This window comes from Odocoileus virginianus, chromosome 7 (assembly GCF_023699985.2).
Source record: "Odocoileus virginianus isolate 20LAN1187 ecotype Illinois chromosome 7, Ovbor_1.2, whole genome shotgun sequence".
NCBI lineage: Eukaryota > Metazoa > Chordata > Mammalia > Artiodactyla > Cervidae > Odocoileus > Odocoileus virginianus.
This window is the reverse complement of record NC_069680.1, coordinates 75530208-75818565: the sequence shown is the minus strand read 5'-3', so window position 1 is coordinate 75818565 and position 288358 is coordinate 75530208. Positions and strand designations below refer to the sequence as shown.

At 39.7% G+C, this 288358-nt stretch overlaps 3 protein-coding genes across 11 annotated transcripts in view; 2 read left to right on the top strand and 1 right to left on the bottom strand.

Moving 5' to 3' along the window:
- MAPK8 (mitogen-activated protein kinase 8) overlaps positions 1-86555 on the bottom strand; it is a 90392-nt gene extending 3837 nt beyond the window's left edge. Inside the window, exons 1-13 of one of the 6 annotated variants that reach the window (XM_070470995.1) lie at positions 86385-86555; positions 30680-30784; positions 28511-28681; positions 22239-22368; positions 21898-21933; positions 19062-19120; positions 18834-18972; positions 13698-13863; positions 10322-10393; positions 8401-8583; positions 7972-8096; positions 7358-7421; positions 4430-4507 (exon numbers count right to left, since the gene is read on the bottom strand). In XM_070470995.1, coding sequence (XP_070327096.1) covers positions 4430-4507; positions 7358-7421; positions 7972-8096; positions 8401-8583; positions 10322-10393; positions 13698-13863; positions 18834-18972; positions 19062-19120; positions 21898-21933; positions 22239-22368; positions 28511-28632 — 1174 coding nt within the window. In that variant the 5' untranslated portion in view covers positions 28633-28681; positions 30680-30784; positions 86385-86555. Of the gene's footprint in view, positions 1-4429; positions 4508-7357; positions 7422-7971; positions 8097-8400; positions 8584-9898; positions 9971-10321; positions 10394-13697; positions 13864-18833; positions 18973-19061; positions 19121-21897; positions 21934-22238; positions 22369-28510; positions 28682-30679; positions 30785-86384 lie in introns of all 6 variants that reach the window. The other 5 variants (XM_070470994.1, XM_020916266.2, XM_070470997.1 and 2 more) reach the window with 5 other exon arrangements.
- A 46847-nt stretch (positions 86556-133402) lies between these two features.
- Positions 133403-200505, top strand: FRMPD2 (FERM and PDZ domain containing 2). 2 transcript variants are annotated; one of them, XM_020916259.2, is made up of 28 exons: positions 133403-133631; positions 135220-135377; positions 136663-136728; positions 138779-138970; positions 140646-140778; positions 141491-141578; positions 142020-142146; positions 144201-144272; positions 146355-146529; positions 147260-147410; positions 148082-148220; positions 153898-154053; positions 158931-159116; positions 166439-166586; positions 170575-170785; positions 174098-174198; positions 175731-175823; positions 176494-176601; positions 176694-176810; positions 179613-179818; positions 182064-182168; positions 183226-183319; positions 184151-184236; positions 186070-186217; positions 187833-188047; positions 190608-190706; positions 195050-195393; positions 198396-200505. In XM_020916259.2, the coding sequence occupies exons 1-28, from the start codon at positions 133490-133492 to the stop codon at positions 198442-198444; spliced, it is 3909 nt and encodes a 1302-aa protein (XP_020771918.2). In that variant the 5' UTR covers positions 133403-133489; the 3' UTR covers positions 198445-200505. The 2 variants fall into 2 exon arrangements, with proteins under 2 accessions (XP_020771918.2, XP_070327094.1); XM_070470993.1 differs by lacking the exons at positions 195050-195393; positions 198396-200505 and having other exon boundaries at positions 187833-188088; positions 190608-190690.
- A 10395-nt stretch (positions 200506-210900) lies between these two features.
- PTPN20 (protein tyrosine phosphatase non-receptor type 20) lies at positions 210901-271780 on the top strand. Of its 3 annotated transcripts, none has more exons than XM_070470991.1 (11): positions 210901-211223; positions 221111-221201; positions 229814-230007; positions 238161-238261; positions 241515-241627; positions 245441-245589; positions 248244-248334; positions 253414-253748; positions 258060-258275; positions 269024-269086; positions 269951-271780. In XM_070470991.1, exons 2-11 carry the CDS (start codon positions 221168-221170, stop codon positions 270014-270016), a joined length of 1362 nt encoding a protein of 453 aa, XP_070327092.1. In that variant the 5' UTR covers positions 210901-211223; positions 221111-221167; the 3' UTR covers positions 270017-271780. The 3 variants fall into 3 exon arrangements, with proteins under 3 accessions (XP_070327092.1, XP_070327091.1, XP_070327093.1); XM_070470990.1 differs by having other exon boundaries at positions 221051-221201; XM_070470992.1 differs by lacking the exon at positions 221111-221201.
- The last annotated feature ends 16578 nt before the right edge of the window (positions 271781-288358 follow it).

Below are 288358 nucleotides of genomic sequence, written 5' to 3'. Positions count from 1 at the left end.
CTGTATTTGGAACCATATGTTGTTCCATATCTAGTGCTAACTGTTGCTTCTTGACATGCATACAGATTTTTCAGGAGGCAGGTCAGGTGGTATGGTATTCCCATCTTTTTCAGAATTTTCCACAGTTTGTTGTGGTCCACATAGTCAAAAGCTTTGGCATAGTCAATAAAGCAGCAGTAGATGTTTTTCTGGAACTCTCTTGCTTTTTCAATGATCCAACGGATATTGACCATTTGATCTCTGTTTCCTCTGCCTTTTTTAAATCCAGCTTGAACATCTGAAGTTCACGGTTCACATACTGCTGAAGTCTGGTTTGGAGAATTTTGAGCATTACTTTACTAGCGTGTGAGATGAATGCAACTGTGTGGTAGTTTGAGCGTTCTATGCCATTGCCTTTCTTTGGGATTGGAATGAAAACTGATCTTTTCCAGTCCTGTGGCCAGTGCTGAGTTCTCCAAATTTGTTGGCATATTGAGTGTGGCACTTTCACAGCATCATCTTTTAGGATCTGAAATAGCTCAACTAGAATTCCATCACCTCCACTAGCTCTGTTCGTAGTGATGCTTCCTAAGGCCCACCCGACTTCGCATTCCAGGATGTCTGGCTCTAGGTAAGTGATCACAACACTGTGATTATCTGGGTCATGAAGATCTTTTTTGTACAGGTCTTCTGTGTATTCTTGCCACCTCGTCTTAATATCTTCTGCTTCTCTTAGGTCCATACCATTTCTGTTCTTTACTGTGCCCATCTTTGCATGAAAAGTTTTGAGGTTCCTCAAAAAACTAAAAAGAAAACTGCCATATGATCCATCAGTCCCACTCGTAGGCATATATCCAGACAAAACTATAATCTGCAAAGATACATGCACACCAGCATTCACTGCAGCACTATTCACAATAGCCAAGACACAGAAGCAGCCTGTATGTCCAATAACAGATCTATGGATACAGAAGATGTGGTACAAACACACACACACACACACCTTAGACATACTCAGCCATAAAAAATAACAGTGTGAACTGCAGCAATATGAATGGCCTAGAAATTATCATTCTAAGTCAGAAAAACAACTACCATATGACATCACTTATATGTGGACTCTGAAATATGACAAATGAATTTATCTATGAAATAGAAAAAGACTTACATAGAGAACAGACTGGTGGTTGGCCAAACAGGAGGGGTGAGGGAGGGTTGGACTGGGAGTATGAGATAGCAAAAGCAAACTACTGTATATATGTATAACTGAATCCCTTTGCTGTACACCAGCAACACAACATTGTAAATCAATTATACTTCAATAAAATTTTTTTATAAAACTACTACCCTAATAAAAAATGCTTCATGATATCTTCTCACTGTAAAGTACAAACCATTCTTCTGATACATCCTGTTTTAAAGCAAAAGCCAGGACAAAGATTAAAATCATTTTAATTCAAAGGATTCTTTGTCCAACTGTCCCATTTGGTTACATGACTTGCCAGAGCCACACAAGTGCTCTTGATAGGTAAACTCAGGTCTTGTTATTTCAGTTCTAATAAGTACTTGATAAATGTACATATGGACTTAATAAAGAGATAAAAGAAAGGGAGACTCTTTTCCTGTACCAAAAGTATAGCCTAACAAGCATTTCCTGGATTTTAAAAAGTAATAGGAATACTTAACCTACAGAAGAATTCTCACAGTGCAACTGGGTCAGGAAGAAGGAATGACATTATGGGGTGGGGAATATGACTCATCCAATAGATAAGAGCTTTTGAACTGTATGATCACTAAATAAGAATCATTCCAAATTTGAGTATATTAAATAATGCAAGTTATACAGAAGTTCTTAAGAACACATTTATGGAATAAAAAGCAACAGTTTTCAAACTGAGTAATAAAAATTTCTAGGGGTGAGTTTCAGGGACCCAAAGATGTTAAAACTTATCAAGTTGAAAACCACTGCTCCAGAACCCAGTATCTCAGTGTCTGCAATTATCCCCCCTTTCTGTCCAATGACAAGAAATAAAACATTTAAATATGAACGGTCCTCTGGGAGCTTGTCTTCAAGTCCAACAATGAATTAACTAGGGGACTTGGAACAGGCAAGTCTTTAGGGCACTGGGGCAGGGACTGGGAGACAAAGAATGGAACCTCAAGGGGCGGAGCAGGTGATGGGAGGTGGACTGGCAAAGGAGGTGCACAGGATGCTTCAGGCCTGACAGAAGACAGGAAAAGGAGATATGTGACAACCTAGAATTCTAGACCCAAGTCACAGTGAAATGATGATACTAAACTTTTACAAGTTCAATTCTGAGTATCATTTAGAGTCTTTCATCTACAGATTAAAATCATTTCAGAAAAAAAAAAGTTCAATTCGTACAACACTATAGGCTGCACCTTTTCTGACTAAAGAGTGCAGAATCCCATGGATAGCTTCAAAGACCTGTACTGAAACATTCAAATCATAAAAGTGTTTTATCACATATACTTTCTCATGCCTCTATTTTTTATCCAAATTTTATCCAAATTTCTTAATCTAATAAAAATTAAATTTTAAATGCATCATAAATTAAAGCTAACTTTTTAATCTGAAAATCAAATACCTAAGGAAAAAAAACTTGTTTATTTCGGACCTTTCAAGCAATATAGTAAATTCTCAGTAAATTCTCTGAATGGCAATAATATGGAAAAATCTTTATCTGTATCTCAAAGTCTTTAATTTCTGGATCTGATATCTTTAATTGCAGGTACCTATCACCTCCCTCTCTGTTACTCTCTACACACTCAAAGGCATGCAAACTCATTTTAATATTACCTAAACCAAAATAAAGACAAGAGGAAATCCAGGGGGCTAAATTATATATTTACTTTTTAAAATTAAAAGACTTTTTAAAGACAAAACAGTATTGTGAATTCCTGATATTTTGAGTAATTAAATATTGTTTCTTCTGTTTTTGCATATAATCAAGAACTGAGTATTTTTACAGCATTAATTTACTAACACTCTTCTTTGCAAGCTGTCACTAAGAATCCAGAAAATGTCTAGAAACTTGTAGTCCTGTCCTTTCACTGACTTACTTTGTCACTAAAATTAAGGCTGTCTAGGATTCAAATTTTTCATTTATAAATTAAGAACAAATACAACTGCTGTATCTATCTCATGAGATGATTAAGTTTACTCAAACATTTGACACAATGTACCACTGATTGGGATATTATGCTAAAGTATAAAACTCTCCTAAATAACGGATTTTTCAAATCCCATTTGAGCCTCCGTCATGAACAATTCACTTATATGACTACTGCATATCAATTACAAAGCCAATTAATTAACTCAATTATAAAAAAAGCATTTATAACAGACCCTTTGTTACAATTAATTGTATCTATAAGCTGTTGAAACCAATTTATATTTTCAAGAGAATCTATATTATAATTTGGAAGGTTGTATTTCTGATCAAGGATTTAAAATACAAAGAATTAAAATATAAGCAAAAATGTCATAGAAAGCTACAAAAATTATTTAAATATATGTTTAGAGTACAAAAAACTGGGCACCTGAAACTACAGTCATAAACCTTACTTCATAAACAAGATGCTAGATATGATATCCAATTTTTTTCTTAGAATTATTGTATAAGAGTTTTAGAAGGATGACACAGTTTTACTCTAATTCGAGACCTATCAGTTGAAACAGTATTCTTCAAGACTCAGCTCAAATTTAATCTCTCCCTAATCTTTGTCCCCAGAAGTCTCTGCTGCCAGCCAGAGACCAAACTGGATGCTGGAAAAACCATGCCCTCTTGAAGTTACTGATAAAAAACATGGCTTCAAGTATTCACTTTTCTACACAAAAGATTTGTAGTCTTGTATCATTTAACTTTTCTAAACTGTTTCCTCATCTGTAAAATGTGCATTACAATCCCTTCCTCAGGGTTTTCCACGGCTGAATGAAATGAAGTACAAAAATTACCTATGTCTATCATGTGGTATGTACTTACTATGTACATGCTGTCATCTAACTTTTCCCTTAAATTCTTCATGCTTTTACAAGTACTAAAAGTTAATATGAGCTTATGATAAAAGAAAATGTTTAACTCATACAAAGCAACATTCTTAAGAGAGAGAATACCTTCTGACAACAGTTTTAACAACAATGCCAACAACAAAAAAGGTTTTAAATTTCAGTTCTTCAATGGGATGTCAGTATCACAGAAAAAGATACGTATTTTATGAAGTCAGTTACTGATATATTAGTACAATGTATTGATAGAACAGTGTGCCAGTGCTTTCAAATTTAACCACAGAAATTGTACTCATTATACTTACTAAACTTTGGATACTAACGGTAGTAAATACGGAAAGAACTGAAAGTTTCAGACCACTGAAGATTACAACACAAGAAGTGAACTGTAATCATAACTAAGCTTATATTGTAACCAACCTAAAGGAGAGGGCTGCCCTCGTATAACTCCATTCTTGGTTCTTTCCTCCAAGTCCATAACTTCTTTGTATATCAATTCTGAAAAAGAGGTAAATAAAAATTTTTCAAAGTCTGAGAGGCAATCTCTCAAGATATGTATATGTTAAGTAAAAAAATTTTCACACACATAAAATACTTCAAATAGTGTCCTTGCAATGGTAGAAGGTTGAAAAGTGTCAACCAGAGGTTCAAAGGTGTTATTAACAATTTATTGATCCTCAACCACGAACTATATTGAAAGAAAAAAAATTTCTGCTGTAATATTCCAAAAGTTAGATTAAGACAGATCTGAGGTTAGAAGTTTTATCTTCTATACTCCACCAGGACTTTACATTATATCATTCTATATTACAAATATTCATTTAATTCTCTCAATGAGGGCTTGAATCAAATTTGTCTTACTAACTTCTATTTCCCAAGGCCTGGCATAGAGCATAGTACACTGTAGATACTTACCCAGATACCTGTTAAAAGATACAAATGCAAGAGTATATGGAACCATTTTTAATCAGAAGAGAATACAAATACATTTTCATTAAAGAAAAACAATCAGGTAACTATACTTCAACACCTTCTGAGTTGAAGCATGGCGTATTATTACTGTACAGATTTCTTCACGAGAATCTTGTTCCTTAATTAGGATTCTGGATGGTGGGTGGATGGCTGGCAGGACTACTCCAACTGAGGAGAAACAGCAGATACTGCTCTGTAGTGTATTTGTCCCCTGCCCTGTGTTCTACTACACAATCTGATGTCAAATGTGATGTGCCTTATGAGTCTGACTGTCAACGTAAGACCTTTCTGGAGTATGCTAACATTGCCATTATTCTTCTCAGGTCATAAAGTTCTTTGAGGACTGCATAAAAGCAATGATTGCTCTTCTGAGAAAAATGAATAAACAAAAAATGTTGCACAGAGTTTCAATGAGTCTGTAATTCATTTAACTAAATGAATTAAAACATTTGATAAATTAAAACAATTAAAACGTTTGATAAATGATTTCTGATCACAGGGTATGGCAATATTCATGTTGATAATAAGGTAAAATAAGTGGATATGTTGGGATGAACAAGAGCTGGAGACACCGAAGTCTGCTTGCGATAGCAACCTACTTGGGCTAGGAAGAAGAAAAATAGGAAGTCTTTTGATACAGGCAAGAATGGGAGATGTTTTTAAGAAACAAAAAGGAATACTAAGCATTCCAGATAGGAGAATTAAAGAGAGAGACAGATAAAACAGTTATCTCTTCGTAAAAAGGGACTAAAGCAGAAGAACCAAAACTAATCAGGGGTACTAAGTAGACAGACTAATCTGTAGTTACTGGCTTTGGCAATGAATTTTTTCTGTTATGATGCTAAAAAGGGAGTTTGCAGGTAACTACTAAACTGCATTTGGGTAGGAGAAAGAGATATAGAACAAAAATAAGTATGTTTAAAGTAATCAAAAATCCTAGAAATATACAAATGAAAATACTGTTTCATTGATTTTTAGACGTACTTTTTTCAGTTAGCTTAATGGTGCAGTACAGCTGGCACTGTTTTCTCTTTCTTGGTGGTATATCATAGTGTGTTTCACAACTGGGGGCCTATTAAAATTTCACAAAATATCATATATGTTTACTGTAAATGTAATGATATATAAAATATCAGGTTAGATATTTTAATACCTACTCTGATCCATAGTTTCTATACTCTTGTATATTACATATTACACAGACAGATGCACTAGGTTCTACCTAATTCTATCATCTTGGTGGGCTCTACAGAACCTTATTAATACTATATGGCTCCCAAGTCAACTGAGGGAAAACTTAATTTCTGATTATTCCAAAGGAAGAATCAACTTCATTCCTCCCAAATAAACCTGTAAATGGATTGCCTGCTTTGGTTTACACCTCCCCAGTCCCTTTTGCCTTCCAAGTATTTAGGTTCTTAGCTCTTAATAACATATCTTCTGTCCACCTGATTTTAAGTGACTTCTCCAAAGTCATGCAGATACAAAACTGGTCAAAATATTACATGACAACAATATAAATAGAAGCAAAAGAGATCTAAAGGCAACTTGGCCCAAATGTCCCAGGGAATCTTTTAAAGAAAGAAATACTTTAACATTTCCATGACTTTCAAAGCATTATTAATATTCAACCAAAGTAAAAAAAAAAAAACTATTCTATTAGATATGCAAAGATTAAAAACTACCTCACTCTGTTGATGAGGGTGGGGATAAAAGACATTCCCATACAATGCTGATGTGAGTGTAAACTGTTACAATCTCTTCAGAGAGTAATTAGAAACAGCTAAAAATATCCTTTGGCCCAGCAAATCTCCTTGTAAGATTTTTCTCACAAGCATATTCTCAGATGTGCACAAGAATACTACAGAGTTGATTGTAAGAACAGACTAGACCCAGCTTAAATGCTCTTCAAATGGTTGTTAGAACAACACTGTGACACAGCCGCACAGCACATCACTAACCAGCTATTAAAGCAGATGAGCCAGGTGTATGGAGCAAGAGGGAACAATCTCTAAAATACACGATAACATCAACAAAGCAACTGTGAGTTGTATCCAACTGTATGTGATTAAAACAGGGTGGGACAGGAGAAAGGGGAGACATCAAACACACAGGTTTGTGTATTTGCAGACTATGAAAGAATATTAACGTTCCTGAAAGTACAAACGTGCCTTTGTCTGGGGTGGGGAACATAAGGCATTAAGTTAGTGAAGGAAGGAGGTTTAATTTCTACTTCTGCAAAATATTTTAAATCATAGTATCAAATATCAGTTATGAATAACAGAAATTATCTTTCATCTCCCTAAAATGATGAATAAATAGCATAGAAAGCCAGAGCTTTCTCAGCTTCATCTTGAAGAATCTGGTGAATGTTACCTTTCCACTCTTCTATTGTGTGTTCCCTTTCATCTAACTGCTTGTCAGGTATCTTTGGTGGTGGCTGAAAAACAAGGCAACAAAAATTGAGTCAGTTTATTCAAAGTATATAAATTCCTTACAATTACTTGAAATATTAACCATGCAGAAGGCCTTGGAAAAACACACCATTATACTAAGATTGATCAATGATCAATGGTGATTTTGTGTAGACAGACTAATTTGGGAAGACTCCATGACAGGAAAAAAGATGCTTGTCTTTTTTTTCCTTGTTTTTGCAGCTATTATATTTTATTTACATCATAGAATTGTGCTATGCTTTGGACAGAATAATTTGTTTACAACAAAGTTGTTTTCTCAAAGTGCTCAACAAAATAGTTCAACTTACAAGGTAATAAAGCAAAAAGGCAAGAAACAATGGGACAGAAGCTTATTTTGTGTAGGAGGTACTTGGATATGTTCATTCTCTAAAGAATTTTTCAGGCAAAAACAGTAAGCACCATCATCATTTATTTATAGTTTTATTTAAAATTAAAAAAATATACCCCAAACCTAACTTCAACTCTAACTCTAAGAGTACAACATATTCTTCAAACATTCAGAAAAGAACTTACAGCTTCTGCTTCAGAAGGATCATACCAGACATTGATATATGGGTGCTGAAGAGCTTCATCTACAGAAATCCTTTTAGATGCATCAATTACCAGCATTTTGGATAACAAATCCCTTGCCTGACTGGCTGCAAAAATAGTGAGATGTTTATGTACACGTATCTCATAAGGTTTTAAAATTATCAATAAATTTCAGAAACCTGAAATTATCATTTACTAAAAAATGCTTTAAAAAGAATAGATTTGACTATAAAATTAGATCATACATATGATTAAAAATATAACTAAAAATAAATAAAACCTCACACTGTTCCATTACTCAGAAATAATGTTGAATTATGTCCCATAAGAATATAAATAAACCCCCATATACCTCCTCCACAAACACCCACCTACCCACAATGGAATTAAAGATAATATTTTTAAAAGTACCTTTAAGTTTGTTGTGTTCCGAGTCAGCTGGGAAAAGTACATCAGGGAAGAGTTTCTCAAAGCTATATCCAGCATATTTAGGTCTGTTTTCAACATAAGTCCTTACTGTTGGTTGTAGTTTCTTCATAAATTCAGGACATGGTGTTCCAAGCTGCTCAATAACTTTATTCCATTGATCAATATCTAGTATCAAGTAGCTAAGAAAAATACTGTGTATCTAATGTTCAACATATTAGTCATATCCATGTTAAAATAACAAGATAATAGTAATTTAAAATTCTAAGAAAGAATGTGGCAGTTATAAATCTTATAGCCACCTTGCAAAAGGCAATGACTATAGGTGGACAAAAAGAATCAATAACAAGCTTTGTTAACTTTATTTATTATGTGCATGTGTGTGTCTACTAATACTGATTTTATCATAAAAATGGAAGCTTAAACTCACAAATTCCAAATACAAATGATGAGTGGCTCAAAGAAAAATGGTAATTACTACCCATATAGACTCTAAATGTAAACTGGACACAATTTTGAACATAGAATTTGCTTTTTCCTCTAGCTTATCAGAAAATGTGACTGCATTTCTGAGACGATAAGAAATATTTATCATCTGTCCTGCTTTTCCGAGTTTTCTAAACTAACAGAAAATAACCAGTAGCAATAAAAATGATGGCATTTCTTTTTGCCATTCTTTGTTTAGCTTATGTTAACTAAAATATTTTAAAGCTCTGAAATCTGAAAAAATGACTCACTATTTTGGTTAAGGTATAAGGCTAGATATTCCCTGGTTTCTTTCCTCCTAGTCTTTAAGTCTTTATACTTCAAGTGCTCCCTGTGGATTAAGACCTAAAACTTTCTTACTGTAACCCAGTGAATATGATTTCTCTTCTTCTTCTTAAAACAATTCTAAGTGTCACTAGTTGATAGACACATATCACTGTTACTATAAATATCAGAAGTAGTCAGATGAACAAAAATCACGAACCCAAATCTACTCATCACCATATACAACTATTACTGCTGAAACTCTCAGATGAAAAGATCAGTATGTTATGTTGAGAAATGAGACAACAACCGAAAGACATAGAACACATAGAACATTAACAAAAAAGAAGGTGGGGAGGACAAAACAAAAGGATGACCAGAACAACAATTTCAAAATTTATATTATGTCCTAAGTACTTCTAGACTTACTCAAGTGTATAATTATTAGAAAAATTTAATGCAAGCCATGATTTTTGATTTAGGTTAAATAAATCAACTCAAAGCCAACAAGTAATTGTGGATAATTAACTTGAGTAGTTTTCAGAATTAACAAATGAGACAACCAATGAGGGAAAGGAAAGTCTATGTCAAATAGCAGGTGGTATTTTGAAAGAGTAATTTAACAATACTTTCTTATTAGGGAGAGACAAAATACATTATACCTGATCAAGCTGAAGTGATGTCATACATTTTGACCTTTAGAAACTACATTTTAGGCCAAAGATAAGGATACGATCTGTACCTGGGAACAAAACACCACCTTTGATCATTTCTCCCATGATGCACCCAACTGACCAAATGTCAACTGAAAACAAAATGCAATGACATTAACATAAAGATTTTGGTTAAAATAAAAAAAATATATAAACATTAAAAAAAATCACGCACACCATGTATACTTCAAAATTAAAGAAAGCAGTATAAAATAAAAATGAGTGACAGTGAATGTGCTCTAACTACCAGCAGAGACTGTATGTCCTACTGCCAAATGCAGCCTACGAACATTACAGGACTTTTTGAACTATAACAGCCACAAACTTTACATCTGTTTTAAAAAACCCCACATGTATGAATGCACACTATATTCATTTTCATTAGAGAACATAAGGAAGTTCATCACCTAACTAATCAAACTGCTGCAGCAGCACAAGGATACAGTCCCTTCCTGGAAAGAGGATTTTGTGGCAAACCATTTCTCCCATAATGCACCCCACAGACCATAAATCCACTATATGTTTGCAGCACAAAAGAAGGAAAAGCAAAGCAAAAGGTCGTTAAAATCAAAGAAGCATAATATGACTGCATTATATAAAAACTGCAAAACATCACAGAAAGAAAAAAATGACTTTAATTTTAGCTAATGGAATAATTTAAAACAAAATATTTTTCAAAAGGCTTTGATTCACAAAAGCAAACGTGAAGTGTAGCCTTTTAGCTACATATCTAATTTAAAGGGAGAGCTATGCACAGAAATCACATGATTTTAAAACCTATAGTTTCCCCCTGAAAATTTACTCATAAAATATGAAAAAGAACCAACACATATTTATAAATAAGGCTGAAAATGTACATGAGGTACCAAAATTTAAAAAATAAAATCCTGATACTATTTGGAGGCGTAACTGTGCATTATACTCTCTCTTTAAGTAAAATAAAAGAAGAAAAAAGCATGAGCAGAAAGTCTAGCGTATTAAAATATTTAACAGAAATAATGTTTCTATGAATAATTACAGTTAAAAAGTTAACCTAAAGGTCTTCAGAAATTTTCAAGTTGGAGTTCATAAATTTGTTTTGAGAAGTGCTATGTCTACTCTGAACAGAAAATCATTTGTCTTTTTGGCAACACCATATTGCATTTACTCTACTATCCCAAAAGGAACAAGTACATAGAGAATGAACAAATAATCAAGAAAACACAGCAAAAAAAGTACATTTCACGTTTTCCACCTAAAGTGTTTTAAACTTATAGAACTAAACCACTTTTGGTTTGTTTCGGCTGAACACAAATTTGTTATCTACAGAGTCGCCTTACTCACTGGCCCTTTATTTTGGCCACACAGGATGACCAGGGACTGAACCTGTGTACCCTGTGGTAGAAGTATGAGTCTTAACCACTGGACCACCAGGGAAATCCTGTGACGCTTGTTAATTTTAAATAAGAGTTCCAACCAATGTTGAAAAGAATGTGCCAGACACAGAAATGAGCAATTTGAGGATCTCCACCTATTTCATTAAAACTAACCACATACCCTGACACTTTATATTTTTGGGTTTGAAAACAGATAAAAAGAGTAGGTGCTTACAGTTTAATACAAGAGGGGGAAGAATCAGCAATTTGAAGGGAAAGTTTTAGAAACTTGCATTTGTTTTTGAAGTCTGAAGACTTCAATTCTTTTAACAGCAAAAGAACAAAAGGGCAGGAATAGATGTTACAGATGTACCTTTAACCATGCAGGATGACTTGCAAACTTAAAATCTGTACTTTCTAATATGCTCATAAGGAGACGATTAGTTCATTACAGAATTTTAGGAGCTATATTTAGGAATAAATTTTGGAAATCCTGTGGAACTAAAGTTTCTCTAAAATTTCACATTAGAATACATACAAATCTTTTTGTATCTATGGCATAATTCAACCTCCAATGATAAAATTTTATTATTTTTTATTTCATTCATTTATTTATTTTCCAAGGATAAAATTTTAGAGGGAAAGTTAATTTTCACCTATCAGTTCAGAGAAAATTTTTTTCCAGGGTTTTCATTTTTGGCAAAAATCTATTACAACAATTTTTCCTTGTGGATTTTATAGAGAATAGCAAGCTTTAGTTAAATATCGAGGACACAATTTATGTACATAATCTTGAGAAAAACATATTTTAAAACATTTCAAAAGCTGCAAGCATGAGAGGCTATTGCAAGCATTGTCTGGGCTAATGAAGACTTTCCTCAGAATATGAAAAGACTGATTCAGACATAAAAAGAGCTTTACAAGTCTAACTGCTTAGTCTATTTGGCAGTTTAAATATATCCCATTATCTCATTTTGCAAAAAGCTTTGAGGGTAGCTTGCAATAAAAGACACATATATAAAATAAAGTTGTTAAAACAGGTGTAGGATGGGTGAGAGGTGTCACTAAAAGGTGGAAGTTCTTATGTTTAACCTTGCTGGCTAATGTAGTTATCAATATTAAGCATTATATTTGACTCAGTTTCCTGGAGCCAAAAAAAAAAAAAAAAAGAATGCAATAAAGTGGACCTATATAATTCTTATCTAAGAAAGGAAAGTATGTCAACTATTTATATGATAGTTTTTCTTGGTGCTAATTTCTACTAGGGAGCGCCTAAGATCACAATTCTAAGACAAAGTGACACACTGCACATTATTTATGACAATCAGTGGTTTTACAGCAAATACAAAAACAATGATCATGTTGTCACTTGAAATAGTAATTCTCCAAGTAAAAAAAAGAGAGTCTAATACTAAATCTATCTCACTGGATTTTACAGGGTATAAGACAATTTTAGGTAAAGAGTAAGACAACAGAACAGCATGTTTATTTAAGAACCAAAGAATAATACTGATAATAAATGTTTAAAGTGCTTTTAACTAGCTCAGATAAGAATATTAAGCTAAAACCCTCACTTCAAAGTTATCTCTTTTAGAAAAAAAGAATCCTCAAAACTGATCTGATACAGTTTCCTGATTCAGAGTAAACTGCTGTTTCAGAGCCTTTTGCTAGAAAAAATGTGTAGGTCCTACTTTATGAAGTATTTTGAATTATCACATTAAAAAAGTTAAAGTCAATAAAATCCTGGGGAGACTTATTCATCTTCCAAATGGCTGAGATTCAGCAAAATTTCTTAGGTATAAATATGTGTATGTATAACATTTTTTAAAAATTCATGAACTACATGCCTGATCATTTTCTTCAACCTAATTCTAGTGTTAATTTATGTAACTGGCTATATTCGCACATAGTAATGCCATTTCTTTAAGGCGGGACACAAGGGCTTTGATGAAACACCGTTTCCTCTGAAAGGTCACCTTAAATTAATTATCCATCAGCTTTGCAGAACAGCCTTATTGTAGCTCTTAAAGTTTGCACTAAGTGCTGCTGCTTTAATGTCACGGGACAGGAAATGTGTGCGAATATTATTAACGCAAACTAAGATCATCACCACTGAAGATATGGGTCCACCATATACTTCCTTGAGTCCATGTTAGAATCCTCATTTTCACGTTACAGGCAAGAAAATGGTATGTATTCTATATAGGCATTCTGTTACAGGGGCCATGGTAAAAAATTCTTTATCTGATGGTTGTATTGATGATTATGCATTTGAATTTAAATAAACAGTGGCCCCAAGTTTTTCCAAACATTTATGACAAAATTTGTAGTTCTTCCAGACTCTTGATAAACATTTCAAACAGTGATAATTTTCTTTATGCATTGCAATTTAAGTATTTACATAAGAAATCTGATAAAAGCACATAAATCTGAACAGAATTTCAAGTAAATAGTGTTTGCTGACCGTTTTCTTTGTAGCCCATGCCTAGGATGACCTCAGGTGCTCTGTAGTAGCGAGTCACTACGTAAGGTGTCATCATAAAACTAGTTCCTGCAGTCCTGGCCAGTCCAAAGTCAAGAATCTTCAAAGTGCAGTCTGATTTTACTACTATATTACTGGGCTTTAAGTCCTTCAAAAATAAAAATACAAAAAATGACTGCTATGATATAAGCAAATATTTTGCAGTCCACACGTTATGAATGAGATCACTTACAAAACAATTCATGCTAATTGTTCATTTTTCTCAAACTGTAATTGTTACCACTGCACAGATTCATCATAATAGGCAAATTTGAGAAACTAGCTTGATAGCATTTTCCATTTACAAATACATATAGTAGTTATTAGAAGTTAGTAATGTTGTATTTGCTAGAAAATATGATTAGCTAGACACTTTCAATCAAGGGGTATAAAAGTGATTTGGAATGGCATCTCAAAGCTCACGTAAGAACTTTTTATGGTTAAATAAAGAGAGAATCATAAGTTAGCATTTATATTCACTTGTACACTAAATTACTAGCTTTTAAAATTCTTATTTTAATATCACAATAAGCTTTATATAGATATTATTTATCAACAATAGGCCATTCTACGTCAACCCAATCACACGTCATTTGACTTTTGAAATAGGCAGATGTTCAACTCTGAAGGACCAAAGTAATCATTATCAGTTTTCCCATCACTGTTTTCTCACCCAAAATCATACAAATTTGTTCACACAATTTTTGACTGCCCACAGAGGTAGGACATCATTGTCCTGGTGCCATTAGTCCATAAAGTTACTTGCTGCTGATGCTACTATGTAACATCTGTGAAGAATTACCCACGTGAACCCAACCTCAAGGAATTCTATGCTACGATCATAAAAAGGCATCAGCATAAATACTCAAGGCTTCAAGTTCAACCCATCCTGCCTTTTAGCTACCATGAATCCTATTATGAATGGAGAGACCAAAAAAAGCAGGCCTATAATTCACATATATTGAATATCAATGATTAATGGTACAGAAAACTGGCCTGAAAAATAATGATTAATTACTCTTGCAATGTGTATATATAGCAAAACATGTATATTGTCTTTGGCCTATTTTGATAGGCAGTCATAGACGGATTTAGAAGATATGTCACCTATTTGTTGTTGCTATTCAGCTGCTAAGCTGTGTCTGACTCTTTGCAGCCCTATGGACTACGGCATGCCAGGCTCCTCTGTCCCCCACTATCTCCCAGAGTTTGCTCAAACTGATGTCTATTGAGTCGGTAATGCTATCTAACCATCTCATTCTCTGCAGCTCCCATCTCCTTTGCCTTTGATCTCTCCCAGCACCAGGGCCTTTTCCAAAGAGCTGGCTCTTCGCATCAGGTGGCCAAAGGACTGGAGTTACAGCTTCAGCAACAGTCCTTTCAATAAATATTCAGGGAGGATTCTCCTCTATGGCTGACTGGTCTGACCTCCCTGCAGTCCAAGAGACTCTCAAAAGTCTTCTCCACAGCACCACAATTCAGTGCTCAGCCTTCTTTATGGACCAACTGTCACATCTGTACATGACTACGGGAAAAACCATAGCTTTGACTAGATGAACCTTTATCAGCAAAGCAACGTCTCTACTTTTTTAATACGCTGTCTAGGTTTGTCATGTCATTTATAGGTTTTATCAAATTGAAAATAAATATCATACTAACACATATATATGGAATTTAGAAAGATGGTAATGATAACCCTATATGCAAAACAGAAAAAGAGACACAGATGTACAGAACAGACTTTTGGACTCTGTGGGAGAAGGCGAGGGTGGGATGTTTTGAAAGAACAGCATGTATATTATCCATAGTGAAACAGATCACCAGCCCAGGTGGGACGCATGAGACAAGTGCTTGGGCATGGTGCACTGGGAAGACCCAGAGGAATCGGGTGGAGAGGGAGGTGGGAGGGGGGATCGGGATGGGGAATACATGTAACTCCATGGCTGATTCATGTCAATGTATGACAAAACCCACTGAAATGTTGTGAAGTAATTAGCCTCCAACTAATAAAAATAAATGGAAAAAAACAAACAGACAAAAATAAATAAAATAAAAATAAATATCAACAGGCTTACTGGAACAGAAGATGAACATTTTTATTATTGCTATCCTATAAATATGTGGTCATTATTTCCAAAATGCAATATTTCAGCAAAGAAACACTGCATGTTCAAAAATAAATATTATGAGCTTTGACACTATTTCAAAGTTTATCATGTTGGTTAATGATTCAATGGCTCACTGTAGTACTGAATTCTAGTCTAGGAATAAGATTTCAACCTTAAACACTTTACTTTGGAAGAGTTAAGACAAAATAAAAAAATTTTTTAAATAGTCATTTTTTGTTAAGGGAAAGAAACTTTCAAAAAAGAATATCATCTGAAATTCATCCTTGTATATCAATACGTATGGGCTTCCTAGTGGCACAGTAGTAAAGAATATGCCTGCCAATGCAGGAGATGCAGGTTCAATCCCTGGGTCAGGAAGATCCCCCTGGAGTAGGAAATGGCAATCCACTCCAGCATTCTTGCCTGGAAAATTCCATGGACAGAGGAGCCTGGCGGGCTCCAGTCCATGTGGTGGCAAAGAGTTGGACACAACTAAGCGACTAAGGACGGACACACACACACACACACACACACATATATCAATATGTACCTTTCTACAGATATTTACTAGCATTGCTATCTATATCTCTGAAGAATTACTGAACTTGTATGAATGTGTGACAGAAGTAGTGAACTAACTTAATATTCCATCTTCTCTACCACATTTTTCCAACCTGTGATTAATTCTAGTCAATGGGATGTGAGTGGGAACTAAGAATAGAAGGGCCAATTTCTTATACACCAGCAGTGGACCATCTGAAAGAGAAATTAAGAAAATAACTCCATTTATAATAGTTTCCAAAAGAATAAGATACCTAGGAAAAAATTTTTAACTAAGGTCGAGAAAAGACTTGAACACTGAAAACTGTAAAACACAGAAGATCTGTCACAGACTACACTGCATCCCCCACCCCCAATCAAGTGCAAACATTGAAGTCCTAACCCTTAATGTGACTGTATCTGGAGACAGGACCCTTATAGAGGTAATTAAGGTTAAATGAGGTCATAAGGGTTGGGCTCAATACAAAAGAACTGGAGTCCTTATAAGAAAAGAGAAACAGACACCAGAGTTTGCTTTCTTCTTACAAGGATGGAAGAAAGGGCATATGAGGACACAGCAAGAAGGAGGTTACCTCCACATCAGGAAGAGAGATCTCACTAGAAACGGAATTTACTGGCATGTTAGCCCTGGACTTCTAACCTCAGAAAACTGTGAGAAAATAAATTTTTCTTGTTTAGGCCACTAGTCTGTGCTGTTTTGTTATGGTACACATAATAGACTAATACAACCTAAGTAAATGGAAAGACATCCTATATTTGTGAACTGGAATACTAAGTATAGTTAAGACAGCAAAACTCCCCAAGCAATCTACAGAGTCAATGAAATCATTATTATTATTAAAATTCCAAAGGCCTTTTCAGCAGAAATAGAAAAGCTGATACTCAAAGTTCATATGGAATCACAAGGAGACCTGAACAGTCAAAATGATATTGAGAAAGAATAAAGCTGATGGACTCATACTACCCCATTTCAAAATTTACTACAAAGCTACAGTGCTCAAAATGAAGTGGCACTGGTAAAAGCACAGACACAAAGACCAATGGAATTGAGAACTGAGAGTCCAGAAATAAAAACATATGTCTATAGTCAACTGAATTTCAATAAGGATGCCAAAATCATTCAATGAGAAAACAATAGTCTTTTTTAATAAATGGTGCTAGGATAACTGGATTTCCACAAGCAAAAGAATGAAGTTATTAGCGCCTTATCTCATATCATATACAAAAATTAACTCAAAATGGGTCAACGACCTAAACATAAGAGCTAAAACTATTGATGAAAAACTAAATCTTTATGACCTCGAATTTGACAATGGATTCTTACATACGACACTAAAAGTACAAAACAACCAAAGAAAACATAAACTGATTTTAATGAAAATTAAAATGTTTGCATATCAAGAGAGATCAAGAAAGTGAAAAGACAACATACAAAATAGGAAAAAATATTTACAAATTACTCATCTGATATCTAGTATTCAGATATCAGATCAAGATATTCAGATATCAAGGATCTAGTATTCAGAATACATAAAGAACCCTGATAACTCAACAACAAAAAGACAAATAACTCAATTAAAAAATGGGCAAAGGGCTTGAACAGATATGTCTTCCAAGAAGATATACAAATACACAACAACCATGAAAAGATGCTTAATGTCATTAGAGAAATCCAAGTTAAAACCACAGTGAGATATCACTTCATACTCACTAGGATGGCTAGAATGAAAAAGTCATTAGGAATCAGCAAAGATTTGGGGAAACTGGAATTTTTGTGTACCATTGCTGGAAATGTAAGATGGTGTATCCACCGTGGAAAACAATTTGCTGGTTCTTCAGAAAGTTAAATAAGACCCAGCAATAAAACTCCTAGGTAGATACCCAAAAGAACTAAAAACAGGAACTCAAATACTTCGACGTTAATGTTTTTAACAGCAGTAAAAGCTAACAGGTGGAAATAACCCAGATGTCCATTAATGGATGAACAGATAAACAAAATGTGGTAAATATATACAACAGAATATTCACCAGTCGTAAAAAGGAATGAACTACTGATAACACTTTAACATGGGTGAAATTGAAAACATTATGCTAAGTTAAAGAAACCAGACAAAAAGCTCATATATTGTATGATCCTGCTTATATGAAATATCCAGAAGAGGTAAATCCATGGACACTGAGAACAGACTGGTATATGTCAGGGGTTGGGGAGAGAAGGGATGACTACCAGGGGTAGGTAGTTTTCTTTTGGAGCAATGAAAATATTTTGAAATTTGGTATCAGTAGTGGTTGCACAATACAGTGAATGCACTAAATATCACTGAACTGTATACTTTGAAACACTGTGAATTTTATGTTACATCAATTTAACCTCAATGATTAAAAAAAGATATGAGTTTTTTCTACTAACCCGATGAATAATTCCAGCAGAGTGAAGGTGCTTGATTCCACACAGCATCTGATAGAGAAGGTAGGACATTCTTTCATGATCTAGTTCCATCTGAATCACTTGACAAAGATTTGCATCCATGAGCTCCATGACTATGTAACTTTACAGGCGAAAAAAGATAACAGCTAAGGTATGCAGTAACAATCAAAGAATAATATGTATTAACAAAATTTTAATTATTACACTTACACATCTTGAAATTCTTCTAGGGATTTCTGTGGTGTAAAAACATTCAAAAGGCCAATTATCTGTGGCAAAAGCAGAGAAATAGAAAAATGAGAAATTCCTTAACAGTATTTTCGTTTGGAAACTGCAAATACATGGATTAAAAAAAAGCCACCCTTCAGTGTGAAGTTTTCAAGTCTTATGTTCTAAGCTTAAGTAATTGCCTTATTTTATATATTAAACCTTTATGGCCAGGGTTGGAGGCAGGGAGAGAAGCAGAGCACAGAGGATATTAAGGGCAGAGACAAGACTCTGAATGATACTGTAATGGTAGAGCATCATTACACATTTGTCCAAACCCACAGAATGTAGAACACCAAGGGTGAACCCTAATGCAAACTCTGGACTCTGAGTTATAAGTACATGTCAATGTAGGTTCACTGATTATAAAAAATGTACCACTTTGATGGGGGATGTTAATATCCAACTAATAAAAATAAATGGAAAAAAAAAATAATGCAGGAAGCTATGCATGTATGCGGGCAGAGGATATATGGGATATCTCTGTACTTTTCTTTAGATTTTGCTGTGAACCTAAAACTGCTCTAAAAACACAGTCTTAAACAAACACACACACACAAACTATACCAACAGAACAGCTCCAGAAAATCCATTCCATTTATGAACATTCAATTATTATGGACCTATATTATACAATCCTCTACATAATCTGTAAGCAAATCTTAAGTACTTTCTGCTAGCTTTTATCCAACTCAATACTTTTATGTAACCTCAGCCCTTTCAAGCTCTGGTTTTTCATAAAACTGCACTTACCCAGATTTCCTCATTTCCCATCTAGTTCACCAGTTTATCCATAGGCATGCAATCTTTCCCACTATTCTTTTTCAATCCTCCTCCCTTCTCTATTTGTACCCTTTTCCTGGGTGATACTATGTATGTTTTTTCCCTCCAAATCTATGTAGATAATTCCAAATACTCATTAAAGGTTCTTTAGTTTATGAGTCTCAGATTTTCACTGTTACTTCACATGAGGTCTCTCAAAATAATATAAAATTGAAATCATTACCCTTCCAACCCAAACCTCTTACTTTTCCACAGTATCTTCTTTTTTACAACAGAACACAGAGTGATTTTTTACTCTTTTTCTCAGTGTCTGAAAAGTGAAAGTGTTAGTTGCTCAGTTGTGTCCAACTCTTTGTGGCCCCATGGACTGTAGCCATTTGCACTATAATAAGTAAAAGAATGCTATCCATTCACTATTGTCAGGGTGAATTTCAACCTCTTTTCACTCCCTGTGCTACTACATATGCTGAGGATTCTAACATCTCATCGAGACTGTTCATGCTGTAATAACTTCTAACACTGGGTTCCCTAACAATGTTTTTCTGCAAATCCAGCTACCATTTTACTGTCTATAATATATGGCAATAAAAAGATAATATTACTCACCTTTTCAAAAATCTAAAGCCAGCAAAAAAAATTCTATAACTCCCTTGCAGTACATTTAAAGCCCTCCATGACAGGACAGCAACCCACTTCATCTCTTGCTAAGCCCTCTATTAAACTTGATACTTGAGCAGAAAGGCTTTTTTTAAAAAAACTGTCAAGGCCTTTAAACATACTATTCCCTATGTTTGTCACTTTCCTACTAAATGCTACTAAATCTTCAAGATAGGTCTCTTTTGTAGGGTCTGACAATGCCTAGTTCTTGACAGAGTGTATTCTACTTTGGCCCCACAACATCTATGTTATTATGGCATTTAATACACAACAGTCTCTTACTCCTTTTTACAATTTTGACAAACAAGAAAATACCTGACACATATTTTTGAAATGTGCTGACAATTAGAATGTTTTTCTAGACATAAACTTCATGAGGGCAGAACCCATGTTAGTCATTTAAGCATAGAGCTTTGTTTACAGAAGGTATCCAAATACATGTTAAGTACATGTTCAGTGTTAAAATTCCGAAAAATAATTTTCAGATCAGAGAGGGTAAAACAAATTTGTTTAAGACAGAGGAATAAGTATCAAATTGTTCTAAATGAATGCTTCCTAACATGTCTCCTAATCAGATAAACTACACACTTGGAGACTTGAAGAAATAGTAAAACCATTCTCATTAATATCTAGGCAATCCCAGAGTAGAAGTGTGGTATCAAAAATGAAAAGCATACAAAGGCAGAAAGGATATCAGTGGTTTCTCAGAACTGAGATGGGGGAATGAGAGCCAAAGGAATGGGGTTTCTTTGTAAGGTGATGAAGATGTTATAGAACGTACTGTGGTGATAGTCACATGTATCAGCGAATATACTAAAAACCAATGAATTAAATGGATTAGTTGTATAGTATGTGAATTGTATCAGAATAAAGCTGTTATATAAAAAAGATTAAAATGGATAGCTGTCTTGCTTTTCCAAAAGAGAAATGAAGAAAATTACATCAATTGTACACTGGACAAACAAAAGTCAAGAACTGATTAAATGGGTGGCATATGACCACTTTGAAAGAAGTGAAAATTATTAGAAACATGTAAAAATTCACTGAGAAACTTTACTTCTGTAAACAGAAACAACAATAGCAATAATAACAAAGAACAGCAACAGATTAGAGAAATGAAACCAGATATATATGAAGATTTCAGAAAGGTATTTTTGAAAATGAAAAAATATAAAACGGTGAAAGTCATATGTCTAAGTTTTTATAACCATTTAGAAAATAGAAGTAGGAATGTTTTACTAATTTCATTTAAACATTTTTTAAAAGTTTCTGCTAAACTGCTTTATTCAATATTATTAAATAAAGTTCCAATGTCAAAGAATAATGGGAACAAATTCACCTCTGTGCTAAGGTTCCAGTTTTCTGAAATGTCAGCCTAACAGAAAACAAAAAGCAGAAGATGAGATAAAGCCTACATAAAGTTCTAAAACATCTACCTGTTTAAAATTCCTCTTGAAAAGTAGATGTCAGAAACTTATACAATCTTCATTTCATAAAGTATTTTTCATCTAATATTTAATAAAGTTGAGAAAAATTCCACAATGCAGATACACTTTTAAGCAATGTTTCAGCCCAAAAGAACAATTTAAAGCACCTACTATTTTAAAAGATTTTGATATTCAGGTATTTATGAAGAAGTCTTGATTTTATACTCAAGAAATTTTATGAATGTTCACTTACATTTTTGTGATTTACACATTTCATAAGAACTAGTTCTCTGTAAGCACGCTTAGCATGAGTTTGATTCTGAAATGGTCGGCTTAGCTTCTTGATTGCAACATTTCTTTCAAGAATGGCATCATAAGCTGCACTGTAATAAGAAATTCCAAAACAACAAAAATTTAATAAAAAATCTGCAAACTTAATTATGAAACATTCATGTAGATTTCTCACTTTCTCCAAAGATAAATGCAACTGAATCAATTTCCAGCCCTTAGTACTCAACATGTTTCTTAAAATACTAATGGATTAAAAGCAAAAATGAACTGTGAAGAAAGAGACTGCATGTTCACTGGAGGTCATCCAAGATCCATCTAGCATACAATGGGCACATAATACACAAACCTTTAATGAGTATTCAAGTCCAACAGATATACCTTAGAGTCTAAATGAATCCCTCACCCCAAATCGACATTAAAGAAAGACAGGATAAAAAATACACGTGGTCATAAATTCTACTCAAAACACTTGTTGAAGAATTCTACATAAGTATATCACCTCCTCCTCTTCAGACACAACAAAACGAACACAGAAAGAGGAAAGTACATATAAAGGCATCTATATGAAAGATTATTTTATAAAAGTAAACACAAAATTTGTTTTGGAGGTGAAATTAAAAATCAAGGTATTTATAAATGCTAGATTTCAGGACACCACAAGCCACTTCATAACTATTAATGAAACACCTATAATTCTGGGAAATATAACATTATATTCATTAACTCTTCATCTCTCAAAGAAGACATTGACCAAATGGTACATTTCACAAATGGCAGGTCAAAGAAAGTAAAGCACAAGTAAGGTAAAGTGCCTAAAAATTATAGAACAGTATGACTGAAAGAGATTTTAAAAATCATTTGGATTAATCACTGCCTGATATAGGGCCAGAGAGGTCAACTAATTTTTCCAAAGTCAGCCAGAAGGTTGAAAGCAAAGCTGAGTCTAGAAGACTGAGAGATAAGGTCATGCTTTTCATCCTGGACCACTGTAAGAGATGATTTCTCTTTACGTAATGTTTGGAAAATCAGCATTTGTTGTTGTTTAGCTGCTAAGTTGTATCCAACTCTTTGCAACTCTATGGACAGCAGCCCACCATGCTCCTGTCCATGGGACTTCCTAGACAAGAATACTGGAGTGCACTGCCATTTTCTTTTCCAGGTGACCCTTCTGACCCAGGCACAGAACTCACATCTCCTGTACTGGCAGGGGGATTCTTTACACTGAGCCACCAGGGAGCCCAAAGGTAGCATAATACGGATGAAAATTATTCTCCAACATAATTGGAACCTAAATTATTCTCTAACCTATTCCTAATGGAGGAAAACAATAGAACGGGAAAGACTAGAGATCTCTTCAAGAAAATTAGAAATATCAAGGGAACACTTTATGCAAAGATGGGCTCAATAAAGGACAGAAATGGTATGGACCTAACAGAAGCAGAAGATATTAAGAGGTGGCAAGAATACACAGAAGGACTATGCAAAAAAGACCTTCACAACCCAGATAATCATGATGGTGTGATCACTCACCTAGACCCAGACATCCTGGAATGTGAAGTCAAGTGGGCCTTAGGAAGCATCACTACGAACAAAGCTAGTGGAGGTGATGGAATTCCAGTTGAGCTATTTCAAATCCTAAAAGATGATGCCATGAAAGTGCTGCACTCAATATGTCAGCAAATTTGGAAAACTCAGCAGTGGCCACAGGACTGGAAAAGGTCAGTTTTCATTCCAATCCCAAAGAAAGGCAATGCCAAAGAATGCTCAAACTACCACACAATTGCACTCATCTCACACACTAGTAAAGTAATGCTCAAAATTCTCCAAGCCAGGCTTTAGCAATACGTGAACCATGAACTTCCAGATGTTGAAGCCGGTTTTAAAAAAGGCAGAGGAACCAGAGATCAAATTGCCAACATCCACTGGATCATCGAAAAAGCAAGAGAGTTCCAGAAAAACATCTGTTTCTGCTTTATTGACTATGCCAAAGCCTTTGACTGTGTGAAAGTGAAAGTTGCTCAGTCGTGCCATACTCTTTGAGACCCCATGGACTATACAGTCCATGGAATTCTCCAGGCCAGAATACTGGAGTAGGTAGCCTTTTTCTTCTCCAGGGGATCTTCCCAACCCAGGGATTGCACCCAGGTCTCCCGCATTGCAGGTGGACTCTTTACCAGCTGAGCCACCAGGGAAGCCAAAGAATACTGGAGTGGTTAGCCTTTCCCTTCTCCAGGGATCTTCCTGACTCAGGAATCAAACTAGAGTCTCCTGCATGGCAGGCAATTCGCTTGACTGTGTGGATCACAATAAACTGTGGAAAATTCTGAAAGAGATGGGAATACCAGACCACTGGACCTGCCTCTTAAGAAACCTGCATGTAGGTCAGGAAGCAACAGTTAGAACTGGACATGGAACAACAGACTGGTTCCAAATAGGAAAAGGAGTACATCAAGGCTGTATATTGTCACCCTGCTTATTTAACTTATATGCAGAGTACATCATGAGAAACGCCGGGCTGGAAGAAGCACAAGCTGGAATCAAGACTGCCGGGAGAAGTATCAATAACCTCAGATGTGCAGATGACACCATCCTTATGGCAGAAAGTGAAGAATAACTAAAGAGCCTCTTGATGAAAGTCAAAGAGGAGAGTGAAAAAGCTGACTTAAAGCTCAACATTCTGAAAACAAAGATCATGGCATCTTGTCCCATCATCATGGCAAATAGATGGGGAAACAGTGTAAACAGTGGCTGACTTTTATTTTTTTGGGGCTCCAAAATCACTGCACACGGTGATTGCAGCCATGAAATTAATAGATGCTTACTCCTTGGAAGGAAAGTTATGACCAACCTAGACAGCATATTAAAAAGCAGAGACAAAGCATTATTTTGTCCACAAAGGTCCATCCAGTCAAGGCTGTTGTTTTTCCAGTAGTCATGTATGGATGTGAGAGCTGGACTATAAAGAAAGCTGAGCACAGAAGAATTGATGCTTTTGAACTACGGTGTTGGAGATGACTCTTGAGGGTCCCTTGGACTTAAAGGAAATCCAACCAGTCCTTCCTAAAGGAGATCAGTCCTGGGTGTTCATTGGAAGGACTGATGTTGAAGCTTAAACTTCAATACTCTGGCCACCTCAGGCGAAGAACTGACTCATTTGAAAAGACCTTGATTCTGAGAAAGATTGAGGGCAGGAGGAGAAGGGGACAACAGAGGATGAGATGGCTGGGTGGCATCACCGACTCAATGGACATGAATTTGGGTGAACTCCAGGAGTTGGTGATGGACAGGGAGGCCTGGCGTGCTGCAGTTCATGCGTTTGCAAAGAGTCAGACACAACTGAGCGACTGAACTAATTGGAAACTTGAGGTTTTTTTGTGGCTATTTTACTATATTAAATATAGTGAAGAAATTATGTATTAAGAAGTTGGCACTGCATAAAAGGATACATCTATACATTCTATATACTGTAACTATTGCCTATATGCATATATATACATACACATACCAAAACATATTATCTTTATTAGAAAGTGCCATTATTTACAGATATGTTCTTCCCAAATAAAAAAAAAAAAGCAAAGCAAAAAAAAATAGAGGTCATGCAAATGTTTAGAAGTTTTGATTGTTTCAGATAAAGCATGTTTTATTTTTAACCATTAACTTCATTCCTATTATTTTTTATCTATTACATGAAAGTAATATTTCAAACTCTTAAACTGAAAAATTCAAGTATCCTATTGAACTGTTTTCTATCCAAGGAAATTAGATTTCTAATTATTGATTCTCAAATATGCACAAATTAGAAACACCTGGGTATTCAGAGGTCCCAATCCAGACCCAATGAATCTTACTATCTAAAACTGGGGCCCAAAATAATGTCTTTTAAAAAAATATTAAGTTCTTCAGTTGATTCTGACAGTAATACAACAGTGACTTAAAAAAATTATTATCTGTCTATTTTATAGTAATGTTTTGGAAAGAATAATCAAATATTTGAAGGCATTTATTCCTTAGTACAGGTGTTACCTTCCAAAGCAATTTAAAAAAAATTCTGGTATACAAATTTCAAAAAGCACTTACCTGAGGATAAGTGAAGGTACCTGTTGAGGCAGTCCAAGTGCAGGTTGGAAAAGACTTTCCAGATACAGAGCATTTCAGCAGGGAGTGAGTTTATTAAGAACAAAGAGCAGAGATAATGTGGGCACTGCAAGTGCAGTGGACTGATCTCCTAATAGACTAGGGAGAGTCAACAGTTTTCATGAGCTAACAGCCAATTTTTATAGCCTCAAGATAAAGAAAATTCCTGCTGGAAGGCTGTTGTTAAGTGATTGGTTGGGGCACTATAGGTGTTTACTGGAGTGGGCATCTTTGCCTAATTTGGAGTCAGGAAGCTTGTTAGTGATGATCAGGGGGCTTTGGGCAACAGTCACAAAGGGGCTCAATTAGCTTTGGAGATAACCCTGGTTCTGGGTCCTGCTTCTGTGGCCCTGGTGCAAGGCTTGCACCTGTGGCCTTGGGGCACGACTCAATAGTACAGAAACTATACTTTTCAAATACCATTAACCATTTTATAAATAATATATTCCCCATAACAACCATGCATATATTAGGTGGGAAAACAGGCTATAGAAGAGTAAATTTGCCATGTGTCACAAAGTTAATAAATCAAAGAACTAGAATCTGAATCAAGAGTTTGCTTTCAAAATTCTTACAATATTGATAAATACATTATTTTCTTCAAATTTAATTTGTGGTTGGTTAAATGTGATTAGTTAAAATGATAACCAGTCAGCCAATAATGCTTTATAAAACGACCCAGCTTCTGTAATTTGTGACAGTATAAATTACAGCCCATAAACTACTTTAGGAATACAGAAAAGAGAATAAGATATTTTTGTTGTTGCTGTTCAGTCACTAGATCATGTCTGACTCTTTGTGGACCCATGGACTGCAGTATACCAGGCTCCTCTATTCTCCACCATCTCCCGGAATTTGCTCAAATTCATGCCTGTTAAAAGTTTGTGATGTTACTGTTCCCATTACACAAATTTATTGATTCTAATATTTCACCATTATTCCTCCAAAGTTTGTTAAAAGAAATGTATTATTATATATAAAGCCCCTTCCCTCTCCCTTATTCTCAGAGGTAAGTACTACTCTGAGTTTGGTGTTTATGAATGCTTTTACATCTTTGCACTCATAAATTATACATGATATTGCTTTATATATTCTAAATTACATATATATGTATATTCTACATCTTGCTTTTAAACTCAACATTACATTTCTGATTATCCTTGATACATATAGCTCTAGTTCATTTTAAATGATACACAGCATTTTACTGTATTTCTATTCTCCTACTGATAGATTTGATGCTATTACCAATTTTTGCTATTATAAATGGTATTGCAAAGAACAGCACTATGTATGTCTCTTTCTGGACATATGCAAGAGCTGTATGCAAGAAGTTTTTCTTGAACCTGGGAGAACTGCAGGATTGTAAGCACTTAGGATTTTTAAATAGATTCAAAAACAAATCTGGTCCAAGAAGAGGTAAGACAGATATCAAGCTTGAGTGAGGCTTAGAATCCCCAACACTAGCTTATTTTTTTCCCCATTTATTTTTATTAGCAACACTAGCTTATTATGCTAACTTTGTGACCTAAAATCATTAACAGAACTGTCCCAAAGAGTGTTGTGATTTTCAGTTTATAAGGAATTATAATGATCTATAAAGCCTAGATCTTTTGTAGAAATCAGCTTGTAAATCAATTTTAAAGATACGTAGTTTTGAAACACACACAATGAGACATTAGCTGACTTTATTCCCCAGTGTAAAATAAGATTTATTAAATTTCAGAATTTCATTACAGTGTAAAAGCAATGATTAAGTGAAGCTTCTTACTGAACAGTTATGGGAATAGACATAGAATTAATAAGCATGCCACTTATTCTTTTTTGACACAGATATTTGTCTTTACATGGCTTAAGACCAAGTATTTAATCATAGTTTACACTTAGAGATGACAGAGCTGATTTATAAAGTTATGTTTTCTGAATAATAATAAAAAACCTTAATGTCAGAAGAAAACAATTTATTACTACAGCTTTAATTTTATAGTTTTAATTTAATTTTTTGAGGCAAGCTAAATATTTACCATGGAATTTATGAGAGGAGAAAACAGAGCAGTTAATGATTTTTTTGCTTAACTTCTGGAAGTAAAAACTTACCATACTATTCCTTGGGCTCCTGAACCTATAGGTTTTAAATTCTGATACCGTTTCAGGACTGTGAATGTAGAATCTCCAATCTCTACACTATAAAAATTGCTGTCACGCTTGCTTCTGCTCATGGTGGCAAGCAATTAATTTAATGGCTTCATCCAAAAATTCACCACGAAGCTGCAAAATGGAACAAAATGTGATGTTAACAAAATGAATTTCCTTAATCTTAAAATTCAAGTCATTACTCTGTTCACAGATTGCTAGATGTTAAAAGAGCTGCTTCATTAAAAATCACAGTTAGAAAGAAAAAATACCACAGAGCTTACTTAGCATCTGTTACACTTAAGAAATAACTGATAGCTTAAAAAAGACAAAAACAAAAAAAGCAAATATTACAACTAAACATGTTTTCAAGGTCACTTACAGTTTAAAAATTTAAACTAGTCCTTTTCATGTGTTGATTATAGTGTTAAAATCTTAATTTTTCTAACTGATAAACTTTCATTCAAAAACAGTCCACCATCTCACTAAGTGTATGTGGAAGGAACAAACTGACGGGCTAGTTATCACACATCACTTCTACCAAACACACACACACAGCAGCACTCCGCTGTCATCCTCACAGAGCTCCTGACGCCCAATTGAGACATCTGGTTGTACTGCATATGCTGAGGTTGTAATGGCTGAAAAGTGAGAATTAGGATAGAAAACATAAGATTTAAAAAAGAGATAAGGTAAAGTTATTTTAAAAATAAGAAAATATAAGTGAGAGAAACATTTAGTATACTGAGATATGAAACAAAACAGTACTGTTTTAAATTGCTTGGGTCACCTAAAGCATAACCTAAGTTCTGACCACAGTCTTTTTTTTTTTTTTTAACCATTTGTCTGATTAAAGCCAAAGCAGTCTTTTTCTATACATTTGAGTACTGGTTATTGACAAACCTTATTATCTATCCTTACTAGACAAAACTAGCCTATTCTAAAATGCATGCAAGGGATGTCCCTGGTGGTCCAACGGCTGAGACTCTGGGCTTTCAATGCAGGGGTGCAGGTTTGATCCCTGGCCAGGGAGCTATGATCCTACATGGCGTGAACTGCGGCCAAAAGATAAAACAAAATAAAATGAGCCTGAAAATGCATGCCATACAGTTCCAACCTACTTTCCGTATCCCATGATAAACAGAGAAACCAATGAGGTCTAAAGAACTACTTTTGATGTGTATGGTCTTAAGAAATGCTAACAACAGAAACAACAACCAACCAACCAAATTCTGATAAGACTTATGGTGCAAAGATTTAATTTGAAGTGTATTAAATGCTTACTATGTGTCAGGCACTATGATGTACCCTGGGGCCAGATCATGCAGGGGGTTCAAGAACTGGATACTAATAGCTTAATTCTTAAGAGTAGGATAGAAACCACCAGAAAGTTAAAGTACAGAGTAAGAGAGTGCCTTGGTCAGCTGCTACGTGGAGGTGATACTGTTAGAGGAGAGGGAGCAAGAGCTCGAAGAGGAAAACTAGTGAGCTACTAAACTAATACAAATGAAAGAAATAAAATTAAAATTATTAAGTTTTAGGTATGTGGAGTTAAAAATAAAAGTTAAACACAAAGTACAAACAGTATAGGCTTTAAAGGAGAAATAAATTAATTGAAAGCAATTGAGAAGGTAAAGAAACTAATTAGATAAAAGAAAAGCCCAGAGGAACATCTCCAAATCAATAACTAGTTATGTAATACTCCAGAGAATACTGTCTGAAACCAAAAGTCTCATTAACTTTGCCTAAACTGAAAGCCCCTAGACTTGTCAATTTCTACAAAAAAGCCTGTGGATATACTGATTGGAACTGCACTGAGTAACAAACACCAATTTGGGGAGAAATGACATTATAACAATTTTGAGTTTTCTGATATTCATTTCAGTTTTCTGATCCATATTCATGATATTCATTCATTCATTTGGTTCTTCTTTAAGTTCCCTCAACAACATTTTATAGTTTCCAATATACAGATCTTACAAAATTCTGTTCAACTTCTCCACAGTATTAACAACTTTAAGATGCTATGGAGAATATTTTTATTTTTACTTAAATTTCAGTTGTTCATTGCTAGTACAAAGAAATGCCATTTATTTGTATAATAACTTCATACTAAGCTCACTTGTTACTTACTTAGTAGACTTTTTTTGTTCTACATACACAAGCAGTTCCATTTCTTCATTTCCAATTGGGATGGCTTTGACTTCCTTTTCTTTCCTCACTACAATGAATATAATCCTGAAAAGAAGTGGTATGAGCAAACATGAGTCCCCCATTCCCCATGAGGGGAAAAGCATTCAGTCTTATACCACTGAATGTGATGTAAAGTGTGATACAAATTATTGGATTTTATTAGATGCCCTTTAACAGGCTGATAAAGTTCCCTTCCAAGTCCTAGTTGACTGAGTTTTTATCACTAAAAAACATTCAATTTTGTCAAATGATTTTCCTGAATCTATTCCAATAATCATAGTTTTTCTTTCTTACTTAGTAGGTTCATATGGTGAATTACACTAACTGATTTTTGAATGTTAAACCAAACTTATATTCCTGTAATAAATCTTACTTGGTCAAAGTCTTTTTTTTTTTTTTTAATAACTACTGATTGAGTCCCATCACATCATGGCAAATAGATGGGGAAACAATGGAAACACTGACAGACAAAAATTTCTTGGGCTCCAAAATCACTGCAAATGGTGACTGCAGCCATGAAATTAAAAGACTCTTGCTCAAGTCAGAAGTGGCCACAGGACTGGAAAAGGTCAGTTTTCATTCCAATCCCAAAGAAAGGCAATGTCAAAGAATGCTCAAACTATCACACAATTGCACTCATCTCACACGCGAGCAGAGTAATGCTCAAACTTCTCCAAGCCAGGCTTCAGCAACATGTGAACGGTGAACTTCCAGATTTTCAAGCTGGTTTTAGTAAAGGCAGAGGAACCAGAGATCAAATTGCCAACATCCGCTGGATCATCGAAAAAGCAAGAGAGTTCCAGAAAAACATCTATTTCTGCTTTATTGACTATGCCAAAGCTTTTGACTGTGTGGATCACAAAAAACTGTGGAAAATTCTGAAAGAGATGGGAGTACCAGACCACCTGACCTGCCTCTTGAAAAATGTGTATGCAGGTCAAAAAGCAACAGTTAGAACTGGACATGGAACAACAGACTGGTTCCAAACAGGAAAAGCAGTATGCCAAGGCTGTATACTGTCACCCTGCTTATTTAACTTATATGCAGAGTACATCATGAGAAACGCTGGGCTGGAAAAGCACAAGCTGGAACCAAGATTGCCGGGAGAAATATCAATAACCTCAGATATGCAGACTACACCACCCTTATGGTGAAGAAGAACTAAAGAGCCTCTTGATGAAAGTGAAAGAGGAGAGTGAAAAAGTTGACTTAAAGCTCAACATTCTGAAAACAAAGATCATGGCATCCTGTCCCAGCACTTCATGGCAAACAGATGGGGAAACAGTGGCTGACTTTATTTTTGGGGGCTCCAAAATCACTGCAGATGGTAACTGCGGCCATGAAATTAAAAGACTCTTTGGCAGGAAAGTTATGACCAACCTACACAGCATATTAAAAAGCAGAGACAAAGCATTACTTTGCCCACAAAGGTCCATCTAGTCAAGGCTATGGTTTTTCCAGTAGTCATGTATGGATGTGAGAGCTGGACTATAAAGAAAGCAGACCACATAAGAATTGATGTTTTATTACAGCTGAGAAGTATTCTCAGCAAATTGATGAGATGCACCAAAAACTGCAACGCCTGCAACCAGCAGCTGGTCAACAGAAAAAGCCCAATTCTTCCCCATGACAATGCCTAGCTCCACATCACACAACCAACACTTCAAAAGTTGAACGAATTGGGCTACGAAGTTTTGCCCCATTCGTCATATTCACCTGATCTCTCACCAACTGACTACCACTTCTTCAAGCATCTCAACAACTTTGCAGGCAAAATGCTTCCACAGGAAGCAGAAAATATTTTCCAAGAGTTTGTCAAATCCCCAAGCATGGATTTTTACACTACAGGAATAAAAAAACTTATTTCTTATTGGCAAAAAAAAAAAAAGAATTGATGTTTTTTAACTGTAGTGTTGGAGAAGCCTCTTGAAAGTCCCTTGGACTGCAAGGAAATCCAACCAGTCTTCCTAAAGGAGATCAGTCCTGGGTGTTCATTGGAGGGACTGATGCTGAAGCTGAAACTCCAATACTTGGGCCACCTGATGCGAAGAGCTGACTCATTTGAAGAGACCCTGATATTGGTTGAAGGCAGGAAGTGAAGGGGATGACAGAGGATGAGATGGTTGGATGGCATTACCGACTCAACGGACATGAATCTGGGTAAACTCCAGGAGTTGATGATGAACAGGGACGCCTGGTGTGCTGCAGTCCATGGGGTCGCAAAGAGTTGGACACAATTGAGTGACTGAACTGAACTGGCTAGAATTTTATCACTATTATCGACCTTTTTAAAAAGTCAGATTTTAATTTCTGATTTTATTTTGTACTTTTCTATGTCTTTGGTTTCTGCTTTTGCTTTTACTCCTCTTTTTGTTTTAGCATTACTCTTTTTTTTTTGTTTTAGCATTACTCTTTTTTTTTTGTTTGTTTGTTTTTCATTTATTTATATTATTGGAGGCTAATTACTTTACAATATTATACTGGTTTTTGCCATACCTTGATATGAATCAGCCTTGGATTTACATGTGTTCCCCATCCTGAACCCCCCTCCCACGTCCCTCCCCATCCCATCCCTCTGGGTCTTCCCAGTGCACCAGCCCTGAGCACTTGTCTCATGCATCCAACCTGGGCTGGCAATCTGTTTCACACTTGATAATATACATGTTTCAATGCTATTCTCTCAGACTGTCTCATCCTCGCCTTCTCCCACAGAGTCCAAAAGTCTGTTCTGTACATCTGTGTCTCTTTTTCTGTTTTGTATATAGGGTTATCGTTACCATCTTTCTAAATTCCATATATATGTGTTAGTATACTGTATTGGTGTTTATCTTTCTGGCTTACTTCACTCTGTATAATGGGCTCCAGTTTCATCCACCTCATTAGAACTGATTCAAATGTATTCTTTTTAATGGCTGAGTAATATTCCATGGTGTATATGTACCACAGCTTCCTTATCCATTCGTCTGCTGATGGGCATTTAGATTGCTTCCATGTCCTGGCTATTATAAACAGTGCTGCGATGAACATTGGGGTGCACGTGTCTCTTTCAGTTCTGGTTTCCTCAGTATGTATGCCCATGAGTGGGACTGCTGGGTCATATGGCAGTTCTAGTTCCAGTTTTTTAAGGAATCTCCACACTGTTCTCCATGGTGGCTGTACTAGTTTGCATTTCCACCAACAGTGTAAGAGGGTTCCCTTTTCTCCACACCCTCTCCAACATTTATTGCTTGTAGACTTTTGGATAGCAGCCATTCTGACTGGCGTGAAATGGTACCTCATTGTGGTTTTGATTTGCATTTCTCTAACAATGAGTGATGTTGAGCATCTTTCCATGTATTTGTTAAACCATCTGTATGTCTTCTTTGGAAAATCGTACATTTAGTTCTTTGGCCCATTTTTGATTGGGTTATTTATTTTTCTGGAATTGAGCTGCAGGAGTTGCTTGTATATTTTTGAGATTAATTCTTTGTCTGTTGCTTTGTTTGCTATTATTTTCTCCCATTCTGAAGGCTGTCTTTTCACCTTGCTTATAGTTTCCTTTGTTGTGCAAAAGGTTTTAAGTTTAATTAGGTCCCATTTGTTTATTTTTGCTTTTATTTCCAATATTCTGGGAGGTGGGTCATAGAGAATCTTGCTGTGATTAATGTCGGAGAGTGTTTTGCCTATGTTCTCCTCTAGGAGTTTTATAGTTTCTGGTCTTACATTTAGTTCTTTAATCCATTTTGAGTTTATTTTTGTGTATGGTGTTAGAAAGTGTTCTAGTTTCATTCTTTTACAAGTGGTTGACCAGTTTCCCCAGCATCACTTGTTAAAGAGGTTGTCTTTTCTCCATTGTATATTCTTGCCTCCTTTGTCAAAGATAAGGTGTCCATAGGTATGTGAATTTATCTCTGGGCCTTCTATTTTGTTCCATTGATCTATATTTCTGTCTTTGTTGGCATTACTCTTATTCTTTAGTTTCTTTAAACAGAAGCTTAAGAGTAATGATTTGAGAACTGTTTTTTATAATATACACACTGAATACTATTAATTTACACTTAAAGCAGCACTTTATAGTTTCATTCACAATTTTTTACCATCATACCTATATTTAATTATAAAAAAGCAAAATTTTATATAGAGCTTACTTTATGCTATGTCCTATTTCAAGTGTTTAGTAAATACTCTTTTAATCCTCACAACAGTTCTATGAGGGTTTTCTATTAATAACTGCTTATGGCTAGAGAGTAAATTCAGTCCCTGTTACTACATCTTATCTGGAAGTGGAAGTCCCACATACTCCTTTTGTCTGATGTTGCATTACATTAAGAAAGGACCTATTGTTTTTTTCATTTTACAGATGATTAACTGAGTCTTAAAAAGGTTACCTATGGTTACACAGTTAGTAAGGAGTAAAGTGAGCGGTTCTTTGTGCTGTTTGTTTGTTTATTTTGAGTGAGGATTTGAGTCTTTCAACCATACACTATATATACTGAGTTCAAAATAAACAAGTCTCGGTGCTGAAGAAGATATAAAGGAAAAGGAGAAGTTATAAACATGTTGAATCTTAAGTATGTTGAGACTGAGATAGATCCCTGGGACATCCAAACAGAAATATCAATTTGTTAGCTAGATACAGATGAACCTCAAGGAGCTGTCTGGGTGAAAGATACAAATTTAAGAGTTGGCATTGTTATTAAAGCAATGAGAAAGAATGGTATTACTCAAGAGGATGTTGGAGCAAGAAAGGCTTGAGTCAGCTTTGTGGATACCCACAATTAATAAGCAATTAGAGAAAGATAAGCCAATAAAGAAGTCAGTGAAGATATAGCCAGAGATAGACAGAAAATGAGCAGAATACATTGAAGAAGCCAAAGGAAGAGTGTTTCAAAGAACAGAGTGGCCAGAAGTATTGAATGCTATAGAAATGTCAAATAAGTAAAGTTGACGGGAGCAGAAGGGGACTAGAGTGATGGGAGTAGAAGATAGATTGGAATGAGCTTAGGTGTGAATTAAAAAATACGATTTTAGAAGTAAGTGGGTGTACTATTTCTTTAGAGAACTTTAGCAAAGATGAGGGGAAACTGATGGAGAATGATATATGGTCAAGAAAGGATGATCAGATTAGATACAATATATAACATTATACAGCATAGCATGCATAATATATATAATACAAAGACAACCTGAACATATTTATCTGTTAACAGAAAGGACTGCAAAAGATGGGAAGGGTAAGATGAGGAGAGTGAAAAAGAAAACTAAGGTTTCAGTTAGAATAATCTCTCTGAAAACAGAAAGAAATGGGATCCAAAGCATATGTGCAGTCATACCAATGAAGATATGAAAGTAGCACTGCCACCAAAAAAATACCTTCAGAAGACTAAGACAGAAGGAACACTTTCCAAGGTAAGGGTATTAAGGATACCGGTGAGATTTAGAGAGGATGCATTTGGCATACTGTTCTCTCCATGATGAAGCTGAAACAGGAAGAGTGTGAGGAGGCAATGATACGGAGTCTGATAACTCATTCCCCTACTCAAAAAGGCCTCTTTGTGGATTAAAAACAATGAAAGTATAGGTAGAGAATTTAGATGTGACTGGTTACATGGCTCATAGGAAAAAGAGAAAAGACAGGCATTATTATGCCATTTAATAGATGAGTAACTTAGGCTAAAAGTGATTAACATGCAACAGAATGTTGTAGACATAATGAATTCAGCTTTAGCTTTCAAAATATTCTTCTGCAAGAACACTACACTTATGTCAACGTGGCTAAATTATCACTCCCAAACTCTCATGCTCTGATTTACTAATTTCCCTTTCTTTTTTGGGGAAATATTTTTCACCTCTTTTTTTTGTATCTGTGTAAATTATATCTACCGAGAGAGAGAAAGTCGCTCAGTCGTCTCCAACTCTTTGTAACCCCATGGACTGTAGCCTACCAGGCGCCTCTGTCCATGCAATTTTCCAGGAAACAGTACTGAAGTGGGTTGCCATTTCCTTCTCCAGGGGTCTTTCTGACCCAGGGACTGAACTCAGGTCTCCTGCATTGCAGGCAGACGTTTTACCATCTGAGCCACCAGGGAAGCCTTCTATCTACCAAAGACTAGCTTAAAAATAATATTCATGAGGCCTTTTCCAGCTTGAACCGAATTTCTCATCAAAACTAACTTGCTGTATACCTGGATATGCAGATTTTACTACGAGACTGTGTGGTCTTTCTGAGGGTAAGGACTGTGTCTCCTATACCTTCAAATTTACAAAACATGTCAGCTCTTCAAAAGAGGTAAAATTTAATAACTGCTAAAAATGTTAACCAAGAACATGAACCTTTTTAAAGTAACAAAGTGTTCTGTTTATCTTTACCACTGTTTTCCTTCATAAGTAGGGGGGAAAAAAAAAGACTGAATTAGGTTTCTATGACCAAAGTTTTACTTCTGTAATGTCTATACAAGAAACAAGAATCAACTGCTATCAGGCTGGCTCATCCATGAAATGGTTGGTCTGGTGAGCCTGAATATAGAGACAAATTAAACTTAGTAGTTTTATAAAAAGTACTTAGGGAAAAAAGAGTGAGTTCAATAGAGCCATAAAGCCAGGTCTCACAGACAAAGGGAAATAATTCAGGCAATGCAACGAAGTTCAGAATTCAAGATCGCTCTAATCATCACATAATCTTGATATTAAGTCTCTCGCGTTGAAGTGGAGCCTATCCATCTTCATTCATCTTGTTTTTATGGCTACCAACAGATGCCATCAGTGATGGTTAACTCTGCATGTCAAACTGACTAGGCCACAAGGTATAGAGATACTTGTGTAACATTACTGTAGGTGATTCTGTGAGGGTGTTTGGATGACTTTAACATTTAAGTCAACAGACTGAGTAAAGCAAATTCCTCTCCTTAATGTTGGCAGACCACTTCCAGTCTGCTGAAGGCCTGAATAAAAACAAAAAAGTTTATTACACGGTAGAAGGGAATGTCTCCTGCCTGTCTTCAGGATGGGATATCGTTTTTTTTTCATGCTTTCAGCCCAGAGCTGAAATACTGACTCTGAGTCTCGAGCCTGCTGGCCTTCAGGCTAGAACTTACATCATCGGTTCTTCTGGGCATTAGGCCTTCTGATGAAGTATTACATCAGCTTTCCCGGGTCTCCAGCATGCCAACTCAGATCCTGGAACCTGTCAGTGTCCATTCATATTCCCTCTCTCTCCCTCCCTTCCCATCCATCTATCCAGCCACTCAGCCACCATTTAGGTTCTGTTTCTCTGGAGAACCTTAACTAATATAATATCTCCGTCTACTCTGAAGGTTTCTTCTGTGTAACTCTTGGTTTCTCATGGTGGCTGCATGCTGCCTTTTCTCTCTACATCTGACTCTGCTCAAACATCGTTTCTCAGAAATGCCTTTCATGACTGTGTGTGTGTGCTCAGTCACTCGGCTGTGTCTGACTCTCTGTGGTCCCAGGGGCTGTAGCCCACAAAGCTCCTCTGTCCATGGAATTTTCCAGACAAGAGTACTGTAGTGGGCTGCCAATACCTATTCCAGGGGATCTTCCCAGCCCACATCTCTCATGTCTTCTGCACTGGCAGGCAGGCTCTTTACCACAAGTGTCACCTGGGAAGCCCTGTCTTACATGACTAACCTACCTAAACTAGCACCTTCTAACCATACCCTCTTCCTCAGCCTGTTTCATTTTTCTTCAAAGCACTTACCACTACTGACATCTATTAGATGCTAATTATCTGTCCCCTCAAACATGAGTTTCAAGAAAGCATAAACATTGGTCTGTTTATGATTAAATCATTAGAGTCTAGAATAGTAACTGGCCATTCAAGTAGGTGAATGAACAACAAATGAACAAACTGTAACTATAAGTTCTCGTTACAAATTGCCCATCATTCTCTTCCTCTCAAGAAGTAACTTACAGGAAAAGAAGAGGTATGTGATTGATTAGGTGAATCCCCATTACTGTTTTTTGTGCAGTTTTCATACCAGGCTATTTCACAGACCACTAGCCTTAGGTCAAAGGTCTGCTCTGGGCTTATCAGTTATGGCCAAGGTGGCAGAATCACAATCTACAGTATCCATCTATGCTAAGGAATTGCTCAGCACTGCTTTCTCAGCACGCAGATAATAGCCTTTCATATGACAGCCCTATGCATGTTAGTCTCTGTGATATCAGGTCTAACAAATGAAGTCTGACTATTTTCAGAGTATAATAAGAGATTTCCTAGACTAACACCAAAGTCAATATTTCAAAAATCCTATTAAATTTAATAAAGTTACATTTTATATCACTCTTTTTTAAATTTATTTTTTTAATTGAAGGATAATAGCTTTACAGAATTTTGTTGTTTTGTCAGACGTCAATATGAATCAGTCATAGGTATACATATATCTGGTCCCTTTTGAACCTCCCTCCCATCTCCCTCCCCATCCCACCTCTCTATGTTGATACAGAGCCACTGTTTGAGTTTCCTGAACCATACAGCAAATTCCCATTGGCTATCTATTTTACATATGGTAATGTAAGCTTCCATGTTACTCTTTCCACACATCTCACCTTCTCCTCCCCTCTCCCCATGTCCATAAGTCTATTCTCTCTGTTTCTCCACTGCTGCCCTGTAAATAAATTCTTCAGTACCATTTTTCTAGATTCCGTACATGTGTGTTAGAATACAATATTTATCTTTCTCTTTCTGACTCACTTTACTCTGTAGAATAAGTTCTAGGTTCACCCACTCTAATGCCTTCCTTTTATGGGTGAGTAATATTCCATTGTGTATATGTAAGACGACTTCTTTATCCATTCATCCATTGATGAACATCTAGATTGCTTCCACGTTCTAGCTATTGTAAACAGTGCTGCAATGAACAATGGGATACATGCATCTTTTTCAATTTTTGTTTCCTCAGGGTATGTGCCTAGGAGTGGGATTGCTGGGTCGTATGAAGCTGAAACTCCAATACTCTGACCACCTCATGAGAAGAGCTGACTCATTTGAAAAGACCCTGATGCTGGGAGGGATTGCGGGCAGGAAGAGAAGGGGATGACAGAGGATGAGATGGCTGGATGGCGTTACCGACTCGATGGACATGAGTTTGAGTAAACCCTGGGAGTTGGTGATGGACAGGGAGGCCTGATGTGCTGAGATTCATGGGGTTGCAAAGAGTCGGACATGACTGAGTAACTGAACTGAACTGATGGTGGTTTTATTCCTAGTTTTTTAAGGAACCTCCATACTGTCTTCCATAGTGGCTATATCTATTTACATTCCCACCAACAACGCAAGAGTGTTCCCTTTTCTCCACACCCACTCCAGCATTTATTGTTTGTAGACTTTTGATGATGGCCATTCTGACTGGTGTGAGGTGATATCTCACCGTGGTTTTGATTTGCATTTCTCTAATAATGAGCTATGCTTAGGATCTTTTCAAGTTTGTTAGCCATCTGTACGTCTTCTTTGGAGAAATGTCTGTTTAGGTCTTTTCCCCACTTTTTGATTGGGTTGTTTGTTTTTCTAGCATTGAGTTGTATGAGCTGCTTGTATATTTTGGAAATTAATCTTTTGTCAGTTTCATTTGCTATTATTTTCTCCCATTCTGAGGGTTGTCTTTTCACCTTGCTAATAGCTTCCTTTGCTGTGCAAAAGCTTTTAAGTTTAATCAGGTCCCACTTGTTTACTTTTGTTTTTATTTTCATGACTCTAGGAAGTGGGTCATAGAGGATCTTGCTCTGATTTGTCATTGAGTGTTCTGCCTATGGCTTCCTCTAAGAGTTTTATAGTTTCTGGTTTTACACTTAGGTCTTTAATCCATTTTGAGTTTATCTTTGTGTATGGTGTTAGGAAGTGTTCTAATTACTTCTTTTACATGTAGCTGTCCAGTTTTCCCAGCAACACTTACTGAAGAGGCTATCTTTACCCCATTGTATATTATTGCCTCCTTTGTCAAAAATAAGGTACCCATAGGTGCATGGGTTTATTTCTTGGCCTTCTATCTTGTTCCATTGGTCTATAGTTCTGTTTTTGTGCCAGTACCATACTGCCTTGATGACTGTAGCTTTGTAGTACAATCTGAAGTCAGGAAGGTTGATTCTCCCAGCTCCATTCTTTCTCAAGACTGCTTTGGCTATTCGGGGTCTTTTGTGTTTCCATATGAATTGTGAAAATTTTTGTTCTAGTTCTTTGAAAAATGCCATTGGTGATTTGACAGGGATGGCACTAAATCTGCAGATTGCATTTGGTAGTATAGTCATTTTAACAATCTTGATTCTTCCTACCCAGGAACGTGGAATATCTCTCCATCTGTTTGTTATCTTTGATTTCTTTCATCAGTGTCTTATAATTTTCTGTGTACAATTCTTTTGTCTCCTTAGGTAAGCTTATTCCTAGATATTTAATTCTTTTTGTTGCAATGGTGAACGGGATTGATTCCTTAATTTCTCTCTCTGATTTTTCATTGTTAGTACATAGAAATGCAAGTGATCTCTGTGTATTGATTTTGTATCCTGCAACTTTGCTAAATTCACTGATTAGTTCTAGTAATTTTCTCATACAATCTTCAGGGTTTTCTATGAACAGTATCATGTCATGTGCAAACAGTGAGAGCTTTACTTCTTTTCTGATCTGGATTCCTTTTATTTCTTTTCCTTCTCTGATTGCTATAATTAGGACTTGCAGAACTATGTTGAATAACAGTGATGAAAGTGGACACCCTTGTCTTGTTACTGATCTTAGGGGGAATGCTTTCAGTTTTTCACCATTGAGAATAATGTTTGCTGTAGGCTTATCATATATGGCCTTTACTATGTTGAAGGAAGTTCCTTCTATGCCCATTTTTTGAAGTGTTTTAGTCATAAATGTGTGCTGTATTTTGTCAAAGGCTTTTTCTGCATCTATTGAGATGATCACATGGTTTTTATCTTTCAATCTGTTAATATGGTGTATCACATTGATTGATTTGCATATACTAAAGAATCCTTGCATTCCTGGAATAAACCCAACTTGATCATGGTGTATGAGCGTTTTGATGTGTTGCTGAATTCTGTCTGCTAAAATTCTGTTGAAGATTTTTGCATCTATGTTCATTAATGATACTGGCCTGTAGTTTCCTTTTTCTGTGTTGTCTTTGTCTGGTTTTGGTACCAGGGTGATGGTGGCCTCGTAGAATAAGTTTGGAAGTGTTTTTTCCTCTGCAATTTTTTGAAAAAGTTTTAGAAGGATAGGCATTAGCTCTTCTCTAAATGTTTGCTAGAATTGTCCTGTGAAACCATCTGGTCCTGGGCTTTTATTTTTTGAGAAATTTTTGACCACAGCTTCAATTTCAGTGCTTGTAATTGGGTCGTTCATAATTTCTATTTCTTCCCGGTTCAGTCTTGGAAGATTGAACTTTTCTAAAAACCTGTCCACTTCTTCCAGGTTAGCCACTTTATTGCCATATAGTTTTTCATAATAGTCACTTATAACCCTTTGTATTTCTGCAGTCTGTTGTAACCTCTCCTTTTTGATTTCTAATTTTCTTGATTTGATTCTTCTCTCTTTTTTTCTTGATGAGTCTGGCTAAAGGTTTGTTGATTTTGTTTATCTTCTCAAAGAAACAGCTTTTAGTTTTATTAATCTTCACTGTTATTTCTTTCATTTATTTTTCATTTATTTCTGCTCAGATCTTTATGATTTATTTCCTTCTACTAATTTTGGTTTTTTGTTGTTGTTGTTGTTCTTCTTTTTCCAGTTGTTTAGGTGTAAAGTCAGGTTGTCTATTCGATGTTTTTCGTGTTTCTTGAGGTAGGATTGTATTGCTATAAACTTCCCTCTTAGGACTGCTTTTGCTGCATCCCATAGGTTTTGAGTTGTCGTGTTTTCATTGCCATTTGTTTCTAAAAATTTTTTGATTTCTCTTTTGATTTCTTCAGTAACCTGTTGGTTATTTAGAAATGTGTTGTTTTATCTCCATGTGTTTGTGTTTCTTACAGTTTTTTTCTTGTAATTGATATCTAGTCTCATAGCATTGTGGTCGGAAAGATACTTGAACGATTTCAATTTTCTTAAATTTACTGAGGTTTGATTTGTGACCCAAGATGTGGTCTATTCTGGAGAATGTTATAGGTGCACTTGAGAAGAAGGTGTATTTTTCTACATTTGGATGGTATGTCCTGACGATATCAATGAAATCCATCTTGTCTAATGTATTATTTAAGACCTGTATTTCCTTATTAATTTTCTGTTTTGATGATCTGTCCACTGGCGTCAGTGGGGTGTTAAAAGTCTCCTACTATTTTTCTGTTACTGTCTATTTCTCCTTTTATGTCTGTTAGGGTTTGTTTTATGTATTGAGGTGCTCCTATGTTGGGTGCATAGATATTTACAGTTGTAATGTCTTCCTCTTGGATCGATCCCTTGATCATTATGTAGTGTTCTTCCTTATCTCTTGTAATCGTCTTTATTTAAAGTCTATTTTGTCTGATATGAGGATTGCTACTCCAGCTTTCTTTTGCTTACCCTATGCATAGGGTATATTTTTCTATCCTCTCACTTTCAATCTATATTTGTCTTTAGGTCTGAAGCAGGTTTCCTGTAGACAGCATATATGTGAGTCTTGTTTTTGTATCCATTCAGCCAGTCTGTGTCTTTCGGTTGGGATATTTAGTCCATTTACATTTAAAGCAATAATTGATATATATGTTCCTACCGCCATTTTGTTAATTGTTTGGGGTTGATTTTGTAGATCTTTTTTCTTCTCTTGTATTTCTTGACTATATAAGTCCCTTTAACATTTGTTGTAAAGCTGGTGGTATCAAATTCTCTTAACTTTTGCTCGTCTGAAAAGCTTTTGACTTCTCCATCAATTTTGAATGAGATCCTTGCTGGGTACAGTAATCTTGGTTGTAGATTTTTCCCTTTCAGTACTTTAAATATATCCTGCCATTCCCTTCTGGCCTGCAGACTTTCTGCTAAAGATCAGCTGTTAAACGTATGGGCTTACCCTTGTATGTTACTTGTTGCTTCTCCCTTGCTGCTTTTAATATTCTTTCTTTGTGTTTAATCTTTGTCAGTTTGATTAGTATGTGTCTTAGCATGTTTCTCCTTGGGTTTATCCTGTATGGGACTCTTTGTGCCTTTTGGACTTGATTGATTGTTTCCTTTTTCATGTTGGGGAAATTTCCAACTATAATCTCTTCAAAAATTTTCTCATACCCTTTCTTTTTCTCTTCTTCTTCTAGGACCCCTATAATTCGAATGTTAGTGCATTTGCTATTGTCCCAGAGGTCTCTGAGGCTATCCTCAGTTCTTTTCATTCTTTTTACTTTATTCTGCTCTTCAGAAGTTATTTCCACCATTTTATCTTCCAGCTCACAGATTCATTCTGCTGCTGCAGATATTCTGCTCTTGACTCCTTCTGGAGTATTTTTAATTTCAGTAATTGTGTTGTTTGTCTCTGCACATTTATTCTTTAATTCTTGTAGGTCTTTGTTAACTGATTCTTGCATTTTCTTCATTTTGCTTTCAAGGTTTTTGATCATCTTTACTATCATCATTCTGAATTCTTTTTCAGATAGTTTGCCTATTTCCTCTGCATTTATTTGGACTTCTGTGTTTCTAGTTTGTTCCTTCCTTTGTGTAGTATTTATCCACCTTTTCATTATTATTTTTTTTAACTTACTGTGTTTGAGGTCTCCTTTTCCCAGGTTGAATTTTCTTTCTTTCTTTTGGTTTCTGCCCTCTAAGCTTGGTCCAGTGGTTTGTGTAAGATTCTTATAGAGTGAGATTGTGCTGGGTTTTTGTTTGTTTTTCCTCTGATGGGCAAGGCTGAGTGAGGTGGTAATCCTCTCTACTGATGACTGGGTTTGTATTTTTGTTTTGTTTGTTCTTTAGATGACTTGTCCTGCACAGTGTGCTACTGGTGGCTGGGTGATGCTGGGTCTTGTACTCCAGTGGTTTCCTTTGTGTGAGTTCTCATTATCTGATACTTCCTAGGGTTAGTTCTTTTGTAGTCTAGGGTCTTGGAGTCCATGCTCCCACTCCAAAGGCTCAGTGCTTGACCTTTGGTTAGGAACAAAGATTCCACAAATGGTTTGTTATGGCATTAAGCGAGATTAAAACAAATATCCAAAAACAAGAAACCAAAGATGAACCCCAGACAAATGGCAGTTTCAAAATCAGGCAAATAATAATTAAAATAATGGAATATACACATATACATATAGACCCATCAGCAAAGTCAAAACAGTCCAACAAAAATAAAGTACAACAGATTGACCCAGCAAACAAAAGAAATCAAAAATTATACTTACCAGTGAAGAACAAAACGAACTAAAGCACAAACTAGAAAACAAAACGAAAGCAAAGTGCCAGGTGCAGAATAAAGCAAGGAAAACAAAACTAACAAATATGTTGAGAGGAAAGGAAAGAAAGAAAAGAAAGATTGACCCAGGGAACAAAGGAAACCAAAAATTATGTCTACCAGAACAAAACTAAGACACACTGGAGAGCAAAACTAAAGCAAGGTGTTAACTGGGGAATAAAGCAATGAAAACAAAACTAACAAATATGCTGAGATTAAAGGGAAGAAAGAAAAGAAAGAAGGAATAGATATGCAAAGTTAAATAGAAGTAGATAAAGAAGATTTATATATATTAAAGATTAACTGTAAGGGGAAAAAAACAGTAGGAAAAGCAAACAAAAGAATAAATGTAGAAAAAATAATAACAGGTTTAAAAATTTTTAAAAAGAGAAGAGAAAAAGCAAAACAAAACAAAACTGCCCAGAATTGCAAAAGTTCAACAGAGGCAGAGGTTTATACCGACAGTAAAAAATGTGACTGAGGAAAAAAAAGCTCAAAAGCTTAATTAGATTTCATAGTGACAATAAAATTGACAACTACAACAGAGGAGGGAAAAAAAAGAAACTCCAAAAGAATCTATAGAACAAGTCAAAACATAAGAAGAATAAATGTTTTCCTTGAGTCCCTGCTGTCAGAGTCCTCTCCCTCACTGGGAGTCACAGTCCACCTCACCTCCCTAGGATGCCCTCTAACACTGTTGATCTCTGGACCTGCTGTGGGGGCAGCTCAGATTCTAATCCAGTCCCATGCCTCTGTGTTCCTGCCTCCAATGTCCACAGCTATCAGAACTATTGCATTTTCTTTTGTGGGAGCTCTCAGTGACCTCTTATACATTCCATAGACAAAGAGTCTGCCTAGTTGATTGTGCAGATTTAATCTGTAGCTTGTACAGCTGGTGGGAGGGTTTTGAGTCTTCTTCCTTAGTCACACTGCCCCTGGGTTTCAATTGTGGTTTTATTTCCACCTCTGCATGTGGGTCGTCCACTGGGGTTTGCTCCTGAGGCTGCCCTGGAGGACTTGGGTTTGCCCCTGTGAGGGCCAGGTGTGGAGGTGGTGCAGCTGCTTGGGTCACAGGGGTTCTGGCAGAACCAGGTACTCAAGGGAGTTGGCGGCTAGGGCAGCTGGAAATATAGTGCTCCAGAAGGGTATGGCAACCAGTATTGGCCAGTACGCCACAGTATTCTTGCCTGGAGAACCCCCCTCCCTAACAGAGAAGCCTGGCAGGCCACAGTCTACAGGGTTGCAAAGAGTCACACACTACTGAAGCGACCCTGCGTATATAGGCACAAAACTTTTTTTGCTTGTGGTAGCTCTGCCCCAGTGAGAAAGATTGACCCAGTGAACAAAGGAAACCAAAAATTATGTCTACCAGAACAACTCTCACTCTACCCAGTGAGAGCTGAGTGTGAAGGTGGCTCAGCTGCTTGGATTGCAGGGACCCTGGCAGCCCCAAGTGTGCAGGGAAATGGACTGCCTCTACTGCAGGAGTTATGGCCCTATCAGAGTCTTTTTTCGAGCCTCTTGTAGCTGGCGATCAGAAGGCCTCTTTGGCCAGTTTTTCTCCATAGGCTCTGCCCATTCAGGCACTTAAGGCGGCTTCCGTGCCTGGGGTCCATCAATATCACAGTAATCCAAGTCTATGCCCCAACTACTAACGCCGAAGAAGCTGAAGTTGAATGGTTCTATGAAGACCTACAAGACCTTCTGGAACTAACATCAAAAAAAGATGTCCTTTTCATCATAGGGGACTGGAATGCAAAAGTAGGAAGCCAAGAGATACAAGAAGTAACAGGCAAGTTTGGCCTTGGAGTACAAAATGAAGCAGGGCAAAGGCTAACAGAGTTTTGCCAGAGAATGCACTGGTCATAGCAAACACCCTCTTCCAACAACACAAGAGACGACTCTACACATGGACATCACCAAATGATCAATACTGAAATCAGACTGATTATATTTTCTGCAGCCAAAGACGGAGAAGCTCTATACAGTCAGCAAAAACAAGACTGGGAACTGATTGTGGCTCAGATCATGAACTCCTTACTGCAAAATTCAGACTTAAAATGAAGAAAGTAGGGAAAACCACTAGGCCTTTCAGGTATGACCTAAATCAAATCCCTTATGATTACACAGTGGAAGTGACAAATAGATTCAAGGGATTAGATCTGATAGACAGAGTGCCTGAAGAACTATGGACAGAGGTTAGCACTGTACAGGAGGTGGTGATCAAAACCATACCCAAGAGAAAAAAATGCAAAAAGGTCAAATGGTTATCTGAGGAGGACTTACAAATAGCTGTGAAAAGAAGAGAAGTGAAAGGCAAAGGAGAAAAAGAAAGATATACCCCCCTGAATGCAGAGTTTCAAAGAACAGCAAGAAGAGGTTAGAAAGACTTCCTAAGTGAACAATGCAAAGAAATAGAGGAAAACAATACAATGAGAAAGATAAGATATCTCTTTTAGAAAATTCCTTAAATCTTAACATAATGATAACTTTAAGAACAATGACACTTAAGGCCACACTGAACATAAGATGCTCACCCTATGGGAGACATAAAGGAACTAATAAAATAGAACAGTAGATACCTGCCTCCAAGAGCCTAATAAGTTCATTGAGATGGACAGAATTGTTTGTACAATTTAAATTGTCACCTATCTGCAAGATATGCATAGCTGGATACTCCAAAGTTAAAACTAAATTCATGTATGATGAAATGTCACTACCATAAGCATTAAAATAATGAAGCTTCCAGGAAGAAGTTAGAATCATAAAACTAATTCATCTGACTGACTTTATTAAAGTAAGAGCATAAGTGAAGGCTGAAATAATGCCCCTCTAAATTTGAGTCTCTTACTTCTCCTTCGTTCTCCACAGGCACCACTTTCTTACAAAGAAGAGGTTAGGATCTACTCTCAGAGATCCTTTGTAAAAAAGTAGAGAGTAAATGTTTAATCATCAGTATAGTTATCATTCTTTCAGCTACCCTTGATTGCACAAAGAAATTATTCCAGCCAAAAGGTAACTTTTGTGACCAGGCCACTACCAATTCCTTCTATTAGGAGAATCTGACCCCTATCCACAAAGAGGCCTGGTTTGTACATTTTTTTTTTAATTTATTTTTAAATTGAGGATAACTGTTTTACAATGTTATGTTGGTGTCTGCTGTAGAGCAGTGTGAATCGGTCATAAGTATACATATGTCTCCTCCCTCTTGAACCTCCCTTATACCCTCAGTGGTTTGTACTTCTGCAACTGGATTTTCTAAGAGCTGTCCATAAAATAGATTTAATTCTTTTTTGTATGTGTAATTTTTTAAAATTGAAGTATAGTTGATTTACAATGTTGTGTAAGTTTCAGGTGTACTGCAAAGTGATTCACATATATATATATATATAATTTTTCAGATTTCCTCTCATAAGTTATTATGAAATTCTGAATACAGTTCCCTGTGCTACAAAGTAGGTCCCTATTGCTTATCTATGTTACACACAGTAGTGTGTTTACTTTAATCCAAAATTCCCAATTTATCCTCCTCCCTCCTTCCCCTTGGGCAGCCATAAGTTTGTTTTCTATGTCTGTGGGTCTATTTCTGTTTTGTAGATTAGTTTAATTTGCATCTTTTGTTTTTTTAGATTGCATATATAAATGATATCATGTGATACTTGTCTTTCTCTGGCTCACTTCACTTAATATGATAATCTCTAGGTCCATCATGTTGCTGCAAATGGCATTATTTCATTCTTTTTAATGGCTGAGTAATGTTTCATTGTATATACACATATTAGATGAGTTTACTTGAGTAGATTTATTTCGTTCCAAATAATGCTAAAATAGGTGTCCCTTCACAATTTTTATATTTTGAGGATGACTAGCTAAAACAGAGGCAGCTATATGGAAACCTCATAATTAGTATCCAAGATTTTACACCTTCAAGTAACTTATTAAAGACCTCATGACTTTATAGCATGTTGACAAATGACAGAAATCAACACAATATTGTAAAGCAATTATCCTCCAATTAAAAATAAATAATTTTTTAAGAAACACTTTATAGCACTGTCCTCATCAATAAAGTAATATGCGTCTGATTACTTTTTAAACAAATCATGGTAACTTTATGTAATGGAATCCAATATGGTTATAACATTTCAATTAGATGGTATCCAAAATTTAAAACTCACTTTGTTTTCAAAATGGCAAAGACCTCAGGATATAAGGAAACTGGTTCTGGAGTTCTCAACCACATCTAGATTATTAATGTCAGTGGATAAAATGCAACACCAATATTCTCAATGACATTCAATTAAATAAAAATAAGTAACCTAACTGGTAAGGACATACTATTTCCCAAGGTTTTCAAAAGGTATTTTCATTTTAATGTTAAAAATTCATACATGTAAATTCCTATAACATTTTTATGAGTTCTTATAAAATAAAGAATATCCAGTTTTAAGGGCACCTATTTTCAATGCAGTACCTGGGCAAATTCTTCCACTATAAAAAAACTGGGCATACAAAATACTCCTTGAGAAAGATTCAAATGCCTGACATTTTCTAATAACTTTTGCCAAGTCTTTTAGTAACAAGATTCTCAGGTTCACAAGAGAAGAAAACGTTGATCATATCCAACCACCACCAGAGATACTTTTCTAAAACCACAAATTGGGAACAGCAAATGAGAAGTATCCCAGAAACATCTTACGGGGAATTTTATTCATGTTAGTTAATTCCACATATAATTACCACAAGGTTTATCTTGCCAGCAATGAAACTATAATCATTTTTTTTTTAAGTGCTAGGTAGGTGTCAGAAGAAAATGATCCCATGACAAACAGCTTTCTGTAATTAAATATGCATGTTCCCAGCAGGACGAAACAAAACAAAACCCTGAATTTCAGAGTAAATTACACCATGTTTCAGATGGGAAGAAAAACAACACTTCCATTTGACTGTATTAACCAGGCATGACAAATCTAAGCTGAAGATCTGCAACATTAGTAAAAAGGTTTAATTGTTCAGCTACAAAACTATAATCAATCACTCAGAAACATTTAAGTTTTAAGTTCTATCTCATCTTCAAGTTGCCCTTCACTGGATAAGACCTACAGCTTAGGCCATAAAAATCTCCTTTTTTCACTAACACAGTAACAGCAATAAAAGCCAGAAACTAAAAACAAAATTTTTTCCCCACTTAAATCTCCAGTAGATATTAAATGTTTCTCCTCTAATCTTCCCTCTCAGATTCCCTAAAGAGATACACGACTTTCTCGAGTAGTACAATAATCTACATACAGAAAAATCTCATTAAGTCACTTAGAAGACAATTTAAACATAACATGTGTTGTCCAACATACCAAATGGCAGAAGTGATAAAATAATTTGCTTTTTGGGGTTTGGAATTTTCTGATTCATAAATGTTAACAGTGTTAACTACTTTAAATATATTTATTTGTTCCTAAACAGCTCTCTCTCTGAACAGTTTTAAACTATAACACAGTGAAGTACTTTGAAGGAAAAAAATCCTTGAGTAATTATGTCATACGACCTAGAGGAGAAGGCCTCAAAAAACAAGGCACATTGCAAGCACTCAGTATTAAGAACAAGTCCTAACAGTGCTCAAAAGGCCCAGGTACAGTAGTGATGTGTAACAATCACTAACCATGACACTCCTGAGGCCTTAAAAAAGTAAATGATCAGTGTACTCCATTTCAGAAAGCCAGAACCTGGCTAACAAAAAACTTTAAAGCAAAGTTATGTTTTTTAAATGTCATTATACTGGAGAGATTTTAAAATCGCATATAATATGCATCACTGTTTGGCAGTAAGTCACAGTTGCCAAGGTTGCCAAAAAGTCACAGTTAACCCTCACATCTTTACAACCTCCTTTCATGTTCCAATATTTCTTGACCCCTCTGGAGAGTCACTCAAGAGTTCCCAAATCCAGTGGTCCCTTCATCAACTCCTTTTTAACCTAAGTTTCTCTGAAAATTGCTCAAATGTTGCAAGCACCTTTTCTCTGCTCCTAATTCCCACTCCTTAAACATACACAGTACCAAAGATGACCATATCACTCTATATACTACCCTTCCTTGGTAAATTCATAGCTTCAGCTAAGATTCCCAATTCTGTTTTCAGCCCTGACCTCCCTCCCATATTTTCAACTGCCTCTTAATCATCTCAGTATGGATATTCAATGGGTATTCAAACTCTAGGAGTACGTCAAAGCTGTATATTTTCACCGTGCTTATTTTACTTATATGCAGAGTACATAATGTGAAATGCCGGGCTGGATGAAGGACAAGCTGGAATTAAGATTGCAGGAAGAACTATCAATAACTCAGATATGCAGATGACACCACCCTTATGGCAGAAAGCAAAGAAGAACTGAAGAGCCTCTTGATCAAAGTGAAAGAGGAGAGTGAAAAAGCTGGCGCAAAACTCAACATTCAAAACACGAAGACCATGGCATTCGGTCCCATTACTCCATGGCAAATAGATGGGGAAACAATGGAAACAGTGGCAGACTTTATTTTCTTGGGCTCCAATATTACTGTAGGGGCTTCCCTGATAGCTCAGCTGGTAAAGAATCTGCCTGCAATGCAGGAGACCCCAGTTCGATTCCTGGGTTTGGAAGACTCGCAGGAGAAGGGATAGGCTACCCACTCCAGTATCCTTGGGCTTCCCTGGTGGCTCAGATGGTAAAGAGTCCACCTGCAATGCGGGAAACCTGGGTTCGATCCCTGGCTTAGGAAGATCCCCTGGAGAAGGGGACAGCCACCCACTCCAGTATAATGGCCTGGAGAATTCCATGGACTATTATAGTCCATGGGGTCGCAAGGAGCTGGACACAACTGAGTGACTTTCACAAAAATACTGCAGATGGTGACTGCAACCATGAAATTAAAAGACACTTGCTCCTTGGAAGAAAAGCTATGACAAACCTAGACAGCATATTAAAAAGCAGAGACATTACTTTGCCAACAAAGGCCCGTCTAGTCAAAGCAATGGTTTTTCCAGTAGTCATGTACGTATGTGAGAGTTGGACCATAAAGAAAGCTGAGTGCCAAAGAATTGATGCTTTACAACTGTGGTGTTGGAGAAGACTCTTGAGAGTCCCTTCGACTGCAAGGAGATCCAACCAGTCCTAAAGGAAATCAGTCCTGAATTTTCATTGAAGCACTGATGCTGAAGCTTCAATCCTTCGGCCACCTAATGCGAAGAACTGACTCACTGGAAAAGACCCTGACGCTGAAAGCAGGAGGAGAAGGGGACAAAAGAGGACAGAATGAGATGGTTGGATGGCATCACCAACTTGATGGACGTTGAGTATGAGCAAGCTCCGGGAGCTGGCAATGGACAGGGAAGCCTGGCATGCTGCACTCCATGGGGTCGCAAAGAGTCAGACACAACTGAGCAACCGAACTGAACTGAACTGAATCAGAAAGCAGAAATCACAGGCAACACATACAAAAGTGTTTATGAGTTCCCAAAGTAGTGCACTTGAGCCATCTAGTGGATAAAAGAAAAAGTAATGTTAATTCTGTTAAGAAAATGCATTTTAAGGATCTGGCTTTCCATCAAAATACTGTATAACTTTATCTCACAAGTTTTAATATTTTTCATTAATTACACATGTCACTTTTAGTAGTTTTTGTTTATAATTACTGTTGCATACAGATATTTTAAATTTTGTCTTCTTGACTCTGGACTTAGCAATGAGGATTTAGATATGACACCAAAAGCACAAGAAACGAAAGGTGTAAGAAGAATGAGTTGAACTTCACCAAAATTAAAAACATCAAAGGATATTACCAAGACAGTTAAAAAGACAATTTATAAAACAGGAGAAAATATTTGCAACTCATATCTGACAAAGGTACAGGATTCAGAATATATAAAGAATTCATACAATTCAACAACATAAAAATATACAACCTAATCAAAAATAGGCAAAAACATTCTCCAAGTAAGACACTCAAATGGGCAGTAAGCACTTGAAAAGATATTCAACATCATTAACAATCATAAACATCATTAACAATCAGGCAAATGCAAATCAGTGATGAGATCTACTAGGATGGCTAGCTTTGTCAACCAGACAGACAGTAACAAGTGTTCACTGCAAGGATGTGGAGAAATTAGAACACCTGTATATTGCTGATAGGAGTATAAAATGGTGCGACTACTGTGAAAATGTTTGGCTACTGCCTCAATAAATTAAACACAGAATTTTCATATGACCTAGCAATTCCAGTCCTGGGCATATATCCAAAAGGACTGAAAATAGGCACTCAAACAAAACCTTGTACACCCACATTCAAAGAAGCACTACTCACAGTAGCCAAAAGCTGGAAACAATCCAAATGCCCATCAACTGCTAAAGAATAAACAAAAATGTTTATATAATATATATATAAAATGAAGTATTGTTCTGACATAAAGAGAACAATGTACTGATATTACTGATATCACAACATGAATGACCTGAACTGAAAACATACAGGTAAGTGAACAAATTCCAGTCATAAAAGGGCTTTTTTATGTGAAGTAAGTTACCGAATGGTTGCATTTATGTGAAATATCCAAAATAGGCAAATCCATACAGAGAAAAAGTAGATTTATGGGTGCCAGGAGCTGAAGTTGGGAGACTGAGGAGTGACTACTTAACGGGCATAGGGCTTCCTTTCAGAGAGATCAAATATACTGAACAATATACTGATGATGATTACAACACTGTGAATGTAGTAAATGTGATGAATAGTAAATTTCATGTTATATGCACTTTAAATTACTGCAAAATGACCAAAGAAAGACAATAAGTGTGATAAACCTCTGGTGAGACTAAGCAAAAGTGTAAGAAAGAAAGCACAAACCCCTCAATATCAGTGGTGAAAACATGGATGAGACAACAGATGCTACAGATATGAAACCGATAAAAAGGATACTATAAACAAGTTTTATGTCAGTGTTTTGTGTACTTGTTCTATCAGTTAATGAGAAAGATGAAAACTCACAAGCTATGCTTATGGATTTTCTTTTTTCCTCCTTGTATTTCTTTTTGCCTTACATATTTTGGGATCACTTTATTAGGTATGTAAAGTTATAACTTTTATTTCCCTATTAAATTGTATCTCTTAGTGTGTACAACTCAATTTATCTCTAGTAACCCCTTTTCCGCTTAAAAACTTATAACGGTCTCAATGTTTGCATGATGCATCTTTTTCCAACTTTCAACTTTCTTATACTCTCTCCTTTCTGGGGGGTGGGGGGTTGGTAAACTGCATAGTTGAATTTTTAAAATTTAGCCCGACATTCGAAATTAATGGCTTAATACATTTTATATTTAGTGTAGTTACTGATATGTTTGGATTTATGTCCACCACTTTATATTTTCTACTTATTCTGTGAACCATTTATGTTTTTGCTTGTTGCTTTTCTTCTTCTGGATTTCACAGTTCTCCCTTACCCCATTTTTTATACTATTTCAGAAGTCATTCCTTCAGTTTTTTTCAGTTGCTAATCTTCATATAAAATGCATGCTGATTAATTTAGACTCTGAAAAGTTGTATATCTCTACTCCTCTTACCAACAAGTACCTTAGAATACGTAAAGCTATTCACCCTTCTCTGACTTATATATTAATTCTATTTTGAAAAGCCCATGAGATATGACTACTGTTTTATACAAATCATTATTTGTTTAGACTTATTAAACCACTTACTACTTCATGTGCTTTTCATTCCTTCTTACATTTCAGGACTTTCATCTGAGAATTACTTTCCTCCTGCCTAGAGTACATTCTTCAAAATTTCCTTTAGTGAAGAATTCCCATCTATTTGAAGTGTCTAAATTTCCCCTTTTCCCTTGGTGTAGAATTCTAGATTTTTTTCTTTTCATTTATGTTTCAATGACTTCTGAGTGTAACACCACTGAAGGTAAACCTCTCTTCCCTCTCTAGATAATTTTAAGGTCTTTTCTTTGTCTTTGATCGTTTGCTGTTCCACTGAAACAAAGCTGAGAATTTCCTTTTATTTATCCAGTTTGGGTTCCTGTGGTTCCTGAATGCACAGGTTAGCACTGCCCAAAAGTTGTACAAAATTCTTAACCATTATCTTTTCAACTGTTGTCTGTTTCCAGTCTCTCTTCAGAAGGCCATTCAAGTAATTGTTTAGATATTCTTGGATGGCTCTCAACTTCTCTTTCATAGTTTTCATCTGTTTCTCCTGAAACATGCAGGATAATTCCATTTCTTTCAGTCCATTATTCTCTTCTTCAAATTTACATGTATGGTTATATCCAACTACTGAGGATTTTCTAAAAGTTTCAATTAGTATAATTTTAAATTCTGTTAAATTCTAGCTGCTTTAAAAAATCTTTTGGGATAGTTTTATAATTTTTTAAACTTGGAATATATTTTAACATGTCTATAAACTTACTAAGCAGTTATTTTATATTCTACGTCTGATTATTCTTACTTCCTAGCTGCTCTCCTGCTGACTCCTGCTCGTGGTACTTAGTTTTCTTAAGCTTGTACTTTCAACTGTCAGTTGCTCTACTAACTTGGAATTTTATATCTGGGAAAGCTTTCAGCCCTGGGACAGATATGAGTTTCTCTTATGAGAATCCATATTTGCTTCTACCAAGGGCCTACTGAGACTCAGTGCAAATATATGATCACTACCATTAGGGGGGTACCAAATTAAATTATCTTAGGGAAATTTTATTAGACCACCAAGAGGGTACTGAAATCAAACTGCAAACCACATGAGCAACCATCGTTTGTTCAAAATTCTCAGCAATGATCTTGCCCCCACATATCTACACTGGTAATTTTCATAGTGTGGTTTCCGAACAGCAAAATCATTGTGACCTGGGAACTTGTCAGAACTATAAATTCTCAGGCCTTATCCCATACCCATGAATTATAAGCCCTGTGGATGTCCACTACGAATCCGTGTTTGAGCAACCCTCCAGATGATTCTAATGCAAATTAAAAACTGAGAAGCACAGGGAAATTTTCTTTGCAGTATTGAAGGATGGTGGGATTGGTGGGGGTTTCCAGTTCAATCCTCTGAAGCTGAGCTTTTAGGATAAGAGGACGACTTACTAGATTTATCATCTCAGATAGACCTTATTATTCCTCAAAGTTTCTCAATGCTTCCTGAGGCTGAGGAGAGGAAACTCAAGTTTACCAGGTTTCAAAATCACCCTCTGGATGAAAACTAATTTCTGTCACACAATTAATTTCTCAGAGATTCTGTGCCTTTAGGTTTTTTGTTTTCTCTGAGAATTTCTCACCTGATGTTTTAGCTAGGATTTCTTTTTAACTTTTTATTTTGAAATAATTTTGAATTCACAGGAAGTTGCAAACATAGTACAAAGAGGTCCCATATACTCCACACCCAATTCTTCCAAAGATTACATCTTGCTGAACTACATATACAAAATCAAAACTAGGAAAGTGACTTTGGTACAATATGTGTATTTCTATACCATGTTATCACATGTGTAGATTGTGTGACTATCACCACCATGATCAGCATACAGAATTATTCCATTATCACAAAGACTATCCTTTAGTCGATCTACCTCCCTCTCCACTCTTTACCCCTAATCTCAGGCAACAACTAACCAGTTCTCTGTTCTCCATTTCTATAATTCTGTCATTTCAAGAATGTTTATATAAATGGAACCATACAGCTATTTTTTGACAACTGTTTTTTTAATCCAGCAGAGTAGACTTTAAGATCTAGCCAAGTCATTGCATATATTACATTCCTTTTTTAGAGATTAAGATTCCACAGTATGGACACACCACAGATAAGTTTAATCATTCATCTATTGTAGGACATTTTAGTTAACAGTTTCTGGTTTTAACAAATAAAGTTGTTATGAAAAACTCCAACTTCTTGCAGTGGCTTATCTTGTCTCTGAGCATGAGCTCAGGGTGTCCAGGATTCAGTAGTCGTGGCCCGAGGTCTCCAGAGCACAGGCTCTGTAGCTGTGGTACACGGACTTACTTGCTCTGCAGCATATGGGATCTTCCCAAACCAGGGACTGAACCCATGTCTCCTGCATTGGCCAGTGGATTCTTTACCACTGAGCTACTGGGGAAGCCCGGTATTGTCATTTTTCAAATGTAAAGGTCTCGAAAGGTGCGTAGAGATATCTCATTATAATCTTAATTTGCATTTCCTAGTGTCAGTGATGTTGACATCTTTTTATGCGCTTATTGCCATCCATATATCCTGTGTGTGTATGTGTGTGTGTGTGTGTGTGTGTTAATTGCTCAGTCACGCCCTTTGTGACCCTATGGACTGCAGCTTACTAGGCTCCTCTGTCTATGGAATTTTCCAGGCAAGAATACTGGAGTGGGTTGATATTCCCTTCTCCAGGGGATCTTCCCACCCAGGGATCGAACTCAGGTCTCCTGCGTTGCAGAAAGCTTCTTAACTGAGCCACCAGGGAAGCCCATCCTCTTTACTAAGATGGGTCTCTAGGTCTCTAGCCCATTTTCTAACCGGACTGCTTTTTTCATGCTGAGTTTTAAGAGTTCTTTACATATTTTAGTTATGAGTCCTTTGTCAGATAGGTGGTTTGGTAATACTTTCTCCTTGTATGTAGCGTGTCTTTTCATCCTTTTGACAGGGTTCTTCACAGAGCAAATGTGTTTCATTTTGTGAAGAACTTTTTTTTTTTTTCTTATATTGTGCTTTGGGGATCATGTCCAAGAACTCTACATCAAGCCCTAGGTACCAGAGATTTTCCTCTATATCTTCTTTTAAAAGTTTTAAGGTTGCAGCATTTACATTTAAATCTATGAATCCATTTTGAGTTAATTTTTGTATAAGGTGTCAGGTTTAGACTGAAGTTCAAATGGTTGTCTATGGATATCCATCATTTGTTGTATAGACTATCCTTCCTCCATTGTCTTTTGCATCTCTATCAAAATCAGTTGCCCTTATTTGTGTGGAGCTATTTCTAGTTTTCTACCTAGTCTGTTCCATTAACCTACAGGTTTATCTATGTGCCAATACCACACTGTCTTGATTATTCTAGCTATTTAATAAGTCTTGACATTAAGTAGAATGAATTGGTCCACTTTATTCTTCTTTTCTCAAAATTGTTGTAGCCACTCTAGTTCTTTTGCCTTTCCATATAAATTTTAGAATAATTTTGCTAAACCTAAAAAATCTTCCTCCGCATCCTACACAGTAGATGGGAATGTACGTTGGTGCAGCTATTACAAAGAAAAGTATGGAGATTCCTTAAAAACCTAAAAATAGAATTACCATATGATCAGCAATTCCATTCCTGGACATATATCCAGAGAATATATGTGTCAAACAGACACATGGACCCCAATGTTCACGGCAGCACTGTGTACAACAGTCAAGACATGGAAGCAATCTGAATGTCCATCAACAGACAAACGGATAAGGAAGATGCGATACACACACACAATAGGATATTACTCAGCCATAAAGAATAAAATGATTCCATCTGCAGCAACCTGGATGGACCTAGACGTTATGGTGTGAAACACTGTAAATCAAATATATTTACAATAAAAATTTTAAAAATCAAACACTTATAAACTTCCTAAAGGAAAAAAATCTTCCTGAGATTTTGACAGGAGTTTTTTAAATTTGTGTATCCATTTTGGGGAAACAGATTTCTATACTATGCTGAGTTTTCCAACCTATAAACAAAGTATACCTCTGCATTTATTTAGCTCTTAGATTTCTTTCAGCAGCATTTTACAATTTTCAGTATACAAGTTCTATGAATGTTTTATTAAATTCATATCTAAGTATTTCTTCTTTTGAGCAATTGTAAATGGTATTGAATTTTTATTTTGGTTTCTACGTGTTCATTGCTTTAGTACAGAAACAGATTTTTGTTTGTGAGTCTTACATCTGTGATATTGCTTAACTCACTTATTAGTTCTACAGATCTTTTTACAGCTTTCTTGGCATTTTCTACACATATGACCATTGCATAGGCAAGCAAGAACAGTTTAATTTCTCTTTTCATTCTGTATACTTTGTCTCCCCATCTTACTGTGCTGGCTGGAACTTCATCTTGAACAAGAGTTGTGAGAATGGACATCCTTGCCACCTTATTCCTAATCATGGGGGCAAAGCATTCATCTTTTCATCAAGTATAACTTTAACTGTATCTTTTCTGCATATGTTCTTTATCAAATTGAGGAAATTCCCCTCTTTTTCTAGTTTTCTGAGAGCAAAACCTTTCTGCAATAACTGATACAATCATGTGATTTTTTTCTTCACTGTCCTGTTACTATGGTTGATTATATTGACTAATTTTCATATACAGAGCCAACTTTGCATTCCTGGAATTAAGTCCACTTGATCGTAGTGTATTTTTTTTAATATATTTCTGAATTATATTCTACTTGTAATTTAAGAAATTTTTGCATCTATACTTACAAGGGATATTGGTCTGCAGTTTTTTACTTTTTTGGTCTTTGTCTGACTTTGGTAGCAAGGTTATTATTAGCTTCATAAAATGAAATTAGTAAGGGTTTCTTCATTTTATATATACTGTGTAGAAACAGTGTGAATTCTTCAAGAATTTGGTAGAATGCTCTAATAAAAACATTCAGGTCTGGTTTTCATTTTGAAATTACAAATTTAACTTCCTTAATAGTTTAGGGCTATTTAAAATTACCTATACCATGATGTGTGAGTTGTGATAGCTTGTACTTTCCAAGTAATTGGTTCATTTTATCAAAGCTGTTGAGAATTTACATTTTTTTCATTTGTTACAAGTGTGTTTATAATTTTATGTTGAAAAATTTTCTCGGTGGCTGCTTTAAAATCCTTGTCAGCTATTCTGACATCTATTATAATAACATCTGTGTTATCTTGCCATTGGTGTGTATTAACTCTCTTTTCTAACTTGAGTTGAAACACTACTGGTTCTTGATACGATACTTTCAGTTGAAACCTGCATGTCTGGGGTACGTGATGACACTATGGATTGTATTTAAAAGTCCGTTATAGTAGGCGTCTTCTGCCTCTGCTCTGGTGAGGGAAGGAGAGTTTCATTATTGCCTGGCAAGGGTGGAAGTGCAGGTTCCTCACTAGGTTTTGCTGACCGATGATGGGAGGGGAAGGGCAAAAGGAACTTGTTATAGTGGGTGAAGGTGGGAATTCAGGATCATCAGTAATACTGCCATGGCTGGGAAGAGCACATTATTACTCCATCCCCTGACCCATCTATCATCTCTACTGACACAATAGAAGGGAGGGGTTGCCTTGTTACGACTGAGAAGAATGAAAGTCTAGGTCCTCACTTGGCTTCTGCTAATCAGGGTGATTTTTTTCTGTATATCTGGTTGGTGTATAATGGTTACTGTCTAAAAGTTTTCTGTCTCACTAGGTTATCCCATTCCTAATTCCTGGCTAAAGAGGACAGATTCTTCTTGAGGCCTTGTGACAAACCTTTCTGGGTTGCCAGCTTCTCCATACCCACACCAGAACATATGAGGTAATAAGAAAATTCAGTACTTTCACAGTCTTATTATTATTTGGGTTCTGAGGTCCTAAGCCTATCTACCTTTTTCTCTTCACTTTTCAGAGTCTTACGTTTGTTTTATTCATAATGTCCATGGTTTTTACCTGTACTTAGTAGGAGGAATAGAGAAATGTGTATTTTACCTTTCTGGAAGAACTCCACACTGCATCACTTTTAAGTTTACTTTTGTATTTTCTTCAGGGTTAAGGTTGGATAGGGAGACAGGTGTGTATATGTGAAAAATCAAATCTTAGACCCAAAATAAGTGTTCCTATTTCATTTTATTCTCGACAAATATAGTTAACTTTACTAAATTCACAAAATATTTAGGATTGGCTTTCTAACAGAAAATAACAAAGAACCCAGAACTTGTATACTGGCTGACTCACAGCAGTTAGGAGAGAACTGATTATAGAGAAATAAAGTGGGGAAATCACAAAAATACTAGATTAAGCCACAAAACCGGGAGTTCCTGACAAGCCTGCAGAAATCTGTAACATCTCCTATGGTCTTATTTATTTTCTGCATACTTTACTCTCAGAGGTAAGTATGTTAAAGTCTCCCAACAGGACTCACCAATAAAAAAAGACCTTTTCTACTCTGTTTAATGTTTCACGCCTTGAATTCTACCATATCATATATTACCATTATACTTGGTTTCTTTTACAATTTCCTATTCTTTTTTTTAAAGTTCATGAATTTGTTTTTTAACTTTTAATCTTTCTGCATCACTTTGTTTTAGATGATTTTGTTTTCTGCCTCTATCTGGATTTCAGCAGGAAAAGAAGAATGAGACATACACAATCATATCACAATCTTACCTAGAATTCCTGAATTCCTACAGCATTTTAACTTTGTCTTAGCAATTATAACTGCATGATTTTGGCAAACTTATATATATATTATCTGTCCATAAACTATAGGCACTTGGAGGACAGAAAAAATCTTTATTAGTTTTTGAAAAGCCTCCCAAAGTACTTATACATTGCTCTATTTATAAAAGATACCCAACAAATATATTTTGAATTAATCAGGAAGATTAATCTCTGCACTAAGCACTGTGTGGCTAGAGAATATATCAACAATGAAATCCTAGTAAGAAGTCTGCCAGTTTAGAAATGTATGCTCAGAATGACTACCAACAAGATATTCAATCAGTTTCTGTAGAGAGGCCTGATGTGAAACCTCCCAAAGCAGGAATGAGCAGAATTGCTTTGGTTAAGTCATGATGAAAAACTAATGACTACTGGGAAACAACAGCAGATGGCCAATCTGGCAACAATCTCAAACAGGGGTAGCTCTTTAGGAATATAGACAACAGGGAGTTATAAATAGTACCAAAATCTATAAACTCTAAAGTAGCTCAAAAAAGTAGCTCAAAATCTGTGCAGCTTTAAAAATGTATATAGAGAAGCAAATCTGTTACCCTAAACTTACGAGGCTTCACCTGGACCATATTTACTTACAATAATTTTAAGACTTGACCAACTACAGCTGTTTCCAAGTTATCTATGGTCACTGAGGAAATGCACTTAATAGAGTCAAAATAGCATGTGATCTTTATTTATTCTGATATTGCTCTATTTTACCAAATATTGAATTTGCATTCCTTAAATGTATCCTAAATGGGGGAAAGACTAGGGATATACCAGAAATGTGCTATGTTCAAAGGGTAATCCATCGAGATAGAATTTAACTACTACAAAAAATCCACATATCAAATTAAGTCAGGTTTTTAATTAATACATTTACAGCACAAATTTTCCATATATTTTTATGTATGATACTACCCTCTTTTCTCTGCCTCCTTCACTCTGGCTTTCTATCCTCAAATGCCTTCTCTTGAAGATAGAAGAACAAAAAATTATCCAAGTTTTAGAGTTTGCCTTAACGTTCGGGCAAGTTAAGACTACTGTCAACTGAACCTTTCACGTCAGGTCAAGTTGGTTAATTATCTTGGGAACTGGGCAAAGTGCCCACCATCTCACAAAAAGGGTAAAACAAAATTCATCATGGTTCTCATTCCTCATTAAAAAAAACAAAAAAACAAAAAAACCCAATACTCAACCAAATGTTCATCACCATCCCCACAGGAGTTCTATACTTCTCTGACCTTGACCAAGACCTCTACTTCTCCTCAATGCTCCTAAACCATTGTATGGAGCCGCTATAACTGTAGCTCCAAATTCCCCTATAACCTTATTTATTTATTTATTTGATTCTTTGCTTTAAATTGGAGAAGGGAATGGCAACCCACTCCAGGATTCCTGCCTGGAGAATTCCATGGACAGAGGAGCCTGGTGGGCTACTGTCCATGGAATCGCAAAGGGTCGGACACGATTGAGTGACTAACACACTTGCTTTAAATGAAATCTTATTTTTCAAAGCACCACTTCTTACGCTGTTCTCTCAGATGGTGGTATAGGTAGGTATCTTTCTTACTCTCCGCTGCCACCTAAGCTTTCTACTTTTAGTGTTGGCCCATCATATCTGCGAATACAGAACTCCTGGATACAGAAGGCTGACTGTTCTATGCCTTTTCATATAAGGGACTTAAGCATCCACAGATGTTGGCATCCAGAGAGACATGGAACTATTTTTATATTTTGTTACCAATGCTGTTATTATGTTTTAACTCAGATCCACAGCTAGATTACCTAGAGAAAAAATGTCAACTGTCCAATATTACCCATTATATGGATATATTAAATAAAGTTCAATTCCTTTAAAACAATAGTTCTTGAAGCAACTCTAAAAATAAAAATTAATAAAGCTGACTTCTGTTTCTGGCATGGTGGAGTAGTAGGATCAGATTTACCCTCTTTCAGTAAGGAGGAAGAGGAGAAAATGTGATACTGTTATCAGACACAAGGTAACAGAGAAATCAGGCCTTCAAACCCTGGGGGGGAAGAAAAGGGAAACTAATAAGTTGTCTTGTAATTTCCCTCCTCTTCTGCCTGGGGGCCCTTTCCAGACCACTGTGCAGACAGTCACAAAGAATGGAGCACAGCAGCCTCACAGAGTAGAGAAGTCAGATAAGGAAAGCGAGAGTGACAAATCTTGAGGCCAGGGTAGAGAGAAGAGAGCCACTAAGAGGAAAAAGAGCTCCAGAAATCAGCACAGGAGTCCTCTCTTGCCTTCAGCCAAATACTAATTTACACATGCATAAGGCAAAACTCCATAAGCTGGCAAAGGACAACTGCCAGAGAGCTATAGATGTACAGTTTCCAAAACTTTTTCAGAAACAAGGACAAAAATTACAACCAACTTTTCCTCTAAAACGGTGCAAGCCAGAAACTTCAGGAGACTATAACTTTAAACTGCTGAAAGATAAAAATGTTAAATCCAGAAATGTGTATCACTTTTTCATTCTCATTCTCTCACAAATGTACAAGAGTTTTCCAGAGTCTAAGAAATCTGTGAATCCACAACATATTATACTGTTTTTTATTTTGTATAATAGTTTATTTTTCATTAAAAAGTTAACTTACATTAACCTGCAACTGGTTTATTATTTTGTAAGTGAACTAATAAAGTTGTTTAAATTCTTTAAAGTTCTTAATTTTAATTACTAATAGGTAAATTTTGATTGCTATAGCCCGCAAAAAGAAAACCTGTTTGACAGCCTCTATAATTTTCATTTAAAGATATTCCGAGACTAAAAAGTTTGAAAGTGACTGCTTTAGGCATGGGCTTTCCAGGTGGTACTACTGATAAAGAACCTGCTAGTCAACACAGAACCAGAGATCAAATTGCCAACATCCACTGGATCATCGAAAAAGCAAGAGAGTTCCAGAAAAACATCTATCTCTGCTTTATTGACTATGCCAAAGCCTTTGACTGTGTGGATCACAATAAACTGTGGAAAGTTCTGAAAGAGATGGGAATACCATACCACCTGACCTGCCTCTTGAGAAACCTGTATGCAGGTCAGGAAGCAACAGTTAGAACTGGACATGGAACAACAGACTGGTTCCAAACAGGAAAAGGAGTACGTCAAGGCTGCATATCATCACCCTGCTTATTTAGCTTATATGCAGAGTACATCATGAGAAATGTTGGGCTGGATGAACCAGTATTTTTCAAATTACCAATGCATAGGCAAATGATTTATTTAAATGCAAGACAGACCAATGGGTTTTAATAGAGCAAGAAAATTTTATTTATATGGTTCCAGATTTCACATTGCAATTAAATTGTTAAATTTTGGCACAATATAAAAGAGGAAGATCTAAATTATCTGTATGATGAAACGAAAAGTACACACAAGCACTTCTTTTGTATACTAAAAAGTAACTGCTGTCTGAAAAAAAAAAGCACCATGCAACTATTTGAGTTGTGAGCCATTTTTTTTCATAAAACACTTGAAAGAAATGGACAAACCATCACTTGAACTAGAGTATCCAGAAGACATTTTCTCAAAACTGACAGCTCAGTACTTCAAGGAAAACAAGTGACAGTATTTACTACCAATGATAAAATTCTAACTTTCAACTTAAAATTTTGGAAAACTTCTATCTGTTCCTGGGAGTCTTGGCAGCTTCCCAAGATTATTCTGGTAAGACAGGTAGTGAGAGTAACAAATGATTTTTTAATTTTATAGAATGCAGCAGCTTAAGCTTTTTGCTTTCAGGACCCCTTAAGCCCTTTAAAATTATTGAAAATACCAAAGAATTTTTATTTATGTGAATTATACCTATCAATATTTACTATATTAGACATTAAAGTTGAACACTTTAAAACTTACTTAAAAATAAACTTACTGCATGTTAATATAACTACCATTTGGATAGAAAATAACCATTTTTAAAAAGCTAGTGAGAAGAGTGCCACTGTTTCACAGTTTTTCAAATCCTTTTCCTGTCTGGTTTAATTTCAGACAGCTGGATTCTCTTATGTGGTTCTGCACTCACTCTGTTGCCACATCACAGGTCAGGCCATATGGCCACTAAAAAACTCTTTGAGAACAAACATGAAAAAGGCAAATAGCATCTTAGTATTACTGTGAAAATTGCTGAACTTCATGGAGTTCTGGCAATTCCTTCTACTGTTAAAGAGACGATAATAAACCTTAGCAAACTAGCAAACTAAGGTACAGAAACCAATGTTGTAAATCTCTTCTTTTATAAAAATCCTTACTTTATTAAGGACATGTTTCTTTAAAGCAAAATATATTTTTTAGACTTTAATCCCTAATCAAATCAAAGCAATTATCACTACTCTAGTTCCCAACTAATATAAGCTAATATGACTTTTAGATCTCTCATAATAAACACATACATGTGAGTCCATGTACATAACATATGTAATTTCTCACACATGCATGGAATATATGAAAATAAATACACCAAAACATTATTAGCAAGATTAGGGATAGTTTTTATCTTTTTATCTTTCTCTTTCCCTCAATTTTCTATATGTATTTGCATTTGATTTTTTTTTTAATGGGAAAATGCTTCTCACTACTCTCTTCAGCACTGGATAATTTTCTTTCAAAAAGAGTGTGCCCTGATCTTAGGAAACCAGCAGGCCTTAGTAACTATAAGGAGGGAAAGAATAAGAAGAAAATTCCACCAGGAAATAGGATGCAGTGTACCCTACATCAACGTATCAAAGAACCAGAATTTAGAATTCTGATCCAAAAACCTAGGATTTCCAGTAAAATATGTTCTTCTCATAAAATAATACATCTTACATAGTGTCAGCAGGAACTATGTACACCAATAAACTTATTATAAATATTTAGCTCTGTAGTTTATTAAATATTCTCACTCTCTACTCTCCTTTGATCTTATATCATCATAGAATACAGCACTTTAAAATTCATACTCTAAACAGATTTAATAAACTTTTTAAAAAAAGAAACCTCAGTCTTTCTGAAGATTACCCCTGTTCAATGTCTGTGTCTTGGCCAAAGGTAATTTCAGTAAAGGGCCAATAACTCAGAGCAATGAAATACAAGGCTCTAACTTCTTCTGGTTAGAAATCTCAAAACTATATTACTTACACGGCTGGTTTGCAATGCTGCACGCACTATGCCATAATTAACATGAAGAGAAAAGCGAACATGACGTTGAAGCACAAACAACTCTTTTCCTTAACCAGCAGAGAAGCAGCACAAAACTGTGATTAAAACTCAGACTCTAAGGCAGATTGTCTGGATTCAGATTCTGGCCCTCCCATCCTGGGGAATTAATTTTATCTGCCTCAGTTTCCCCATCTGTAAAATGAAGGAGTGCTGAGTCACTCAATTATGTCTGATTCTTTGCGACCCATGGACTGTAGCCCGCCAGGCTCCTCTGTCCATGTGACTTCCACAGAATAATAAATAATCTCTACCTACAAGGTTGTTAAAAGGATTAAATGAGTGTTAATATTTGTAAAATGCTGGCACGGTAAATATTTTTAAAAGAAAAAGTAACAACACCCAGAAGTTAAAGTTCAAACACTTTAAAAATAAATGATGAAATAATTGTAGAAATGCCGAAAAGCCAAATCAGATCATTTAGAATACTGTATACTCAACTTTGTAGCTTCTTAAAAGGGTATAGTAATGTGGTGTTCAATTATCTCTTAATATAGCAGGAGTTCAAATTGCTGAAGTACAAATCACATTGAGGGACTTCACAAAAATGTGGCTTTATGTAACTTAAAATGTCTTCATGTCCACATAAACTCAATAGAAAAATGTTCTGTTTTTGAAATAAGTAAGATCATATTGAATACTAGTATGGACAGGAGAGACCTCAATTGTTCTGCAGACTACCAAAGAAAGCAGAAAGGATGATCCTGTGTGGCAAATCTGTTCAAAACGTGAATAAAAGAACGAACAATTACATAAAATTAAGACTGAAACTAATTTTCTACAGAAATGAAGTGTTTCAGATTGAGGCAGAGTATGTACACATTGAAACACGGACATCTTCCACTGGCAGGAAGCACTCAGTGACCAATCAGGTTAGATCAAAATGACAAAATAGTCACTATAAGAAATTTCCAGTGACCAAATCTGAAACAATTTAAACATCAATAATAATAATAATGACACCTAAAGCAAGCAGGAAAAAAAATAAGAATTAAAGCAGACATCAATAAAACTGAAGACACAAAAACAGAGGGAAAAAAACACCAAAGCTGTTTTTTGAAAATATGAATAAAATAAATAAATGTATAGCTAGGTTAAGCAAAAAAAAAAAAAAAAGAGAGAAGGCACAAATTAACAACAAAAAGAGGGATCATCACTACTAACTGCAAGTACGTCAAAAGGATAGACGATAAAGGAGATGAAATAGATCAAATCTATGAAAAGACATAATCTACCAAAATTCACACAAAGAGAAATAGATAATCTGAATAGGCCTATATCTATTGAAGAAACTGAATCAGTAGTTATTAACCTTCGGCTGATTTCACTGGTGAATTTCACCAAACATACAAGGAACAAAAAAATAAAGATAAATTCTCTATACTCTCTACCAGAAAACAAAGCAGAGGAAATATTACCAAACTCATTTTATGAGTGCTGCATTATCCTAACACCAAAATCGAACACATTGCAAGAAAACTACAGAGCAGTTCTCTTCTGAACACAGATGCAAAAATTCAAAATAAAATATCTGCGGTTAAATTCAACAATGTATAAAAACAATTCTATACCACAATGAAGGGGTATATTTCAGGAAATCAAGGCTGGTTCTAAAATTTATAAATGTAACCCACCACATCAAAAGGATAAAGAAGAAAAACCATATAATCATACCAACAGAAGAAAAAGCATTTGACAAAATCTAATACCTATTCATGATTTAAAAATTTAAAAAACTCAGAAAACTAGAAATAGAATTTGAGAATAGGAATTCCTCAATCTGATAAAGAACACCTTTAAAAAAAAGTCTACAGTTAACATTATACTTAAAGGTAAAAAACTGGATTTCTTTTTTTAATTTAATCGCTCATTCATGTCAGACTCTTTGCAACCCCATGGACCCCGCCAGGCTCCTCTGTCCATGGGGATTCTTCAGGCAAGAATACTGGATTGGGTTGCCATGCCCTCCTCCAGGGGATCTTCCCAACCCAGAGGTCGAACCCAGGTCTCCCCCATGGTAGATTCTTTACTGTCTGAGCCACCAAGGAAGCCCATGAATACTGGAGCACGCCCTTCTCCAGGGGATCCCCCCAACTCAGGAATCAAATTGGGGTCTCCTGTATTGGAGGCAGATTCTTTACCAGCTAAGCTACAAGGGAGGCCCAAAAAACTGGATACTTTCCAAGTTCAGAGACAAGGTAATAAATATGGCTTCTTACCACTCCTATTCAATATCATACTGGAAGTTCTAGCTATTGCAGTAAGACAACAAAAGAAATTATAGAGATTGTTAAAAGAAGAAAACTGCTTTTGTTTGCAAATGAGATGATTTATAAATTCCCACCAAATGGACCAAAAAAAAAAAAAAAAACCCATCCTAGTTGATACAGTCGTTTCTATTTGGGTATAAATCATTAATTTTGATACTGCTATACACATATACATACTGGAATTGAACAGCCAAGTAAATGGATGGTATATGGTAGGAGGCAGGTTTCTCACTGTTGGAGGAGATTTATGACCAATAGGGCAGGATGCCAGAATGACTCATGTGGTAATGGATTAAAATGGAAGACAGTAAGAACTTATATTAACATTACTACTGACATAGATGGTTACACAAAGAAATATTTATAGACATATATATAGACACATTTATACACATGTGTTAATATATACATATTCATTTTTTTTTTACTCTGTCTGCTGACAGTGCCTAAAAGAAACCATATCCCAGAAGCAACAAGCACATTTAACACCAAGATCTTATTATCCTTATTGGAATACATTAGTACCCAAATCTTACAATCTTTACTGGAGAATTAGCACCATTCTCCAATAAACTGAAAAGAGGACTCCTTGAAGAAACAGCTGATTCTAGGTCTGGGACAGAAATACACAAGATGAGCTGGGAGCATCTTGTAGTGCCAAAAAGTAAAGATAGCCTCAAAAACAAAATCACCCACTTTGACAGAGGTAAGTCGGAGGGGCACAGTAGCCAACTGAAAGATCTCTTAATAACCGAAGTTAGGAAAATCTAAACAAAATAGTTTAAATACCTATAAATCTATACTGATATTAATGACTGAATAAATTAACAATATGAGATGAGACAAATCTCTTGTGCAGAAGGCTTCTTAATAACTAATGTACTCTACTCTCGAGAAAAGGTGTAATTCCTCATTCTTCAAGGTTGCACACAGTGACTTCTTCCCCACAGTATACACAACCAGCAAAGGGGTAAGTGGAAAGATCTGACAAACATTACCTCAACCAGGCAATCAAGGTCAACATCAACAGTCATAAATTATACTTATGAAATATTCCCTTTAATATTATGTGATGAAAATGGCATTTAACCTCTGTGATCTTCCTCTCTAAAACCCATGTGTGCTGGGCTTACTCGCTCAGTCATGTCCGACTCTTTGCGACATGGACTGTAGCCTGCCAGGCTCCTCTATCCATGGAGATTCTCTGGCAAGAATACTGGAGTGGGTTGTCATTTCCTTCTCCAGGGGATCTTTCCAACCCAGGGATCAAACCCAGGTCTCCCGCATTGCAGGCAGATTCTTTACCGGCTGAGCCACCAAGGAAGCTAAAACCTACAACTCTAGTCTAAAAATAAGAAAAACACCAAACTCCAATAAAGGGACATCCAACAAAACATCTCAAAACCATCAAGGTCATCAAAAAATTCAAGAAATGTCTGAGAAACTCAAAGCCAAGAAGATCCTAAGAAGACATGACAACTAAATGTAACGTGGTATCCTGGATGGCATACCTGGAACAGAAAAGGACATTAGAGCAAAGGAAAGTTGAATAAATAATGGGCTTCAGCTAATAACAGTATATCAATATTATTCACTAATTATAACAAATGTGCCATCATAATGTAGGATGTAGGTAACAGGAGAAACTGGGTGCAGGATTTATGTGAACTCTCTGTAATATGCTCCTTTTTTTTTTCTATAAATCTAAAATTCCTAAAAAATAAAGCCTAGTAAAAAAAAGGAACAATGACTAAATCTACAAACCCCATCTCTCCAAACCAAAAATTTCTGTGAACCAAAAGAGAGAGAAATAAAATTATTTGACACCTTTGGAGATGACTAGTCACCAATTTTCAGAGTTGAAATCTAGTTCAGTGTTTCAGAGTTGAAAGAATTCTCAGAGTTAGAGTTGATACATCAAAGGAAAATAAGCATATCTGTCATCTTTTTGGGTAGAATTGTAGTTCAATCTCAGTTGATGCAAGAGGGGTCTTTTTAATGGAGGACAGCTGGCTAATAGATCCAGAAGGATCTTGCATCACTCTGCAAGCCCAAATGAAATAACTGGTTTAGATAAGGTTCAATACATGCTAGAAACATCAGGTAAAATGCTTCTGGGAAACAATATTTGTAGGGTATCAAAATATCACCTCACTGGTCAACTGCTAATTGCAAAGGGAAAGGAGGAAAGTCAACTTTATAATGAACTGATTTAGTGAGTATCATCTTAACCAAATGATCACATTTCAGGTAGACAATCTGATAAGACCTGTCTTATGTTATGAATCAATGTAATGTACACAGGAACATCTAAGTCAAAAAACTAAATATAATGCAGCCTTTAAACCCAAAGTTAGAGATAAAAGTCAAATACCATAAGAAAACAATCAGACAAATCTAGAAGGCCAAGAATATTCTATAAAATGATTGGTCTGATCTCTTCAAGAAGTCAGTATCATGGGAGAGAAAAATGGAGGTGGGACCAAGTTAAAAGTGACTAAAGAAACAACAATCAAATGTAATGCATGAACTTAAAAATTCTGGCTCAAGAAAGCCCACTACTAATGGACAACTTAAATACAGGCTAAACATTAAGGCTGCCCTCTTCCAAATATGACATTTATAAAACAATGTGCTTAATTTTAGGAGATGCTTTAGGGGTCAAAAAAAGTCTCTATTTGGAGAGAAATAAACAAACATAACAAAATGTTAACAACTGTATCCAAGTGGCAGTATACAGGTGCTCACTGTCCTATTCTTTCAATTTCTCTGTATGCTTGAACATTCTTAAATGAAAGCCGGGGCAAGGGTAGGGGTGGAAGAATAGAATTATTAAACAAAAAAAAAAAGCTGATTAAATGACCATTTGTAAACCTCCAGAAGACAGTAATAGTAGGTTCTATGGGCAGGTGTGAAACAGAAACATAGATTTTAAGTCAGTCTCCTATGACATATATACTGCATGAATACTAGGAAAGTAAAAACATGAAAGAGACGGAATCAGTTTAAGAAAGAATTCCTATCTTCTAAAGTTTAAAGTATCAACCAAAACTCTACTGATAAAATGACCTAAGACTGAACACCTCCAATATCTCTCATTTTTTCAGAAGAAAAAAAAAAGACTACAAAAGAGGTTATTTCCCTTTTCAACTGCAATGGTTGATGAATGATAAAAAACTTTTGCAATTCTGAAATTTCAGAAATATATGAATGTGCTGAAGGATCAGCAACATAAATGGATTCATGAAGACCATAAGTTAATTTACATATATAAAATAAATATGAAGATGGCACACCAAATCAAAACCAGCAACATTTCATAAAACTTGTATTAACAAGTTTCACAGAATTAAGTTCTCCCTGCAATCCCTTACTATATTAGTGGCTTACAGGCTGCGCTAGTATATAATGCTATAAGGCACAATCATTAAGTCCAGTCCAAAGGTCAATCCCTCCATTTTAATGACTTAGATGGCTACCCTGGGGTTTCTCTGTAGACCAAATTTTAAAATTTTCTTCAACATAACTATGCAGATACTTCTCATTGCCTCCTCCACACTACCTAGGACTCTACAGCCTTATAACTAAGACAATATCATGCCAAAAGTATGTCAGTTGCTTTTGTATGTGACTGACCTCTGTAATTCCTGAAGACATGAAAATGTTACCTTATCTTCATCTCTCCCAAACCTTGCAAAAACATCATTTTCTGACAAGTATTTCTTCCCTTTTCTAATCTTAATCCTGTTTCTTTCTCTAATAATTGCTATAATGTATATATGATAAATATATACCATATATATAAGAATACTGGTAATCAAACTCTCACCCTGAGACAAAACTAAAATCACATACATAGAATTTCATAGAATTTCAAACATAAGGTAATTTCATGACATAAGCCTTCATTAAGCTAACAAATTGCTTTCCCTTATAATAGTGAACTGCCAAGTAACACATGAGAGTTGGACCATAAATAAGGCTGAGCACCAAAGAATTGATGCTTTGGAATTATGGTGCTGAAGACTCTGGAGAGTCCCTTGGATTGCAAGGAGATCAAACCAGTCAATCCTAAAGGAAATCAACCCTGAATATTCATTGGAAGGACTGATGCTAACACTGAAGCTCCAATAGTTTGGCCACCCTGATGTGAAGAGCTGACTCACACTGGAAAAACACCCTGATGATGGGAAAGATGGAAGGCAGGAGGAGAAGGGGATGACAGAGGATGAGATGGTTGGATGGGATCACCGACTCAATGGACGTGAGTTTGAGTAAGCTCCGGGAGTTGGTGAAGGACAGGGAATCCTGGCATGCTGCAATCCATGGGGGTCAGGAAGAATCTGACATGACTGAGCGACTGAACTGAACTGCATCACTAGCCGGTCCCTGAATTCATCACGCTATGATTTCATTAGTAAATGGGACTTTTATCTTTTTCTGCCATACCTTCACCCCAAATTTAAAAAAACAAAAACAAAAAACCCTTTCAGTAGTCTATCACCATTGTCTGGCGTGAAAAGTCAATTCACTGGAAAAGACCCTAATGCTGGGAAAGACTGACGGCAAAAGGAGAAGTGAGCAACAGAGGATGACATGGTTAGACAGCATCATCCATTGAGTAATGGACATGAATTCGAGCAAACTCCAAGAGATAATGTAGGTCAGAGAAATCTGGTGTGCTGCAGTCCATGGGATCACAGAGTCAGACATGACTTAGCAACTGAACAATGACAACTGTAATAGAGAAGTGGGTAATTTAGATTAACTCTCTTACTGAGAGCAAAGAGAAAAACCGAACATCTCACAGGCAAAATTAGAAAAACAATTATAAATACTTCTTTTAAGGCATCAGACTGCTAAAAAGGCAATAAAAAGGTATGGAGGCAAAGATCTGGGACCCCAGAAAATCTTCAGAGGTGAGCCAGGCATGCAAGGGCCATTTTCTCGGGGGCATCTGCCAATTCCATAAAGGTGGCTGGAAAGCCAAGATGAACTTTTTTCAGATTTACAAGGCTGGTGGAGAATGGGTGTTAAATTTTAGAGGTAAGGAACCAATGAAGTATGGGGTTAGAGAAATAGGGGGTTAATAAAACACTTGGTTTTATCTTGGGACTCCCTAGGGTAATATCCTAGGATTAAAGAAAAAATAAAATAGACCAATCATGGCACTGCCCAGCTTTGAAACATTTTTGTCTCTAAATGGATTAAGATGATCCTTGTTAAATTATGCCTGTAATTTTTCACATATAATATCTTAATAAAAAGGAAGAGAGTAAGACAACATGATAAAAAAAAAAAAACTGACAATGGCCTATAGGAAAACACAGAGGATCAAGATAATAAAAGTTATCCAATACAGAAATGCTTAATATATCAAAACAAAAATTTTTTAACTGTGAGCTGGCCCTGTACAAAAGCCCGCTAACCTCATTCAAAATTTCAAATCATACATTTCCTAATCCTTAAATTCATCTAACTGATTCTTTAGAAATTCACGGTTGTTCTAAACCTTTGGTCCACATACATCCAAAAAGAACATGGTATCTACTAAAATTAAAAAAAAAAAAATCAGCCTTCCAATCTAAAACATATTCATGTGCTCACAGTCAGGCCCTCTAACCTGCCCTACTGGTACAGTCCCCAAGTTGGGGCACACCCCGCTAAGTTGCCGCCAGGGAGAGGGAGCCACCAGAAAGAGGGAGCCGCCATATCTCAAATCAGATGTTTTCAAGCATTTTACATCACAACCAGTTACATAAATACCTCTGTATCTATTGTAAGAACACTCAACTTAACTGAAACACAATTTCATAAAACAGTTCTTAGCTATAGAAAAAAAGCAAGACATGATGACTGACATAAGGACAGAAATATAGATAAATGGAATAAAAGTGAGTTGAGAAAAAAGATTTTAAAAACAAGAACTGTAAGATATTTGAACAAGAAAGCACAATGTAGTTGACCCTTGAACCCCCACCATGCAGTTGAAATCTACATAGAACTTTACAGTCAGCCCTGTAATCCACATCCACGGATTCATTCAACCCTGCATCTTGTATGCAGCATTACAGTTATGCATTCATTGAAAGAAATCTGCATAAAAGTGGACTAGCGCAGTTCAAACCCATGTCATTCAAGGGTCAACTGTTTTTCAACAAATAGTGCTGGGATAACTATATATCCATATGCAAAAGAATGAAATCAGATCCCTTCCTCACATCACACACAAATTAACTCAAAAAGAGTCACAATGCTAAATGTAAGAGCTGAAACTATAAAACTCCTTGAAAGAGACATAGGAGTGATCCTCATGACCTTGAATTAGGCAGTGATTTCTAAGATAAACACCAAAAGCACAAGCAACAAAGAAAAAACAGAAACTTGTGCATGAATGCTCATAACAGTATTATTTATTACAGCCAAATGCCCATCAACTGAAGAGTGGGTAAAGAAAATGTGGTATATTTGTATAAGCAAATATTAGACCACAGAAAATAATAACATACTGACACATACTACAAGATGAAGGAAGCTTGAAAACATTATGCTAAGTGAAATAAGCAGTCATCACAAAAGACTACACATTACATAATGTCCAGAATAGGCAAACTTATTATAGAGACAGAAGTAGAAGGTAAGTAGTTACTTGGGGCTAGGGCTGGGGCAGGTGTGGTTGTATATATGTGCACAGGCAGGAACAGGAAATGACTGCTAGCTAATAAGCATGGAGTTTCTTTCAGGAGTAACAAAAATGTTCTAAAATTAGTTGTGATGATTGCATTACTTAATGAATTTATGAGAAAGACTTTGTACTGTATACTTCAAATAGGTGAACTGTAATGATATGTGAATGAAATCTCAATAAAGTTGCTAAAAAATTCTTTTCTTAGCCCCTTATTACTTGTGACACACCCTGACATTTTCTACTATATTTCACTTAAAAATACAACACTAGTCATGATATCTCAAATTCCTTTTACAATCCCCAAACAGGTCAAGGCGAGCAATCCTATGTCTTGCCAAAAACACTGCCATTCTATGTCCTCTAACAGTTGAACTGATGGCCACCTTCTCTTAGCTACTAGCAAGAGTAATCGCACCACACCCTACATCCCTGAGTCCCACTCTTCCTGATCCTCTGATTCCCCAAACTGTCACTGCCACACTGCTTGTATATCCTCCATTTCACCCAATTTCTCATCCCCCACCCCCCAAATCCTTTACTTGACCTTCTGAAATTTCTAACTTGTGACCAGCAAACAGAAAATTCATACTACCTTTACAATTCCTTATCATTAACTACCTTCCCTCCAATCCTCCCGCATTGATTAAAGATGTCAGCAACTGATTCACAGTATGTACCCTTACCCCTCTCACCATTCATGCAGACTGACTGACCCCTTTAATACTTTAGGCCCTTTAATTCTTTGGCCCTCTCTTTTCCAACTGCTCCACCTCAGCAACCCATCCCAAGGCCACCCTGAACATTATCATTGCCAGAAACTATTATATCTGTCAAATCACTATTTCAGGCATCTCACTCTGACCATTACATTCAACCCTCCCAGTTCTCTTACTTCATGTGACCACTACCAGCAACAATTCTAACCAAAATTTCCAATACATAGATACTACCACTTCCTTACTATTCATCCTGACTTTACCTTTCTTGTCCATAATAGGCTTCATGATTCATCACCATTCCCCTAAACACTCCTTCTAAAATGCCCTCATTTCTCTCTTCCTTTCATTAAAAAAAAGTTTTTAATTAAAAATTTTTTTAATTGTGTCGCTTTCCTGTGTACAGCATAGTGATTCAGTATTTTTACATATTATATTTCATTAAAGGTTATTATAAGATAATGGTTATAATTCCCTGTAATACATAATATATTCTTGTTGCTTATCTATCTAATACATGGCAGTTAGTCTCTTAAATTCCATACCCCATCACGTCCTTCCTCCTTTTCCTCCTCCAACTGGGAGCCACTAGTTTGTTTTCTATATCTACAAGCCTGTTTCTGTTTTGCTGTAGACATTCCTTTATGTTTTAGGTTCCACATATAGGTGATATCATACAGTATTTGTCTTTTTCTGTCTGACTTATTTCACTACGCATAATATTCTCTAGGTCTATCCACATTGCTGCAAATGGCAGAATTTCATTCTTTTATACTGACCTAGGTTTATGTGTCAACTTGGCTGGGCTACACTTCTGTTATTTAATCAAACAGTAATCTAAGTGTTGTTGTGAAGGTTTGTAGATGTGTTTAACATCCACAATTGAGTAAAGATTATCCTCTTTAAAGCTGGTGGGCCTCATTCAACCAGTTGAAAGGCCTTAAGAACACAACTGAAAATTTCCTAAGGAAGGCAAAATTCTGCTTCAAGACTGCAACATCAGCTTCTGTCCAAGAGATTCTTGCCAGTCTGCCCTACAGATTTCTAACTTGTCAGTCCCCGTAACTGTGTAACTAACTGCCTCGAAATTTCTCTATATACACATACATACAAATGTAATTCCTGCTGATTTGTTTCTCAGGAGAACTCTGACTGACACACCTGGCAAAACCTCACTCCAGAGGAACTGAACCATCTGCCTTTTCTGTGCTTGTATCTAACCAGAAAAATAACGCTGGGGTAGCCAGCAGTAATCACAAAACCAGGCTGACTGATATCACTTTAAATTCAAGACTTCTAACTCTTAAATGAACAATCAATACTTCTTACCAAACTGCTTTAAACACTCCCACCCTCCTCTGGCCATACCAATCTCACTGAGAAAACAGAAACCAAGAGAGAAGATAAAAACCAAAAGGATAAGCCTTCATCTTACAGCCTCCAAATTCCCTTAGAAAAACACACAGCTCTTCCACATTCCCTATCTGATGGAGGAAACGTCTAACAAAGGCCAGCCTCTCTACTTGTGCTCTCTATCTCCTTCCCTGTATATGCTCCTCTCTACCCACTGAACCCCACATTTTTCTTACCTAACAACTCACTTCTCTGTTCCATTTCATAGACATACTAGAGAAACAGCATTTGCAACTTTTCATATAATCTGGAATTAGGGAAAGACTTGCTAACCACGGCATATCATTTAGAAGTCAGTAAAGACCAGTAAGCTTAGAGAAAAAAAGTCAGCATGACAAAACCATCATAAGCAAATTTAAAAGACAAACAGTAAACTGGAAAAATATTTCCAAGAAATTTCATACAGCTATTTCCTTATAAAAATAAATCCTACAAATCTAAGAAAACCAGTAACAAAGCAACAGAAACTTCGGCAAGGTTATGGATAGTTCACAATAAAAATACCAGCTGCTGTTCAGTCACTAAGTCGTGTCCGACTCTTTGCAACCCCATGGACTGCAGCATGCCAGGATTCCCTGTCCTTCACTATCCCCCAGAGTTTGCTCAAACTCGTGTCCATTGATTTGGTGATGCCACCCAACCACCTTACCCTCTGTTGTCCCCTTCTCCTGCAGCTCAGTCCTTCCCAGCACCAGGGGCTTTTCTAATGAGTTGGTTCTTCATGCCAGGTGGCCAAAGTACTGGAGCTTCAGCTTCAGCATCAGTCCTTCCAATGAATATTCAGGGTTGATTTCCTTTAGGACTGACCAGTTTGATCTCCTTCCTGTCCAAGAGACTCTCAAGAGTCTTCTCCAGCACAACAATTTGAAAGCACTGATTCTTTGGAGCTCAGCCTTCTTTATAGTTCAACTCTCACCTCCATACAATAATCCTTAAAGGAAGGATGTTTAACCTCACTCATACTGGCAACAAGGAAAGAAGCAGGCATCCTGACACAGTGCTGGTGAAATGTGTAGAGGTGACACAGACTACAGATGGCAATTCAGCAGTATCTATCAAAGTTATAAATGCACACACACACTCTGACCTAGCAATTCCATTTTTGAAAGTGTATCCTACACATTTCTATACAAGTGTGAAATTACGTATGCATAAAGTAACCCACTGCACCATGGTTTCTGGTAGCAAAGCACTGAAAACAAACTAAATGTACCTCAAAAGGGACTACTTAAATATATGTTATACCTGTATAACAGTGTTACTGGATTTTTTAATCTTCCCAAATTCTTGTGTTGAAGCCCTAGCCACTCCCTACATAATACCCTAGGGTAATCAGGTTTACAAGAGGTCATGAAAATGGGGTCCCCATGATGGCATTAGTGTCACAAAAAGAGGAAGAGAGAGCAGAGCACTCTTTCTCCATATGAAGACGCAGCTAGAAGGTGACATCTGAAAGCCAGGAAGAGCTCTCACTAGGAATCAGATCTCTTAGCACCTTGACCTTAAACTTCCCAGCCTCTAGAACTGTGAAAAATAAATATTAGTTTTTTAAACCACCTAGTTTATGGTATTTTGTTACAGCAGCCAAAGCTAAAACAAGTGCTATACCATGAAGGTGCTAAAAAAAAAAAGAGTAAGAATAAGCTTGCTGTTTAAGGACTGCTAAGACTAATATGAAATCATCTCTAAGCCACACAGCTAAGCTAAAAACAAAAGGTAAAGGGTATGTGCATGGTCTGCAACTTAAAAAAATAGGGGAGGCAAAGGACATACATACGTAAGATACATAATCTCCCACTGGCAATTGTGAAATCCATAAAGGTCCAAGAAATACAAGTTTCTTAAGTTCAGCACAAATCTATTTGGTATCAAACCTATTTGACCAAAAATTCCACAAGACTACTTATAATTTTTATTTACCCTTACTATCTATTTATGCTTTCAATACAGAAATACTAATGTGCTTAATTATGGAATGGTACAGTACTTCCCGTGAGTGATTCTAGATAATATAGCAGAAGCACTATATTATCTTTTTTACAAGTCCTTCCTTCCTCCTTACCCCTAAAAAACCAAACCTTAATTCTGAAATACATCCAAACCAAAGGTTTTGGAAAGAAATTATATATATATATATATATATATATATATATATATATATCACCTGCACACACATTAACAACCTTTGGAAGGATTCATGGGAAACTCAACGCTGTCTCCACATGAGGGAATGGAGTGGCTGGGCTGCAAGGAGTGGAAAGGAAACTTTCTGTTGTTTACCTATCTAAATCGCTGTAATTCTGAATCAAATGATTATACTGCTTTGTCAAAAGATAAATAAAATGTAAATAAAATAAAATCACTAATTCTTAAATTCTCAACAGTAACAAAACCAGATGCTTTGGTTTTTTGACTGAAAAGTGACTCCTAGTCACAGGGAAATCTATACAGTGGTAGCTTTCCTTTCTCTCACTTTTGGTTGACCCAAATGGCATTTTAGAGAGAATCACCCTCTCAGAAGCAAGGCAGGGAATGGTGGGTTTCCACTCCCATTAATAGCTTTTAGGAAATAGCAACCTCCTGTGGTTTTTCACGCTTCATGCCAAGCAAAGCAGGTGTGTCTGACTGTTAATTTCTTTTCTAATGTTCTCGTCAATATGATGTGGCTTAGGCCACTCAGCAACAAGAAGTAGTAAAGCCACACTTATCAATATCAGAAAAAGGCTTAAGAAAGTGCTACAAGCATAAATCTAACTCTCAGTATTCAGAGCTTCAATACAGTTGTTGGAGGATTCCAGGTAACATTTAACTTGCACCTTTTCTGCTATCTTCAAACTTTTCATATACTTATTTTGATGTCCTGTTATGTTCCAAAGTGGATTCGAGGTGACTAGAAGGTATGCCTTTTCTTCTGATTTTGATTTTAAATGATCTGTACCACACTCTCAACTTTAACCAGAAATTAGGAGAGAAGAAATTTTGCTTTTTGTGGTTTATCTAGTCAGTATATTTTAAAAGGCAGGGCTAAAGATGCTTGGTTCAGAAGCCCCCCTAGGCCCCAACATCCAGCCAGCTCTGAAGCCTGATGCCTAAAGAAATTCCCAATGAAATGCCTAACAATACTTGGTTTTTGGCCTAATTCTTGGTATTAGGACCTAAAAGCACTTATGTTTGTTCTTATCTCCCATAAAGTTACACTCATTGAAAGCAGAGACTAACTTCTACTTCATGTGGCCCACACTGTCACTTAGTTCCTGATTTGGTATAGAGTGCCTTCTCAATAAATACGGCATGTGCAAAACGCATCACCTCATAGTCGCTGTCCGCAAGAAGAAACAAGAAATTTGGTCTACCAAAATAACCACAGAAAACAGAGAAAAGAAAAACAGTATTTCCAGATGCTACCTAATAACCTCTAGAAAATGGTTAATGAACTATTGTGGTTACCCAGTCTCTTAACAAATTTGCACTTTTTACACAGGATCGGAGATCTCAATAAGATTAAATTTAAAAGATGTGACAGTATTCCATTTTCTTCAATGTGGGTACATGATAAAGTTATTCACAGCTCCTGGATTCCCATTCCTTCAGATACCTGTCAAAATAAACCTAGGAAAGCTTTGGTAATTCTCTACAGTGGGAAAGGTAAATGTGGCAAAATTTTGTGTTAGATAACGTGGTAAAATCTTCCTTTACTATTTGCTTTGGGAACATTTCCAAATTTTAAGGCAGAGAGGATTACTGATCCAAATGTTAAATCATTTCAGTCAATTAAGATTAGGGTACACTTGGCACTGATGAACCTATTTGCAGGGCAGCAATGGACATACAGAACAGACTGTGGACACAGTAGGGGAAAGAGAGGAAGGGACGAATTCAAAGAATAACATTCATACATATTACCATATGTAAAGAGACAGCCAGCGGGAATCTGCTGTATGAGGCAGGGAGCTCAAACTCAGTGCTCTCTGACAACCTAGGGGGGGGAGGGAGGTTCAAGAAGAAGGGGACGTATGTATACCTATGGCTGATTCATGTTGACATACGGCAGAAAGCAACACAATACTGTAAAGCAATTAACCTCCAATAAAAAAACAAAACTTAAAAAAAAAAAACAGATTAGAGGACATGATAAAATTTTAAATAAAATCCCAGAGACTCAGAGGAGGGGGAAAAAACTGGTGTATTCAGGAGAATCTGACTGGATACTGTTCATCAAATTGGTTTTAAATTTACTTGGCATTTTGCATTTGCTCCAAGTTAAAAATAATTAGTGATAACATTAGCTAAAATGTCCTTAATACTTACATCTAGTCTTCCAGGTACTGTACGTGCAGTACCTTATTTAAATCTCACAGACCTATGAGATTATGTGCTATTCTCCTTTGACAGATAATAATGCTACATATCCAGAAATGTTACATAAACTGAACTAGCCTATGCCATATAGCCAGTTAGATCTGGAGTATGGACTGGAACTCAGGAATGACTCTAAAGTTCATGCTAGCAACGACAACTAAGTTTGAACACCTTAACAGTCTAAAATATTGGCAGATTTTAACCAAATCTGCTACACTATAAAAGGCATATGGAATGGAGACATATATTAATATTTGCGCTATATTTGTTATACAACCCACCACCCTGAAAAAGAATGGCAGTTAATAAATACTCTAAAAGGCCTTACACGTATACACACTCACATATAATTTTAAAGACTAGATTTCAATAAAATTTGGCCTCGCCAGATTTGTTCGTTTGGGAGAAGCCCCATAATCTTTTAAGAGAACATAAATTCACTGTTTAGATATGCCTTAAGTTCTATTCCTGATCATAAGCTTCTTGAGGCTAATGAAATCTTCTTCACATTTTCCACTAAGTATCTGAAAGCACAAAGTCTCATTAGTAAGCCTGGTGCTACAGAATGAATAAAATATACCATCCAAAGAATTCCTGAGGCTTTCCAGGTGTGCAGTGGTAAAGAATCTGCCTGCCAAAGGAGACACCAGTTTGATCCCTGGGTAGGGAAGATTCCCTGGAGTAGGAAATGGCAACCCACTCCAGTATTCTTGCCTGGAAAATTTCATGGACAGAGGAGCCTGGCAGTCTACACTTCATGGGGTTGCAGAGTCAGACATGACTGAGTACATGGATGAAAGAATTCCTGGCTTCCAGGAGTTTCAGCCAGTGAGGCTTTATATTTGATCAGAAAATATTGCTTCAATAATTTTCTCTGCTTCCGTACATTACAAAGTCTAAGTTTCATTGTTGTTCTTGACACAGGATTTTGCTATCACCCAAGAAGGACTCTTTTGTCCCAGTAGGTTTTCTAAAGAACCAACTATCTGGGGAATAATCTATTTTTTTTTTTTAAAAAAAGCTCCAACAGCCTCAGTTTACAATTCTAACCAAAAAGATAAGCCACTTGTCTACAGCTCTAGGGCTTGTTGACTACAAAGTTCAGATGACAGAACTGAGAAGTGAACGTAGATCTGATTCCTGGAAATGTCTATTTCTACCTATGGCCCTGACTGACAGAAGTAAGGGCAGCTTACTTTAATAAGCTCCTGTCACCTTTTCAGCAGCAAAGTTTGTTGACTCAGAACTCATCTGTGAAATCAAAGTTCAAGTTAATCTGCATTAGAGCAAGAAGACAAAGCTAGTAAATACTGATGTAAAGAACCCATGACTAAGACAATAAGCATCATAGCTCACAGAAATAGGCAAATGACTTCTATCTAAAGCTATGTGCCTATAATGACTTCCTTGAACTACATGAATCAGTAAGACTACTATCCATACTACTGACTCGAGCAGAGATCTCTAGAGAGCTGGCATCTTAATATCAGACATTACTTTATACACGTGCAACAAAGCATCTCAATTATCTGGATGACTCAAATATGTCAAAACTCAACTCACTGACAAAGTCAAGACATTAAGAATCAGGCTTCTATTCAACAAGCTTTTAATTGCAACTAGGAAAATTTGTGACTAGTCACTTAATAAATTACTTCAAGTTGTTTCACTAAGCATTGAATATCATCACAAGGTTATTTCCATAATATTAGGCACTGAGCAAACAGCTAAGATTCTTACTTCATTAATTTTGGTAGAATTTACTCTTAAACTAATTTCCTTCCAAGCAACCTTTCTCCTGGGATATAAAGGATATAGTTTTTTGCTCTTCCAGGACAACTAAGGGGTGCCCTTTTCAAATTCATTAATGGAATATACTTATTATCAGATTCAGTGCTCTCTCTTCCTTTAAAGATAATGTAAAGTGTAATAAGGAGTAACTGCTATTGAGTATGGGGTGTCTTGAAAAAGTTATTTTTTAAAGTCAACGGAATTTAGAAAACCAAGCAAAAAAACTCTGATTTGACACAAGTATAGCATGACTGTGAGGATCTGTATCAGTAACCCTTACTGAAATCTGACATATATTAATTATTAATCTGACATATCCTAAGCAATAAAGCTTAGTATCTCAAGATTTTCATCCTTTATGTTAATCAAGTATCATTTTATTTATTCTCTAAATCAGAGAATAAGTTCACCTCAAGTTCTTTTATATCCAAAGCAAATGCTAAAATATACTAAGTGGAAAAGAGATGTAATGTGGATAAATTAATACTATTTTCAGTTTTAGGCCCATATGCCTCACCAATAGTATTATAGTACAATGAAGAATTTAGAATTAAACATTTCTAACAAAAACTTTTATGCAATTTGTTTCCTTTATTTTAACTTTTTCGCTGAAAAGAGTATTCAGAAACTTTTCAAGTAATATTTACAAAAGGTAATATTCACAATCATTATAGACCCTGTTGAAATATCACTGTGTGTCTGTGTGTACTTATCACACACAGAGACACACACATATTTTAAAAAGTATTTTAGACAAGGTTTAATTTTAAGATAGTGGGTAAGAAGTGATAGGAAAAAAATTAATACTGAAGTAATTCAAAAGCCCCTATTTTCATGACAGATAATATATATGAATTGATCATTTAGCCATCCAGAAGTGACAGTTTGCTTGAGGCTTCCAAACTATACAGAGAACATAATATTTTTTGTTAAGGCTTGAGTTTAGATGTTATCAGCTCTAAAGAGCTTTACATCAATCTGATTTTCATTGAACACTTACTATATTCCAGGCTAGGTATTAGAGACACAGATGCAAGACAGGCCTGTCCTCAAGGAAATGACATTTTGATTGCTTGTTACATCAAAAACACACTAAACATGTTCACTCACAGCATCTGACCTCCTAGGCTTAACCCACAGCAAGGGATTCTTAAGTAAATATTACAAATGACTGTAAGGAAATACATTAAAGCTGTTGTACATTTAGACCAAATACAACCCTACTTCTTAATAAGTATAATGTTACACTAAAAACTCCAGATATACTACTAAAAAATAGTAAAGTGACCCAAAGCATAACTATACCTTCTTTAACACACATCACTTATACAATCGTATAAGTACATCTGTTATAGTTCAGTCAAAGTATCTTCTTCCATTAAAGGGTGTATCTCTTTGCCCTCAAACTCCATCGGGGTACAATACTGAACAGTTCCTGAATGAATGAATGAATGAATGAAATAAACAGATGTTCTATTTACCAAGGAGGTACTTGCTAGATGCTTTTCTTAAAACACAGTGGACTGACAGACCAGAATTATACTAGAAAGATCAGTGAGTTTCAGGAGCAAAAATAGTAAGCACTGGACATTGTTTGATACCGTGTAGTCAACATGTTATTAAGTTAGTTCACAGTAAACATATGACGGGAAACTTTCAGAAATTAAAATGAAAAGTGTTCATCACAATACTTTAAAGCAGACTTGGCTCCCATCGAACGACAGGGAACACAAGTGCAAGACAAAGAGAAGGGAGGGTGGGGTGAAAAAGTCAAAAGGTCGCCACCGAGTGACCCTCAAGAGAAATGCGCGCTGACCACTGAAGCTCGCGCTGAGCTTGACGGACACCTCCTGCCCAAGCCTCGAGCCCCAGCTCCTCCTCGAAGCCCGGAGCTGAAGGCCACTCCAGCCTCTTTCGGCACCGCCGCCTGCGTTCGCTCAGAACATCAGCACAAAGAAACCACCGAGAAACAAAACACTGCCCCCGTGGGCGCCGGGCAGGCGTCGCGACCCGGCCACCGGAGCGCTCTTTGTAGGTCCCTGCCGCCGGGAGAGGTAGCTGGGGAACAGCGGGCCGACTAGGCGCCTTCATCCAGATCTTTGCCGAAGTGTTTTAGAACTTGCCACCCACCTCCCGCTCCATTTTCCTCTCCCGACGTGGGCGCGGGACCCGCGCGAGGAGGGCGCGCGAGAACCGACGGGCGGAGCTGGGGCCGAGAGGGCGGCCGAGACGCGCCTGGGTCCCGCAGCCCCACGCCCCCTGGCCGGCCCCCGCCTCCTCGGCCGCTATTGTTCCCGCGCCGCCCCCGCCGGCCGCGCGCCCCCCGCCCGCCGCGCGCTCCCGTCCCCATTCCCGGGAGGGGGTCACGGCTGAGCAAAGGCGGTGGCGGCGGCACAATAACATAAACACGGCGGGGCCGCCGGCCGCCCTGGCCCTGAGGCACTTGCCGCACTCACCCGGCAGCGCAGCGAATGGCGACAGGAAAGCCCGGCGGCGGGAACCGGCGCCGTCTCGGCGGTCTCCGCAGCCGTTACACAGCGCTGCTCGCGGCTCCGCGATCCGGGCCGCGTCGTCCGGCCTCCGCCGCTCCGCTGAGTAACAGGGACGCGGGCCGTCACCGCGCACGCCCGCTCACGTCATCGCGCAGGGCCCCGCCTCCGCGCTTCGCGACAGGCCCATGGGGCGGGGCAGCCCGGGGGCCCGGATTGCGGGGGCGGACTCCGCAACCCGGGGGCGGGGCTACTGCAGGGGGCTGGGCGGACTTGCGGAGGTCGCCTGGAGGCGGAGCTACGAGAAGAGCGTGTGAGTCTCCAGTGAGGGGTGTGGCGGAGTGCTGAACGGGGCTGGGATTTGTTCCTGGCGCGTGGCGGCGTGTGGCCTGAGTGCCCCGCGGCTGTATGGGGGCGGTCCGCTAGTCCTAGCCGAGGCCTCTGGGGCTCCTTGCCCCAGAGTTAGAAGGTCAGGTGCGCTTAAGCCAGACCCGCCCGGGAATCTGGCACTGTGGCTAGGGCTCACACCTGAGAGACAAAAAGCTCTTTACCATGACTGACAATACGTTCCACTCTGAGGACACCTGCTTCGGGCTCAGCAACCCTCAAGCAAATATTCTCTTCAGCCACTTGGAAAGACCTGCCTCCGGTTTTCCCTAAATCCACTTCCTACAGAAGTCATTGCATTATCCTGTTTGTCTCTGGGCCCCACAACGCATGTATATGTTAGTTATAGAAGTGACAAATTGGCAAGCCCTTAAATATCCGGCGAGTGGAAAGATGTCTAAATTACATACATGCTTTCAATAGAATACATTTTAGCAGTTTAAATACCATTTGTTCGAGGGATTCTTAACGACACAATAAAATGTTCATCATACTTCATTAAGAGAAAGAAGCAAATCTATTATACATAGAATGATCCTACTTATATACTACACATACATAAGAAAAAACCTAAAAGAAACGTGGCAAATTATTTTAACAACCTAGACAACATATTGAAAAGCAGAGACATTACTTTGGCAACAAAAGTCTGTCTAGTCAAAGCTATGGTTTTTCCAGTAGTCATGTATGGATATGAGAGCTGGACCACAAAGAAAGCAGAGCACCAAAGAATTGATGCTTTTGAGCTGTGGTGTTGGAGAAGACTGAGAATCCCTTGGACTGCAAGGAGATCCAACCAGTCCATCCTAAAGGAAATCAGTCCTGAATATTCATTGTAAGGACCGATGCTGAAGCTGAAACTCCAATACTTTGGCCTCCTGATGCAAAGAACTGACTCATTTGCAAAGACCCTGATGCTGGGAAAGATTGAAGGCAGGGGGGGAAGGGGATGACAGAAGGTGAGATGGTTGCATGGCATCACCAACTCAATGGACATGAGTTTGAGTAGGCTCCGGGAGTTGGTGATGGACAGGGAACCCTGGCATGTTGCAGTTCATGGGATCACAGAATCAGACACAACTGAATGACTGAACTGAATTGATTTTAACAGTAGTTCATCATTGGACTGTGAATTGGTTTTCTTTTATATTTTGAGTATTTCCTGTGGTTTCCAAATTGTGTTCATAGTCAGAAAAAAAGTATATTACTTTAGTAATGAATAATGCATATTTATTGAATAAAGGAGTGAATTCAGATAGACTATCATTATAAAAATAATATAATATTTAATATATTATAATATATATAATATATAATATAATATAAAAATAATATAATAATATAATATAAAAATCATTATAAAAATAACAGTAAACAAATGAAAAATGATCACTGCATTATAATACAAAATGATATGGATACATATTATTATGGAACCAGTTGATAAAATTAATAAAGCCAGGAAAGTCTTCCTTGAGGAACTGCCTCTTCAACTGAGAACAGATTCAACTAGGCAAAAAATATTTGTTTCAGACAGAGGTAATTTAGTGTGTAAGACTCATGTTATGATGGGGAGCAGGGTCAGTTTGATAAATTGAGGAAAAGACCAGTGCTGCTGGAAAAGCAAAGAAGGAGCTATGAGACGATGTTTGAAAGATTAGAAAAGAACCAAACCTAGTACAGCCATACTACTCATGCTGAAAATCTTGGCTTTATCCTAAGTGCAATGGGAAGCACCTGACATGCTGTAGCAAAGGGATTGGCATGGTCAGAATGGCATCTTGAAAAGATTACTTGTTGAAAAGAGGCCAGGTAGACACAGGAGTAGTCTAGATGGCAGATTGTGGAGGCTTGCTCTAGGGTGGTGGTCATGGAAACAGTAAAAGGACCCTTTGGGAGATCCAATACACAGAACTTGGTGATGGATTTAGGTGGGCAGTGAAAGAAACAGAGTTATTATGGAAAAGCTGTAAGTTTTTTGCATGTGGCCAAAGATGGGATGTATGTGCTGGTTCACTGAGATGGGAATCTTGGAAGAGAACAGGAGTTGCATGGAAAGATTGTGAGAGCAAACTGTTTGAAGGTTTCGATCTGCCCCAAAGAGATGCCAAGTTGGAAGGTGGTATTCAGAGCTGGGATCAGGTGGATAAGAGAAGAATCACTGACAGATAGTGATGACTTGAAGCCTTGGGTGTGGATCAGTTAGCCTAGGCCTGAGTGAGAAAAGGTACTGAACAAGAAGAAAACATGGCTGGGAGCCAGGCTTGAGGAACTTCAGCACTGAATTAATACAAAAAAGACGAGCCTGAGAAAGAGCTGCCAAGAGGAAGAAGGAAAACCAGGGGAGAAGGATTCAAGGAGTGATCAATAATATCAAGTATAAGAGGAAGCTTAAAATCCTGGAGTACTTAGATCCAGAAGTAGTTTGAAGTGGGCTAAGGAATGAATGGGAGATTGGAAATGGAAATAGTAGGTAATGATGAGTCAGGAAGTGAAGGAAGACGCAAGCATATTTACATCTGGTGGGGAGACTGTTAGGAGGGAAAGGTGGAACAGAAGGAAAAAGCATGAGTGTAAGTTTCCTGGGAGAGCAGGGCAAAGGAAAGGGTGGAGGATATAAGATTGGACAGGCAGGTGGAAGTATTGACAGGTATCTCCTACTCCCCACCCGATAATATTGAACACCTGGAGGTAGAAAAAGACAAAATAATCAGAGCAGTTGTGAAGTGAGTACTGCAGCACAGAGCTCCCAACTTTCATACCTATTTCTATAATGCTATTAACAGCCTCTCTTTCCACAGGAAGAGCTTCTGTTTAAGCTTCAGCCTTCCACTGTCAGCTTCCACTTATCTACATCTAGAAAAAGACATTCTGCATGTTTATATACGTATATGTGCATGTGTGTGATTTCAGAAGGCATTTCACTGCTTGTGATAGAATGTTATCATCTTTGATATTCTGCAAATTCAAAATCCTTTCTGTAACCCAGACATGGCTCTGGGCCTCCTTCTTCCTTCTCATGGCGTTCTTCCTTGTTAACTGGTTGTAGTTCCTTGTGAACCTATTGAGGGCTGACTCAGTAAAAGAAGAGCTGAGGAGTTGTTTCATTACTGGTTCTTTAATAAAGTTCTACAACTGCCTGCCACAGCTTAGATATACCTGTGCTAAATTGCCCTCTTGCCATCCACATCCAGCTTTGAAGGTATTCAATATTTATCCCCTGGAGAAAAAAAAAAGGGAATTGAGTGGAAGGGAAAGAATATGTCATTGAAGTCCTGTAACAATAAATAAAATCTTTGCTGTTGTTTTAAATATATATATATATATTTAGGAAGAAGACTTTTAATCAGGTATCTCAGCAAGGATTCTGTGCCTCATTTACAATCCTTTCACTTACATCTCCTCCAGCCCAGTGAAATTTTGCCATTTGCACTGTAGAAAATTCATCTAGGTTCCGTGGTAGAGAGAAGAGAGCCATTCACTACTGGCCCCTCTCCCTTGACAGTTTTAGGGAGGACACATCGCCCTTGCATCTCCATCTCTATTTCTGTCTTCATCCCCACCTCCATCTCCATCTCTGTCTCTACATCCATTTCTGCCTTCAACTCCATCACCACCTCCATGGCTCCCTCCCTTCCCCCTCAGATGTAAAACCGGAATTCATGTTAGATTGGCTTGCATCCAGAAAATGACCTTTTAGTAGGGAGTCCTCTATGAATTCCCAACCTCTGCCAAAAGTTCTACCCACTCCCAGCTAAATTTAGAAAGGCTTTTTGTAGTGTTATTGGCTAGCAAGAAGGAGATTCTGGCATCCCTGTAGAGTTAAGAGTCATTTTCTTCAGGTGGCAGGATTTTGAGCCCCCTGCAAACCGGAAGTGTTGCTAAGAGAGGTGTTTACTATGACTGCCTTGCCAGAGGCCTCTGGTGGGACAAGAGACCCGCCGGGATTTGTCTCCTGTCCATGACTCCAGGGGTGATCTGGAACGATGTTCTTGTTTCTAGAAAGCAGAGGGTAAGAGACCATCTGGTAAAGGATGGTCCTTACAGCTCCTTTATCTTGTTCCTAAGCAAATTCCCATACAAAAACATTTCTGCTTCTCTGGGGTAGGTTTCATTGCCCCTCATGCCCAAACTAGCAAGATTAATTCTCAGCTGCATCAGCGTTCCAGCTTGAGGCTTATTGTGGATCTAAGAAGAAGGCAGGGGAGAGGAGAGTTTCTGTGTGGGGGAAAGGCAGAGGGAAATGCCATAACCCTTCAAGGTATGGACCTTTTAAATGAAAGATAACTACACAGGGAAGAAAGCGAGCATTCCTTCCTGAATCTAAGGCAGTTTATACTCCAACTGATGCTTGATAGATAAACAATCCAGCATTAATAGGGGAGAAAATTATTTCTGGAGGTGCTAAACCACACGAAGACTGGATATGGTCTCAAACCCAGCCCAATTTCCCTACCCCTCACAGTGTTCTATTTCCTTGTAAAGCCAAAGTGTGATTGGTAAATGTGAACCTATGCAGAGCAGAGAGCAGGACTCCCCTTCCCTTGGAATCAGCAGGAACAATAGGGATATCACAGGTAAAATTCTCAAAGGCAGGACCACAGCATGAGGTTCTATCACCAAGCAATCAAGCAAGGCTGTGCCCACAAAGAGATGAGGACCACCCTGTTTGGATCCTCTTGTGCACATTCTTAGAGAAGATGGGATCAAACTGATAGATTCAAATACATGGCTCATTCTACCTTCACAGAAGGGTGGGCATCAGGATCTTGGAGGTAGAATTCCCTTTGTATCAGAGGTCAGCAGCCTTGAGAGGGAGACTGGACGGGACTGGAAGAAGCAAGCCAAAGAGCAAATCAAATATTAGGAGCTAGCTTGTGGGACAAAGATTTTAACCACAAAAGAAAAACAAACTACACAGAAACGAAATTCCCCAGAAGAGACTAGCCAAGGCACTAGACTTCCCTTCGCCCCAAACAGTCCTATAAAGCTTATAGATCTGAGGGAAGAAGTACAAGAGTGCCAAGTAAATAGCAAATTCAAGGATTTTTGAGTGGTATTCAATTGCAATTGAAAGTCAGGTTTCAAAATGATGTGTGTGTGTGGGGGGGTGTGCATGTGCTCAGTTGTGTCCAACTGTTTGCAATCCCGTGAATTGGAGCCCACCAGGCTCTGTGTCCATGGAATTTTCCAGGAAAGAATACTGGGATGGGTTGCCATTTCCTACTCCAGGGAATCTTCCTGACCCAAGGATTGAACCTGCATGTCTTGTGTCTCCTGCATTGACAGGTGATTTTTTTTTTTTAAACCACTGAGTCACCTGGGAAATCCCTCAAGATGGCTTAATGATATTAATTAATTAATAGATTAATTAGATTAATAGATTAATTAAATAGATTAATAGATTAATTAATAGATATTTCTGTAGAATCTTTCTCAACTCAGAGAAGTAAAGACAACACTTGGAAAGAGTATCCAGGAGTTGGGGTTTTCCTGAGCATGTTGAATGAAAGGGTGGAGGGCAAGGAAATTGAAAGTATTCCTGGGAAGAACAGGATAAGGACTGTGGGGTCCAGGTTGGGCAAGAGGTACAGTGAGGCAAGAATGGTGAAGCTGGTAGAGGACAGATAGATTGGGGCAAAATTCACTCAAGGAGCAAGGGTTTTCTGTACTTTAGGACTGAGAATGGTTGTCAGTGTACATAGGGGCACACCTGAGGGAGCTGGCCAGAGAGGAATTAGATGAGACAATGTAGTTTAAGTTTCTGACGTGGAGCAGCCCCTAGGCATGTTCACCACTGTGAATGGTTGATCTGAAGCAGAACTAAAAATCACTCATAAAGTGAGTCGTCAAGGAACTGCTAGTCTTTGTGTTGGACAGGTAGAACTAGATGTCCCCGACTGTACAGGATGGGCCCAGTTTACACCTAGTGTATTTATTAACAGCACTTCCCATACTCTCAAATATATTCTTTTAAGTTTGAATGATGACTAGTTTCAATGACAGTGGCAGTAGCAGAAGCAGCAGCAGTGGTGGCAGCAGTGAACGTGGCCCAGGAGTGCGGAGGGGGATCTGCACGAGGGCAGGGCTGGGACCTCAGTGAGAGGCACCTTCCCATCAGTCTCCAGAGCACCTCCCTGGGGAATCTGCACAGATATGAATTCTTTGACTTGAACTCAAGGACAGAAGGGCTTCCCTGGTGGCTCAGTCGTAAAAAAAAAATCCACCTGCCAAGGCAGGAGACACCAGAGACATGGGTTTGATCCCTGGGTCAGGAAAACACTCTGAAGTAGGAAATAGCATGGAGAAGGGAATGGCAACCCACTCCAGCATTCTTGCCTGGAGAATCCCCATGGACAGAGGAGTCTGGCTGGCTACAGTCCATACAGTCACAAACAGTTGGACCCAACTGTGTGCACATGCACAGGCACAGTGACAGACTCTGCTCCTACTCAAATAACTGTGTTAGCTATAAAACTGTACTTTTTTAGAAAATACAGATGCCACATAGACATTGCAGTAAATCGTATCAGGGTATTATTAGAGTTCTTCAAAAAGGTTAGAATACCTGGTTTTGAAAACTGCTGTGACATGGCAAAGCAAATATCTACAGGCTTAGAAATTAAGGTTAAGGATTGTTTTATTCAATGAAAATGAATACCATTTTCATATGAAGCTACAGATGAACCAATTATTAATGAGGAAGACAATTTTAAAATTGATTTTTCCTTGTAATTGATGATACAGCAATAAAGCAATAATGCACAAATAGCTGTTTTAAATTACACACAAATCATGAAGCAGCTTTTCGTTTCTTGTTCATCTTTGCACAAGTTACAGAAGGTATCAGAGGAAATATTAAAATAACATTGCATAAATTTACATTTAAAACTGTAAGACATAAAACTGAGTTAATTTTTCTTTTAGAAAAAATGTTCTTTAATAATTATCATTTCCAAATGTACTAAAATTTTTATTTTAAAATACTTTGTCAGAAATTTATCCTGAGGTTATCACAGCCTATAAAATACTCACCACAGCACCAATAACTGTTGCATCCACAGAAAGATCTTTCTCAAAAAATTTATTTTTATTTTTGGCTGTGTCATGTGGTTTGCAGGATCTTAGTTCCCCAAACTGGGATTGAACCATGGACTGTAGAGGTGAAAGTCCAGAATTCTAACCACTAGGCACCAAGGAACTTTCCTCAAATTTAAAATTATAAAAAATTATTTGTTATCTTCACCTGCCAAGAGCAACTGATGTCATTTTCAATTATATCAATTGAAAGGTGATTTTCTAAAAGTTGTTAAAACTATAAATTTTGATTACCTGACAAATGAATTTGCAGGAAAGTGAGTCAGAAAATTATTATGATCAATCAAGAACCATAATAGCAAAGTATTATATTCATTATAAAAATTATGACACCAAAGGTAATTAATATGAAATAATATCAAATTACAGCAGCAAAAATGGAATCATTTTTGTAATCTGTAGGTTTATGCTGTTACTCATGAATCATTATTGTTGTTGTGGTGCAGTCACTAAGTGGTGTCCAACTCTTTGAGACCCCATGGACTGCAGCACGCCAGGCTCCTCTATCCTCCATTAACCCTTGGAGTTTGTTCAAATTCATGTCCATTGAGTTGGTGATGCTATGTAATCATCTCATCCTCTGCCACACCCTTCTCCTTTCACCTTAAGTCTTTCCCAGCACCAGGGTCTTTTCCAATGAGTCAGCTCTTCCCATCAGGTGCCCGAAGTATTGGAACTTCAACTTCAACAACAGTCCTCCCAGTGAATATTCAGGATTGATTTCCTTTAGGATCAACTGACTTGATGTCCTTGCAGTCCAAGGGACTCTCATGAGTCTTCTCCAGCACCACAATTCGGTAAGTAGTAAAATACTTTAAAGGGAAAAACTTTGTATTTTAGTACCTTTAATGATGGGTTTCCCTGGTGGCTCAGTTGATAGAGATTCTGCCTGCAATGCAAGAGACCTGGCAGGCTACAGTCCATGGGGTCACAAGAGTTGGACACAACTTAGCAACTAAACTATCACCACAACCTTTAATGATGTATTTTTTCCTGATTTTTGAAAAAGGGGCCTCCTGTTCGCATTTTGTACTGGCAATTATATAGTTAGCCCTGCCTTGGGCATTGAATTTACCCAGACTGATTGTATGATATGGCATAGAAACATTTCCAAATACCTTGTGAATGTCAGGAAATATGGAAAGGGCAGAAGGAAGGCTTGGCTAAGAAATAGTAGACCTCTCAAAACAGGAGGGCTTGGGCCATGAGGAATGGGAGCTTGCACTTGCCACGAGAACTGAAAAGGCAGCTGTGTCTTCAGGGAGGTCAGGGGCAGTCAAGGTAAGGAGGTTAAAGAAATGTCCCTATGGAATCCCTTGGGGAGGGAGCTGTTGACCGGTCTGTTTCCCCTCAGCAAGGTTCAAGAGAAGGTAAAGTCAGGGGCAAGGAATTATTCTCAAGGATGAGGTTGTAAGCAGGGGCTGCCTTACTCTTCAAGGAGGTTAACTTTTAATTCTGTTAAGATTTGCACAAAGTATTTGCATTATTTGTTTGTGCCAGTCAATATCCCCATAGGAAATAGCCTCACTCAAATGGCTAATTAAGGAGAGTTTAATAAGGGCTATCTCCAGAGGCGTGGGAAGGGCTAAAGAGAACCACCAGGTGGTGATGCAGTATCTTGGGGCTACTAACAACATGGGAGCCTTAAACACACCTGGTCTAGAGGGGCGAGGAGAAGGAGCAGTTTTCAGCACCAAGCCAGGGCAGTGACAGGCAAGGGCCACTTGACAGGAGCTGTGGTTTGTGGTAGAAGGATACAGACAACCCTCAACACATAAGTAGAGAGGGAATGAATACCCTGACTTCTCATCTTCTGTCTCCTGCCATTGTGTGTTGCCTCCCACCAGCCAAACAGAACCACAAGCAGAAGGCCAGGGAACCCACTGATACAGTCTTTACAGATGAGTCCCTCCCACCCCACCCAAAGCACAGAGCAGGTGAGAGGGTAGAGAGTGGATCTGCAGGGACAAGATATTCTGCACTGGATATGTGTATATGGTATATGTATTTGTCATTGTTGTTTAATTGCTAAGTCATGGCCAATTCTTTTGCAACCCCATGGAGTCTGCCAGGCTCCCCTGTCCATGGGATCTCCCAGGCAAGAATACTGGAGTGGGTTGCCATTTCCTTCTTCAGGGGATCTTCCTGACCCAAGGATTGAACTCACGTCTCCTACATTGGCAGGTGGATTCTTTACCACTGAACCACCATGGAAGCCCATCCATTACATACATTCCACATGTATTATATGTGATATACATATATATGATATCACATCATATTTTATATATTATAATCTTGACCAAGGATAGAGGGAAATACACACCCACACCCACACACACACACACACACACACACACACACACAATATGTGTTAGTCACTCAGTCGTGTCTGACTCTTTGCAACCCCATGGACTGTAGCCTGCCAGGCCCTTCTGTCCATGGAATTCTCTAGGCAAGAATACTGGAATGGGTTGCCATGCCCTTCTCCAATATATATTATATAGATATATGTATAATTCATTACATGTCAATACATACATATTATAGAAGAAACATAGCCAAATTAGAATTTGGGAAGTAAAGAAGAATTATAACAAAAAATTATCACTTGCTAATAATTGCTCACATATTTCTGATTCTTTCAAAACTATGAATATAAAGCTGGCCAGAAAGAAGGGTGCCTTCTAGTTTTCTTGGCTACACTTCCCCTGGGGCAGGCAGGAGCAACCAAGGACCTGAGTTCCCATGGAGAAGAGGAGGCAGTTTCTGGTTGTGTGTGTAAGTGTGTGTGTGTGTGTGTGTGTGTGTGTGTTGTGTGTTTAGGGTGGAGGTACAGGGCAGAGACCTGGGTCACATACCAGGGTTTTAGGGTGGAGGCTGGTAGTATAATTTCCTTCTTGCTCTGTTTAAATGTATCCATATTTGAACATGATCCTCACTGGCCTAGAGCCAGGTGTAAAAGGTGTGGACTAGTCCACCTGTCCCCTGCAAGTACTAAAGTAGGGCGGTGGTGCAGTGCAGAAAGCAGCAAAGAAAACATCTAGAAACTGCATAACATGAGGTTGAAATAGGACATTTCCATTGTCCCAGGGACTTGATGTCTTTGGTTGGAATTGTCAGGAACCCATTCATTCTCCAGCTCCTAGTCATTCTCTCCAACCTGATTCTATCCCACCACATATAAAATGCCAGGAATCTCATCTTCCCTCCACTCTCTGTACCCTTCAAATCTTCTACCTCGTCTTTCCTTTCTCTGCTCCCCCAAACCAACTGAAGACTCCTAAGGGGGCTCTGATGTCAGTAACAAATAGAACTTTTCATTCCTGGGTCCTGCCCCAAGAGACTCTGGTTTTAAGAGATGAATCTTTAAAAGAAAAATTTCCAATATTTCTAAACAGAGTTCCTCTGTTAGAACTCACTGGATGTACCAGGAAAAAGTTCACATCAAGAAAATACTGAGGCCCAAGACCTTAGTGTTTGGTTAAATTCCTTCAGTCTCTGGGAATCCAACTATCCAATCCAAATTAATCCTCACTAGAATCCAAGAGACACAGGATTGCTCTGCAAAGGATTTTTGTCAGTGTCTGCCCCAAATGTGATACACATACAAGTATAGAGATGGGCCAGATCACACTGGGAAGGCCTCCAGCAAGCCATGCTGCTGTCTCTTCTCCACCCTGATGGGGCATGGAGAACTAGTTCCCAATTAAACACAAATTTTGAAGACCTCCAAAATGAGGTTAAATTCTCTGTGATCTCCAAGGCCCTCCATCCTTGGCAAGCGTTGGGGAAATGATGCTGACCTCTGTACTTCAGAGAATTTATCCTCGTTGAACTTACTAGTTCTTCTACGTTAGAGTTAGAAGGAACTCTAAATGGAACTATCCAATCCAAATGAATCCTCACTAGAATCCAAGAGACACAGGATTGCTCTGCAAAGGGTTTTTGTCAGTGTCTGCCCCAAATGTGATACACATACAAGTATAGAGATGGGCCAGATCACACTGGGAAGGCCTCCAGCAAGCCATGCTGCTGTCTCTTCTCCACCCTGATGGGGCATGGAGAACTAGTTCCCAACTAAACACAAATTTTGAAGACCTCCAAAATGAGTGTGCTTGTGTGCAAGTATCCTTGCATTCTGGGAATTTTCCATTGGTAGTGAAAACTTCATTGTAATGAGCATTCATTGCCTATCTTCTAGAGAATGTGGGCTACTTAGAATTGCAAAAATAGGGCCTTATAGAACACTGAGTGGAATAGTAGAGGGGAAAATGGAGGGGTGATCTTCCAAAACCAGGACAAGTAAAACAATGGAACTCAAGGCACACTTGGAGAAGAATTTCCCATTGATGCTTGCACTGGATGACCAAGATAGCTGATGAAAAGATAATACAAAGCCAAGTTGTTTTCTAGTTTTCATAGCTCCAAGAAGAAGTGGAGGCTTGTGTAGTGGGCTACCCACCCCACTCTGTTTGACCTTAAAAGCTTTATCAGCAAGTCCTATCTAAAATTCAAGGAACAGATAATCCTCTTATTATATTACTCATTTTATGAAGCTAGCATAACATTTACAATTTAGAAGGTCAATAAAGAAAAGAAAGTTATAAACTAAAATCACACAAATATAAATGTAAAGTTTCTAGGCAAAATATTAACAACCTGAATCCAGTGATATATAAAAAGGATAACTATCATGACCAAGTTCAGCTTATTTCAGGAATACTGATTTAACCTTAGAAAATCAATTAAAATAATTGACTACAGTAGCAGAGGAAAGGGAAAATATTATATGATCATCCTAATGGGTTCTGAAAAAGTGCTGGATTTTTCAAAACCCATTCATAGTAAAAATTTTAAGCAAACTAAATAGAAAATAATTTCCTTAGTCATTATTATTTTTTAGTCACTATATATTTCCTTATATTATTAATATAAGCATATTATTATGCTTATTCAAAACAACAAATGTCATCCCTTAATGTTAAAATGCTGAAAACTTTCCCTTTGAATTCAGAAATCAAATAATGAAGCCCTGTTCCATTTTTAATCAATATTATACCATTCAGTTCAGTTCAGTTGCTCAGTCGTGTCCAACTCTTTGCAACCCCATGAACTGCAGTACGCCAGGCCTCCCTGTCCATCACCAACTCCTGGAGTCCACCCAAACCCATGTCCATTGAGTCGGTGATGCCATCCAACCATCTCATCCTCTGTTGACCCCTTCTCCTCCTGCCCTCAATCTTTCCCAGCATCAGGGTCTTTTCAAATGAGTCAGCTCTTCACATCAGGTGGCCAAAGTATTGGAGTTTCAGCTTCAACATCAGTCCTTCCAATGAACACCCAGGACTGATCTCCTTTAGGATGGACTGGTTGGATCTCTTTGCAATCCAAGGGACTCTCAAGAGTCTTCTCCAACACCACAGTTCAAAAGCATCAATTCTTCTGCGTTCAGCTTTCTTTATAGTCCAACTCTCACATCTATACATGACCACTGGAAAAACCACAGCCTTGACTAGATGGACCTTTGTTGGCAACGTAATGTCTCTGCTTTTCAATATGCTGTCTAGGTTGGTCATAACTTTCCTTCCAAGGAGTAAGTGTCTTTTAATTTCATGGTTGCAATCACCATGTGCACTGATTTGGGAGCCCAGAAAATTATAGTCAGCCACTGTTTCCACTGTTTCCCCATCTATTTGCCATGAAGTGATGGGACAGGATGCCAGGATCTTTGTTTTCTGAATCTTGAGCTTTAAGCCAACTTTTCACTCTCCTTTTTCACTTTCATCAAGAGGCTCTTTAGTTCTTCTTCACTTTCTGCCATAAGGGTGGTGTCATCTGGATATCTGAGGTTATTGATATTTCTCCCAGCAATCTTGATTCCAGCTTGTGATTTTCCAGCCCAGCGTTTCTCACGATGTACTCGGCATATTTTAAATAAGCAGAGTGACAACATACAGCCTTGACGTACTCCTTTTCCTATTTGGAATGTATGTTCTAATATAATAAAGCAAGATAAGAAGTAAAAGGTAAAAGAATTGGAAATGAATAATTCAAACTGTTATTGTTAAGGAACTATAACATATATATGTAGATAATTCAAGAGACTCTACAGATTATTATAATTATAGACAAGTTTGGCAAAGTAATCAACATTTAAAAATTAATTATATTTCTCTATATGCCAACAACAAACATAATAAAATAAATACTAAATGAGTTAAAAGATACTTTAAATTAGTTTAAAAAATATGGAGTACACAGATATAAATCTAACAAATTATGCAAGACCTCTATGAAAGAAATTATAAAACTTAACTAAAGGCATTAAAAAAGACCTATAAATATGTAGAGAGATACACAGTGTTTGTGCACTGGAAGACTCTGTTGCAAAGTTGCCAATTCTCCCTAGATATACCTAAAGATTTAATGCAGTCATTATCAAATTCTTAAATAGGACTAGAGCCCCATATTTTGCCTTGGCCTTGGAAAGAATCCTTCCATTCTTCTCTTACTCTCTCTCCAACACTCTTTTCAAACAAAGCATCTTAAATACCTTTAAAGTACCACCTCTTTTTCACAAAGGAGATTCCTCTCCTCTCCAGCGCACATCACATCTGCTAAATCATTGCTATCTCTCTGGCCACCGTGACCTTTCCAGTCCCTGGCCCTGTCAAATTCATTATCAATCCTTAGACAGATGGAATGAGGTTCTTTAATTCTAAAATATAGTTGCATTAATTAGGCCGTGTTACCTGCCAAGCAGCCATTAAGGTCAGCTGACAAGAACTGGCATTTCATGACTCAGGCAGTTGTAGTTCCAGTGGTGACCAGTAGGTGTCATGGTCACAGGTGGGATATTGCATGCTGGATCTGTCTTGTTGAACATGGGACTGCCTTGTCACTGCTCTTGGAAAGCCTTTCTTTTTAGCAACTTGATAGGGGCAAAGAAAAACACCTCAGACAATGTCCCCTACTCTTTTCTTCATTATGGCCTCCTCCCCATATTTGGGTGGGCCATTTATGGATTACAGCTGTTTGATCTATCAAGGAAAATATTCAAGTAAGAAATGGTGGGAAGAGTGTGCCTGGCCCCTTTCCTAATGAACAAATCTAGAGGAACTTCTGCTCCTCATCTACTGAGTGCAGAGAAACTACCAAAGAATGGGCCTCTTCTGATTTGGTATTTCCTTTTTCACTTGGGCTCTCAAGGGGTTATTTGTCTCTTCCTGGCACTTTGTCAACAACTGGAATACGTTGCCATGAGAATAAAGAATATGGAAGCTGCTTTCCTGGAAGGACTGAGGCCGTCTGACATGAGGTGTTTCAAATTCTCCCCATTGGCCTCAACATTTCTATGCCCTTTCCCTCATCCTTTCTCATCTCATCTCTTCTTCCTCTCATCTCTCCACTCATCTCATCTACTCATCTCTTCTTCCTTAAAGAAAGAATGACCTCTCCACATCTCCAAGGCTTTCCCTTGTGTTGGTTCTTCCAGTGGGAGGTACACAGGTTTTGAAGTCTATTTTGGGTTCAAATATAATTCATCATTATAGTTATGTGTCCTTGGGCAAATTATTTTAATTCTCAGAGCCTTAGTTTCCTAATCTGTGAAATGGAGATAACATTCCTCATGTCCTAGGATATGTGCATATAGAATCATATATGATGTGTATGTGATAAAAAGCCTTGACACACAGTTGACTTTTGTTAAAGCAAGCGGTTTCTGGTCCTGCGCCTCTGTAGGACCTCTCGTCATCAGTTATTCCCATGCTCTTGAATGCAGTTTCTGCCACTTTAGGAATTCTCCATGCATTTGATCACTAATTTCCCAGCTAGGTGACCTTACCCAATTCATTTAGCCTTTCTGAGATTTAATCATCTTTTGGAAAAACAGCAAAAAAGCATTGACTTCACAGGGCTAGTGAAACTAAGGGAGACTAGTGAAACTAAACCAAGGAGAGCATATCTCTACAGTGTCATCGTGAGTACTGTCTGGGTCCTGTGTCTGTCACTTTAGTCTCTAAGGGCACAAATATTCCAAATATTCATCCAATCAGTATATATTTAGTGAGCATCTGTTATGAGACACAGTCTTGATCTAGGTGCTAGAGGTGCAGCATTGTGGCAGGAATTCTTGGGTTTTCACCCAAGAGACACATACTCCTTTTTCCCTTCATCTCAGGGGCTGATCCATATGAAACCTTGGCCCATGGACTTCTCATTCACTGGGGAGAGGTGCCTTCAGAGAAGGGTGGAGTGGGTCTTCTTGTCTAAGTCTGAGTGGGGGACTTCTTAGGAGTGGATAGATTATGGCAGGAAGGGTGGTAGGGCTTCTTGTCATGTATCTCAAAGATACTCAGGTTTTGGAAGGAGGAGCTAAGAAAAGTGGTTGGAGAAGGAAGCGAGATGCCTCCTGGACCCTTTGGAGGCAGTCAGGTGAGTCAAGGCTACAGAGATAGATTCCAACTAGGGGTTCAGGGATGGGCAGAGCTGCACATCCTTTGCAGAACCACCACCTTAAGTAAGATGCAGAACTATTCCATCACTACAAAGATCTCCCTCATCCCATCCCTTTATAACCACTCACGCTATCCCTAACCTTTAGCCACCACTAACTTGACTTCCATCTCTATAATTTTGTCATTTCAAGAATGTCATATATGTAGAATCATACTATATGTGACTATTTGAAATTGGCTTTTCCCACTCAGCATAATGCCTTTGAGATTCATTTGTGTGTTGCTTGTACAAATGATTCATTCATTTTTACTGCTGAGTAAGATTCCATGGTGCAGCCACTTCAGTATTCTTGCCTGGTAAAGTCCATGGACATAGGAGCCTGGCAGGCTACACACAGTCCATGGGGTTGCAGAGTCGGACATGACTGAGCAGACACACAGGATTCCATGGACCACAGTTTGTCGAACTATTCGTGTCCTGTAGAACATTTCAGTTGTTAACAGTTTCTGACCGTTATAAATAAAGCTGACAAACAATCATTTACAAGTTTCTGTGTGGATAGAAGTTTTAATTTCTCTAGGATAAATGCCTAACAGTTTAGTTACTGGCAAAGATGTGTTTAGTTTTTTTTTTTTTTAAAGAAACTGCCAAACTGTTTTTCTGGGTGGCCATGCCATTTTTATATTCTCAGTAGCAATGTATGTGAGGTCCTGGATTCTGTTTAGAATAATACAACTTTATTATTTTATATTTAATTAATTTAAACTTTGGACATAGCCTTGATAAAAAGCATAAAAAGCATAACGGGAATCAGTTTTAGTGTTGAATTCTACTTGACTATATACCTTACTCTCAAGAACAGTAGATAAATATGGATTAACATGGTTCTTAAAAGTGAAACAATTGAAGTTTTAAAGATATGCCATTTCAAAAATTTCAATACTGAATTAGGATTTTTTTCTCATTCTAATGTGAATGAGTAAAATCTTAACAGAAATAATTGTAGAAGGGGATTACTGCTGAGTGCTAACATTGGTAACAAAAAAAGGTGAATGCAGTGGGGACTTGAGGCAGACCAGCCCATACCTGGGCATCCATGATTCCGTGCTGCTGTCTGCTCTATTGTGAACCAGCGACATAACTGGAGCAGTTCATATTCTCTTTCTGAGCCTCAGTTTCTTCAACAGTACATGGTTGACATGAATAAATTACCAAATAAAAATTACCTAGGGCTAGCTAAAATACAGATGCCCCTGGCTCTCCCCTAGAGATTAGGGTTCATCAGGTCTGGGGATGTGTTGGGAGATCTACATTTCATCAAGTTCTAATTTAAATCTGATGAGTTGACAAGTTTGGGAGAAACTGCACAAGATGGTTGCAAATGATGAATTTGGGAGAAACAGATTTGGGAAACAAACAAATTTGGGAGAAGCAGCACAAGATGGTTGTACAATGATTTATTAGCTAGTGTGGATAACAAGTAGCCTTGAGCAGGAAAAAGATAAATTTTGTAAAACATTATATAATATTTATTAGTTTTTTTAGAGCAATAGAATGCAAGGGAGTACAAGGGGAAAAATCCCAGAAATGGACAATAATTTCCTCGAATAAGCAACAACTAATGACTAAATGATAACAACTCAAAACACCCCAAAGCAACCACTGTTAAGTTTCTAGTGATTCCTTCTAGAGTGTGTGTGTATATATATATATGATATATATATGAATACATAATATATATAACATACATCAGTTCAGCTCAGTCGTGTCTGACTCTTCGCGATCCCATTGACTGCAGCATGCCAGGCTTCCCCGTCCATCACCAACTCCTGGAGCTTGCTCAAACTCATGTCCATTGAGCTGGTGATGCCACCTATCCACCTCATCTCAGTACATAAATAGTACTATATATAAATAATACATTTTATATTTATATACATTATGTACATATTTACAATAAGATAAATCATACAGGCCTATTCCACACCTTTTGTTTTTTAAAAGATCTTGGCAAGTGTTGAATGCCAGTGCATACAGATATACCTGCCTCCTTGACATTACTTTGTAGTTGATTTTCCACTGTGTATGAGCTGCAGTTTATTTAGCTGTCCACTATTGATTGCCACTTTGGTGGCTTTTAGTTTTTCACTCTTACAAAAAACATTGTGATGAGCATCCTTTTTTATATGCTTGAGTGAACTTTTACAGAATGATTCATGAGGTTAGTTCCTTGCAACTGTGTTTATGAATGACATGCACATTTACAGTTTTAATAAATATCGCTAAATGCCCCCACTGAGAGGTTTTTGTCATACATTGACATGAATCAGCCATGGATCAATACAGTATACTAACGCATATATATGGAATTTAGAAAGATGGTAACGATAACCCTATGTGCAAAACAGAAAAAGAGACACAGATGTATAGAACAGAATTTTGGACTCTGTGGGAGAAGGCGAGGGTGGGATGTTTCAATCTACTCTTTCACCTTAACCTTTACAGAGCTAACGTCACACTAATTCTTGCTGTTCCCCTCTGTCTACTGAACCTAAGTACCAGAGAGTGTGAGAATTCCTTTTCTCCAACTGTAGTCCTCCTTTAATAAAAAACACCAGACATTTTATTGAGGGCTGATTGACATACAAAGAGCAGTCTATATTTAACACACAACTGGAAGCATATAAAGATCCTTGTACACCCATGAAAACATCACCACAATCCATGCCATAACCATACCCATCATCTCCAAAGTTCCTCCTGTCCCGTTGTTACTATTATTATGTGTGTGTATCTGATGATCACAGTCACATTTCTCTGGCCTTCTAACTGGCAGTTCCAGGTTATTTCTCATTGTTCTTGCATGTTTTTCCGTTCTTTTGGTGCAGGTCCAAAGGGCATGGAGAATGGTGGGGTTAGTGAAATTAAGACTCCGTTCTTGGCCGGGTCCTGGTTCTTGGCAGGGCTCCATTTTTTGATTGGACCGGGAGATAAGGTGACATCATGGTCAAAGCTCCCGCTGAGCTGCAATCCCATTGCCTTCAGTGGCACCTAATCCAGTTGAGCTCTTAGAGGCTCTCTCAGATCACTGGCTTTGAGGACACAGATTGCTGGGGTGGCTCTGCCTGCTAACAGGCCAGAGGCTGCACGGGGCTCGGGGCAGAGACCGATCCGCCGGAAGGGGAAGGGCCCTTGTTGACTCACTTGCTGAGCCACTGAGTGCTTAGTAACAAACAGTAAACAAAGCCAGCAGCACAGGCGACAGAAGCAGCTCAGAGGAGAGACAACATCCCTGCTCCTAGTTGGAGAGTGGTCCATGATGAAGGCCTAGACCAGGTCACGGAGACTTTTTGGACGCAGCCTTTGACACAGGACACAGGTACTTCTTGACTTCTTGGCAGGTACTTTTCTCCTATCAGTCTGCATCAAGGAAAGGGTAAACCCAAGGGGAATAAGGAGAGCTCAGCAGGGCTAGGCCTTGTGTTAAAGGCTCTTTGCAGTACTGTTTCAAGTATTATTTGTTTCAGGTTGCTGGTATGGACTCATTCAAAAACAAATGAAGGTACATTTGTTTCTAACAAATAAAGAGTGGGCTCAAGGGAGAATTTAGTTTAGAATCAGGCCAACCCTTGTTTGAATTGCCACTTTGCTATATTCAACATCTGTTCAAACTGAAACAAATGCTTTAACTTTGCTGAGACTCAGTTTCCTCACCTGTTAAATGGTGATAATAGTACACATTTTGTTGCAATGTTGAAGATACCTGAGGTGATATATAGAAGGCAGATGCTTGGAGGATAAGAGTAACCCAATATATATATGATAACTGTCCCTATCGTCTAGGAATGAGTGTTGCAGTTATTCCTTATAGGAGGTCAGTGGTTTAAGGTAGTCTCAAGTCATGTCTATGTAACGTCCAGGAAACAATGAACAAAAGAAAAAAAATGTCAATAATTCATCTAATATAGTATGCATGCTTAAAGGAAAGAAAAACACTCAGTTTTGAGTTTTTTTGACACTTTAAACAACCTTTGTTGTTAAAGCACCAACTGAAATCAGAGATGAGTATCTCCTGGCTAAATCTCACAATTTGCTATAGGCTATTAGCTGAAACTAAGCTATGACCTTATCAATTCAAGAAGCACTTACTAGGTGTCTCCTGGGTGCCATGTTAGGTTCTAGGTGTTGGGAATACCTCCCTCTGCTCAGAAGATCTTCCAGGTGAGTGGAGGAGCCAGCAAGGTTACCTGCACAACAGCTTGTGGTGGTAGCAAGTACTGAAGAGGCGAGGGCTCCTGGAAAAGGTGCTGACTGAGCACTGTTTGAATTCTAGGTGAGAACTAGGAAGAGATGGGAGGGCAGGAGGTGGGGAAAGGCATCTTAGGCAAAGTAAAGCTCATGTAAAGGCCTGCATGTGCATGCTAAGTTGCTTCAGTTGTGTTCAACTCTGTGTGACCCCATGGACTATATCCTCCAGGCTCCTCTGTCCACAGGATTCTCCAGGCAAGAATACTGGAGTGTTGCCATTCCCTCTTCCACGGGATCCTCTCTACCCAGGGATCAAACCGTCGTCTCTCACATCTCCTGCATTGGCAGGCAAGTTCTTTATCACTCATGCCACCTGGGAAGCCCGAAGCTGATGTAAAAGTCCAGTGGCATGAATAAGTTAAGCACATTCTGGGAAGAGCAAGCAGTTTGGAATAACTTGAGTAAAGTGTGAGTGTGGGCATCTGATAAGAGAGAAGGCTGCAGAGGTGAACAGGCCAGATCAAGGAAGCCCTTCTGTAGCTTGTCTTTCATTCAGAAGGTCCTGCAGAGTCATTAGTGATTTTAATGAGGGGGATGTCATGACTGCATACTAATATTAGAAAGATTATTCTGGTAGTGACATGGGTATGGGAAAAGTGACCCTGGAATAATGATGGCTTCCCTTGTGGCTCAGTTGGTAAAGAATTCACCTGCAATGTTGGAGTTCGATCCCTGGGTTGGTAAGATCCCCTGGAGAAAGGGAAGGTTACCCACTGCAGTATTCTAGCCTGGAGAATTCCAGGGACTGTATAGTCCGTGGGGTCGTAAAGAGTCAGATATGACTGAGCGACTTTCACTTTCACTTTCAGCCTATCCTAAGGAAACAAGAAAGGGGATGTCAAGAACCTCCAAGCAGGTGCTGCTAACACTGTGAAAAAACCAATCATGCATATATATATATATATATATGTATATTCATTATAAACATCATTGATGTGAAGGATGGGTATTGCACAATTTACAAGTGATAAAATATACAATACTCTTTACTGCTAATTCAGTATAGCCAAGGAATTCACAAAGAAAGTATTCAATGATTTTTGCTAAACTCTTGTATTCTTTGTCAGCCTGTGTTTGCAATTGACCAACATGTGTAGTCTCAACATTAACTGATATTTTTGTTTACATTGACAAGTAAAAAGAAAGTTAAGCAATGAAGGTGAATGTGTTGGTTCTGCTCATTGTCAATGACATGAATGACTTTTGTGCTGAATTGGACAACAGTTTTGAATTCTGGAAGACTATTTCCCCAAATTTTCAATATAATAGCTACAGATATGACATACTTTTAGCTTTAATATGCATTGTTAATTTTTTTTTAATCACTTTCTTAAGTCTTGTTGACTGAAAAAAAAAGGCACAACCTAAAAAGTTGAGACTTGTATTTTATCTGAGGGCATTATTTAGGACTGTCACCTGGGAAGGTAGCCTCTCAGATTGCTCTAGGGGACTATTTCAAAGAGGTAAGGGAGGAGCCAGGATACATAGGAGTTTTTGCTGAAAAGAAAAAAAAAAAAAAAACACTCACGTAATTGAACATCGAAAGATTACTGCTAAACACAAAAATCAGACATCTCAAGTCAATTATTTTAGTGCCTTTCTATGTATGTGAAGATGCAAGATTCTGGGCTCCTTGAAATTATTCCTTTGATTTGCATCTTAACTATCTGAAGTCAGCAACCTGTTTTTCTCTATCTTGAATTCCCCTCTGTGGGGCCCACTCTTGGGGTGGCTGCAGTGGTGGGCAACATTCATTGTTTACTGGAGTTTTATTTTTGTCAACAGTGTAGACAATCAACAAAACAACAAACCAAGTCTTGATTTGCAGTCTTTGTTAATTTCTTTGGTGTAAATACCCACACTGTGGCCAATTCTAAGTTTCCAATGTTTTATCTCTGGACAGAAAGTTGGAAGAGATATATACTAGTACACCATCTTGTGTAATTTCTATCATATACGTGGCAGTGATTTAAATAAGCTCAAGAGCAGAGACTACAATATAGTATATAGTAAAATAATTAGGAAATGGTGGGTTTGAGTATATTATTAATATAATTTATTTAATTGGAAGTTCCTATAACTTAATTTTTTGTGATAGCTATGTTTAACAACCAGCTTGCAAAATTTCTGGAGATTTAATAGCTGGCTCTCACTAGTCAGTAGGAACATTCTTTGGCACATCACCTGATCCAAGAAAGTTTTAAAGAGGAACTTGCCTGGTGATCCAGTGGTTGAGAGTTTGCCTTTCATTGTAGGGGGTGCAGGTTTGCTTCCTGTTCTGGAAGCTAAAGGAAATCAGTACTGAATATTCATTGGAAGGACTGATGCTAAAGCTGAAACTCTAATACTTTGGCCACCTGATGCAAAGAACCGACTCATTGGAAAAGACCCTGATGCTGGGAAAGATTGAAGGTAGGAAGAGAAGTGGACAACAGAGGATGAGATGGTTGCACCACATCACCGACTCGATGGACATGAGTTTGAGTAGGCTCTGAGAGCTGGTGATGGACAGGGAAGCCTGGTGTGCTGCAGTCCATGGGATTGCAAAGAGTCAGACATGACTGAGTGATTGAATTGAACTGGAAACTAAGATCCCGCATGTCTCCCGGCCAAAAAAACAGAACATAAAACAGAAGCAATAGTTTAACAAATTCAATGAAGACTTTTAAAGGATCTACATCAAAAAAAATCATAAAAGAGAATTTTTAATTTTTTTTTAAAGGAAGTTTTAAAGAGGCACAATCCATGGGGAGGGAAATATGATTAGTAGGGATAGAAGAAGGAGAGACAAAGACAGGAATTAAGAAGAATACCTGCTTCTCTCTATGGGCAAATACATCACTCATCAAAATAGGAAATACAGGAATGGATTCAGGGGTGCAAGTCAAGACTGAACTCTTTGGAAAGACCCATATGGAAAGAGGACTATGATTTAAATATAGGACAGAGAAGGATGGGGAATGTTTACAGCCTTCAGGAAATGTCACTGGACTTCAGATGCCTAGAGACCCGGTACTCACTACCCTGGTGGGAAACTATTCTTTGAATTCTCTGCATCTAAACCCCTGGATCTGGCTCATCATCATTCAGTAGAGTTTATTTGGCCAAGTTGTTGTGCACTGATCCTTTTATTTTTTAATGGAATGTTTACTTTGCCCTGCTATAAAATGAAAGTAATGCTACTCTTGTTTTTAGTCTAAAAATACCTGAAAAGCAATGTTAGCCTCCCTGGAAAGACTTTTGGACTGTCCATCACTCATGCTGCCTCTCTGTCAGTCTTGCTCATTGAAGTTGAGGTTATGGAGGAAGTAGAGGGCTGGCTTAGAAGAACCTGCTGACCCGAGAAAGTGCTGTTGGTGGGCCAGGAAAATGTAGGCAGGGCAAAGAGCATGTATGGGAATATGAATGAAAACAGCCTTGTTGACCATTTTCCCCCTTCTCAACCCCCCTAGTCTCTGGCCCTCATGGTCACTCACCCCGCCCCCCTTTTTCCTTTTTTCCAAGTCTCTTTTACCCAGCTTTTGTGTTCAGAAGCCTACCTTTTGTGTTCACAGAAGCCTAATTCACATTGAGCATCTGGTCCTGGTTTATGGCCTTGGCTTATTCTTTGATAAGTCCTTCACCAAATTCCTTCTCTTTGATTTGAGAGAGTAGTTACCCAAGTTACCCAGAACATTGACAAGCCCTAGCTGGGGGTCTCCTTGGTTACTTAACACAGCAATTATACCTCCACGTTTTAGTTGACTGCAGCCATTGCCTGCTTGTCACTGGTTCTTCCAAACAAGCTAATGGAACAAGCAGGGCTCTATAGCTTGTAATGTGCTGTGAACCACCCAAAGATCTTTGGTGATTTTGTTAAAATGCAGATTTTGACTCAGGAGACTAGAAGAGGGCCTGAGTCTATTTATAACAAGCTTCCCGTTGATGCCAATATTGTTAATCTGATAGACCATGCTTTGAGCTGCAAGGAATGGGGTGTACAGCTTAGGCCAATGGCACCTGTAGCCCCATTGATAGAGTTACATCTGTTCTCAAGTGTTAGTTTTGTGGGTTAGTCCCTACTTTATCCCTTGCCATCAGTGTTTACTCACCGTTAATAATACAAATAGCTACCATTTCTTGAGAAGATACTGTATGTCAGACCCAATAACCAATATCACACAGCTTCCCAGGTGGCATCAGTGGTGAAGAACCCACCTGCCAATGAAGGAAGCATAAGAGATGTGGGTTCAGTCCTTGGGTCAGGAAGATCCCCTGGAGGAGAGCATGGCAGGCTACTCCAATATTATTGCCTAGAGAATCCCATGGACGGAGGAGCCTGGAGGTTACAGTCCATAGGGTCACAAAGAGCCAGACATGACTGAAGAGACTTAGCATGCATGCACGCACAGAGAAAATTAACTGCCCAAGGTAGACAATGGTCAATCCTACTCTGACTTTTGAACCTGCCTTCTCAGCCACTATGATTTGCTATTCCTGTTTTCCTTCTGAGTTTTTTGGCCCTGAAGTTAGTGTTTTTAGTTGCTCTCCTCCCAGAACTCTTCTTCCTGAGACTGGCTAACTCTCCTTCCCCAGACTTGGTTTTCATTTTATTCTTGATCACAGGCAGCTGTATAGCTAATTGCCCTTATTGTTCTTGCCTTGGTTGTAGACCTTCTGCTTATATTTCCTTGAGTTTAAATGGTTGTAATAGCCTAACATATTGGAAATAGAGTAGGTTGTGAAGAAAAGTGAATAGGTAGTGAAAGGAAGAAGAAAGATTTATAGAATGTTGGAAAAGTACCAGTTCATGGTGGGTTAGTGTCATTCAAGGGGAAGATTTTGAGACCAAGCCATCAGAACCTACTCTTCCATAAATTGTTGTTCAGTCGCTAAGTTGTGTCCGATTCTTTGTGACTCCATAGATTGAAGCACCCCAGGCTTCCCTGTCCTTCACTATTTCCCTGAATTTGCTCAAATTCATGTCCATTGAGTCAGTGATGCTATCCAACCATCTCATCCTCTGTTGCCCCCTTCTCTTCCTGTCCTCAATCTTTCTTAACATCAAGATCTATTGCAGTGAGTTGTCTCTTTGCATTAGGTGGCCAAAGTATTGGAGCTTCAGCTTCAGCATCAGTCCTTCCAAAGAATATTCAAGATTGATTTCCTTTAGGACTGACTGGTTTGATCTCCTTGCAGTCCAAGGGACTCTCAAGAGTTAAGGACTGTTTCTTTTCCAACTGTTATTTTTTAGAAATCTTTTGGCCATGCTGCATGGTGTGTAGAATCTTAGTTCCCAAACCAGGGATTGAACCCATGCCCCTGCACTGACAGCACAGATTCTTAACCACTGGGCCATCAGGGAAGTCCCTCCGGCTGTTATCTTTAATGGTATGTTCTGGATGGATAAATTTGGCTGAAGGATGTATCTTGACACCCAAAAGACTATTTAAAACAAAGTATTCATTTTGCAGTTTGTGACAGAGTGAGCCTCCTCTCAGCTTAAGTTGGGAGCCCACTAAAGTCCCTGTTCTGCCTGAGTTCCCTCCATCAGAGGTTGATCTAGTTGTCACTTGGAGACAAGAGGGGACTAAGGTCTCTGTGAAGAGCGACCCTTCTAGACTTGTCTGGCTCCTGGACCTCTCTGGAGGCAGAAGACTCCATCTAGCTAGCTGGTATTCACAGATCATTGCCCCCAACACACTTAACCTCTCTCTGTTTCACGTTTTTCCTCTCCCATGAAGTAATGCAATCAGCAAAAGGAATCACTCTTTGTCTTCAGTTGTCAGGCAGGAATGGTTGAGTTTAAATGTAAAGCCTCGTTCCTTTTTACAGACCGAGGTGAACATCTGGAGAACTAGGACTAGAAACCTGACTTGTTAATGCCCATTCCAAGAACTTTGTTGCAATGTTTACTTTATTTTATATTTTAAATTTAATTGAGTTTTATTTTACTATTTTATTTTTTTAATTAATAGACTTTCCTTTTGGAGCACTCAGCATAATGTCCTTGAGGTCCATCCAAGTTGTTGCAGATTTCAACAGATTGCTTTTCATCGCTGAACAGTATTATGTAGTATAGCCATACCACAATTTGTTTAACCATTCACCAGATGAAGAACAATATGGTTGCTAATAGTTTTTATTTTTTCTCTGTATCTTCACTAGCATTTAGTATTATCACTTTTTTCTCTACTAGCAGGTAGATAGTGATATCTTGTTATAGTCTTAATTTTCCTTCCTCTTGTGGCTAATGATGTTGAACTAGTGATTTTTCCATGTGCTTGTGTATATATCTACTTTGTAAAGTGTCTCTTCTTGTCTTTTGCCCATTAAACTTTTTTAAAAATAGATTTTATTTTCTAGAGAAATTTTAGGTTCACATAAAACTGAACAGAAGATACAGAGATTTTCTATACATGTTCTTCCCTCACTCATGCAAGAAGTGAAAGTTGGTCAGTCATGTCCAACTCTTTGAGACCCCATGGACTATACAGTTGATGGAATTCTCCAGGCCAGAATACTAGAGAGGGTAGCCTTTCCCTTCTCCAGGGGATCTTCCCAACCCAGGGATCGAACCCAGGTCTCCTGCATTGCAGGTGGATCCTTTACCAGCTGAGCCACCAGGGACGCCACTCATGCATTGGCTTCCCCATTATCAATGTTCCCCACCAGAGTGGTAGATTTGTAACAGCCAATGAATATATTCATTGACTTATCATCACCTGAAGTCCATAGTACACATTAGGAGTCATTTGGTGTTACACGTTCCATAGACTTGAATAGATGTAAGATGACATGTATCCACCATTACAATATCATACAGAATAGTTTCACTACCCTAAACATCATCTTTGTTCCACCTATTCATCCCACCTTCCTCCCTAATCCTTGGCAACCACAGATAGTTTTACTGTCTCCATAGTTTTGCCTTTTCCAGAATGTCATATAATTGGAATGAAACTGTATGTAACCTCTTCAGATTTTTTTTCCAGTTAGTTGAGCAATATGCATTTGTTTCTTTCATGTCTTTTAATGGTTTGATAGCTCACTTCTCCTTAGCCCTGAATAATACTCCAGTGTCTGGAAGTACCATGGTTTATTTATCCACTCACCTACTGAAGGACATCTTGGTTGCTTTCAGGTTTTAGCAATAATAAATTAAGCTATTATAAATATTCATGTGCTGGTTTTTATATTGATGTAAATTTTCAACTCCTTTGGGTAAATACTTGCTGGGTCATATAGTAAGAGTATGTTTAGTTTTGTAAGAAATCCCCAAACTGTCTTTCAAAGTGGCTGTACCATTTTGCATTCCCATCAGCAATGAATGAGAATTTCTGTTCCTCTACATCTTTGTCAGCATCTGGTGCTGTTAGTCTTCTGGATATTGGCCATTCTAACATCATTCTGAATGCTCCCTTGTGAAGTACATACATATTAAGGATGGTCATGTCTTCTTGGAATATTGACTCCTTTATTATAATACTATGTAATTCTTGGTATGGTAATTTCAAGAGCTCTGTCTTATCTGAGCCTGGTTCTATCACTTGCGTTATTTCTTTAGACTGATTTTTTTCTTGCTTTTATATATGACTTGCGATTTTTTGTTGAAACCAGACATGATGTATTGAGTAATAGGAGCTGAGATACATAGGCCATTAATGTGAGCACTTATATTAATCTGGCCAGGATTTACATTGTTTTTACTATTGGTATAGCCATAGGTGTCTAAGGCTTCAACTTCTAGCATCTTTGGTTTTGTTTACCCAGTTGTTTTTGGGTTTCTCTAAAAATGACTTCTCAAATAGAAGCCTTTTGCTGTCATCTTCTGTTTTTATACAGGAGTCCTGTTGATGTGGTGGTGAAGTGTTAGTAGTAGTAGTGTACCCAGTTGCTCAGTCATATCTGACTCTTTGTGACCCCATAGACAGTAGCCTGCCAGGCTCCTCTGTCCATGGAATTTTTCAAGCAAGAATACTGGAATGGGTTGCCACTTCCTACTCCAGGGTATCTTCTTGACCCAGGGATCAAACCCACATATCCTGTGCCTCCTGCATTGGCAGGCAGATTCTTTACCACTAGTTCCAGCTGGGAAGCCCTGGTGGTGAAATGCAGAAGACAAGTTATGTTCTATAATCCTATGATTAGGTCTGAGTCTTTTGTAACTGTTGCTCCATTGGGCTGTGACCTTCACACATTCTTCTTAGCTTCCTTCTCCCCTATGGTGAGACAGGCAGGCTGGAGGCACTGGATTTGGATATTTCCCTTCCCTTATCTTGGTTAGATTCTGGTAAAGTAGTTTTCCTTAAGGAGGAGATCATAGTGCTTTTGGCTTCTTTTTAAATGGTTATGTTTTTTCTTCTCCTGCTGGAAAGCATAAGAGGATTTTCTCATATTCCCCACGAGAATCTGGAGATAAAACTCACAAAATGTGGGGTTCCTCTAAGATGGGGCTCTGCAGAATTTTTAATGGTCAAGATAGCTAGTCTACCCTAAGCCTATGCAGCTTGTCAATTATAGTCTCTTTTCCTTCCTGGTACTGATTCCAGCCACTTTTTTTTTTCTTATTTTGAGATTGGGAGTGATGACTTACAAGCTCGTCACATGCTGGAGCAGAAACTGGAAGACTGCCTGTTGCATATTTTAAGACTTAATTCATGTAAATGCTGTACCAAACCTTCATTTTTTAAAAAATGTAGTCCAATATATCACTTGTCTTTCATGGATTTTGAATTTTTTATCTTGTTTAAGGAAGAATATTTTCACCATTTCGTTTATATATTCAGTATTATTATATTCTAAATCTCTCCCTTTCTTCCCCTCTTTTCTTTCTCTTTCCTATTTAGATATATAATATTTAGTACTTTAATTAATTTTAAATATTGTATGTGATATGAAGTAGGAATCTGAATTTATTTTTGCCAAATGAGCAACTGTTGTCCTAATATTATTAATTAGTCACTGAATAGTCAGTTCATTGGACTATAAAGAAAGCTGAGCACAGAAGAATTGATGCTTTTGAACTGTGGTGTTGGAGAAGACTCTCGAGAGTCCCTTGGACTGCAGGGAGATCCAACCAGTCCATCCTAAAGGAAATCAGTCCTGGGTGTTCATTGGAAGGACTGAGGCTGAAGCTGAAACTCCAATACTTTGGCCACCTCATGCGAAGAGCTGACACATTTGAAAAGACCCTGATGTTGGGAAAGATTGAAGGCAGGAGGAGAAGGGGACGACAGAGGACGAGGTGGTTGGATGGCATCACCGACTCAATGGACATGGGTTTGTGTGGACTCCAGGAGTTGGTGATGGACAGGGCAGCCTGGCGTGCTGCGTTTCACAGGGTTGCAAAGAGTTAGACATGACTGAGCGAGTGGACTGAGTCAGTTCATTAGTCAGTGCATCTTTCCTCATTGATTTAAATGAGTAAATTTTCTTATTCAACTTGGCTTATTTTTATTTTATATTTTGTTAGTCTGTTCATATGTGAATACCACACTGTTTTATTCAAAGGGGTTTTATAATACAACTATTCTTTGATTTAACACTGAGTAAAAATTCTGCAGCTGCTTCATTTGCACTTTCAGCTTCACCAGGGAGCCTAGCATTGTGGAAAACATACCAGGTTTGAAGCCATTAAATCAGCCACTGTGAACTTAATGGATAATATACCTGCAATATTTTAGCTTTAATGAAAAAGTCTTTATATGTTGCCAAGGATTTTTCTTTAATTGTGGAGAAGTTTTTTCCTGATGACATCTGCGTTTGATCTTTGGTCTTTCCATTGCCTCTATTATTCTTCTCATCTTCATTTAGATTTTTGTTTAAACAAAAAGCAATCAATTGTTCCAGCTAGATAACTTTCTTTTATTTCTACACTGTCTCTAATTGTGTGCAACAATGCTAATGCCCTTGACCAGTAGCTCAAGGGATGTCTTATGTTCTTTAATTTTTAAAAATGCTTTAGAATTTCATGCTTTTTTTTTATTGTTAAAACTTGTCTTCTCTTACACTTGCCAAAATAAATATGTCACAGCATGGTTCTGTGACACTTTCAAACCACTTTGCATGCTTAATGTTTGGCATTCAACATTTGGCTAATGTTGCACAAAGATCAGAGAAAACTTTGAGACAGAATACTTCCGAAGTAGAATAAAAGAGCACAAGTGAGTGAAGATGAAGTACAGGAAATGAGTGGGGATAGGAGTTCAGCAGCCTATCAGCTTGCTGAATTCAGTTCTTTTACTTAATGTTGTTTGTTATTACTTGGTGGTGTGAAATATCTCTAGGAAAAAGACTAATGAAGTGTTTTTCAATCGTATTTCCATATTATATTGACTTTATTTTCCCAATTTACCAATCATGTTATTTTTATAATAGAGATGTGTTTGTTGATTGGAGTTTATTAGAAGAAATATGTTCATGTTATTGTTCATCTTCAATATTTTTATTATTTTATCTTAACAAATTTCTAAGAAAAATGTTATTCTCTTCCTATGACTGTCAATTTCTAAATTTCTGTGCATAATTCTGTCAATTTTTTTCTTTTTAGATTTTCTGGTTGTATTTTTGGTACATTTAAGTTCATGATTGGTATTTTTTTAAGGATTTTCTTGGTCATAATTTTGACAAAAATTTGACTTCTGTCTTTTATTAATATTGCTATTCTATTAATAGCTTTATTTTGGTTGGTGCTTCCATAGAACTACTATACTTAATTCTATCTTTTCCACTTTTCTATTTTATATAGCTTCGTTTAAACAATTTTAGCAGTTTTCTTTTTCCTCTAATCTGATAAACTCAGTTTTTAGAAAAGCTTCTTTTTGATATTAAAGATATATAAAGTACAAAAATCGTAAGTGCTCATCTTGATGAATTTTCACAAACTGAGCATACTTGCATAACCAACACCCAGATCAATAAATGGAGTGTTAATCAGAACCCTTACTTGTACCTCTTCCAATATTATCCCTATCCCAGGTAACCTCTATCCTGACTTCTCATGGTTTTTTGTTTTCCTGAATGAACTCTGACAGATGCATTCTTCATTAATTTAGCATTTTATTTGGAAAAACTCCAAATGCCTTACCATGGCCTGAGCATTCCTCTAGGACATGACCTCTGTTTATCTCCTCAACCTCATCTTGTTCCATTCTACCTCTCCTTCATTGTACATTAGCCAAATTAGCCTTCTGTACACAAAAGACCACAAGCATGACTGATTGCTATTCTTTGAAAAGCCTGCTTACAAGTTTAGCCCTCGGCTGGTTTCTGGGAATTTAGTTTTCAGGAAAGTCTCCACCACTCTAACTGATAACTGACCTCCCCTTACCCCTCTTTTTAAAAAACTATAGATTGACTCAGATAATGTACTCTTGTGCATGGCTTATTTTGCTTATCATTCTATTTATCAGGTACATTTAGTTGTAGTTTGTTAGTCTCTTTGCTGCTGAGTATTTTATTATGTGTATACACTAAGATTTATCTATTCTATTGCTTATAGGCATTTGAGTAGTTTCCAATTTGGTGGTACTATGAATAGTGTTGCTATGTCCATTCACTGCAAGCCTTTTGGACATGTATATATGAAGAGTAGAAATTTGACTTCATGGATATGTTTAGCTTTTGTGGCCAGATAGTTTTTTTTAATTGTTGTACTAATTTACGGGGCTTCCCTGGTGGCTCAGCGGTAAAAAACCTGCCTGCCAATACAGGAGATGTGGGTTAAGTCCCTGAATTGGGAAGATCCCCTGGAGAAAGAAATGGCAACCCACTCCAGTATTCTTGCCTGGGAAACCCCATGGAGAGTGGAGGAGCCTAGCCAGAGGGTTACAGTCCATGGGGTTGTAAAGAGTCAGACACAACTTAGCAACTGAGCACTCAACACTAATTTATGTCTCTGCCAAAGAGATATGAGAGTCCTAATTCTTCTATATCTTCATCAACTCTTGGTACTTTATGTCTTTTTCATTTAGTTTTTCTGACACTTGTCTAGTGGTATCTCACTGTGATTCTAATTGTAGTTCTCAGGTGATTGATAAAGTTGAGCATTTTTTGATATGCTTATTGGCCATTTTTGTGTATCCTCTTTTGTGATCTGCTTGCTCAAGTTTTGTCCATTTTTATTTCTACTTGGTCTGTTTTTTAAAAATTGATTTGTGGCAGTTTTAAAGATACATTCTGGATAAAATTCCCTTTTTTGATATATGTATTCTAGATATCATCTCCCCCTCTGAATTATCATTTTACTCTTTAATGATGTTTTTTGCTAAACAGAGTAAAGTTACCAGCCTTTTAGTAGGTACATTTAATCTTTTTACATATACTGATTTCTGATATATTATTGATGTATTTGGTCATATTTTGTGTTTTATTTATTTATCATTATTTATCCTGTTTTTCCTTTTTCTGCTTTCTGTTGCATTGATAAACTTTTTTGTATTTTTTTATAATTCTCTGCTATTTGGACTATTGATTGGATTTCAATTTTTGAGATGAGTACCCTAAGTTTTTTTTTTAGCTTTATATGCTACTGTTATGATAATTTCTAGGGTGAGTATAATGGCCTTATAAATTATCTATCTTTATATCTGATAACATAGAGACTTTGTTTTTGATGTTCTATAGTGTTGCTGCAATGTGTCTAGGTGTGATTTTATTTTGATTTATCCATTTGTGTCTAAGGGCTCATATTTCTTAAACTCTGGACAACCATCAGCAATTCACTTTATTTCTTCAAATAGGCCTCATCTCTTCTCCTTCCATTCTTTTCTGGAACTTACACTAGAAAAATGTTGGAGCCTTCCAATTGTACCACATACCCTGCAGCTACTGTGGTCTTTCAAAAGTATGAATTCTATTATGTTGGTCATATTTGCAACTCTCTGTGCTGGACGTTTTCCTAACCACCCTCTGGACTTTCCAGTTCTTCAATTACTTATACAGTCAATTTTTTATGTTAACTTTTTTCTTTTTGATAAACCTAATTTTTTGTTATCCTGGATGATCTCTGACAGACGCCCTCCTCATTAATTTACCATTTTATTTGGAAAAATTCTAAATGCCTTACCATGGCCTGAATACTCCTCTATGATGTGACCTCTGCTTACCTCCTCAATCTCATCTTGTGTCATTGTACCTCTCCTTTATTGTAGCCAGATTAGCCTCATGTACACAAGAGACAACAAGCACGACTGATTGCTATTCTTTGAAAAGCCTGCTTATAAGTTTAGCTCTTGACTGATGTCTGGGAATTTAGTTTTCAGGAAAGTCTCCACCACCCTAACTGATCAGAGTGGTTATCTGTGCTTAGATGATGCAAACAATATGATTTGTGCTAAGCACATGCTTCCCTTCCGGGACTCTGGAATTTTGGTACTTACTAGGCAGAGGGTGCATATGGGATCATTCCCTGGTAAAAACCTTGGGTAATGAGCTTCCGTGGTTGACAGTATTTCACTTATGTCATTACAACTCATTGTTGGTGAGCACATCCTTTCTAACAACTGGAAAAGGATTCTGGAAATTTTGTGCCTTTTTTCCCCCAGGATTAACCCTATGTACCTGTTGTTTTCACTGATTTTGCTTTGTATTCTTTCTCTGCATTAAATAATAACATGGCGAGGACTATATACAGAGTCTTTTGAATCCTCCTACTGAATCATGGAACCTAGAGGTGGTCTTAGAAACACCACCCACACATATCTTAGAGATCTGTGAAGGAATAAGATATTGCATAGTATTTTAAAGTCCATTTAAAAAATCTCTTGTATTATTTCCATAATTTCACAAAGACATTTCCAAGCACACTTAGTTTCAAGGTTAGAAGTCATAGATATTATAGACTAACTATAAAAGCAAATAAATCCCTAAATTTCACAAAGACAAATGCTTTAATATACATTTTTACCCTTAAGAACATCTTTGGCTATGTATTTTTAATAGATACACAGACAGTGTAAAGCAGTCTTACAGTTATAGTGAATTAGTTATTACAGGACTGGACATACCTAACTTCCTATTGCAAACACTGTTGTCATTTTTGGGTGAAACAAACATGCTTCTCTATGGTAAACCTTCAAACAACTGTGATTTAATTTCCAAGCATACATAGTTTCCAGGTTAGAAGTCACAGAGATTATAGACTAACTCTAATAGCAAATAAACAAGGACTTTGTCAGAACCTCCCTTTTAATAATCTATAGCATAAATATAAATTTAACTTAAATTTTGCAATACCTCATAGGTAAATAATTAATCTCCTACCTTATCTTTCTAACCTTGAGATTTCAAACAGTGGGTCAACAATTTCTTTATTTGAAGTCTTTCATTAAGCACCATTAACATTATCATGATTTCAACAGAAATTTTTAGTAAGGTTGTATTAAGATATTATAATCCCCTCCTCAACAGTTCCAATTCATTACTGCCATAAGGTTTTATGTCAGCAACTCTCCTCTGCCATCTTTGCAAGGCTAACTTTATTGTTGTTCAGACCTCAGTTTGGATATTACTTCTTTAGAGAAATCTCTCTCTAAAAAAACTAGCTGTTTACTCTCTTTCATGTTTGTATCTTTGCAGAACACTTACCAACCTCTATTTTTATAGTTTGTTGTTTCTTTAGTCATTTATTTTTCTTCCTCACTAGAACATAAACTTCATGAAGAAAGGAATTTGCTATATCCCCAGTGCCTTTCATATAATTGGCATGTAATCAGCGTTCATGGACTGAATGAATGAAAAAATATTGCTAGATTTAAAATTCTCTTGATATTTTAATAACTTTTAATTAAAACATAACGTCCTGTAAGCACACCCATGTAACCACCATCCTGATCAGCAGAGGACATTAACGGTACCTCAGGATTACCCCTTCCTTTGTTTTTCCTTCAAGTCAATATGCTCCTCTCCCTAAAAATAACCATAATTTTGACTTCTAACACTTAGATTACTTTGTGAACTTTACATAAATAGAATCTTGTATTATTTTTCACTCAGCTTATTTCCTTTAAATATATCTATGATACTCATCCATGTTGTTGTATACTATGATGCTAAGTTGCTTCAATTGTGTCCGACTCTTTGTGATGCCACGGACTGTAGCCCACCAGGCTTCTCTGTCAATGGGATTATCCAGGCAGGAACACTGGAGTGGGCTGCCATTTCCTTCTCCATGTTGTATGCTATAGAAATAGTTTATTTTCTTTGCTGCCTAGTATTTTATTGTTAGAGGTGACATTTGATCCACAGTATAGTTGACGGCTAACTGTATTGTTTCTATTTGGGGGCTGTTATAAATATTGCTGGAGAAGGCAATGGCACCCCACTCCGGTACTCTTGCCTGGAAAATCCCATGGACGGAGGAGCCTGGTAGGCTACAGTCCATGGGGTCGCGAAGAGTTGGACACGACTGAGCGACTTCACTTTCACTTTTCACTTTCATGCATTGGAGAAGGAAATGGCAGCCCACTCCAGTGTTCTTGCCTGGAGAATCAAGGGACGGGAGCCTGGTGGGCTGCCGTCTATGGGGTCACACAGAATTGGACATGACTGACGTGACTTAGCAGCAGCAGCATAAATAGTGCTGCCATGGACATGCTTGTACACACCATTTGGTACACACACATATACTTCAGATAAGTATCAGAAGGTCATAGCACATGTATTTATTTAGTAGATCATTAAAATAAATATTCTAATGTGATTGTAGCAGTTTCCAGTAAATCAACATTCTCACTAATTCTAGGAATTATCAGTCTTTTTAATTTTTGCCATTCTCAAGTCCTTATTGTACCAATAGCTCTTTGATGTCTTCAAATATATTTTAAAACTGTTATCCAGTATTTTCAGCTATTTTGGTGGGGGGGTTGGTTTGATATTGGATAGTCCTTTAATTTTCCTTCTATAACCCATCAATTCTTCTTATTTTTTGATGCATTTTGAAGAAAGTTACAGACATTATATCTAAAAACTTCAACATGCATATCATTAACTAGACTTCAATGACCTGATTTAAATTTAATTTGTTTTTTTTTTTTTTTATGTACCAACTGTGTGCATTTGAGTATGTTACTTCAGTTCTCTGAGCTTTGGATTCCCGATAGGAAAAGATGCTGATAACTACCTTATAGGAGGTTGCTAGGTGGGTTAAATGAAATTATAAATGCATGAACATATATGTATAGAGCTTCCCAGGTGGCTCAGTGGTAAAGAACCTGCCTGCCAATACAAGAGATTCAGGAGACCCAGGTTTGATCCCTGGGTCGGAAAGATCCCCCAGAGAAGGAAGTGGCAACCCACTCCAGTATTTTTGCCTGGAAAACCTCATAGACAGTAGAGCCTGGCTGGCTACAGTCCATGGGGTTGCAGAGTTAGACACAACTGACCACACACCCACATACTTGTATGTAGTTACTTATTGATAAATGTTTATGTGTGCATGCCTATTTATTTATAATTCTTGCTGCAGGTTTGACATGTGTAGCCATTATTATTGTTATTGTTAATCTGTGGCCTAGAGAATGACAGTAAGTTATTGTCACTCACCCTCTTTCCTGCTCACCTAAATCGAACTCTCAACCCGGAGGGTAATGCTCATAGGGAGCTGCTGAGGGCAGAGGAATGGTGTTAATACAACTATTTACTAATCATAGCATGATCTGTCCTCCTTTCTCTGGAATATGTAACCATGAATATTAAAGGCACTGCATTTCTGTGGACAGAGATTCTGGTCTTGCGATTTCTCCTTCTATTCAGTAAGCTGACTATGAGAGAGACTCTACCAAATTTTCTTTCATATGCTGTGAAATTGTCATAGAATGTAAACAGTTTCCAAATAAATAGAAGGAGACACTTTCCAAAAACAGTGCCAAAGTGCCATAAGGGCTGAGTTTAAACATGGCCTGACTATGGTCACATGGAGTCTTCTTGTTCTCTTTGCTTTCACCTTGCATGGCCGTGAGTGTGCCTTGAGAAGCATAGGCCTGTTAGGACAAGGGTGGGCTGTTTGAGTATTCTCAGCCACCTGTAGGAAATTAAGAAACTGTGGAGAAATAGATATAGGAGATAGCTAAGATAGCTAAGAAAGCTTTATAAAGATAGTACAGTATTTTAATGGTGTAACTTGGATGATAAAGCACTTAATTAGAGTCAGAATGAGCCAGTGAGGAATCCAACTGGTGCAACTTAGGCAAACAAACATCATGAAAAAGTGTTCACTTCCAGTTTTAAGAGGTTGTGTTGTAGAATAGAAAAGCCCCAAAGCTAAAAGTTCAGCCAGTTATTCTGTGAAGCCATTGACACGTGTTCTGTCTATAACTCACATAAATTAAGTATTTAGACCTAGTAGTCTTCACTGGGGAAGTAAAAAAACATTTGGAAAGACAAAGACAGAGCATTAATATTTGTAATGTTTTGTTAGGGATAAGCCTTGTAATCATGAAGAAATATATTTAAGATATTTAAAATATCTAAGAAAATATGATGTATAAGAGGACACTCAACAAACTTGATTTAATATGAAATTATGCAAATGTACCTAGTTAAGTTTATATATGGTGTTTATGTGTGGAAATCTAAGGGAGACACAATTCAAAAATAGTCAACTGTTCTTTGATGATTAGAATTCGAAATTATAAACATAACATCAATTGCATCAGCAGCAAAAAATTATGAAATGTTTAAGAAAACTTGTTTTATTTTATATTCTACTTATATTCATTACATTTATAGGATATATATATATAAATAAATATATACATAAAGACTTGGACTGATAGGTTTATAAATTTACCTTGGCCTAATTAAAAGTATTAAAGTTTAAAATGCAGTTCAAATGTTCAAAGGAATTTAATTAACTAATTTTGAAAACAGAGTTAATTTTTTAGGAGTATTTAATATGTTAATCTGCCTTCCCTGGTAGCTCAGTTGGTTAAGAATCCTCCTGCAATACAGGAGACCCAGTTCGATTCCTGGGTTGGGAAGATGCCCTGGAGAAGGGATAGACTACCCACTCCAGTATTCTTGGGCTTCCCTGGGGGCTCTGATGCTAAAGAATCCTCCTGCAATGCAGGAGACTTGGGTATGATCCCTGAGTTGGGAAGATCCCCTGGAGGAGGGCATGGCAACCCACTCCAGTATTCTTGCTTGAAGAACCCCCATGGGCAGAGGAGCCTGGCAGGCTACAGTCCATGGGGTCACAAAGATTCGGACATGACTGAAAGACTAAGCACAGCATATAAAATGTTAATCATAGGTATATGGTTACTTTATGATGTGTCAACTTGGCTAGGCTGTATTACCCAGTTACTCAGTCAAATACTAATCTGGGTGTTGCTGTGAAAGTGTTTTGTAGATGTGGTACCCTAATCCATCCTGTGCTTGTTTACTCAGCTTTGAAATATGTAATTGGAATAGGTATACTCAGCAACTGGCAGAATACTAACACTGAGAAGATTTAAGGCATTACTTTAGAGTAAGTATTTAAAATTGGTATCCTTTGAGTACAGATTGCATTGTAACTGGTCCTGAGGCCGTATAAAAGGGTAACACAGTGCTTTCCAAAGGACAGACAGGGCCAAAGAGTAGAGGTGGAACACAAGCTGCATTAATAATGTTGAATTATGTTTTTGACATTTCACTTTGATTCTTCAGATTCTGTCAAGAAGTCTGTTCAGGATGAAAGGCCTTTCACATTTCTTGAATAAACTGCTCCTTTTACAGTGAAAGATCAAGCCTTGGGCTCAGAGAATTTGGAAGGCAATATTATCTAGCAAGCATTCAATGACTTAAAAAATTAGTTATACTTACCTTCTGTGTCCAATAATACTAATTTTTTACTTCTTATAAGTATATTATACATTTTCTTTCTAAAATGGGGCTTCCATGATGGCTCAGACAGTACAAGAATCTGCCTGCAATGCAGGAAATAGGATTCAATTCCTGGGCTGGAAAGATTCCCTGGAAAACAAGAAGTGTTAGTCGTTCAGTCATGTCCAACTCTTTGTGACCCAATGGCCGTAGCCCACCAGGCTCCTCTATCCATGGAATTCTCCAGGCAGGAATACCGGAGTGGTTTGCCATGCCCTTCTCCAGGGGATCTTCCTGACCCAGGGATCGAACCTGGGTCTCCTGTATTGCAGGCAAATTCTTTACCATCTGAGCCATCAGGGAAGGGAGTACAAAACAAATGTTATGAAGTTAAAAAAAAACAAAAACAAAACACTTGCCTCATTAGGACAGATAACATGGGAATGTGGCAAATACTGGGGAAATGGTATGTAAAAATGGAAGATGGGTGTAACACTACTTTAAGATTCTCTGAAAGTTTTTCTGGCCACTGATATTCATTCTCTTGTCTAGAAATGCAAGACTCTACCTCGGAGTACTGAAAAAGGTAGCCCATCTGCTAGTTGGCTTTTTTCATTAGCTTGTTCTGTTTCTCACAGCCATCCTGTAAGGTAGGAAGCGTCATCTTCCTTTCATGGATAAAGGGAACAAGATTTTGAGAATCAGCTTATTCATGGTCATATTGCATGGGTGCTGCAGCCAGTATTTAGATCAGGGAGGAGGCCAGGGTCTGTGTATAAAATGTTGCTTGAGGTCAGGTTAGCTCACTGTGGGAGACTTCTGGAAGGTAAGAATTCTGACCTTTACCTCTTTAAACAGAGCCCAGATGAAGCAGAATCTGTCTTTTCCTCCTGATGGGGAAGATGGCATTTGCCTTCTACGAAGTTTTGCTCAGATTTCGGCCCGAGTGCAGGTAGATAGTTTTTAATGAGCATTCAAAGGAAGAGGAATGAAGGGAGACACATGGAACAAAAGGAGGAGAGAAGCAAGGATCATTCTGAAAGCTTTGATTCTTTGGGAGCCCCACATCCTTCTCTGGTCCCTCCCTGGGGTGTCATTTTGGGGACATTGAGATATTTTAGGCTTTTTGCGAAGGTTGAAAATGGGAAGTTTATAGTGCCTCAGTCCTGGCAGACAGATGGAAACAATTAACACCATAGCTTAAAAATCTCATAGTTGGAGGCTGCTTAGCAGCCCTGATGCTTAAAATTCCTCTCTGGGTGGTTGGAGCAGAGATGAAAAGAGAAGGGAAATAAGATGGGTTCAGCACTTTTTGCATACAGAGCACTTTGGTATAGTCTCCCCAGCAGTTCCATGAGGGAGCTGCCATGATTAACCCTGTTACCCAGATGACAAAACTGAGGCTCAGAGAAGTTACACATATGCTCTGTGCCCAAGCTCACATAGCACAATATCCTGGCTGGGGATTCAACCTCCCCAAACTCGTCTGTTTTTAGCCAACAGATAGAAAGTGTTGCATGAAAAAACCTATAGAAGGCTGAATAATGCCTCCCTCCACCCACAGTCCCCCAAAGATATCCACATCCTGGTCTGTGGAACCTGTGAATATTACGTTACAAGGCAAAAAGACTCTGCAAATGTGATGAAGTTAAAGGGTGTTAAGATGGGGAGATTTTTCTGGATTATCCAGGTGGACCCTAATCCCGCATGTCCTTTTAAGAGTCAAGCAAAGGGAAATTTAAAACAGACAGAAAAGGAGATGGTGAGGTGACTACAGAGACAGAGACTGGGGTGATGTGGCCACAAGCCAAAGAGTGCTGGCAGCCACAGACACTGGAAGAGACAAGGAACAGATTCTCCCTTAGAGCCTCTAGGGGGAGTGTGGCCCTGCACACACTGGTATTAGCTCCATGAAACTGGTTTCTCTGAGATAATAATTTCTACAGACCACTAAGTTTGCAGTAAGTTACCGTTACGGCCACAGGAAACTATCAGAGGATCTTGGATGGAATCATAAGGGACAGCATTTCAGGAACAGTGAGAAGGAGAAAGAATGCTGAGAAAGCTAGGGGGAGCCAGGAATCTGAAGCAACAAGGAGAGTTTCCTGGAGAGCATATTCTCCCACTGGCTTGTCCCCATGAGACCAGAGGCTGTGCTTCATCCCCACTGGACAGGTCTCCTCTGCACATTTACTCCCTCTATTCCTAGGCTGTAGTTTTTGAAACTCCAGAGACCTTGGTCCAAGTTCTGTCCCAATACAGGGGTGTCTTCTAGGGCATCACAGAGGGTTATGAATGATCCTAGCTACACATGGTTCAAGGCCAGAGATCATCATTGGTGCCTTGGCGGAGGGTGAGGGAGAGGAGGGAAATGAGGGCAGGATATTGGAACGTGATTAAAATCCCATAGCTCAAAAGCCATTATACGGTCAGTCAATAGATGTTAAGATTAGTAGAGATCCTTAGTTCTTCAGAAGCCAGCACTTTATAAACACTGTAAAATATCATGGCAACAAATTAACAAGGCACAGCCTCAGGTAGGTGCCTTGATCCGCCAGCTGGCACTGGGTGACTGTCACTCCGCAGCTGTCTAGATGACTCGGAAATGATTCTTCCTGAGGGGGTGGCAGGCAGATGGGAGCCTTGCCCTTGAGAAAAGCCATCTCTGCATACAGAACTGGTGAGGGCTTCAAGAAGATAAGGTGTTAGACTCTAGCCCCCAGGCACTGTCACTCCCTCGGCTCTGGTTCATACTCAGCAGCTTGGGTTGCATTTCTGCTACAAGCTATTAAATAAATATTGATAATTTTGAACTGTGATGTTGGAAAACACTCTTGAGAGTCCCTTGGACAGCAAGGAGATCAAACCAGTCCATCCTAAAGGAAATCAGTCCTGAATATTCATTGGAAGGACTGATACTAAAGCTGAAGCTCCAATACTTTGGCCACCTGATACTAAGAGTTGACTCATTGGAAAAGACCCTGATGCTGGGAAAGATTGAAGGCAGGAAGAGAAGTGGACAACAGAGGATGAGATGGTTGGATGGCATCACCAATTCGATGGACACGAGTTTGAGCAAGCTCAGAGAGATAGTGAAGGACAGGGAAGCCTGGAGTGCTTCAGTCTATGGGGTCACAAAGAATTGGACATGACTTAGCGGCTGAACAACAGGTGTCCCCATACCAAAGGCATGCTGTAGAGCATCCCCTTGTCTGTTTGTTCTGTCTAGTCTTCTCTCTGTGGAATAATTTTATCTGTTTATCTATTCACTGTCTGCTCCCCCCCACCCCATCCTCCCTAGGATATAAGCCTCACGAGGGTAGGATGTTCTATCGGACCTACTATTCTATTTGTCACCAGGGCTTGCAATATATAAATATTTGTTAAGTAAAGGGATGGCTGAAGTAAGGGTGTGGGAACAACATCACAGATGAAGCTCAGGGCTGCCGTCACCCATGTGAGAGGGCAGAAGAAGCACTAAAGAGCAAAGTCATGGATGGAGGTTCTATGCCAAGTTAGACCCAGTGTGAGGCTGCTGGAAGGCGGCAGAAGGGATGTACTACAGCATAAGAACTCATGGAAGGGAGCCCTAGGAAACTTCTGAACGGCCAACAGGGTTTCAGGTGGAAAAAGAGACTTTTAGGTTATTATATGATCACAAAAGTCTTCAGAGAATGGCGTCGATACAGAGGACTCAGGCAGTGGTGGTGAGCTTGAGAGATGAGGGTGCGACCATGGAACGCCCCCCTAAGGGCATGCTCTTTGGCTAGATACTTTCTCCAAGCATCCTCACTGACAGGGGGACTAGGCTTATCTGTATGGGTGGATCCCTCCACCCTTTTTACAGTTAACAGTCCCCTTTTTAGTTCATGATATAGCAGTAGCATGGACTCGCCCACCAGACCATTTAGAAAAACTTGGAGAGAAGCCCAGAGGCATCACAGCATGCTGGCAAAAGGCTGATGATGACTGTTTCATAGCCCATTTGCTGTTTAGTTTAGTTACTTTCCTGAATTAATTTTGTAAGTCTCTACTCTTTGTTCTGTGTGGCCGCTGAAGTCTCCACTCAATTAATTTAGCCGGTACCTAATGACTGGACAAGGATTTCTCTAAGGGCTCATAACCAATAATTCTCCCAGTCTTCACTGGAGGGCTTTGTTTGATGTGAGAATGTGCCTTCAACACTCAGTCAGGCGGTAGACACTCTGCCTTAGCTATCACTTTAGACTTGCTCAGAGTCTCATGGTCAGCCAGAGGTGAGTGTTTAGGGCCTTTTCATGTCTTACATCCTTGGCCATATACACAGCCCTATCTACACATGTGACCTTTAGCCTCTAAGGCTATTTTGCAGCTTTTCAAAGATAAATAAGCACACCGCATTTCCCAGTTTTAGAATTTTTTTTTTTTTTTTTTTTTTTGAGTCACTGCCTGGTATGCAGGATCTTAGTTCCCTGATCAGGGATGGAACCCACACCCTATATCGTAAAAGCACGGATTCTTAGCCATTTAAATGTCAAAGAAATCCTCCCAGTTTCTTCAAGATTTTTTTTTTTATTAGCTTGCTGTTTGCCCAACTGTTATTGCTACCTCCAGCAGCTGCAACGTTAAACAATTGTTGTTGATTGTTTTTGAGAAATGTCCCCTGGGAAAAGTCTGCTTGCATGGGGCAAACTCTGAGTTGGGTCAAGTAAAAGCAAACATCGTGCGAGGGGCTTTCCAAAGAACTGCCAGACAGGTCAGATAATGATAATTCTCTGATTATGGGGTTTTGAAAGAGCTTATAACTATGTTTTGACCTTCATGGCGTCTACAAGGCTGCTTATTTCTTCACTGCTTTTATGGAGGATTGTGGAGGTTTTTAACTTTGCCATTCCCATTACCTCATTTTCTTCTTTCTTTTCCTCCCTTCCTCTCTCCCTTCTTTTTTACATAATTTATTTACTGAAAAACCTAGATACTTTGACTGACAGAGTTTCCCAAGTATGGATTTTGTGATGGCATACTCTCCATGTTGCTCAATATATTCTTTACTCTCTAAAGGTCATAAGATGGCAGTCAGATACAGAGACCTGATCTGACTCAGGTTTAATCCCTTGGTAAGACTATAGCTGGTGCTGTGTTCCTTCCATGGGAGACACAATATATGAATTTTTAGGGCAAATCTACAATGTGAACAAATTTACTTTCAGATAGGATGGTAAATACATTTCCATCCATGGAATTCTCCAGGCCAGAATACTGGAGTGGGTAGCCTTTCCCTTCTCCAGGGGATCTTCCCAACCCAGGGATCTGACCCAGGTCTCCCACATTGCAGGTAGATTCGTTACCAGCTAAGCCACCAGGGAAGTCCAAGAATACCGGAGTGGGTAGCCTATCCCTTCTCCAGTGGATCTTCCCCCAGGAATTGAACTGGGGTCTCCTGCATTGCAAGTGGATTCCTTACCAATTGAGCTATCAGGGAAGCTCCAAAATTAAAATAGGAGCAGAAATCTCATTCAACCATGCCTAAACCCTCCTACCTGGCTATTGGGATAAGAAAACGTCAATGTGTTGGTTTGTTTAATATAGAATTTTTAGGATCTAAGAACATCTATAATACCTTTTATAATATTTCCATACAGTGTATTAATTCCCTATGAATATTGGGTTGGTGCTGCCCAGTAATAATCCTAAAAGTTAGTACTTTTGTATATAGTGCCTATTTGTGCTAGGCACTATCCTACCCCTGTTTAATTTTTTTTTTAATGTATTTATTTTTATTTTGGCAGCACCGGGTCTTTGTTATGGCACACAGGCCTCTGTAGTTGCAGGATGAGCTTAGTTGCTCTGTGGCATACGGGATCATCGTTCCCTAGCCAGGGATTGAACCCACATCTTCTATACTGGAAGGCAGATTCTCAACCATTGGACAACCAGGAACGTCCCTATCCTACCCTCTTTCACATAGTGTGTGCATTTTTCATTTGTCTCTGCTTGGTTTGTAGTAAATTGAAGAAGTGGATATACACAGCATATATATTTAGCTCCTCCTATTCACATGTGTTGAAAAGTGTTGTCTACATTATGTGCGATAATCACTAAGTCCCCACTTTCAGTCTCCTTATTTTAAAATAAGGAGAACAAAAACCTGCGATGGGCAAAATATTGTCCTTCTGCTCAATTGTAGCTATTCAAAAGGTGATATTAGAGTTTTGCCACAGGATATATCTACTGAAGAAGCAGACATGGCAACATTAACCACTTCACATATATTTCAAATATTTCCACCCAGTCTTTAGCTTGTCTTTTCATTCTAACAGCACCGTTCTGAGAGCAAAAGTTTTGAATTTTGATGAGGTCCAATTATCAATTTTTTCTTTTATGGCTTGTGCTTTTGGTATCAAGTCTAAGAACCCATTGCCTAGTCCTAGATCCAAATATTATCTGTATTTTTTCTAAAAACATAGAGTTTGATGTTCTACATTAATCTATAATCCACTTAGAGTTCATTTTTGTATAATGTGTGAGTTTTTTTTCATGATGGATCCAGTACTATTTGTTGAAAAGTCTGCCCTTGCTTCATTCAATTACTGTATTGAAAAGATGGTATTAACTAATTACTGCAGCCTTTCTATACATCTAATGCAGTTTTCTTCTAGTCATAAAGTAACTTGAAAAAACCGTATTTGATATTTATGTGAGATATTTGATTTTGATATTCAGAGGTCTCGTTTACCTATTTGAGAATCAATATCTTGTCCCATTGGTTTTCCTTTACTAAGCAGCCTTTCATTGTGGTTATAAAGATTTAGAAAAACGTGGCACAGTGAGAATGCCTAGTCCATAAGTCCTAAGAAAAGTGTGAAAGAAGTCGGAGGAAGATGAAAAGAAAGACAAGAGAGGGCCTGGGTTTCAGCTGTGATTCCATCATTTTTTCCTTGGGTAACCTTGGATTGTTTTCCTGCCTGTAAACGGGATCAACAGTCCCTCTTCACAGATTCCTTGTGATAAATAACATCACGTATAGTAACAGCAGCGTCTGGGTCCCGCTGCAGTGCCCTTCTCGCCCCAGGGGATAGATAGATGGATGAGCCACTCTTTCTTCTGGGAAACCAGCTCTCCTCCTGAGGCTGTGGGAGGCTGGTCTTAGAGTCATATGTAGAGAGCTGAGCAGCTGGCAAGTGGAGAGCCTGGATTATCATGTTGGATAGAGGGATGGCGGACCATAATGTGCTTCCCACCCCACCCCCAACCCTGCACATCCGCCCTCCGAGCTCAGCTGCGGAAGGGATCAGTGACGTAAATGGATTAGGGAAAGCCTGCCCGGCCTCTTCCTGCTGCCACCGCACCTGGGGCTCTCCATGTTGGAGATTAGTGGGTGGCAGCTTTGTCAGGGGGACAGACATTTAAATGTCAGCTTTAGACGCGTATATTTAAGAAGAGAGGGAAGAGGAGACCCTCCTTCCTTACCTCCTCCTCCAGCAAATCGGTCCTGTGCTTCCCTGTGAGTCTGCACCTTTTCAAAACACAGGGCTTAGTATTCTTTCTAGTGATTCTCACCCTTCGGGCAGGTGCTAGTGATCGTTAGAGACAGGGCTGCTACTGGAACCAAATCCAACTCTGCATGTGGCAGCCAGTGAGGAACAGACATGAATCACGTATTGGAGGCAAAAAAGGTTGTTAACCCACTTTCCCAGACAGAGAGGGGAGCAGGCGAGAGACATTCTCCAGCAGGAAGCTCTTTGTGACAGCGCATGCCCAGCTCAGAGGGAGCCATTCTCATGGCTTGTTCATTCATTCATTTATTGACTTAACCCTTAATTGGGAGTTTATTTATTTACTGATGTGCTTATTCACTGAGAACCAGCCAAACCCAGCCAGTCTCCCAGTGAACATTTCTTTAGCTTCTTCCGTGTGCCTGGCCCTGCGCCCAGCCCTGGGGCCATGTGTTAAAACATGGGGCTGTGCTGCAGAGGGGCTGGACTGTGCCCAGGCTGGCATGGCCACTGCGGGTCCACATATGCTCCTGGACTAGGTAAGGGCTCTGCCACATGTGTGTCTTTGCAGGGATGAGCCTGGCCTCTGTGACTCTGGCCAGTGCCCTCCAGGTCCGGGGTGAAGCTCTATCTGAGGAGGAAATCTGGTCCCTCCTGTCCCTGGCGGCTGAGCGGCTCCTGGAGGACCTTCGTGATGGTAAGAGAGTGTGTCTGGGGCAGTTGAGTCACAGGGAGTTGAATGTGAAACTTCCCAAACAGCTTATTGATCTGTCATCAGTCCGAGGTGTTAGACTGAGCAGGCAAGGGACATCCCCACCCCACCCCCATGGAGCTGCTCTGGGAGCTGTTTCTTGCACCTATGGCATGCCACAGAGTTGGAAGAAAGTCTTTTAGCCTTGGTATGGCAGCCTTTCCAGGCATGGTGTTTAGGGAGAGAGAGGCTGGGAGCTCTGTGGGGCTCTCCCAATACCTGGGCAGCCTGGGCAGAACCAGAGACAGGAGGCAGGGGGCAGTCACGGGGATGGCTGGCATTCCCACATCATCCCCTGCCAGATGCTGCAACCGTTAGTAGATAGAACCCACACACTCAGTTGTCTAAACAGGGGAGGTTAATATGAAGAATTGTTAAACTAAGATAGAGGAGTAACCATCAGGTATGAGAAAACTTTCATGGTCTTCTAGGACTGAGGACATACCCCAGTGAGGGACAAACTTTGAAGGGAAGTCCCCCTTCTCCAATTTGGGGTTCAGATCTGCTGGAGGAGCTGTGCTTGCAGACCACGATGATGGCGAATTCTCTGCGTTACCTGGCCATGGGTGTCTGCAGCCACGGGACGCACACAGTACAGGCATCGCCTACAGGGGCAGGGTGATCCCCTGGATGTGGGCAGGCAGAGATGAGCCACAGCTCCGGGAGCTGATGCCTGCAGGAGGCCCGGAACCTGCTGTGTCTCTGTAGATAGGGTTGCGAAGCGATCACTTCACAAGGTCAGGCTGAGGGGTGGCCTAGGGACCGAGAGTCCAGGGCGTGTGCAGGAGCAGAGCGTCACTCTCACGCCCACACCGCTAACCCCAAAGAAACAGCAGGAGAGCCGGCCTTCCACCATGTCTCTCCAGCGCCCTCTACTGAGAAAGCTGTGCATTACTCTCGCAGTGAAAGAGAACTCTTGCAGTGAAAGGAGGGAGCAGGTATTGAAACATGGATTTGCAATTTCTAGGCACTGAATTGATAACTGGGCCAAACACTTGAGTGCTCACACTCAGATGTCATGCCAGCCCGCGGTTGAGTTTCCCCATGTGGGAAATCACACATATGCAATCAGGGTGAGGACCCTGGCATGGGTATGAAGGGAAGCTGTGCACCTGTACTTTCGGTTACATCTTCCTCCTAGTCTTCACTCCTCTTCCCTGCCCTGGAGGCTTTAATGAACAGCTAGAGTATGTTCAGAAGACCAGTTGCCTTGGTTTCTAAATTGACTCCAGAGAAATCAGACTTGTGCTAATTTCCAAGTCGATTTGATCGCTCTTTACCTTTTGCCTTGAGACTCTTGGGCCACCTGTGAACTTGGATGTGCTTACTAGTTTCCCAGCCATTGCTGCAGCCACCTTTGTGACGCATGCTCCTGTGCCTGCATGTGTCAGGGTTGAATTCCTTCTACTCCCTGGGTCTTGCTTACAGTTCATCTCAGAGAGGATTTTGGAAGACACCTGCTGGGCACACTCCCACAGATGGTGCTCCAGATGGTGGCCCTATCTCTACACCCCCATCACTGCCTTGGTTTCAGATTCCTCGAACTATGTGGTCTGCCCCTGGTCAGTCTTGCTTTCTGCGACCGGAAGTCTTTCCTTCCAAGACCATGTTTCCCGTATAGAGGCAGCTCCTTTCAAGGCCCCTGAACTGCTACAGGGACAGAGCGATGATGAGCAGCATGATGCATCTCAGGTAAGGCATCTCTGCATCTCTGCAGCATCCATGGGCCTGTCCTCTGCGAAAGGCCTGGTCCTAGGTCATCCCTAGCTCCCAGCTCAGCCCCAAGGAATACTGAAGCGGAATGGATTTAATGACTTTTTAAAATTAATTTTAAATGACTTTTAAAAAAAATCCCAGGCTGTCTTGCCAGTAATTTATTATCTCTTAGGTGAGAGCAAGTCAACTTTTCTGATCCCCAGGTTCTATATCTGTAAAGTGGGGGTAATATGACCTAATCAATCAGCTTATTATAAATACTCAAAAAGAAGTGCTGGAAGAACTATAGGTAAATGGTCTTGCAGCAGGTAGCAAAAACCCTAAAAGGACCCAACAAATCCTCAGATGGAATGTATCCCAAGGCTTGAGTAAAGACTGATGTAGCTGTACCAATGTTTATCTGTATTGTTGACATTAGTGATAAACTGGAAACAGGCTAAATGTCCAGTGAGAGTGAACATGAAACAAGACAGCGTTACAATGAAACTGTAGAAACTTACTGACATGAAAAGTAATTAAATATATGTAATATAATTTATATTATATGTATATATATTTACATGTATGTGGTCTTAGTTGTATATATACACACACACAAACACATGCCCAAGGTTCTAAAAATAAATGTCTGCATCGATTATTTCTGGATGTCAAATCAGTGATGATTTTTGTTTTTCCATGGAGATGTTGTACCATGCTGCTTTCTGACAACATATGATGCCTTTTAATCAGACTGAGTCATAGTATGTCATGTAGAGACAGTTTTGGCTACAGGAAACAAAAAAGCCCAAAATATAGTGGCTGGAACCACAGACGAATTATTTATGTAACAAGAAGTCAAGAGACTGGTCATCAGCTTCAGTAAATGTCATCATTTACTAAAGCTGTATATTTTCACTCTATCCTCCTTAGCTGTTGACTTTTTGGCTTTATGCTTGTTGCCTCATGGTCACATGATGGCTGCCATGATTCCATATATCATATCAGTGTTCAGGACAGAAACAAGAGGGGAAAGAATGGGACCAGATGCATGTGTTCTTGTTGATGGTAAAGAACAAACTCTTTCAGAATCCCGCTACTTCATGTCTTTCACAAAAAATGAGTGTCATGGTCATGGAGACTTTTAGCCTCTAGAGTAGGATGCAGCAGTGTTTAAAAGAGTTGCAGATGGTTGTTGGTCTAGGCAGCCAACAGTTTCATTTACAGGACCATGAAATAACAGAAATGACAAATCTAATGATGTGCTTTTTCTCTTGGATAGATGCATGTCTATTCTTTGGGAATGACTCTCTACTGGTCGGCAGGGTTTCACGTTCCACCAAATCAGGTCTGTGAACAGGATTCTCAAAGTCTTGCTAGGTGATGTCTTTGGATTTATTTAGTCTGTTTTTCCAGGGCAGGAACCACATCTGTTGAGCTATGCACCACCACTCTGTCCTCCTGGGTTCTAGGAAGGATTGCCAATTGATTTTAAAGAATTGCTTCTGCTGAGTCCAGAAAGAACCTCAGAATCCTACTCAACATGGCGTTCCAGGCAGCCACAATTTGGGATTGGCAAGCAAGATAAGACTTATATGCCACTCTAGTCCAGAGGAAGTAGAAAGCTAGAGAATGTTATAGATGCTGAAGATACCAATTTATAGAAAAGGTCTTAAAACAGCCCTTACTGAAGTGAGATGCTTCCATGAAAAAGGGTTCTGTGCTTAATCCATCAGGGAAAATGTTCCCTACAATGTCTTATTCTTAAAGATTTATCAAAGTGGTTTATTAAAGACTGAGAAGGCTTAAAGTGCAGAAACTTTTAAGCTTTATCATAGCATTTTATAAAAATTTTGACTACAGAATGCATACGTGTCTGCTTGTATGTGTAAATATTCATCTGACACTATAACAATTTTGTGGAAACTAGTGTAATGAGAATACATGTTGGAGAACTCTATCCAGTCTGTTTGCCTTCTCTCTTTCCTCCCGACTCTCCTTCCTCCCTTCTTTTTTTCCATCTCACCCTTGTCTTCTCCAATTCAATATCCTAGTGTTTCCGGTGCTTCTTCTGAAAAGAGACCTGGCCACCTTCCTCTTCTGTGGAGTTGTTCATAGCTCTCCACTCCCCATTTCACTCCTCAGCACAGAGTGTGTGGCCTATGTAATAGCACACTGCACTTGCAAGGGCCCCACACTTGATTTAATGCTCTGCATTAAAGTTCTTAACCGTTTGAACAAGGGAATTGTCCTTTTGCCCTGGGCCTGGTTCTACCCGTGGTTCCCTTCCTTCCAGACACGTGCCAGCCTTTGCACCCACTGCTTCCTCCATCTGTGGTTCACCTCCCACCTTTCTCCCAATCAACCCAAGTGTGTTTTTTGATGTTTAGCTCAAGCTCCTTCCCCATCTCCCTCCTCCCTCCCCAGGATGGGCCAAGTGCCTTCCTCTGTGTTACGACCTTGTCTTGTACTTCCCAAGACCAAAGCCCTTATCACTCTGTACTGTGCTTGTCTCTTTGAGTGACCATCTTCTCCATTAGACTTTGAACCTCTTGAAGACAGGGACTGTCTCCCACCTTATATCTCAAGTAGCTATGCAGTCTAGGCACATTAGAGGGCCTCTGGTGTGCTGTGTGAGTGTAGGACTCAGTAGTCTGCATACATGTGAAGATAGAAATTCACAGCTGATGCTCCATGGCAGGAAATGGTAGAACAGCCTTCATCTGAAAAAATGACTTGCAGTGTGGATGAGCGTTAGAAAAACATCTGATTGTGAGTCTGAATTTGACACCCTTTCCATATAAATGGTGGCCACTTAAACGCATGAGGAAAGGGTTTAATAAAATATCCATTTTTCCTTTTGCCTGAAGAGTTCGTGTGACATGAAGTTCAACTAACGATTATTGACCTTACGCTGACCACTGGTGATTCCAAAGTGAAAAAGCCACAGTGCTTATGGTCTTAGAGCTCACATTCTAGGGGAGAGACCCAGTGAGAACCACCTAAATAATTTGAGAAAACGACAGGCTGCCCAGGTGAATGTGAGTTAAAGGCTGATCCCGGTTTGATCTGGGTCCTTGGCATAGGCAGAAATCCATTTTGTCAAGCACCTGTTTTTTGTAGTGATTTCAAGCATGTGTTTGGGCTCCCCAGGCACCAAAGGTCGTTCCAGATTAGAGAGCGGCAAACTGCACACAGCTGGTGCAGAGATAATTGCTCTGCATTTTGTGGTCTCGGTGAAGTAGCCTGTGTCCCTCCCTAAGCCACGCAGAAGGAGTGGGCATCCGTCTAGTTAATGAGAACACCCGCTCTTGCTGGTCCCCGGGCACGCCTGACGGGACATTGCCCTCAGTGGCTGCAGCTCTGTCAGCCTCTCACAGGGCGGCCCCACTTTCCAGCCCCTGCAGCTTTGCCAGCCCCTGCACTGCATCTTGCTTACCATGTGCGAAGACCAGCCTGGCAGGCGGCTGCCTCTGCAGTCTGTCCTGGAAGCTTGTCAGATTCATTGGGAAGAAGCGGCTGTCCATCCGACTTCTGCCAATCTCCACGTCAGACAGCTGGTCGGCTTGGTCCTGGGCACCATCTCTGAGGTCAGTGTGGATCTGTGCTTTTCAACCTTGGGGCCTTTCCCTGACCATGTGCGGCTGTTGAAATTCAAATGAGCTAAGTTATAGTTCATTAGAAGGAAATAAAACATTCAATTCCTCAGCCACATCTACCACACTTAAGTGCTCATTAGCCACTTGCAGCTTGCAAGAGCCATGCTGGAGAGGGAAGATCTAGAACTTTCCTGTTATTGCAGTTCTATTGGGCAGCTCTGGTGAAGAACTTTGGGAGAGCTTAGATTTCTAATGTGACCAAGACCTTTGGGATCTTTCAAAGAGCCTCTTTGCATTAAAATGGTTATGTTTATGACCCATGAGTTAGCTCTCTTATCAAAATTCAACTCTAGGCCTGATATGAGAAACCTTCCCTGACTGCGCCTACGTGGCCCCCGGCCCCTCCCTCTCCTCTGCCATCTTATTCCTGCAGAGGGTCCCCTTGCTGTGGTTGTCTCATTGTGCCTCTTGCCATGTTGTGTGCTTGCACCCATTGTGTGTTCTCCAGAGCCTAACTAGGGGTCTGGCACATACTAAGCATTTGGCTTAGGTTGGGTTACCTCGAAGCAAAGTCAGGGCATTTTTGCGCGAGTTAGTAACTAGGGAGGTGCTCCTAGGAGAGGGAGTGATGGAAGGATGTGTGGGTGGGACGAGCTGAGTAAGGTGGTGGTCTCGGGTGGAGACGGCCTCAGCCTGGTGTCATGGGTAGCTCCAGAGTAGGAATCAGACCAGCCTTGGTTCCTCTTGAGGCCAGAACAGAGCTGGGACTCAGGTGGGGCAAGTGACGTGCCAGCTGTGTGGTGCTGCCCTTTAGCAGGGGGCGTGTTGGAGAATTGAGACCAAGACCAACAAGGGAGCCGTGTGGGTGGAGGGGAGGGAGTAGCTGGGGAAGCCGCCCACAGTCAGTCAGAAAGTGCCTCTCCCAACCTGTCCTCCTGTTTGGAACTTCTCTCTTGGCATGTAAACATGCTACTCCTGTCCACCGAGCACAGGATTCAGTGGGGACTGAGGGCCTCTTTTATTTGAAAAACACTAGAGCCTGCCATCCATCAGTGTGCATTGTCCCCTGATCAACACTGTGATGATGCTCCATTGTCATCAGAAAATTATAAAGTGATTTTGACCACTTATTCAACTCTAACTGGGGCACTGAGCTAGGTGAGCTACAAGGGTGTGTAAAGCACGCAATGAGGTCGCAGGAGGCAGACAAGCAAGTGAATTTGTTGCAACATGGTGTAATAGAGACAGGTGTGAGTAAAGTGCTGAGGGGAGGTGATGAGAAGACATTCATATCAGCAGTAATGGAGAGGGCAGAGGTGGAGAGGATTAGAAGTGGAGACGACGTAGCGCTGAGTCTTGGCAGCACAGGGGCGATCATCAGGGAGACCCTGGCCTGCCGAGGGTCTTGGCATGAGCCAAGGCACAGGTGTGCGTGGGTAGGCAGGTTATGGAGAGTGGGGGCAATTGACCCATTTCTAGGCTGTGTGGTTGGTGGGCGAGCATGTGGGTGAGCTCACTCTGGTGACTACTGTGTCCCTTGTTGGACTCCCATTGTGAAGGACAGACCCTTCCACATTGACTCAAACTGATGGCCAGGCTGTATGTCTTTATGTAAGTGTTCCCTCTTGACCTTGGGATGTGGGTGTGTGATGCACTTGGCCATCAGGTGGAGAGGAGGGCCGTGGAGGAGAGCTCCTCTGGGCAGCGAGACAGAAGCCACCTGCTCAGGAACAGGTTGCATCAAGCGAGCTATGAGAGCCAGGCGGCGTGGGCTCTGGGGTGTCCGCATCGCTGCAGAGGTGGGTGCACCCTGAGCATTCCCTGGGTGGGCTGATGATATCCACTGTATTGTTTCCTGCTCCTTTTGTTGTTTCATGGCCTGATGTCCATGAAGCCTTGGCAAGCCCCATTCTTCCAGGTTGCCCCTGAAGAGAAGGGACTGAGCTTAGGACTCCGCCTGTGTCCTGAGGAAAGCTTCACTTGGAGATATAATTTAGCTGAGTTATTTATAGCCAACGTAGACTCTTTTGATATTGAGTTTTAACTGTCCGAGTTGATAAAAACAAATTGAAGCAAACATCACGAAAGAAAATTTTTTCCTTTAATTGATTTCTAGGCGGAATGAAAGGAGAAGCAATTTGTAAAGATTGTTTTTATTGTTGCCCTAAGTGTGTCAAAAGAATGCCTTTTAGAATAATCGTCAAATCTTCTACTATTCTCTACTTTTCAAATGAATGTGAGATTTGAGAAAGAAAATAACGTTGCTGTCTGTTGACCCTAAAACAAACTACTCTTTCTTGTTAGGCTTTATCTCTCCCAAATTCCCCCAACCGTCTGTGACTGCTATTTCTGTTTATGTTTTTTGCATGAGAAAACAGAAAGTTCAAGTAACTTTGTCAGCATCACGCAGCTATCAAATTGTGATGCTGATATCCGTACCCTAAGTTGCTTAATGCAAGAAAACTGTGTTATTTGCTTCTGCCCGTGCCTTTCACTATGATGTCTGGTTAGTTTCAGAGAGAAGCACAGAGACCCAGAGCTCCCTGGAGCCCGGACTGAACACCTCAGCACACAGTCGCTATAGCATCTCTGTGAACAGGTAGGCAGCAAGGTGTAAAGTGCTGTGAACTTGGTGTGGGGTATTGGTGTGGGAGCGGCTGTACCCTGCTTCTTCTCTTTTTGATTATTAATGAGAAGTCTCTTGCTTTTCAAGAAAAACCTGATCCTATTCCACTGGCAGGTGAAGAAGCCACATTTAAGCAGATATGAGCTCAAGGTGATGAGGGGCCTGATGGCAGTTGTGCTTTCAGGGCGTTCTCTCTCCTCTAGGAACCACGTTAGGCTCAGTTTGGAAACAGCATGCTGTTATGTAGAGACTGTCTATGTTACATGAGCTGCACAACAAACAACCACAAAACACAGTGTTAAAAACAACGACTCATTTAGCTTTTGATTCTGTGTTAGGAATTTAGGCTGTGTTCAGCCTAGAGGGAAGCTGTTTCCACTGTTAATTGTTGCTTCTTCTCTGACTGCTGGCCAGCGCCCTTCCAGTTCAAGTTCCCCCAGATCTTCAGGAAGGCCGACGGCTCAGCTCCGGTTCTGCTCTCCCAGAAAACTCACGGCCGGCAACTCCTTCCCAAAGGGGTTTTTTGCAAAGAAAGGGAAAGGTGAGCAAAAAGGATCGAAGGGCACTTCCACAGGCGGTGTGAGAGAGGAGCCATGACGCTGACACAGCAAATGAAAATGGGCAGGATCCTGCTGAGGGCCAGCCTCCCTGGGCTGTGACTTACAAACTGAAATAATCTTCAACCTTGTAATTCAGGGCAATAAGTGTTATGGAGTGGCCTTGCTATAAACTCTGTAGGATAGGAGGTTGAAGGTGTCAGGTCCCACCGTTCAGGAAGTTCACAGCTGTTGATGTGAGGGTGGGGACAGAACAAGGGAGATGGTGAGAGAGATGACAAGGCCAAACATACTTGGAAGGGGCCTTCTGAACAGGTGACGTGTGGAAGCAAAGGAATGGGTGGGCTAGTTCGGGAGAGAGATTCTCCAGGCTGGCTGGCACAAGAGCAGGAGAGTTTGCATGAGTGTGGGGAGTTGGGGCTCAAGAGTAGCAGGCCGGCTTGCCCCGCTGGGAAGTCCAGGCTGACAGGCGAGACCATGTTGGGTGGCCCCTGCTCATGGCTCCGGGGACCCGAGACTCCTGGCAGGCAGTCTGGTCTCAGCTGAGGGGCCAGCTTGCTACACCTGTGCTGGAGGGTGAGATCAGGCGTGGTCCCAGGTTGCACCTTCTGCCCAAAACAGCCCTGGTGCCAGCAGTCAGAGCCACTTCCAGTGTTTAGATAAAAAGCACCCCTTCCTCCATGTGTGATACTGACATTAGCTGAAAAACTAACCACACAAGGCCACAGTGGCCATGGGGATGGGCACCCCTGGATCGGTGACAAGCCCCTCCAGAGCAGGCTGTTCATGCATGAAGCTGTCTCTGCCTGGCTTTCTGTTTGAGCATCAGGAGCCCTTTGGGAATGTCAGACCCAGAAGCTCCCAGCAGGCCCTGTCTGCCTGTCTGTCTATTGCAGAGGGATTTGCTTAATGTGCTCAACTAATTAGGGATAAGTAGAGCCTGGCATAGCCTCAGACATCCTCTCCTGTGTGGCGATGAGCACCATATTCCGCTCCAGCCCCTGCTGCCCTCCAAGACCACTCTCGGGTCCTCATGAGCTTGGATGGATGGGGATAGAATGCTTCTATAATACTAGCAACTCTCTCAGGACATGCATTACCCCCTGACTGCACTTTTGGCCTCTTGAGACAGAGGTCTTGTTGGGTACCCATGGGGTTCACATTAGAAGGCCCACCTAGGGACTTCCCTGGAGGTCCAGTGGTTAAGACTTCCCCTTCCAATGCAGAAGATGCGGGTTTGATCCCTGGTTGGGGAGCTAAGATCCCACATGCCTTGTGGCCAAAAAAGTAAAACATAAAACAGAAACAACATTGTAACAAATTCAATAAAGACTTTAAACATGATCCACATTAAAAAAAATCTTAAAAAAAAAAAAGGCCCACCCAATCCTGTGACTCACTGGGGTTAGTTTGGATGAATTTCTTAACCTTTTGGAACCTCCATTTCCAGCAAAAGGGGCTGAGAATGTGCACCCCACAGGATGATGGCTGGGTATAAATAATAATGGCATCAGGGCATTTCCTGGGTCACAAGTGTGCTATGAACATGAAGTTCTCTGACACTGAGAATAAATACTCAGACACACTACCGATTCAACATCCAGAACAAGGTAAAATGTTTACTTTGAATCTAAATCTCAAAGTATTTTTGTCTTCCAAAACTCTTGTTGCATATAATATATTTATACATATAATGTGTTGTATAATTTTGAGACATATAAAAGATTATGATGATGCATGAATTATGACACTTAAAATGAAGTGGACACTCAAATGAAGAGCTAGAACATCACCAAAGCCACACTTACTTGTTTAAGACATCTGCTCTGAGATGCCTACCCTAGCTCGGGCCTCCGCCCAGTTGACCCCATCTCATTGAAACCTGCTTCCTGCTGGCTTGGGGGAAGGGAACACTGACAGTGGGTAGGAGGAGGTGAAACTATGGGAGAAGCTCAGTTCTGAAGCTGGGGGTCCAGCCCTGTGGAACTTGACTTTGATTTCTCTTCTTTACCGAGAGTAACTCTGCCTGTTTGCTCAGTTCTCCAGGCCGGAGTTCGCCCTGATGGCTGGAGAGGCTCCGGTGACCTTGTATCTGCCTGGATCAATTGTGGTAACTGCTGGGTTAGACTGGGCCAGGCTGAAGGGTGGTGAGCGGCCAGCTGAGCAGTACCCAAGGCTGATCGAGTTCTGAGGGGCTTACCGTCTCCTCCAGGAGCCTGCCAGCCCTTGCCAAGTCACACTGCTACTTCACATCCATCCTTCAGCATCCTCTTCCCCTTTTGGAAGAAACCTCTGTGACTTACCAAGTCCTGCTTGTCCTTCCAAACAAGCTCTGTCTTCATCTCCCTATTTAGTCAGGAAGTATTATTGAAGCATCTAGTAGGTGCCAGGTAACGCTCCACACCCCAGATCTCTTGATATGAAAAGAGCAGATACTCCTTTTTACATGGAGTTGTGTTCCAGCATTATGCATTTATTTTCTGGAGAGGAAAAGTCAATCTCCTTTCCCTTGGTCTGCTGGCTCAACCCAGGCAGACCTGAATTGGGGGTGAATGACAGGCTGTCCCTCCTGTCAAGGAAAAAGCTCAAGGAAAGAGCTTTGGTGTTGTTAGTCCATTGTGGGTGCAGCCACTGGCTGTCTTGCTCTGAGATGTTTGACTGGGACCCTTCTTGAACCAGCCCTCTGGGGAGGAGGGGAGAGATGTTGGATTATGTAAGTGGGTAGCTGCCCTGGGTGAAGGTTGGCAGAGGTTACAGAGTAGGGAGGGGGAGGAGGAAACTGGAAGCGGCCTGGGGCAGTAGGGAACAGAGAAGCTGGCAGCCGAAACCCATTACCAGAGGTGGGCAGGCAGGATCACTGTGAACCCAAGCTCTTTGTGCATCTTCTAATGGGACGTCATTTAGAAAACGTACATTTAAACACACAATCATTACAAATTTCAAGAGGGCAACTGCAGAGCGTTAAACTCAAGCACAGAGCACTTCAAGGCACCTTCCATTCCCTCCCCCGCCCCTGGCGTGGGCACGTGTGTTACACAACAATCCCGTGACACAGGTACGGATGAGCAGGAAGCAGAGTGGCTTAGGGTGTGCCATGTGGTCACCCCTGCCTGGGACCATGGGGAATCCCACTCTCACAGGATCCCAGTCCAGGGCTGGGGAGTGGAGCTGCCGCTGGGTGTGTGAGGGTCATAGTGCGGTGGCAGGCTTGGTCTCGAGGGAACTAAAGCCATCTGCAGTGTCCATCCATGACTGTCTTTTAATGAAGACGTTCTGAGGAGGTCTGGGCCAGGCCTCAGGTTAGGCTCTGGGGCACAGGGAATACTCAGCCCTCATCCTTAGAAAGCAGGGCCCCTGAGCACAAAGAACCAGGGCAGCAGAGAAGGGAGTGGGTGGCTCAGTCCTCCAGGTTGCAGACGAGAGGTCCTGAGCCTGACCTGGAGACCTGGTGGGAACTTGCATGAGAGGATGGAGGGGAAGGGTGCTGGGGGCCGTGGGCAGTGTGTGCAGAGATGTGGCAGACCAGCTTTTGTGGAGTGGACCAATGGGTTGTTCTGGGTGGCTCGGCGGAGGTGGCAGTGGTCGGGGTGGGGCTACAGGGGCAGATGCATCTGGAATTAATCTGAGTAGGTGAGGGACAGAAGGCAGACGCTGCTCCACATCTTTGGATGTGCCTCTGCTGATCAATTTCTCGGTTCACAGTAATCTGCTAAGCTCTAGCCTCCTCTCCTCCTTGGACAGGTGCCCACCCAAGTTCTCTCTGTTGTGCTCTGTGATGACCTGGGGTCAGAATTGCACTGTTCACTACTCTGGGGGTATATGGTTCACCGTTGTGGCCCTGGGCAGTCCTCTTGGGAAGCGGAGCCCCAGAGATGTTTGCAGGGGAGAGACATCTGCTACATGAGCCCCCCCACCCCCGCCAGCCTTCCTGGCCCCTGCAGAGCCTGGCAAAGAGCAGGGATTTGAGTCCAGTTCCGCCTTTTACTAACTGTACAACTCTGGGCTGGTCCCTTACAGTCTCTGAACCTTGCTTCTCATCTGCTGAACAGGAATCATAAACATACTCATCTCTTAGGTTGTTTGTCAGTTGAATGAGGAAATACACATAAAGCGGTTAGCACAGTAGCTAGCCCATGGTAAAGACTCCATGTCTTTGAGTTATTGTTACGGTTTATCTTGTTCTTGTTTTCAGACCAAAAAAGCCAAGTCCTACTTGGCTCTCAGGGGCCTCCGTGTGGTGCTGCTGAGCGGGCAGTGCCTGGAGGTGAAATGTGACATCACATCAACAGTGGGAGCTGTCTTCAGTGCCATTGTATCCTTTGCCAACCTTGGGGAGCTCACCTACTTTGGCTTGGCTCACATGAAAGGTAAGTGGCTCCCAGGTAGCCCACAGCTGGCCTGATGCCTCAGGTAACCTTGGTGTCTAGGTGTGTATGTGATATGTGTGCTCAATCACACATTTGTGTCCGACTCTTTGTGACTTCATGGACTGTGGCCCACCAGGCTCCTCTGTCCATGGAATTTTCCAGGCAAGAGTATTGGAGCAGGTTGCCATTTCCTACTCCAGAGGGTCTTCCTGACCCAGGAATTGAACCCTAGTCTCCTGTTTTGGCAGGTAGATTCTTTACCACTGTGCCACCTGGGAAGCCCAGTGTCTAGGTCCCCGAATTCTAGTCCTTCTAACAAAACTGCTTGAGACTAGGACGCTGCACCTTGTACACCTAGATACAGAGCACCTGGCCCATGACAGAAATAGAATAAATACTCAGTTCTGTGTTTTTTACTTTTATTTTTATAAAGTGGTCACTGGGAGGTAGATGACAAGCAATATCTCCTCTAGGATAAATATTCATATTTTCTCTTCTGGGTGCTAAGTTTCTTTTCACTGACACTCTGATCTTTGTTCCCTCTTCTTGGCCCCTCATGGACCTGACAAAGGTCCTGGGGCACTAAGAATTCAGACAACTTGCTTCCTGCTCTCTCCTACACTCAGTCGGCTCTTGTCTCACTCTTTGGGCAGAGCTCAGGGCTGTGAGTCTGATGCGTGGTGCCTGCCCGACTGCTTTTCCCTCTAAACACTCTCTACTTCCATTTCAGGTAAAGAGTTCTTTTTCTTGGATGCTGAAACCAGGTTGTGCAAAATAGCCCCTGAAGGCTGGAGTGAGCAGCCCCAGAAGAAGAGCTCCCCAAATACTTTTGTGCTCTTTCTAAGGATAAAGTTCTTCGTGAGTCACTATGGGCTGCTCCAGTGAGTGCTGAAAACTTCTTGGTTTATTCCTTAGGGCGTTTATGTCTGTCTAGGCTGACATTAGAGATAATGGGCAGGCAATGCTTGGCAAATTAATGTGTGTACACATTACAACAGTTATTGTGTCTGGTCTTCTTTTTACTGGATTCCAATATGACAGAAAAGGGGGAAAAGTCAGTATTTGGGGACAAGCCCTGGTCAAAATGAAAACTTTAGCCTTTTGTTTCAAACATATGCCAGTCAAGGTCAAGTTCTCTCTCCCCTGACCCCAACATGCCCCACCTCCCGGCAGCTCAGTGATGAGGATGGGAGGAGAGGGTCACTGCTTTGGGACTGGATCACTTTCTCTATTCCTTTGCTTATTAGACATACCATCTGACTAAGTATTGGTTTTCTTACTTGAGCCACAAGAATAAACATCTCCAGGGTATTGTGGGAAGTGAGTAACCCTGTGTCATGGGCACAGAATAGCCCTCAACGAGTGACAGGAGGCATGGTGTGGATAAACAAGATCACCCTTGTGTTACTGGTACTGCCCTCTGGGTTCCTACTGACTTGTATTCCATCTTCTCTCCTTTTTCTGCTTTACAGACTGAGGAAACCCTCTGGCTTTAGTGTTCTCCTTTGCCTTCAGCCTTCCAGTAACCTTTATTCCTGCATCTCTTTGGCAGGCACAGCTGGACAAGGCATCAATTTTACCTGCAACTTCGGAAAGACATCCTGGAGGAGAAGCTGTATTGCAATGATGAGACTCTGTTGCAGCTGGGGGTCCTTGCCCTGCAGGCTGAATTTGGCAGTTATCCAGAGGAGGTAGGGGTGGAGATCAGGGGCCCTTGGGTGGGGTCACTGGAGAAGCAGTTATGGGACAGTGGGGAACTGATGTAAATGTGAAGACTGAGCCTGTGTTCTTAGTACCTACCACTGAGATTGGGGTAAACTGCCTCCATCCATCCATCCATCCATCCATCCATCCATCCATCCATTCACCTATCCATCCAACAAATATCCATCAAGTGTTCTTTGCTAAGCTCTGGGGGATACAAAAATGAACAGGTCAAGTTTATACATTGTAAGGTAGTTCTAATCTAAAGTCTTGCCTACAGCCAGTAATGTACTAATTTATTGAGCTCATCTCACTGGCTTTCAGATGTTTTGTGCCATGACCCTGATTTTAAAAAAAAGACAAACATTATAACTCAACCTGTTTACATGTATCCATGTAACAGAAGTGAGGCAAAAGTTTAGGAAATAAGATGCACTTATGTGATACATACTGGTATTTCCTGTTCTATTCTAGTTGATTTATACATGCTGGTTATGAACCACTCACAGATCACCAATGGGCTACAGGCAGCAGTTTGAAAAACATTTTTCAGGCTTCACCAATATCTTGCTCTCTTCCCAGCACATCTTCAGAAGTTGCCTCTAAGTCTGGAGCCTTCTAAGTCCCTCTTTATCCCCTTGCATTTTTCACCGTCTGGTATGGAGTATCCATTTCCTTATCAGTCTTGCTATCAGTCTCTCCATTAGAATGGAATCCACCAGATGGTAAAGATTTTGTCTGTTTTGTTCTGCCATTTCCCTCACACCAAAGCAGAGCCTCAAATATGGGGAGTTTGCTCAAGAGCAACTTATCTAAGGAGTGGGTGGATGGAACTGAGTACAGGCTCTTGGCTGGATAACACTGTGGATAAAAGTCATCCATCAGGAAAGTCAGCAACTTAATGTCAGGGAAATGTAGTTCAGTTCCCAACACCCTACCCTTCTCTGACCCTCACTTCCCTGCTCCCACTTCATCTACAGGGACTGAGACTTCACTTTCTTCTCTTGGCCTGTCCCCACCCTAACCCCTGCCTGGGCAGGAAGTCTCCCAGGGCCAGCCTAGCCCACATAACCCCTCCCTGCCCCTTTGACAAAACTCCAGGCCTATCACTGCTTGGAGCTCCTTTCTGTCTCCTTGCCTCAGAGCTGGAGTCCTAACCAGGCCTGGGCCTGCTCACTCCTGCCCTTGTGCTGCTACTTTGAGGGGGTCTTGGGAGGAGAACGGCCCAGGCACATGGAGGGTGCTGTAAGCCAGGGTTGCCCTGGCGAATCAGTCACCATCCTTGTTGCAGCCTCTAGTCCAGCCCTGTGATGGCTCCTACAGACAGGGAAGTGTGGCCTCCCAGGGCAGTGTTGGGCTGACCTTAGCAGGCTGTATAGATCGAAGGAGTTTTTGAGTCCGACGGAATGAGGTCCAAACCCTGCCTCTTTTGTTAAGTCGCCACGTGGTATTAGACATTATTTATCTGTCTCAGCTCTTTATTTGCAAAATGTAAATAAGAGATAAGAGTAGGTCAGAACCACTGTCAGGGTGGAAGGTGGTGATGTGTGTCCGAGGCCCCGCACATCGCAACTGCTGTTTGCGTTTTCCTGCCCCCACTCCAGACTCAGGAGTTCACTGCTGGAAAACAAAGACTAACTTTCAGTCTTTGGATTCAAACATACAATTTTTAACCTGATACCCAATGCTGAGAGTTGACAGAAACAGCAGGCCAGGTCCACTGAAGGCAGTTGGGAGCACACAGGCCCAGACCCTTCTACACTTTCTACAATCCAGGCCCAGACCTGACTCTAGGCACCCCATTCTGGTGACCCCTTATGCCCACCACGTGCCCAGTTTCTGACTGGCCTCACCTAGTTTCTGCTTCAGCGTGGATCTCATCCTTCACCTTCAGCTTCTACTTCAGATCCTGTCTCACCTCCACCTCTGCATCAGCTCTGGCCACCAGTGTGGTTCCCAGATATTCTCTGCTGCCCCCATGTGGCCCCTAAAGGCAGGCCTTTTCCCTTTCTTGCACACATGTGTGCAGGCATGTGTGTGTGTGTGTGTGTGTGTGTGTGTGTGAAAGCAACAGATTACACATACCCATTCATTTGAGCATCTACTCGTTCAACCCTAATTTATGGAGGGCTTGCTCCTTGCTTGCATCATCTAAGCCTGAGTCAACCCTGCGAAGTTGGTGTTATTTCCATTGCATTTTATTTAAAAAATTTTTAAATAATTTTATTTATTTATTTATTTGTTTTTGGCTCTCCTTAGTCTTAGATGCTGTGGAGGCTTTTCTCTAGTTGTGGAGAGTAGGGGTTACTCTCTAGTTGAAGTGCACAGGTTTCTCATCGTGGTGGCTTTTCTTGAGGCAAATCATGGGCTCTAGGGCCCAAGGGCTCCAGTGGTTTCACGTGGTCTCAGTAGTTGCGGCTCCCGGGGTCTAGAGCATAGGCTCAATAGTTGTAGTGCACGAGCTTAGTTGCTCCGAGGCATGTGGGATCTTCCTGGATCAGGGATCGAAACTGTGTCTTCGGCATTGGCAGGCAGATTGAAGAATTGTACCTCTGTGAGGTTAGGCAAGCTAGTGAGAGCACTGTTGGGACTCATTTCTAGGGCCTTGCTATACTATGTGCCAGGCACTGCGGTGGGCAGGTTGAACGGCATAAGGAGGTCTCAGGGTGCAGGCCTCTCCCTACATCTGGGTCACTGAGTGGACAGGAGGAGGAGCCTACCCCAGCCAGAGCTGCAGGGATTTCACGGCAGCCTTAAGTTAATGGGCCTTGAGGCTGGGCAGCGCTGCCAGTCAGATCCAGGAAGGAACCTCATGTGCCCTTCTAAGGGGTGGATATTTTGTCTGATAAATGGTTATGGTGTCGGGGAAAAAAACATGATTTGGAAACCACTGCAGTGAAAGACGAGCCACTGATGAATTCTAAGCTGGGAAGTAAGTAACATGATTACATTTGCATTTTGAAAAGGGAGACAAAGACAGTTTGGTACAAAAATAAATCTCCTTAATCACATCATTGCAGCAGAACAATTTTCCTCTGGGTGCATTCTCTTCCAGCCTTTGATCACACACGGGGATTTTATGCAGTTGTAAACGTTGCCACATTTGATTTGCATTCTGCTTTCTCACTCAATAGTATGTCTTCCCTTGGCCTTCCTAATGAGCTTTTGGGATAACCACGTGGTATGCCTCACTAGGGCCAGAACTTGGCTTTCTTATTTGTTTTCTCACTCGTGGGCATCACCTAGAGGCACCATGGAAGTGCTCATAACTATTACTATTATTGTTCCAGTTGCTTCTAATTTTTCTTTTCAAAATAAATGACAAAGAAAGTAATACTTGTGCTGGAGCTTTTTTAGTTTCATGCTGACTTCTGTTGATCTGACTTCTCTAGTTCTAGCAAAGGGATGCTGGGTCAAAGGTCCTAAATTTTAAAAAAATATTTAATGTCCTAAACAATTTTAAAAAATGTTTAATAGACTTTTGTTTTAGAACAGTTTGAGGCTCATAGCAAAATTGGGTGGAAAATGCAGAGATTTCCTATATGCCCTTTTGCCTCCACATATGCTTCCCCCACTATCATTGTCCTCCACTATCACTGTCTCCTACTATCAATTGCAATTTACTGCAACTGATAAGCCTACACATTGATGTATCCTTATCTTCCAGAGTTCACAGTTAATATTAGAGTTCGCTCTTAGTGTTGTACATTCTATATGTTTGAACAAATTTATAATGACAGATATCTGCTGTTACAAAATCATACAGAGTAGTGGCTTTTTTTTTTTTTTTTTTTGGCCACACCACGTGGCTTACAGTATCTTAGATCCCCTACCAGGGACTGAACCTGGGGCCTGTCAGTGGCCTAACCACTGGACCACCAGGGAATTCCCTAGAGTAGTTTCATTGCCTTGAAACTCCTCTGTGCTCCACCCTCCTCCTCCCCTACCCCTGGCAACTTCTAATCTTTTTACAGTCTCTATAGTTCTACCGTTTCCAAAATGTCATTTAGTTGGAATCATATAGTATTTAGCCTTTTCAAACTGGCTTCTTTCAACTTAGTAATATGCATGTAAGTTTCCTCCATGTCTTTTCAGCTTGATAACTTATTTCTTTTTAGTGCTGAATAATATTCCATTGTCTGGATGTACCAAAGTTTATTTATTCATTCACCGACTGAAGGACCTCTTTTGCTTCAAAATTTTGGCAACTATGAATGAAGCTGCTGTAAACACCCATGTGCAGGTTTCTGTGTGGACATACATTTCCACCTCCTTTGGGTAAATACCAGAGATGATAGCTGGATTATATGGTACAAATATGTTCAGTTCCATAAAAAATTGAACTGTCTTCCCAAAGAGGCTTAACCATCTGCCACTCCCACCAGTAATTGAATGAGTTCCTGCTCTTCCACATTTCTGCCAGCATTTGGTGTCAGTTTCTGGATTGGGGCCATTCTAATAGCATTCTGAATGCTTTTTTGTTACTGGATTACCAAGCAATTTCTTCCCTTTAGTGTCTCTGAGCTGAGCTCAGAACTGGCATGGGCCAGCTGGAGGATTCTGTCTCCAGCCACATGGGGACTCCTGTGCGAGACCAGGAACATAGGGATGTGGTGGATGCTGTGCTGTTCCTGTCAGGCCCTCTCATCAGACCAACATGCCCATTCCCAGCCCCGAGAAGGCCAGATGCTCCCAGTGGCCAGTTGTTCCCAGTTTCCAGTTACCTCCCTCATGGACAGTTGCCCTCAGCTTGCGTCTTGCCCGAGATTAGGCTGGTATTGGCTTCCTGAGACTAAATGGGCTGATTTAGGAATACCAGGGAAGGATCAGCTTCTCTATCTGCCAAGCGCTACCTTCCTCATTCCTTACCTTGAACCCTGAGACCACTCCTCCAAAATGTCTGTGTACCTCTCCGTGCCCCAGAGTCCATACCAGGGAACTCAGTGTTGGGCAGTGAGTGATGATGAATCATAATGATCTTCCTGCAGCAGCTAGTGGGGCTGAAGCCTCAGGTTTCCAAAAGAGTAGATGATGAAGGCTCAGGTCTGGGGCGGGCTGTTGGTGTCAGATCTTCTCTTGTTTGGGGGACAACTTCTTGAACACCTTGTTATGAAGAGATAGTGCCATAGACAAGGCCTCCCTTGTGAGAGGGGACAGTGTACTGGTAGCACATACAAATAAAACTACTAAATAAGTATATAAAAACAAAGCTTTAGAGCCAAGATTTCACTGTGCCATTTAGGAAGTGGCATGACATTGTGGAATGGGTGAGGGCTTTATTTCTGTCACTTCCAAATGGTGTGAACTTGGCCATGTTAAATGACTTCCTTTCTTGTTCATTTGGCTCATCTTGGCAATGACAATAATAATACTGTCCTCTTACCATTACCTTGAGGATAGAAAGAGCTAATATGTTCTGGGGATCTCCTGGCATACAAAAGGGGGTCAAAAACAAGTGGCTTCTTTCCTCTTTCCCTTCTCTTTCTGTTATATGGTTTGGCTTAACCTCTAATATGGTAGAATATGATATCCCAGTGGGCACTTCAAAAGAGAATCTTTTCCCTGGGGCTCTAACTGAGTTGTGACTGCAGACAAGCATCTGTTCTGCTCAGAGTCTTATAGAAGGTGTCTTGGCTGTATCCCTTTTCTTCTGCATCTTTCCAGCAGGTAGAGAACAAAGCCTATTTTCGAGTTGAAGATTATATCCCTGCAAGTCTCATTGAGAGGATGACGGCTCTCCGGGTCCAAGTGGAAGTCTCAGAGATGCACCGCCTGAGTCCTGTGCTTTGGGGAGAGGATGCTGAGTTGGAGTTCTTGAGGGTGAGGCCTTTGGACTCTTGAGAGGGCACATAGTCAGCAATACCTTCCAGAGATTTCTCTGGGGCTAGATGTGCTCAGACCCACAGGGAGGTACAAGCACAGGACTTGAGACTTTTGGAAGTAGATGGCATTGGAAATGATCCCCCAGATGAGTAGGATTTATTGGGCCAGGGTGGGTATGGCAGGCCCTTTCTTCAACCTTGGATCTCACACAGTCAACGTTCTGTGAGTGGGGGTAGGCCACATTTCTCATAGAGACATTTTTGACATCTGAGGTACAAACTTCAGTGTGAGCCAAAAGCGAAGTCTCTTATGTTTGTGGGTGCACAGGGCCTCCAATGAATAGCTTCTGCTCAGTTCACAACTTAACACCCGCCGTGGACCAGGCACTGCAGGAAACAGAGGCAGGAAGGACGTGCTTTCTGCCTCTGGCGAGTTCAAATTTTGTAGAGAGGACGGAAGGGGCCCCGGAGGCTTGCAGCACTGTGATAGCTGATAGCTGCCCGGTGAGAACGGTGACAGTACCAGTTACTCTACTCCAGGGTGGGAGGGGCTGGCCGCTCTGCCTCTGCAGATAGAGCTGAGGGTGGGAGGAGGCCCCCTAGCATCCCCAGGGCGATGTACCTGATGGGGCTTCTAGAGCTGCGGAACAGTTTCAAAAGGGAACTCCAGGGTTTTTATATTTCTTTTTACAATGTCTCCTGTGACAAAAATATTCTGTGTTTTCTAGCCTTTGATAGAGATAGTCTTTTGAAAGCAGAACTGCTGAGGTGAGGGCTATCCTTTTTTTTTTTGGTCAGTCACTTGGAACTTTCTGCAGCACCTAGTACAGTATAAGCACTTGAGTGTTTCATTTGAGCAGCTCTGGCAGAAAGGCGCTCAATGTGTCCCCTAATCCAGCCTTTGTTCCGGTTCCTTGCTAAGTGGATGCAGCATTCCCAGGACAATAAACAAGTGATGACTTCAAAGCCATGGGCACGCTTCTGGTGGAGAGAGGCTGCAGGACCATAGAGCCAGCAGAGAGGCCAAGGATTTGGGTCTGCAGGCCTCTGCGCAGGCCCTGGCTTACTGTGCCTGGCTCATTGTGTCCCTTCTTCCTCTCATTGAAGGATGACCAGTAGTTGTAAGGCAAGCCACCAACTCAAGGAAAAATGTGGGAACATTTTTGGGGGGATATCTTTTTCAAATTAAAGTAGTTGATTTACAATACTCCATTAGTAGTTTCAGGTATATACAGCAAAGTGATACACACACACACACACACACACACACACACATATATACATATATATACACATATATATATACATATGTTAATGGCAACCCACTCCAGTATCCTTGTTGGGATAATCCCATGGACAGAGGGCCTGGTGGGCTACAGTCCATGGGGTCGCAAAGAGTCAGACATGTCTGAGTGGCTAACACACACACACACACACACACACACACACACACACACAAATAGGCTTCCCTGGTGCCTCAGACAGTAAAGAATCTGTCTGCAATGCAGGAGACCTGGGTTGAATCCTGGGATCACAAAGATCCTCTGGAGAAGGGAATGGGTACACACCCCTGTATACTAGCCTGGAGAATTTCATGGACAGAGAAGCCTTTAGGGCTATAGTCCATGGGGTTGCAGAGTCAGACACAACTGAGTGAATAACACATTCACTTTTCACTTCATTCTTCCCCATTTGGACAGTACAATCAATTTGTATATATTCATCCTTCCCTCTGTCATCTTTGCATTCACATGTGTACATGCATTTATGTTTAAAATTGGATTTATATTATATAGTCAGTTTTGTGGGCTGTTTTTAAATCTCATCTCACTAAAATTTTGAAACTTTCTTTTGAATCAACACATGAGGTACCCAAAATTTTTTCTCAGTATCCTGTTGTTTGGCACATAAATTATTTTAAATATGGGACTATTTTAAGCAACACTGAGATTCATATTTTTTTCTGCATACATCTTTTTAGCTGCATTTCTGCTTAATTTGTTAAGGATAGACTCTCATGAGTAGAATCACAGGGTCAAAGGTTAGAAACATTTTAAACATTGTTGTCATATATTGCTGACAGTCTACATCACAGACATTTCTGTTCATTTCTTTTCCCCTCTTCTAGGTTGTAAATGTCCAGAGGGCCTTGGATCCCCAGAACTCAACACAGAGACCAGTTACTCCAATAAACATTTACTGGATTATTTAATTATAGCTCCTTGTGGCTCCCTTTTCCATTATCAGATGACACCTATTGGCCTATGCTTCACTGATGACTAATTCTGCTAGTTCATCAGATTTGGCGGAAGTCCAGTTTGGGTACCACTGATGGCAAGATTCACACCTATATTAACATGTTAATCTCAGAAAAACTTGTTCAAGGTTAACTCAGTGTTTTCCAAACTTCTTCAACCATGGAGCCATTTTTCCACATAACTAGAGATTGCCATATGCTGTTAAAATATTTTCTTTTTGTTGTTGAAGTCATACTGATTGTATCTTGTATTTTTTCCCACTTAGCATTATAACCTATGCATTCCCCAGACAAATACAAATGTTTGTAAATATCCTTTGTAAAGCTTGCCCAATAATCCCTTTTAAGGTAGTACCTTTGTGTTTAGTCACTCAGTCATGTACGACCCTTTGCGACTCTCTTGGACTGTAGCCCACCAGGTTCCTCCATCCAAGGGATTTTCCGAGCAAGAATACTGGAGTGGGTTGCCATTTCCTTCTCCAGGGGATCTTCCAGACCCAGGGATCAAACCGACATCTCTTACATGTCCTGCTTTGCTGGTAGATTCTTTACCTCTGAGCCACCAGCTTCCCTTACCTTTAGGTGATACCTTTTTAGGTAGTACCCTATAGGTGGTGGTTTAGTCACTAAGTCATGTCCGACTCTTGCGACCCCACGGACTGTAGCTAGCTAGCCAGGCTCCTCTGCCCGTGGGATTCTCCAGGCAAGAATACTGGAGAGGGTTGCCATTTCCTTCTCCAAGTACTCTATAAGGCGGTGCCTTTAGGAACATTTATTCCAAGGAACTAGTTTTCTCAACCCAACTCTGGAAGTCTGCACCAAACATCACTCTGATCAAAGGGTTTTGACATTGATCATTTGGTATATTTCCTTAGGACAGATTCCCAGGAGTGCAATGATAGGGTCAAAGGAGGGAAGGCCTAGGAAGCTAAAGGTTTTCTACAAACGAGAGGCAGGCAAAAGAGATTGGGTAGGGAAGTCTGTCCCAGGAAAGCCCTATAGGGTCCTGCTCTGTTACAGAATGGCAGTGAACCATTTTAAGAATTTTGTGGCTCCAAGTACTTCAATATCATATCCCTTTCTATATAATTAAAACATTAAAAATTAAAATAAATACTAAGCAATTAAAAAATAAAAGAAAGTCTAATAGAGGCTATTATATTGATGAATAGAATCTTCTATTGATGATGAATATTCAATAGAATTCTATTCTATTGAATATTCTATTCTACTCTATTGATTCATCATCTATTCTAATGATGACTATTTTAGTGCTTTAATTTTTTTTTTTTTTAGAAATAACACATTAAATTCTTTAAAAGAATTTACCCAATTGTTTTGGGTTGGCCCTGCTTTGTCGTATTCTTTAAGTATGTGTGTAGTCTGGCCATTGGATATTTCAGCACTAATGTCCAATAAATACTGTTTTAGATGATGATGATGACAATGATGATGATAGTGGCAATGACAGGGTCTTTCCCAAGTTAAAAGAAACAGTGAGATTCAGGGTCCAGAAATGTAGTCAAGATCATGCAAATAGCTGTAGGTTTTGTAGGCAATGTGACTTATCTGCACAGATTACTTATCAGTATAGGGAGAAAAGCAGAAAGGAGCCTAAGAAAGGAGCTCTCCAAAGCCATAATTTGTCCTCGTTTTTGTGACCTGACCTGAGGATGAGAGAGATTAGGCAGGATTTTGTGCCCTCTGCTCTGGGGTAGAGATGAGCACCAGATCTCACCACGGAAACCCTTCTGAGAGAGTTTCAAATGTGTGGAGAACACATCCCCACATTTTGAGCCCACCTGCTTTGAGCCTGGGTACGATCAATCTTCTAGTAAGAACTGGAGTCTACCAGGTGAAGATCAAGATGGCAGAGACCAGAATAGAGACATGATTACCATTCAGACATAAAAAAATATATATTTGTATTAGGTTTACGCACCAGTCTGTGAAGATTTTGGTTAGCCTGATGCAGTTCCCAGCTCTGACTGACCCTCAGGTCCCTGACGAAATTCTATCTCCTAAACTGGTAAACTGAAGACAAATCTTGGGCTGTGGAGACCCCACTAAATCACTGCCACATGGTGAGAAATGCCAGTGATTGCTCATTTTTTCTGCAGGATGTTATTTTGCTTTAATAGTGCTGCTGATCATTTGTAAGGCTGCTTTCTGTGCCTGGGCCTCAGTTTTTCCATCTGTAAAATGAAGGGGTTGTATCAGATAGTACTGCAGTAGACTTTAGGAAAAGAAATCCCTGTGAGATGATTCAGAAAAGTCTGAATTCTACAACCTTGTTCAGAATATTATTATTTTTTGGTATCACTTTCATAATTAATATCAGTGTTCCAAGTGTCTCAAGGTACTTCATTAGGGAAGGATTCCTTCATTCTATTAATAAAATATAACAACACTATCATATTAGAGGCACAGAGAAATGCTGTAGTAAGGAGATATGTTTAGCTCAGTGTTTCCTAAACTTATTTGGCAATCTTACTCTTTTTTTCAGAACATCTGTTAAGGTTTTTTTTTTTTTTTTTTTTTCTCATGTAATGGTTTGAAATCCATTATTTTAGACCAATGTGCCTGTCTCTTCTTAATTGGCCTTGTTCTCTTTCTAGGTCACTCAACAGCTCCCAGAATATGGTGTGCTGGTGTACCAAGTTCTCCCAGAGAAGACAAGGCCAGAAGGGGACATGGCCTTGGGGATCTGTGCCAAGGGTGTCATAGTATATGAAGTGAGAAACAACACCAGAATTGCAACTTTACAGTTTCAGTGGAGAGAAATTGGAAAGATTTTGGCTTATGTGAGTGTCACTCAGTTGAAATGACCCAGGCTTTGCTTTCCTTTGATCTGTTACCCCTTTAAAGGAACAATAGGTCGGGTGATCTTCTCCTAAGAAAATAAGCTCACAGCCTGTCAGCTAACCTATACTCCGTTGACTATGGCATATTTGGGAGAAGTCTCTCAGGGCATCTGAGAGTCCCCTGGAGGCCATTTCTTCTGGCCATCCCTCAAACAGCCCCCTTTCACCTCCATGGGAAGCCACTAGCCTAAAGGACGACACTTTCCCTCTGGGTGAAGTTCTTTTAGTTTGGGGAATCTATTGATTTTGAGAGCAAGGCTGGGAATGGCAGATGGGGAAGAGGAGTTTGAAGTAGGCGCAATGGAGTCTGCATGCTTTTGAAACATGTTCTTTGTATTTTAATTTTCCCTTTGCACACATAGCATGGAGGCATCTGGGCTGTCTCCCATGGACTACAGATGTGAAAACATTTGTCAGTCATTAAAAAAAGTACAATAGCAACACACCTATTAAATATAAAGATTTTGAAGTAACATTTGAACATCATTTATTTGAATTTAGTTGCGATTAATTTTCGTACTGTTCATGGGGTTCTCAAGGCAAGAATATTGAAGTGGTTTGCCGTTCTCTTCTCCAGTGGACCGTGTTTTGTCAGAATTCTCCACCAGGACCTGTCTGTCTTGGGTGGCCCTACAAAGCATGGCTCATAGTTTCATTGAGCTAGACAAGGCTGTGGTCCACGTGATAAGTCTGGTTAGTTTTCTGTGATTGTGGTTTTCATTCGGTCTTCCCTCTGATGGAGAAGGATAAGAGGCTTATGGAAGCTTCCTGATGGGAGAGACTGACTGAGGGAGAAACTGGGTCTTATTCTGATGGGCAGGGCCATGCTCAGTAAATCTTTAATCCAATTTTCTGTTGATGGGTGAGGCTGTGTTCCCTCCCTGTTGCTTGACCTGAGGCCAAACTGTGGTGGAGGTGATAAAGATAGTGGCACCTCCTTCAAAAGATCCCAAGAATGCATTGCTGCGCTCAGTGCCTCTGACCCTGCAGCAGGCCACCGCCGACCCACCCCTCTGCTGGAGACTCCTGGACACTCATGGGCATGTCTGGGTCAGTTTCTTTGTGGGGTCACTGCTCCTTTCTCCTGGGTCCTGGTGTACACAAGGTTTTGTTTGTGCCCTCCAAGAGTCTGTTTTCCCAGTCCCGTGTAAATTCTGGTGGTTCTTCTATGGTGGGGTTAATGGTGACCTCCGCCAAGAGGGCTTATGCTGCACCCAGAGCCCCTGCAGCAGGCCACTGCTGACCCATACCTCCACAGGTCAGTTTTCATTCCAATTCAAAAGAAAGGCAATGCCAAAGAATGTTCAAACTACTGCACAATAGTACTGATCTCATAAGCCAGCAAAGTAGTTCTCAAAATTCTCCAAGCCAGGCTTCAACAGTACATGAACCATGAACTTCCAGATGTTCAAGGTGGATTTAGAAAAGGCAGAGGAACCAGAGAGCAAATTGCCAACCTCTGCTGGATCATCAAAAAAGCAAGAGAGTTCCAGAAAAACATCTACTTTTGCTTTATTGACTATTCCAAAGCCTTTGACTGTGTGGGATCACAACAAACTGTGGAAAGTTCTTAAAGAGATGGGAATACCAGACCACCTGACCTGCCTCTTGAGAAACCTGTATTCAGGTCAAGAAGCAACAGTTAGAACTGGACATGGAACAACAGACTGGTTCCAAATAGGAAAAGCAGTACATCAAGGCTGTATATTGTCACCCTGCTTATTTAACTTATATGCAGAGTACATCATGAGAAAAGCTGAGCTGGAGGAAGCACAAGCTGGAATCAAGATTGCTGGGAGAAATATCGATAACTTCAGATAATTCAGATGACACCACCCTTATGGCAGAAAGCAAAGAGCTAAAGAGCCTCTTGATGAAAGTGAAAGAGGAGAGTGAAAAGGTTGGCTTAAAACTCAACATTCAGAAAACAAAGATCATGGCATTCTGGTCCCATCACTTCATGGGAAATAGGTGGAGAAACAGTGGAAACAGTGGCTGACTTTATTTTTGGGGGCTCCAAAATCACTGCAGATGGTGACTGCAGCCATGAAATTAAAAGATGCTTACTCCTTGGAAGAAAAGCTACGACCAACCTAGACAGAATATTAAAAAGCAGAGACATTATTTTGCCAACAAAGGTCCATCTAGTCAAAGCTATGGTTTTTCCAGTGGTCATGTATGGATGTGAGAGCTGGACAGTAAAGAAAGCTGAGCAACGAAGAACTGATGCTTTTGGTCTGTGGTGTTGGAGAAGACTCTTGAGAGTCCGTTGGACTGCAAGGAGATCCAACCAGTCCATCCTAAAGGAAACCAGTCCTGAATATTCATTGGAAGGACTGATGCTAAAGCTGAAACTCCAATACTTTGGCTACCTGATGTGAAGAACTGACTCATTTGAAAAGACCCTGGTGCTGGGAAAGATTGAAGGCAGGAGGAGAAGGGGACGACAGAGGATGAGATGGTTGGAAGGCATCAGTGACTTGATGGACATGAGTTTGAGTAGGCTCTGGGAGTTGGTGATGGACAGGGAAGCCTGACATGCTACAGTCCACGAGGTCGTAAAGAGTTGGACACGACTAAGCGACTGAACTAAACTAAACTGAACAATAAATTTGGCATCAAAAACGTTTTATGTGTCCCCATAGCAGAGAATGGTCCACTAGCTAATCAACTCTCCTGTCCTCTGAGTCCATGTCCCCCATACCTTAAGCAATGATTTCATCATAAAACATGAAGTTCTTTGAATGTGGCTCAGTACACATTTTCGTTTTTTTTTTTCTACTGAATTTTCTCCTGTGGTTTTCAATTTTTTCCTATTAACAAGATTTTTTTAAAATTTTCTGATTCTTTGGTTCTTATTTTCATTACTACTATCTGATGTTAGAGTTTCCTAAGCAGAACACAATTGGTTTTATTCATTTTCTCAGTGTTTTTTGTTTTTCTCCCATCTTGGCTGTTGTAGTTGACCTTGTTAAAGTGTGATTCTCAATATAATTTCATAATAAAGTATTATTTTTACTTAGAGAAAAAAGCTTACATCTAAAAATAAATAAGAATTGAGCATAATTTTCTTAATGTGGCCTTTATGATATCAGAAAACTGACTTTTTCCCAAATATTTTTGAACTTACCTAAAAAAAATAATTGATATTTTTATTTGTGGACTTCTCAGAAATTTAATGACTCAAATGACTTGATTTCAATTGAAAGATTATTTGGTGAAATTTAATTATTGTATGAGGGCTTCCTTGGTGGCTCAGATGGTAAAAATCTGCCTGCAATGAAGGAGACCAGGCTTTGATCTCTGGGTGGGGAAGATCCTCTAAAGAAGGGAATGGCTACCCATTCCAGTATTCTTTCCTGGAGAATTCCATGGACAGAGGAGACTGGCAGGCCACAGTGGGGGTGTGATTATTGAATATTCAATGCTGTTATTACTTCCTATTTTCTCTATCTCATAGTTGATTGTTCAAAATTCTCAAATTTCTTTTAAAACATTTGTAGAAATGCAGACTACCTACCAAGTAATTTTGAAAAGTAGAATTTTTGAAGCCATAAATTTAACAGCCACCTTAAGTATTTTATATTTAAGTTGGTTTAACTTTTACACATATTTATTTTTCCCATGACCACAAACAATTTCTTGTTTAAAGCTGGAAAGTCATCTGGTTCACAAAACAATCTTAGTAGCTTAAAAACAGCCAGTCACTAATTAGGATTTCCATGTTCTGATGACCAGTCTCTTTCTCAACATAAATATCCTTTTTTATGGAAAAGTCATCATGGGAAGTAACGTCACCAGCTGCTTGCCACAAACCCAGCATCTTACACAGAAAATGACTTGAACTCTTCATGCTACAACTTAGGAAGCTAGTTTCAAATTTGCTTAATTACTAGAAGAAGCCAGAATGCTTCAGACAGTTGCTAACATTTATTTTGTCAACCTGAAGAGAGGTAGCCAAGGAAATAGGAAAAAAATGCCATTTTTACAATGAATATGATTTGTAGGTAATTGGCAGCCCGACTGTGACAGAGACATCGATTCAGAAGATTATTCAATCACGAAAGCATTCATTGTGAAATGATGAACTTACCCATGCTAATAACTGTTCTTGGATATTAATAGTAGTTAAGAATGTCTGGAGAGAAATGCGTGAAGCCTGGGAAGATACAGCATTTGCAGGGCTCTCTTTAAAAACAAGGACACAAATTTCCAAAAACAAACAAGGTTTTAAAGTGACTGCTCATGTAGAATGAGAAAATAAATCATCACAACTCTTGAATTTTAAAATATCAACTACTGCAAAATCACAAAAGTTAGAAGAATTAATATTCTTATGAATGAACTTCCTGATAAACTCTATAATTCTTTTTTTTTCTCTTTCAAAGTTTTGGTGGCATATACTCTGTACTTTCCTATAGGATGATACTTTTGTAACATCTTTTTTTTCTAGAGAGAAGAGAAATCTAGCACATCTGATTGAAAGTTATTTTTATTGATGAGATCCATAAAACATGCAGCTTTGCAACAGAGATATTCTTGCTCTTTGAAGCACCACTGCAGGTTTCTAGGTTACCAACACAGGAAAATAAAATAAATTCCATATTGCGTGATTCCCATCAAAAAAAAAAAGAAAAAGAAAAAGAAAAAAATGTGCACTGTATTGATAAGGCAGTATATATACAATTACAAAGTACATTCCTGATATGATAAAAATTCCACTTAATTAGATGTTTTTGAGAATTAAATTACAGGTTTTCATTTCTGATGATTGAAAATGTTTCTTGCAGACTGGGCTCTGGCTCTGCATTTCAAATCTTATTCCCCTCTGGCACTGACGCCACATACTTCTGAGGCTGGGTATTGTAGGGCATAGTCAGTTTTACATGACTACTGGCTCTATGTCTTTATGCTGAGACTTTAGGTGAGTTGGTCCAATGGAAGGAGTATTCTGGGATGGCTGGCAATAAACTGTTGCAGGAGAGACTGCAAATCACATAAATAAATCCCATTAACTCTACATTGAAAGCAGCCCCATTCATTTCAGCTTCTCCTTAGTGGGGTCTGCTTCTCCATCAGGCAGTGTTACCTCTGGTGAGAAAAATAAAACTGAGTTGCAGTCGAAAGAAGAGTCAGTGATTTTAACTGATTGTGGTGAAAGCATCTTTCTTTTTACATTTTATAAAAACATATGAAGCCGTTGCTGGTTCCCTTCCAGGAAATGGCCTTCCCAAGTAGGGGTCTGGAGTTTCAACTTCCTTAGCTGGGCACATCTGCCTCTGTCTCAGAGAATCTTAGCCTGCAAAGATGTGTCAAGCCAAACAAATAAATAAGCCTGCAAAGGAACAGAAGCAACAACAAAATTACTAGGGGAGAAATATTTGAAATGATAAAACGTGCTTTGAAACAAACATGATATTACAGAAACACCAAGTATTTGTGTCTGTAACAACACAGATGTAAATACTTTTTTTGTGTTTGTGCTGAAAACCCTGAGATTCAAGTTACACATCATCTTATTCACAGAGCAGTTTGCTTGTGTGAAAGTTGGCTTGAAGATATGGTTTTCCCATTAAATGATGTTATCAAAGTGGAAAAAAAATCTAAACCACTACAGTCAAGACTTCTTTCAGCTTCATGTCAAGAAATGAGATAGAAATTCTACTCTCTGGGGTTTTTAATACCTTAGGGCACTGGGGTCCAAAAATATAAGAGTTTGGCAAGAGTTTATGGTCTAAAAGAAAGATGTGGTGTATATGTGTGCATGTGTGTGCATGTGTGAATAATTCTTTTTTATAGATTTGTTAAAGAAGAGTTATTCAATTTAAAAAATGACTTATCCAAGATTTTTAATACCTGAGTGAACTTAATATAAAATTGTCATGACTGTATATAAGCATATCAATGCATACTGAAAAAGTATATGGATTCTAAGCAAATATTCAACTTTGGAAAAGTATGGATAAAATGATCAGCCAGTAGAGTTTAGACATTATAATTTGAATACTAAGGAAAAATTTACAAGGATAGTTGGATAGCATCTATCAACATTTGAGAAAATGCACTAAATAAAAAATACTAGATATAATTCAGTTGAATTCAAAATCCATTCACATTAGTACAGGTTCAACATTAATTTGTTAATAAAAGTAAAGGATATTTAGAGGATGCTTAAATTATCTGAAAATAGGTTAATGGTAAAAAAAGAGTTTCTTAAAGGGAAAGCAATGAACAGTTGTCACCCTTTGTTAATATTTGATTGTGTGAATGGAGTTTCTTGGGAATGGGGAATAACAAATTAAAAGGGATTAGCCTTAAAGAAGTTCAGGGGTTTCAGAGTGCCCTTTCAAGTGTAAAACCTGTATTTATAAAGTTATCTTTACAGGAGCAAGCTCAAGGTTCTTATGAAATATCTAGAACAGAGATTTTATTTGGAAGTTTTATATAAACTCATATTTAAAATAATTTCTATTACTGTCTATTTCATTGCTTATATTAGAGTTATATATTGCAAACATTTAAGGATCTTTTCCAGGAAGCTCCATATAGATAGCCCCATATAGATAGTCCTCTCTAGTTTATCTTAGTGAGCTGTACAAAAATTACCACTTTGTGCATGGGCCTTGAAGGTATAAATGTTGAGGATGTGTTTCTTGGTGATATGACCTCAGTTCCTGCTGCATTCTGAGGAGTTTCCATCTGCTTCCTCATCTGTAGAATAAGGATAATGATGGGACTGCTTTCATTCTGTAGCTTCTAGGATGAAATGAATTAAAACACAGAGAGGATTTAGAACAGAACTTGGCACATAACAGCGTGAAATATGAGGTCACTGATGTGATTTTATCTTTTCTGTAAACCTGCTAGCTGAGATTTTGCCTTCCATGTCTGAGAGTTTGGACAATGCAAACTGTATTTAATGACCTTTCCCAATGCACATGGAAATTATATTCACTCCTTGCTGAGGGCAATGCCTGTACTGAACTCATTTCATATTCTTTTCACCTAGCACAGTCCTTGGCAGATAGCAATTGCTCAATAAAGAAACATTTGATTTATGAATGAAGGGGAAAAAAAAGTTGTATTTAATCTAAGAAAAAATATTGGGCCATAGTCAGATAACATCTGCCATACCCTTCTGGATGCCTACCACACTGGTATCCAACTGACAGCTCCTGCATTTGGTTATTTTCTGGATAGTTGTGCTCTGATGGATGGGTGAGAATGATCAATATTTTAAAGTCAGCGTTTGTTCCCCGCAGCGAAAGAAGTTCATCATCACAAGCAGCATCACTGGGAAAAAGCACACATTTGTCACTGATTCAGTCAAGACCTGTAAATATTTGCTGGGCCTGTGCTGCGCCCAGCATGGGTTTAACGCTCAGATGAGCTCTCCTGGAGTTACAAGTGGTGAGTAGACCCTACATTCTCAACCTAAAGCTATTTGGGTTTGAAGGCTGGGTGTATCACATTTACTGTTGAGCTCTCACCATTATTTCTTATTCATTTATAACAGGGAGCAATGTAATATAGTGGTTTCACCATTCATATTCCCAGAGCGGTCTCTGTGGGTGTATCACCTGGGAGCCAGCTAGGAATGCAGAATCTCAGGCCCCTAAATCAGAATCTGCACTTGTAAAAGAACCCAGGTGATCTGGATGCAGATGAACCCCGGGCTTGGAATGTGGACCCTGGAGTCCAGCAGACCCAGAGCTAGGCCATTTACTAGCTGCGTGACTCTGAACACTCACTTGCCCTTTCTGGGCCTCGGTGTCCTCAGCTGAGCAACTGTTCATCCAACAGGTTGCGCTGTTCTCCAAGGAGGGGCCATGCTGTTTCTCGCTCATCTGGAATGAATGTGTGATGGTCATGGCTCCATGTGACTAGTAATGGCAGCTCTTGCTTGTGGGGGTTTTGTTTCTTATTGTTGTTCAGTCGCTCAGTCGTGTCCGACTCTTTGCGACCCCATAGACTGCAGCAGTGCCAAGGGGTTTTGTTTGGCAGCAGTCGATTCACAGGGGAGCTGCATCACTCAGTCCTGGCATCCTGGGGTTGGGGATCAACTAGGAAACAAAACTGTTGAGCATTCAGATGCAGAACCAAATACAGAAAATAAAAGTGGCCTCTTATTTTCAGCAAAACCAAATAAATATATAAATATGTCTTTGAAGTCACAGAGTAGCATTTCTATGATTTTCCAGGGAGCTAGAAATAATGAATGTAAATTGTGTCTTACCTGCTATTGCTGAGATAAAGTGTGAGACATCATCAGTATCTATTTTATTGCCTGATATCAATGAACATAAAATATTTATAAAGACACCGTGGGCTTACTAGCAAAATTAGTCTTTTTAAGCCTATTTTGCTCATAATACACTGTTTTCCCAAACTACAAAATCTACCATAATAGGAATTTTGGGGAATCTAATATTTGCATGGCCTCTACTTGCCATGCTCTTCCAGGCTTAGAAAACCAAGATAAGTCTGATTCTCCAAGAATAAGATCAAGGACAATCTGCTCCTTGAAGTCCTTGCTAGTTAACTGCCTCTGTACTGCCTTCCCAGATGGAGCTGACTTCTCCTTCTTTTGTGCAGGCTCCATCTTCTCACATGTGGTGTTCTGCCCCTTTTATTTGTGGATGTGTCTACCTCCACTTTTCAGTGAGCTGGGAGTTCCCAGAAGGTAGGGAGAAGGTCCCTGGACATGAAATAGGTGTATCAAGTGGGAGATGGTTAATATTAACACATGTTTTTTGAATGAATGGATGGATAATTGGTATGGAAATACAATCATTTAATTAATTGTTTCTCTATTTTGATTTTATGTTTACTTTTAAGTTTCTAATATCATGAATAATATTGCAGCAAACATCAGTGGAAGAAAAATTTTTTTGTATCTTGTATTATTTCTTTAAGCTAAATTTCATTTAAATTGTGGATACAAAGGCAGGGGCATTTTTAGGGCTTTTGCTGTTTTTCTGAGTGCCATTCCCATGCCCAGTATTATTGTGCCTGTTTTATTGCATCTTTGCTGGAACAGATATTATCATGTTTATCTTTGTTCATTTATAGGGAGAAATGATTTCTTAGCATTATTTCACTTGACATTTCTTTGACTGTTGGGAAGTTGGACATTTTCCAAGTGTTTCTTAGTCATTCTTCTGTGAATTGTCTCAACAAGCATATTACTTTATAGTTATATTTGATTCCCTGGGGAGAGAGAAAAATCACCGAGCTTCTACAAGTGCATAAATTCAGGATTAAATCAGAGAGAATCTGTCAGCATTGCAGAGAAGGACCACAGGCCTTTTCTCGTCCTTTCAGACAGATGGCCAGAAGCTTCAGGGGTACTTGTGGCCCTTCCACAAGCTTGTGGCTGTAAGACTCCACAGATCTGCAGTGACCAGCCGCCCTCCTGCCCTAATTCCCTTATCCGTTTCCTCGTGGCTTCCTCTCTGGCGCCCCAGTGCTCCCCATCTTCTGCTGGGGACAGAGCTCTGCTGGGAACTCAGGCCCTTGGTGATCTTCCTCCTCTGCTACCTTCTGGAGCCTTTCTTAGGGCACATCCTCTTCTTCCCATACCACCAACCTCTATGCATAGGCTTCTTTGAAACCCACAAAACCTTTTTGAGCTGAGTCCCTGTCACCACTTTCTTTCCCTACAGTGTCTCCCTGTGAGTATTAAATATCCACCATAGTTAAGGCTAAGGTCACTGTCCCTTTAGACCTTGGCAATCAGAGGGGGCTGGACATGCTTCAGATGTGTCTCCTGTGCTGTTTTTATCTCCATGTCCTTGGTACATCCACTTTCTGGTATGGGCTGTAAAGTCAGCTGACTGCGTTTTGCTCTACCACCTACAAAACCTGGGGACCTTGAGCAAATTGTTAACTCTCTCTTAGCCTCACTTTTCCTCATCTATAAAGTGGGTATAATAATATCTAACCCACAGGGTTCTTGTGAGGATTAAATGAGACAATACAGATAACATGCTTACCACTGTGCCTGGCAAGTAATAAGCACACAGGATGGGTAGGCTGCTAGTGTGGATATTACTGTCATTGCTGCTATATCATATTCAAATTGCATTTAGTCTTCTTTTCTTCCTTGCCTGTTGTTGTTCAGTTGCTAAGTTGTGTCTGACTCTTTTGTAACTCCATCTGTCCATGGGACTTCCCAGGCAAGAATACTGGAGTGGGTTGCCATTTCCTTCTCCATCTCCCTTGCCTACGGTATGTGAATGATGATACTGAATGCCTCCTAGACACAGAATGTTCCCCCAAAGTATTTTTTAAAGGCTACCTTGGGACTTCTCTGGCAGTCCAGTGATTAAGATTCCTGCAGGTGGTGCAAGTTTGATCCCTGGTCAGGGAATTAAGATCCCACATGCTATGTTGTAAGGCCAAAAAAAAAAAAAAGCTACCTTTTTCAGTGGGTACAGTACTGACAACAAACCAGGCACCATTGTAGGTAAGGGGGATTGTCTACTAGAGGAAATAAATGCTCATGGACAAGCTCTCATTGAAGACACCTCACTGTGCTTTAAATATGACTGCAGACACACACACTCACACACACAACTGGAGCCACACAAATGCCATGTGCTGAGCATTCTTTTCTTCTTGGTCGTATCAGGGTTGTACCATCAGTTGATAGTCAGAACATAGTCATCATTTTCTTTTTTCAAATTACAAACTGGGTTTTGTATAAATCCTAGTTAATTTAAGGAATCTATCTATCGAATCCAGTTTCTTACGAATGACATAAACAGTGAAGTGGTGAGAGTCACTCACATTCCTGGGCTCATGTTAGGGATTTCATCAAAATCATTTGTTACCTCTTTCTGCAAGAAGGGAGGGAGGGCGTTGTTAAACTGGAAGATCTATTCATATTTCAGAAAATCAGATCTTAAATCTTATTAGTAAGGAAACTAAGCTGTGTAGAGATGAAAGATTATGTCCCACAGGGCAGAGAGTAATCTTGGGATCTCAGGCAATCTGCAGACCTATTTGTTAACATTTGGAGGATGGTTTGTAAAGGCAGCGAGCAGAACGGGTGGCGGCAGTTAATTTTACACAAGGCTCTGCTGGTGCTGTGACACTGCCGTTAACTGTGGCTCAAAGTCCTGTCAGCTGCCGGGGGATGGAGGGTATCCCTTCTCTTTCTACCTGTGTGTCTGAGTTTTCTTTCCTTAGTGGCTGCTAACGAGGCAGACTTGGCATTCTCAGGGCTCATCACAGCAGCTCCACGAGCCAGCATGAGGAAAAATAGGTCCCTCCATGCAGACAAAGAAAAGCCAGGACAGCACCTGGGGCCTGTGATGTGTTGCTGCCATAAGAGTGATGGACCCAGCATCATTCTTGTGGGTTTTTATGCTTGTCCATTTCTGCCACATTTCAGACTCTGATAAGTGTGTGCAAATGGCCAGTCTGAGTCTTGCACACCTGGCCCAGTCCAACCAACTCACTTGGATTCAGAGACTGTCATGCTCAGAAAACGCGCTCTTTGTACCCGGACTGGAGGATGCCGCGGGAGGCTTGCTGCACAGGTCCCTGGATAACTTCACCATGGACACCAGCAAGGGGACGAGGGCACAAGGACTCAGAGGCAGGTGGGTTTGACTCATCTGTTCTCTGGGCCTGAACCACCATGTACTTGGTGCTCTGGAGCAATCCCTATGTGAAGACATTGTTTAAAGGAGGTCAGATGTCTCAGGGAAGTATGCATTCATTGGGTAATTATCAATTAATTCCACAGAGATTTCCCGAAGGCTGTCTGTGGGCCAAATCTATGCTATACCCTCTAAGGCAGATATGCCGTGTCCCCCTACTATGTTGCGCTATCTTTTGGTGGAGAAAGAGCTAGGTGATGATATGAAATTGATGAGGACAAAATAAACAAGTTGTAGTAGCCTTTTCGGGTTTGTCATGAACCAGGTACTATTCTAAACACTGTACCCATCAAAGACTTTAACCTTCACAACCCTACAAAGTAGTTTCTATTTTCTCCCATTTTGAGACTTGAACACACACAACTGGCCCTGGAATCTGCACTCCTAACTGCTACACTACTGCTGCTTTCTTTGTTGATGAATCACTTGTAATTTAATTTGCAAGGGAAAATAATGAGCTTATCAACATAACTCTACATTATAACACAATGTTCCATAAATTTTAAAATAGCCTATAAGTTGGATTGCACTAACATGGTAAGTTCTATAAATAGCACAGATTCACAGGCAGCATGTGACCAATGAAGATATTATGGGAGCTGTTCTTTGGAATGAGTGATACATCTGTTTCAGCAAGAGGAAATGGTGGTTGATTTGGATTGTGATGCATATATTATATCTTAAAGCAATTCATAGAAAATTATGCCTCCCAATTCTGTTGATGCAAATATGTATCACCATATACTGCAAACCCAATCAATAATGATGAAGCAAAACTATCTATTGCTGTGTAACAAACAACTCCAAAGCACAGTGGCTTAAAATAACAGGTATTTTGTTATTCTGTTTCACAGTTTTCTGGGTTACAAATTTAGGGCAGGGCTTGGCTGGCTGACTCTTCTCCTCTTAATGTACTCTCATCTGGACTGGTCTGAAGGCTCCAAGACTGTTTATTTACATGCCCAGCCCCCTGGTGGGGATGACTGGGATGGTGTGCTTAGCTCACTTGATAGATTAAAAGCTCAAAGAAGCCATGACTGACTCGAGGCCATCTTGAGAATGTTTTGACTGCAAAATACCCTTCCAGTGACCTGCTAGTGGACATGCCCATGAGGGGACTGGCAACATTGCATGGCAGCCAGCCTTCTCAATCGAAAGCTGAATCAGAGTCCTCAGTAATCTCTGGTACTCCTCTACTTTTAGTTTATGAATGCCAGATTTTCACAATCCTTAATATCTCGCATCAGTCAGTCAGTTCAGTTGCTCAGTCATGTCCAACTCTTTGCAATCCTATGAAACGCAGCACACCAGGCCTCCCTGTCCATCACCAACTCCTGGAGTTTACCCAAACTTATGTCCATTGAGTCGGTGACACCATTCAACCATCTCATCCTCTGTCAACCCCTTCTCCTCCTGCCTTCAATCTTTCCCAGCATCAGGGTCTTTTCAAATGAGTCAGCTCTTCACATCAGGTGGCCAAAGTATTGGAGTTTCGGCTTCAACATCAGTCCTTCCAATGAACACCCAGGACTGATCTCCTTTAGGATGGACTGGTTGGATCTCCTTGCAGTCCAAGGGACTCTCAAGAGTCTTCTCCAACACCACAGTTCAAAAGCATCAATTCTTCTGCGTTCAGCTTTCTTTAAAGTCCAACTCTGACATCCATACATGACTACTGGAAAAACCACAGCCTTGACTAGATGGACCTTTGTTGACAAAATAATGTCTCTGCTTTTTAATATGCTATCTAGGTTGGTCATAACTTTCCTTCCAAGGAGTAAGCATCTTTTAATTTCATGGCTGCAGTCACCATTTACAGTGATTTTGGAGCCCCCCAAAATAAAGTCTGCCACTGTTTCCCCATCTATTTGCCATGAAGTGATGGGACCAGATGCCATGATCTTTGTTTTCTGAATGTTGAGCTTTAAGCCAACTTTTTCACTTTCCTCTTTCACTTTCATCAAGAGTCTCTTTAGTTCTTCTTCACTTTCTGCCATAAGGGTTGTGTCATATGCATATCTGAGGTTATTGTTACTTCTCCTGGCAATCTTGATTCCAGTGTGTGCCTGCTCCAGCCCAGCGTTTCTCATGATGTTCTCTGCATATAAGTTAAATAAGCAGTGTGACACTATACAGCCTTGATGTACTGCTTTTCCTATTTGGAACCAGCCTGTTGTTCCATGTCCAGTTCTAACTGTTGCTTCCTGACCTGCATACAGGTTTCTCAAGAGGCAGGTCAGGTGGTCTGGCATTCCCATCTCTTTCATCAGAGGTTACTGATAACTTTCCATGAAAAGGGAAATCTAAGGTCTCTTATTTTAACTGTGGTCAAATATATGTAACATAAAAACACTGATCCCAGGGTACAGTGAGAGGCTTGGTGGCAAGCTGCCTGCCAGCATCCATCTCCACCTTGGTCTAGCTGCCTAAAACAGTGCGGGCAGCTGTGGCGTCCCTGAGGTTGGGGCCACCCTGGGTGATAAAGGGTTACTGGATCTGTTCAGGTGGTTGATCTCCTGGCCTGCCTTTTTCAGATGAGGCCCAGTGCTGGCTTTTTCCTAGGCTCTAAGTCCTGTGGCTTTGCCTCTGTTCTTCCTGCTCATTCTCTACTTTGTTCATCCCTGAATGTAGCTTATCTTGAGCAGAGGTGGCCCTGTGGGTAGGGCAGGCTCCCCACTTCATTCATTATTCTCCTAGGGCCTAAAACATCCTTTGTTTGCTAGAATGCTGTCTCAGCAAATTCAATTGAATGCCAGCATGAAAGCTTCCTGTTTTTAGCTGCAAGGATTAGCAGGTAAGTTATTGTGTGAAGACCTCAGGGGCCATCACAGTGGGGATGCTGGAGCAGGGCTGGCCAGCTAAAAAATGAAAGCAAACAACAAAAAATCAGGACCCACTAAAAGCAGCAGTGCTGTATACATACTACCTTAGTTTGCAGCCATCACAGTCTTGGGAAATAGGAATATTATTCTTTTGTTATAGTTAAGAAAGTGGAGGTTTTGAAAGGCTGCTTATCAAACCCAAAGAAGAGATAATGGGAGGTTCATAGGGGACCTGGGTGACTCTAGGGTCTCCTCTATGAGAGAAAGCTCCCAAAGCCGTTCCTTCCAGTGTACTTCGAATAACCAGATAGGCCTTTGATGGCATCTATGGATCTGCTACCGATAGAGCATGGGACCACCACACATACTCTGAATGATGGGAAGCTGCCTCCCAGGGGCCTCTTATCAAACTTATTGTCTTTCCCCACAGCCCCTGCCTTGGCCGAGAGCAGCTGGAGCGCCTCTGTTTGATTCAGAAGCCAACAACTTGTGACCCTCTCTCTAGGCAGCCTGCTCAGAGCATGCTCACAGGTACAGGCCAACCATCGGCCAAGTAGGGGTAAAGAAAACCTTACACATTATGCTTGGTTTTCAGTCTTTTGCCATCACTTCATTTTGCTTCTCCAATAATGTTCACAGTCTTTTTGCTTTTCCATTAATCTCAAAACTACTTATGGTTGAAAAGAGCCCTTGTTGTCCACCTTTGGCTTGGGCTGGGCACATCGATCTGAAATGTGTGAGCACTGGCCAAGATTCTGAGCACTGGTCCCATGAGAGGCATACCTGCCATGGAGAGGCATGGTTAGAAAAATGCTTCATTCACTTTTGTTACAACTCATCATGCAGTCCCAGAATATCTTGTCCCACTACTTACCAGAAAGGGGATTCCCTGGTGACTCAGATGGTAAAGAATTTGCCCAAGTGCAGGGGACCTGTGTTCAATCCCTGGAAAATTCCCTGGAGAAGGAAATGGCAACCCACTCCAGTATTCTTGGCTGGAAAAGTCCATGGACAGGGGAGTCTGGCAGGCTACAATCCATGGGGTTGCAAAGAGTCAAATATGACTGAGCAAATAATACTTTCACTTTCTCTTACCAGAAAACATATACAGGGCAGGCAGCCTCCCCCTTTGTCATATATCCTCTAGGAAGGTCCCCAGTGGGACATAAAGATTCCTGAATTAGAGAAGATATTTATATTGGATGAGCATTAAGCCCGGGGGCTGGATCTGGAATACCACCGAGTGGCTCTTTACATGACCTGTGTGCCAGTCCCATTATGGTGCCTTGTGGGAGGGAGTGATGTGGAAATCCTTGAGGGGAGGGTTACCATTTGGGGATTTTTCCATGTGCTCTGTGGTCAGCATTGGAATACCCCTTAAGGCTCTGTCTTGAGTCCCCTGCAAGACCCAAGCTGGGGGAAAACTTGCAGGGTGCCTCTGCTGGACTTTGAGGCCACGTCACCCCTGGTGGTGAGGGGCCAACAAGAGGAAGACTTTGTTGTCTCCTCTCTGTGCTCCAAATTTAGTTTTAGCTTTCATTGTCAGCAAGGTTGTACATGCTCAGTTACTCAGCCATTTCTGACTCTTTGTGACCCCATGGACTATAGTCCTCCATGCTCCACGCTTCATGGGATTATCCAGACAAAAATACTGGAGTGGGTTGCTATTTTCTCCTGCAGGGGATCTTCTCAACCCAGGGATCAAACCTATGTCTCCTCCATCTCCTTCATCGGCAGGCAGATTCTTTACCATTGTACTCCCTGGGAGGCCCTGTCAGCTAAGTCATCTCTGCTCAAATTCTGTCTTATCCTAAGACCAGTATAGAAAAAGAATAGCTGTAATAAGTCATGCAGAACAAGCACATGGCCCACCCTGCCTTGCCTCTACTTTTGATGAGCCACCACTGACCCAGTGAGCTCATCTGGTATGTGTTCAGTAATCCATGCCCAGTATCATGCATGTGCACATGCATGTGTGTGTGAAATGCTGTTCACACCTTTTGCGTTACATCTCAGATAAGTTTGGGAAAAAGCACAATGTGTGGCTTTGTTTCCATATCTAGGATCACGGAATAACAGGAGAAGGAGCTTTATAGCTGAACCAGATGGAGAAATTGTGCATGTGACTCTGAGCCGGGACCCACACCGTGGTTTTGGTAAGAGGGCCCGCAGTAGAGAAGTCCCAGTCTCTCTCTCTGTCTCTGGGCAGAAAGGAGGTGTGTACCATCTTCCCTTTAGACTTTCCTACTCCCTTTTCCTGCCTGTCCTCTTCCAATTTGCCTTTTTTCAGTGGTCACTTCTTTTTCTTCCCTTTAAATATCCCTAATGAGTAATGGAACTTTGGGGACAAAAGTTTCTTTTTAGATCCTATAAGATTTTGGAGTGCATATCTTGAAAATCTAAGAACAAGGTAGATAAACAATTTTTCACCTAACACCATTTCTTAGTATATTGAAATTCTTAGTGATGGAGAAGAATAGACAATATTTTTCACCTCTTACAATTTACCACATTTGAAGACCCCTAAAAATCTTAATATAACGTTACAAGAAATAAGGCACTGAGAGAAATTACCTGATTAAAAATCATCTTTTTCTTATCTCTGATTATGTATTGGAGCAAAATCCATGCACATTGATGGGCTTCAGCTGTGCTTCTGAAAGGGAGACAATCTACTTTTCTCCGTGTGTCACGGCAGAGTAGAAAGAGCTATTTGAAGATCAGAGGGCCTAGGTACAAATATCAGCTGCATAATCTCAAATAAATAACCTAATCTCTCTGAGCTGCAAAATCATTATCATCTTCTTTAATATAATTGGACTATAGGTTTTGTGATTAATGAGGGGGAAGATGTAGGCAAAGTCGATCCTGGCATCTTTATATCTTCTATTATACCTGGGGGACCAGCTGAAAAAGCCAAAAAGATCAAACCAGGTATGTCTTTTTAAATTGCCAGAGATGCTGCTTTAAGGAATTGCTCTTTTTCATTTTCTTGATGGGATGATTGAGATGTCTTATTCTTCCAGGAGGGCAGATACTAGCCCTGAATCACATCAGTCTGGAGGGCTTCACATTCGATATGGCTGTTAGAATGATTCAGAATTCTCCTGACAACATAGAATTAATCATTTCTCAGTCAAAAGGTATGTCTTCATCTGCTTTCAGAAGCTGGAGAGTCTTCTTTATTCTAAGGAGTGCGTCTTTACCTTCCGGGACTGGGATTCTAAGTCATGCAGGTCTTGTTTATTACTTTCCCCGTGGTAATGCCTTTGGCACAGATCAATAAACTCCGCAATTTCAGGGCCAGCACAGGCTCTACCATTGCTGGTCCTGCTGAATGGGAGAAGCCTACCTTAGTTCTTTATCAGATGCAGCCATTGTGTGTTTTGCTGCCACTCTTGTTACATGACAGGGAGGATCTTCATTCTGTCACCCAAGTCCTCATTAAAAGTGGCTGCTGTGGGATTGCTGCATAGTTGGGGCATAGGTGTGGCAGTCAAAAGGGAAGGAGATGGGGCAGGAGGCTACTCACATAACAAGCATTCTGCTCTTACTTCGTCAAGGCTCAGCATGTTACAGATCAATCAAGTGAGTAAAGTTTTTTTTTTAATGTTTTTATTCATCCTCTAGATAACTATATGACAATTATCTACTATCAAAGAACAATATTACTATGTTTATCTGGGGCAGATTTAGTGGGGGCTTGGTGAAAGTAATGGGGAGATATTTACATCTCTTTCCCTCCCAGTTACCTAGGTCCTCCACTGCTTTTTGGTTGGATGATCCTGCAGTTTGCCAGCAGACTGCCTACAAAGCAAGGCTCACACTCCGGGAGCTTTGTATAATTCCCTCTCATGTACAGCAGTGCTTCAAGCCACACCAGCCAGCAATTCTGGGTCCTAAATGTAGTTGCCCCCTTTGCCCTGCCCACTGAAAAATCTTTCTCATTCTTGCATGTGTGTACACCATCACCAGATGGCTTTCCCAGGTGCTGCAGCTCCCCCTGATCCAGAAGCTATGGGGAGTGGGAGAGGTGGCCAAGCTGGGGCCTCAGACATGTGCCTTCCATCCTGTGTTTAGAGCTGACCCAGCCCTTCCAAAGTATCAGCCGCAGCTCACTGCTTTATTGACTTTTGTACATTGTCACTGTTCTTCCCACATTATTTTAGCTCCTTGGTTTCCCTCTACACTTTCCACAGGAAAAACAGAAAGGAGAAATCAAACCATCCTTTTCTTAAATCAAGAAACATAATACAGTTGAGCTGGAGTCATTTGTGTCAAGGGTGTCTGCTAGGATTGGGGGGTGACAAGAAGTGGCACCCCAAATCTGTGAGGCTCAAAATCACAGTCTCATATTAGAATTTTAGATGATAGAGTACCCACAGTGCCTCTGAATTACATGTACTCTCATCCTGGGAACCTGTCACCTGTTAGTAACTCTGCCCGGTCACAGCTGGGGCTCCTCGACACAGCTGCTACCTTTGTTGGAGCAAGATGTTTCCACAGAGACTCCAGCTGGTCACTGTGGGCAGAGGCTTGATCGCCAGGAGTTTCTATCTGGGTGGGGTGCTACTGGGGGAGGTCCTCTAGATTGGAGGTCAAGAACAAGACAGATATCATTCCCTCAGGAGCAGTCATCACCATCTACAATAAAATGAGTTTTAATTACCCATAGAAAGTCTCCTAGCTTGTATTTCCACTAGGCAGGACATACGTTGCACAGCTTGACATTTTAATCCAATTATAAGTCCTGTCCTCATCTCTTGTTGAGGGTACGGAAGAAAATGAACAGATGCTTCCAACATTGCCAGAGGACAATGACAGTAGAATCTGAATAAAATGGCCAGAAATGAGTCGTTACTGAACGGTGGCTCCACCACTCTCTATTGAATACCTTTAGGATTGAACAACTTTTAATCTAATGCATTAAATTAAGTTCATTCATTGGATTTGGGCACTTTCTTGGGTGGTGATGAGTCTATATCAAAAGTTGTAAACTTACTTGTGTGTCTATATATCCAGATTTAAAGAAAATCTAACTGTGTTCCTTCCTCCTATATACTAGGATCTAGTTGAATCACTGATACTAACATATGAATAGTAAATACATGTATCCAGGCTCTTAGTACCAAGTACTAAGCTGTAATCTCTCTCTCCCTCTCTCTCTCCACATATAAACATCTTTCTCTGTATATAATCTCTAAGCCTCACCAACCCTGTGAACTAGTTGATATTATTTCTATTTTAGATATAAGGAAATTGAGGTCCAGAAATGTGAATTACCTTGTCCAGGGTTTTGCCTATTGATTCTTCAGTTTCTTTCCTCTGCTTTATGTCAACTCAAGGGTAAGACATGGGGTAAAAGGGAATCAGTGGCCCAGTCTTCACCCAAAAGGAGTCCACCATCAGTTAGTACAAAGTTGCTCCCAGTGACTGGACACTTTGGTCTTTGGATCATAGAGTGATTACAGGTGTGATCAGCAGGGACCCTGGAAGAGGCCAGCTCTAAGAGTGCCGCTACATGCCGGTTATGGGGTCTTGGGCAAGATTTAACCCTTTTCACTTTGCTTTCTTAGGTTTGAACTGGGATCACACCTTCCTGGTGGGTATGTAAAAGAGATGGAAAGGTACATATGTATGTGTGTGTTCGGAGCCCATCACATGACAAGAGCTTAGTAAGGGGGAACTGCCATTATAACTGTCCGTTGCTCCTGTGTTTTCACAATTGGGTCGCTTAAGCTCTATTTAAGCTTCTAGAACACATCCAGAATCCTCCCTCTACTCTAAATGCATCATCTTTCATGAGGTGCTGAACTCACACAGCTCCCAGCGGCTATGAAAGATCTCTGCGTCGTTGGAGGAAAACACGGTGCCCCACATAGAAATGCCGCCGAGACACCAGCCTTTTTCCAAGCTGTCGATTTCCTCTTGGCTTGTTTTTCTAGGTGTCTGCGGCAATACCTCAAGCGAGGAGAAGAATAGCACAGCCAATTCAGGGGTATTCTCTACAGACAGCCTGAGCAATGGACACCGGGGAAGTTTTTCATCACACGCACAGGACCGGGAGAGAAATATCGAAGAACTGGAAATGGCTCAGGCTCAGAGTTCAATGCCCAGGTTGAGGCCTCAACTGTCTGCTCTGCCGTTAAAGGTAATCATCCTCTTGCTTCACTCTAGAACCTGGAGTAAAGAGAACAGGCTGTGAAGCCCAACAGCTTTGGCTCAAAAATTCTTCTTTGTTTTCTATTTGCCACGTCAGGCAGATAGAAGTTACTTAACCCCTGTGACCCTCAGTTTTCTCATCTTCAAAATGGAAAGAAATGCTCACAGTGCATGGTTGTTGAGAAAAAATATAAAAGGGAAAAGGTAAAACTTCTAGTACAGTGCCAGGGCTCAGTGTTGGAGGTTTCAGTGACCCTGGTCACTAATTATAACTGTGGCTGGTAATGACTGGCTGCTGCCAAGGCCAGTGCAGGGACAATCAGACATCTCTCATTGTCGGCCTCGAGTTGGCCCTCAAGCTGCAATTCATTGGCTTTGCTCTTGACAACACACCAAGGAGGAAGAAGACAAAGGCTGGCTTTGGTGTGTAGAGAACTGTCTGCTTTAGCTCCCAGGCCACCACCCTCCAGCTGTGTTTCACTGACACTAGATGGAAAGGTCTCCTTGCCCCACCAGACCTCTTTCCCTTTTGCTGTGGGCCCCGTGGAGCTGTGTCAGTTGTATGTCTTCTGATTCACTCTGCCTTAAAGCCCTGTGTCTAGAACGAAACTCTGTTCTCCTTTATCTCACACACCACGACCCCAGTTGTGTGGGTTTTCCATATCAAGCAATTCTGATGCTAATGGGCTGGAATTAGCACCAGATCCCACAGGTGAAGGACTAGTTCCTCGAAATGGCTCCACTTTAGACCACAATCAAGTCGTCGGTCTCCAGGTTACCCACACTCCTGTCCGACTTGGCTGCAAACTGGAGTTCTCTGTAACCACCTCCTTGGGTTTGTTAATTTCCTAGAACAACTCACAGAACCCAGGAAAACAGTTTCATTCAGAAACGGTTCTGTTTCAAACAGAAATCAACCGTTGCTGATTTATTGTAAAGGATGTTTTTAATGGAAACAGGCATATGAAGAGATGCACAGGGTAGAGTCTAGAAGGGTTCTGAGAGCACGATCTTCTGTCCCTCTGGAGTGCGGGTTTACCATACTTCCTACATAGATGGGTTTATCAACATAGCAACTATGAATCCCATACTTTTAAAATGTTTGTGGAGGCTTCAGCACATAGATATGATGGATCATTAGCTCAATCTCCAGCTCCTTTTGCCTCCCCAGAGGATAGGGAGTTGAGTGGAGTTGAAAGTTCCAAGCTTCTAATCATGGTTTGATTTTATGGCCACCAGTCTCCATCCTGAAACTGTACAGGAAGCCAGAGTCCACTCTTTAGAACCAAAGACATTCTCCTTATCCAGAAAATTCCCAGGGATTTGAGAGCTCTGTATTAGGAAAATGCCAAAGACCAAAGACCAAATATTAGTATCAAAGATTTTTTTTAAGCTTACTTCAGCCTGTTTATTTTCTATGTGCTAAATATATTTTCTGACAAGGTAGACCAGGAAGTAGTTAAGTCAATGAGGCAGATAGGACAAAAGGCTGGGAGTATCTGTGGCCCCATCTTCTTGGCACAGTTCATTGAAAGATCCTTCCCCATTAGAAGTAGTTCAATATGGGCAGGTGTGTCTTATCACTGCCATCTCCCCAACTTTTACAGTACCTGGCATATAGTGGGTGCTCAATTAACATTGTGTGATTGGAAGGATGACTCAACATATCATGCATGTCACAGCACTGAGCAGAATGCCTGGGATGAGGTAGATAATTTTCTCTTCTGTCCTTGCCTCATGCAGTCACTCACTGTAGAGTAGAGACCCATGCAGCTACTCTCGTTAGAGATGGCTGAAGATCCTCCTGAGGTTTTCTTCTGCTGGGGAAGCTGCTATGTGTCTGGTATCCAGCATGCCCTCACTTGAATGGTGTCTTGTGTGTAGGAAGTGTCTGAATGACTTCAGCTCTTGTAACAATATTTGCATCTCAAGTAGAAACAGAAGGGAATCTATTGAGGCCATATTAGGTGTTGGGCATCATTCATACTCACTGTTAGAAGGAGATCTCTCATTCCAGTTCTGTGGATTGGGAAACAAGGCTGGAGAGACCAGGAGACAAGTCCAAGTTTCATACAAGGAATCCTCTGTTGGCCCAACTCTGAAACTTACGATTTTTTTTAGTGTGCCATTTTTTTTTCTTTATTTCCTGAGAGCGAGGGAGAGGTAAGAGATGCCATCTGCTTAGGTAGCGCCAGTGCCTTCACACCTTCTCTTTTTCTGTTTGCTTGTGGCAGGGTGCTGGTTCTTCCTGTCCTCCATCACCTTCAGAAACCAATGCCAGCGAAATTTACTTCGTGGAGCTGGTTAAAGAAGATGGGACACTTGGATTCAGCGTGACTGTAAGAATTTCTAAGAGAGTTTGAAAAGTAAATAGTTGAAAAGATGCTCATCTGGAGCCTTGGTGGGCATTGCATTGCACTCATATGCCAATCTTTGATAACCCAGTGCCCACTGGGTACAAGTAGCACACCGGAAGTGATGAACCAAGAAAATCTGTGGGAGCCTCAGTGAGGAATAGGAGTTGAAAGTGAAACTGGGGGACTGATGACAAACTTGGGATGAGCAGACACTCCAAGGAGCATGGCTGGAATTAAGGTTACACTGAACAATAAGGAGAGGATAGCAGGGTGGGGACTCAGGGACACAAGCCAAAGATGAGTGAAGTTGTCTCCAGTCATCCACAGCAGGGACACAGTGGGGCCTCATGCTCCCATGTCCAAGGCCAGGACAAAGTCAGGTTGGCAAGACTTCTATTCAGGATGGACACTGCATTTGATTCCTGAGCTCCATCTGGCGGACCCTGGAGGAGTGAGGATAAAAATTGTACATAAATGATATAATCCCACTGAATCTTTATATGTATGTACATACATGCATGGAAAAATTAGAAGAAAAAGGGTTAGATCTTTGTCTAGCGATGGTATGGACCTTAGTGATCTATTGTTAAGTTAAAAAAATAGTAAATTGCAGAACACTGTGTAGTTGAATTCTACCTTTGCATACACAGATCAACACACAAGCCTATGGGACAGGCCAAGCACCAGCCTTTTGGATCATAGCTGTATCCACCTTTGCTGGTCTCTGCTTATGGAGACACAAAGTGGTACATTGATATGATTCATTTCTGAGCACCTGCCATGGGCCAGTGCTGGGCTGGATACAGCACAACTCTCTCATCCAGCTCATACTGTTATACTTCTTATGAGTGTCTAACCTTCCTGCTCAGTGGATAATACAGCCTGAATCAACAGGTGAATATATGAGATGGTGTCACATGGAGAGGAGGTGATAGGATAGAGTCTCAGGCAGATGGGGGCTCTGAGTCAGGGAGGTTGGGAAAGACCCTTCAGGAGGGGAGCAAATGGCTGGTGAGGTTTTTTTTATTGTATTCTCCAGGGAGGAATTAACACAAGTGTGCTCTGTGGAGGTATCTACGTGAAATCCATCGTTCCCGGAGGGCCAGCTGCCAAGGAAGGGCGGATCCTGCAGGGTGAGGGATGGGCTCTGCATTCTGGGGTGTGAGGAGCCCTGGCCTGGGGGTTGCAGCCTGCAAGCCTTGCCCAACTGTCACTCTGTCCCCTGTACAAATGATTGTCTCTCTAGCTCTCAGTCTCTTCACCTGGAAAAGACGATTTAGCCTGGCCCACCTACCTGACACGTAACATGGGGCTCAAAATATGTGGGAAACACAGGTGATTTTAAAATATGAGATTTTTAAATAAGCTTGTGGCCATTCGGCTTTCATGGGAGTAGTGCCCCCCATGGAGGATGGAATAGGTGTTGGTGACCCCCACTTTAGTATCTGGGGAGAACACCAGCAAGCCTCCTCTCTGCCCGTCCTCAAGCCTGCTGCCCTGAAGGAAGGGGGAGAGTTTTCACTGCTCTCCAAAATGGCCAGAATGGAGCTAAAAAATGCACTGAGCTCTTACCTACATACATTTCCCCTAGAATTCCAGCATCCCTGGCATCAGCTGGGTCTCCCTGACCTTTTTGTGAAATAAAAAATATCCTGGAGATATGAATGTTACCTGTAAGAGACTTGCAAAACCTTTCAAAAATAGTCTCATGGGAAGTTGAGAGAAAGGACAAGGCTGTGCTTGTTAGTTGGCTAACTACTCTGTGAGCCAATGACAGAAGTTTCTAGACCACTGGGAGTGGAGGTGTTCACAAGGGGCCAGTACTCAGGCCCAGCTGGGGCTCCTCCCAGCTTAGCTCCCCGTTCCTTCTTGAGGCTGCATGGAGAGGTGCTGGGCAGGGTCTCCCCAAAGAGTCCTTCCTGCAGCTTGAGCAGCTCGGGGACATGACATCTTCCCCCTCCCAGGTGACCGGCTCTTGCAGGTGGATGGAATGAGTCTGTGCGGCCTCACCCACAAGCAGGCCGTGCAGTGCCTCAAGGGCTCTGGACAGGTGAGTGCAACATTACTGCTTACCGGGGAGCTGCCCATCCCTCCAGAGATTTCCTGGCAGCATCGGAACTTGCAGTTGCCTCTGGGTGTGGGAGGGGTAGGCAGGAAACAAACGAGACTTTCTTTTCTGTTTTTTTTTTTTTTTCCTTTCACATCTACCTTTTAGCAGCAACTTTTCCCTGGAGGTGTCAAAGTCAGGAGGAAGCAGGCAGATGTTCCCGGGTAGGGAAGCTCACCTCCCATAGAGAGCCCTGAAAATCTTACTGTCGCTTGGCTAGAGTCTGGAGTCAGACAGTTGGACTGAGCTGATGAAGTGAAGGGACTTCTCCTGCCTGGCTCTGGCCGTCCCCTCATACCCTCAGCTCCAGCCGTAGCTGACCAATGCCTCCATCTGCTCTCAGGGCCTCTCAGCACTTGCCTCAGCACACATTGACACCCCGCCTCACCTCAAGTTCATGCCAGTTCCATCATCTTGTGTAATTATAGGACACACTGTCCTAGGGGTCCTTTAATGACAATGAGGTAGAAATCAAGATGCCCAGAGCATTAACTTCTAAGTTCTCTTTCTGTGCAGTATCCAGGCAGCATCTGGATGTTATTGTCCTCTGTTGCATCCTCCACCTGAGGGTGGGAGCCTCTGCTTGCCACAGTGTCCTAAGCCAGAGAGCTGGAATCTCCCTCTTGGCAACTGAGCAATTGGCAGAAATGCAGAGGGACCCCTGGGACCCACTCTGGCAAATAGAGGCAAGGAAGGGCCTCCTTTTGCTTCCTTGCCCAAAGCATTCTTCTAGTTTGTGGTGAGATTTACTTGTCTTGGTGACCATGGTCGACATATCTTGAAAACAGAATCATCATTTATGAGTATTCTCTATTCTTTAGAACTTGACTAACGAGCATGCTTAGAGAATGGCCAACCTACTAGGGGTGTGACAGGTAGAAACTGTCACTCTGGGGTCACATGCTTGGTGCTGAATGGCCATTTCTGCAGGAGGATGTTGGCAGGGTCGGATTCCCTGAATGGCAGCTTAGAATCAAAAGTTTCCAGGTGATGTATGGTCATGGGATCATGCTCTGGGTAATGGGAGCATACAGTGTGGGGGAGAAGGATGGGAAATTGAACCAGAAATAAAGGGGGAGGCCAGATTGACATAAGCCTGGGATCCTGTCCTGAGGGGTTGAATTTTAGGTGATGGAAAACACTGGAGACTTTTAATCAAGAATGTTGCATTTTCAACTCATGTCTTATTTTAATCCACCAATAACCTTGAGGGGAATGGACTGAAGGAAGAGGAGATAGGGTCCAGGACGTCAAGTGAGAGGGCACTTGCTCCGGTTCAGCTGGCCATTGGCAACAGGAGAGGGAATGGAGACGGGAACATTGTGGGGGATGTTTCTGGTGGAGAATATACAAGCCTTGGAAGCCAGATGTGTATTTGGAGGGTGGAAGGAAGAGAGTTGGGCTACTGCAAGTGTGGCCCCTGGGAGGTTAGCTGAGGGACAGGTCTGGGTTCTGAGAGAGCAAAGGCAAGAATAGGAGTGTTTTAGGCAGAGTGAGGAGGGGGCAGGGAGGTTGAGTGAGACAGAGAAGATGATTTGGCCTTGAATATACTGAAATGGAAGTACATGCATTACTTCCAGGATCATTTGTCCAATAGACAGTTGGAAATGTGGCTCTGGACCCCAACAAATAGGCTAGATTGGAGATTTTGATTTGAGATTCAAATGAGGTAGCTACTGGAAGTATCAAAAAATTATGAAGCATTTTCTGTATGGAGGGAAAGCCTCCTGGTTGCCATATGAGGTGTAAATTGAGTTCATCCGCCCACACTTCTAGGTTGCAAGACTGGTCTTAGAAAGAAGAGGCCCCAGGATTGCACAGCAGTGTCCTTCTGCTAATAACAGGATGGGAGATGAGTGCATGGCTGTTTCCTTGGCAACAGTCTTGCCTGGAAGGCCCGCAAGCAGTGTCTCGGCGACAGATGGTGAGAGGAGAGAGAATTGAGTGTTACTATTGTCATGTCATCCTGTGCTGCTTTTGAATTGTCATCTCCAAAGGGAAAGCAGGAAGGCTTCATCTGGGTTCTCAGAAGATAATGAGCAGTGGTGGTTATAATGGGGCCGACTTTCTGATGTGATGGAAGGCAATCTAATGAAATATTTCTGGGGAAAAAATGCATTGTCCAAAATATGATGACCAGGTATAAGTCTGCCCCGAAGCCTTCTGAGGTTTTCTGATCAACTGCTGAAATGCTTGTGTATAAGTGTTTGGGGTTGAAATTGAAATGAAAGGGTCATGACTTTTCTGACCTAATGTCCATATTTCAGCCAAGATTTTTGTGGTAAAATCTGAGGAATGCTGAAGTGGGTGAGGAGAGGAAGGTGCTCAGAAACCTAGCCTAGTTATTAGCATTTAAAAAAGCAAAACCACGATCAGTTTACAGGGATACTATAGCACATCTTCTGATGGGTTGCCTTTCTGTACTTCCCTATGGTTTTGTTTCCTGCTAGGAAGACACTTATTCCCTTAAAACAGCATGATTTGGAACTTAACCGCTTTTCAACCTCTTTATAGAGATTTTTCTGAAGGCATAAGTCATCTTGAATACACATGGTGGAGGGGGGAAGGTGTGTGCATAAAATAAGCCTGTTTCCTCTTTCATTGTTCCTCAGCTCACTCCACCGAGGACCTTTGAGAAATTGACTACAGAATGAGCTATAGTGGTCAGATGATGATGATCGTGAAATGGTCATGTGACATACCTGAACCTAATTGCTTCAGACACTTTCATTCTTGCCCCAAATCTGAGTTTATAAATTAGTGCTCTGTCCCTCTATTGGGGTGGTACAAGCAGCCGACGGGAGGCCTAGAGACCTCTTTAGCTGCTAGACTATAAAAGTTCCTGAGTCTGTGTCCACCTTGGGTGCCCAGAAGCAGTTGTTTTGTCTATGGTCAGTTCATAGGGCTAAACAAAATGGCAGCAAAAACATTTTCATAGAGTTGGCCATGATTATTGTCATGGTCTAATTATTCCAAAAGTTTTTTTCAAGTATGCTAAAACATGACTGGGGTTCTAAAAGGGTAACAGGAATATATGAGATACAAGTTTTATTAAGTGATATGGGTCTATTGTAGATGGCTATACATTGCATCTTTACATATAACTTTGTTGGCTATCTATAATTACTCTGTCCAATATGGTAGCCACTTGCCCATGTGGCTATTGAATACTTGAGGTGTGGCCAATCCAAATTGATAAAATACATACTCGAGTTTTAAAGATTTAGTTCATAAGAAGAATGTAAAATACCTTATTAATAATTTTTTTCACATTGATTGCATGTTGAAAAGGTAATATTTTAGATATGTTGGGTTAAAGTTTGAAATTACATATGTAGTTTGCATATGCAGCTCACATATTTATATTGGATGGCATTGACCTATAAAATGTATAATAGACTCCGTATAAAAGTGAACAAAATGAAACCTTTTAACATAAAACAAAAACAATTCATCTATTTGACAATTTGCATTTTGAGGCTGGCAAATTTCATCTGTAGTTTACTGAAGGATGGATCTCATTCACATCCCATATACAGGCCCCAAGTTTGAAGTCAAGCTAAAAAAGAATGCCAGTGGTTTGGGATTCAGTTTTGTGCAGATGGAGAGCGAGCACTGCGGCCACCTCAAGAATGACCTTGTGATGATTAAGCGGCTCTTCCCTGGGCAGCCGGCAGAGGAGAACGGGGCCATCGCAGTTGGTGACATAATCCTGGCTGTGAATGGAAGGTCCACGGAAGGCCTGGACTTCCAGGTGGGAGGACGTGAGGGATGAAGTCCTGTTTGTGGACTAAGGTTTGTGGGCCGAGAACGTTCTTTTCAGGGCCACCCACCCTCAGTGAGGAATACTGTGGGCTCCTGGAAATCACACCTGGAGTCTGAGCTTGAATCACATAAAGAGAGAAATTGGCAGAACATCCTCATATTAAAAATTTCACCTCAATTCTTAGGTATCTGACCTTGAGTAAGCCTTGTTTCGACTTAGGTTTGTATTGAAACTCAAGATAAAACTCTGACTTCTGTGCTAGTGAGTGAAGTGAAGTTGCTCAGTTGTGTCCAACTCTTTGTGACCCCATGGACTGTAGCCTACCAGGCTCCTCCATCCATGGGATTTTCCAGGCAAGAGTACTGGAGTGGGTTGCCATATCCTTCTCCAGGGGATCTTCCTGACCCAGGGATTGAACCCAGGTCTCCCACATTGCAGGCAGATGCCTTACTGTCTGAGCCACCAAGGTCTCCTAATACTCACTCCCAGAGATGGGCATGAAGTTTCAATGGGCCTTTTCTACTCTGTTTTCCATTTCTCTATTAAATTTACAGTTTTGGCATGTAGAGTTGTGTAGGTTGTGTTTATGATAAAAAATGTAATAAAAAAGAAAGAAAAAAGTGGACACTAGAGGAGAAGAGGGAAGCAGAGGATGAGATAGTCAGATGGCATCATTGACTCAATGGACATGAATCTGAGCAAACTCCAGGACAGAATGAAGGACAGAGAAGCCTGATGTGCTGCAGCCCATAGGGTCACAAACAGCTGGACATGACTTGGTGACTGAACAACAACAACAATGTTTATGACATAGCATCTCAATGAAATATTGTACATATCAGTCAAGGTCCTGGCAGAAATTGGACCATTTGAGAAAGCTTAATAAAGGTGTGGGGGTTGTTGGGAAACTCAAGGGAAAGTGTAGAGCCTTGGGGCTGAGAACAGTGGATGCAGTTATCTACCCTCTCCCCCAAATCCAGAGGGAGTGGGTAGAAGCAGTTACCAAAGTGCAGAAACTGAGTGAGTTGGGTAAAGTAGACTCGCTGACACGAGCTATGAAATTAGCAGAGAGATATCATTATTCCATGATAACCCCATCCATGGGCAGGAAAGCAAACCTGGACCTCCCCCTCTTCCTCAGATCTGACCCCTGCTCACCCACTTGTTGGCTGAACCCAGCAGAAAGCTTCTCTGTAGCTCATGATGCAGGTTCACCTCCAGGGCACAGAGCAAGGTGCATGAAGGAGGGATGAGGAAGGGTGCAGAATCCTCAGAACAAGATTAGAGGGGGGATGTCTCCATCCATCCTGCATCCTTCATCTGATCCAGGAACTGTCCTCTGAGAACAGCTGCTGGGCCAGCAACTGTATGATGAACTGAAGACACACAGACAGACAGTTTGTAGGGTCTCAGAACCCATGGGGCTGGTGGGATAGACAAGAGAACAACACTCACTGCGGGAAATAAGTGTTATGAGAGAGAAAAGCCCCTACTCCACTGCTTGCTCAAGGGAGCTTGGAAGGAGCCCCTTCTGTGGTAGTCCATTGTAGCTGGGGGTATTGAGTAGGATCCAGATCAGTGATTCCCAGGTAGGGGTGAAATTGCCTCTTGGGACATTTGGTGAAGCCCAGAGACATTTGTGGTTGTCACAGCCAATGGTATATAATGGGTAGAGACCAGAGATGGTGCTCAACATCCTGCAATGCATAGGACAGCTCTGACAACAAAGTTATTTACCCTAAAACGCCAGTAGTGTGAGACGTTGAGAAGTCCTGGTCTAGTTAGGTAATAAAAGCTCCTCAGGCAACCTTACGCCTGGGGCTTTGAGAGGGTGGCTTGGAGCAAGACGTTCACCATGGTGGGAGCTACAGATGTGGGTGCAGAGACAAGAAAGTGGGAGAGAGACAGCAGGTAAGACCAGGTTCTGGGTCCTGTGCTTATGTTGAGGGTGAGGTGAGCCAGAGAGGGGGTTCAGCAGAAGAAGAACCTGATGATATCTGCATTTTGGAACGATTGCACATTAGCAATGTGGAGGAAGGGAGGTGGGTGAGGGTGGAGGAGCCAGGGAACAGAGAGGAGGTCACTGCAGTGTCACCGGTGAGAAGTTCCGAGGGTCTGAGCTGAGGCTGGGCAGAAGCTCGGGGCTGAGGTCAAGCTTTAGAGATGAGAGTGGTGGTGTTTATGTGACCGATGGCTCCTGATATGAGCGGGGTAGAGAAGTAATGAACACTGAGATGGGAAGAGTCATTTGCTAGAATCATTCTTTCTCTCTGAAGAAGAGGCATCAGTATTGGCAGATGCTGCTGTGAAAAGGCCCTGAGCAGACCTTGGTCATTTAAAGCTCAGCATTGGCTCATCATTTTGTGGCCTTGGATCCATGCATTTGGGGAAGTCAGGCCCACAGCAGTGCTCTCCAAAGTTCTCTGCGGCCAAGAAACAGAACGAGGTAGGCAGAGGAGGGGCCAGAGAGATAGTGGGGAACACAGGAGAGGATACCCCCACAGCCAGGCCAGCCCCATAACTAACCACAGATTTTGGTTTCTGGTAGGAGGTGCTCCATTTACTTCGAGGAGCCTCACAGGAAGTCACGCTCCTGCTTTGCCGACCCCCTCCAGGTGCGCTGCCTGAGATGGACCAGGGCTGGCAGGTAAGGGGTGCTGCCCTCTGCTCTCTCCACATGCATCATGTTCCGGCACCCCTTTCTTGTCTGGTGGGTCCTGAGAAGCCTAACTTTTGCCTTCAATAGGGTTCAGTGCTGTCTTATTTCACTGGGGCAGGAACATAGCTCACCACCCTAACCTCAGTTAGTCTGTGACAAGCTCATAACACTCTATCTCTCTCTTCTCTCTGCTCCTACCTCTCCCAATATTTGGGTCTTCCCATAGTTGGTTACATATTTATATCTTGACTGTGAAACTTCTAGAGCTGGGTTCTCTGGCATCAGAGGCAGCCAGGCATCAGAGAGGGAAAACCAGGGGCAAGGGGAGTACATATAAAACCAGACAAAGGGAAGGTAAGAATTCCCATTCTGAAGAATGAAATGGAGGGGAAAAATAGGTCCACCCTTCTAAAACATGAATTAGGCATGTGTGGTCTGGTGCTGAGAAGAGAGGCATTGGAATCTGGAAAATTCAGATTGCTATGTTGATGCCTGTTAGGTTCTTGGGAGAAATATAACAAATAGGATATGTGTGTGCATGTGTGTAGAGAGAGAGAGAGAGAAAGAGAGAGAGAGAGAGATATTTAGGAGTTGACTCAGGTAATTGTGGAGCTTCAGTTCAGTTCAGTCTCTCAGTTGTATCCCACTCTTTGTAACCCCATGGACTGCACACCAGGCTTCCTTGTCGTGGGGCTTGGCCAGTCTAAATTCTGTGGAATAGGCTGGCTGACTGGAAATCTAGCAGAGAGCTGATGTCACAGTGTGAATCCTAAGGCAGTCTGGAGGCAGGACTCATTTTTTCTTGGGGATCTCAGTAATTTTTCTCCTAAGGCCTTCAACTGACAGAATGAGGCTCTCTCACATTATAGAAGGTTATTTGCATCACTCAAAGTCTACTGATTTATAGACAACTCTCATTTAAAAAATACCTTTAGAGTCACATGTAGATTTGTATTTGAACAATTATCTGGGTACTATGGCCTAGCCAGGTTGACACTTAACATTACCCATCACATTGCCACCTGTTGAGTCTCCAGGACACAGAGCCTGTAATAGAGACTGGAGTTCAGGAGGTGAATGAGGACAGCTCTTGGGAACACCCTTGTGAAGGTGAGAGAAGCAGGGCTGGGCAGAAGGGGAGGTAAATGAGCTTCAGCTGCAACAGGGGCTTCAGCTGACCCCAAAGGGAACTCTGAAGCTGAGATGGCCCCTCAGAACTGTCCTTAACTGGAACAAAAGAGCCTGTACCTTTGCTATCTGCACCAAACAGCACTGGGGTATGAGCTGCCCAAGGGAAAGGCCTGACTTTGGCTGAGGCAGTTCCCTTAAGCTGAACACAATTCCTGGGAGGGACTTGCTGTGAGTCACCAGCAACCAGCAGACCTCCCTCACGGAGAAGGGTCTGCGTGGACACCCTGGAATCATCTGTACCTGCTCTGTTTGCTGCAAGGACCTTGGACACTTGCCTAACTTCTCTAGGTCTCATGATTCCTCATCTGAGACGTGGATAAGCCATGTGTAAAGTCAATCACTTATCACTGAGGGTTACAGTTGGTAGAGACAGCACAGGGACTTGGTGACCCACGTATTCTTGATGCTTGGACTCTAAGAGGGCATTTTATACCAACATTGGTGAGACAAGAGCTATAGGAAGGAAATCAGAGACCTGCTAGTTTGGAAAAGAAGGTCGATGATAGCAATTGTGTTAAGCAAGTGAACAGGGTGGGAGAGGGTCAGATTTCACACGCTCAGAGGTCATCAGGCCAAGGGGCTGGTACCCTGTGGTTTTGTTCAGATATCTGGTAAATGCCAAGGAAACAGTTGTCCTGTCCTGGAGATGAGCTTCTACCAGAGAACCCAGAAGTGTCCAATGGAGAGGGTTTGAGGCGAGGAATGGTGGGCATGCTTCTTCTCTCTTCATACCTGAGGGCCACGTGGAAGAAGAATTTTCATTCATTTACTTGGCTCCGGAGGCCTGTTTGAAGACCAAAGAAGGGAGACTTTAGTTTAGGACTACAATAGTTACGAGAAGAAGGCAGCTATGCAAACATCTGGAGTTAGGTCATTTCAGGCAGAAGGAGTAGCAAGTGCAAACGCTCTGAGACAGGAATGACCTAGATTTTTGAAGGACACAGAGATAAGGATTGTGCCTGGGCAGTAGTTAATGAAGGGAACTGTGGAAGGGGAGGAGGTGTAGAGGGGGTTGGGGACCGCATCATGTAGGGCTTGTAGGTTTTGGTAATGTGCTGATTCCATCCTGGCTGCCGTGGGAAGCCACTGGGCTAGGGGGTTGGGAGGATGAAGGGTGAAGGATAAATGTGGCCTCATCTGGTCCACACTTAGGAGAGGTCACTTAGGTTGCTGGGAGAGATGGAATGGAGCAGGTAATCTGGCAGTGATTTAGGTAACATATTGTGTCTTAGACTCGGGCTGTAGCCAAATAGCTGTAAGAAGAAGTCAGATTTAGGATACTCTGTTAAGTAGCCTTTGACCGTGTGGATCACAATAAACTGTGGAAACTTCTTGAAGAGATGGGAATACCAGACCACCTGACCTGCCTCTTGAGAAACGTATATGCAGGTCAGGAATCAACAGTTAGAACTGGACATGGAACAACAGACTGGTTCCAAATAGGAAAAGGAGTACATCAAGGCTGTATTGTCACCCTGCTTATTTAACTTATATGCAGAGAACATCATAAGAAACACTGGGCTAGAAGAAGCACAAGCTGGAATCAAGATTGCTGGAAGAAATATCAATAACCTCAGCTATGCAGATGACACCATCCTTATGGCAGAAAGTGAAGAGGAACTAAAAAGCCTCTTGGTGAATGTGAAAGAGAAGAGTGAAAAAGTAGGCTTAAAGTTCAACATTCAGAAAACTAAGATCATGGCATCTGGTCCCATCACTTCATGGCAAATAGATGGGGAAGCAGTGGAAACAGTGTCAGATTTTATTTTGGGGGGCTCTAAAATCACTGCAGATGGTGATTGCAGCCATGAAATTAAAAGACACTTACTCCTTGGAAGGAAAGTTATGACCAACCTAGATAGCATATTAAAATCAGAGACATTACTTTGCCAACAAAGGTTCGTCTAGTCAAGGCTATGGTTTTTCCAGTAGTCATGTATGGATGTGACAGTTGGACTGTGAAGAAAGCTGAGTGCCAAAGAATTGATGCTTTTGAATTGTGGTGTTGGAGAAGACTCTTAAGAGTCCCTTGGACTGCAAGGATATCCAACCAGTCCATCCCAAAGGAGATCAGTCCTGGGTGTTCATTGGAAGGACTGATGCTGAAGCTGAAACTCCAATACTTTGGCAACCTCATGCAAAGAGTTGACTCATTGGAAAAGACCCTGATGCTGGGAGGGACTGGGGGCAGGAGGAGAAGGGGATGACAGAGGATGAGATGGCTGGATGGCATCACCGACTTGATGGACATGAGTTTAGGTAAACTCTGGGAGTTGGTGATGGACAGGGAGGCCTAGTGTGCTGCGATTCATGGGGTTGCAAAGAGTCGGACACGACTGAGCGACTGAACTGAACTGAACTGAACTGAGAGGTAAAGCCCATGGGAGGATTTTTGGCTTAGACATTGGTGTGAAGACTGGGAGTAGAATTGGCTCAAATACCACTTACCAAGATAGGATGTGCTTGGAGGGAGCAGTTTAAGGTATGTGGAAAGAAGCAGTAGTTCTTGATAGCATGTAAACAAATGTTTAGGGAGCATTCAATGGAGATATCTGCTAGGGCTGGAAAATGTGAATTTGAAATTACCAGCAAATAATGCCACTGAAACCTGTAAATTTGATGAGATCATCTTGGGGAGGAATACAAAAAAAGTCAAGAAGAGGGTTGAGAATTGAGCGATGAGACACCCCAACACTGAGTAGTCTGGTCCAAAGAAATGAGATAACACATGAGACTGAGAAGGAGCCTTGGAGGTGATTCAGATAAGGGTGGAGCTTAGGGTAAACTCAGTGTTTAAGTAGAGTAAGTGAGTAAAGGACATTCTCAAGAAGGAGGAGGGTCCAATTATGTTGAACATTGTTGAGAGTTAGAGATGAAGACAGAGAATTATCTTTTGGTTTTTGAATGATGTAGGTAACTAGAGATCCTAATTATATATCTTTCAGTTGAGTGATGGGGACAGAAGCCTGGTTCGGGTGGGTGCAAAGAAGAAGAGGTGGACACGGAAATAGCAAGTCTAGGCACTCATTTGAAAAGCACAGAAAAGGGGTGGATTGGTACCAACTCTGGTACAAAAGCAATATTTAGATTTTGCTCAATGTGCACCATGGATCCAATAATCCATAGTATTTCTTTCATAGACACCTGTGCTCACAGCAGACAAAGAAATCACCAGAGCAATATGCAGTGACTTGGAGCAGAGCCCCAGTCTGGATCAAGAGGACAGCCGGAGGGACAGTGCCTCCCCAGACACAGGGGAAGGCCTGGGTCTCCAGCCAGAGTCTTTCCAACAAGCCAGCCAAGAGGCACAATGGGACCAAGACATAGAGAGACCCTGGGCCGCTTCCTTGGCTGGTCCTCAGGATTCCTTCCCTCATTTATGCAGACTTCACCAAGAAATGGAGGCATCAACACTGGCTACCTCTTTGGAGGAGGATTTGAGGCAAAACTGTGATTCAGTTTGTGATATCAGGAGACTTGGAAGGTAAGGCTCAGTCCATTTGCAGACGTATTGTAAATTGTATGCATGTCATTGCTAGAAATTACAAGCAAGCAATTAATAACATGGCTCAGATGCTTGCTGGGCCTGAATGGTTCTGGGCATTTGGAGGGGAGGATAAAACAAGAGAAACCTGAAATCTGGAGCTGGGGTAATCACAACTTGTGAGATTTTGGGAAAGCAAACCCCACCCAAAGTTCCTCCAGTATCCTTGGAGACTGCAGATGGCAGGCCTCGGGATTTCTTCCTCGCATACAAACCTTTGTTCTGCATCCCTCCTGGCCTCTTAAGCTTTGTGGTAAGAAAGAGTTTCCCTTGTCTGCATCATCACTTCTGTAGCTAATATGATGCTTTATAATCAACAGAAACTAAAAAAAAAAAAAAAAAACCCAAAAAACTACATCTTCAAAACCAGACTGAAACCTTCATTTTTTAAAAAGATTAATTTATTTAATAGTATTTTTTGGCTGTGGTGGATCTTTGTTGCTGTTCGCGGGCTTTCTCTATTTGCAGTGAGGCAGGGGCTACTCTTTCACGCGGTGTGCAGAGCTTCTCATTGCAGTGGCTTCTCTGGACACTCGGGTTTCAGTAATTGCAGCTCACAGGCTCTAGAGTGCTGGCATGTAGTTGTGGTGCCTGGGTTTATTACTCTGAGGCATGTGGGATCTTCCTGTATCAGGGATCAAACTGGTGTCCCTTGCACTGCAAGACAGATTCTTAACCACTGGACCACAAGGGAAGCCCTGTAATGTTCATTTGAAGAGCCATTTGTTTTTAACTTAGTCTGCATTTTTGTGCTCATCCACCCCCGAGTATTCCCACTTCTCAGTCCTGTTCTGATGGAAAACAAACTCTTTCATTCACTTTGATGAGTATTTACTACACATACCAAGGTGCTTGGAAACCTGTTAGGAGCAAAGAGAGGGGTACGGTTATGGAGAAAGGGTTCGATATTGCTCCTAGGTATGTTGGTAGTTAGATGCATGGGTACAAAGCAGCCAAACAATGGGGAACAATGTTTCATGTTTGATATTGTATAAACCCACTGACATTAAATGGCTCTTAATTTTTGGCCTCCTAGAAGGCTGATAAGGGCAAATCTATAGGGACTAGTGGGTGGCACAAACTATAAAGCAATTGGGGTAATGCAATTAAACAGGGTTTGATCTGTGACAAAGATCAGAAGCCAGGCATGTTTCCTAGAAGCATCCAGATAGAATTTTTTTTAAAGTATACTGTATTGTTCCAGCCAAACAAAATTCAGCTATGTTAGCTTCTCCTCTAATAGAACCTTAGCTTGCACTTAAAGCATATAGTTAGTGACTTACCCCTACAGGAGGAAAAGCATGGCACATGACCAGCAATCTCTGGACACAGGTCCCCCAGATCCTGGGTAGGGTCAGAATTAGGATTCCAAGGTGGGATTGTGGTTCTTTGTGGATCTCCCTTGAATGTCCACAGGTTAGTTCTGAAGTGACTGCCCCAGGTAACTGCCTCTTTGTTTCTGGCATCCTTGAGTGAAGTTTTCTTTCAGTGGTTTAGATAAAAAAGATCACATTCTTGATCACATAGCCTTGGTTTCAGCTCTACTACTTACTAGCATGTCTGGAGAATTGATTTCTCTGAGCTTGAGGATTCTCAATGTTAATGAAGACTTCGGTAACTCCAAAGTGTGCCATGCAAAAGAAATAACGCATGCAGAGCGCTAGCCCAGAGCCTAGCACACAGCAAAAACTCAACACAAGTTAGTTTTCCTTCTCTTTCCTGAGCCATTTCCAGCTAAAGACAGATCCCAATCAATTGAAATTCCCAGCAAACTGCCAGATCTTACCATCTACCAGGTGGTTACTTCCTACAGCCAAGTGGCTGCCAGCACCCTTGCAAACCCAGAGTGTTCATGGAGAAGATGAAATTCTACTTTTCTTGCCCTATTCTCTTCTTTTACCACAGTGTACACATACTACTGCCATATAGTAGTAGACCTCTGTAAAACATGTAAGAAAGCAATACAGTATTTGACTTCCTATGCCTCTTCTTGCCTCACATCTCTTTTCCCACATCCACAAGCAAACCCCAGGTCAGAGCTCCAAGAGCAGTCGGGAGCCTGGGTGGAAGGGTGGATGGAAAGGCAGTGATTCTCCCTGAGGTAAGAATGTCACCAGAATGGCCAGCATGTCACCCTGGAGATCACCAACACTTCTCCAGACACCCAGCAGCTTTGCCTCTTGCCTCTTAGGCTGATGGCCTCCCTGGATCTCTCTCCTGGTAGGGCCAGTAGCTAGAGCCCCAAATTCAATCTGGAGAGCATGGAGATTATTAGAAAGATTGGAGGAGCACAGTCGTGGGAGGCAAAGTGTGGACAGCCAGGCACTGCCCTGTTGTCCCTGCTTCTTGGCAGGGAAGGTGGGACAGGTTGGCGGCTGAGGGGTTGGGAGAAGGGAACAGAGTGGGTCTGGGCACCAGGCTGGATTTCCTGTCCTTTGGTAAAGCGTCCATGACGTTCTCTCCCTATATTTACAAAGAAACACATTTTTCTACACAATTTGGTTGAGTAGTTTAAGGTTTTAAACCAATTTTTTCTTTAAAGTGCTTAGAGATTTTAAAATATTTTCTTAAAGTGAATGTCCTTACAGAGTATAGTCCCTTTTTAAGCACATGAGAGTGTGTATATTTACAGGAAATACACATTTACTTGAACCCTGTATCTCTCATGAGCAGAAAGGACATCTCTTTGACAGCGAAACTCAGGTTGAGACAGCTACTCTGGCTCTACCGGAAGGAGGGCCACCTGCATGGGTGTTTGGGAGCTCTTGGCTATAGGGAGTTGCCAGCGCTGATTTTCAGGGAGAGACGTATTGCAGGAAAGGGAATGGGAGGGCAGAGGATACTGACAAAATCAACCTGTTGATGTGGGGGTGGGTGAAGAGGCTGATACACAAGGACTTGTGTATTTGGTACAAAGATCAACCTGTTTGCATTTCTTTTAGATTTTCCTACTCATCATCTCTAACCAGACTCTCTACAGATATTTTCTGAGTACCTTCTTTGCATGTTGGAAGCCCTATGCAAAATGCTCTGTCATCTTTATGAACTGCTCTTTCTATTAAAAAAGGAGTGTGTGGTGACCTTTGGAAGCCCTTGGAAGCCTTATTCTTTCACCATTGCTTCTGCAACTTCGTCGCCAGACAATGAGTCTCACCGTTCATCTGCTTCCTATGTCACACAGGGAGTAAATGTTACTCCAGCTAGCTGCCTCTCCAAATAAGCACTTTTGCGATGCTCAGAAAAGGACCTGATATTTGCACAAAGTGCTTTGAAGGTCAGATACTTGAGTTGTTCTGAGCCTCTTGCTTTGGCCCTTTCCGACTAATTCCTCTGTTGAAAGAACTATAATCATAGTAGTAACCACGGCCTCCTTCATTTACTGAGAACTTACCCTGTACCAGGAGCCATGGATGGCTGTATCAAAATTATTTAACTTAAGCATTCCAACACTCCTATAAGTTTCTTGACCTTCCCATTTTTTCAGATGGAAAAACTGAGGCTCTAAAGAAGTTAATAAACTTGCCGGAGGTCTGACTGTCTTCCCATATGAAGCATGGGTCACAGTTCTGCTTTTGATCCATGTCCTCTAGCGAGTCCCCCCACCATCTCCAAGACTCAGTAAGGAGCATGCCCACTCTCATAACATTCTGTACTGTAGCACTAACTACCTGATTGTAACATCTGTTCACTGCTCACTCTTCCCATTGAATCACGGACTCCTCAGGGTCAAGGGCCATGCCCTGTTCACTCTTCACCTCCTGGCCCCAGAGGAGTCTCTGGCAGGAACTGTTTGAAGCCTGACTGGCTTGCCTGTGACATGTCATGACCAGCATCCTGAAGGCAAGGGAAGGTGGGGAGCGGGATTTGTGATCAACTCTGGAAGACACGTGGATTTCTGTCTTCTAGTCCTGAACTGTACAGTGATAATGAGGAATGGGACATGTACCGTCCACCTGGAACCCCTTCTCCTATCTCGGAGAATGAAGCATATCTGACTATCAGCCCTTCATTGGGAGACCAGCTACCCTGTGGAGAATGTTTGGAGGCAGATTCAGGGACCATTCCCTTACCACAGTTCTCTTCCTGGGGTAGTTTCTCACAGACTTGGCCTCCAGAAGTGTCCCATGAGAGTGAGAGCGAGTGGGAAGACCTTGAGGAGGCCGAGGACCCAGATGACAGCACCCTCAGGTGGGTAGCACTCTGGGTGGAATGATGCTGGGCTCAATTCTTCTAGAGGGAGTCAGTGTCTCTACTTTGGCTGGGTGACGGTCCATGGGCATTACAGCATTCTCCTTGCATCCCCTCTGGGGTCACACCTCTTTGTGGTACTTAGCATATTCCATGATCCAAGGCGACAACCCTACGCCCTGACACATCACCCTATACTGATGACGCATTCAGAACTTTCCCAGGGTCATTAGTAAGTAAGTGATGGAGTCAGAATTCAACCCCGGGTCTCCCACTTCATGGACCCCTGGCTGAGTGCTCTCCTCTGCTGCCTCCAGCATGTGGCCAGGCCCACTCTCTCTCCTCGGCTCTCTCTCTCAATGGGTTACTTTGTGTGCTTCAGCCTTCCCATGGGCTAGATGTATTTCAGAGAAGAGTCTTGGTGACATGTAATGTGGCCCTTCTCAATAGCCCCTGTGGTTTTAACACAGTGAGCTCTTTCTTAATCAAGAAAGCCAAACTGTTCACACAAGGTGCTACCAGAAGCTGGGATGACCAGGCTGGAGTCAGATCAGATAGATGAAGATGTGGAAGGAGTAAGTGTCACAAAAACTGTCAGACTGCAAGTAGAGAGGGTTAAACTCTTGAATTCTGTTCATGTGCCTACAACACAGGTAGTTCCAGTATTTGAAAAATGCTGAATGTTCAAGAAGCTTTTGCATCAACACATTTTCATGACCCACTGAAACTTATCAAGGCATTGGCTGTGAAGATTTAGGTATAATTGAAACACACTCTTTCACTTTCATTTCATTGTGCCCCAGCTACATTTTCATCACAAATGATTGAACTGGACTCTCAAAGGACAGTGGCAGGCAAGCTGATCAGGTGGGTGGATATTTGAAATTCAAATATGACAAGTGGGCTGGTTCTTATCTGAAATAGGAAGCAATGCGTTAATAGAGAGGATGACATGGAGGCTTTGAAGACCCTGCATGCCATTTATGGGAAAGTTGGACACTCTGACAACTTTAAGAGTGATGCATTATGGGTTCACAAAAGTGTATAGCAAGCAGAGAGCAGCTTATGTGTGGAGGGCAATCTTCCCAGAGGGGGCTCCTCAGGGCTGGGGAGCTAAAAGAAAATAGGGTGGGCAACGCTTTGGGGATACATGGGGAAACAGTTAAGGACTGAAAGTGTCAGTACTTATGAAATGTCCTAGGAGATCTGCAGTGCCCTGAAGGGAGGAGGCAGAGATCAGAGTCGTGAGAGCACAGCTCCAAGCTAGGCTCCTGACTAAATGGCCTGCAGCAAGTGACTTTTAAACCATCTAGTTAAGTGAAGTGAAAGTTGCTCAGTCACATCCAACTCTTTGCAATCCCATGGACTGTATAGTCCATGGAATTCTCTAGGCCAGAATACTGGAGTGGGTAGTCTTTCCCTTCTCCAGGGGATCTTCCCAACCCAGGGATCGAATCCAGGTCTCCTGCATTGCAGGCAGATTCTTTACCAGCTGAGCCACAAGGGAAACCCCTTTAAACCATCTAAGATGCAGCTAACTTACTGCCACGTGGAGATAATGAAATCCACCTCGTGCTGTCCCTGGGAGGGTTAGATGACAATTTGAGTCACGTGTTTAGCACACTGTGTGACATGTAGTAAGAACTCAAAAAGTGTTAGCTACTTTTAATAGTAAATCATAAAGGAGGAAATTACAGCAGTGAGATGATGCAAACTTATTAATGCATCGATATCGATACACTGCCTTTCTTTTTTCGCTTGTAGACAAAGAACTTGTGCCCGAGCATGGGGTTTCAGCTGGGGTGAGGAGAAGCACTGGTTTATGGCAGAGATGTCAAGATTCAGGGTGGACTGAATAGCCCTCAGATGGACGATGGCTTGGGATGCAGTTAAGCTGAGTCCTGTCATGGTCACTTGTTCTCCCTGCTGACAGAATGTGGGCCTGTGGGTGGGCAGTGCTCAAGCTGTGAGTTCCCAGCCTGGGCTCCATGGACTGCCCACAGTGTGCTTCGAGGCAGGTGGGGAGCTCTACAGTTAGAACGTTGACTTGCTGCATCTTTTGGAAAAAGTAACTTTTAACATTCTCCAAGTTCTCCAGGAGAATAAATCTCCCAAAGGTTAAGGGCCTCTGTTGTATACATTTTCTCTTTCATCCTGGAAGTATGGAGACGTTTTGGAGGGTATAATGGGACTTTGCTTATGGATGGAATCATGCATCCTTTAAAATTGTGTAACAAATTATTTTATTTGGTTCTTTTAGATATTAAGACAGTAATAGTATATAGGTACTTTCTATAAATGATTTAATTGAATCTTCATTTCAACTTTGAGTGGTATTCTTATTCCTCTTTTTTAAACGGAGCTTATAAGGTTTATTTAATTTGTCTGAGATCATGCAGCTATGAGGGGCAGATTCACACCGCTGCTGTCTGATTACCCTTTTGGTGCATTTTTACATTTCCCCTAGAATGTGCCTGTCCACGTGGACTTATATAACACACACATCTTTCCATCACATGTCATGCGTCCTCCTGCTTCTCTCTTCTGAGGCTAAAACAACCACTGCTGTCCAGTAAGATTAAAAAGACAATTGAACTGCTCTGTTTAGGGAAGGCTGCTGGCCAAATGGCAAAGCAACCCAACAAAAGCTGCTATTGTTTTAGGTGAACAGAAAAAGTGGGACATTCTCCAGAGGCAGAACCCGAGCGTTTCTGCCTGGATGTCCTTCTGACCCTGATCACATGGAAGAGCCTCAGATGTTGGTCTAAAGATTGTACCCACATACTCTACAATCAGGAAGGAGGCTGGCAGGGCTCTGAGAAGGTGACCTGGGATGGAAGGTCTGGCCCACTTAAGAAGTAACTTCAACAACAACAAAAAAGCATGCCTGTCACTTCTAAAACTCTTTTTTTGAATAGTGATTGTGACCCTCTTTAGTTCTGGCATTTATGTTGAATAAAGCTCTGTGTGTACGTGTGTGTGTGTGTGTGTGTGTGTGTGCATGCAGGCACATGCATGTGCCCCCGCGAGCTCAAAGTGGGACTTACCCAGGTGAAAGAGTTTGAGAATCACCCTCTCACATCAAGATAAACCTGTAAAGGGTACGTTCTTACGGTACCGTAAGTGTGCACTGGTCACACTTTCTGGGACACATGCTTTGTTGCAGCTGGTACTTTTGGGTTCTCCATTGGTTGAAGGAATTTCCATGGTATTCAAAGTGCCCCCAGATCCCTTCAAGGAATCTGATGAGAGACTTAGCTCAAAGGCCATGGGAGTAATATGTTTTGTTATCGGTCTGTGTTTTTCCCATGCAATTCCAAATGGTTATACATTCTTTTAAGAACATTTTCCTTTTTGGGCTCTGATTCTAAAAATTATAGGAAAGAAAAATAAGATGGGACCCTCTAAGAAAAAACGAAGAGTGAAATGGCAGATCCACTATTACCAGATGGCCATCACCATAGCAAAAACTAAAATCCTAAAACTTGGAGCTATCAAATGTACAAAAGAAACAGACTTGGTGGACCACAGTGTGAGCCCAGGAACCCTGAGTGCTATATAACAGGGGACTTATGGCAGTCAGTGCCTCAGTGTGGGGGAAGAGGCCAACTTCATAGGTAGAACTGAAATATATAGGTGTGGAGGAGGAGGCCAACTTCATAGGTGGAACTGAACTAGCTGGGAAAGATGACTTAGATTCCAAATTCACTTCATCTGCTAAAATTACATACAGTTTGATTTAAAAAAAAAGCATAGGAAAACTGGTAGAAAATAGACTCTGGTTTTATCAGATCTACAGAGGCATAGTAACTTTCTCTGGTAGCCTGCAATAGACAAAGCATATAACAAACAAGAACTGCAAAGTTGACAATATTGGAAAGGCTAAAACTTCTGTTTAGTAACAATGACAAAATTAATGTAAAAATAGGAGCAGTGGATAGGGAAAACATTTACATAATTGTGAATACAGATTAATATCTATAATATTTAGAAGGGTCATTATAATTTACAATAGAGTAATAAAGTATTTAAATTGACAATGTATATGATAAAAATACAAGTGGTAGATACATTCTAATAAAAAATAATGAATGCCAATATATACATTTGCATCCACCACATTTGCAAAATTTAAAAAATACTATCCAATTTTTGCAAAATTTTGGTGAATTTGGTATTCTCATAAATATCAAAAGGCATAAAGATACTTATGCCCAATGACCTAACAATGATATTCCTGAGAATTTATCCCAAAGAAATAATTCAGAATAAGAAAATATCTGTTTAAGATGTTTGTCTCATTATTCTTGATTAAAACAGCAAACTAAAAATGGCTGGAATGCCTTAGAATATATCAGCAATAATATAAAAAACAATTATTTTTGGTAAAAAAATAGAACAGAAATGGTAATAGAATAAAATATGGCAATACTAAAGATAACATGGTGAAAAAGAGCAGTTCTAGTATATTAGCACTATTGAATATCATGCAGTCAAGAAAACAAGTAAAATAAATACTGAAAAGTCACAACTTAAGAAAATGTTTGACATAATAACTCCAAATTGTATGCTAGTTGAATAAAAAGCAACAGAAAAGCATGTATGCACACAGGAATACAATGAAGAGCAGGGAAGGTGAACCAATGGAATATTAGTAGAAATTGCCCAGTGTTTGGGTGATGGACTTAGGGGAATATTTTGTTAAAAATTCCTTTACTTTTATATATTTATTACTTAAATAATGAATTTTACATTGAAAATTAAAAAATTTGCAACAGCAGAGAGAAAGAACAAACAAAAACAATGACAAAGGTTTAAAGAAGCCTGTGCTTGAAAATTTAATTTATGAGCTCTTCTCTATGTACTTTTATTTCTAATTTCCTGTTTTCTTTATAATAGAAGGGATTCCCTGGTGGCTCAGAAGGTAAAGAGTCTGCCTGTAATTCAGGAGACCCAGGTTCAATCAGGAAGATCCCCTGGAGAAGGAAATAGCAACCCGCTCCAGTATTCTTGCCTGGAGAATCCCATGGATGTAGGAGCCTGGTTGACTGCAGTCCATGGGTCACAAAGTGTCAGACACGACTGACTGACTTCACTTTCACTTTCTTTTACAATAGAAAAATCTGATAGGTTATTTGGAAAGAAGTTTGCAGGCATCTGAACAGTTTCGTTTCCAACGCTCTTGGGGCTGGAGTCAGCCCCCTCGGGGCCCTGTTGCACAGTTTCATGGACCTCAAGGTTAGGGGATTAATCAAGTAGGCAGTGCAGTGAATAAATAACCTTATTTACAACTTTGCAACTGCTTGCAGTCCTCTGAACTCTGGTTTCTTATTTTCTCTTTGGAAAAGAAGTGGGTGGCTACAGTTTCAAAATGAATCCTATCTTTCTCCTTATAGGAAAGGTCCTTCCCCCTCCCTCCAGGGTTGTTTACTCATTTTGAGCCATATATCTTGAAGGACTTGTTCATTTGCCTTAAGTGAACTTGATTTCAGCTGCCACTTCCTTTGTTTCAGGGCAAATATTAGAAAGAACACTGTGGTCCTAAGGGACTCAGCTCATTGCCTGCAAACTGCTTCCATGTCTAGTTTCTGTATTGCATGTTCTCAAACCTGACTGTACCTGAGAACCAATTATAGAGAGTGTTAAAAATAGAGGTCCGCTGGCCTCAACCCTGGAGAATCTGAACCAGCAGGCTTGGCTGAGGTGAAACCCAGAAATCTGTACTTTTACTAATGTCAACAGAGGATTGTATGTGTGTCCAAATTTGGGAAACACTGATGCAAGCTTTTCAAGATTTTCCCAGGTTCTCCCATCCTTCCTTTCTGCCAAAAATATTTATTAAGCTTCTATTATCTTCCAGCACACTATTTGTATTAGGTTGCTCAAACATACACACATTCATCACTAAACTGCAGAGCAAAAGTGGCCTTCCCAACTCAACATAGTAAAGATGTCAATTCTCCCCAAATTAATTTACAGGTCTAATGTGATTCCTATCAGATTCCCAGGAAAGCATTTTGTAGACATAGATAAGCTTATTCTAAAATCCATTTTATAAATTTTATTTTATATTTTTATTTTAAAAAATGTTCTGAAAAGGTGCAAACCCTAGAGCAGCTAAAATAATCTTGAAAAAGTAGACTGAAGTGAGAGAAACCACTGTACTAAATAATAAGGCTTACTATATAGCTACCATAATCAAAGTATAATCTATACTTTGTCAGTATAATCTATCAGAGGGATAAACATATAGATCAATGGGACAGAATAAAGAACCCAGAAATAACCCTGCACAAGTATTCCCAACTAATATTTGACAAAGGTACAGAAGAAATTTAATGGGAAAAAAAATGGCCTTTCAATAAATGAACATACATAGACAAAAAAAAAAAAAGCCAACAAAAAAAAAAACAACAGAAATCCCCCATTAACCCTATTGATTTTACACTTTAAACAAAAACAAACTCAAAATGGATCACAGACTCAAATATAAATGTAAAACAATGAGAATTTTAAAGGAATAAAAGAAAAGGATTGGGTTCTTGTGTTGCTGCATTGCATGCATACTCAGTCATGTCCAACTCTACGAGTTCATGGACTGCAACCCTCCAGGTTCCTCCGTCCATAGGATTCTCCAGGCAAAAGTACTGGAGTGGGTTTCCATTTTCTCCTCCAGGGAATCTTCCTGACCCAGGTATCAAACCTGGATCTCTTGTGTCTCCTGCATTGGCAGGCAGATTCTTTACCACTGTGCCACCTGGGAAACCCTGAATTGGGTTCTAGAGCTAGGCAATGAGTTCTTAACACTTGACATCAAAATCACAATCCATAAAAGGAAAAATGAAAAATCTATCCTTTTCTCTGTGACAGTTTCTATTAAGAGGATGAAAAGATAAACTGTAAACTGGGAGAGATTATTTGCAAGCTATATATCCAACAAAAGACTAGTATCTGGAATGTAACTCTCAAAATTTAACAGTAGAATATCAAAAAATCCAATTAGAAAATAGAAAATGAACAGATATTTCACTGAGGATTATATATAAATGACAAGTAAGCATATGAAAAGATGTTAAATCTCATTAGTGATCAGAGAAATGCAAAGTCAAACCACAGATATCTTTATACATCTATCAGAATGGTTAAGTAGAAAATAATGACAATATCAAATGCTGGTGAAGATATGGATAAACTGGTCATTCATACATTGCTGGTGGGAATGTAAAATTGTACAGTCACTCTGGAAGACTGTTTGGCAATTCCTTATAAAAAAGTAAATATACAATTACCATAAGACTCGGCAACTGCATATTAGGCATTTATCTCAGAGAAATGGAAACATATTCACACAAAAACTTGTACATGAATGTTTATAGCATAGCAACTTTATTTGTAATAGCCAAAAACTGCAAATAATCTGGATGCCCTTCAAGCAGGTGAATGGTTAAACAAACTTTGGTACATTCACACCAAGAGGAGTAAACTATTGATTCATGCTGGGATGCATCTCTAGAGAATTATGCTGAAAAAAAAAAGTCAATCGCAAAAGTTTTCACAGCATGATTCCATTTATATAGCATTCTTAAAATGACAAAGTTATAGAAATGGGGAATAGATTCGTGGTTACTCTAGATTTAGGAGGAAGCAGGGGAGGAAGGGCAGGTATGAGGGAAGTGGGTGTGGTTTATAAAGGGGCACCATTCTGATGGTGATAGACTGTTTCATATCTTGACTGTGGTGGTGGATACATGAACCTATTCCTATGATAAAATTATGTAGAACTTTTTAAAAAAATTGAAACACAGCTGATGTACAGTATTATGTATGTAAATTTTAGGTTGTATAGAACTTAAAATACACACATAAAAATGAGTACAAGTAAAACAGAAGAAATCTGAGCAAGAGGGATGGGTCCCATCAATGTCAATATCCTGGTTGTGATGTTCTGCTAGTTTTGTAAGATGTTACCACTGGGGCAAAATGAGTGAGTAGTACAGGAGATCATCTGTATTGTTTTATATAACTGCATGTGAATCTACAATAATCTCAAAATAAAAAAGTTTAACTTTGGAAAGTGGTCTTCTTTACTCTGATTCAACCACGCCATGACTGCTCATGTATTGGCAAGGCGGGTTCTGTAGGAAGTTTCAGAATGACCTGAAGGTGGCCCTTCCTTCATTTGAAAAGAGGGAGGGCATTACAAATAACTGGTGAATGGCAACTTCACCCAAGCCATAGAGCTGCCCTTGGAGGTATCTCAAAAAGGAATTCTTAGGAAAATTCTTAGGGAAAGCCCAGGATTTTCTCAGGACAAACAGTCAGCAGAGGGTCCTGTGTTGGGTTCTAGCTGCAGAGGTGTCAGATGCTGGGTCTGGAGGGTAGAATGTGGGTGTGAATTTGGGTAAGAAAGGAGAAACTGAAGTGCCCACTTCCCATGCCTATTTCCAGCCCAAAGCAGTCCTGGCCTCAAGATAGAGAGAGCCCGAGAATTAGATAAGAAGTCAGAGGGAGTCTTACACTGAAAAGGACTGTTCTGGGTGCTCAAAGTTATAGACCTGCCCAAGGTTTTATATGCAAGACCCCAGGGGGAAAAATGCATCTAAGCATTGAGTTTGAAAGACATTGGAAAGGAACAAAGAAGTTGCCTTCTGCATGCACCCTATTCTGTCCAGCTAATAAGATGCAGTAAGATGACAACATCTGAATTTTTGCTATAAAGCCCAGGGCTTGGCACTGACCAAGAGGACCAAATATATGAGGCCTGAAAGGCATGCATCCAGCTCCTCTCTTAGAATTTGGCAGTGTTTGCAATTCAGTTTCTGCTACATCTTTATTTGACTCTTAATAAGCAGAGCTGGAAGTAGAAGGCAGGGCATTGTGGCAGACTCCCTTGCCAACTTAGCAACTCTCCCATCAAAGCCTAAGGACTCTCTCTTTAGGCTTGTGTGTGTGCGCAGGCAGAGCGGTAGACTGTTGCTCTGCACATGGGGGAGCAACCAACTAATGGATTGATCAATTAATATTTACGGGGCATTGACCATGTGCAAGGCCCAGGAACTAGGCAGCTGGGAATCCAGAACGAGGTAAGTGCATGTCCTTCGGCTTTTTAAATAAACTAGTGTTCAGCTTCCACTGGGATTTTTATTGGCCTTGTACTTTCCACAATTTATTTTTATAGAGTCTTTTATGTGAAGTATCTCAAAGCGGATCAGAGAGAAAGAAACACACAGAAATGGCCCCACAGCTTCTTCCAAGCTCACAGTCCCCACTGACTCACATTTGGTGGTGCTGGGTGTGAAGAGCACCATCCAAAAATAAACCAGGCTGCAAAGCAGAGGTCTGTACCCGATGGAGCCTGTGGAAGGGTAGTGTGGCTGAAACCATTTTTTTGTTGTAGTTGTCAGCTTTGCTTGTTCTTAATTATCTGCTCTTACCTGGCCCCAAGAAAGGTTTAGAAAACCCTGAACTTGCACATGGGCCTTGGGGGCTGTGAAGACATGACTTTGGGTCCTGAGGTTCTGGGTGCAAGCTGTTTACTGGGATCTGGGAGGCCCTCAAGGGTCCTCTCTGATTGTGTCTGGAGACTCACAGCTTGAGATGAGTGGCCATTTGGGCAGTAAATTCTTGCAGCTGAAAGCAGATGGGTCTCAGCTCAATGGAGAGCAGAAGTATGCCTGGCTTTTCAGGGTCCATCGTGAGGGAGTATGGGTGCTCAGACCAGGGTCAGGAATACAGACTGAGGTTCCAGAATCTGCATCACCTCTGTTCTGGTCACTGCTGCTACACTAGTTGAGCTTCCCCAGGAATCCACAGTGGACCTGGAACTGAGCAGGATACAAAAAGTTGGTATCTGGAGGCAACAGGGAGGGGACAACCAAGCTACTCCTCAGTCAGGCTAGAAAGGGGACCTTTCAGTAGCAAAGGAAGGACTTAAACCTTGGCCTGCAGACTCCTTGTACTACTGGTGATAGCAAGACTGCCAAAGAATGGCAGAAATTTTGATGAAAAACTAACTTTATAATTCTTCAAATTTTTCACTGGTGAAAACATAAGCAGGATGAGACCTCAGGGACCACTTCCACCAAGTGTGTTCATTCAGTGATTTCCCTACGCCATGGGAGACACTTCTCTCTGTTTCCCCATGACAGCCATATAATATGTAGGAACACATCAATTGAACATTCTGATTCATTTGTACTTCTCAGATTTGTGAAATAGTGATGGTTTGCAGACTTTTGACATTAGACACGATGAGAAACAACAGAAACATCAAACAGGAGCCCATCTTTTAAGGAGGAATCCTATCCTGAGATTGGAGGAAGCCTTGGCTGCTGAGGGATGGCCAGGCCTCTGGTGGAGAGTAGGAAGCTATTGTGACTCACCACGCAGGAAATAGACCCCTATGCCTGGACAGAGGGTGACTGTTCTTGCTCAGTCCCAGCTCAGTTCAATGATATGGCTCCCCTGGACCAGGCTGTGCGCTAAGTGAGGCAGGTCTCATTATGCCTTAAGGGAACTAGGTTCACCAGAGTGGCTCTGGTCAGGACCAAATGAAGAGAGGTGCTCTTGTTAGGATAAAACGATTCTGGCTTGTAGTACTGAGACAATGTCTATACGCTGAATTCCCCCTACACTGACCACCCTAGCTGAAACTGTCTCACTCGACTTAGCAGCTAAATGACCTCACATTCTGGCACAGGCCATTCTGGCACAGGCTAGTGACTCCTTTTGCAATAGTCTATCCTATCCGAAGTGCCTAAACACTACCTGCCTTATCCTGACACTGCAAACCGCAGCCTATCCTGGCTCCTCTCCAATTCAGTAGGAAGCGTAGGGGCAGGTGTGAACCAGGCAACCACCCCCAGAGAACACAGTCCTCAGTGGTTCAATGGATGTGGGCACAGCTCAGAGAGTTGCCGGCATTGGGAACGAACATACACACGGGAGTGGACCAGGGACCACAGGAAATCCACCACCGGGTCCGCGTTGATCGCGGCAGTGCTTCGGAAGGCCAGCAGAGGGAAGCACTGCTACGGAGGGTTCTGGAGCGGGGCGAGGCTCCGTGCGCAGGCCCACGGGAGCCTCCAGGATTGGATGGCACCGATCTCGCTCGGCCTGAGAGCTCCCGCGTGAACCCAACTGGCAAGGGAGCGGACTGGAGGCGGGCGGGGCGGTTGGGGCCAGGCTGGGCGGGGCAGATTCAGGTGAGGAAAGGTGGTGGGGGCCAGCTAGGACACGGGGAGGGTAGAGGGGGGTGCTGCCCAGGAGCGGGAGAGGGCAGACTTGGGTCCAGCCCATGGTCTTGGGAGGAAGTTGCCACTGGTGCCCACTGAAGGACTGGACTGTGGCCCCAGTCACCACAAGGAGGTCTTTTGGGCTGGATTCGGGCAGGCCCTGGGCAAAGTGAGATCAGAGTCCGCTGAATCCTTGGGGGAAGATAGCCTGGGCAGTGTGATGCCCAGCTGTGCTGTGACATGTGTCATGGGTTCTGTGTGTCACAGGTTTGGGACAGGAGTTACTTTGGTTCTGTGGTAAAGAAAGGCGTTGAACTCTCGCTGAGGAGCATGAAACTACTATGATGGGTAAGACGCCATAATCGGGTCTTAGGACAGTTTCTGCTCCCTGGGCTGGGGAGGTTTGGAGGCCAAGAGCTCCGTTCTCACTCAAGGACCAGTGAGGATTGTAGGACTTAGAGAGAAACAGAGCATTAACTCATGATTAATTCCACAGGTTATTTTTTGAACACCTCCTGTGTGCTAGGACTTTTCTAGATGAGCAGAGTCCTTGCCTTCATGGAATTATATTCCAGGTGGGAGAGAGCCACTCCTGAGTTTTGGGGTTTTGCCTTGCTATTTAATGAGATGGGAGAACACTGTAGGTGAGAGGTAGATTTCCCATCTGGAATGGATGGAATCAAAATTTGTTTTGAATATATTATGTTGAGACCCCTAATAGGTTTTTCCCCAACATACAACATATAAACAATATACTTGGAAAGAATTTTACAGTGAATATGCTTACCACCTAGACCCTACTATTAATATTTAGCTATGCTTGTTTTTCATCTCTCCATCACTCTGTCAATCACCTGGTAGATTTTTTAAAATTATGGTAAAACATGTGTAATATAAATCAGCTAGTCAGTTTTTAAGTTGGTATGTCAAATATGCCATTGGAAATTTGAGTCTAAAGTCCTAGAGGGTTTTAGGGCTAGAATTGGTCTTTGGAATCATTACCACATAGGTGGTATTTAAATTGAAGGACTAGGGGAAACCACCTAGGTTGACAGTGTATATAGAGAAGAGGAAGGGAAGCCAGAGGGAGATGGTGGACATCTACGGTGAATATGCAAGAATAGTTTGGCAATTAAGAGGATTTTCATCATTTTAACAGGAAAATCTTTGGTAGACTAAAGGGGTCTTAAAGTCAAGTGGAATTTTCTTTTAAGATAGGGGAAACTAGAAAATGTTTATGTGCTAGTGGGATTGAATTCATAGAAAGGGGAGAATGATGCAGATGAGAAGGGGGAACATTTCAGGGGAAGTACTTGAGTACCTCAGAGAGGAGACCCCAGTGCTGGTAAGTAGTTGGCTTTGAAATGAATAGGAACATATATTCCATTGTATCTAAAGGGGAAGCTGAGGAAAGTACAGATGCAGACAGGTAGTAGAGGCACCATCTGTCTATGAAGGCAGCCAGTGGCTGAGAATAAGGGCAGCAGGGGAGAGGAGAAGAGGTGTTAGGAGATACATGTGACATAGCCCTTCTGGAGAGTGGGGCAGTGAACTAAGTGGGGAAATGGAATTGGATTGCTAGGCAGCACTGAGTGCCTGTTTGAGATGTGTAGTCGTGAACTTAAAAGCAAGATTAACCCAGTGGGGTTGTTGGCTTCCTGTGGGTGGGAAAAGTGTTGTGAAGATTAGGTGAGGTAATACATGGAAAATGTTTAATACAGTGGCAAGCATATGGTGACTATTACCTGTTTGACTCCTTACTTTGTTTTTCTTTTGTTTATACAAATGTGACTGAGAAAAGCGACATTTACCACCTGAGGGGAATCTTCTCCTGTGACATATTCTCTAACAAAAGTCTGCCACAGTCTGCAGCTACTTGAAAGTCTAGCTCCTGGTGCGGTTTTACATTTATACAACTTGATACTTGAGTATGTTTTTCTAAAAAGAGCCAAACTATAGCAAATAGAGCTTTCCATTTCCAGACTAACTCATAATCTTGGACTGGAGGGGCTGGGGGTTTTCCTCAGTGACAGTTTAAGATTTTGTGAATATCTATTATTACTTGTTTTATTGGCTCTTCTGTAATGGGAATCTACAGATCTAAGATCAGCAGGGAAAATTTTCAGCATCATAGGTTGTAATTTCTCCCTAACTGCTTGGGCTGTATTATGATACAGATAATAATAATGGCTGACACTGACAACTCTTAAAAGTGCCGGGCACTGTTTAGAAGCACAGTAGAATCTTGTTGAATTGTCACCTCAACTCAGTGAGGCAGGTACTATTATTATCTTTATTTTTCAGATGCAAAAGTAGGCTCAGAGGGGTTAAGTAACTTGCCCTAGGTACACATGGTCTGATAATCCAGTTTCTGTTGCAGACTTCAACTTTTTTTTTTAAAGAACTTAGCCATCACTCATCTATACCGTAGTGGTGGAGTAGACAAGATAATGGACTGAAGCAGGTTGACTGGATTCAGAAACTGCCACCTACTAGCTATGTGACTTTGGGCAAAATATTTAACCTCTATTCCTTTTTTCTTTTTATTCATGAAATAAGAATAATAATAATACCTACATTTAGGGTTCTTGTGAGGGTCACATGAATTAATATACTTAATAAACCTAAATTAGTGCCTGGTTATGTGAATACTGCACTACTGTCTCCCTGGTGGTGCAGCCATGGTGGTGTGTGTACTGGCTGATTGACACCCCTAAAATCATTTTCTAAGGTGTCTGCTGCTGGCTTTAGGTTGAGTTTGGAAATGCGCTTAACTCAGGGATCATCTTTGTTTTCCCTACTTTTATTACCTCTCTGAGAGAAGCAAACATATCAGTTTTCTTCTCAGTGCAGAAAACAACTCAGATTTCATTCAGATTCATCTGACCAGTGGTATTCATTTAATTTGTCCTGGCATTGCAATACCATTTAGAGGGAAATAAAGCTTGGGGAGTAATGTGATTCCATTTTGTCCTTACCTGATCAGCAGCCTCTTTAGGGATTTGATTGAAAAGGACAATGGACTATATAGCTAGTGCTGGGCACAGTGTATGGTAAATGATTGGGTCAAGGGGCATCACACGAACATGTTCTAAAAAGATCTGTAAAATCAACACCTACTGTAATGTGTCACTTCACCTGCTGGCTAAAAGCCACTGAGCAGGCTTGGCACAGGAGGCCAGTGACAGTTCTAAATGATGTTTTCTGGTGGACAACAGGGAGACTGAATGCATGGCATAAAGTTATGGTTCCCAATGGGTATGCACCAGAATAGCTGCGGGAGTTTTATGAAGCTTTGCAAAATGATAGGCTTTACATCCACGGATTCTGAATCAGTAGGTCATGCTGGGGTTCTGGACTCAATCTGTTTTTTAAGAACTCCCTGAATGAGTCATATGTGCAATTAGCATGGGATATCATTAATGCAAATCAGAGCTTTTCAGTCCTATGTTTTAAAATCACTGTTGAATTAAACTTAAAAAAAAAATACTGATGTTCTAGACTCCCCCCAGAGATTCTAAGTCAGTTGACTTGGGCCAAGTCTGGACATTTGGTATTGGTATTAAAAAAAAAAGTCTTCTTAGGTAATTAACCTACAGCCAGGTTTGAGAAGAATCACATAGCTTCAGGCATCATCTTATCAGGAAAGTAAAAAAGTTTGTATTTCTAAATTTACCCAATGCAGATGTTCAATTTAATAATCAAGTAAGAAAGAAAAATATGAATTGATGATTGTTGTTGTTCAGTTGCTTACGTCGTGTCTGACTTTGCGACCCCATGGACTGCAGCCCACTAGGTTTCCCTGTCCTTCACTATCTCCCGGAGTTTGCTAAAACTCATATCCGTTGAGTTGGTGATACCATCCCATCACCACATCCTCTGTCGCCCCCTTTCCTCCTGCCCTCAATCTTTCCCAGCATTAGGGTCTTTTCTAATGAGTTGACTCTTCACATCAGGTAGTCAAATTATTGGAGTTTCAGCTTCAGCATCAATCTTTCTAATAATTATTCAGGGTTGATTTCATTTAGGATTGACTGGTTTGATCTCCTTGCAGTCCAAGGAACTCTCAAGAGTCTTTTTCAGCATCACAGTTTGAAAGCAGCAATTCTTCTGAGCTCAACCTTCTTTATGGTCTAACTTTCACATCCATATATGACTACTGGAAAAATCATAGCTTTGACTATATGGACCTTTGTTGGCAAAGTGATGTTAACTGCTTTTTAATATGCTGCTTAGGTTTTTCATAGTTTTTCTTCCAAGAAGCAAGTGTCTTTAACTTCATGGCTGCAGTCACTGTCTGAAATAAGTTAATGATTGAATTAGCATTTATCACTGGGCAGTGAAGATTTCATCAAGTTTTCCCTGAGGAAGAGAATTAACATTTACTGAGAACTTTATCTGTAGTCTTAATTTTAGACAATAACTCTGGGAAGTGTGTATTATTTCCATTTTGTAGGCGATAATTTTGGGGCAAAGGGAAATTAAGTGACTTGTCCAAGATTTACACCCAGATACATGCAACTCTGTAGTTTAGGTTCCATTTCCTCAATGGTTCTCAACTTGATTTGGTGTGGGGATTGGCATTTTGCAAAGCTCTCCAGATAATCCTGACATGCAGCTGAAATTAGCGGTCTCTGCATGTAGTCTTCTGGTGATCTAAATTCATTTTCTTTTACAACAGTATGTTGTCCCTCTGTAGTGTATTGTGACTGGGTTCCTTGCCCCAACACATTCACTTATCTTAGTGTCCTTTCTTTTTTTTTCCTGCCTCTTAATAAATATGTTTTGAGTGCCCAGTTTGTGCCATTTTTCTTGGTGCCGAGATGACAAAAATGGTAACATGACTGACCAAGTCACCAGTCTCATGGTCTTCATATTGATTGAGATACACAGTAAACATAGAAGCAGATAAATTTTGACTTATTCCATACATACGTAAGCAAATTTTTAGGTAATGACAAGTGCTTCTAAGAAAAATAAACAGGGTAATAAGTGATCCAAACAGCAATAATGAGCATCCCAGTTGCTTCACATTGTTGCCAAAACTACTTTGTATTGTTTTGTGTGTGTGTGTGTGTAAAATTAATTTCAGCCATTCTAATAGGTATGTGGTAATATCTTAGTATTGTTTTCTTTTGCATTTTTCATTTGGCCAGTGGTGATGAGCATCTTTTCATCTGTTTGTGTACCATTTGTATTTTTCCTTTGTAAAAAAAAAATTTTTTTGAAATTTTTTGCCCATTTGAAAAAACATTGGGTTGATTTTCTTTTTGAGTTGTAAAACTTTTTATATGTTTGGGATATGCTCTTTTTCTAAAATTCCCCTCTTTTATTTCCAACTCCTTTACTAAAATTGCCTTTAACTTCTGTATTTATATATTTAATTTTTAAAAATTAAATTTTTTTTTTTTTTACCATGCCACACACATGTATGACCTGGTTCCCTCACAAGGAATTGAACCTGGGTGCCATGCATTGGGAGTGTGGAGTCTTAGCCACTAGACCATCAGGAAAATCCCTAACATTTGTATTTGCATCAATATTGTTTTTAAGGCAATCTAAGTTTTTCTGTACCTCAGAACTCTTCCATCTTCTACCCATTACCTAATTCCACATTTTTAGGTAATTATTACATCAGCACAACATTCTGGTGCCAGAAAATATATTAGTTTCCTAGGTTTTCCATAACAATACTACAAACTGGATGATTAAAAAAAAGAAAAATGCATTTTTCACATTTGGAGGCAAAATTCTGAAATTAAGTTGTCAGTAAGCTTTGCTGGCTTTAAAGTCTCTATGAGAGAATCTTTCCTTGCCTCCCTCATTTCATGATTGCCAATAATCTTTGAGTTTCTTGGTTTGTAGACATATGACTCCAATTTTTGCCTCTGTTATCGCATGGATTTCTTCCTCTGTATCTGTGTTCAAATTTCACTTGTCTTTTAAGGATATCAGTCATTGGGTTAGAAACTCATCCTCACTTGGTTATTCCTGGAAATGCCCTATAAGTTCACATTCATGGATACTAGAGGTTAGGACTTTAAAATAGCTCTTTAAAAGGTACAGTCACATAGGAGAAATCTAGATGACCTTGGTTTTGGCAATGAATTTTTAGACACAACACCAAAAGAAAGAAGAAAAAACTTACAAACTGGACTTTATTAAAATTAAAAACTTCTGTGAAAGATATGTTAAAAAAATAGACAAGTTGTACATTAGGAGAAGATGTTTGCAAAACACATACCTGATAAAGGCCTTATCATAGAGTTGGAATCATACTGCCAATCTGGAATCATACTTTTTCAGACTGGCTTTTTTTCCCAGAGCAACATTCACTTAAGATTCCTCCATATCTATTTCTGGCTAGATAAATTATTTCTTTTTATCACTGAATAATATTTCATTGTAGATATCCTATAGTTTACCCATTCCACTGTTGAATTACATCTTGATTACTTCCAGTTTTTGCTGATTATTAATAAACCAACTATAGTCATTTGAATGCATGTTTTTGTGTGGACATAGTTGCAGATCAATTGGGTAAATAACTAGGAGAACAATTGCTGGATCATATGGCAATACTATTTTAAGCTTTGTTCAGTTCAGTTCAGTAACTCAGTCGTGTCTGGCTCTTTGCGACCCCATGAATACAGCACGCCAGGCCTCCCTGTCCATCACCAACTCCCGGAGTTTACTCAAACTCATGTCCATTGAGTCGGTGATGCTATCCAGCCATCTCATCTTCTGTCGTCCCCTTCTCCTCCTGCCCCCAATCCCTCCCAGCATCAGGGTCTTTTCCAATGAGTCAACTCTTTGCATGAGGTGGCCAAAGTACTGGAGTTTCAGCTTCAGCATCAGTCCTTCCAGTGAACACCCAGGACTGATCTCCTTTAGGATGGACTGGTTGGATCTCCTTGCAGTCTAAGGGACTCTCAAGAGTCTTCTCCAACACCACAGTTCAAAAACATCAATTTTTCGGTGCTCAGCTTTCTTCACAGTCCAACTCTCACATTCATACATGACCACTGGAAAAGCTTTGTAAGGATCTGCTAAATAGTTTTCTAGAGTGACTGTACTATTTTGTATTCTCAGCAGTGAATCCACATTCTTGCCAGCATTTAGTATTGTCATGTTTTTGAATTTTAACCATTCTGATAGTTAGCGCTTAACATCTTATTGTAGTTTTATTTTGCAATTCTCTAGTGACATATGCTGTTGAGCATCTTTTCATATGCTTGTTTGCCATTTGTACCTTTTTTTTTTTTGGCCATACTGAGGGTCATATGGGGTCTTAGTTTCCTGACCAACGATCAAACCTGTGCTCCCTGAAGTGGAAGCATGGGGTCTTAACCACTGGACTGCCAGGAAATTCCCTGCCATCTGTACACATTCTTGGGTGAAGTGTCAGTTTCACTTTTTTTCCTATTTTTAAATTGGTTTGTTTTCTTATTGATTTTTACAAAAATACTTATTTATTTATCCCACTCCTGGGCATATATCTGGAGAAAACTTTTAATTTGAAAAGATACATGCATATCAGTGTTCATAGCAGCATTATTTACAATAGCCAAGACATGGAAGCACCTAGGTGTCCATTGACAGATGAATGGATAAAGAAGATGAGGTATATGTAAACAATGGAATGCTGTTCAGCCATAAGAAAGACTGAAATAATGCCACTTGCAGCAACATGGATGGACCTAAAGATTATCACATTAAGTTAAGTCAGACAAAGACAAATATATAATGTCACTTGTTTGTGGAATCGAAAATATGTCTTAAACAAGGATTTACCGTATAGCACAGGGAACTAGTCTCAATATCTTGGAATAACCTATAAGGAAAAAGAATATGAAAAAATAGGTTATACAGGTATGCATAACTGAATCAACTTACTGTACACCTGAAACTAACACAACATTGTAAATCAACTATACTTCAACAGAATAAAAAATAAAACTATATCTTAACACACACACACACAAAAGAAAATATACAGATGAACTTATTTATAAGACAGAAACAGACTCACAGACATAGACAACAAATTTATGGTTACCAAAGGGGGAAGGGGATGAGGCAGGGATAAATAGGAGTTTAAGATGAACAGATACAAACTACTATATATAAAATGGGCTTCCCTGGTGGCTCAGATGGTAAAGAATCTGCCTGTAGTGTGGGAGACCTGGGTTCATTCCCTGGGTTGGGAAGATCTCCTGGAGGAGGGCATGGCAACCTGCTCCAGTATTCTTGCCTGGAGAATCCCCATGGACAGAGGAGCTTGGTGGGCTACATGGGGTTGCAAAGAGTTTGACACAACTGAGTGACTAAGCACAGTGTAGCATTTATAAAATAGATAAGCAACAAGTTTCTATGGTATAGAACAGAAAACTATACTCAAATCCTGTAAGAAGCTGAAATGAAAAATACTGTGTGTGTGTGTGTATTTATATATAATTGAATCACTTTGGTGTATACCAGAAACTAACACAATGTTGTAAACCAACTATATTTCAAACAAATTTTAAAAGATTGTATCATTTAAAATATTTTCAGTCATATATCTGGGAGGCAGAAGCTTGGGCGTCATTCTTGGTGGGTTTTATTTAACAATAAGATATTTGACTTTTCAGTGTTATTTCCAGAGGAGGCATACCACTTATGTCCACCACCTCAGTATCAGTCACAAGGCCACTTCTGTCCTTTTATTATTTTTTGGCCTTATGGCATGTGAGATCTTAGTTCCCTGACCAGGAATCAAACCCACGTCCACTGCTTTAGAAGTGTAGAGTCTGAACCACTGAACTTCTAGGGAAGTCCTGCTGTCCTTTTAAAAAGAAGAAATCTATCCAAACTCCTTCATAAAAGTAGAATTTTCAAAATATTTAAAATGTAACTCATTAAAATTTGAAGTGAAACCATGTTAAGGATTTTATTCCATTTATTTATTAGTGAAGGAACCAGGAAGGTGACAAAGGTGGTTCTGAGAACATTTTGAGGGTCTAGGTCTTTATACATATTTTGAACAAGTATTAGAGTAAGATTGCTAGGTCAGATTTTAAAAGCCTGGTTTATTTCCAACAGGACAATAAGTTATAATCTTTGGTATTGTCTTTTTTTCATCCAGATGGAAATTATTTGTATCCCTACAGGATGAAAATTTATAGGTTAACATGTATTCGTACTAAGTCTAGGACTTTGAATCAACAGTAAATAATGAGTCATACAAAGTACAATCTCTTTATATAATTAAATAATCCTTGGGAGGACCTTTTAAACACCATCCTCATATAACGTTGAAAGGATATGCCACCTATGATTTTGCCTTACTCCCATGTTGTAAATAATCATTCTTAACATACTGTATCACAAAGTTTTAAAATATATGTTTCAAAATAATAACTTTTAGGTTCAGTTATGGTAACCTTATTTCTGTGCTGGAATGGTAAAGAATCTGCCTGCAGTGCAGAAGATAAGTGTTCGATCCCTGGGTCGGGGAGATCCCCTGGCGTAGGAAATGGCAACTCACTCTAGTGTTCCAGAGAGGAGCCTGGCAGGTTATGGTTCACGGGCTGGCAAAGAGTCAGACATGACTTACCAACTAACACTTTCACTTTATTTCATTTGCAAGTAAACTAATGATAAAAGTCTCCAGACCAAAAAACAACAACAAAAAAACCCCTCTAGATTTTAACCAATAGGAACAATATAACATCATCTTACAGGCCTACTATGGCAAAGATTAGAAGAGAAAAAAATGTTTATCCTATGTGAGGACTTTTTATAGGTTGTAAATGAACTCCTTGAAGATAGGCTCTGAACTTAATTTTTATCCTTCAATAATGAGTCCCCCGCACCTAATTCAGAATAAGTTTGGCATAAAAGAATCAATTCGCTGAATCAGTTCAGTTCAGTCATTCAGTTGTGTCTAACTCTTTGCGACCTCATGGACTGCAGCATGCCAGGCTTCCCTGTCCATCACCAATTCCCAGAGCTTACTCAAACTCATGTCCATCGATCGCGTCAGTGATGCCATTCAACCATCTCATCCTCTGTTGTCCCCTTCTCCTCCCGGCCTTCAATTTGCTGAATAACAGTGACTAAATAAATGAGTAATATGTCAAAACTGAGAACCTGAGTTGTCTAAAATTCCTTTACATTGTATGTTTGACTAGGTTAAAAACAATTGTGTGCCAGCCCCAGGATATTAATTAGACCATCTGTCTAACTCTCAGAACACAAGGCTCAGTACCTGGAGAAACCTTTTACCCATCTCTTTTGGGAATGACGACATGTCTTCACCGGAAAATGCTACAGCAGAGTCTGGTAGGTTCTTACGCACTGTGCACTGTGGTGGGTGCGGGGAGCAGGAGAGTTAGAGCAGTGCTTCTCAGACTGTAAATATGTATGAACCATCTGTGAATTTGTTAACCTGCACATTCTGATTCACTATGTCTGTGGTGGGGCCCAAGGTTCTGCATCTCTTAACAAGCCACCGTGCTGAGAATAGCAAGGATTAGACTCTTACGTTTTATTTTACTCTGATTAAATAATGTTTATTTCTGATCGTAGGTATAATATATATGTATTGCAGAAATACCTATGTACTTTAGAAAGTATATAAAACCACAAAAACATGAAGGATTTTGTATATAATACTAATGCAGTGTTTTAATTAGATGCTAACTGTCCCCAGCTGACCCATGTTGTCATTGTTGTGCGTGCCTCACACATTAGTAGCTTCCCATCAGTTTTCAACATTTCTTTTGTACCTTTTTTCATTCTTTCCTTGTTCAGCTTAGCCCCTGGTTGCTCTTCTACACTGCCTCCCTGTAATCAGTGTGGGTGTTGCTCCCTCCCCCTAGAGTTTTAAGCCAGAGCTCTACATATGCTGCTGTTCTAGCCTTGCAGGTCTGACTCCAGGAGTATTCTGGTCCTGTTTGCAATCTGAAAGGCCTGAGGCCGCTTTCTTTCTCATTGTGATATTACTTATTCATAACATGTATGTTGTTTCCAGTTTTTGTTCCCTTTGATTATAAATACTATTACTGATTTATTAATAATATTTATAGATTTTGTTCTTTCGTTGAATTCTTTTCTTTAGGATGTGTGCTAAGTCGCTTCAGTCTTGTCCAACTCTTTGCAGTCCCACAGACTGTAGCCTGTTAGGCTCTTTTGTGCATGGGATTCTTCAGGCAAAAATACTGGAGTGGGTCGCCATGCCCTCCTCAAGGGGATCTTTCTGACCCAGTGATCGAACCCGCATCTCTTATGTCTCCTGCATTGGCAGGCAGGTTCTTTATCACTAGTGCCACCTGGGAAGCCCAATTTATTCTTTCGGATAAATTCTCCAGATGGGGATCCTTGAGCTGATGGATCTGAATTTTGTATTAATTTTTATTATTAGAGGAGTTTAAATCACATTACCAGCAATATATTGGTTATACTGTAATCTCACCACATTTGGTGTTATCATAGCAAAAAGAAGTGTGGTTAACTTACTTGTTTTGAAATGATGCCTTGAGCTTTCTTTAATTTACATTACTGTGTTTACTGTCCAGGATTATTTATTTCCTTTTGTGTAACCTGATTTTTTTAAAAATCTGCTTGATACTTTTCCCATTTTAAGCTAACTGTGCACTAACCATTCTATCAATTATCTTCTGACCTTCTATTTGAGAACCTGATGAAATTTAAATTTTAAAGGAATCTTTTAAAATATAATTTGACTCAGCCTCTTTCGTATTACATCCTACGCACTCCATGACTTTGTTTTAAAATCTGGGCAAAGGACAAAAAACAGCATACGAAGAATACTTGTCATTAATTTTCTTAAGACACTTGCAAATTAATATGCAAGTGGCCCAACTGGGTGTGCTTTCTTGAAAGAAATTAAAGTAAAATTAGCAATTCTCATATTTTATTGGTAGAACTGTTCAGATTCTGAATGTATTTTTCTCTATTCAAAAAGAACTATATTATGTTATAGTAATTTATAGTTTTATTCTTTATTGCCACTTAGTGAATTATCTCTTTTCTCAAGGATAGAGAATGCTTTGTAAAATTGAAAAGTTAGACATATGGATGAATTTAAAATCCCAAATAAGAGAGAGACAAAGCAAGAGCCAAACTGCTTTATTATTTTTAAAATTTGTATCGGGGTGTAGTCGATTTGCAGTATTGTGTAGTTTCAGGTGTGCAGCAGGGTGAATCGGTTATACACATATCCACTCTTTTTCGGATTCTTTCCAGTATAGGCCATGGCATGGTGCTGAGTGGAGGTCGCCGTGCTCTGCAGCAGGTCTCTATTAGTTATCTGTCTCATATAGAGTTGTCTGTGTCATCAGTCTCAGTCTTCCAGTTTACCTCTTCCCCCACTCACTTCCAGGTAACCATACGTTTGTTTTCTACATGCTCTATTTCCGTTTTGTAGATAAGTTCATTTGTACCCTTTTTTTAGATTCCCACATATAAGCAATATCATATGATATTTGTCTTTCCCTGTCTAACTTCACTCACTATGACGGTCTCTAGGTCTCTCCATGTTGCTACAAGTGGCATTATTTTGTCCTTTTTTATGGCTGGTAATAAATGGTAATAAGATGTAATAAATATAATAAGATGTAATAAGTGGTAATAAAGATGGTAATACTCCATCTTATACATGTGCCACATCTTCTTTATCCATTCCTCTTTTGATGGACATTTATTGTAGGTTGCTTCTGTTGTATTCCTTTTAAACCACAGAAATCTTTCATTAAGCTGCTTTCCTAGATTTTCATTTGTTTTGATTATGCTTTAAACATATTACTTTTAAAGTCTTTGTTAATGCCAACATCTAGAACTCCTGTATGTCTGTTTCTGTTATCTGTTATTTCTCTCATTTCAGTGTTGAGAATGTATTGGATGGATAGTAAGTGTGAAAATAGCAGGCTTGTTAAGAGGCATTGGCAGTAATTAAGACAAATGGTGACAACTTGGACAATGGTTAGTGGCATCAGAAGAGGAGAGAAATATTCAAGAGGTCAAAAAATAAAGCTGCTCCCATAGGTGGGAAGGGAGCAAGAAGCTCTACCTCCTAGAGGAGGGAGTAATATTAGTATATGTATATTATTTGGGATTACCTTATAAAGAAGATTTGTTTCTACTCCCCTACTTATTTTTTTATTCATTTGCTTATATCAGTATGGACTCATGCATATATATTTTATAATTTATATTATAATCTAGTTATGCTATTTACTTTGTTCAAATTGTTCCAGTCTGGGCCCTTGGGAGCTCTTTCAGGTTGACTCCTGTGTCTCTTTGACATAACCCATCCTTTTGTTTTCTGAGCATTTAATCACTTGATTGCATGATAAGATACTACAGGCTTATCTTATAATATCTGAAAGTTGTTGTCACATGTATTTTGTCCTATTTTCTGGTTGTGAATAAGTTTTGTAGCACTAAATCCCTCATGGGCAGAAGTGAAAGTCAGTGGTAGGTTATTCTAATTTTCATTTCTTTATTAACTGATGGTGGACAGTTTTTCATACATTTATTGGTCTTTAAGTATTCTTCTTCTATGAATTGCTTGTTAATAATTCTTCTAGACATTTTTTTCCATGTAACTGACTTCCGTAGCATTTGAAGCTCCTTCTTAGGTTTGAAGAGCTCACTGTTACTTAAATCTTGATATGAGGCAATAGTGGCAGTGATATCCAATGTCAAAGGCTTTAGGAAGCTATGGTGCAATTTTAACATTTATTATCAGGAGTGTTAGACTTGTATCCCACATCATTCAGAGGACCATATCTTATTGCTCAGTTTTTTTTTTTAGTGGTTAAAGGAGTTTCCCAGAGGACATGAGGTAAATTTTCTCTATTCTCAAATCAGTAATAGTTGGTTGCTCTTCTTATTGAATTTTAAGAATTCTTTATATATCCTAGATAAATTTCTTCATCAGTTATATCATTTTCCCCTAATAAATGCTTATTTTTTGATACTTTTAAATGAATATTCAAATATCAGTTTTTTTCTTATGTAAACTGTGCTTTCATGATTCCAAAATCTGTCTCTACTCTGAAATAATACGAAGAGTCTCTTCCCTTTTGTAAATTTTGATTTTTGATCTTATGCAGTGAGGAAGGGATATGACCTTTCTTTTATGGTAGGTAAATCAATTGTCCCAGCCCCATTTATTTTATTTTATTTTTCTGGTTTGTGTATTGATATGTATTGTGCAGCCTATACTTTATTTTTTTTTTAATTTTTAAAAAATTTTAATTGGAGGCTAATTACTTTACAATATTGTGGTGGTTTTGCCATACATTCACATGAATCAGCCATAGGTGTACATGTGTTCCCCATCCTGACCCTCCCTCCCACCTCCTTCCCCATCCCATCTCTCAGAATCATCCCAGTGTACCAGCCCTGAGCACCCTGCCTCATGTATGGATTTCTGTGTGTTAATTTTATATCCTGCAACTTTACTGTATTCATTAATTAGCTCTAGTAATTTTCTGGTGGAGTCTTTAGGGTTTTCTATGTAGAGGATCATATGCAAACAGTGAGAGTTTTACTTCTTCTTTTCCAATCTGGATTCCTTTTATTTCTGATTGCTGTGGCCAAAACTTCCAAAACTATGTTGAATAGTAGTGGTGAGAGTGGGCATCCTTGTCTTGTTCCTGACTTTAGGGGAAATGCTTTCAATTTTTCACCATTGAGGATAATTTTGATGTGGGTTTATCAAATGTGGCTTTTATTATGTTCCTTCTATGCCTGCTTTCTGGAGGGTTTTTTATCATAAATGAATGTTGAGTTTTGTCAAAGGCTTTCTCTGCATCTATTGAGATAATCATACAGTTTTTATCTTTTAATTTGTTAATGCGGTATATCATATTGATTGATTTGCAAATACTGAGGAGTCCTTGCATCCCTGAGATAAAGCCCACTTGGTCATGATGTATGATCTTTTTAATATGTTGTTGGATTCTGTTTGCTAGAATTTTGTTAAGGATTTTTGCACCTATGTTCATCAGTGATATTGGCCTGTAGTTTTCTTTTTTTGTGGCATCTTTGTTTGGTTTTGGTATTGGGGTGATGGTGGCCTCATAGAATGAGTTTGGAAGTTTACCTTCTGCAATTTTCTGGAAGAGTTTGCGTAGGATAGGTGTTAGCTCTTCTCTAAATTTTTGGTAGAATTCAGCTGTGAAGCCATCTGGTCCTGGGCTTTTGTTTGTTGGAAGATTTTTGATTGCGGTTTTGATTTCTGTGCTTGTGATGGGTCTGTTAAGATTTTCTATTTCTTCCTGGTTCAGTTTTGAAAAGTTGTACTTTTCTAAGAATTTGTCCATTTCTTCCAAGTTGTCCATTTTCTTGGCATATAGTTGCTGATAGTAGTCTCTTATGATCCTTTGTATTACTGTGTTGTCCCCATTTATTTTAGTATTTTCCCCAGTCTAGTCTGCACTGCCATTGTTATCAAATGGCAGATGCTCTTACATGCTTAAGACTGTTTTTGAGTCTCAGTTCCTTTATATTGACCTGCTTTTCCATCCTTACACCAATTCACACTGTTTTGATGACTTTAGCTTATAATAAGTATTGCTATCTTATAGGGTAAATACACCCAGTCTGTTCTCCTTTTCCAGAATTGTTTTTCCTGCTCTTAGATTTCTGTTTCCTAGTTTGTTTATACACACACACACGTGCGCGCGCGCGAATACCCCCACACATCCTGCTTGAATATTTATCGGATTTGCATTGAATCTGTGGTTTAATTTAGAGGATACTTACCATTATTATGATAGGAGTTTTCATTTGTATGAAATATAGATTATTTATTCTATTTTTGTAACTTTTAACAAAATTTTGCAATTTTCACTATATATTTTTGGTTTGATCTATTTCTAGTTACCTTGTATTTTTATTGCTATTGTGAATGACATATTTTCCTTTGTTGCAGTATCTGGTTGTTGGCCTACGAATGGTCCTAATTTATTGATCTCATGTCAACTCTTCCGTCAGACTTTCTTATTATTACTAGTATTTGACCTTGGAGTCTCTTTAATTTTCTATGTAGACAATTACAATATTTGCAGATAATAATTTACTTGCTTTCCCCTAGTCATTATGTCTTTAATGTTAAATAAGTAGTAGGCTTTCTTATATTTTCTTTAAAACAATGAGAATGTGTCTAAAGTTTTGCCATTAAGGATAATGTTAGTTCAGTATTTTGATTAGATAAACTTGTCTATAAATTAAAGAAGTTTTCTTCTGTTTCTACCTTGGAAGACTATTGAATTTTTCACATGATCTTTTTATGTTAAGATGATAATAGGATTTCTGTCCTTTCTTTTGTTAACATTTATTAATATGCCAATTTGCATTGATAGATTTTTGTGAAACTGAGCATACTTTGAATTCTTGAGATAAATCTTCATCTATGCATTTTTTCCACTGCATCATTTAGTAATATTTTATTTAGGACTTTTGTACCTATGTTCGTTTTTGAATTTGGCTTATAATTTTTCTTACATGTATTTTACATGCATTGTTTTCATATCAAGATTTGCTAACCTTTTAATATAAATGAAACACCAGTACTTAAAATTTTTGTTAAAACAGTTTGCATAAGAAAAAGATTTTTGTTCATTGGAAATTTGATGAAATATCATCTGGAGGTCTGTTTGGGTTCAGATTCCTTTTTTCTCCAGGGTGTGAGACTTTTTATTATTGGTTTATCTTTCTAAATAGTTATACTATTCAGACTTTCTGTATATTCTTGAGTAGATTTTGATAATTTATCATTTTATAAAAGTTACCATTTGATCAAGTTTGTCTAATTGAATTTTCTTCTTAGTTCTTAAAACGATAGTTGGATTTGTGGTTGTGCCTTTTTTTTTTCATTTTTACTGTTATAAAGTGTAGTGAACAGGTTTGTATATTTTTAAGTCTTTGATTTCAGAGAAACAACCTTTGATTTTGTTGCTTATTCTGTTATGTTAGCTTATTTTCTATTTGTTATTTTTCTTTATGATATCTTTCTGTTTTGTGAGATTTCCTCAGTTATTCTTGGCATTTGGGACTGAATACAAAACACATTTTTGTCATTTCTTCTTTTAAAAACTTTTTTGAACTATACATTTCCCCTTTAAACACTTCCTTAGATACTTCACATTAGTTTTAATATGTTGTCTTTCACTGATATTTCTTAATATATACTTAGAAAATTAATTCATATTATAGTTCATAATTTCTATTTGATTTCCTTTTTTGGCACATTCAGAAATGCATTTTTCCATTTCTACAGTACTTGTTTACTATGCTTTACTTTTTATTGTTGATTTGTTGATATGCTCTGTTACATATTTGTAAATCATAATGTTTAATGTTACCATATAAGAAAGAGTACTCTGAGTGCTCAGTTCTTCAATTCAGTTCAGTTGCTCAGTGGTGTCCGAATCTTTGTGACCCCATGAACTGCAGCATGCCAGGCCTCCCTGTCCATCACCAACTCCCGGAGTCCACCCAAACCCATGTCTGTCGAGTGGGTAATGCCATCCAACCATCCCATCCTCTGTCGTCCTCTTCTCCTCCTGCCCTCAATCTTTCCCAGCATCAGGGTCCTTTCAAATGAGTCAGCTCTTTGCATCAGGTGGCCAAAGTATTGGAGTTTCAGCTTCAACATCAGTGTTTCCAATGAACACCCAGGACTGGTGGACTGGTTAGATCTCCTTGCAGTCCAAGGGACTCTCAAGAGTCTTCTCCAACACCACAATTCAAAAGCATCAATTCTTAAATGCTCAGCTTTCTTTATAGTCCAACTTTCACATCTATACATGACCACTGGAAAAACCATAGCCTTGATTAGATGGACCTTTGTTGGCAAAGTAATGTCTCTGCTTTTTAATATGCTATCTAGGTTGGTCATAACTTTCCTTCCAAGGAGTAAGTGTCTTTTAATTTCATGGCTGCAGTCACCATCTCTAGTGATTTTGGAGCCCAGAAAAATAAAGTCAGCCACTGTTTCCACTGTTTCCCCATCTATTTGCTATGAAGTGATGGGACCGGATTCCATGATCTTAGTTTTCTGAATGTTGAGCTTTAAGCCAACTTTTTCACTCTCCTCTTTCACTTTCATCAAGAGCCTCTTTAGTTCTTCCTCACTTTCTGGTATAATGGTGGTGTCATCTGCATATCTGAGGTTATTGATATTTCTCCTGGCAATCTTGATTCCAGCTTGTGCTTCCTCCAGCCCACCGTTTCTCATGATGTACTCTGCATGTAAGTTAAATAAGCTGTATGACAGTATACAGCCTTGATGTCCTCCTTTTTCTATTTGGAACCAGTCTCTAGGATCAGAGAAAAATAACTTCCTTGGTTTCTGTGAAAGATTCTGTGGAGTGAAATTAACAGAGTAATTACCAAAAATCTTAAAATAATGCCAACAGTGAGTATCCTAGGGATGATTCGTATGACATTCTTCAATAAAGTCTAAAACAACTTTCTATGTACACTATATATTTCTGATTTATTATTAACAATATGAAATGTAAAAATGAGACTTGTGTAACACACTATTCTTTATCCAAGAAATAGACTCTGAAACAGAAGAATTGAATTCTATAGATCCCAATGCATAGGTTCTGTAGGTGGTATATATTTAGAATTTTCCTGAAGAGTACTTTACTGAGTAGTATGGAAGCAGGAACAAAGGGACTGCTCAAAAATCCACTTTCTGAGGAAAATCCTAGAGGTAGGATCATGTTTGCTAAGTTATTTTTTCAAACCAAGGAGAAAAGTGATTAACATAGGAGATTAAGATGAGGTGACTCTAAAACAGGAAAAGTAGATGGAAATTCCCCTCATGTAACTTGACCTTTCTCACTAAGTTTCAACCTGTCCTCTCTAACCCTTTACATTTAATCAGTTCTTTCCTTTTCTTTGTTCAGGAGAAGATCAGAAAGGAAAGGACTCTGATATGAAAAACTTGAATATATCTTTGCCTGTATCATCTCATGATGACCTTCCCTCATCAAGTCATGATGACCTGCATTCATCAAGTTATGAAGACCTGCATTATTCATCAGGTCATGAGGACCTGCATTCATCAAGTCAGGAAACACCTAGACTAGTGAATTATAAGGTAAACCTAGAAGAAGAGGGATCTCTGCTAATTGGCTATGTTGTTGTTGTTGTTCAGTTACCCATTCATGTCTGACTCTTTGTGACCCCATGGACTGCAGCACACCAGGCCTTCCTCTCCCTCACCATCTCCTGAAGTTTGCCCAAGTTCATGTCATTGCATCAGTGATGCCATCCAGCCATCTCATCCTTTGACAACCTCTTCTCCTGTGTAGATCTTTCCCAGCATCAGGGACTTTTCCAATGAGTCAGCTGTTCCCATGAGATGACCAAAATACTGAGGTTTCAGCTTTAGCATCAGTCCTTCCAATGAGTATTCAGGGTTGATTTGATCTCCTTGCTGTTCAAGGGACGCTCAGGAGTCTTCTCCAGCACCGCAGTTTGAAGGCATCAGTTCTTCAGTTCTCTGCCTTATTTCCAGTCCAGCTCTCACAACCATATGTGACTATTGGAAAAACCATAGCTTTGACTAGACAGACCTTTGTTGGCAAAGTAATGTCTCTGCTTTTTAATATGCTGTCTAGGTTGGTCATAGCTTTTCTTCCAAGGAGTAAGTGTCTTTTAATTTCATGGCTGCAGTCATCATCTGCAGTGGTTTTGGAGCCCAAGAAAATAAAGTCAGTCACTGTTTCCATTGTTTTCTCATCTATTTGCCATGAAGTGATGGAACCAGATGCTATGATCTTAGTTTTTTGAATGTTGAGTTTTAAGCCAGTTTTTTTTAATTTTATTTTATTTTTATTTTTTTTAAGCCAATTTTTTTTACTCTCTCTCCTCTTTCACTTTCATCAAGAGGCTCTTTAGTTCCTCTTTGCTTTCTGCCATAAGGGTAGGGTTGTCTGCATACCTGAGGTTACTGATATTTCTCCTGGCAATCCTGCTTCCAGCTTGTGCTTTATCCAGCCCAGCATTTCTCATGATGTACTCTGCATATAAGTTAAATAAGCAGGGTGACAGTATACAGCCTTGATGTACTCCTTTCCCAATTTGCAACCAGTCCATTGTTCCATGTCTGGTTCTAACTGTTGCTTCTTGACCTGCATACAGGTTTCTCAGGAAGCAAGTAAGGTGGCCTAGTATTCCCATATTTTTAAAAATTTTCCAGTTTGTTGTGATCCACACAGTCAAAGGATTTGGCATAGTCAGTAAAGCAGAAGTAGGTGGTTTTCTGGAACTCTCTTGCTTTTCTGTGATCCAGTGGATGTTGGCAATTTGATCTCTGGTTCCTCTGACTTTTTTAAATCCAGCTTGAACATTGGGAAGTTCTCAGTTCACGTACTGTTGAAACCCGCCTTGGAGAATTTTGAGCATTACTCTGCTAGCATGTGAGATGATTGCAATTGTACAGTAGTTTGAACATTCTTTGGCATTGCCTTTCTTAGGGATTGGAATGAAAACTGACCTTTTCAAGTCCTGTGGCCACTGCTGAGTTCTCCAAATTTGCTGGCATATTGAGTGCAGTACTTTCACAGCATCATCTTTTAGGATTTTAAACAGCTCAGCTGGAATTCTGCCACCTCTGCTAGCTTTGATCGCAGTGAAGTTTCCTAAGGCCCACTTGACTTTGGACTCCAGGATGTCTGGCTGTAGGTGAGTGATCACACCATCATGGTTATCTGGGTCATTAAGGTCTTTTTTGTATAGTTCTTCTGTGTATTCTTGCCACCTTTTCTTAATATCTTTGCTTCTGTTAGGTCCATACTGTTTCTGTCCTTTATGAAAAGGGAAATACATTTTCATCTTGTGGATGCCTTGCATTTTTTTCTTATCTAATCTGTTGGAGCTTTGGGACTTCCATCATGTTACTGTCCTAATATTCACTTCCAGTAGGTTCCAGAATTAAGAGATAAAAATCAGTACCAAGAGCAGGAACTGTCTCCCCCACTTTCCCAATTTGATCCCACTGCCACTCAGGGCTGGCAGTTGTGCTCCTGCTTTGAAAAAATCATTGTAGTTTGATTGTTCTCTTATGTAGAAGTCTATCCATCCCTCTGTGACATGTAAGATGGCCACATCAAAGCAACCATCACATTTGTGGCTGGCAGTCTTTCTTAGTGTAATCCAGGGTTCTCAGTTCTGCTGTTGATACTCTTCTCTGATCTGAATGATTTTCTACTTGGAGAAATATTTGGAAGTGAGAAACTTCATAGAATGTCTTGAGTAGATCCTTTACATAACTATACTTGACTGTCTTCTAGAACTGAGTATATCTTATTTTTTAAATTTTTAAAAAATTATCTATTTAAGGAAAACGTATATGATTTTTTTGAGGAACTGAGTATATTTTATGGTTTGGATTTTTCCTCTGTATTTTATGACTTGAGTTTTCTAGGATGAGTTACAATACTCTTTAAAGTTTCCTCTTAGAAAAGAATATCTTAGAATACTTCTGGGTGTTTTTAGAATATGTTGTGAAAATCAGCTAGTTTTATTAGAATTTGCCTTGCTTACACTTCATGAATTAATTTGGTGTTATAGTGACTTGATAACCTTTCAGTTATGATGCTGTTCCTAGGAATAGTTTAGACTTCATAGACTTGTGTGTTGATGATTAGATTGAGTAGATAGATAAATAAATTTTTATTCCAACACTGATTTTAAAGGTGAAAAACTAAGTCCCGGGGAGCTGAAATGATTTGTCTGTGATCATATAGCTCTTCAAGTCACAGAAAAAAGACTAGAAACCAGGCTTCAATCTCTTAGCATGACTATTTTCAAGTTTCACTCATAAATCTTTGGCATATGTAGTGCACAACAATTAACTTAGGCTCCTTGGAAAAATGTATTCAATCTTTTCTTTGATATTAATTTGACAAAAAGAGCACTCTCCAAAAAGACCCGGCATCTTGATAATTTAAAGTGTTTCTCTTTGTGCCTTCTTGGCATTGTTAACCAAATCACATTTCATTCCATCAAAGACATGTTAGAGTCCTGAGTGAGCCTTATTTGAATTACAGCTATCTAGAACAGTTTGCTTCTTTGATAAATATAATCTAGTTTATTTTGAAGCATGGCTTGAAGTATATCTCAGGTTTAAATTATGCTGGGACTTCTCACTCAGGTTATGTCACTTTTTCTTAGCAAATGAGTTTAATACAAATGGTTTTTTAGCATGTCTTGTTGGAGATGGGAGGGATCTTGTCAAAGTGTAAGCGTGGCACCATTTCTTTTTTGCATTTTTTTTTCTTGGGATTTGTCTTGATCCCTGTCTTGTGTACAATGTCACAAACCTCGGTTCATAATTCATCAGGCACTCTCTCTATCATATCTAGTCCCTTAAATCTATTTCTCACTTCTGCTGTATAATCGTTAGGGATTGATTTAGGTCATACATGAATGGTCTAGTGGTTTTCCCTACTTTCTTCAATTTAAGTCTGAATATGGCAATAAGGAGTTCATGATCTGAGCCACAGTCAGCTCCCAGTCTTGTTTTTGCTGACTGTATAGAGCTTCTTCATCTTTGGCTGCAAAGAATATAATCAATCTGATTTCAGTGTTGACCATCTGGTGATGTCCATGTGTAGGGTCTTCTCTTGTGTTGTTGGAAGAGGGTGTTTGCTATGACCAGTGAGTTCTCTCGGCAAAGTGCTATTAGCATAAAGAATAGCAAGGAGAGATAAGAAAGCCATTCTCAGTTATCATTGCAAAGAAATAGAGGAAAACAATGGAATGGGAAAGACTAGAGGTCTCTTCAAAAAATTTAGAGATACCAAGGGAACATTTCATGCAAAGATGGGCTCAATAAAGACAGAAATGGTATGGACCTAACAGAAGCAGTATGGATCTAACAGAAGATACTAAGAAGATGTAGTAAGAATACACAGAAGAACTATACAAAAAAGATCTTCACAGCCCAGATAATCACGATGGTGTGATCACTCACCTAGAACCAGACATCCTGGAATGTGAAGTCAAGTGGGCCTTAGGAAGCTTCACTACGAACAAACCTAATGGAGGTAATGGAATTCCAGTTGAGCTATTTCAAATCCTAAAAGATGATGCTGTGAAAGTGCTGAACTCAATATGCCAGCAAATTTGGAGAACTCAGCAGTGGCCACAGGACTTGAAAAGGTCAGTTTTCATTCCAGTCTCTAAGAAAGGCAATGCCAAAGAATGCCCAAACTACCACACAATTGCACTCATCTCACATGCTAGCAGAGTAATGCTCAAAATTCTCCAAGCCATGCTTCAACAATATGTGAACTGTGAACTTCCAGATGTTCAAGCTGGTTTTAGAAAAGGCAGAGAAACCAGAGATCAAATTGCCAACATCCGTTGGATCATCATAAAAACAAGAGAATTCCAGAAGATCATCTACTTTTGCGTTATTGACTATTCCAAAGCCTTTGACTGTGTGGATCACAATAAACTGTGAAAAATTCTTCAAGAGATGAAAATACCAGACCACCTGACCTGCTTCCTGAGAAATCTGTATGCAGGTCAGGAAGCAACAGTTAGAACTGGATGTGGAACTGCAGACTGGTTCCAAATAGGATAAGGAGTACGTCAAAGCTGTATATTGTCACCCTGCTTATTTAACTTATATGCAGAGTACATCATGAGAAACGCTGGGCTGGAAGAAGCACAAGCTGGAATCAAGATTGCCAGGAGAAATATCAATAACCTCAGATATGCAGATGAAACCACCCTTATGTGAGAAAGTGAAGAACTAAAGAGCCTCTTGATGAAAGTGAAAGAGGAGAGTGAAAAAGTTGGCTTAAAGCTCAACATTCAGGAAACTAAGATCATGGAATCCGGTCCCATCACTTCATAGCAAATAGATGGCTAAACAGTGGAAATAGTGACAGACTTTATTTTTCTGGGCTCCAAAATCACTAGAGATGGTGACTGCAGCCATGAAATAAAAAGACGCTTGCTCCTTGACAGAAAAGTTATGACCAACGTAGACAGCATATTAAAAAGCAGAGACATTATTTTGCCAACAAAAATCCATCTAGTCAAAGCAATGGTTTTTCCAGTAGTCATGTATGGATGTGAGTGTTGGACTATAAAGAAAGCTGAGTGCTGAAGAATTGATGCTTTTGAATTGTGGTGTTGGAGAAGACTCTTGAGAATCCTTTGGACTTCAAGGAGATCCAACCAGTCCATCCTGAAGGAAATCAGTCCTGAATGTTCATCAGAAGGACTGATGTTGAAGCTGAAACTCCAATACTTTGGCCACCTGATGTGAAGAGCTGACTCATTTGAAAAGACCCTGATGCTGAGAAATATTGAAGGTGGGAGGAGAAGGGGGTGACAGAGGATGAGACGGTTGGATGGCATCAGCGACTTGATGGACATGAATTTGAGAAAACTCTGGGAGTTGTTGATGGACAGGGAATCCTGGCGTGCTGCAGTCCATGGGGTCGCAAAGAGTCAGACATGACTGAGCAACTGAACTGAACTGAACTGATATCATATTAATGGATAATAAGACTTAATATAATGAAGATAACAGTTTTTCTTAATTTGAATTACAAAGTTAATTTAACCTAGTTTTAATACAGATTTAAAATTTTGTGTGTTTGTAGGTGAGGGAGAGAGAGATTTAATCAGCTGAATCAAACTTACTTGGGGAAACAGAAGGCCAAAAATATGCAGTATTAGGAAAGGAAGGCAAAATGTATATGTGGTGGAATGAGAACTGAGATAACTGCAGATTATCAAGAGTCATTATAAACCTTAAGAATTGAGGAAATGTGGTAGTAATTTAGGAAGTGGCAAATAAGACAGATGAAACTGCTTAGAGATTACAGAAGATGACCTATGCATATATGGGAACTTTTTCTGTGACAGGTGGTATTGTGGATAGAATGGTCTGTGCAGTTTATGGTGTGGGTACAATTGGTTATTCCAAGAGGAAAAATAGTGCTTTGAACTGTTAAAACTAAAGACTCACACACAGCAGCCAGACAGTGGTGATAGGTTGTACTGAAAGGGTTTTTCTTTTAAAATTTGGGGTGAAGGTGTGGCATAAAAAGATAAAGTCCCATTTACTAGTGAAATCACAGCGTGATGAATTCAGGGACTGGCTAGTGATGCAGTTCAGTTCAGTCACTCAGTCATGTCCGATTCTCTGTGACCCCGTGGACTGCAGAACGCCAGACTTCCCTGTCCATCGCCAACCAGACCAGCTTGTGATTTATCCAGTCTGGCATTTTCCCATGATGTACTCTGCATATAAGTTAAATAAGCAGGGTGATGATAAACAGACTTGTACTCCTTTCCCAATTTTGAACTAGTCTGTTTTTCCATTCCAGTTCTTACTGTTGCTTCTCGATCTGCATACAGGTTTCTTAGGAGACAGGTAAGGTGATATGGTATTCCCACCTCTAAGATTTTTCCAGTTTGTTGTGATCCTCACAGTGAAAGGCTTTCTGTAGTCAATGAAGCAGAAGTAGGTATTTTTCTGGAATTCCCTTATTTTCTCCATGATCCAACAAATGTTGCCAATTTGATCTTTGGTTCCTCTGCCTTTTCTAAACCCAGCTTGTACATCTGGAAGTTCTCAGTTCATGTACTGCTGAAGCCTAGCTTGAAGGGTTTTGAGCATAACCTTACTAGTATGTGAACTGAATACAATTAGGGTAGTTTGAATATTCTTTGACCTTGCCCTTCTGACCTTTTCCAGTCCTGTGACCAGTGCTGAGTTTTGCAAATTTGCTGACATATTGAGTGAAGCACTTTAACAGCATCCTCTTTTAAGATTTAAAATAGCTCAGCGGGGATTCCATCACCTCCACTAGTGGTTATTATGTGAAGTTAAAACTTAATAAGTTATATGTTTTGACTTATCCTGCAAAACGAATATGCTTGATAAGAGTTCTAGGTAGTTATTCCATTAATATCTTGCATTTAAAATTGATTGTGCTTGGGTCCATGTTCTAGAATGTAAGCTGTACATATGCCCACAAGCATATATATACCCACCAGAAATATTTCAAGTCTAGGGAGTTTTGTGAAATTAGGCAAAACACATACACATGAATATGGACTAAGAAGAGGGGAAAGGATTAATGTTTCGCAAAATAAGAATCATCAAAAGACACTTCAAAAAAGATGACAAGACATAACACAGTATATGGCTGGAGATGCTGCATAAGAAATAGGTGGGAGCTGAGGGTGGAAAATTAGGCAGAGTCCAGACCATGGCAGGCCTTCTGGACTTTGGACCTGCTGTTCCTTTTGCTCAGGATGCTTTCCTGTCTCTTTGTCTAACTTTCCTTCTATCTTTTAGGTACATGGTGATTAAGTATCACCATAGTTTGTTACTTCATTATTGTTTATCACAGGTGTAGCTTTTATATGTTTGCTTGTGTATTTTCTCTTTCCCCATGAGAATGCATACATTTCACAAGGGCAGAACACATCATGCCTCTTATTCAGTGTTTTATCTGTAGCACTTAGAACAGTATCTGCATGTATTTGGACCCCAGAAAAGAACTGTCAGATGAGTGGGTTAATTGAAGCAGAATTGAGGACAAAAATATTGATTACTGAATCTTTATTTTAATGTTATTTTTTCCTTTAATTATATTCAATTTATTTACCAGTGGTCTGGGTACTGTACAGGACAGTGCGAAGTCAACAATGTGGACTAAAGTCCATTTAGTAGTACAAAATTTCAGGACAGAGACATACCTAGAGTTACTGGATTAACTAAGGGTTAATTAACTAAGGGTTTTGAGCATAACCCTTAAATTACATTACCCTTACATTACCATTAAATTACACAAGCACTGAAATAAAGATAAATAGTGTGTTAGTAACCTTATATTAACAATAAGCTAAATGAGATAAGCACTCATTATAAGAATCTCCTCTGGGCTGCAATAATAATTTTTTTTTTTAAGGAAAAATAAGCTTTCTTTTTATGAACTTCTGGAAAATAACTTGGAAGATTAAAACTTGGGTGATTCAATAGAAATAATTTATATGTGCATGGTACTCTACATGCTGTTTTGATGGATTGGAAAATATTTAAAGGGAGATATACATTTCAAGTGATTTTCTAAGAGTAGAAATCACACCATGATTGTGATTTAATTCTATTATTGAAGACCTTATTGCTCTTCTTGAGAAGCTATAAAAATCATTTTCTCTTAAACTATTGATTCCTAAAATATAGCTGTATTTTTTTTCATACACCTATAGGTTTTTCAAAATGAAGTTAACTCAAGGAAGCTAAAAGTCTTTCTTCAAGATTTCCAACATAGTGATGATTTTGAAGATCAGTTTAAAGATGAGGCTGAAAGGTATAACTCATATGACTATTTAGTAAGTTTTCTGCTTATTCATATTCATAGCTAGACCTTTGAGTGGAGGCTGAATAAAGGCCCTCAAAGGTTTGATTAATTTTAAAAATATAGTACTTTGTAGTAAGTACAATCTGACTTATCTAGAAATAGGATGTATTTATGACCTCATAAATATGATATTAACACAAGAAAAAGGTATTCCTAAAGAATTCAGTTTCTCTATCATCTCAACAATTACCCAGTTCCGAAACCTTTGTAAGTGTGTTTGGAGTTCTTGGATGGGGCAGTGTACTTGAAGTAAGGTAAAGCTTAGTACACAACTAAGTTTTATAAGACATTACATGTTTCCAGAAAGAAAATAATGTATACTAGAAATGGAACTATTAGCATGGTGAATACTATATATGAAAAAAATTTTTAAACTTGAAGAAAAAGTAAATTTCTATTAGAAACAAAAGAAACAGCAACTTTAATGCTTATAAAATATTCAAATTTAGGCGTTATGTACAAAGACATTAAATAAGAAAATATTTTATCGAGTTATATTTTCTTAGAGGTTTGTAAGTAATATTAGCTACAGTCACTGGAAGAGCACTGCATAATAATGTGTATAGTATACAGTTGTATAAACAACTTTCAGAAGTGCATTAAATGAATAATAAGTAACATTAATTCGAAAGTGTTTTGAGATAATCTTATATGTTACTAATGTATACTAATTATTAGATACTAATTACATACTAAGCACTGTATACAAATACAAAATATTAATAGTTCTTGTTCTGTAGTTTATAATTGGAGCCCAGACACATAAAAGACAAAGTTAAATACAGTAGTAAATATTGTTATAGAGTCAGAGTCCAAGGATTGTGGGTACAGAAAACAGAAAACTTTCCAAGGGGGAGAGTTCTCTACCAGCTGCTTTGAGGAAAAGATATTTTGGTTGGATTTGGGATCTTAAATAAACAGAGATTCAGCAGGTGAAAAGCAAAGGAAGAAAATTTCAAGCTGTGGGAAGAAGTCTGAGCAAAAATTAGGAGCCGTGAAAATATCTTACTATTGGTGAGAAATGTTATATGTCAAGAGTTATAGGATATACGTTAACTGGAATGCCAGGAAGCTTGGGAAGATGAGAGGCAGAATAAAAAATATAATGTGGGCCATAGTTTGAATGAACTGAATATATGTGAAACCAAAGAGTACACATTTTATTCAGTCTGTTAGAATGAAAATGAAGCGCAGATGGAGTCTTTTTGCATCTTCCTATCTGTCTGTCAGTCATCTGTCTATCTGTCATCTATCAAGAAGGAGGCTTGATGGTGAGATAACTGGTAGAAAATGGAGAACAAGCAGATGTTTACACTAACTCAAGAAAAGGGGGAGGAACAAAGAGTTAGAAACCTGTTATTACCCGCAGAAACAAAAGGAAAAGGCATTTACTTTGTTAAGGCTGAGGCATAAAGTACATGAAGGAAATTAATAGAGATTAGGACAGAAAAGTAGGCAAGGGTGAGACTATTAGCCTCCGGAATTTATGAGTTCAGTGAGGAGCCTGAATTTATCCTGAAGTTGGTGGGCAAGTATAACACTTAAATTTTCATTTAGGGGAGAATTTTCTCAGGAATTGGAGAGCAGACCCAGAAATCAAATTAGGAGACTTTTGCTAAATGGGGTTGCAAATGAAAATGCAAAAAGAGCCAAACTGATAGCATAAGTGAGTAAATTGAGTAGTGAGAAGTTGGAAAAGAAACAGAAAGGAAATGTGGGCTGGTATTTGAGAACCTGTTAGAGTATATAGAACAGTATTTTGATGGAGATAGAAAGATTAAAGGGTTTCCTATTTTTAAGGTAAGAGAGAATCAATTGATTCATATCTATTCTTATGATTTGGAAGAATTTGTAGGTAGGGAGAAATTAGTTATATATAAGAAAATATTCAACATTCGAGAAACTAAGACCATGGCATCTGGTCCCATCACTTCATGGGAAATAGATGGGGAAACAATGAAAACAGTGACAGACTTTATTTTGGAGGGCTCCAAAAGCACTGCAGATGATGACTGCAGTCATGAAATTAAAAGATGCTTGCTCCTTGGAAGAAAAGCTATGACCAACCTAGACAGCATTTTGAAAAGCAGAGACATTACTTTGCCAAGAAAGGTCCATCTTGTCAAAACTATGGTTTTTCCAGTAGTCATGTATGGATGTGAGAGTTGGACTATAAAGAAAGCTGAGTGTGGAAGAATTGATGCTTTTGAACTGTGGTGTTGGAGAAGACTCTTGAGAGTCCCTTGGACTGCAAGGAGATCCAGCCAGTCAATCCTAAAGGAAATGAGTCCTGAATATTCATTAGGAAGGATTTATGCTGAAGCTGAACTCCAGTACTTTGGCCATCTGATGCAAAGAACTGACTCATTTGAAAAAACCCTGATGCTGGGGAAGATTGAAGGGAGGAGGAGAAGGGGACGACAGAGGATGAGATGTTTGGATAACATCATCAACTCGATGGACATGAGCTTGAGCAAGCTTGGGGAGTTGTTGATGGACAGGGAATCCTGGCATGCTGCAGTCCATGTGGTCGCAAAGAGTCGGACTTGACTGAGCGACTGAATTAAGGTGAACTGAACTGAAGAAAACATAATTTTAGAAAAATGTCTCAGAGGAGACAGCATAGAGTTGAAAACTTGAAAGGATTAATTCTGAACATGGAGAAAACAAGGAATAATGAAGAATGCTGATGCACTTAAGTGTACATTTTTAAAGAGAGTAAGTTGAAAAAGTTTTTACTTTCTGGCTTACATTTCATAGTAGTGGCTGCATTGTTACTAAAGCAGAGGATTGAGAAAGGTAGTACATGAGAATGGTAGCTCAGAAATTGGGAATGGTAGAGGAAACGGAATAGAAACATACCAGTGTTTTCCAAATGGTTCTCTGCTGATACTAGAAAGCCCGGTGACCCCAGTACTTTTTTTCTACCACAGCCTGGATAAAGGACGAAAGAAGATGAATAGGGGGCTTGATCTAAGGCGGCTGGTTTGCAAGCAAAGTGAAAGCTGAAGTTGGAGTTTGTGATCAGACGTTGGGACTTTGGAATTATCTCTTTGAAAGTGGGCCAGTTCCTGGGGTTGACAACGGAAGCGGGTGGTTGAGCTGAAATGGAGGTGAAATAGTTAATATAGATTATCAGAGATTCTCTCTTAAATACACCTACATTCTCTAAGCCATGGACAAATATAAATTTCTTTTCTAGTGAGAATGTCGGCACCTTGCGGAAAACCAGTAGCTTCTTTCTAAAGCAGAAGTGGAGCAGTGAGGATGAAGAGTTTGCAGGGCCTTCCCATCCTGAGATTCCTACACTCCAGGGTATGACCTCATCCCATTTTGTTAGCAGATTCTTGATGAGGCTATATTTCAGAGGTATGCGCAGAGAAATTTCTAATAGCAATGCAGGAAAAGAGCTAGGAAAAACTTTTTCAAAAGGGGAAAAGATTATTTTCTAGGATTTTCCTTTAAAAATGAAGAAACTGTTCCATACCTCACATTAATAAAGGGTACATTTCTATTCTTTCTTTAAGTATTTTAGTATAGCAAACATGTCAGTTTAATAAAATGAGCTGTGTATTTCTTAACAACTTGTATAGATTAAATATGACCTGCTTCTTCATTTTCTTAATTTGACTTCGTTGCACAGTGGTTACTTTGTAAGTAAAATAATAACTTTTTTTTTGGATTATACATTATCATATGTGGGAAAAAAGAAAATATAGGTATGAATAATAAAGTAAACCATAATACTGTCTCTTCCTTCTCTCAGCATTTTTTTTTTCCCCCAGCAAGGCTAGAACACAGTGAGAAGCCAAATGGGTGTTTCTGTTTGGGGTGGAAGATGATCAAAATCGGTTCAAACGGGAATTTTGTCTGCTCCTTTGGCTTCCTGCACTGTAGGCGGATTCTTTACCAGCTGAGCTACCAGGGAAGGGCTTCCCGGGTGGCTCAGAGGTTAAAGCGTCTGCCTGCAGTGCAGGAGACCTGGGCTCAATCCCTGGGTCAGGAAGATCCCCTGGAGAAGGAAATGGCAACCCACTCCAGTATTCTTGCCTGGAGAATCCCATGGACGGAGGAGCCTGGTAGGCTTCAGTCCACGGGGTCACAAAGAGTCGGACATGACTGAGCGACTTAACTTTAACCTTAACTTGGCTTCCTAGTGTCTACTCCCTGGTGGTTCAGATGGTAAAGCGTCTGCCTCCAATGTGGGAGACCTGGGTTCAATCCCTGGGCCAGGGAAGATCTCCTGGAGAAGGAAATGGCAACCCACTCCAGTATTCTTGCCTGGAGAATCCCATGGATGGAGGATCCTGGTAGGCTACAGTCCACAGGGTCACAAAGAGTCGGACACGACTGAGTGACTTCAGTTCCCTTCTGGGCTTCGTAGAGATACTTGTGGGAAATTTTAGGATTTCTGTGACTGCCTCTCCCCACCAACAGTTCCTCATTTTCACCTCTAGAAAGAGTTTTTGGATATAATAGGGTTCCAAGACAAGATGAGTTTCTCAGGGCAGTGCAGATTCTTAGAAACTTCTACCTCTTCTTTATGCCCATTCTTTTGTTTAATTGCTTCTTGTGTATTTTTGCTGGTATTTACTTGACTTTTGTTATATGATTTGGCTTTGGAAAGAGATTTCACTTAGGCATTTTACCTCAGAATTCTTCTTTTTTTAAAAAATGAGAGTCCTTTTATGTATCAGGATTTCTGTTTTTCTGGCTGTGTTGGGTCTTAGTTGCAGCATGTGGGATCTTTGTTGTGGCACCAGACTTCTCTCTAGTTGTATGCTTGGGCTCCAGAGGGTATGGACTTTGTAGTTTGTGATATGCTGTCTCTCTAGTTGAGGCACGTGGGCTCAGTAGTTGAGGTGTGTGGGTTTAGTTACTCTGAGGCATGTGGGAACCAGGTTCCCCAACCAGGGATCGAACCCCCTGCATTGGAAAGAAGATTCTCAACCATCAGACCACTAGAAAAATCCCTCAAAATTCATATTAAAAAAAAATTATTTTAATATTGACTTTCTAGATTTATGGCATTTTGACCAGTGTACATGATCTTTAAAATTTTAGATATTTAGAATCTAGATTATTGACCTGACCTAAAAGACCATTAGTTTTTCAGAAAATTTCCATATGTACTATTAAATAGAATGTATTCTCTTTTGTTATGATTGGTTACAAGTATATAGCTATATAATACAGATCTATATCTGTAGTATAATATATCATTATTGTTTTTGTTGTTGTTCAGTCGTTCAGTCACGTCCAACTTTTTGCAACCCCATAGACTGCAGCATGCCAGACTTCCCTGTCCTCCATCATCTCCCTGAGCTTGCTCAAACTCATGTCCATTGAGTCGGTGATACCATCAAATTACTTACAATTGTATATAACATATAGAGATATATGTTATACATTTATCTTAGTGCTATCAATTATATCATATAGATCCTCTTAATCTTTGTGATGTGTATGTGTGTATGCACATGTGCATGCTTGATCTGTTTTAGAATTAGAGTTAGAGGTGTATTAGACTCTGCATATATTCTCATCTCAGATTCCAGGGTCCAGGGACTTCTAAACACTTGGTCCCAGGGAGGACAAAAGTTCTTTCTTTTTCCCATCCATGTCTTGTATGTGTTTTGTTTTTGTCCAGTCACTCAGTTGTGCCTGATGCTTTGTGAGCCCATAGACTGCAGCATGCCAGGCATCCCTGTCCTTCTGTATCTCCCAGAGTTTGCTAAAACTCACGTCCATCGAGTCAGTGATGCTATCCAACCATCTCATCCTCTGTTGCCTGCTTTACCTCCTGCCCTGTCTTTCCCAGCATCAGCGTCTTTTCCAATAAGTCGGCTCTTAGCATCAGGTAGCCAAAGTATTGGAGTTTCAGCTTCAGCAGAAGTCCTTCCAATGAATATTCAGGACTGATTTCCTTTAGGATTGACTGATTTGATCTCCTTGTTGTCCAAGAGACTCTCAAGTCTTCTCCAACACCACAGTTCAAAAGCATCAATTCTTTGGCTCTCAGCCTTCTTTATGGTCCAGCTCTCACATCTATACATGACTTACTGGAAAAACCATAACTTTGACTATATCAGCAAAAGCAATGTCTCTTTGTCAGCAAAGTAATGTCTCTACTTTATAACGTACTGTCTAGGTTTGTCATAGCTTTTCTTTCAAGGAGCAAGCATCTTTTAATTTCATGGCTGCCATCACTGTCTGCAGTGCTTTTGGAGCCCTCCAAAATAAAGTCTGTCACTGTTTCCATTGTTTCCCATTTATTTGCCATGAAGTGATGGGACCAGATGCCATGATCTTCATTTTTGAATGTTGAGTTTTTTTCACTCTCCTCTTTCACCTTCATCAAGCGGCTCTTTAGTTCCTCTTTGCTTTCTGACATTAGGTTGGTGTCATCTGCATATCTGAGGTCGTTGATATTTCTCCCAGCAATCTTGATTCCAGCTTGTACTTCATCCAGCCCAGCATTTCGCCTGATGTACTCTGCATATAAGTTACATAGCAAGGTGACAATATACAGCCTTGATGTACTCCTTTTCCAATTTGCAGCCAGTCCATTGTTCCATGTCTGGTTCTAATTGTTGCTTCTTGGTCTGCGTACAGGTTTCTCAGGAGGCAGGTAAGATGGCCTGATATTCCCATCTCTTTAAGAATCTTCCACAGTTTGTTGTGATCCACGCAAAGAATTTAGCATAGACAATGAAACAGAAATAGATGGTTTTCTGGAATTCCCTTGCTTTTTCTATGATCCAACAGATGTTGGTAATTTGATCTCTGGTTCTTTTGCCTTGCTTGCCTTGGCATAATTGTCAATATATATAGTCAGTCACATTGTAAAACAGATCACTTCTCAGTCTATCATATCTGTTATATTTATAATGCAATGGTTTTTTCTAAGAATAGTGGATTTTGTGTAATTTCAAGGTGTGTAGTCATGATTTTTCCAAAATAAGGATCCTTCCTTTAAAAGTAATAATGGACTTTTCACCTCTGGAAAAATAAAATTCCATTAATTCTTAAATGGCTGGATCTTTATTTAAGAGAAAACAATAAAAATAAAATCTCCCTTCACACATATATAAGTAACTTACAGATGTGAATTTTTCTCTTTCTTAGGTGTGGAAATTGTTTCTGAAAAGGAGCTAGCTCAGTTAGCTCTAGTTCGACCATTAGTATTCAATACACAGGAGCAATCAGCCATCAGGGATTATTTTAAAATACTTACAAAAAAAGTATCAGAATATGAAATCACCCAGGAATTTATGGTAAATATTTTGGTTTTAACCAAGGTCTATATGTGATTTGTTTTTCTACTTGTCAATCAGAGAATATCTGTTCTTTTTTTTCAGGTTGAATATGTTGTTTTTATTTTTAAATATTAAATTTGTTTCTAAAGTAACGGGTGTACATAATAAAAGAGTGAAATAGCATGAAAGGTTATAAAACAGATAAAATCTCTTTTTCTCTCTTGATTCCCTTTACCACTATTAAATCTGTCATTAAACTTTCAGAAAAATTGTTGGCATGTACTTTATTATTTTGCTCTTTCTTTCCTTTTATAAAGAATTCCAATAAGAAATAATCCCCAAATATATTATGAGCATATATAGTTCTATCTCATTCTTTTTAAGTATTGCATGGTAGTTATATGAATGAAGACTTTTTTTCTTTAAATAGTCCTCTATGATGAACATTTAGATTATTAAAGATGTTGTTATTATGAAAAACATTGCCCCTCTTCATTCATGTTCCTATGCATAGTCTTTAGAACAAATTCCTGGAAAGACAACGAGTTTTTTGAGATGTTTGATTTTGGGTCTTTACTCATCTTTTAAGTGACAGATGATTTCTTGTTGATGTTCTAATTGGCATTTCTTAATTTGAGAATAGATAGCTTTCCATATGCTTTTAAGCCTTTCATATTTATTTTCAGTGAACTAATTCCAGTTGTTTGCCTAATTTTCTATTTATTCCTTTTCTTATCAGTTTTTAACTCTTTATATAATGAAGAAATTATTCTTTTTGTATGTGTTTTGTATATATGGTAAAATTTTCCACTTTGTCTTTTGTGTTACATGTGTGTGAATATACATTTACTGTGAAGAAATAGCTAATTTTTAATGGTTGAATATGTCATTCTTTCTTTTGGGGGCTTCAGAGTTTTCTGCATCCTTTAGGGATTCCCCTTTCACTCTAGGAACATAGCAATTACTTTTTGCTTTTTTTCCTAATATTTTATGATTTTTTTCAATGCATAAATCTTTCATCCAGCCAACATTTAATTTGTTTTAAGATATTTGGTAGGGATCCAACACTCTATAGCTAATCAGTTGTTCAATGATCCTCTTGTCCCAACTTCTCTTCAGTGATGTGAAATGCTACTTTTTCATATACTGAAACACCATGTATATTTTATTTTTGTGATTTTAAAAATTGATTTGTTTATTCATGTACCAAACTTTTAAAATTAACATAACTTTGTATTATATTTTACCAAAGATTAAGACTTGTCTTCCCTCATTACTCTTCTTTTATAGAATTGTTCTGCTTCTTTTTATAGGTGCTTTTTTCTAGGCTACTTTTAGAATTGGTTTGCAGAAAGATTAAAATGTAAAAATAGATGTGGAAATTGTTTCTGAAAAGAAGCTAGTTGTTAGCTCTGATTCGACCATTAATATTCAATACTCAGTAGCAATCAACCATCAGGGATTATTTTAAAATACTTACCAAAAAAGTATCAGAATATGAAATCACCCAGGAATTTGTGGTAAATATTTTGGTTTTAACCAAGATCTATATGTGACGCTGATATTATCTTATGGCTTAAAACCTGGATTCTCATTCTCCATTGCAGTAGTGGCCAACATTAACTTATGGTAGTGCCAAGTTGGCTACCCAAGAGTTACTGAAGAGTTTTTAAAAAGTATGGACTCTCAGGCTTTATCCGCAATTGTTCAAATAGGGTAGGGCTGGATACATATCAGCTCCCTTTGTGTATGAAACAAGGCCTCCCTAGTTAGTTTTAGTTCTCCTGTGTGTTCTGTGTTCATGTGTTCTGTGCTGTTGTTACCACACTGTTAATTGTCTTCTAAAGAGGACCTGTATACATCCCTGCCTTTATTACTATTCTCCTACCTGGTGTAATGCCCATTCACCTCTTCTTTCCTTTCACACACACAGACTTCCAAGCTACTAACTTCTGAGCCTCAGGAAGGCTCAGTTCAAGTGCTGCTTTCTTTCCAGGAGCTTTCCTTTCCATACCTTCAAGTACAATCTAGTGCTGTCATTTATACTAGTGTGTCTCTACATTGACCACATGGCCACCTCTCTAGCTGTTGTTAACTTCTTAAGTATAAAGCCATTTTCAGATTCGTCTTTGTATTGCAGAATGTGGAACAGTGATGAGTACATACTAAATGTTCATTTAATATCAAATTCACAGTTGGTAATCAAGTTTTTGAAAAGAAGAATTCTTTAGTGTTCTAACTATAATTTCTTCATGGGGCAAGGAGTAAATTGTGAGAGTTTATATTTTTGTTTCTGTTATTTTATTATTTTCATTTATAAAATGATAGATTAAGGGGTAGGTCCTAAGAAGTTAATATTCTGTATTGGCTTTTTTTTTTTTAATGAAAAAGGAAAAATCTTGGTGTTCAAGGGAAAAAGTATCTCCAGAGAGTTGAGCATCTCCTTATCAAGCAACTTGTTGATTCACATCTCAAATCCGAGATATTTTATATAGGACTTTTCCAGTGGAGCTCTGACTTCTTTACTTACCATGGAACACATTTAATATCAGGACATGTCATAAAGGGACCTGAGAATCATGAACACTACACAAAGACAGATATTTTTTTCTTTCCTCCTTTTTTTTTTCTGTCATAGTAAATATATTACTTATATTTCTTACCTTTTAAAGGCTTTGGAAGTTAAGAAGCTGCCTGCTGTTTTCCACTCTGGGAATGAACTACACAACAGAGACAAAAATAGATATCGAGATATTCTTCCATGTAAGCTAACAATGGTTTTAATTATTTTCCTATTTACACTTGATAAAAGGTAAGAAGTGGGTTGTATGGCTTTCAGTATTAGCCATTTTGACCTGTGACCATGATGAAGAACTCTGGAAGCTAGCACTGGGTGACCTGGGCATATTCTTAGTTATCCTAGATCATGAAGAAGGTCAAGTCTTCTATCCCAGGTAAATCTTTTACTCACTGTCACAGGATTCTTTTCACAAGTCCTTCAACCCTGTTCTTATGCATTACTACTTCTGAAATATCTTATGCATTGTTGCATCTAAAACAGAAAGTTTAATACTCTGAGACATCTTTCACTTTTGCTACCCTAAGCCCTTACCACCTTCCCTGATCATTTTGTTTAGACACACAAATACAATGGTACTATTTATATCCTTTGTCCTGAACAATAAAGCTGCCAATCTACCCTCCAACAGGAGGCTTCCCTTTGATTGTTGCCAAAGACTTACTCATTGCTTTCCAGGGCTAGTTTCTTCCCCACCCAGTTACAGATTCATCTGTCTCAGGCCTTCAAAAGAACAGAAACAAAGCAACACAATTTTACTCTTAGGATGGAAATCTCATTTTTATGCCTCACATTCCTTTCAAAGTCAAAAAAATTTTCAAAATTAAATTACCATTTTTCTTCCTACAAAATGACCTTCTTCTTTATTCTATATCTTATTTAGTTTAACCACTCATTTGTTCACGCCAGAGAACCCAAGTCACCTGCAGTATCCCAAGTGGTCACAAAGTCCTTTCAATTCTACCTTCTTAATACCTCAAGAGTCCTCCCGCATCTCTTGATTCCCACTGCTGCTAACTTAGATTGAGTTTGCTTTCTCTCTCAGCTAGTTTCTGTCTTCTTCACTGCCTCTACTCCCATCTAATCACAGTAGCTACTGAAATAATTTCCCTAAAAGCTCTGAAGGTGCTAATAACCCCCATGAAGTGGCCAAAATCCCCCTCTTCTGCTGCATTACCTTCTCTTTCCCAGCCTGCACCTGTGGCTTCATGACAAGTTCCCTGTGATCAGTTGACCAAGGACAGGAAGACTGGGCCCAGGTAACAGATGGTTCTGCATGATATGCAGGCCCCTCCTACAAGTCGATAGCAGCTGCACTACAGTGCCTTTTTTGGAACATGCCTGAAAGACAGTGGTGAAGGGAAATCCTCTCAGTTGGTAGAACTTTAAGCAGTATACTTGGCTGTTCATTTTGCTTGGAAGCAGAAATGGCCAGAGGTACAAATCTTTATTAATTCATGGGCTGTAGTCAGCTGTTTGGCTGGATGGTCAGAGACTTAGAAGAAACATAACTGGGAAGTTGATCACAAGGAAATCTGGGAGAGATAAGTGTGTATAGATCTCTCTGAAAGGGCAAAACCATGAATATATTTGTGTCTTTTGTGAATGTTCATTGAAGGGTGATTTAAGAAAAGGTTTTAACAATCAAGTGAATAGGATGACCTATTCTGTGAATACTAGTCAGCCTCTTTCCCAAATACTCCTGTCCTTACCCAATGGATTAATGAATAAAGTAGGCCTGCTGGCAGGAATAGAGGCTATGCATGGACTCATCAACATGGACTTCTCCTCACCAGGCTGACCTTGCTATGGCCATTTCTGAGTGCCCAATCTGCCGGTAGCAGAGACTGACACTGAGGCCCTAATATGACACTGTTTCCAAGCGTGATCAGCCCCCTAGCTACCTGATGACAGGTTGATTACATTGAATTGCTTCTGTCATGGAAGGAACAATGCTTTATTGCTTACTAAAACAGACATGATATGGATTTGCCTTCCCTGCATACAAACTTCTACCTAATCTACCAAATGGACCTGAAGAATGCCTTACCACCATCATGGTAGTCCACACAGCCTTGCCTTGTGAGATCAAGGAACTCACTTAGAGGCAAATTATTTGTGGCAGTGGGCCCATGATTATGTAATTCACTGGTCTTGACACACTCCTCATCATTCTGCAGCAGCTGGCTTGATAGAGCAGCGGAATGACCTTTTGTAGACACAGTAACGGTGCCAGCTAGGTGGCAGTACCTCACGGTGTTGGAGCAGTGTTCGCCAAAAGGTTATATTTGCTCCAAATTAGGGCCCAATACATGCCACAGCCAGGTGTCAGGAGTCAAGGGATGGAAATGACAGTGGCCCCAGGCACTGTCACCTCTGAAGTGAAAGCTGAAAGTCACTAATTGTGTCTGACTCTCTGTGATTCCATGGACTGTAGCATGGGTAGCCATTCCCTTCTCCAGGGGATCTTCTCATCTCAAGGATCGAAACCCCGTCTCCTGCACTGCAGGCAGATTCTTTACCGTCTGAGCCGCCAGGGAAGCCTCACTGTTACTGCTAGTGATCTACTAACACAGTTTTTGCTTCCTGTCACTGTAACCTAAAGCTCTGCTGGTCTCACTTCTGGTGGCTCTCTTCATTAATGGCATCTGGTTTGGTAAGGACTTTCCACCTGAAAACTTGAGTCTTCCTTGAAGGGCAGCAAATCATGGAATTATTTGTAGATTTTGGAGTCTAGAAGAATTGCTGCATAATATGGAACAAATGACTTAGGTACTTTGAATAAAGATTCCTTGTCTGAAAGACATGAATAATAATATGACTCTTCAAAGGACTGTTTTGAAGTTCAGATGAGGTGATGCATGGCTTGCGTGTTTGCACTGAATTCTCTTTTTGAGGGGAACTGAGACTAAACCACCACCACCACATTTCTCCTATGGCCACCAGAGCTATTTCTTTCCTGCTAAATACAAGCATACCTGTATAGTGCTACACTTTATTGTACTTTGCAGATACTGTTTTTTATAGATTGACAGTTTGTGACAACCCTGTGTTGAACACTATTTTTCCAACAGCATTTCCTCACTTCATGTCTCTGTGTCATGTTTTGGTAATTCCTGCAATATGTCAAACTTTTTCATTATTATTGTATCTGTTACAGTGATCTACTGTCAGTGATCTGTGACGTTACTCTTGCAAAAAGATTACAACTTGCTGCAGGCTCAGATGATTGTTAGCATTCTTTTAGCAGTAGGGTATTTCATAATTAAAATATGTACTTCATTTTATATAAACATAATATTATTGCACATTTACCAGACTACAGTATAGTGTAAACATAACTTTTATATGCTCTGGGGAACAAAAAAATTCATGTGGCTTGTTTACTGCGATAGTCCCTTTATTGTGGTGGTCCGGAACCAAACCTGTGTGGTCTCCGAGGTATGCCTGTGTTCTATAGTTTGTTTCTGAAATCCTTTCCTTTGATATATTCCCTTTGTGTGTTCTGCATCCTTCAGTGTTTTAATAATTATTGTCCTTTTTTATCTATTTTTTTTGATTCTTGGAAAATTCCTTAAGCTGTATTCTAAATTACTAATTTGTTTTTCTGTTTGCTTCTCACTTTAGGAATTTTTAATTGATAAATTGTGGTTTTTATTTGAAAGCAAGCTTTTATTACTTTAGATTGTTTAATTTTTACTTATTAAATTCCCCCTTTGAAAATAAAAAGTTACTTCCTACTACAAAGTGATACATATTTACTGTAAAAATTTAGATAATAAAACAGTCCCTACTAGCATTTTGACAAATGCTCTGCTGTGCTGTGCTCAGTCGTGTCAGACTTTGTGACCCCATGAGCCTTCTTCTGTGTCCATGTCTTCTTCTGACAGTCTTTTGTGTCCATGGGACTTTTCAGGCAAGAATACTGGAGTGGGTTGTCGTTTCCTTCTGCAGGGAATCTTCCCCACCCAGGAATTGAACCCACATCTCCTGCATTGGCAGGCAGATTCTTTACTTCTGAGCTACCAGAGAAGCTCTTATATATGATATATATGTATATATACATATATATGATGAAAGATCTCAGTTTAATGCCCTTTTACCTCCTTTGAAATTTAAAAATGTAACAAATTTATGTCAATAAACATGTATATATATGTATATCATCCTTTTAAATAATAAAATAATGTTTGCTCAGATTTCATTTAAAATACAAATAAGAATTTTTAAAGTATTCTTATCTTATAGAAAGGAAGACATTTGCTGTGATTTCTCAGAATGGTATCCTTTTGTGGAGTACTAGGTATCTTTATATATCTAGTGATTGTTTTGTCTATTCATATTTACAAGGAGAGATTTATGTTTGCTACTTTTGAATTTGAGAAAGGTTCTGTCAGAACTGGTGTAAGCCTTGTTGAGAGATCTTGGTCATAGTGTTTTTGGTAGATGAGTGGGCCTCCTGACTTGAGTGCTAGGGAGGAGCTGCTGGTGAGACCACGGCATGGCAGGGAAAGACCCTCTTTTTATTCTCTCTGTGGGAGCAGTGGTGGAACCAGAGCTCCAGGTGTCTACGTAAAGTGAAGAGAGGGTTCCTGGGCCAGTGGGGTTTATTAGTGAGCCACATTATTGGCATTTCCCCTCTCATATTTGTTAATAATAATCCATATTTTGAGCAAATCCCCTTTGTAGCATCTTTTTGCCACAATACTTTTGCTTTGATGAGCATGCTACTTCACCAGGTGAAATCTGAGAATGGACATAAAAGATGGCTACTTTGTGTGCAGGGAGTTGATAGAATTCTAATAATCCTAGAATTTGTATCTACTCAACTATCCAAATCTTTTTTTTTTTTTTTTTTCAAAAACACTAGTTCCTTTCTGGCTACTGCTGCTCTGAGCTTTCAGGTTCTCTGGATTTGTAGGAGAATGCCATTCATCCACTTGCTCCTTCAGAGGGCTCCTCCTTTGGTGTGTTTAATTATACGCTAGGAGATACCTCTCTTGGCCTATTCCTACTTATGCCATATGTAACAGAAATCTCTCAAGGTGTCTGGATACTGATGGCATTCTTCTCTTTTTAGTAGAAACAGATTTTTTTTTAAAAAACCGTACCCTAATTGTATATTTCTAGAAACTCCTATGCCATCTTTTCTATTGGTCAAAGAGATAAATAGGTTTACTTTAGTGAAATGGTTTCATGAAATCTGCATGTATTGCATATCCTGCTTTTCCTTTATCTACTATATGTTTCTGTTTCTGTAATAGATGATTCAACACGTGTTCCTCTTGGAGAAAACAAGGACTACATCAATGCCAGTTATATTAAAATAGTCAATTCTGGAGAAGAGTATTACTATATTGCTACCCAAGGACCACTGCCAACTACCACGGATGACTTTTGGCAAATGATTTTGGAAAATAACTCTAATGTTATTGCCATGATAACCAAAGAGAAAGAATGTGGAGTTACCAAATGCCACCATTACTGGCCTATTTCTGTGAAGAAACCTTTGGAATTGAAAAGCTGTCATATCTTCCTGGAGAACTACCAGATACTTCAGTATTTCATCATTCGATTGTTTCAAGTTGTCAAGAAGTCTGTAAGTTAAAAAAATAAAATCAGCATTAGATATATATTTCCTTATACACACACACATGTCAGGATAGGAAGTTAGAAGTCAGGTGGGCTATAGCTGGGGACACTTGTTTAAAGTAATTTTTTTTTTTACTTCTCCCTGGTACCAGAAACTAAGACAACACCATTTCTTCTTCTGCCTAACCAAACTCTGATTGGAGAGATGAAATAATTGAAAAGGGGAGTTGGGGCGGTTGAGAAAGAGTATTGGACGTTACCTAATCCTGGGGTGTACCTTAGCTACCTCTACTGAGAGGGACAGATACGATGAAGTCCTTAACATATGCTGATAATCACTGGGCTAGGCATGGTGCTCCTTACTGAGTAGCAAATTGTTCGGTGCACTCACTGGTACTTGCAGTTACTGTGCTCAATAGATGTAATATTGAGATCTGTATGGGATGCAGAAAGGAGGTTCTCTTTGGGTTTGGGCAGATGATTTGCTAGAGGAGGTGACATCTGTATTGAGAATTTACCCAAGTGAGGAAAATGAAAACAGTAAGTAGATGATGAAGGTATAAAATAGCATGGGACATATGTACAGAGAGATGTAAGTAGTTCAGAGTTTCTGGAATGTATAAGTTCAAATACCAGGGAGGAATGAGAGATGAGATGAGGCTGTAGAAAGTAAGTAGAGAAAGCCAGAACATGAAATGTTTTGGATTTCAGCTAAGGAGCACAAACTTTATTATGAAGACAACTAGGAGACATTGAAGAATTTTAGTAAGAAGGGTATGTGATCAACTTAGGGCAACTAGCAATTAGATAGAAAGCAAGGACTTTGATGCTTTTCTGATAAAATTGACAGACTTTATATGACTTACAATTTGTGACTTATAAGGAGTGTTCAAAAATTATGCTGTCCAATGTGATAGCCACATTTGACTGTTTTAGATTTAAATCATTTAAACTTATATAAAATACCAAACTTAGTTCCTCACTTGCAATAGCCACACTTCTAGTGTTTAATCACATATTACTAGTGACTACCATATGGGCAGCCTATCCTTGTAGAAAGTAATATTGGGAAGTATTGGTCTAGAATAATCCATAGAACAATTCATTTCTTGCTCTAACAGACTCGGAAAATAACAAAGGAATGAATTATAGGAGAAAGTGATGTTACATTGCTCTAAGCGGATTTGATTAGCAAGTAGGTGATACATGTCTTCTATAGGAATGAAGGGGGTGGGAGTTAAATTGGAAACTTGAAGAGTGATGAGATTTGGAATCATCACCAAAGAAGTTGATTGGAGCACAGGCAATGATCAGGAAAAGGTTGCTGAAGGTGCTGAGGTTGGAACCCATAATTTGCAATAACAATAAAATATGCAACTATGTGATTTTTTTTTTTTTTTCCTAACCATGGGATTCCTGAGCAGAGATTATGGAACTGATACAGGGAGGGATGTTGCTCAGGATATGTGGCAAGATTCAAAGGATGAATGGAGTTGACAATTTGATGAGAAAATGATTTAGATAATCAGTCATAAGTCTAAACTTAGGGAGATGAATGGAATCAGCAGCTAGGAGGAAACAGAGGACATCAATGGCAGAAGAATTCCGTCTGGTTACATTGTTGGAGGTGAAGGACAGATAAAGTGGAAGCATAAGAGTTTCTGCTCAGGAGTTGATGGTGGAATCTAAGAACCGGAAGATTTTTTATACTGGCCATTATAGGTGATGGTGAGTCCAAGGAGTAAACACATTGTGAGGACTAGAAAACATGAACGGTCTCCTCTGTAAGAGAGAAATAAAAATGTGAGGCTAGAGTGTCTGTTTGGCTGTTGAGATCCCAAATTTGCCCTGTCAGAATCTGTGGTAAGGTGATAGTGATGAGAAGACGAAGTTAAGAGGTATGAAACCTAAAAAGAAGTGGAGTTTTTGTACAAGGAGGAGAAATAATGAATTGGAAATTGTGTTGGGCAGCAAGGAGTATGCAGCTAATCTCTAGACTCTGTAGTACCTGGAACACAGGAGAATAGGTGGCCTGGATTAGAGAGAACCGCAGAGTGCAGTACCCATGGAGGCAAAGCAAGGAAGTAGAAGAAGCATTTAGGGAAGTGATGATGCCTTTCAAGAGTTTACTGTAGCATCGGGCCTGAGGAGATTCAACCAGTCCATCCTAAAGGAAATCAGTCATGAATATTTATTGGAAGGACTGATGCTGAAGCTGAAACTCCAATACTTTGGCCACCTGATGTGAAGAACTGACTCATTGGAAAAGACCCTGATGCTGGGGAAGATTGAAGGCAGGAGGAGAAGGGGATGACAGAGGATGAGATGGTTGGATGGCATCACTGACTCGATGGACATGAGTTTGAGCAAGCTCACGGAGTTGGTGATGGACAGGGAAGCCTGGCATGCTGCAGTTCATGGGGTGGCAAAGAGTCGGACACGACTGAGCAACTGAACTGAACTGGGGGTCTGAGTGAGAAGGGAGATGTTGAAGAGATAAAGTCAGGAGAGAGACAGAAAGATAGAATTGAGGAGCATGAGGATCAAGGTACACAGTGGTGTGACCAGGGAGGCCAAGAATAATAATAATGTTGGACATTGATGTCGGGCTTGCTAGCTGTGTGCTAGCCCTGTGTTTGCTCTGTACACCCAAGGATTTGCCTGATGCCTCACTCTCCTAACACTTGATTCCCTGATATGAACCAAGTACTGTGTCAAATGCTGGAGCTAGAAAGCAGACACAGTCTCAGCACTTAGAGTACTCACAGTCTAGTGGGGAACGAAGACACCAGTTCTAAATGACATGTGATAACGTGCTATGGCAGGAGAAGGACAACATGCTTGGAGAATACAGGTCAGGTGGAAGGCCCAGAGGAATGATCTGTCTGAAAATGTTCAAATGTTCAGGTCCACCTGTGGAGTTGGCAAGGAGATCTAGGACGGTGGCCTTTGGACTGATGTTCCCAGACCTCAAAACCATGGGGCTGATGTTTGAAGAATCTGCCTCATGGTACTGGGTCAGGAAAGCAGTGATGCCCACCTTTGTGCAGATTCTCAGTGGTCAACAGTGTAGGAAAGATTTAATTCCTGAAATATGTGATGGAGTGAGATCTATCCTCAATTTGGTTCCTTCACACGATTTTTAAGCATCGTTTGCCTCATCCAATTTCATGTACCAATGATTCAAACTTGAGTCTTTCTATTTTCTAACATCATAGAAAATGGTATTTTTATTTGGAACTTAGGGAAAAAAGTGGTGCCTTAAGGAGAAGTAGAGGAGTGAGAAATTCTTCCTGATTTTTTCACAAGAGTGCCCAGTGAAGTAAAATGAGGGTTCCATATTGGGGAACGAGTGAACCCTCTGGAATAATGATGGGTTTTAAACTCAAAGCATTTTCTCTGTCAACCCCAGGGAGAGTTCCATAACTCCACTTTCAGGGGGCTCAGCGAAAGAATAAGGACAAAAGTCTACTCACATGATCATTAACCACCCTGTCCTGGTTGCCAGAGGAGACTGCCTCCCATCAAAACCTGACTAAGAAACTTGACAGCACCTACCTGTTTTAATTAAATTTAGTATCATATTTGGGCTTCTCTGGTGCCTCAGACTATACAGAATCTGCCTGCAATGCGGGAGACCTTGGTTATATCCCTGGATTGGGAAGATCCCCTGGATGAGGGCATGGCAATCCACTCTAGTATTCCTGTCTGGAGAATCCCCATGAACCAAGGAACCTGGCAGGCTACAGTCCGTGGAGTCACAAAGAGTTGGACACGACTGAGTGACTAAGCACAGCACATCATAATATTTAAGCCAAGATATATCTTGGCTTTTCTATATTATTCCTAACATGTTAGCTCATTTTTCACTGTTTTGGATTCCTGGTTTGTTTGGTTTCTTCTGCATTCTCTTGGTGCAGAAGAAAGTTGGTAGCATTAGATTTAGAAAGACTACATTATTGTCCCAGCTCTAAACATATGAGCCTCCTGACCTAGCATACATCTACATCACTCAAATTCTTAGTTTTTCTTCCATAAAATGAGGATAATACAGTGTCTGCCACCCCAGGGCTGATGTGAGGATTAAATGAGAATAATGCATGTGAAGTCTTTAGTACTGTTCCTACAGAGTAAGTCCTAAATTCATGTTACCTGTTAGTAGTCTTATTTTTATTATTGTATTACCATATAGCCTTTATTATTACTATTTATGGCATATTATAAATTGAAAGAAGGTCTCTAATATGAGAAGTTGGTAAATCTCTCTTTTCTCTCTCCCCTTCCCTGTCTCTCTCCCTCCCCACCCCCGCCCCCACAGACAGGAGCTAGTCACTTTGTAAAACACTTGCAGTTCACCAACTGGCCAGACCATGGCACTCCTGCTTCAGCAGAAGGCTTTATAAAGTATGTGCGATACGTGAGGAAGAGCCACCTGACAGGACCCGTCGTTGTTCACTGCAGTGCAGGCGTGGGCCGGACAGGGGTGTTCCTGTGTGTGGATGTTGTATTCTGTGCCATTGAAAAGAACTTTTCAGTAAGTGTATGAGTGCAGCAGATTAACTGATGCTGTTAGTAAACACTGTGCTTTTAACAGCCTTCTCATAGCTGGAGACTAATATTTGGCCTTTAAGAGCAACCGAGTCAATAGAAAGCATGTCAGCTTTGGATACCTGCTTCTCACTTAACTGCTGCGGGTTCTTGGAGGTGGTTCTGAGGATTAAACTAAATACATAATGCAAATGAATGGCTTCAGACAATATCTGGAGTGCAATAAGTGCACAGTAAATATGAATTCATTTTTCTTTTCTTCCTTCCACCCACATAAACAGTTTTTAGTCTTGTTAAAGAATGTCAATGATGTGTGCCTATTTATTTATTTTTTGATTGCACTGCACAACATGTGGTGTCCCTGACCAGGGGTCAAACCTATGCTCTTTGCAGTGAAAACATGGATTCTTAACCAGTGGATCACTGGGGACGGGCCAAAGTGTGTCTGTTTTTAATGAATAGAAATACATGCATGTGAGCACATTGGGGAAAAAAGTAGACCTCAGAGTTAATGAGAGGTCCCTGGGTCTGACTGCTAGTTTGCCACACACTTTATTTTTTTTTTTTTTGCCTTTATTTTTTTTTTTTCCATTTATTTTTATTAGTTGGAGGCTAATTACTTTACATCATTACAGTAGTTTTTGTCATACATTGAAATGAATTAGCCATGGATTTACATGTATTCCCCATCCCGGTCCCCCCTCCCACCTCCCTCTCCACCTGATCCCTCTGGGTCTTCCCAGTGCACCAGGCCCGAGCACTTGTCTCATGCACCCAACCTGGGCTGGTGATCTGTTTCACCCTAGATAATATACATGTTTCAATGCTGTTCTCTTGAAACATCCCACCCTCGCCTTCTCCCAGAGTCCACAAGTCTGTTCTATACATCTGAGTCTCTTTTTCTGTTTTGCATATAGGGTTATCGTTACCATCTTTCTAAAGTCCATATATATGTGTTAGTATACTGTAATGGTCTTTATCTTTCTGGCTTACTTCACTCTGTATAATGGGCTCCAGTTTCATCCATCTCATTAGAACTGATTCAAATGAATTCTTTTTAATGGCTGAGTAATATTCCATGGTGTATATGTACCACAGCTTCCTCATCCATTCGTCTACTGATGGGCATCTGGGTTGCTTCCATGTCCTGGCTATTATAAACAGTGCTGCGATGAACATTGGGGTGCACGTGTCTCTTTCAGATCTGGTTTCCTTGGTATGTATGCCCAGAAGTGGGATTTCTGGGTCATATGGCAGTTCTATTTCCAGCTTTTTAAGAAATCTCCACACTGTTTTCCATAGTGGCTGTACTAATTTGCATTCCCACCAACAGTGTAAGAGGGTTCCCTTTTCTCCACACCCTCTCCAGCATTTATTGCTTGTAGACTTTTGGATAGCAGCCATCCTGACTGGCATATAATGGTACCTCATTGTGGTTTTGATTTGCATTTCTCTGATAATGAGTGATGTTGAGCATCTTTTCATGTGTTTGTTAGCCATCTGTATGTCTTCCTTGGAGAAATGTCTGTTTAGTTCTTTGGCCCATTTTTTGATTGGGTCATTTATTTTTCTGGAGTTGAGCTGGAGGAGTTGCTTGTATATTTTTGAGATTAATCCTTTGTCTGTTGCTTCGTTTGCTATTATTTTCTCCCAATCTGAGGGCTGTCTTTTCACCTTGCTTATAGTTTCCTTTGTTGTGCAAAAGCTTTTAAGTTTCATTAGGTCCCATTTGTTTATTTTTGCTTTTATTTCTAAAATTCTGGGATGTGGGTCATAGAGGATCCTGCTGTGATTTATGTCGGAGAGTGTTTTGCCTATGTTCTCCTGTAGGAGTTTGATAGTTTCTGGTCTTACATTTAGATCTTTAATCCATTTTGAGTTTATTTTTGTGTTTGGTGTTAGAAAGTGTTCTAGTTTCATTCTTTTACAGGTGGTTGACCAGTTTTCCCAGCACCACTTGTTAAAGAGGTTTTCTTTTTTCCATTGTATATCCTTGCTTCCTTTGTCAAAGATAAGGTGACCATAGGTTTGTGGATTTATCTCTGGGCTTTCTATCCTGTTCCATTGATCTATATTTCTTTCTTTGTGCCAGTACCATACTGTCTTGATGACTGTGGCTTTGTAGTAGAGTCTGAAGTCAGGCAGATTGATTCCTCCAGTCCCATTCTTCTTTCTCAGGATTACTTTGGCTATTCGAGGTTTTTTGTATTTCCATACAAATTGTGAAATTATTTGTTCTAGTTCTGTGAAAAATACCGTTGGTAGTTTGATAGGGATTGCATTGAATCTATAGATTGCTTTGGGTAGTATAGCCATTTTGACAATATTGATTCTTCCAATCCATGAACACGGTATATTTCTCCATCTGTTTGTGTCCTCTTTGATTTCTTTCATCAGTGTTTTATAGTTTTCTATGTATAGGTCTTTTGTTTCTTTAGGTAGATATACTCCTAAGTATTTTATTCTTTTTGTTGCAATGGTGAATGGTATTGTTTCCTTAATTTCTCTTTCTGTTTTCTCATTGTTAGTGTATAGGAATGCAAGAGATTTCTGTGTGTTAATTTTATATCCTGCAACTTTACTGTATTCATTGATTAGCTCTAGTAATTTTCTGGTAGAGTCTTTAGGGTTTTCTATGTAGAGGATCATGTCATCTGCAAACAGAGAGAGTTTCACTTCTTCTTTTCCTATCTGGATTCCTTTTGCTTCTTTTTCTGCCCTGATTGCTGTGACCAACACTTCCAAAACTATGTTGAATAGTAGTGGTGAGAGTGGGCACCCTTGTCTTGTTCCTGATTTCAGGGGAAATGCTTTCAATTTTTCACCATTGAGGGTGATGCTTGCTGTGGGTTTGTCATATATAGCTTTTATTATGTTGAGGTATGTTCCTTCTATTCCTGCTTTCTGGAGAGTATTAATCATAAATGGATGTTGAATTTTGTCAAAGGCTTTTTCTGCATCTATTGAGATAATCATATGGTTTTTATCTTTCAATTTGTTAATGTGGTGTATTACATTGATTGACTTGCGGATATTAAAGAATCCTTGCATTCCTGGGATAAAGCCCACTTGGTCATGATGTATGATTTTTTTAATATGTTGTTGGATTCTGTTTGCTAGAATTTTGTTAAGGATTTTTGCATCTATGTTCATCAGTGATATTGGCCTGTAGTTTTCTTTTTTTGTGGCATCTTTGTCTGGTTTTGGAATTAGGGTGATGGTGCCACACACTTTAGATTTTGGTGACTTTGTACAAATTGTTCATTTTCTCTGAAATCTAATTTTCTTATACATAAAATAAGGATAATAATATTGCTGGGTTTGAGTCAAGCATTAACAATTCTTTACTTTCTTCCTAAATTTGGAACCAGCTAAGAGATAGACATAAGAATTAGACATGTAGTGATTTTACTGTTACCTTTATGATTGATTAATTAGGGAACATGACTTTAGATTTGTGCCCTAGAAGGCCTGCTTTTACTCAACTGCTTTCCTGTGCTGCAGAAGTGAGGAGGGGAAGACATTTGTTTACTTAGCAGGCACTTGGGTTGGGGAGAGTGGTGCCTCTCACCATGTCTCCAAGGAATAGAAAAGTCCACAGCTCAGTCATAAGGCAACAAGGGCTGGGAGGCATTTGCCCTGATAGGCAAATTCTGCGGTTATCCTATTATCACCATAAATGTTAAATCACTGCTCTATCAGGCTATATACAGTTATACCCCTACAGTGACCAGGTCTCCCCTATGACAACAGATTGGTTGCGTAAGTTCTACATGTTTCCATCCTAAGATCTCATTATGTCAGGGATAGAAAAATGGCCTCTACCAGGGACTTTTTAAAGGATAGAGGAAGTCTCTTCTTCTCAGAAGCTTGAGCCAATATCTCCTAGCATTTCCCTGTTCCTGATTCAGTTATAGCCCTTTCCCTAAACTAACCACTGTGGGAGATGCTGGTCCATTAAGGTCAGTCAGGACTACTCTAGGTTATGAGGTTGAGAATAAAAAAGTAACGGTTTCCCAAGGCAAACTGAGAGTTTTATTACAATGAATATAAACTGGGTTGTCAAAAAAAAAAGACAAAAATACTAGAAAATGCTGAAAATTTCAGTACTATGATCTGATGTTACCTGTTCCTGTAATTAATGTTGTTTTATCCTTTTAACAGAAAATAGATTAGCATAATTTTTATTTTATATATTCTTCATCATAATTAATTTGTTTATATTTTTTCTTATTTTATATAACTTATAGAAATTGTAAAAACTATAAATATTGTATTTTAAGCTTCTAAGGAGCACTTTTTCCCCCTGTTGTTATACCTTTTTTAAACTCAAAATGTGCTTTATAATAAGTCATCTGTCAGCTTAAATGACAGTGTTTTTCTTAGCAGTATGTGAAATAGTGATGTATTTTACAATTAAGGATGCTTAGATTTGATGGAAAGTGGTTCAGAAATAGGAAATGCATCCACTGTTGGCTTATTGGCTTCCCATAGAGGCTTGATATGTCCTGTATCCTTACTGATGCCCATCTCTACTCTTTTCAGAAATTTTGTCCACCAGAGGTACTCAAAGTATGGTCTTGGACCAGCACCAATCTGTGAATGTTTGTTATTTGCAGAAAGATAAGTTTTCTGAAATTGAGAGTAAGCATTTAGAAACTTTCAAAGCAGTTTGATGTATTTCAGAGACATCCAAGAGCATGACAGTGGGTTGGTCTTGGTAAACAGGATGCAGACCAGTTTGTGTGCTGTGTAACTCACACAGGGAGTCTTACATGCTGCAAGCTGCTTATCAGCCATGTGTGACTGACATTTTAAGATTAGTTTGTCAATTATAACTCTAAAGGATATGAAGATCTGAGAAAATGTAATGATTTATTTCTTTTTACTGTTATTTTATAGTCAGTTTTATTTTTAAGTAAGTTGCTTAAAAATCCTTAAAACACTGGGAATAAGCTGGCTCTTCTCTTGACAAAAAAACTGAGATTGTTCTGTAGTTGAAACATTCTCAATAGAACTTTCCCCTCTAACCATCTTCAGCATACAGTAACAGTTGTTAAATATCAGTTACCATATTATTATGTAATGAAGTGAATAGTCCAAAATTTAACACATTAACCTTCACAAAATAAAAAATACTTACCGTATCACTAAACACACTGTCTTGTTCATCCGAAAGGGGTTCTTTGGTTTTTGTTTTGCCTTTTTTTGGTAGCAAGACTATTTTTAAAAATTTGTTTTTAACTGGAGGATGATTGCTTTGCAATGTTGTATTGGTTTCTGACATACAACAACGTGAATCAGTCGTAAGTATATATATGTACCCTCCTTCTTGAACCTCTCTCCCACCCACTGCCCCATCCTACCACTCTAGGTTGTCACAGAGTACCAAGTTGAGCTCCCTGTGTTAAACAGCAAATTCCCAGTTAGCTATCTGGTTTATATGTGGTAATATATATGTTTCAGTGCTACTGACTCAGTTTGTCCCAACCTCTCCTTCCTTCACTGTGTCTACAAGTCTGTTCTGTATGTCTGTGTCTCTATTCCTGCTTTGCAAATAGGTTCATCAGTACCATTCTTCTAGATTCCACTTATATGCGTTAACATATGATATTTGTTTTCCTCTTTCTGACTTACTTCACTCTGTGTAACAGTCTCTAGGTTCATCCACCTCACTAGAACTGACTCTTATTCGGGGTAAATTCTTTAATCTGTGTGACTATCTCAGACTGTTTTCTTGTCATTGCAGTTCTACTATCAGAATATAATCCTACACAAAACTTAAGCTCCAAATTACATTTGATGACAATGTAGTACTTTGCAATTTCATGCCGTTTAAAATTAGTTCAGTTCAGTTCAGTTCAGTCAGTCGTTCAGTCATGTCCGACTCCTTATAACCCCGTGGACTGCAGCATGCCAGTCTTCCCTGTCCATCATCAACTCCCTGAGCTTGCTCAAATTCACGTCCATTGAATCAGTGATGCCATTCAAGCATCTCATTCTCTGTCCCCTTCTTCTGCCTTCAGTCTTTCCCAGCATCAGGGTCTTTTCCAATGAGTCAGTTCTTTGCATCAGGTAGCCAAAGTATTGGAATTTCAGCTTCAGCATCAGTCCTTCCAATGAACGTTCAGAACTGATTTTCTTTAGGATTGACTTGTTTGATCTCCTTGTAGTCCAAGGGACTCTCAAGAGTCTTCTTCAACACGACAGTTCAAAAGCATCAGTTCTTTGATGCTCAGTTTTCTTTATGGTCCAACTTTCACATCCATACATGACTACTGGAAACACCATATTTGTGAGCAACTTTGTGCCATTCAAAATTAGTTAGTTGTGATTGCCAGTAATAAAACAGAAAAGGAAAAATTCTTCCTTCTTATCACTTCATGTTCAAATCACACATATACTGAGTCATTATATTAGCAGTAGCTCTTATTCAATAAGTTGCAATGGTAAATACTTTGCTATTTTTGTTTTGTGAGTTGGTACTGTTCTGTATCACTAGCCAGTCCCTGAATTTGTCACACTGTGATTTCATTAGAAAATGGGACTTTATCTTTTTCTGCCACACCTTCACTCCAAATTTTCAATAAAACAGTTTCAGTATGACTTCTATCACCATTGTCTGGTTGTTGTGTATGTGTTTTTAATCTTCGCAGTTCAAAGCACTGTTTTGTAAGTCTGCAAAGTATTTATGTTTCATGTGAAATATTGAACATGAAATTTTAAATTTAGTATTCTTTAAAATAATTCTTTTGTCTTGAAGCCTATTTCTTTTGTTCTGTGACAAGTAAATTTTAATGGTTTCTTTGCTATGTTAGCCAGTACATCTTTGCAATTAATACAAGTATGGTTTTAGCAATTCACAATCAATAATGCTCTAAAACTCAATATATGACAAATCATAATTCTAGGTAAAATTAAAATGAACTCTTTTGGTCTTCATTTCTTTGAAGTTACTTCCATTATTATTTGATTAACCACTAAAGCTATCTTCAGAAAAGCTGTGCTTTTCTTGAGAAGACAATCCAGTGACACTTCTTTTGCTATCAGTAAATTAAGGTTAAAAATGAATAATACAAATTTATTTCCATAATTTGCCTAATCTTAAATTATAAATTATAAAACAGACTTTCAAGAAACAATGGTTTCTAAATTCAATGAAGTTGAATTTTTATCATATTTTCTTTTAAGTATCGTTTTTTGGTGTCAAGTTTAAGAACTCCTCACCTTGCCTAGGTCCTAAAGAATTTTTGCTATGTAACTTCTTAAAGTTCTGTCGTTTTATGTTTTATATTTAAGTCTGTAGTCCATTTTGAGTTAATTTTTTTAATAAGGGGCAAGGTTTAAGTCAAGGTTCACTTTTTTCTTTTTGCCTAAAGATGTCCAGCTATTAAGTTTCCTTTGTTGAAAAGGCTATTCTTCCTCCACTGAATTGCTTTTGCACGTTTGTCAGAAATGATTTTGAATATTTGTTTGGGGCCTATTTCTAGTTCCATATTCCATTTCACTGATCTATGTATCTATCCTTTTGCCATTTCCACACTTTGGATTCCTGTAGCTATATAGGAAATCTTAACACAGGGAGAGTGATTCTTTCTCTTTCAAAATTGTTTTAGCTATTATAAGTCTGTGCCTTTCAACATACATTTTAAAATTAGCTTTTCTATGTTTATTAAAAAAAGCTTGAAGAATTTTGATAGGATGAATTTTACTATGTTGGATCTTCCAATATGAATGTGGCATGTCAACTTATTTAGGTCTTATTTGATTTCTTTCATCAGCATTCTGCTATTTTCATCATACAGCTTCTGTACGTGTTTTGTTAGATGTATATTATTTCATTTTCTTTCAAACTGTAAATGGTATTGTGTTTTTACTATCATGTTCATTGTATGTACATGTATGTACAAATGCAGTTGATTTCTTCATGTTGATCTTGTATACTGTGATCTTGTTGAACTCACTTGTTGGTTCTAAGAGGTTTTTTGCCCTGTTTTGTTCTGTTTTTAGATTCCTTGAGATTTTCTACATAGATGATCATTCCAGCTACAAGTAGAGACACACATCTCTTCCTTCCCAATGCGTTTGTTTCTTATTTCTTTATCTGGTCTTATTGCACTACCTGGAACTTCAAGTGTTGTATTGAAAACAGGTAGTCAGAGCAGACATTCTTGCCATCACTAATATTAGGGAGAAAGCAAATTCAGATCATTTGTTCTGTGAAAGACCCTATGAAGTAGATGAAAAGACAAGCTACAGACTTGGAGAAACTGTTTGCAACCACATTTCCAACAAAGGTCTCACACCTAGAATTTGTAAAGACTTCAAAATTATAAGTAAGCAAGCAATTCAGCTAGAAAATAGGTAAAAGACATGAAATTTCAATGATGAGGATGTATCAATGACAATCACATGATAAGAGGCACAACTTCATTAGTCTTTAGGTAAATGAAATCAAAGAGATTTCAAACCAGTCAATGTTAAAGGAAATCAACCCCTAATACTCTTTGGAAGGACTGATGTTGAAGCTCAATGCTTTGGCCACCTGATGCAAACAGCTGATTCATTAGAAAAGACCCTGTTGCTGGGAGAGATTGTAGGCAGAAAGAGAAGAGGGCGACAGAGGATGAGATGGTTGGATGGCATCACTGACTCAATGGACATGAGTTTGAGCAAACTCCAGGAAATGCTGAGGGACAGGGAAGCCTGGCATGCTGCAGTCCATGGGATTGAGAATAGTTGGACACAACTTGGCGACTGAACAACAACAACAAAATGAAATTAAAACCATGATGAAATATCACTAGATATTGATTAGAAAGGCTAATATAAAAAATAATGACAACACCAAATGCTGATGAAGATTTGAAAAAAACCGGATTAGTTACACATTGCTTATGCTTCCCAGGTGGCTCAGTGGTAAAGAATCTGCCTACCAACGCAGGAGGCATGGGTTTGATCCTTGGGGCAGGAAGAGGAGCAATGGCAACCCACTCTAGCATTCCTGCCTGGAGAATCCCACGGACAGAGGAGCCTGGTGGGCTACAGTCCATAGGGTCTCAAAGAGTCAGACACAAGTGAGCCGCAGCAGCATACATTGCTTACAGGGATGAGTGTAAAATGGAATATCCAGTCTGGAAAATAGTTTTTAAATTTCTTTAAAGAAAACAAAACAAAAGCAGAACTAAACTAAACTTACCATATAATCCTAGCAATAACACTCTTGGGTGTTTATTCCATGGAAATGAAAGCTTCTGTTCACATAAAAACCTGTATGTATGTGTTCATAGCAGATCTATTTATCATTGCTCCAAACTGGAAAAAAAATCTAAATGTCCTTCAACACATCCATACTAAAATCTAAATGTCCTTCAACACATCCATACTATGGAATACTATTTAGTAATAAAAAGGAATGAACTATTGATATACTCAATTTGCATGAATCTCAAACAATTAGCAATGGCAAAAAGTCTCAAAAAGTTGGATATTACATGATTCCATTATGTAATCCACTTGAAACAACAAAACTGTAGAGATTCAGAACAGATTACTGGTCGCCAAGGGTTGAGGATTGCAGTGGGTGGGTAGTTCTAATAGATAACAGGAGGAAGGTGGTATAGTTATGCATCTTGGTTGTGGTTGCAGTTACATGAATCTTCACATGTGATAACTTTGTATACAATAACACATGTATGCCTATGCTGACAAATGATTGCATGTAAAACTGGTAAAATCTGAAAAGGCTGTAAATTATACCAATGTCAGTTTCCTGGTTTTGATATTATACTCTAGTTGTATAAGGTGGTATAATACTAGGTGAAAAGATACACAGACTATCCCTGTACATTTTTTGCAACTTACTATGTATCTATAGGTATTTCAATATAAAAATAGTTAAAGGATTAATTAAAATTTTAAGTTATAGTAATGAAAAGTTATAAAAATAAAGGAATACTTAAATTTTCTCTGACTTTTATGTACTTTTAGATGATAGTTGACAGTGGACAAACCTTAAATTTCACGTGGTCTTACTGCGCATGACTGGTCCTCAGCTTGCACCACATGTGACTTTTCAAGCAAGTTGAACAACACCTGATCTGGTCTATATCCTGTTCCATTGATGAGGCTGCTTGGTGCTACACCACTGTCAGATTGCTGTTAAGATTTTCTAAACACTTATTGCCAGTTTCTGGAGTTATCTCACTTTGGTCTAGCAACACTCTTTTGCAGACCTGCACCAGCTTAGCGACCACACTGGGTAGTGCTGTCTCTGAGCACAGGTGCAGAATCTGGTGTTGGGCCAACTGTTGCTCAGGGTCTCCATTTGAGTTGAGAGGGCTCTTTATATGAGAAACAGCTGTGTTACTGTTGTGGCCAGGAAAGGTTTTCTATGCTTCAGACTCTTGCAGAATCACAATGCTGCTTTAAGTTCTCCCTTTGGAGAACAGAAAGTATACACAGGGGCAAATTTGTTGTTATTTCTTTTGGAGAACATTTCTTATTATAAATGATTGCTTCCTGCTTTTTCCTGGAAACCCATTTGAACAAGTCTTCCTTATCCACTAGACTAGGTTAAACATAGTACATGTTCCTATGACTGAAAATGAGAACTTGCTAGTTAAATCTTGAGATATCTTTTACTGGAAGGAAGTGTGGCGTACTCCTTAGGCATCTGTGGGTTCTGTGTTTTCCCCCTCCGGATAATACAAAATTACTGTCATCTTGTTACAGTTCAACATCATGAATATAGTGGGCCAAATGAGAGAACAACGTTGTGGAATGATCCAAACAAAGGTAAGTCACACCACATAAACTCTCACAAGAGCAGTAGTGATATAAGGATGAATATTACATTGTAACATACATTGTATAGCACATTACAATTTGTAAAGCTCTTTTACCTACACAATTTCATTGAATTCTCACTGTCTGAGGTAAACATAAGTATTGATGAAGTACCTCAAGTTCAGAGCAATGAAGTTTGTTTTGTCAGAGAGCAAGTGTAGGAACCAAATCTGAAACTGAAGTCTCATAATGCCCAAACACATGCTTAGTCCATAATGCCATGTTATTTAAGTAATGTATCTAAAGTTATTTTCCATAAATTAATGAATGGCAATTTTAGGACATTTATTTGCAACTAAAGTATCAGTCATTGGCATGTTATAAAAAAGATAGCATAAATATAAGAGATATTAGTTATACTAATCATTGAAGGGTCAAGAGAATATGGATAATGAAAACGAACAGGTACCCCTAAACCTTTTTAATGGTTTTTTAAGGCAATGTTCAATGATATGAAGTATTTCCTTTGAACTAGGGTTGCCTAAGAGATCTGAGGCTACATCTTTAAAAAGTTTAAATTTGATTCATCCAATGAAGATATAAAGAGACTGATATTGAGTCAGATTCCCCCCTCTTCAGTTAACTAATTCTAGACCAAAGACTATATTATTACTGTTTATCTTCCTGATGCTTTAAAAAATGTATTTATATAAAGAAGCTCTTGGTTAAATGTTAACCTTTTTTATGCACTTCTTTTTAGGTTAAGGCACTCTTTTTAGGTGCTTTGTGGTTAAAAATACAAATGTCTTTTCTGAAAGTGGATATTGGTATTCAATTAACATTCTATTGTTTTTCATATATGTGTGTGTTTAGGAGCAGTATATGTTTTGTTATAAAATTGTACTTGAAGTTCTTCAGAAGCTTTGGACTGTAAAGTAAGAAAGACTTCTATTGCCTCACACTTGAAACTATCAGCAAGTGGCTTGGAGCCTCCTCTTAAAGAACATGTTCAAGCTGTGCTTGAAGGGCTTTGCTTATACAAATGTGCTTTCTTGGTATATCGTTTGACTTTCTGACAATTCCCTGAAGACAGTACCATTTGGTTTGGGGTAAATGGCATTTACCCACTGATCTTACTTAGGTAATATCAAGTACCTTCCCATATTTTCCCATGAAATGAAAGTTATATAAAACAACTTCCGTCTATTTGGTTGAAGAGATTACAGAATCCAGTAAAGGATTTAAACTGTATTATTTAAGATTTTATTTGGAAAGACAGCTGGAGGGAGCTGAGAATTTTCAGAATCATAAGATTGCAAGATTATATCATGATTTCTTACAAGCATTTTCAAGACAGATACATATCCGTGTTTTTTAGCTAGAGTCTGTACTTTTAGGTGGTATTTGAATAGCTTAGGTCACTGAAGAACCCAGTTAGAAAGGGTCAACTTTCTATGCAAATTGGATTCCCTTTCCCTGTAGTTCTCTACTCTTGTGGAGCCCCGGGGACCTCAAAGGACAAGCTGCCTTTCTAGAGCAGCTGGACAAGGTCTGGGAAGCATTTTCATGGGTGGGCAGATTTCCTCCTCTCCATCACTTGAGCACACTGGTGAACAGTCCAAAACTAAAATAGATGTTTATGTAGAAAGTCCAAGAGGAAATTTTTGCCCGTTCTTGAGTTCTTTCCTATCCCACCCTAACACTTAACATATTAGTCTGCTTTGTTAAAAGCAAACATTACATTTTACTTGCCTCTTGATCTCTGCCCTTTAGCTTTAGAGGGCAATAAACTTGATATAGGCTTTATTACGTACTTCTAGGTATCTGTTACGCCAGATATATTTTTCAAACTAAAATCTATGATTATTATTTTATTCTTCAGCATTCCATTAAATCATTTATTTCCATTACTGCCCCACCTCTGCCATAACATTTAGAAGTTGGCTTTGGGAACCAGATTTTGGAGAACCAAATTCATAGTTGTGAAAATGAAAACTTCCATATTCTGTTTTTGAAAAGATGTGGCCATTATTAAATTCATTTTATTATAGGACTTTGCCTCATACAATTAAAGTGATATTTTTGTCAAGGAATTTTAGTGACCAGTTATACTTGATTATAAACTATAAAGCAGGTGATACATGTCTTTGTATGATGTAATTCAGTTGAAATCAGAGTAGTCTTTGCGTTGTACTGAGAAAGTTTCTAATATTAATACATAAGTCTTGAATTTTTAAGAGCTTATTTTGTTCCCTTAGCTGAATGAACACTTGAAGAGATTGAATTAAAATTGATACTTCTCATTTTAAAAATAATTAAATGCTGGAAATGTAATTTATATTAAATGAATTGATGATTTTACCTATTTACATTGTTTTTGTAAATAATAATCTGTGCTAAACATTAATTTTGATGATTGGCTTTTAATATTTATATTACTAATTTTCTTTTCTCTCATAGTAAAATAATAAATATAATGTACAATAATATTTCTGGAAAAGATTCTATGCTATTATTTAAATTGAAAGATTTACTATGTATTGCCTGAAGTATTTTTATTATTTGGACCTTGAAATGTTCATATAAAGAAAATTTCCACAATTCTTGATGGTAAACATGTTTCTTCTTTAATGTGTGCCTCATATTTTTATAGCTGGACTAATTTTAATTTTTCAGAGAAATAAGTAAATATGAAAATGCTAATTGCATTTGTTTTTATTTCATTTTGGGGAAGTGAATCCTGAATTGAAAATTTTTGACTAATTGAAATACTAAGTTTTATACAAATAATAAATCAATTTTTGCCTAGGATATGAATATGAAACTCCCACTAACACCTATATGAGTTTATAAATGCTTATTTAGAGGAAATTTTAGAACATTTAAATATAAGCACATATGTACATGTTAGCTTTCAACTTTAAATACATAGTTTAAATCATATGTTCTTGGTGAATTTATATATTGGACACAGACTTTTCAGAAATAAATGTAGATTTTATGCTCATGTAAGTCTTACCAATTTATTTTTCTTTTGGACCTTTCACCCCCAATTTATCTAAAGGACTATTGAATTTTCAATTAAGTTTACAATTGTTACTCAAAGGTCACTTCAGTGATTTATTTATACTGAAAAATTTCAAGGAAAACACCTTACATAACTTTAAAACAAATAAGTTTCACTTTCTACTTATTTTTTTCTCAATCTCCAGGAAAAATTAATTTTCTTCAATGTTGTCTTGAAGTTCAGGTAACTAAACCAAAAGATTGGAAAGTATTCATTAAATAAGTCAGCGATGGGATGATGAATCGTTCAGTGGGGAACTCCATTGTGTCCACTGCCACAATAAAAAACTAATTACTAATGACCTCATAATGAAACGATTTGAATTAGAAGGAATCTGAAAAGATATCTGATGCAACCATCATATCTGAAACTTCAACATTTTTTAAACACTACTAGCAAGCATCATCATATTTGGAGATGAAAAAATAGAGTCTTCTGATTAACAAAACAGTACCTCCTGTTAGCTCTATAGGTGAGTACTGCTCTAGAGTTCGGAGAAGGCGATGGCACCCCACTCCAGTACTCTTGCCTGGAAAATTCCATGGACAGAGGAGCCTGGTAGGCTGCAGTCCATGGGATCGCGAAGAGTCGAACATGACTGAGCGACTTCACTTTCACTTCTCACTTTCATGCATTGGAGAAGGAAATGGCAACCCAGTCCAGTGTTCTTGCCTGGAGAATCCCAGATGGGGGAGCCTGGTGGGCTGCCGTCTCTGGGATTGCACAGAGTCGGACACAACTGAAGCAACTTAGCAGCAGCAGCAGCTCTAGAGTTATCTAGCAATGCATTAAGATTACAAGATGGTATAATTGGCATAAATGTTAGAAAATTGGAACATATAATCTTTTGTTTGGATATTTTGCCCACCTAGAAATAGTGAACTCAACTATAGTATTAGAAAACTCATTATGAAGTATGGATAAAAAGATATCTATGCACCAAAAATTAATCTTTCTTTATATCAAGGGTTAGCAAACTAGCCTGCAGGCCAAATCTGACCTATTGCCTATTTTTGTAAATAGAGTTCTGTAACCGTTTCTCTGTATATTGTCCTTAGCTGCTTTTGTGCTGCAGTGGCAGTGGCAAGGTGGTAGAGATCATATGGCCCATAAAGTCTGAAATATTTATCATCATGACCTTTTAAAGAAGAAGTTGGCCAACCTCTGATATATATCTCTAATGGGAAAAGCATCTCTGAGCAATAGGGGTATGTAGCATATATATTTTATAAAATGTATAAAATACTGAAGATTAAACTTACCGGGAACTTGACCAACCGATGCTGATATTCTGAATGAATAGTAAATGCACAAGCCATGATATTTTGTAATGAAAAATTAATTGTGAGGAAGGGAGAGGGTTTGCCTTAGCAATAATCAAAGTATTGTCCAAAGTCACAGTAATTAAAACAGTGTGATACTGGTATAGGGATACATAAATGGTTCGGTGGAACAAAATAGTAAAAAAATAGACTCCATAGACTCATATATATTTGTGAATATTTAATACATGTGTGTGCGTGCTAAGTTGCTTCAGTCATGTCTGACTCTTTGCAACCCTATTGACTGTAGTCCCTGCCAGGCTCCTCTGTCCATGGGATTCTCCTGGCAAGAATACTGGAGTGGGTTGCTATGTCCTTCTCCAGAGGATCTTCCTGACCCAGGTCCATCTCTTAAGTCTCCGGCATTGGTAAGCGGGTTCTTTACCACTAGCACTGCCTGAGAAGCCCATTTAATTTAATACATATTGTATGTGAAAAATGGCATTTCAAATCCAGAGCTTCAAAATATATGAAGCCGAAAACTGATAGAACTGACAAAACTGGAAAGATAGAAAAATCTTCAACTATAGTTAAAGGTTTTGCCTCTTAATAGTTGATAGAATAAATAGATGGAAAATCAGTAAGGATGTAAAAGAGTTGTAGAATAATATCAACCTGCTTGACCTAATTGACATTTGTAGAGAACTGCACCAAACTATAGCAGAATATACACTTTTTAAAGTGCATGTGGAATATTCACAAACAGATTATTTTGGGGTTCAAAATAGTCTCAATATAATTAAAAGGAAAAGAACTATATGTTTATGGAATAAAATGGAGATCAATGCTATAAAAGTACTTTGAAAATTCCAAGGTATTTGGAAATTTAACAAGGTACTTCTAAATAACTTATGAGTCAAACAAAAAAGAGATATTAGAAAATATTTTGAAATGAATGAAAACAAAACAATATCAGCTTGTAAGATGCAGTGACAAAATTTAGGGGGAAACTTGAAAAACTTTTTTGAGAGAGCTATACCAATATTTAGAGGGGAATTTGTAGCCTTAAATACATATGTTAGAAAAGAAAGGGCAAAATTAGTAAGATAAACAAGCATTAATCTCAAGAAGTTAAAGGACAGCAAAATTAGCCAAAGTAAAGTTGGAGGAAGTTGAGACTAGAAACAAATGACATAGCAAATATGTAATAAGGGGAATCACAGCTTGTTCAATATTGATTCTATTAATAGTAAGACATCTAGAAAGCTGAGAGAAGGCACAAATAATGAAGAGCATGAATAGAAAAAAAAAATTATAGAATCTGGAGACTTTATAAAAAGAAAATGCAGGCTCCAAAAGCAAAGGCAACAAAAGAAAAAATAAAAGTGAGAATGTGTCAAACTGAAAAGCTACTGCACAGCAAAGAAAACTCAACGAAATGAAAAGAGCAACCCATAGGATGAGAAAACATTCCCAACTCATACCTGAAAATGAGTCAATGTCCAAAATTTATAAAGAACTCATACAACTCAATAGCAAACTACAACAGTAACAACAAACAAAAAAGGAAACTGATTTTTAAAAACTGAGCAGATGATCTGAGTAGACATTTTTTCCAAAGAAGATGTCCTACTGGTACAGAAAAGATGCTCAGCATCACTAATCATCAGGGAAGCCCATATCAAAACCACAATGAAGTAACACCTCACACTTGATAGAATGCTATTATGAAAAAGATAAGTAAGTTTTGGCATGTGGACAAAGTGGGAACTGCATACAATATTGATGAGGATGTAAATTGGTGCAGCCATCACAGAAAACATCATGGAGGCTCCTTAAAGTGAAAGTGAAAGTTGCCCAGTCATGTCTGACTCTTTGCAACCCCATGGACTGCAGCAGGCGAGGCCTCCCTGTCCATCACCAACTCCAGGAGTTTACTCAAACTCGTGTCCATTGAGTCAGTGATGTCATCCAACCATCTCATCCTCTGTCATGCCTTTCTCCTCCTGCCTTCAATCCTTCCCAGCATCAGATCTTTTCAAATGAGTCACTTCTTTGCATCAAGTGGCCAATGTATTGGAGTTTCAGCTTCAGCATGAGTCCTTCCAATGAATATTCTGGACTGGTTGGATCTCCTTGCTGTGTAAGGGATTTTCAAGAGTCTTCTCCAGCACCACAGTTCAAAAGCATCAATTCTTTGGTGCTTGTCTTTCTTTATAGTCCAACTCTCAGATCCATACATGACTACTGGAAAAACCATAGCCTTGACTAGATGGACCTTTGTTGGCAAAGTAATGTCTGCTTTTTATAAGCTGGCTAGGTTGGTTATAACTTTTCTTCCAAGCAGCAAGTGTCTTTTAATTTCATGGCTGCAGTTACCATCTGCAGTGATTTTGGAGCCCAAGAAAATAGTCTCCCACTGATTCCACTGTTTCCCCATCTATTTGCCATGAAGTGATGGGACCTGGTGCCATGATTTTAGTTTTCTGAATGTTGAGCTTTAAGCCAACTTTTTCATTCTTCTCTTTCACTTTCATCAAGAGGCTCTTTAGTTCTTCATTTTCTGCTTAAGCTTGGTGTCATCCGCATATCTGAGGTTATTGATATTTCTCCTGGCAATCTTGATTCCAGCTTGTGCTTCTTCCAGCCCAGCGTTTCTCATGATGTACTCTGCATATAAGTTAAATAAGCAGGGTGACAATATACAGCCTTGACATACTCCTTTTCCTATTTGGAACCAGTCTGTTGTTCCATGTCCAGTTCTAACTGTTGCTTCTTGACCTGCATACAGATTTCTCAGGAGGCCGGTCAGGTGGTTGGGTAATTCCACCTCTTGAAGAATTTTCCACAGTTTGTTGTGATCCACACAGTCAAAAGCTTTGGCATAGTCAATAAAGCAGAAGTAGATGGTTTTCTGGAACTCTATTGCTTTTTCTGTGATCCAACAGATATTGGCAATTTGATCTCTGGTTCCTCTGCCTTGTCTAAATCCAGCTTGAGCATCTGGAAGTTCACAGTTCACATATTGTTGAAGCATGGCTTGGAGAATTTCGAGCATTACCCTGCTAGCATGTGAGATGAGTGCAACTGTGTGGTAGTTTGAGCATTCTTTGGCATTACCTTTCTTAGGGATTGGAATGAAAACTAACATTTTCCAGTCCTGTGGCCACTGCTGAGTTTTCCAAATCTGCTGGCATATTGAGTGCAGCACTTCCACAGCATCCTCTTTTAGGATTTGAAATAGCTTAACTGGAATTCCATCGCCTCCACTAGCTTTGTTCGTAGTGATGCTTCCTACAGCCCACTTGACTTCACCTTCCAGGATACCTGGCTCTAGGTGAGTGATCACACCATCATGATTATCTGGGCCATGAAGATCTTTTTTATATAGTTTTATGTGTATTCTTGCCATCTCTTCTTAATATCTTCTGCTTCTGTTAGGTCCATACCATTTCTGTCCTTTATTGTGCCCATCTTTGCATGAAATATTCCCCTGGTATCTCTAATTCCCTTGAAGAGATCTTTAGTCTTTCCCATTCCATTGTTTTCCTCTGTTTCTTTGCACTGATCACTGAAGAAGGCTTTCTTATCTCTCCTTGCTATTCTTTGGAACTCTGCATTCAAATAGGTATATCTTTCCTTTTCTCCTTTGCTTTTCACTTCTCTTCTTTTCTTAACAGTTTGTAAGCCCTCCTCAGACAACCATTTTGCCTTTTTGTATTTCTTTTTCTTGGGGATGGTCTCGATCACTGCCTCCTGTACAATGTCACGAACCTCTGTCCATAGTTCTTCAGGAACTCTGTCTATCAGATCTACTCCCTTAAATCTATTTCTCACTTCCACTGTATAGTCATAAGGGATTTTATTTAGGTCATACATGAATGGCTTAATGGTTTTCCCTACTTTCTTCAATTTAAGTCTGAATTTAGCAATAAGGAGTTCATGATCTGAGCCACAGTCAGCTCCTGGTCTTGTTTTTGCTGACTGTATAGAGCTTCTCCATTTTTGGCTGCAAAGAATATAATCAATCTGATTTCAGTGTTGACAATCTGGTGATGTCCATGTGTAGAGTCTTCTCTTGTATTGTTGGAAGAGGGTGTTTGCTATGACCAATGTATTCTCTTGGCAAAACTCTATTAGCCTTTGCCCTGCTTCATTCTGTATTCCAAGGCCAAATTTGCCTGTTACTCCAGATATCTCTTGACTTCCTACTTTTGCATTCCAGTCCCCTATAGTGAAAAGGACATCTTTGGGGGTGCTAGTTATAGAAGATCTTGTATGTCTTCATAGAACCATACAGCTTCAGCACTACTGGTCGGGGCATAGACTTGGATTACTGTGATATTGAATGGTTTGCTTTGGAAATGAACAGAGATCATTCTGTTGTTTTTGACATTGCATCCAAGTACTGCATTTCAGATTCTTTTGTTGACTATGATGGCTACTCCATTTCTTCTAAGGGATTCTTGCCCACAGTAGTGAATATAATGGCCATCTGAGTTAAATTCACCCATTCCAGTCCATTTTAGTTCACTGATTCCTAAAATGTCAGTGTTCACCCTTGCCATCTCCTGTTTGACCACTTCCAATTTGCCTTGATTCATGGACCTCACATTCCCAGTTCCTATGCAATATTGCTCTTTACAGCACTGGACTTTACTTCCATCACCAGTCACATCCACAACTGGGTGTTGTTTTTGCTTTGGCTCCATCTCTTCATTCTTTCTGGAGTTTTTTCTCCACTGATCTCCAGTAGCATATTGGGCACCTACTGACCTGGGGAGTTCATCTTTCAGTGTTCTATATTTTTGCCTTTTCATACTGTTCTTGGGATTCTCAAGGCAAGAATACTGAAGTGGTTTGCTATTCCCTTCACCAGAGAACCATGTTTTGTCAGAACTCTCCACCATGACCCGTCCGTCTTGGGTGGCCCTACATGCATGGCTCATAGTTTCATTGAGTTAGACAAGGCTGTGGTCCATGTGATCAGATTGGTTAGTTCTCTGTGACTGTGGTTTTCAGCCTGTCTGCCCTCTGATGGAGAATGATAAGAGGCTTATGGAAGCTTCCTGATGGGAGAAGATTGACTGAGGGGGAAACTGGGTCTTGTTCTGATGGGCAGGGCCATGTTCAATAAATCTTTAATCCAATTTTCTGTTGAAGGGCAGGGCTGTGTTCCCTCCCTGTTATTTGACCTGAGGACAAACTATGGTGGAGGTAATGAAAATAATGGTGACCTTCTTCAAAAGGGCCCTTGCAGGCACTGCTATCCTCAGTGCCCCCAACCTGCAGCAGGCCACCGCTGATCCACACCTCCACTAGAGACTCCTAGACACTCACAGGCAAGTCTGGGTCAGTCTCTTGTGGGGTCACTGCTCCTTTCTCCTGGGTCCTGGTGCACACAAGGTTCTGTTTGTGTCCTCCCAAAATCTGTTTCCCCAAGTCCTGTGTAAGTTCTGGGGGGTTAATGCTGACCTCCTCCAAGAGGGCTTATGCCATACCCAGGTCTACTGCACCCAAGCCCCTGCCCCTGCAGCAGTCCAGTGCTGACCCAAACCTCCTCGGGAGACACCCAAACACAGTTCTGTCTCCGTCTCTGTGGGATCTTTGGTCTTGGTTTGCACAAGGTTTGTTTGAGCCCTCTGAGCATCTCTGGCGGGTATGGGGTTTGATTCTAAATGCGATCTCGCCCCTCCTACCATCTTGCTGGGGCTTCTCCTTTGCCCTTGGACATGGGGTGTCTCCTTCAAGTCACTCCAGTGCCGCACAGCCGCCGCTCAAGCACCATGCAGCTGCAGCTGCAGCCGCCGTGCCGCTGCACGGACCATACAGTCCATGGACTTCTCCAGGCCAGAATACTGGAGTGGGCAGCCTTTCCCTTCTCTGGGGATCTTCCCAACCCAGGGATTGAACGCAGATCGCCTGCATTGCAGGTGGACTCTTTACCAGCTGAACCGCAAGGGAAGCCTTTAAGGAGTTAAAAAGAGAACCACTCTATGATCCAGCAATTCTGCTCTGGGTATTCATCCAGAGGAAATTAAAACACTAATTTGAAAAAATATATGTACCCTCGTGTTCTCAGCAGCATTATTTACTATAGCCAAGATATGGAAACCACCAAAGTGTCCATCCATAGATGGATGAATGGATATAGATGTGAGATACACACACACGCACTCATAGATACACAGACACACAATGGAACACTATTCAGCAACAGAAAAGAAGAAAATCTTGCTATTTGCAGCAACATGAGTGGACCTTGAGGACATTATGCTAAGTGAAATAATCAGAGAAAGACAAATATTACATGACCTCACTTGTATGTGAAATCTAAAAAATGAAACAAAACAAAAACCAAGCTTATGGATATAGAAAACAGATTGGTGTCTATTAGAAGCCATAGCTGGGGGGTGGACGAAACGAGTGAAGGGGGTCAAAGGTACACATTTCCAGTTATAAAATAAGTCATGGGGATATAATATACAGCTTGGTGACCATTGATGATAATATAGTCACCAATATAATATCTGAAAACTGCTAAGAAAGTAGATGTTAAAAGTGCTCATCACAAGAAAAAAAATTTAAACTTGTATGGTATAGGATGTTAACTAGACTTATTCTGGTGATCATTTTGCAGTGTATACAAATATAGAACCCTTATGTTGTATACCCAAACTTATATAATGTTATATGTCAATTATCCCTCAATAAAAAATGTTGAAAAAAGAAAATGAGAGCATATCAATAAGTGTGTGCCAATACACTTGAAATGGACAGATTCCTAGAAAAATACTAAAATTAATAATCAAAATAGAAATTCATAATAAGTTGGTTTAAAATGTCAAAGAAACTGATTCCTAATTAGAACCATTCCTCAATAAAAACTTCAAGTATGTAGCTTCACTGGCAAGTTCTAAAAAAATAATTAGAAATTTCTCCAATCTTATCCAGTTCTTAGATAGAAAAAAAGATTAGCATAACATTGATAGCAAAACCCAGAAAGGAACTATGAGAACACACGAGGTCAATTTGACTTAGGAACAAGTATGCATTTATCCGAACAAAGTGGTAGCAAACTGAACCTAGGAAAAAACTGTTAGAAGACAATTTTTAAAGACAGCATAATTATTATTTTAATAGCACAAAATATACACAAGTCAAAATTTGTGTTTAACTTATCAATTAATGAGGGAACCCCTAACCTTGTTCTCAGGAAAAATTTTAAAAAAGCATTCATAATTAGGTATAATATAAGCTACAAGAATATAGTACAGGGAATATAGCCAATATTTTACAATAACTATTAATATAAATGGATTATAACCTCCATTGAGAACACCAAGTAATCCACGTTTGGTCCACTTCAAAGCTTTTCACAATTTTTTCTGACAATATAAAGAGAATAAGCTATCATGATCAAATTTGGCTTATTCTAGAAATGCCAAATTGGTTTGACAATGTAAAATCAGTGAATGTGATTCATCACATTAATGGGTTAAAAGAGAAAATCCTACACACAGCTCAATAAATGCAGAAGAAAATTTTGATGAAATTTTATATCCATTTTTTATTTTTAAAAAGAAAGTTCTTAGCAGACTAGGAACTGAAGAGAATTGCTTTAATCTGCTAGCAAGTAGATGCAGCATACTTACAGGAAATGTTCATTTAATAGTAAGACATTGCAGCCTTCCGACAAATCAAGTGCTGTTTTGGACTTGTCTTCTGAAATGTTGGGTAGCTGTGGAACTGTGTAGTCCACTACACAGTCAAGCTTGGATAGTAGCTCCAAGGAAATGACTAAGTGTCCTTTTATGTAAAAGATCATGACTTCCTTACTGCTGATGATTCTTAAGTTCTTTCTAGATATAGAAGGCTTTGGTTAAGTATACACCATAGAACACCTTCAATATTCTCAAACAGTATCCTTTCTGCTCAGTGTCAGACACTTGGGATGTCAGCAGTCCAGAACCAATCCTCTCACAAACCCAGCGTAGAAAACTTACTTCCCAGAAATACCTGTTAGTATTTTTATTCTCTCAAAAAATACATCTGAAGAGCTCAGTACTCTGGTGCTAAAGTGCTTGTTTACAGGGAATTCTGCCTGTACAAGGCAGAGAACAAAGCAGAACATTAAAGCTATTTTCAACAAAGGGCCAAATCAAAGAGACAGCATTCCAGAGTCTGAGCAGTTCCGGCCCTACAAAACAAAATGGTGTGTGCGTACCTTAGCGACTGTCCAGGCTGGCTTGCCATTGAGCTTCGGGGTCTGTTGTGGCCTGCCCAGGGTGCCTGAGCTGGCATACTTATGTGAGCAGCTTGTTTTTACGAGTGTTCTAATGACTTCTAAGGGGTGACAATGTCTCTGCCCACTGGCACTAACTGCTACCCTCAGAGCTGAGTGATGGCATTTGGCCTCAATGGACACCCCCTAGCTCCTCTGGTCAAGTCCTGTGGGGGAGAATCATCCAGGGGGTAGAGAGACTGCCAGGCTCCTGCCAGAGCCAAAGACCATGAGTAAGGCATTTGTAAGGGAGGTCTGGGGTTGAGCAGGGTCACTCACATCTCCTCTGACTCTTGACCTTCAGGGAAGGTATGTTGATGGAAAGATAAGCTATAAAAGCAAGTCATAGAAAGCAGTGCAATAATAACAAATAATCTGAGAATACACTTTGTTGGGATTCATTAAGTGAGAAGAAAAGAGGCCTCTGCTCATCACTGTAATAATGAGGCCAGGACTAGATCTGTGTCTGTGGCCAGGACAGTGTCCTACCTGGAAGGGATGCTGGAGAAGTAGGAACCTAAGAGGCAAAGTTAGGGGACTGCGAGTGAGCCTCCATAGATCTGTGGGCAGGGGGCACCCTGCGCTGAGTAGGCTGGTTTGCTGGAGAATCACAAATGTACACTGCTAGTGCCGTCTCTGTCTACTGTCTCTCACAAATTCCCTAGTTGTCCACACCCAGATACATAGATAGTCATGCAGGTGTGATCTCCTGGTACTTCTCTGCCTTCCCCACCACCCACCTTTCTTCTGAGCAGAGCAGGAAGGGACAGGGTCATATTCCACTTAAAGCCCTCTCCTTGAAATAGGTGCAGACTTGTGAAGCATTATACACTTTCTTCACTCTCACCCCTAGACTGTTAGAGCGATTGTTTATATCACAACTACAGCAAACACAACATCATAATTATTAATGGGTGACTTTCTTAGGAGCTGTCATAGGCTCAGCTGTGCTTTTCTGCTTTGAGTCATTATTACCAAGTGCGATGCCTAAATAGAGTAAGTTCTCAGTAAAAGACAAATGGAGAATGGATGAACAGAAAAATTGTCATTGCATATCTATCAGGTAATGTCAATATTTTGGAGCAATGTTCATATCATAGGCATTGGTTTATGACATGAGCATACTATCCAGAAATGCTTAGGCATATTCTGCAGAAACCAGTCCCATGAGAGTTAATAAGAGAAGAGTTCTTGGGGCATACTGTATTCCATAGGCTTCCTGGTGGCTCAGATGGTAAAGAATATGTGTGCAGTGCAGACCTGGATTTGATTCCTGGGTTGGCAAGATCCCCTGGAGAAGGGAATGGCTACCCACACCAGTATTCTTGCCTGGAGAATTCCGTGGGCAGAGAAGTCTGGGGGGCCACAAGTCCATGGGGTCACAAAGAGTTGAACATGATTGAGTGACGAACTTCATTCTGTGGGAGTTCCATAGTACAGACTAGTATACTAGCATCAGATGGACCAGGAGAAGGGCTTGCACACAGAAATTGCCATCTCTCTTGATCTTTGGTATGAAATTATGATTACAGGAAGAAGGATGAATGAATTAAATATTGGATTGTAATAGAAAACTTACTTTTGTCTCTTTAGTGGTTATATAGGAATTCTATTGCATTTATTAGCATTTATCCTCCAGTAGCTTTTCCAAGAAGAGCTCATGAGTTCTATATTCCATGTCTGGAATATTTGAAAATGTCTTTCTCATGTAGTATTCTGTTTGTTAGGCTCTGCATAAAACTCACATGTCATTCTTTTCTCATTTGGAGGGTTTTGTAGATATTGTAGATATTTGTAGACATTTTGTAGACATTCACTTAACCTCATAGCATTGAATGTTGTTATGGAGGAAGCTGTTGTGTTGAAAACATAATTCTCATGCAAACAGACAGGTAACATATTTCGTTGTTCCATTTAACTTATTAATGGCCAGACCAGCAGGAAGACAAAAAGGCTGGCTGGGTTTAAGAAATAAGAAAGTTTTCCCCAAGCACCATCTACTTTGTTCTCCCATGTCCTTTTTTTTCTCCTCCTCCTTCCTTTTGAGGGCTCCTCTCTCCTTTAGTTCTTGTTTTGTGGAACCGTAATTCTCATCTATTGAGTATTCTTCAGCTGCTGGTTGTCTGTTTCCTCTCCTCTGGTGTTTGAACAGTTCCCATGGTTGCTCCTTCCCACTCTGACAGGAAACCCTTCTGTCTTCAGTGAACACTCAAGGATGGTGTTGGTGTTGTCAGGGCTGGAAGCCTGGACTTCTCTCTGCTGCCTCTGAACCTGTCCTTATCAGCGCTGACTTCTGCGTATGTCCCTGCTCCTCAATTTCAAGTAGTTCATATATTTGAATGAGTGAATGACTGTCCATACCTTATTTTCAGGGTGCATTTTCCCAGTGTTTTGGTGAAGCCGGTCACCACGAACACTTGTTTACTATTAGAGAGACTAAGTGAATAAGCAGCTTAGTGTTGTCACAGAGGGCCCTCAGGAGTTCTCCCTTTTCATGAAGTGAAAAGAGATTTTGCATTCTCATGCTGCAGTGCTAAAGACTAGAGTTGTTTAGTAGACAGCACTTGACATTCTCTCCCAGACCATCTCTCAAGAGAGGCAGTCTGGTAACAATGAATATACAACCGCCATCTTGATTGCTGTTGCTGTTTGTATAAGGCATTTTGGGAATCACTGTTAAGTGAATCCTTCTGGACTTGGGGATTCCCTTTTGCTTAGCTTTTTCTGTAGATAACAGGTAAACCAAAGGTTGTTGGCTAAAAGTAAGTCAGAGTGTTGGTCAACACCAGATTCTTCCCTCCACACGCATAGTGCTTGGATATGTTGAAAGTGGCTAACCCTGTGTGTCCCAGAGACAGTGGTAAGAAGGTGAGCTTCTTTCTGATTCAAAGCCCTGGAAACTGAGAAGACGACTCACTCACAGAGAATGATCAGAAGGAAAACAAGGAGAGAAAGTGACAGTCCTTGAAGCAAAATAGGGGCTCACCAGGCCCCTGCAGAATCCTGCTGCTGGCTGTAGCACACTGTCCACTTTGGCCCGGCTTGAGTGTATCTGGCCTTGCACGGGCCCAGTACTTGGCGTCCTCTCGAGTGGGTGTGGTCTATATGTGAGTTCCTCCTGCCATGAGAGTAGGATCATGGCCATCTTTTAAGTAGAAGTGGTTGTTCATCTTTCCACAGACAGTAGTGAGACCCTGAGGCCAGCTCCTTGTAATGACTTTTCCTGGCAAGAGAGATCCACACTGAGAACAAGCCATCATTATATTCCAGGCTGCTGAAAAGGAAGGGTGGGTACCAGAATCGGCAGGCCCTAGTTTCTGGGATCAGCTGTCATTTGTCTCTTTCTTGGTTGTATCCCAACTTCTTTCTAACTCAGGGTCCCTTCAGACAGGGTAGGTCAGCACTGGGCCAGGCTTAGAATAGGCACAGCTCCTCTCAGAATTATTATACTCTAGTTTTCCATGTGATTTTCCTCTTACAAAACAATCCATCCCACCTGAGGAAAGGGGAAAAAAAAACAAACAGACCACGATATTAAAAGTTTATTGTTGCAGTGATAATTTTACTGCTCACCTCTGGATTAACCTTGGTCTAACACATTTCCAACTTCATCATATTCACTCTGTATTGTTAATGCTTAAAGTATTTTCTGTGCCCCGAAGCATTAATTAAATGAGTGGTTACATAAATGACAGAAGAAGAGGCAGCAAGGTGAGTTTATTCTAGCTTTAAATGTAGTTGAATGCCTGTTCTTTGCGTGACCTGTCGGGAAGAGCAGCACCAGCCACCCCGGGGTATGAGAGCAGTGCCTCCTTGCCGAGCAAGATCACAGCACAGTGGATGCTTGGGTCTGTTACCCCATCTGGAGCTCACAGGAACCCCCAAAAGAGAGGTTAATTGGTCCCTGTTGGAGAGGCGGACTCTAAGTCACATGTAATTTACCCAGAGCCGGCTGCCCCCGTTCTCCATCCCTCTGCGCTGCCTCAGCTCTTCAGTGGGGCTCAGGGTCTCCCTGCTTTTCTGCTTGGATTTGGAGCTGACAACAAGCCTCTTTGTGAACAGAAACACAGCCACCCTGACACTTCCTGTGTGGGCTGATTTTCCACTTGCCAGCAGCACTGGCCCCCAGGGCCCACAGAGCCCAGGGCACCTATTGTTTGAACTCAAGTGGCTTCTGTGTGACCGGAAGCCCCAAGTTCTCACCCCTCCAGGCTGCTCAGCCTGCTCCCTGGTAAAGACTGACCTGGAATGACAGGCAGTTTCTACAGTTAGGTTTGAGAGGGTGGGATGTGCTCTGTCAAAGAAGGAAGGTGGGAGGCCATTGGATCAGTGTTTGCCTGGATCCTTTATAACCATCTCGAAATGGTTTCCTGCCACTAAGGTGGTCCCACCTTTGTTAGCCCCTCATCACAGAGCACCCCCTCACCCATGCCAGCAGTCAGAGTGTGTGCCCCTCTAGGAGAGCCTGTTACCTCTAATGAGATTACTCTGCCCAAAGCCTGGCCTGGCTCCCCTCCATGTAACCAGAAAGCTCCAAACCTGCTGGGCAGGCCAACTGTGAAGTCTTCTCCGCTGGCACAGCCTTCTGCTTCCTGGAGAAGGAAATGTGGACAGCAGCCCTCACATCTAGGTCTGGAAGTGGGGTGCTGGCCAACCAAGTCTGCTCTGAGGTCACCAGGTCAGCCTCCAGGACAAACAGACCCTGCTTACCCTGGACCCAGGCACTGAGATGGGGCAAAGCTGCAAGGGCCCCAGGCCAGGAACAGCTGCCCACGGGGCCTTCAGCTCAGGAGGCCGTCGCTCAGGCCAAAGAAGCGCCATGAACCAAGGCCAGGCTTGGACTCTCAGGGTGACTGGACTAGCAGGCCAATCATTTCCAAGGCTTGGAGACAGTCCCAGTGTGCGGAGAGCCCTGAGCCCACAGCGGCCTCTCAACCTGAAGGGTCTCCATGGAGGTCGTGCCTGTTGTGTGGGGTGCGGCGCGGTGCCCTGGCCCGGCCTCCCCTCTCGGGCCCTCTCGTGGAGCCGAGCACGCTGCTGGCACTCAGCAGATCATAAATCACCATCCTGCAAGGCCTTCAGCTGGGATAACTGCACAGCTGGAGGAATTTTCGTTTCTCCCCCCAAACTTAACACATCATAAAACACAGCCGTTTAGGGAATGAGAACAACCAGGAGGTGTTTTTGCCTCTGAGGCTCTGTTCTAGGAAAGCTTGAAAGGTGAGGTTTGGAGTCTGATACATCTCCACTCCCAGGCAACCTTACCAGAGAGCATGAGAACGGTCATTTCCAATGCGTCCCCAGGCACCTTCTGAACTGGCAGGCTGGCAGCTTGGCCAGGGCCAGCCAGACCTAGGCCAGAAAGAGGCCAGGGCTCTCTCCCCAGGGCCCTTGGGTTCGTGACAGGTTGGTTTACTGTGAGTGAGTATAAATTTGTCCCAAAGTTTGGTCCCAAGTCTCCTCATCCCATTCAGACTCCCTCGGCACATGACCCTGGGTTCTGCCAGCCAAAGACAAGGCCTAGTCCAGAGGAGAGCTCGGAGGTACCTGGCTACAGTCTGGTTGAGGAGGGAGTCTCTGCCAAGCCACAGGTTCTATTTCCTATGAGATCAAGATTCTCCAACATGGGCATTAAAGTCTACTTTCATTCATTAATTCATTGACTTACTCTCTTTTCCTTTTCTTTCATGTTGCAAATACTACTGAGTATTTCTTAAGTGTGAGTGGCAACCTAAGCAGCAGAAGCAGATAGGTGCCTGTTCCCATGGTGCTTTCAAACACTTCAGGACATTATAATGCCTATAATTTAAACATCATCTTATGATGATTATTTGAGGATATGCAAGGTATGAAAGGAAGCAGGTGCCTGAAGAACATACGACAGAGGAAGGGGATCCGTTCTTAGGGTTCAGGGCTAGTGACAAGGGGGCAGTGATGTCTGAGCTGAGATCTGCAGGGCAAATAAGAGTTAGTTTGCTGAGGGTCCACCAGATGTACCAAATGGCAGAGAGAGAGCTGCCTGTAGTGGGCCTATGCGGGGGGAGCAGGCTGTGTTCAGGGAATTGAGAGACCAGTGCGGCTAGTCAAGCGAGGGTGGAGGGTGAGAGCTGGGCTCAGGGGCTCAGCTGGGGACTGTGTACCAGACAGTTTCTCCTGGAACCTTTCCAGAAGGTTCCCCCTGGAAGTACGGGCAGTGTCATCTGCTTGGAGAGAGGGGGATTGTACGCAGTGGGAGAGTTAGCAGGAGAGAGGTTAGAAGTGGTCATTCTGGAGGGCAGGAGAGCAAGTTGGCAAGAAAGACATGGTAGGTGTGAAATACAGGACTTTGGGATACTGAAATGTGGGTCCATAGCGGAGTCCACTTTCTCTTCCTTTTCTGAACATCTCCGTATATATGTGCACCTAAAACTTCACATATATGGTTCTTTATACAGATGAACATATATGATTATAAGTATTAGATTTTATATATATTAGGATTATGCTCTTCATATATATGTATAATTTTTTTAGTTGAAGCAAGTAGTATGAGAAAAGGTGCAGAAGAGAGAAATGTGTTGCATTCTGGAAACTGCAAGCTGATCAGCTTGACTGGAGCCAAGGACGAGGGGGAAGGGCTGGCTTAGTTTATGTCCCTGAGGGTAACTAAAAGAGAAGGAACAGATGGG

Excerpts from the sequence above, each read along its gene's own strand:
- FRMPD2 (XM_020916259.2), top strand. The coding sequence starts at position 133,490 with ATGTGTGTCTTTGCAGGGATGAGCCTGGCCTCTGTGACTCTGGCCAGT. Across the intron at positions 147,411-148,081 it reads AGTCACTATGGGCTGCTCCA|GCACAGCTGGACAAGGCATC; the intron begins GTGAGTGCTGAA and ends TCTCTTTGGCAG. Across the intron at positions 186,218-187,832 it reads CAGTGTCTCGGCGACAGATG|GCCCCAAGTTTGAAGTCAAG; the intron begins GTGAGAGGAGAG and ends TCCCATATACAG.
- PTPN20 (XM_070470991.1), top strand. The coding sequence starts at position 221,168 with ATGTCTTCACCGGAAAATGCTACAGCAGAGTCTG. Across the intron at positions 230,008-238,160 it reads CTAGACTAGTGAATTATAAG|GTTTTTCAAAATGAAGTTAA; the intron begins GTAAACCTAGAA and ends ATACACCTATAG. Across the intron at positions 245,590-248,243 it reads AAATCACCCAGGAATTTATG|GCTTTGGAAGTTAAGAAGCT; the intron begins GTAAATATTTTG and ends TACCTTTTAAAG.